Source organism: Oenanthe melanoleuca, chromosome 1A (assembly GCF_029582105.1).
Source record: "Oenanthe melanoleuca isolate GR-GAL-2019-014 chromosome 1A, OMel1.0, whole genome shotgun sequence".
NCBI lineage: Eukaryota > Metazoa > Chordata > Aves > Passeriformes > Muscicapidae > Oenanthe > Oenanthe melanoleuca.
The window spans coordinates 23,616,681-23,859,970 of record NC_079334.1 but is presented as its reverse complement, the minus strand read 5'-3'; the positions used below and the strand labels follow the sequence as shown (position 1 = coordinate 23,859,970).

Here is a 243,290-nt window from a genome sequence, read left to right as displayed (position 1 = left end):
TTGCAAAGACAGCTCAGCAAGGCACAAAGCCTGTATCCTTGCTCAGAGGACGCACAAATCCCAGCTCCAGTTGTATTGTTGCTGATGGGGGAGGGCTAGGGTGTTTGTCAGCTGAAACAAAAGGAGCTAAACCATTCAGCTGTGTTATGATGCCCAAAAGGGCTGGACTCTGGCTAAAACCCAAAGGAGAAAGACATGTGCAAACTGTCGTGGCTGTGTAAGGAGGATTGGAAGCTTAATGGGCATGCCCTACTTTCAGCTAGCTTTGCCATCCTGAAGGTACTAACTAGCACTTGGCCACCAGAGAGGGGAAATCATGCTGAGAAACAAGTTTCTGTGTTGGTTATGCTGTCTCAGCCTTGCTCTTGTTTTGAGTCCCTCAAAATAAAGGAGACCATGGCTTAGAATATAGGCTGGTTTCGATTTGCTCTTGATGTGCAGGTGCAGTCTGTGGGAGGAAAGGAAGGGAAGTGGCATAAAATGAGCCACTCTTCTGTGTCCTCTGCAACTCCTATAAGGCAAGGAGACTTTTCCATCTCCTAGGTTGCTCTCCAGTTGACTCTAATAACTGATGGACACAGGTTAAATCCCTCTGGCCTCAAAAGTAATTTCACTCTGCTTTTTTAACTAGTGAAAATGAAACTTTTTTTTTTTTTGGTCCACCCAGAATGCTTTGAAGTACCCCATAAGTCCATTCCAGCACCCTCAAGCAGGGTTTTTTTTTCCACTGTTACGTTTCAGGTGGGGTATTTCTTCCCTTCTATTACTTTCAAAGAAGAAAGATGCTGTTTTTACTTCCTACAGGTGCCTGAATCTCAGCTGGTACATAATAAAATCTAGTTCCTTAAGAGCAGCATCTTGCTTCACCTTGGGGCAAATATTTTTCTTATTCTTAGGAGAAAGTATTTACTAGAACTGGCAGGGGAAGTGGAGCGTGTCTAAGAATATGACACTGTGTCTCAGGTCCATCATGTTTTACAACCCAAAGTAGTTGGGACACATCTAAAGCTACATCTTCAACTATGTAAATACCTCTAGGAGCTGTCAGCTATTAGTTTAGACAGGCCATAACACTGCCCTTACTACTAGAGGAGACAAGGCAGCTGAGGATATCTTTCATGTGGATGGAGTAGCCAGGGCTAATGTTTGATAAAGGTCTTGTGATAGTAGTACTTGGTTTGAGATCAGAGGCATGGGAGGCCTGAAGCTGAATTAAGGCTAGTTACTCAGGTCCTGTTGTGTTCAAACCTCAGGAAAGAGCTTGCCAAGTTGACTGAAATCTAAACTAACAGAAACATTTTGAAGTTACTTGCTTTCTCCTCTTTCTTGCCTCAGTTCCCTATCCCTGTGAAGATTTTCAAAGAGGAATCCCCCTCTCTGGTGAAAGTACCTGTGAGCATTGCTAGTTTGACTGTTTCAGTTTGTAGATGTTTCTCTTTGTCAATTATGTCATCAAAATTAGAATAAAAGTGGTTTAATTAGTATAGAAGAACTCATACCAGTTGTGCACTGGTGTAAGCTTTGGTTTCACAGTGCCTTTTTTGGGGGATGTAACTAAATGAGGTTGTAATATGGTTTCCCCTGCTATGGCAGGTTGACCCGCAGGATTTCATTTTCAATCCAGTCACTTGAAGATTTTGCATCCTCAGCCTGCTAGCTGAACAGCTCACAGAAGTGATTTCAGCTTGCTTGGCATTACCTGGTGAGATTACAGCTCTCCACTGTGCCAGGTTTTCTAAGACTACTCTGCTGTACCAGCAATTAAATCATACCAACTTTTAAGCATGATAAAACAGGATATGCTCAGTCTATACGAATGGGAGAGAAAGTCTGCATACTGAAATGGCACCCATAATAAAAGATCTCTCTGTTCCTGGAACAAAGATCAGAGATAAATCCAATCCTGGGGATGTATCTGTCCCTTCCAAACCTTGAAACCTGGTGCTAAAATTTTAGATTCAAGGCCACCTCTGATATTTGCTTTGGGGACTGGTTAAAACTGGATGTCTTTGCTTGCCAGGACCTGTGGTTTGAAGAGAATGGCTGGCTTAGGTCAGCAGTGGTGTTTAGCAGCTGTGGTCAAGCTGTAAGAGCTCCTTGGGTCCTGTTATCATGACCCCTGTCCACAGCAGTGGTGGACAAGAAGGGACTCCTGCTCTGCTGACTCTGACTAGCAGAGCTGTGGCAGAGGTCAGCTCTGCTCTCCTGCCAAAAGCAAGGGAGAGGCTTCCTCCTGGGGGGGTTTTAACTTGTCCTGATTTTACAGGAGCACTGGCTGTTTCCAGCTGGCCCAGATCCCCTGGCAGTCTCCTCTGCACTTTGAGTGTTCTCCACTCCCCACCCTAAGCTGGTGTGCAGTGTTGCTGTGGGCTGCTTGACAACTGCCACTTTCCATTCAGTGGCCAGCTGTCCTTCACTGGTGGGGAAAAGTGATTTATATGCAAGAGAAAGCAATAGCTGGTACAGCCCAGAGGCAGGAGCCAAAAACACTGGATTCGTTTCACTACTGTGGCTGATTATTGCATGACCCTGGGCACATGTGTGAAAATTCACTGTCCCTCACTTGCTCTGCTTCTACAGCAGGATCTGCCTCCACTCTGGGTGTGTAAGGAGGGCAAATTAACATTACTTTGGGGTCACAAATCTGAAACTGAGTGGAAACATACAGAAAAAAAACCAACATTTTTTTTCCTCTTTAGCAGATTTTGACTTTTACCTAAGTTCTGTGGGAGACGGTTTGGTGGGAGCTGCTGGCTGGGCAGCTCCTGAGATCCTGTTTTTGTGCTGCTTACATGCCTGACTCCACTGCAGGGAGGCTGCCTGAAACTGGCTGCAATCCTTCTCATAAGGCATTGCGGCATGCTAAGGTTTTGGTGTGAACTGGAACGAAACCACCCGCTGAAATGCTGAAATTCCCTGCACAGTTCAATTATCCTTGAATTGGCCAGTGGGGAAATCAAAGTCTCTGGATCTCTTCGTCACTGTTAAATATTAATACAGCACGCCGATTGTAGGCAGGAAGGCATCCCCTCGGGTCAGCTCTGTGCAGGAGGGGCTGTCTTGGCTGTGAAGAACCGGTGTGCAAGAGAGGTCGGGCACGGGGGACTCCGGACTGACGTGACTCGCTCAGACTCCTTGGCAGCTGAGCAGCATGGGCTCCCCGCCCGTGCTGAGCCACGTTTCCTTTGCCACAGGCTCCTTTCTGCAGGAGCTGCCACGTGCCGCGATGTCACATCCCTCATCCCGCTGGAGCTTACGGTGTGCTGGGGCTTTTAGAGAGGAGCCAGGAAAGGCACGGTGCCCGTGTGCCCTGCCCCGCCGCCTTTGCCGAGGGGAGTCAGCGGTGTGTGAAAGAAGCCCGTGTTTTACATACGTGCAGGCAGCTCCTCGCCGCCGGCCCAGGTGCAGCTGCGGGCTGGGTGCGAGGGCCCCGTGGGCTCTCTCTGTCACGGGAAGGAGCACCGAGGTGGGGCAAGGACAAAAACAACGAGAGAGAACACCTCCCCTTGGGAGACATGGCCCTGATGTACAGGGTCAGCTCCAGCCTCAGGATCCCAAAACCCTCTTGGCACTACAACAAGCTGAAGCACCTGTGCTCAGTCATGTTGAAAAAACACAAAAAAGCCCAGCCAGCATTAAACAAGCTAAGGAGGCTTCCCCCATTTTCTGTCAGTATGGAGTATTGCTTTTCTATCTTTCCATGAAAGCTCTCCAGTCCTGCTATGTGCTCACCGTGCAGTGACAAAGTTTCAGATTGCCGAAACACTTTGGGTGTTCGTGGAGGGCTGGCAGTCCTTGAGGGACTATCATTGTCTCTGGTCAGCTCAAAGCTCTCCTGAACCTCTGTGCTGACCCCTCTCCTACTTTTGACAGCAGCATTGGCATCACCCCAATGTGAACATTCAGGTTTTTTCCCCCACTGCTGCTTTTTCTTGCTCTTCCAGAGATCACAGATGCGAAGCCAGGGCTGCATTTGCCTCAGCTTAGTAACAACCTGTGGCTTGTGTGGCGGTGGAGTAACTAATTAATCCTCATTCCCCTGTGGGACTGAGGGGTGACTCAGTGCCTCGTGCTGTTATGTTGAACAGCAGAGGATCAAAGGCATTGGAGCTGGGGAAGCCCTGGGATAGCACAGCATCACTCTGCCTGCACACAGGCACCTGTAAAGGCTCAATCTTGTGCACTTATCTCCAGGACTTTTTTTAGCCATGCAGGGGATTGAAAACTCTGCAACCTTAGAGACAAGGCTGAAGCTGCCATCACCTTACTCTGGAGGGAGTGTTTTCATTATCTGATGTTGTCTTTTTACCTTTTCTCTTCATTCATTACAACCCAACTTGGCCACCCTGAGCAATTATCCCTCCTGACGTACAGCTCCTTCACTGCACCCACTGTGTATATGTCTGGGTGAAAGGCAGGGAGGCTTAGGCACTGCTGAAACTGAGCTGCACGTCCCTCTTGGGCATTGTGACCCCCAGCATGCTGCATGCCAGGCTGTGCCAGCACAGCATGGCAGCCCTGAAGAAGTGCAAACAAACCCCAACACCTGACCTTGGGCTGCCCTGGCATCCATCATGCTGCTGTATGAGCTGCTTGCAGGGAAGGGAAGGGGAGTTGCCTGCACGCAGATGTTGTGTAATACAGACCTAGTTCAAACACAAGTTTGCAGGCTGGGAAACGTTTGCCCAGTCTGGGGGGAAGAGAAAGACCCTCTGGGACAAGAACTGCTGCACTGCATCTTCTGCTCTGTGTTATAAAGGAGATGAAACATGAAGCATGTGCTTTCTTTAAAACCTGGCTCTTACCCAGGTTGCATGCAGAGCATCACCTGTGAGAGTCCCCCAGAGTGTGTATGAGCTGTGGTTTGGCTGAGCTCAGCCACTGTATGGGACTAATACATAGTGATGGCATCCTATAAATTATATAGTTGGAATGTTCGCCATCTGCTCTGCACTGAAAGCTGAGTGTGATTGAGATCTTCCCCACTTCCCAAAGCTTGACTCTCTTGCCAAGCTTGAAATGTGTGTGTGTATATCTCCTGTAAGTGGTTCTGATTGAATCAGGTAAAGAGGGAATTTTTTAAGCAGGCTGCAATGTTCCCTGCACCCAAAGTGAGAGCTGAAGCAGCGGCCAGCATCCCATTATAAGGCTATGAGTAAAACTGAGTCTGATTTCATGTTAATTAGGTTCTAAAGGGACTGAATCTTGATCGCAGTGGTCATATCAAGGATTTAAAATAGTAATGCAAAAAGCAAAGGAAACCCCACAGTGATTCATATAAGAAGAAGAAATAAAGACAGTCATGGAGGAAGAAGGAGTTTGAGGGGGCCTGAATTGCTCTGCTGCCCAAAAGCAGGAGGGGATTTGAATCAGATTATCCTCATTAGATGTCTCTTTAAAGCATCATCAAGCCAGATGAATGGTCTGGGGGAGAGCTTGCAGGCATGGTGGCTGTGATTATCACCAGGGATTTGCAGCCCTAGTTATCTAGCTTAGAGACAAGATTATTAGGGGGTATAAAGCTGTTCCTGCCCTCAGCCTCTAATGTGCATTTTTAGGGTGGGTGATGGGAAACGCTGTGTTACTGCGCAGCCCCTCACATGCCTGCCTGCATCCTCTGGTGGTCCAGCCCTCTGCAGGGCTGTGGATGCTATGTAGAAGGGAAAGAGACCTGTGCTGGCCAGCAGATCTTCCAGAGGGTTAGTCTCAGCCTTCCCTGGGGACTGTGGCAAAGGCAACACCTCCCATATAGGTGTTTACACTGTGAAAGGAAATGGGGAGGGGATCTCGGGAGGGGGGATTATATCCACCTGCCTTGGCAGAGCTGTTTGCTACCCACAGCATCTCCCTTCTTGTGACAGCTTCTGCCAAAGCAACTCCTCCTTCCTCCAGCTAGAGCCTTTGAGGCCCCAAAGGCTCAGAAGTTGGTGTGGCTGTCACAGAAGGAATGCCTGCGAGCTGTGAGGAGGGCTCTCCCCTTGAAAGGGAATCAATAGACATTGCCCACAGGTTCCTTGGAGTTCATCCTCAGGGGTGGAAAATACCGTACAGGGCTGCTGGCAGCCACTCTCCACCTCCTCAGCCCTGCAGCTGCAGCAGCTCCTCATCTTCCCCTTTATCTCCTTCCCTCCCCTTTGTGTTGCACTCCTGTTTCTTCTCTGGGCTTTGGCAGATGGCCAAGGCATTGTGCCCAGATGCCAGCCAGGAGGGGAGGTGCACAGGCCAAATCCACCTGTCAGTTCTCTTCTAACATTGTATCCTGAATACACTCATGGAAATTCATAACATTACTCTGCACTCAAGCCAGTGTAAAATCACTCTGGCCTTTTTACACCAGGCTGGACCTAAGGGTCTGTGGGAAGCCAGAGGATGTTGTAGAGGTACTGGGGCAAGTATAGCTTTGATTTTTGGCTCTGGAGTCACCCCCAGTGGTGGGACTTTCCACTGTGAGTTCTGGGGAGATTTCCACCCTGGCATAAAGGATGCATCATCTGGCTGAGCTGTTCAGAGATTTTTCTTGTGGCAGCACATCACTCTCAACCACTGTTTTCTGCTTTGGGGCTGGAGGTGCTCCCTGGCCCTGTCACAGCCCGTGAATGCTCCCTATGAACAGCCACAGGCAAAACTGGGGGGCACTTGTCCCTGCCTCCCTGTTGCCCAAGGGAGACATACAAGATGCCTCTTCTGCTCAGGATGGGAGTGCGGGCAGCATCGCTGCTGGAAGGCAGAGTGGGCAGGGAGTTTGAGTACTGTTTGCTCACATTCAGGCAGAAGAGCCAGGCTCAGCTAACCCTGTGTTGCTCATGATGTGGGGGGGCTTGCAAGAGCCAGGGCAGTGCCAGAGACCCAATCCTGGCTGAGTCCCTGTCACATTCTGCAGAGCAGCAAGAGCAGCCAGCAACCAGCTGGAAACACCCCTCACTCCTTCCCACTAGGGCAGATCAAGGGCTGAGCCCCTCAAGAGATGGATCAGACAAGGGAGGTTTTTCCCATGTCCTCTGTGCTGCCATGTCCCTCTTGGGCTCTATGGATCAGGGAGGAGGAAAGGGCAAAGGGAGTTTGAGCTCAGGAAGTCGAGACCCACCCTTCTGTAACCCCAGAGGGTTCTTCAACAGGCAGCCCACTGAGAGGCCTAATTTGGATGTTCAGCACTATCCCTGCAGGGGTCCAAGGCCCCTTGAAGAAGGAGCCAAGGACAGTCTCTCTTCAGCCTTGCTCCAGGGACAGATAAACAAGGAGCAGGGAGACAAGTTCCATTTACAGGGTGAGGCACTGCCCTATGCCAAACACCTCACGCAGGTGGCTACGAAGCATCACAAACTCCCTTGATAGGAAGCAGAGCACCTATAGAAGGATCTGGGGTTTAGAGTGACTGTGAATCTCTTGAAACCTTTGGTTTCCCATATGATTCCTAAAATCTTCCCAGATTTTGTCCCTAGGCCCACCTGGCTTTAGGAAGGATGCCAGTGGAGGAGAAGATTTATGCTGGAGCTGTGAGAAATCTGCTCCTTATAGTGGTACATTTTGGGAAGGGATGTTTCCCACCAGCCAGCACAGGGGTGCTGGGAAGGGGTGCTGGGATGGGGTGCTGGAATGAGGCACTGAATGAGCTTTGGGGTTGGCTCCAGCCAAGGCATTCTACGACCATCTGAATGTGGGGCGGGTGTCAGGCTGTGCCGAGACGTTCCCAAGGTGTTGGGTGCATCCTGTCAGAGGTTTGTCCTGAGGTAACTGGCTCTGCTCAGTAAACACCTCACAGCTTCTGTGATTGACAAGCCTTTGGGTTTCCGGTGTGCACGAGCACAGGCTGAACTTTCGGGGGATATTTTCTGCTACACGCGGTTTTGCAAGTGCGTGCGTGAGTCACTTCACCTACCCCTGACACCAGAAGAACCACTCACACGAGTCCAGTCACTCATGTGTGCACGAGCCCTCACAGGCCACTGCCAACCTTCCATGCTCCTGGAAGAGCACTGCCCTGTCCTCTGCAGGGATCCCAGGGATCTCAGCTGATCCGAGCTGTCCTCAGCCAAAGCCAGCCCTCCAGGTGTGGGATGGGAGCAAACAGCACTGGAAATTGAGCTGTCTGACTGAGATGAAGACATAATTCTTAAATCGCTCATTTGATATATTTTCTGGTTTATTTGTTTAATAAAAAGACTTAGCCGGAGACCCAGGCTCCTGGGGTTTTCATTTCTCTGCAGAGGAGATAAGAAAAGCGCATTTCCTTATCCAGTGAGTCATTTTTTCTGCTCTTTAATTATGCATTTGTGCGATTATCAAGCGTATTCAGCTCTGAGATGCAAACAGCTCAACTACTCACTAAGCTTTAACTTTTGCTATTCCAAAAATTATCAACCACAGTTATGAAGGGTAGGGGAGGCAAAGATGGGGGAGATGAAAAAGGGGACAGCTGATGCCCAGAACCTGGGCTGTGCTCGCGAGCAGGCCCACGTGTGAGTGCTGCTGGGGTAGTCAGGACTGGTTTTCTCCTTGAGTAAGCATTATCATGTGTAAATTCAAACCTATCTTCTTGGCCCAGGAGGAGGCAGACAAGCTGGGATGAGGGCAGGGAAGACCTGTAGAGTATGATAAAGAGGAATGAGAAAATGGGGGGGAATAGGGCAATGTCAGTGGCAGCAATGAGGCTGCAACTTCCTTCCATGTAATAGGACCTGGGAGTGCTTCATTCACAAGAGAGCATGACAGCTGCCATCTCCAGGCTCCCCACCGTGCATTTGAAACTTCAAGTTTTCTTTCCATGTACTGAAATGGGATCTGTTGGCTCCTGAGCTTTAATGTAGATCTCACCCTCCATGTTGAAAGCACTGGTTTGGGCTTTCCCCAGCGTGCATATTTGACTGGGGGGCTCACAGAGTTAATCTGTAAGTGTGTGCAGATGCTGGGAACCATTTCCCACCCTGCAGTTTAAGCCAAGTAGGGGCAGAGACAGGAGGAAGAGGGCAGGGTGACAATTCTGTGGTGGGACCCACAGAAATAGGGGCTGGGGGTCCCTGAGAGAGATCGACATGTGGGAAGTATAGTGGGGGCATTTGAGAGGTGAGGAAAACGGGAATGATGGAAGAGCATACCTCCGGGAAAAGGAAACTAGCAGGTGGAAACACCCCAGGGCAAGAAGAACAGCAAAGCCTTTGGAGCAGGGAGGCAGTTTGAGGATAGGTACCCTGACAGAGTACTGGATGTTTTGTAGGGATCCTCTGCCCACATGCATGTCTTCAGCCCCCCCAGCCCACAAGACAAGGTATTTTCTTGGCCCTAGACTCTACACTTGCACTTCTGAGAGCTTCCTACTGGGGACAGTGAGGATTCTAGGTGCCCTCTCCTTGCCAGGTCTCTCCACTGGGGAGCTCAAATGTGGACTGGAGTGAGCCTTGGTTTTATTTTTCCCCCTGCTGTGGGTCATGGCACTGCATCACAGCTTTCCATCCCTTCCCACTGCCATGTTTCTGGACACTTGTCTCTCCAACTGCCATGCCTACACCTCAGCCCTGGTCCTCACCTGGGGTGTACAAGAGGCAGAGGGTCAGCTAAAGTGGGATATGGAGAGATGTCCTGCTGTTTGAGCCAGCTCCCCCAACAGGTACAGGCAGGGCAAGCACAGCCTGCTCATGGCAAGCATTGAGGCAGAGGGTGCTGAGTCTGTGCCATTTGTAGCTTAGGGCTGTGCTGAGAGAGGGAAGTGCTTGGCATGCCCCCACTCGACTGGGGAATTTTATTTTGACTGAGATGGAGTGGGAATAACTGAGCCACAGGCACAAGAATGGCCAGCCTCTGACAGCTCCTGAGTGCAGCCCACGGCCCTCTGGCAGCCATTCCTGCTGGCATGGCACAGGGGTGAGGGAGCAAGTGCCTGGGCACGGTGGCTGGAAGGGGAAATGAAATAAAGGCAGGTGTGGAACTGGTGGGCACTGACCAGTTTTTGGGACTTTGGCTTGCCTGGAGCCCTGCAGTGCCCATGGTGGGGCTGAGACTGTGCTGGAGCTGCTTTGACATTGCTATGGTGCAAACTATCCTCTGGGAATGCTGCTGGCAGGGAGAGAGATGTGCTGTAGGGCAGCTCCTCCCCTGCAGGGCACGGGGTACCAAAGAACTGCACTTGGGTCAAGATCTAGCACAGGGGGCTGGTGACTGCATCCTGCTCAGGACTTCAGGTGGTGGGATGTGGAGCCTGTGGGCTCAGATTGCCCAACAGTGACTGGTGAGGGGCTGGCACATTCAGGGACCAAGTCTTCAGGCCTGTCTCAGAGGACCTCAGCTGCCCAGTGGGGCACCTGCTACTCTGTCACCTTGAGCCAGAGCACCCTTTGGATTGTTTCTTCCTCCCCTCTCAGGCTTGATCCAGGATAGTGGGCAGTAGAGGCCTCACTAGAAGGAGTCCAGATGCTGTAGCTGCTGGAAGGACATGACTCCAGCAGTAAAACCCTATTAGGGATCTCCTGGGTAAGGCAAGTCACTAGTGTTGCTTCCCTCAGCTGAGAGCCAGCCAACAACTGTGGCTGGCCCCTTTCTTTCCTACGGAGTGAAAAAAAAAGGATGTGACTTTTGTTCAGTAGGAATGAGATTCACCTAGAGCACTGAAATCCATCTCTTCAGATGTCAAGCATCAGGCTTTGATGTGTGGGTATTGGTGGCAGAATATTTCTCCTGCTCTTGATTAGGAATGCCTAAGACTATTAAAGGATTTTTTTAGTCACATCCAATGGGTTGGGGACCAGGCTTGCTTGCTGTGACTTGCTTTGCTCATGCCCTGAACATTTACTGAACAGAACCAGATCTGAATGAGACATGGTGCTGAGGAGCCACAGGTCTCCTCTGGTCCTTTACGTTCTCAATCCAAGCCAGATCCGTGCCCCTGGAATGGGGTCTTGTAAAGATCTGTGCACAGGAAAGTCTCCTGTAGACGCTTGTGGGGGCCGAGGGAGCTTTCCAGTCTAAGCAAAGAGGGGTGCAGGCTAGGGGACATGCCTGGACTGGGGGCAACATGCAGGTGGGCTGGGGAGGAGTGAGGATCGAGGAGGTCAGGCTGGGACACAGCACCGCTGGCTGCGAGGTGCTGCACGGCTGAGGCACACGAGGGGCTGCAGGGATTTCGGAAGCAGATTTTGGAGGAGAGGGGTAGCTTGAGGGCACTTTGCAAAGACAGGCAGGGGTAGGGCTTGGTCGCTTGCTCTCCTCCTCCCTGGTGAAGATCCGCCCCAGGCCAAGCACAGCGATTGTGAGCCCCAAGGGAGAGGACGCAGCTTGACAGACTGTATCTCCCTCTGCCACGGGGCCTGGGGCGCTGCGATTTCACACTCCGGCGGCCCCGGCACCGCTACGCCATGCCAGAGCCGGGCTCTCACTCCCACCCTGCCATGTCCTCATCAGGAAAAGCTGCCATTGCCCCCTCCTGCCTCTCCTCCGAGTGCTTCGACACCCTGACCAAGTCGTGCATCAAGTGCTCCGATCTGTTCGAGGACAACACAAGTAAGGGGACAAGGGCAGCTGCAGTCTGAGCTGCCCAGGGCTGGATGGGGAGCCAAGGAGGCTGGGGTACCCCAGGGATGGGCAGGTGGAAGGCACCTTCTCCCGAGGATGGCTATGGACGTGGCAGTGGAGGACGGAGCACCGCCTTCACCTAAAGCAGAGGGGAAAGGGCAGCCAGTTCCAGTGAGAGGAACAAGCTGTAGGGAGAAGTCAGATGATCCATCCTAGGGTGGATCAACCTGTCCCGGGGTGACTGTGGGAAAAGCAGGAAGCTCTCCTCTCCTACCACCCACGGACAGGGAATGGGATAAGGGTCTCAACGAGCAGGGGGATATTTTGTTGCTGGTGGCAGGGGGGTCACAATTAAGTGCCACACTTCTTCCCTGCCACCACAGCCCCCAGGCCAGCCAGCCAGGTGAAAAATGCTGCTGCCCTGCTTCCTCCTTCAGCTCTCCCCCTCCTGACACTACTGGCATCTCGCCCCACAGCAGAGCCTACCCTGGCACCCACCCTGACCAGCACCTTCCTGATCTTTGGGGTCCCGCTGGTGGTGGGGCTCATCCTGGTTCTGGCTGCCTTCTGTGGCTTCCTGGCCTGCAAGGTGGGAAAGCAGAGGAGAAAAAGGAAGGCAGCAGATGAAGAAGACAAAGGTAGGACACGTCTTCCTCTCCCTCTCACAACACCCTGAGGACCCTGGAGTAGATGGGAACAGTTACTGCTGGCTTCCAAGGCACATCCCTGTCCAGGCTAGCTCCTCCACCTCAACATCAGCTCCACAGGCATCCCACGGCATTTTGGGGCTTGGATCTGAATCACTGTCTGAGTGACAGTGTCCTGCATTCCCCAGGAACCTATGTGCCTTTGCTTAAAGCATGTCCTGGCACCGTCCCCTCTCCACAGGGGCCACATATGGAGCACTGGTGAGCAGCTTTGTGAGCGCACTAGTGAGAGCCCTCTACCCTGGTGGCCAGAGGACCGTGGATGGAGTGGGAGTGGTGGGAGCAGTGGACACCTGGGGATGGCTCCAGAGGCAGCCTCTCCCTGTAGCACTGCAATGGGGATTCTACGTGGACCGCCCAGCTTGCTTCTTGTGCTTGGGATGCCCAGCATCTCCCAACATGCATCCCAAAGACCCCAGTGGGATGTCAGGGCCAGCCCCATTGACAATACACTGCAGCACTGCACAGGGTTGTCTGGTGCATCAAAATAAGGGCTGAGGTTCAAGGGAAGGGGCTGAGCCTTTTCTAGCAGGGTCTTTCCAGGAGAGTAAGGCCACAGTGCTCCATGACTGCCTGTTTTGTTGGGGCAGCTCTTTGCTCCCTCAGGGGCCCCTGCACTGGCACTGATTCAGCCTTGAACAGTCTTCTCAGATGTGGTCTTGCCTGGCTTCACTCCTCCCCATTCCCAGGTAGGGGTTATGGCTCCCCAGGACCCCCAAGAGGGGCTGCCACACAGGGATGCAGGCACTCACCACTGCCCCACAACCCGGGTGGGTGTCTCCAGTGGGGCAGCTGGTCCTGTGCCCTGCCTTGCCTGCACACTCCTGGCAGTGCTGGATGGTGACTCAGACCGAGGGGACATTGCCCGGGGCCTTTCTGCTCTGCAACAGCCCGTGACGCACATGCCCAGGAAAAACACCAAAAGCGAAAGAGAAGGGAGAAATCCAGTGCTGAGAGAGATCTGGCCATCATGGAGAGTGTTGGAGGCACTACTCAGTCTCCTGTTGCATGCCCTGGTTCGTATCCCCTTTGTCCCCCAAGGCTGCTCCACAGCAAGCCCAGTGCTGCAGCACTGGATGTGTGGAAAGTGGCAGGAGGCCTGGGGCTGGAGGCACACGGCTGCGTTCAAAGTGTGTAAACAAGTCTATTTTTAAGTGGGAGGCAGTCAGGGAGGGCAGGCTGCCATGGGCTGGGCTCTTCTGCTGCCGGCAGGGTTGAGTGAGAGGACTCAAAGTGGAAGTGCAAGTTTCAGCCTTTCCCTCTTGTCTTTTGAGGTGTGGGGGGGAAAGTCCATCGGTTGTAAGCAGGAGCAATTCTGCAGCAGGAGAGGTGTGGGGACCTTGCAGACTCCTTCTGTTCCAGATCCATTTCCTCCCCTACAGACAGGACCATCTCCCTGGGACCTGCCTGACCCCACTCCATGATCCCAGTAACCCCCTTTTCTTGTCCCTTCCCAGAAAACATAGACAGCGGCAGCCCCCAGCCCAGCCAGGACCCTGTCATGCCAGAGGGAGATGGAGCCCTGAGCCCAGCCCCATGCCTGCATATTGTTGGGAGCCTGAAGATGCCGGGGCCACCCCGGAAAGCCAGGGCAAAGCAGAGGCCATGCTGCCAGGGCGATGCTGATGGTGATATTGTTCTGCTCTCTGCTGTGTACCCCCGGCCTGAGGAATGCAACCACAGCTTCCCCCTGCCTGCCACTGAGCTGGGAGCCACAGCACTGGTCACCACCAAAACCACCCAGAACTGTGCCAGAGAGGAGAGAGTCTGAGGGCAAGGAGAATGGGGCTGGGGTGCTCTGGCCAATCCCTGTGGACACTGACAGCCTGTTCCTGGGACGAGCGAAGCCTTCCACGGGTATGAGCTCTGTGAGAACCAGGTTTTGCCTTTAGCAAGATCAGCCTTTTAAGATGACTGTCCTTTTTGTGCTGAGTCCCAAGTTACACCTGTAAATGCTGGAGGAAGCCAAAGTGGATCATGCTGAGTTACAATGAACTGTTGACAGCTTCCACGGCTGAACCATTGGGAGGAGGCAGAGGAGACACAACCGGTGAGGATGGAGTGTGACAAGGACTGCTGTGCCATCTGCAAGGCACCCATTGCGTCTGGACATGTCTCCTGCTGGACAGGCAATTGCTGGGAACATGGGACTGGGCTGGAACACCAGAAACTGCAGGGGGAAAGGAAGCAGGGAGTTATTTTAGGACCAAATCCCACACAGCAGTAGCTAGATTTTTGCTACTGACTTCAATAAAAGGAGACTTCAGGCCATAAGGGGCAAGGCACACCCAGCATCTATTCCACTTACAGTCTTGCTGCCCTGTCTTCTGGACACTGTGACACCCAGGTCTTTCCACCCTCTGGGCTACCTCACACAGTGGCAGGCCCAGCACTCATGGGAACCCCCTCCACAGTTGAGTACCCTGGGGATAGGAAAACGTTTGTCTTCCCAAGAATTGAGGAGGGGGAAAAAAATCTGTCCTTGCTCTGACCTACAGTCCCTGAAGTTAGGGAGGACCAGGGACATGCAGTGGAGACAGCTAGTCCAGAGGAGCTCCCTCAATCTGTCATTACAGCCCCAGAAAACCGTCACTTCAGCTCACTGTCGCTGCAGAAATACCGTGTGTCACTTGGGATGGATGCTTCCACACTGCACAAAAGAAAGTCAGGCAGTGATGTGAGCGTAGGCAGGATGACTTAATTTATGAGAGTGTCCTCAAGGCTTTGCCTGTGTGCCAGAGCTGGCTGCCGTTGTTGATCCCAGGCATTTCCCGTAGATGGGTTTCTTTGCCTGCCTGCAAGTGGCTTTACTGCACAGGAAGGGCTCTGTTTGGGAAATGAACTCGTTAGTGTGGGATTGCTGATTCTGAGTAATTACAGCAGCTGATGCCCCCAGCTGAATAGAGACTCTGGGTTGGGTGAGAAGCCCCTGGAGAAGGTGATTAGTCACTTAGAAGTCATTTGAGGGGTTATTTACATGAAACACCATCTCTGGGTCTGCTCTTCCCTTAGATGAAGGGGCTTCCTTGTCCTGGAGGCTTTGGACACTCAACAGAGCTGTCCAAGCAAGGTGTGGGGGCACCAACACCAGGCATTAATGGGCCACCGAGTGCCATATTCCCAGCAGGGCCAGCTGGAGGCACTGTGAGGATGGGATGTCCCTCTGATGATGGGAAGGTGACTCCCTCCCCAAGTCTGAGTTCTCTCTGGGGCTGCAGGACAGATGCTACTGTTGAAGGGTGACCACGTCTCTTCTCCCCTGTCTGTGGCACTGCAGCCAGATTTATGGCATCTGTCCCATAAGGGCAACCACAGGCACTGCCAAGGCCAAAATTCCTCACCACAATTCCCCTACCAGACCTTAGCACACTGGCAGAGGTGAACCTTCATCTGACTGAAGCTCCACATGATCCAGGATCAATGGATCCCCATCTCAGCCTTGGGGCTGAGGATGGGGGAAGAGGTGGTCCATGTGCCCAGTGACTGTCTCCTGGGACTCCAGACACCTGTGGCAGAAACTATGGAGACTCAAGGGCTGGTGTCCCAGTCACCCACAACAGCCATGCTTTGCAGAGAGGGTATTGCCACGGCATGAATCACACATCTCCTCATGCTCCACACCCAACCTGGTGAAGTAACTTCAAACAACCTTTGTGTATCTGGAGTGGGGGAAAGGAGCCAAAGCCAGGTCAGGGGATGTTTTGTCACTAGAAGGACTACTTCTAGGAGACAGAGCAACCTGTTTCAGGGGAGATGGGGGCAATATGAAAATGGAGCAGAACTGTAAGGAGCCACCTCCAGTTCCCCCCCAGTGACAGTGGCAGCCCAGCCCTGTGGATGCACTGCCCACCCCAGATGATCTGGGAATTTGAAAAAGAAACACCCATACAAATCCTATTGAAAAAGCCCCTCTTTCTGCTCAGGTAAGGACTTCTGCTCTCATTTCTGCTGGAGTTTAAGCCAGGCATCTCCCTATACAGGATGCCACTGGCATTTGCAGCACACAGAGTGGAAATTGGATCCACACTGTATTCTTCAACTAGTGAGTGCCCCTTGGATCTCCTCTCTGTTATGGCATGTGGGGTCACTTACCTGCATCATGTCTCCTCACTGCCAGCTGTGGTGGGGCAGTGCTCCCCTTCTGCCCAATCTGCCTGGGAGGGATTTGTAACCTGCTCTGTGCGCTTCTCCATCCTCATGTATGGGGCAAAAGGTTGTCCATCTTGTCTGCATGGAGGGCCAAGGGAATAAAGATGAAAAATATGGCAGGAAAAATTAAAGAATAAAGTGAATCTACTGTCAATGCATGCTCAGAGGTCTGAATGGGGTCCCCATTTTCCTGGCTTTAGGAGTCTCCAGCATGATGGTCCTTGGGGTACAGCAGGGCTTTGAGCTGGAGAGGCTCCCTTGGCAGTGGCTTTATCAACATTCCCTATAAATGGCCACCTGCAAGGACAGGAACCAGTCAAGCTTGGCCACCTGCATCTCCCCACAGCCATGCCAGGAGCTGGCCATTAGGACAAGGACTGGGGAAAGTCTTTTTTTGGGGGGTGGGGATGTTGCCTGTCTTTGACTTTCCACAGCAGTTTCTCACTTCCCCCTGTGAGGCAGGAGCTGTGCTTCCTCCTCAGCCTGGCACCCACCCACTGCCCACACAACTGCCTAGAAAGGCTGGTGAAGCTGGGCTTCACCTTGCTGCAGGGGCATGGGGTTTCGGGAGAGCCAGGGGAAAGTCTGAGGAAACCCCTGGGCAAGAGAAAGCAATTGAGGCTAAAACCCTTCTCACTGCAAAATCACCTTACTATCTCCCTAGACATTTCAACTCCACTGACCCTGTTTTGGAAGAGGTCATGAGCATATTTGAGCTCCTGCAAGTCTCACCAAAAATACTGGTGGTGAAGGACAGAAGCTTTGGTGTCTCTATGTATGTGGGTTTGTTTTCGTCCATGGTCCTAGAGGCAGGAGCCAGCTGGCCAACAGTGCACGGCACTGTGAGGAGAGGGAACACCTGGTCAAGGGTCTTCTGCAGCCACCAGTCATGTCTGCCAAACCCTTCCTAATCCCACAGGCTCCCCAGACCCCAAAGTGAGGCTTTCCTCCCTCACTCTCTCCTCTCCACTCCCATTACTGGTTCACCCACCAGTTTAGTCTCCTACACGTACAACTGCTCCAGCCTAAAGCACCCTCCACAACAGCTTGCCCCTCCAAGGGCAAATGGACACCATTTCATCCCATGCATGAAGTAATGCCCCGATGGCAAACATCCAACAGGGTCTGTCTGTCTCTGGGTGCAGCCTCTGATCCCCCCACTTGCTGTAAGGTGGGGCTGTGTAGCCACCCCATCGTCTGCCTGCCGAACATGGATCTCATCCATCCCACAGGAACCTCTCCCACGGCTCGCTCCCCAGTGCCAGTATGGCATGGCGACACGTGGGTGTCCCTGCTGCGCTCGGGGAACACCGTGGGAGGCTGCGGGAGGAGAGGAGAGGTCAGCAGTCCGGGGGCGCCTGCCACGAGGTGGCACTGAGAGCACACACCGCCCCAACAGCACTGTGCACCTCCAGCATCGTCCTGCTCCTCCGAGCAGCCCATTCCCAGAGGGTCAGGCCTCTCTCAGTATTCTCCAGCACATGGACCTGCCAGCCAGTACCTCCTTCTCCATCCCCTCCCTGTCAGCATCTGCCAAAAAGGAAAATACTTTGCTAGCACCAAGCTCCCCGGGTGGAAAAGGCCAGGGCTGGAGAGAAGGGGCTGGCCAGCTCCCTGTGCAATGCTGTCAGGGGACCACAGCCTTCCTGATGCTGCTCATCAGCATCCCTCCCTAATTGCTACCCAGTGCCTAATGACAGTAATTTGGAAGAACGAAGCTGCCTGGGGACTGGAAGCGCTGACGGAGTTGGGGGAGACAGATGGTGTTCGCACTTAAAGAAAGATTGAAAAAAAAAATTCTACTCAGCTTTGATCAGCCTCCTTTTCCTTTGCTCAGTGTCAGGATCACTTCCGTCCACAGGCATACCAGCGACACGCTGAGAGGTTGCACTGGTCATTTTCAAACACAGTATGTGCACACACACACAGACACACACACACACACACAGAATCTCCAGTATTTTAGAGTTTTAGAGTGCCGAGGGAGCTGTGGGAGGGGGGCACAGAGCCTGCCTGGGTGGCTGGCACGGTGGGGGTTTCCTCACTGCCTCTGTGGGCTGATGCTCTCCCCTGGGGCCGCCCCCACAGCTCCCGGCTTTGCTGGCTGTGATCAGTGAGCAGCTTCCCAGGGGTATAAAGGGAGGGAGCAGCCCCCAAACCACCTGAGTGGCTGTGGTGAGCAGACAGAAGCTCTTCTGGCAGAAGGAGCTGGCCAAGGGATAGCCCCATATTCTCCCCATCACTGTGGAATGAAGACACCAAACTGGGTTTTCCAGGCAGCACCCAAAACTGGACCTCAGCAACCAAAGCAGTTGGACAGGAACTGCAATGCACTCAGCTTTACTTGCCTGGAGAAATCCCACCTGCAGAAAACCCCCTCCAACACCTTTCACACAGCCCCTTCCACCCTAGCCCTGGGGTGATTCCACCTGCCTCCAGAGCTACCTGCCAGACTGCAGGTGCACCTGGGCAGAGAGATGATGCTGGGGTGTGAGGGAAGCCCCCTTCCTGCCCCTTAGCAGCTGTCCCAAATGCTCTCAGGATGCCCTTCACCCCCTAGAGCACCCTGGGGATGCTAGAAAGGGAGGACGCTCAGCCTCATGGAGGAGGAGGCTCAGCCCTGCACTGTGGCATCAGCCTGGCCCCATTCAGGGAATGCTCTAAGAAAAGGCCCATGGCAGATGTAGGGCGAACCTGCACATCCCCTGAGATTTGGGGGGGTGACTTCCCCGTCTCCCACAGCAAGTGGGGTCATTTAAAACCCATTCTTCATCCTGGTCACAGCTAGTGAGGCGAGTAGAACCTTGCCTGGTGACACAAACCTCATGTGACACCTGAAGTGATCGGTGGTGACAGGCAGATTGTGCAGGGAGAGCCTCTGCACTCTTTTCGAGGTGCCGCTGTGACAGGGACTGACCCCCCCTCACTCCCAGGAACACCTCCAAGGAATGCAGGGCTCTCCCCCTGCTGGGAAGCTGGCATTCCCAAATTCCCAAATTCCCAGGATGTGGAAGATGCCCAAAAGTAAGGGTCCAATTTTGGACCCTCCCAAAAGGGACATCTGAGCAGCAAGGTGGCTGGTGCCAGAGCTAGAGCACATGGCACAGCCTGCCGTGCTTCAAGCTGCATTGCATCCTCCCCTCCCTCTCCTGCCTCATGTTATTTCTTCTTTTTTCCCTCTTTTTCTGAGCATGGGGCTGTGAGCCCAGGGTGTAGCCACAGGGTGCAGAGGGAGGAGGCTGCCAGCAGTGGGGTGCTATGGGGACAGAGCCCCACGTCCTTCATCTGCTGTCTCCAGTGTCAGCTGGCCACCGCTCCCTTGGCTGCTGGCAGGAGCTATTCTGAGCCTGGATCAATGGGCAAGTGTGGGGGTTTGGGTGACAGCCACAGGAGGCGTGTTGGGAGGAGGGCTGCAGGCAGGGAAGAGCAGGTGAGATTTCTCAGGAGATTCCTCCATCTTCACCCCCCCAGCACACACACACACACTCTGCTGTCCTGTGAGGTTTCAATGATGCAGATGTCTTTCTCGTTTCCTTCCCTATGGGGGTTGCAGTCTGACTGGGTCTCGCTACCCAGATGTTGCTTCCTGATTTGAGAAGTGCCAGCATTTTGTGGAGTGGCAAAACTCCAGGATGAAGGCACCTGCAGCCAAAAACTGTGGCCAAGGCTGAGCTCAGGATGGCAATTTAAATAGGGGCTTACAGTGGGGGTGACACACAAAAGATCGTCTTCCTCCCCCGCCAAAAATAATTGCCATTCTTATTCTGTGACAATAATAATATTTGGTAAGGCTGTTAATTCTTTGTGAAGTGAGGATAATTTTAAAGCTGGTGATTTAAATGTAGCACTGCAAAAGTTTTTGCATAATTTAAAAAAATATATAACACTGTTTTACTTAACTAAAAGGTTTGCCTTCTCCACTAGCATTTCCAGTGATGCCAAATAGTTTCCCATTAGCAAATTTGCAGATTATACCAAGTTGGAGGGGAGTGTCAATCTGCTGGAGGGTAGGAGGACTCTGCAGAGGGACCTGGATAGACTGGATAGATGGACTGGATAGAGAGGCTGAATCCAATTATATGAAGTTTAACAACACCAAGTGCTGTATCCTGAACTTTGGCCACAACAACCCCCTGCAGCACTACAGACTGGGGACAGAGTGGCTGGACAGTGGCCAGGCAGAAAGGGACCTGAGGGTACTGATTGACAGCTGGTTGAAGATAAGCCAGTGTGCCCAGGTGGCCAAGAAGGCCAATGGCATCCTGGCCTGTATCAGGAATAGTGTGGCCAACAGGACGAGGGAAGTGATTCTTCCCCTGTATTTGCCACTGGTTAGGCCATAGCTTGAGTCCTGTGTCAGTTCTACCCCTTAATTTAGAAAGGATACTGAGATGCTGGAGCTTGTCCAGAGAAGGCAATGAAACTGGAGAAGTGGGGTTGTTTAACCTGGAGAAGAGGATGCTCAGGGGTGACCTGATCACTCTCTACAAATACCTGAAAGGAAGCTGTGGCCAGGTGAGGGTCGGTCTCTTCTCCCAAGCAACCAGCAACAGAACAAGAGGACACAAGCTTAAGCTTCACCAGAGGAGGCTTAGGTTGGACATTAGGAGGAATTTCTTCAGAAAAAAAAAGGTGATTGGGCATTGGAATGGGCTGCCCAGGGAGGTGGTGGAGTCACCATCCCTGGAGGTATTTTAGGAAAGACTGGACGTGGCACTCAGTGCCATGGTGATGCCACCACCACAAGGTGGTGTTCAGTCATAGCTTGGACTCCGTGATCTCAGAAGGCTTTTCCAACCTAATTGATTCTGTGATTCTGTGACAAGAACCTTATAGAAGGGATCCATTCTCCTTTTCTAGAGAAGAATGAGCACAGGAGAGATGGCTGCAGCTGGTCACCCTTGCCGGCCCCTCTTGGCCACCACTGCCCTCCCTTGAGGGTGGTCATAGTTTATTTGCAGTGTGAGCTGATAAAAACATTTCCTTCTCTAAATGAGAGGGACCATCATTTTGGCCCTGGACAATCCTGTCATGGACAGTCAGAAGGAACTGGAGAAGTGGATTGGGATGAGAGGGGAGACCTGTTAACTCTCTCCCAAGCCCCTTTCAGAGCCACAGCCCAAGCGTCTCCTACCCCCTTAATATACTCCTGACAAATTCCCTTTTGTCTTTCTTCCTGTCCTTCACCACTAATATCAAAATTAAATCTATAAATTCTTCTGGGGTGACACATTTCCCAGTGAATTCCCAGGAGTGGTCTCTCTGGGTTTCTGGTTTGCTCTTCAGCTCCTCAATTATTTATCTCTGCAAGGGAACAGGAAAACAAACTCAGCGAAGCAAACTTCATGCCCTGTAGTGACACCATGAGTTATTAAAAAATATAATAAAAATTCCCCAGTGAGTCATTTAAGAGGCACTTTAAGCAGCTCCAACCACAGAAACAATAGTCATGATTAACTGTTTACAGCCAGCATTGGCTGGGGAGGGCCAGGGGCAGGACAGAATCAGGATCCTTTCATGGCATTTCCCAACAGGGATGTTTGGGGGGAACCCTACTGGTGGATGGTAAACACTAAATGTCCTCATTTACAGTTTAAAGTAATTGCAAGCTCCCTATAAGCCTCATATGTTCTGGAGTGGCGGAATGAGGTGATGCAGCGGATGTGGGAAGTTATAGAAACGGTGGTGGGATGCAGGGGATGAAAGAATGCATTTGAGGGATGCAGAGCAATGTGGGGGATGTGCTAGAAGGTGAGGAATGTGGTCAGAGGTGAGGAGTGCAGAGCAGGGATGAAGAAGATAGAAGGGATTGGGAGCATGCAGACAGTGTAAAGGGATGTCCATCTGCATGGGCAGATCGTGCCAGAGTGCTGCTGGGAACACTCTGCCCCAGCATTCCCTGCCCACCTGAGCCCCATTCCAGCTCTGATGCCACATGGCCACAGGAGCAGCAGTGAAAGAGACCCCTAAACACCACCTCCCTGTGACAGTGAGTGTCCACTGCAGCCAATCAAGCACTGACCCCATGCTCAGAAGAGATCTCTGACCTCTCCCCCGGCTGCCTCTCACATCATGGCCAGTCCCCTCTGCTCCCTCAGCCACAGGGATCTGCTGGGACATGTCCAGTTTTCCTGCTCCTGCAGGAAAATGCAGGAGATGGCTAAATGCTGTGCAGGGACTGCAGACAGCCCAGCACAGTAGTAGGCTCCAGTAGAGGGAACTGGGGAGAACCACTGGCCTTGGAGGCGTTAAGAGGAGTTTATCTTTAGCTCATCCCTTGCTTTCAGCCCAAATCCAGAGCCTTCCGCAGCTGAAATGCCCATGCCTAAATTGCGACGTGCTTTGAACTCAGGTTTACGTGCGCTGTCACAGGGGCAGTGCTGAAGCTTCGAGGGATTCTGCGATCCAGCTTCCACTGCCGGAGCCCAAGCAGCAGGGTGGGTCCATGCGGACCCCCGCTGCCCCCCGCTCTGCCCAGGAGCCAGCGTGCAGCGAACGCTCGCTTGGGCAGCGCTTAACCCCGCAGCCCGGCACGGCCGGCTCGCTGCTCTCCTCGCATGCCGCTGGCACACGGGGCTCTGCTGCAGCTTGAACGCCGGGAAAAGCAAAGGGCATAATTTTAGGAGAAGCGTGTGAAATGTGTTCTGGCAGATCAGCCGAAGAGCTCTCCAGCGCAAGGAAAGCATTAACATTTGCAAAAGGTCCTTGCAACAAAGCAAGAAATTCCCGGCGGGCAAATCCAGATGTGGGGATGTAGAAGCCCTGGGATGAAGACAGGGATGGGACAGGTCCAGGTTTGGGAATGATTCAGGAGTGTCCTGGGAAAGAAATGTTCCTGGGCATGAATGTTACACACTGTAGGGATGAAATGGTGGAGGCAATCAGAGTGGGAGGGACCGCTTGCTCCTGGCTGGGATTGACAGCACACAGAGGTGCAAGGGGATGGATTTAGGCTTGGTTGGGACAGGATCTCCCCTGGGTCTGAGTTCCTTTTCTCCATCAGCCCCTCTCCCCCACATGATGGATTTGCACAGAAAGGATGGGAAAAAAACCCTGAAGCCTGCAGCCTGTGATTCATCCTTACTATATTTGCACATATTATTAGAAAGATGAAAATATAGCCAGAGCTGGAATTACAGATTTAGTAAGCAAGACTGCCTATTTCAGCAAATACTGCTTCTCCCAATGACTCTAACTCTACAGGGGACCAATTTACACCCTGACTAGCATTAAGGCATTGCCCTACAGAGTCTACTTATATATCTGGGTGGATATATTCAGCAAGCAAGTCCTTCAGGGACAGCAGTGTTTGGGTTCTGGTGCTGCCCACTCAGCATGCTGTGCAACTGGCTGGTGCCCATAAACCTCTGCCTCTACATTCAGTCTCCTGCTAATGCTCACCCAGATTTTGGGGATATATCTGTCCATGAAAGCCATAGGCAAGAGAGACTCGTGTGCTTGCTGCTTTGCAAGCCTTCTCCATCCCTGACAGGGAGTTTGGGATGAGTGAAGAGGAAGAGACCCAGAGCTTGCCAGCTCCTTGCTGTAACTCACCCAAGCCCCCATCTTTTTATGAACAAATTATTAGCAAACCACACAAGATTGAACCCACAGGTGTCAGTAACCATGTCTGGCCCATACCAGCCCTTGTGTCCATGCCTGGCCAGTGGGCTTTGTGCCCACCAGATAGGGGAGGTGGCTGATACCTCCCTGTGACACCTCTCTGTGCTATCCCATGTGAGGAGACTTGGTGCTCTCTGTGAGCCTGGACACAGCACTCTCCTGCATGGGTTCTTCTTCCTTGCTGAACTGTTAAATGCAGTCAAGTGGATGGGGTATCTGCTGAAGTCCACTTGCTTGGTGTAAGACATTTTTACTTGCTAATAAACCAGGTTCATTCAACATTTTTCTGACTGCAAAAGATGTCTTTCAAGGTTTAATAAAGCATCAGGCAGCTGTGTGACCTGAAGAAGACCAAATAAAATACCAGGTACCAGGTGTGATTGCTGGTCTGAAGCATTTTGCTAGCAAAGAGACTGTGTGCTGAGCCCACTCCAAGTGCAGAAGCTCCCGGGTGTGCCAGTGTGGAAGGGCCAGGAAGGCAGCATTGGATCCCTGCTGCCAACCTAGAAAATCATGTGTGTTTTCCCATGAAGTGGCAGTGCAGTGTCCGGAGCAGCTCATACCAGGGAGGTGAGGAGGACTCCAGGATCTGTCCTCTCTGGCTGCAGTGGGACATAGCTCCACAGGGATGTGACTCCAAAAGGGTGAGAAATACAGTGACACAGATATTTTGGCAGCAATGCAGTGACCTGCATGGCTGAGATCTGCAGGGAAGATTTTCTTGTGTGATGTTTTCCTCCTTTTACTGGAAGGAAGGGAGAACCTCTGCTTTTGGATATTTGTTTGGTTGGTTGGTTTTGGCTTTTTATTTTTGTGGGGTTTTTCTTTTTGTTTGTTTTTTTTTCTGATTGCTTCAGCCCCAAGGAAGGAAAGGAAGGTTGCAAGCGAGCTGACTCTTGGGATGGTGTGTGATGGAAAGCTCTGAGCACAGGAGACCCCACTGTGGTTGTGTTTACTGTGAGAGACACTGGAGACTCCACTTTTGGGATTGCAAAACACTGCATGACCCCAACCACTCACCAGAGAGGTGATGGCACCCCTATTTCTGTCCCTGGCCTCCTAGTGAACATGTAGGAGGTATTTTTATCCTCCTGCCAGCTCCCTTAGTCACCTGTGCTTGCTTTAAATGGGTCAACAGGGAATAAAGATGCAGCAGCCCTTGCTCCCTCGCTGTCTGTCTTGGAGCACATTTACTGCCAGCACCGACTCTTCCTCCTCTTGCACTCCATCCTGCCCAAGTGCTGTGGGAGACCCAGGAGAGAACTCCCTGGGCCAGGCAGTGTCAGCAGCAATTAACTCCTCATTAAAGGTCAGCGGTGAGGCAGCCCCACTGCAGAGTTGCTGTGTGCCAGGACAGCAAGGGCTGTCTCCCGGGACAGTGGAGAGTAAGGTGGCTGCCCTGATGCTGGCAGAGGCAGGGCATTGGGGTGGATGGATGTGCAGGGGAAAGGGGCAGTAGAAAAACTACATCCATCTCACATGCCCCAGATGCATGGGTACAGGGTGGCAAGGATGGCTTTGGGGGCAGGTATGGCCTCTCTGATCCACTTTGGGAAGGAGATGAGGTTCACTAGGAGAGTCCATAAGGTTTGCATCTGCTGCCAGCAAGGTCATGGAGCAGATGTAATACACAATGACATCATTTGACAGCAATGACCCCAAAACCGTGGTGATCTGCCTGGACAGTCCAGCCACTGCCATGATTCCTAGTGCTCACTGCCTCACACATCTGTGCACTTTGCAATCATTGTGCCAGCACCATGGTTCACAAACTCGATTTTGGTGACCATCCTGGGAACTGTAGCAAAACTTGATGGGTTTAGAACCAGGGCTCTGCCTGAGCACTCCCCTGGCTCCAGCCCCACTGCGCTGGTGCAGCCCAGCTGATTCTGTGGGCAGTGATCCCTCTTCCAGCAGCTATGCTAGCTGGTCACCATTTAAACAATTTTAAATTGTTTGTTCCTGAAGGAACAACAGAGCTTCACATCTGCTCCCGCCCGGCGCTTCAAGGGTGAGATTTCCACTGCAGTCGCCCTTGTGGCCAACTCCCGGCTTAGAGGGGACAGCACTCGACTCCAAGGTGACCTCAAGAGATGAACATGGGGTGAGTGCAGCACCCAGAGAGATTTGGGCCTAATCCTTGTGACATCTTATACCCAGAGAGAGAGAAAAAAAACAGCAGGAGACAAGCTGGGTGCAGGGAGGAGGAGGGCAGAAGCAGCAATGGCTGACAGAACCAGGCAGTTGCCTCCATCACATTTAAGGGAGTTCATTTTCCTCCTGTCTCCTCAGATCTGTCCTCCTGCTGCGCTTGCACAGAGCCACGCGGCTTGGCTGCCCTGGGGAAGAGGCGAAGGGAGGGGGACCTGCTCATCAGGAGATGTCCCAGAGAGGAGCCACAGCTCCAGGCACACTGTGCAGAAGGGATTGCACACCCTGGTGTGAGCCAGATGGAGAGTGAGGGGCTGGCAGCCTGCTGCGACCCCCACCACATGCAGGGGGAGTGCTGCTGGCACCCACCCCTCCCACTCCGAAGTGAAAAGCATCTTTGCTGCAGGAGGAGACTGCAAAGCCCTCCCAGAACACCAGCAGCTCTCTCAGGGGAACCTGGCACAGTGTTATCCTCAGGCACCTCAGGGCAGGAGCCAGGCCCACGGAGAGCCAAAAACTGGCATAAAGATTACGAGAGTAGAAAAGAAAGAAGGAAAAAAGTGGAGTTTTGGAACTTTTCTTATTTCATCTCTGGCTCCTGAGCCTCTAGGCTACACTCGTTTTACCTTTACAAGTCTTTTTTCTGTGAGAAGTATGACTAGAAACCCACATCTTGCTGATGAAGGCAGAGCCCCACGGGCATTTTGTGGGTGGGGAACCTGGCAGAGCCTTTGGAGCTCCAGCCCCTTTGATTTCTAAAGCCACAGAGCCTGCCTGGCAAGTCGGGGAGGGGAAAGTGGCATGAGAGTGGCAGTGAGGGCAGCGTGGCTTGCAGTGGCATCCGTCCCCTGAGGCAAAGCTGGTGCAACAGGGAAATGTCTCTGGTGATGATGTGGAAGACGGCAGAAGGGCCACTCAGGTGTTGCTAATTTTCAAGACCGAGCTTTTTTTGTCTTAGCAGTTGTGTTGCTCAGCAAGGCATGACATTTCCCTGCCACCACCAACCCTGCCCCCCCTTCTCCCACTGGTCCTGCTGGTAGTGGCCACTGTCACCACGCAGCCAGCAAGCTCCCATTCAGAGCAGGACAATCTGGAACTGTGAGCTAAACATCCAAATGTGAGATCCATACTAAAACATCCCTGCCCCTCCAAAGAGCCATTTGGTATCTCTGATGCATGTACTGCTTTCACACTGCAGGATGGTGCAAGTGTCTGGGTTTTTCTCCTTCTCCTGAACTACTGGAAGTACTTTACCTAGAGCAGCCTTGATCTGTCAGTTTCCCCATGAAACAGGGGCTCCAGCCTTCACTCAAGAGGGACAAACTGAGGCAAGAGGGTTCACACATTTGCAAATCTTTATCACTCTGCATCCTTCATGCCTCCCAAAATCAGAGGCCCTGGGTCTGGTCTCAGTCTCCTAGATGCCAAGGGAGCAGAAATCAGGAGATACTTCTGGGCATGCTGTGCTCAGCTTCCTGAGCCAGCTTGGTTTCTGCCCAGGGTGTGGTTCCCTCTTCCCATGCCCCAGGCAGGACCCTGGGGAAGGAGATCTCTGGCCAAGCTCTCCTCCCAGCACCCAGCTCAGCACATGGCTTCCCTTTTCCAGCAGTGCCAGGGCCACCTACCCCATGCCTGCCAGCTGCTCCATCCTTATGAAAGATGGTGGATGGGAGTTTTTGCACCTAATTTGGACGTGGCCCAAGCCTGCTGGGCTCTCCATGCTGCCATTGGTAGAGGAGAAACCTGCTGCCAGAGGATGTCAAGAGTTTATTTTTCTCCTCATGTTTGCAATTACCTCCACTGGTTGTTACAAATACTGGCAAGCTTTAAAAATTATCAGGGCAGCCACATCCCTGCATTTACCTTTCTTGCTCCAGCAGCCACAACCCATCTTCAGCCAGGGCAGGGCCATCATCATTCTCTGCCTGCAAAAGGCTGATGTTACATCCTGAAACAGAGCACAAGGGGCAGAAAGCAAAGGATGAGGCCAAGAGCAGCACCAGAGCATGTCCAGGGGCTCTTGTGACAAGATGAATGTCCAGCAGGGAGAGCCCCATTTGGAGGACATCAGGGACATCTGCCTCTGCAAGAACTTTGAGACTGTGAACTGGTCCTCCAAGAGAAATGATGAGTGAGGGTTAGTACCTGGGAGGCTTAAACACACCTCTCCTCACTCAGTCACACACCTTCCCTGCCCACAGTGTCAGCCAACTGTGTCAGGATTTTTCACAGCCCCCTTCACCTGCAACCTGCTGCCACACTCAGACAGCTGCAGAAATGAGAGCAGACCTGTCACATCCCCCACCCTGATCCCTCTCTGCTGCTCTTGGCATTTTTTAAATGGTGCTTCTCTTGCTCCAGTCTGACACCTGTCTATAGATTCATACGTCTCTCTGTCTGGATTTTCAGTTTTTCTCCTGTTCTGCTTAATTTATTCTTATCCCCCCCACTGTATATTATCCCCCTTACCCTGTCCTTTTCAGAGTTGCAGATAGTTACTGAGCCCCTCATCCAGACTCAGCACTTTCCAAATCTCACACAGACCTTCAGAAATTATTTGTTGGGAGCCAACATATTGCCTTTTTCCTTTTCCCTTCTTTTCCCCAAGTTTTGCCATGGATCTTCCTGCATCCCTGGTCATAGGAGTTTTCAGTGTGCCCTGGTCCCTTGTGCCCCTTGGGTGGGTGCACCCACCAAAGCTGTCCTTGTATTAGTCTCAAAGCTATTCACTAATTTGTTCCTCCTGTGTAGAAAACACAGGACTTGTTTCACCTAAAGCCCTGCTGCAAGTGGCATCTGTCCTGTCCTTGGGCTGGAATTTGGGAGGCAGAAGGAAAATGACATATCTGGTAGGAGCACCAAGGTGACTCCTGATTGCTGCAGCGAGGCTGCTGCCGGCATGGCACAGGGACAGCTCCTATGTGGGAAAGCGGCATGCTTGATTTTTAGTCTCCCAAAAGACAGAGGCTTATTGCACAACAAAATGTCATCAGGGTAATGGTAGGGGACCTGAAGCAAATCCCTGCCACTAATAGGATTGGGCCATCTTCAGCAGGTCTCACTCACAAGGGCGGATCATGCCAAAATGAAGCTGGCTTGAAAGCCCGCAGGCTCCTGGTGGGCAAGGGAGCTCTGCTCACAGCCAGCCCTCTGATAGCAAACCCTCTCCTTCCTCTGTAATCCAGTGAAAAGAGACATCAAAGGACAAGCACATCCATCCTGGGACACTCTTGGGAAGCCAAGGGCACAGAGAGCCTGCAGTTTGCTGCTACAGAGGGGAAAAGGCAGCTTGGCACATACCAGTGAAAGGGCAGGCGGAGGAAAGTGATGGTCCCAAAGGCAGCACACCACTCTCTGCAGAGGTAGTGCATGGGCATTGCACATCCACACCTCTGTGTTTTCTTTACCTTCTCACCCTTGTTCTCTTGCATTCGAAAAGCAAAACTGATTCTCTGGGCCTTCCCTGCCCTTCCCTGATTTGAATTAAGGATCTTTCCTGTCGCATTCTGCTCACAAGCCTTCCTCAGTATCTGCCTGAAGCTCCTCTTTCTCAGGACACACCTCTGATTTTTTTTCACCCCTTAGCATCTCAAGAAAGGGCAGGAGCCCAGTGGACTGGGCCCCAGTGGAACCAGCCTTTGCTGGAAAAGGATTATCATGAGAGGAGGAGTATGCTGACCCCTTCAAATCTCTGCTGGAAGAGCCTGTCCCCCAGCACAGGGAAGAGCCGGCAGAGCTGGATGTGCTCCTGTTCGCAATGTTCCAAGAGTCATCCTCTGTTTCCATGTCAAAACGTTGGCGTTGCAGAGATTTCATAAATTTCATACCTCACTACAACCACATGTACAGCTACATCCACCTCACTCAAACTTGTGCTGTGTGGGGGTCATGAGCCCCTCCACGTCTCCTGGTTCCAGGGGATGAGGAGGGACAGCTGGTTTGCACGGAGGCATCCTGCCCTGCTGGCCATGCCCTGCGGGCTCCGAGCCGCCCGCAGCACCTGAGTGTACCTGGCAGCCGGCCGGCACCTGTGCCAGAGCCTGTGCTTGGCACGGCCGCCCTTCCCGAGGAGAGGCTCTGCCCGCTGCTGCCGGTCTGACGCCGGCACAGCCTGCAGCACGCTGCTCCCGGCCATATGGCCTCCTCCTGCAGACCCCGCCTCGGCCGGACAGGCGCCCTGAATCCCCCACCCCAGCAAACCCCAACTGCTCACTGCCACCACCACCAGCTCAGGTCCTCAAGCACGGGACAGGAAGCACTGGGTCCCTTTTGCTGCCACGGTCTGGTTTATTGCTCCATAGTTGGCTAAAGCAGCGTGGGTCTGGCCCCGCTGCCTCCCACTCTCCCTTCAGAACACTCCCCTTCACACACAGCTGTTTCGATGAGCCCTACATTGCGATGGTTGCTCTCATCCTTTCTCTCTTTGGCTGTGTTTTGCCCTAAATGATTGTAGTTTCAATCAGCGCTTTGCATGAGAGGTGGTCAGGGGTGAGAGCAGAGGGGGTGGAGAAGAGGGAGCATAGCCAGAGTTGCCACTGCACTGCAAGTAAGCTGGGCTGTGCATTGCTGCTTCCAAGTGTTTATATGGCTTTTTTAATGCTTGAAAAACTGGTAGAAAGTTACTTTAAAGAGGAAAGGAGTAAAGACTCGGGCTCCACCCAGGACAGCAGCAGGGACCTGATGCATAAGCCCAGCGTAGAAGGAGGTTTGAGGCTGGGATGCTCCTGCTCAACCTGCAGGCACCAGTGAGTGGGACAGTTTTTAAGTCCAACGTCCCACTGGCTGTCCTGAAGCTCAGATGTGTGTAAATGTGTGCAAAGTCTCTGCAGCCATCCCCAACACAACCACCAGACTGTGTCAGCAAAACCCCTGGGCTAGCGAGCTGATGGGTACCAAGTGCCTGCAAAGGGGGAGCATTTACCAGCACTGTCTCCAAGCTTAATCCTAAATGCAAAGTCCATGTGCTGACAGCCTGGGGGTCACAGCTGATGCTCCTGGACCTTTGTGCTGTATCTCGAGGCATGGCTGCCCTGTAACAGTGGCAGCTGAGGGAGCTTGGGCTTCCAGCCCAAATCCTGCTTACCCATACTGCGACATAAATTAAAAATAAGCCCTTGCTTTGAGCTGATTTTCTCCTCATTCCTCTGGATGTCATTTGGATTCAAATCCAGCTGCTTTTGGGAAGCTGGAAGCTTGCAAATCTTAACTTTTGAATGTTTGCAGTTATGATGGTAATGGTAAAGCACATATGCTTCTGTGTTCTCTATAAGCCGTTATGAGGCACAGTTGTTCTTTAACAGCCGTTTTACAGCCAGAGCATCGAGCATAGGCAGGAAAATAAAGCCCTTGTGCACACTGGGCTGGAAATAGGGTAGATAGTGGCTGCTCTGGGCTCAGCCACCTCATCTCTGCACCTCCCCCAGTGCATTTAGCTTTCACCTGCTTTAGTTTTCCAGCACCAGTAGCCCAAGATCTGCTTTGGTTTCCCAAATCCATTGAGCCTCTGATAATTTGAGGAGGGGAGTAGCATCATGAGCACATTAGCCCAGCACCCGACCCCAGGGATCCCTATTTGCAGTCCAAGGGTCCCTTATCCCAGTCCTAGACAACGGGTCTGAGAAAACTCAAACTTCTGAGCAGGATGCTGATGGCCAAAGAAAACTCCCTCACAGAGACAAAGGCAAGGGGAGACTCTTGCCCGGTTCAAGCCCTGGCTGGAACAGAACCAGCTTCAGTAGCTGAAGTTTCAGAGGGAAGCAGGTTTCTCTGGTGTATCCTGGGGAATGGTGGGAGTAGGGGGAGGATGCACACACTTCATGTACCCCCAGGGATGGTGGCAGGAGCTCTGCCTCTCCTCTGCCTCCAGGCAGGGGACAGTGTCGCAGCGCATGCTGGAAGCTCTTCCTGACAGCCTTCCTTCGCCTTCAGCTCTTCCTAGCTGATGATGTCGGGTGTTAGCTTCTGATTTGTAAGCAGCAAAATCCACTCTGGCAGCACTCCTCAACACACAAGCATGAGGTGCTGGAGTCCTCCTATCACAGCACAGCCCTCTGAGATGGGGCATCCACCCCACAGCAGCACCCTTTCCCTCATTCACCCCCTGGCCCTGGGTGTCCTGCACGGTAAAAATCACTTTTTTGGGGGGCAAAGTATCTCTGATTTCCCCGGCGGGGAGGGGCCTGGCTGGATAGCTTTGGGGTTCCAAACATCCACTGGTAGCTTTTCTCAGGAGCTGACTGCACCCCAAATCCTCCCACATTCACGGACGCTCCTATGGCTTTACTTTACATTGATGATAGTGATGGCTCTCTCCTCCTGCTGCTCCTCGGGCAAGAGCCTGGCAGCTCTGCTAGGCTTGCACCCCCATGATCAGCGGGGATCTGGGTCTGTCGGGCTCTCTGGCTGTGACAGAAAGGATCTTCTCCAGATCACCGTGCCCTGCCAGAAACAATCTGTTTACAATGTCAGCGCTCGGCGTATCCCTCCCCGCTCGGTGTTGAACCGCCCGTATATCCTATTTCTGCAGGCGCAGAGACACCCTTCTGTAGTCCGGGTGGCATTGTCACTACAGGGAATATTTCCGTGACATCCTCCTAGGCTAGTGGTCAAAGTCTAACTGAGCTCTTCTCCCAAATCCCCGTCCCTAGAAGGGCCCGCGGATGTTGCAAACATGTTTTTTTGCTTTTTCCCCGGAGGTCCCTGCTGACCTGAATTTTCCTGCGGGTCCTGCCGCTGCTTCCCAATGATTTAAGAGTGTAGGTGCCGGGCTACAGGATTTCCCTCTCACAACCCCCTCCCTTTGGGGATGCAGCTAGTAGCTGGGTCACTCATTTGACAAAGATGAGCTGACGGCTCAGCGGGGCTGCGGGCTGCAGCCCCCGGTGCCAGCGCTGCACGGAGCCAGCCCCGGCCGGCCCTGAGCCGGGGACGTGCCGGGCGGGTGCTCCTCCGCACCGTGCCCTTGCTTTTGGTTTCCTTCTGGGGTGATGCACGCAGCTATCGCCTTCCTTCTCGCTCCTACAGACCCTTTAAATCGTCTGCTTCACACTCAGTAAACACGCTCCCCACTCCCCCCGCCTTAAAACCATTCCCTTTCTCCCAGGTCATGCCAGGCAACCATTTTCCAGCAAACTCCCCGATTTTGGCCAGTTTTTCGCTCTGCCTGTTAACAGTCTGTTAAACTCTCCGGGCCCCCGGGGCGACTCTGCTCGCACACACGTCGGGAGCAATCACCCGGTGCCGGAGAAACGACTGCTGGCGTTACCTGGGCAGCAGCAAACTTTGCTTGCGCAGCTTCTCTCAAGGCCGATGCTGCTTTCGGCTATTAGTGGTAATGACCCCCATGTCTGCAACTTCCAGACGATGGGGCTTTTCATCAGAAAGCCCTCCCAGATGCAGGGAAAGTGTGGCTTTTGGAGACGAGTAGTTTTCTTCCGCCTCACTAGATTTTTATCTCTTTCAGGAAGCTCTGGGGGCTACAAGCTACCTTAGCTAATGGATCTCTATTAGGCTGAGGCACTGGGGGCCGATCGGACACGTCCCGGGCTCCAGCTGCTCTCCTCATCTATGCTTTCAATGTCTCTGACTTTTGCCAGACTCCAGATGGGAAGCGACCAGGGGCCTGCAGTGCTCAGGCTTGGTGAATAGGGAAAGGATATTTTATCCTCTAAATCCAACCCGCAGCAAAACACACACGTGTTTCACCCTCGATGGAAGCTTTTTGTGCAAAGCTCCAGCCTGAAATACGGGATTGCCGTGATGCACACGCAGGATGATGATGGAGTGTTTCATCCCATGAGACCCTCAGCCTGCCCCCTGTGGCTCCTAAAGACAGGCTGGTCCGTGGGGCTTCAGCGTTGGCCTGAAGGAAGCATCTGCCAGAGGGAGGTGAGCCTCCTCGACCTGTTTAATCCTACCTCCATCATTATAATGTCTTTTTGTATCACCACTTGCCTGGGGGCTGGGGTCTCCTGTGCCAGCACTATGCAGCTCAAGGGCAGCCACATTCCCCAGGTTAGAGTACCAACAGGGCAAGACAGGACAACGCATTATTCATCCTCTTTCTCACAGAGCATGGAGGGAATATATGCCCAAGAACACAGTGGTGATGCCAGATTTGCAGACCTTCCCTGGTACAGGATTTAGGTCTGTCTGGAGGTGAGGAGGCTGCAGCCACAGCTCCCATATGTCACTGCCCCTCACCCCAGCCACCCTTGCTACAGGCTGTACAATGTGTTAGTGCTGGGCAAGGGGCCCGACAGCCCCTCAGTTTGTCCCACCCTGTTCTTGCCGCAATGGCCTCAGAGCAGGAAAAGCAAATCATGCCCTTCTGAGAAGAGGAGATGGCAGTGAGGATGAATACCATCTTTATGAGTTGCACCAGCCAGAGACCAGAGCAGTGGGTGCACATTCCCCAGAGAGTCTGAACTTCGAAGTCCAAGCACAGGGCTAGCCAGTGGCTGGCTGAAAATCACTGTGACTCTGTGGAGGATGACTTTCTAGGGGTGCTCCAGTAGCCCCCCACTGTGCCCATCCTAGAGCCCCACCGTCAACAGCTCCCCTTGGGGGATGCTCTGATGTTCACAAGGGACTGGGACTGCTGCTCTCCCCACATCCCCAAGTGTCCCCTCGCCGAGGGGCTGCAGAAGGGCACCCCACCACCCCACCCGGGGGCTCCGTCCCCCCAGCATACACCCCTCCTGTAGCACCAAGTGCCCCGCAGCTCCCCTCCGGGCGAGTGGGGGTCCCGCGGCGGGGCTCGGTGGTGCTCGGGGGCAGGCGGGACTGGTGCCACGCGTGCCCGGCCGCCCGCAGCGGCTGCCCGACGGGGAGGGCGGGTGTCCTGCCGCCCGGTGGCGGCGAGGAGCCTGGCAGAGGACTCGGTGAAGGACCTTCTCCGGTTTCCTCGGGAGGCTGTCAGGCGGCGGGGGAGCCGAGCCCCCCGCGCCTCCCTGGCCGCGCTGGCTCCCTCCCCCTCTCCCCCGCACTCCTCCTCCTACTGCTGCTGCTCCTCCCGCCCTGGTGCGAAGGGCTTTCGCCGCTTTTCCCTCCTCTCTCCTCCCTGTCTCCTCGGCGGAGCGCGGTGCCGGGAGGCGCAGGCAGAGGCGCGGGGATGGGGCGGCCGCCGGCGCCCGACCCGCCCGCCCGCTCCCGCCGCCTGCCGCCGCGTCCCCTCCCCGGCCGGCGGGAGGCGGCGGCTCTCCCATGCCGCCCGCCTCGCCCCCTGCTCTGAATCTCTGCCCATCGGCCGATCTGGGGAGAAACGGGAAGGGGGTACGTCTCCTCGCACTTTTTTTTTTTCACCCACTTCTTTTTTTCTATCCTTTTTTGCCTTCCCTCGATTACGCCCCCCTTCTCCCCAGCCCGCTTCTCTTCCATCGGGGCTCTTCGGCAGCCATGCGGCCGGTCCCGGGCGAGCGGCTCTAACTCGTCTCCTCGCCCGGATGGCCCCCCAGAGCCGCGGGCGGATGGAGCCGAGCTACGTTGTGGGTATCTGCTGCCTGGTGCTGCTGGAGCCGGCCCGGGTGTGGAGCGGCGAGCCCAGCACCGGGGGTCCCGGGGAGAGCGGGAACAGCAGCCAGGCACCGCCGCCGGAGACCACGGTTCCCGCGCCCACCGGAGCGGCACCACCGGGGGGGGACCGCTGCCGCGGGTACTACGACGTGATGGGGCAGTGGGACCCGCCGTTCAACTGCAACGCCGGCATCTATCAGTACTGCTGCGGGACCTGCGGGTACCGCTTCTGCTGCCAGTTCAAGCCCGGGCGGCTGGACCAGAGCGGCTGCTCCAACTACGACACCCCCAACTGGGTCAACACGGGCCAGCCGCCTGCCCGGGTGGACGAGACCCCCGAGGACCCCACTCGTGACAAGACCAACATGATCGTCTACATCATCTGCGGTGTGGTGGCCATCATGGTGCTGGTGGGCATCTTCACCAAGCTGGGCCTGGAGAAGGCACAGGGTCCCCAGACAGAAATGACCGTCTCCAGGTAAAGGGGTTCAATCCTCCCAGCTTCCCTGCTTCCTCTCCCCACGGGTGGTAGCTCATGTTCCTAGCCCATTGCGTAGACTGAGCCCTAGATTCACCTTGGGACTGCCAAGAGGGTGAGGTGATCCCTAAAGTCCCTGTCCGGGCATGCTGAGACATCCGGGGGTGGGTTGGCTGCAGCCCACTAGCCGGGTAGGGAGGGCTGGCAGCCAGGACAGCGTCCATGAGAAGGGGTGGTGTACACCCATTTCCTCTCAAAATGACCTGCTCTGTCTCTTGAGGAGGCATGTCCCTGGCTCAGGAGTGCCAACCCACCAGCCAGTGGGGTGGGTGATATGTGAGCTATAGGATGTGGCTTCCCCCCTGCCAACAAATCTGTGGTTCCCAATGTCCCAGGAAGGTGAGATCGGGTCTGACTGTGAGTGGGGGGACTCTGGACTGCAGTCCCCTTGATCACAGCCTCGCTTGCAGTGCTGGGGGAGACGAGGTGGCAATGACAGTTCCACTGTGGCTGCTGCACCAGCTATGTGTGCATGTGTGCACACGCATGTGTGTATGCATGCATGGGTGTGCCCTGGGGTCTGCCCTGCGCACCAGTGTGGGACACCGCCCATGCATCCACACTCTTATACCCCCTGGAGCGCAGCCTCCAGTGGAAAGTTGGGCAGCTTCTGCCTGGAGCCCATCCCTGAGACTCCAGCCTCTGCTTTTCAGCCTGCTCCTGGGGCTGAGCACAGGGCTGGCAGGGGGAAGGTCAAGGTGTCAGATATACTTTGGCACTGGAGACCCCTTGCATCTCCCCCAACTTCTGTGCTGCTGCTGTGGTTGTCGGTGCATCTTCCCCTCTCCCTTCTGCTGCCAATACATGATTCTCTCCCCATTTTGGGGCTCTACTTTGCATCTTCCCGGTGAGGACATCAAGCCTGGAGAGAAACCCATTTTCATGCCATTTTGTTAAGGGATTTCAGCTTTTTAAAAAAGGAAAAGCAGGGCTGGTGGAAATTATTTCATTGGGAGGATCAGGCAGCTGCCCAGATCGCAACCCCCAGCACCAACACACTCTCTCCTTCCCATGAGACATCCTTCTTCCCCTGCCCATTTGGGACTTATGCAGCCACTGGGTGCTGCACCCCAAATCCAGACCCATCCCACTTCTTGCATCCACCCAGGGGAGCAGAGGCTGATCACCCCTGGTTGGAGGAGGGTCATACTGAGTCATGGAGGGGGTGACAGGACCCGAAACACAAGAGGCAGTTTTGGGGGGATCCATGCTGTGCCCCCACCTCGGCAGGGAGCCTGGCTGTGTGCTGCTATGTGCCCGCGCCTCCCCCTGCGTTGCCTGAGGAAGTGCTGGCACCTTGACAGGATCAATACAGCCTCTGCCAGCCTCCTGACTCCCCTTCCACTCGCCTGCCGCCGTGTCTTTTTTTGGTCATCCCCTCCACCTCCTGGGAAGGAGATACTCGGGGAGGGGTCAGACCCTGGGACACCCAGATTCATGTCCTCATCCCCTGCCATTGGGAATTGCCTTCTCCTACCACCAGCTTCTGGTGGGACTGCTGCCACTCACCAGGGATGTTTTCTGTGGGTAGCCCCAATTCTGCACTGCTGGAGCCGTGTGTTTCCCCTTGTGCCGCCCTCCACCTAAACTCATGCAAGCCTGAATTTTCCCACTGAGTTTGGAGAAATAGGTGCCTGTTCTCCATAAAGCCACAGATCTTTTGGGCACTAGCATACAGACTGGGAGAAGGTGAGTTTTTCACCTTTGAGAGACAGTCAGAAGGGCACCCCCATCACTGCAGAAGTCAGGAGAAGTCTTGTCCTCCTCTGTGCCCTTTGTCCTTCCGTGCAAGTTGTGAGCAGTTTTGGTTCCACTGGGATGGCAACTGGAAAGCTGGGGCAGGGCAGGAGTGGTGCATCAGGTGCAGAGCCCCAGGAACAAGGCAAGACAACAGGCTGACATGATTTCCTGGGTGCTGGGCTGATGGAGACAGTGCCAAAGGCTGGGTACATCAGCATCCAAAAAGGGACGCTGTCACCTTCATCCCACTGTGCCTGGGCAGGTGGGGGAATATGCTTTGTGTGGTGCCTCTGAGACAGCAGGGCTGTTTCTACCTGCCTTGCCACTGTACCCACGCATGGCCCAAGGCATGGGCACTGCCACCTCACCTCCCTCCCGGCACCTCAGGTAGGAGCTTCTCATTTGCTCCTTGGGCACCGCATCATGGCCATGGGCCAGCTCCCTGTTGCACAGTCGTCTTGATTTCCATTCTTACTCCTCCCTCCCTCCAGGGTTTTTCCGCTCCTGGGGAGCACTTCACTGTCCTGGACAGCTCCCACCGCTGCTGCTTGCAGGTTTCTTGCTTGGGGGGTAAAATCAACCACTTTTGCACTTCCAGATGTTGTTTGTCATGGTTCTGGTCCTGATCCAAACCGAAGAAGCGTGACCAGGTGCAAAAAGTCCATTAGCTCCTCCCTGATGGAGACACCTGAGTCTGTGTTCAGCTTGTTCTGAGACCCCCCCACACCTTGGCCATCTCCAACATGTCTTTGTCTCCTCATGGATTTGGTGCACCCAGGGAAGTGGGTGCTCAAGCAACTGCAGCTACCTGGTTTGTCCTCCCGTCCTCATCCGCCTTCCTCCTGCAGGGCCTTATGGCAGCTCCCGCAATCCCCTCTCCTTCCTGCTCGGCTCATGCTTGGCATCTGTCCCCGGCACTCGCTTAGCCTGGCCAAACCCCGCGTTGAGTCAGGAACACCTGCCTGTGTTTTTCTTCAGTCCCCGGATCTCCGAGGACGTTGGGTCCTTGGGGACCTCCAGGATCTGTCTGTGCCCATTACATTGAGAGCAAGCACACACCTCAGACCTCACCCAGAAAACCTCCTGGGTGGGAACTGCAAATTTATAGCTGGCGAGAACAACCCTATGGGAAGAACTGGGCAAGGAGCAGCCTTCTAGAGAGTAGGGGGGAATTCTAGAGAGGGGCAAAACAGCTGTCAGGAGCAAGTGCTCTGGCAGCTGCAGTAGATGAGTGCTCAATCCTGGCTTTTCACTCCCTGGGTCTCCCATGCTATTTGAGGTCCCCAGATTTGGCCCCACTGTGCCCCCAGCCGTGTTGGATGTTTCTCTGGCAATGCTCAAGTCCAGTGCCATGCCTGCAGCTGATGTCCATGGTAGCAGGTAGTGATGAAGATCTAGAAAAGTGTTTACAGGCAGCATAGTGTGCTATCATGTGGTGCCCTGGCTCTCTGGGGGACAAAAAAAAATCCAGTTCCAGTTGGGAAGGAGATCTGGAGGTCTGTCCCTAGACTGAACATAATGTTTGGGGTGCTCTTTTCCACTTTCCCAAGTTCCAACACCCACCACTGCAACTCCCGTTTTGCAAAGACACTTTGATAACCCCACGCCATCCTGAGCATCCCTGAGTGTACCAGCCCCACCAGGCAGGTGTCCCACAGTGCCTGTGCCACTCATGGATGGCACCCCTGCCCTGAGCAGACACCCTGTAAGCTGTGGGAAATGTCTCTCTTGGGAGGTGAAGATGAGTCTCTCACTGGGCACAGAGGTGGTATGACCAGCCAGGATGCTTTCCTGTGGCTGCAGTGTGCTCTGTGCCTCTTGCAATGCTGCACCTCTGCTCCAAACCTCATCACCCCGCTCATCCAGTGGCTGCCACCTTCTGTGTCCCCACCAAGGGTTCACTCCAGCTCATGGCAATGTTACTTCATACCATTAGTCCATCATCTCTCCTCTCTTTTGGAGGCTGTGCTCCCTCCATTGCTCCCTACCCCCTTGCCAGGAATTGCATACTTTCTCCTGCTGGGCTTGCCAGGTATTGGGCTTGGGCCTCCCAAAAGTGAGTCGGACCCTGGGCTGGGCTGCCAGGTCAGCATCCTGCTCCCACACAGGCACATCCCTTGGGGATGGATCAGGAGCACTGAGTGCTTCATGCATGGCTTCTGCTGTGAAGCTCTCTTGGCCTCCAGCATTCTTGGTTCTGGATCTGCTTCTGTGCTTGGTCTCTGGTCTTGCATTAGGCTGGTTTGGGGCAACTTTGTTGCACCCTCAAGCATGACTAGGCTTGCCACGGAGGTGGCTGCATGCCCCCCCATTGATGCTCAGGCAAGCTGGGTGGGAAGCCACCCTCACACACGGCCTCATGTACTCTGCATCCACGGCCAGAGTGTGGATGGAGGCCTCAGTGGTACCATTCATCAGAATGTTTTGCAAATGAGCAGTGCAAGTCTAAAGCTACATCTGCACTCCAGATCCATCTTGCTGCTGCAGACCACCAAGTGAGCTGGGGAGATGTCAAGCCCCCTTCGTCAAGCCCCCAGCCTCAAGACCAGACTGAGGCTCAAAATCCCCAAGCTGATGTTCAGTGAGACAACAGCTCCTCCTTAGTGTCACTCTCCATGTCCACGTTCCCTGCGCTGTATCACCTGGGGATGAGCCAGGGAAGGGGTGCAGTCCCTGAGAGCCCTATTGGCAGCCTGGCCAGTGGCACTACTCATGGTGCAAGGGCAGGGTGAACCCCAGTGCTACTGGTGCTGAGACTCGTGTACGCTTTTCACCTTAACAAAACAGCTCATTAATTGCTATTTAAGCCGTTGTTGTTAATCGTTATTGTCCACATGCCCCGAGCAGTCAGCATGGAGGGCACGTTTACGAGAAAGAGCATTGACAGATTTATGTGGAGAGAAGTCACAGATAAAGGATTGCTCAAGCTTCATAAATAGACCCGAGGAAAAGAAAAAATAATTTAAAAAATAGGTCAAATCGCATCGAACTTCCTGTTGAAACAAGCCTGTTTGAGCATTGGCCCCAGGGACAGGCAAGAGCAGGCAGCGTCCAGTGGGGAGGGGCTGGTGAGCAGCGCACCCCAGGGAAGGTGGGAGTTGACAGGGCAGCAGCTCCCCGAGTTGACAGCCCACACCCATGGCCTCGGGGGACCTGCCTCCCCCTGCCATGCCTAGGCACAGCCCACTGTTCGCCCAGCTTGTGCCCAGAGTTTCTCCGACTGCAGCATTCATGGCCGGAACCCTGGTTGGGTCAGTCTGTTGCAGGAAGGTTCCTGGAGGGGTGCAGACTTTAAATAACTGCAGGATGGAGATGCCACAGCCTCCCCAGGCAGCCTGGTCAAGCATTTAACTACTCCTGCAGGGAAAAAAAAAAAAAAGTTGTTTCTTCTGTTCAAACAATATTTCCTGTTTCTGTTTGCACCTGTCACCTCTTGTCAGTTTGACACTGTCCTTGTTACACCCTCCCTTCAGATACTCATGTACATTGGTAAGATCCCCCAAAACCTCCTCTTCTCCAGACTGAACAGTCTCAGCTCTATCATCCCCTCCTCATATAAAAGATGCTCCAGTGCCATCTTTGTGGCCCTTCCCTGGACTCTCTCCCATACATCCATGCTTCTCCTGTATTGAGCTGGAGCCAGCACTCCAGAGATGTGGCCTTAACCAGTGCTGAGCAGAGAGGAATGATCACCTTCCTCAGACCTGCTGGCAACACTTTGCCTAATGCAGACAGGAAACCATCCAGTGCCTTTGTCCCAAGGGCACTCTGCTGGCTCATGGTCAGCTTGGTGTCCACCAGAATCCCCAGGCCCTTTTCCGCCAAGCTGCCTTCCAGCTGGTCAGCTGCCAGGGTTTGGTCCTCACTCGTTTTAATGTCTTCAGCTCTATCAGGGTTCTCTTAGCCCATCTGGAGATTAAGTGATCCCAGAGGGATTGCTACACAAAGCTTCCCAAGAATGATGTGAAATTAACCCATAGGGCAAGTGACCCTTCCTTGCAGCTTTGCTCTTGCCCCTGCCCTGTGATGCTGACTGAATCCAAACTGGGAGAGAAAAGGCTCCCTCAGGTCCCCACAAGCATAAGCATCCCCAGGCACAATTCATTGTTTACTCCTTTGTTCTCACTGCTTTTCCTGGAAATTCCAAGCATCACGTTTGCTAGGTTTTTGAGCACTCCCGGTGCCATGAGCTGACACATCTACCAAGTCAGGATTACTCCCCCCTTCCTCTCCAATTTGCATTTATGCATGTTGAGTTTAAGCTGCTGTTTTATCGTCCAACCACTTGCTAACCGTCAGCTCACGGTGTGTGTCTGTGAGCCAGCCAGAGCCTTGGAGGCGCGAGGCATGCTGACAGTGAGCTGGGGATTAGTGAGCCAAAAAAAGTCCTGAGTGGATACCCCTGCACTCCTGCAGTCATGGTGTCTGCAGGGGGAATGGTGTGTCTTCTCATCACACCATCGCAAAGCCCTGTGCCAGCAGGAGCATCCCGTCCTGTCCTGGGACTTGCTGCCAAAGGCTGCAGTGGCATGTGGCTAGGTCCTGCTCCAGCTCTGCCAAAGTGCTCCCTCTGTCACTGCTGTTGTACCCTCCTCTGGCACCACCAGCACTGGTGTACCTTGCTCTGGCATTGCTGGAGCACTGCCGCTGTGCCTCGCTCTGGCACTGCCAGCATGCTGTGGTGGGACTGCAGAATCTCTGTCCATGAATGTTAAACAAAATAGGGCTCTATGTTATGTAATGGTGTTTAATGTTTAATGCTGTTACTTACAAGGAGGGTGTTATGCACAGACAGTGCCTGCGCCAGAGGCTGCCACTAGTTGATTTCCTTCCCCAAAGGGGCACGAGTGCCCTCTCTAAACACTTCCTTGGGGTCTTCTCTGTTTTGAAGGGACTTGAGTGGAGGTGTTGCCTCCTCTTGCCCGTTCCACCAGGCTCTTGCTCTAGAGGAACATCCCAGAGGTGTTGCTCCAGCTTCCATGAGATCAGTTTTCTCTGTCTCAGTTCACCGTACCATTGAAGCCTACTCCCTCAACCCTCTTATCAATTGATGCCCCTGGCTCTGGGAGGGCTCAGCCCCAGCCAGATCCCAGTTAGCTGTTAGACTTGCTAGCCCTCCTGCAAAAGCTGGATTAGTAGCCTGAGGGCACTGCTCCCAGTGGCTCTTTCCTAGCTAGGTTGCCTAGCTCTGCCTTCAAAGAGTGGAGTTCAGCGCTGGGATGCATTAGGGGTCCCAGGGGAGCAGGATATTGTTCTAACAGCCCTTCCACCCCTCTGCAGGACACTGACAGATCTGCTGAAGCAGCCAGGCCACAGCCCCTCTGAGAACATGGACAGCCTCATGGGGGGTGTGCAGGTCCCACTGGGCGAGGGGCTGGCCCGGGGGCCCCCCAGAAACAGCACAGGTAAGGCGCTGGTGTGGTAAGGAAAAATAAATTCCCTTGAGTGAATAAAGGCAGTGTGGGAGGGTGCAGCCTATGGCTGAGCCCCCACCCATCTCTGCTCCTCCAGACAAGCCACCCTTGAACAACGCGGTGGCCATTGCCCCCTCAGTGGGGCGGCCCCACAGCCACGGCAAGCGCCTGCCGCTGGCCAGCAGCCTGGCCCTGTCAGCCCCGGACTACACTTCCTACACCACCCTCAAGGTTGGAGGTGAGTGCTGCTGCCGTGTGGGGTGGGATGGTGGCCGGGGACATGCACGCTGTTGACCCCTAGAAGTGGGGAGGGGCATGGAGCTCACAGAAGGGCACAGGCAGGACAAGCATCCCAGCTTCCCAATGCTCCTGGGATGGCTGCTCACAGCAGAAGCTCTGCAGCTCCTCCACCACTCCACCTGCCAGCTGTGCTGCCCAGCCAGGCAGGGCCTAGGGTCACACACGGACCCACTGCACTGCCCAGTCAACCAGCAGCCAGGATCCCACAGAGACCCGAAGCACTGCCCACCCCATCAGGGTTCAGGATCCATATGGACACACTGCACTGCCCAGCACTCGGTTCCCCGGGACCTCCCAAAAGCACTGCCCAGCCAGTTCATCGCCAATATCGGCCTCCCCCGTCAATTACCACCCAGAATCCCTCCTACAGCCCCACCCCAGCCTTCTCCACCCCTGCACCCTCCCCAGTCCCCGCTGTGCCGGCAGGAGGGGGTGTCGCTGCAGCGGTGACACCGCACGCCTGTCCCCACAGAGAGCTCCACCGAGGACTTCTACCGGCGGTTCGGGGGGCTGGAGCCACCCCCCGCCAGCACACTGCCCTTCCCGGCCGAGAGCCCGGGGCTGGCCGAGGGCTGCCCCCTGCCCAAGGTCAAGGGCCCCAAGGTGCCGGGGGGTCCGGCCTTCCCCGGGGTATGGGAGGGGGGCCCCCACCGCGGCCCCCGCCGGCCGGGCCTGGCCCCCCTGCGCTCTGGGGGGCCGCCCGAGGCCTTCGGCCCCTCCGCCTCGCTGTACGGGCAGCACTCCCGGCACCTCGCCACCAACAGCAAGACCGAGGTCACCGTGTGACGGCCAGCGCCTCGGGGACTGGGGCTGCCCCCTCAGGCGGGGAGCTCAGGGAGGAGAGCAGCACAGGACTCACACAAACCGCGACGCTGGCTGAGCGGGGGACGCGCCGTCCGACCTGGCCCCAGGGATGGCGACGGCCAGCTGCGCTTCACCATGGAGGCACTGGGGACTCATCCGGGCAGCGAGCTTCGAGCGTTCGCAGCCCACCCGGGAGAGGCTGAGCCGGGGACACTGGCAGGGCCGTACCCTGCCCGGGGAATGGGGGCCAGTGCAGGACAGACGGGGAGCAGATCCTGCTGGGGGCAGGCAGCCGCACCTGGCTACTCTGACTCGATTCAAAGCACCGCCCCCACACTGCTATCAAAGCTCGAGCAGCCCCTTTCCCTCCCCAGCCTCCTCCCTTCTCCACTGCCCCAGCCTCCACCTTGTCAATAAATAACACGTTAAACTGTATGGCCTTGGTATGAGTTGGCTGAGCAACTTCACACTGCTCACAAAACCTTCCCCCGGGGCTGCAGGGTGCAAAGCCCACTGCCCCACAGGGCTGGGGAACCCCCCGCGATGGGGACATGGTGGGAATAGAGCTCCCAGGGCCAACTGCAAAACCCTCCGAGCAGCTGCACAAAAACAGATCTCCTGTCTGAAGTTTAATGGTTCTGACAGAGTTTTACCAGGGGGAGCAGAGGAACAAAGAGATGGAGTGAAAGGACATTGTTCTAAAGCAAGGTCAGGTAACAGCGTTCCTCCCCTAGAGGAGCTCCTAAAATTGCAGGCTTCTGGCCCAACTCCACCTTGCTTGGCTCTGCTCGAGCCATCATCCCCTTGAGCTGCTTCCAGAGGAGCATGGAGACACCACACTTGCTCCACCAAGGGACTCTGACTGCAAGCAGTACAGTTCTGTTCTCTAGGTTATCTGGACAAAGGACTGACAGCTTCCCGAGGTGCTGTGAGGTTTTATCTCTAAAGAACTTTTCAAGCTCACCTCTGCTTAAGAGCAGCTGTTGGGTGGGATGAATAGAGCCAAGAGAAAGAGGACAGGTGGGAGGTGGTGGTAACATTCATCTTTATTAGGTAACAGATGCTCAGGAGTCCTGGAACAGGGTTTTCAGACAGCAGATATGTTCCCTGGGGAACTTCCCCACCACCAGTTGCATCTCATATCACAAAGCATCCCTACTCTGAACTCCATGTGGATAAATAGACTTTCTTCACATAATCCATAAAACAATTTCCTCCCACCCACAAACCAAAAAGTTACAGTATATACACACACATATAAAAAAAGTTGTAGGGACAGATGGACAGCAAGTTTTTGGACAGTGTAGAAAAAACAGGGCAAAGATCCCTCGCTCTGGAGGGGGCAGAGACATACCAGCCATGCTAGGACCCTCGTGCTATTTACTACCTGGGTTTCAGCCCAACAGCTTCTCCCAGCTCCTGGCCCAGCCAGTACCCCTGCAGCCCAGCCCCCAGGGCTCAGACTACCACTAGTGACAAAGTGAAACCTCAGCATCACTGCTTTCCCAAAGCCTTACCTCCCATTTTACTGAAGCACAGAACTGCCCACGTGCTGCACTCAGACCTGGAGAAATGCAAGATAACTCAGAGGTTGCCACAAGCAAGGAGTTTCTGAATTGTTGGGGAAAAAACTCCATGACAAGGAAGACAGCGTGAGAGCCATGGAAGAGGAAAAATATCAGGAAGAAGCAATCTACCCCCCAAAATAGGATCACTGATAAGCTAGGGAACTTGGGAATGAACAATCAAAGTGTGTACAGACTCAGAGCTGTTCTGCACACTTAGGGTACTTGATCAATGCTGAAGTTACGGCCACCAGAGCATCGCCTGCACTGATCAGAGGAGGACTCTTGAGAGCAACCTCCTCCCCTCCAACAATAAGCTCCCCCTCCAACCACTGACTCCAGGAAGCAAGGGACACCCCTGTCAGTAGGACAGTACAGGCCATTGCAGCTGGATATCTACCAGCTAGTCCCCAAATAAAGTGGGGGAGGAAGGTAAACACCTTCTGGTCCCCACACTTTTGTCCACAGCTACAATCACAATCACTGGGAACAGGCTTTGCTGGAACATGAGTCTCTACTGGCCCCACTTTCCATTTTCTTGAAGCTGGGCAGCTCCAGGACTAGCATTACCTGTGTTCAATTACTGTAGCACATGAAACAGCCCTCCCAGATGCCAAAAGACCCTGTGCAAAGGGAAACCACAAGCCCCTATCTTTCTCCTCTCATTCTGAAGGAGCTCATGCCTCTCTGCAAAAGCTGGATATATGTAAAAGCTTCTTGCAAAACAGTCCAAGTTTGCAGGAGTTGGGCAGTACAGGCTTGACTGGGACAGGATGTGTTTGGATGGCTGCCTGTATCTAAATGCTTTGAGCTGCCAACAGGCAGAACATGCTGGCCATATGCATGGAGAAACAGCAATGCCCACTTGCTAAAGGCTGGTTTCCACATATGCACGTGTGAGAGGGCAACCACTCTGCACTTCTTTGGAGAGATGCAACAGGAAAGGCAGAGAGAAAGAGGGCAAACCGTTCTCTCCCTGTCCCAAATCCGCCTCCCACTCCTGGAAAGTTGCAGGCAATTCAACACCTGCAAGTCAAACTGCTCGGAATAGCAACGGTAACAAAGCTGGGAGACTTGCACCCTGAACCAATGCCTCCCAAATCCTGCAGGAGCTGTGGAGCAGTTGCAGAAGGTAAGGAGAAACAACTGAATACAAGTTCTGGGATTGGGAGTTGAGTAAAATAAAAAAAACTGTTTCTAAAAATTGTTTCTGCATCAACAAAAAGGCACAGAGAAGCATTCACCCTTCATGCCAAGTGCAGGGCATAATGTCCACCTCTGCTGCCACCCAGCACCAGATGACCAGGGATGCCAAGGTCTTCTACCAGGCTCTGCTTGTTGCAGGCTGTTACAAACACACCCCCTGCTGAAAACCAGAGGCAGCTATCACAGGAAAAGGTGCATGAAGCAGAAGGGAAGGGAAATCTGCTGCATTGTACCCCATGTTTTTGTAAAGCCACAAACATTCCTATAAAAAAACCTGTATAAAAACTGTAGAGAAATTTTCCAGGCAGTACTGGCCCCAAGCGATACTCCCAGAGCACCTAGGTAAGTTGGGTCTAAGGGGCTTCAGTTTCCTGATACACAATTCAAGGAAAGCTGCTGCCTTCCTCTCTCTTTTGGGAACAGCCTTAGGCCCCAGCAGCCCCACAGGACAAGGCTTGAACAGATCCTCTGCCCTCCCCAGAGATCTCCTTTCTGCAGAGGTGTTTGGAAAGGGAACAGAATACCCCTGAGGACAGACACAGGATGTGCCACTTCTCTATGCTGTGGGCTTGTGGGATTCTCTCCCAAGCAGGGATGGGTGATTTGTGTCAGGGCAGCGCTCCTCAACAGCCCCAGGCATAGTGACAAAAACCACAATTAGACAGATTTCTGCTGCACTGCCTGAGAACAGGCAAGGAGGCTAGTAAAGCTAAACCTGGGGCAAGTTCAGAAAAAAAATCAAACCCAAAACCCTCCCTCCCCTCTCCCACCCCATCCTGATCCCACCAGCACAGCCCTAACCTAGCACTTCTTCTAAGCTCCTGAAGGGAAGTCCAGGCTGATGCTCAACCAGGCTGTCTTTGCGCAGAGGGAACCCATGCCTTAGGCATTAGGAGGCAGCGATGGCCGTGCCCCCGCTGAGCTTGACGATCATCTGCTGGCAGTCGTTGCAGGAGCGCTTGTCCCCCACTTTCTCCAGGGTGCGCGCGGCCTCGGCCAGCAGCACCGCGCGCTGGCCTGGCGACGACAGGAAGGACAGGGGCAGGTGGCGGCAGGCCAACAGGATGGCCGTGGCTCGCTCCCTTTGGCCTGGCAACGTGTCCAGCTCACCTGTGGGCAAACAGTAAAGAAAGAAAACTCGTAACAGAGCTACTACCTGCATGAGAAAACCCCACCACACGGGCCCTCAACTGCCACCACCGAGCACAGGCTTCTCTGGCTGGCATCCCCTGGCTGAGCCTAGAGCAGGGAGCACCCTGAGGGCCTTTAGACTAGCAGAGAACACTGTGAGCTAGAGTCAGGTAGGAACTGTCAGTCCTGTCTTCCACAGAGACAGTTCCTTTCAGTTCACTTCCTAGGGCTCATCCCAACAGCAAGCATGCATGTTTGCCCATTCTCTTACATCCTTCATCTTTTGGCTCTTCCCTTTAGAATTCCTAGCTTCTGCCTTTGCACTAACTGTTTAAAACCCCAGAGTGCACGTGTAGCTTCATGAAGGCAAAAGTTTTCCAGCGTGTTCGCTGACACCTCCAGCCCAGGACTGGCAGCTCACATTATTAGCTGGCTTGTAGAGAACATGGCAAAAGCACTGCCTTGAGCCACAGGCTGATGGGAGCTCATTATCCTAACACAGCAGAAGACACTGCAGGTTGTATCTGTGCCCCCACACCTTGCCCAAGCGCTGACCCCTCCCAGCCCCACAGGCAGTGGGGCCCCAGGGCTGACCTTGTTTGCTGCTCTGGGGCGTGCGCCGCCTCAAGCTGTGCTCCAGCAGCTGGTGGGTGCGGGTAGGGCTGGCACCGGCCATCAGGCGCACGGTGGCCTCATGGAGGAAGACCTGGAAGGGAAGGCAGAATGGAAGATGAGAGGTGGCCTGGTACAGGGACGATGTTGTGGCTGAACTGTCATCCCTCAGCCACCACTTTTCAAGAGCAGAGCATTGACACCTTGACAAAAGCAGAGACCCACTTCCACACTCCTCCCTCATCTTTCCACCTGTCTCTGGGGAATTTGCAGGTCAGGGCAACCATGAGGAAGGGAAAAAAAAAATTGACACCTAACTGTGAGTGGCCTGGAAAGGGGGAGGATTGAGAGCAGGGAACAGGACAGAAAAATCTGACAGCAAACTTTGGCACTGTGGTCCAGGCAGGATTCTCAACACTGCTAGGGCAGTGCTTTGGTAACAGCATCAAACTTTGAAATCCAGAGTTTGGACAATACCAGGACAACTCTCAAGTCCAAGTATTAGACTCTACTTCCTCTACAGAGGCTTAAAACTAGATGAACTGAACAGAAGCAGGGAAATGCCCAGAAAAGCACCAGGGCTCTACAGAGGCAGAAGGTATCTGATCCTCCAGGTACTCAGCAGAGCAAACACAACTGAGGAAGCATCCTTCCACACTCCCAGAGGGACAGACCCAGTCTGAAGCCACCTTAATAAACAGGATGCCATGGCATTTGGCAATGCACATGTGCTGATGGTTTTCTATGCAGAAACTGAAGTGGATACTTCCCCACAAGCACTGAACTCCCACGGGAGCCTCTCTCATCACCCACTAACAGAAAGTACGGAGACTGGTAGTGGAAGAGCATCCCACCCTAAGTATCCAAACCACGACAGCTCACATCCACCCTATGTTTCCAAGGGCACCAGCTTCCCATCCCCCCAGGAAGGGCTGTAGGTCAGCTGGAGATGGAGAGGAGGGAGAGGCGAGCATCACCTTGCGGTAGGCGGGTCGGAAGCTGTGGGCCAGCTTGCGCAGGCTGCCCAGGTCGCGCTGGAAGCCCGTCAGCTCGGGGGCCGAGGCGTGGTAGGTCTCACCCAGCGCCTGGCTGGCGCTCGCCTGCTTCTGCCACAGGCTGGTGCGCAGGGAGAGCAGCAAGTCACAGGCCAGCAGCTGGATCATCTGCAAGAGCCAAGATGCCCCAGCACACACTTTCAGTAACACGTAGCATTGGGTGAGTAACGAGCTACATGGCTGCTGACATGGCCCATGGGAAGGCAGCCACGGCACCTCCTGCCCACCTCGGGGACTCCTCTGCCCTCCCCTCTGTGTCACCCTACCACAGTACACCAAAGGAAGCAGGCATTTGCATTCTGCCCAAGTGGCATCTCTTGACCAAGATGTCAAGGAAATGTGCCACGGGCACATTGTATCAGTTACATGCCCTTGCCTGCACCTTTCACTGGGATCAACGCTAACAAATACAAACTGATCCCGCAGAAACACAGCCTCCTGCAAAGGCTTCCCTCACTCAAATAGTGAGGCTAACTAGTGGGAAACGGCAAAGACAGCCGTGCTACCTGCAGAGAAAAAAGAGGCAGTCTTGGCACAGCCAACAGCGGCTGCCAAACCCCTTTTCCCCATCTGCTGCTGCCCCCTAGCACCGCTCCCAGCTCTGGGAGGGCTCTCTGCCTGTGCTGCTGAACAGAGAGTGCCTCTGTACTGCACTGCAGAAACATTGCACAGTCACTGCCACAACATGCAATGCAACTACAATGCACTACAGCTGCCACCCAGCAACGACGAAAGGGACCAGAACCACGTCCCATATGCCATGGAGGGAAGCTCCAGTTTTATGTAAACCTGGAAAGAAGAGAAACAAGCCCCACACAAACTCAGGAGTAGCACAGCATAGTAACACTTCCATGTCAGAGGATTCAAACATTCATGAGTATGGCCTGAAACAGAGCAGACTCAACTTAGTCATGTCCTGTTTTACAGGCATTACCAACTTGACCCGAAGGAGAGAGATGGATACTTTCCATCTATGCAGGGCCAAATTCAAATCAGTCAAAGCACCAGAAAGGGGTGACAGACTGGCACAAGAGGAGCGAGAGCTGACACCGTGCCCAGGAAGATGACACTGTACTTGTGGCTCTGATCCCCCATACAGCAGAAACAGAACAATAGCAATGCCCTTTTCAAGGATGGGGAAGAAGTCTCCCCTCTAATCCCATGATATAAAGAGTGAATGGAGAATGCAGCTACAACAGGGAAGTGACACACTTGCAGCAAGACCAACCTTACAACCAAGACAGACCATGTGTTATGCCAGGGCTCATAATGCTTACATTGTTGAGGACAGTGCTGGACATGCCACTGCTCATGTTGAGGCTGTTCCACAAGTGACTGCTGGCCCTCTCACAGTGACCCAGGGAGCTCTGCTGTCCATCTGCCTTCCCAGACAGAGAGGCCTGCATGGCTTTACACATGTAGAAGGTAGCTTTCACCAAGGCATTCCTGAAAGAGAAAGCAGGTTGCTTTCAAATACCATGTCATGCTGCCACAGCATCACTTTCACTCTCCCACCTTCAAGAGATATCATCACTCATTAGACAGAAAAAAGATGGCAATTGTTCCTCACCTACACAGACAGCACAGAGAAATGAGAGAAAGCTGGCAAAGATTCTTTTGTGCAAAAGGACAGAGATGGTGACATCATCCTTTCCATTATCACGGGAGTTTTGATTGATTTTGGAAGGTGGGAGACTGTGCAATCAGAACAAAGCCAAAAGACATTCCTAAAGAAGCAACTATGACTGTGACTTCCAGTCCACAGTTTTACTATCAGTCTGCAAGCCTTGACCTACACATGAACTGCTGAGCACACTGGCACCTGCAGAGCACAAGAGACATGCAGCTCCAGAGCACAGATAAGTGTTTCCCTACAGGACAACATTAGGGGAAGGAGCCACTCTTGTTTAAAGGAGCAGCAGTTTGAAAAGTGTGAGGCCTACGCACTCTGACATCTCCAGGGACTTTGGCATGCGCTCCACTTCTGCAAAATGTGACCTCACAGCTGCATCATCCCCTCTGAGCCAGGCGATTGCCATAGCCACGGCTGCTGACCACCACCGGCACACCACGTCAGGACCTGCAAAACACAACCACTGGCTCAGCCCAGGAGAGCACACCCAGCTCCCTCACACCTGGAGAAGGGGACAGGTATCACAGGCCCCTGCCAGTGCCTTGTGCTGGGATTGATCCCAGCACAAACTGATCCCACGGGAACTCAGCCATCCATGTGAATGCTGAAATGTGCTGCAAGAACACAAAGGAACTAGGCAGCATACAAACATCCTACATCTGACTGCAAGCAGAGTTTTGGATGGCATATTTATATCTTGTCAACAAGAATGTGTCCCACCAACTTGTCTAGAAATCTGTTGACTTCCTTCCTGACAATGATCTCCACTCACCACTCCAAAATAACAACTCCACTCATATATACGCTCATGATTGGCACTAATCACTATCAAGACAGTACATCAGGTTCCCTATATAATTTCCTTCATTATTTAACATGCCCTCGAGAACTTCCCAAAGCCTACTTAGGGCCAAAGGACATATGTTCTGCTACTCTAACCTGCTTTTCAATTCTATGGCAATACTGACCTAAGCACAGACTTCCCTTTAAAAAAATTATTATTTCATTTTGCTGCTATGTTTGCTCTATACACTTCAGGTACAGCAGTTAGTCTGTGTCTAAAGCTGCACCAGCATCCCAGTGAGCTGCCAGGTGCTGTCTGTACCAATACCATGAAAAAACAAATACTCCAGCAGCCTGTTTGTTACCAACCCAGCCCAGACCACATGCCTCAGAGGGATTCTGCAGCCCTTGCTGTCCCACTAAATATACACCAAGGGACCAAAACAAGCACCTCCCAATATACGCCCAGAGCTTGCCACAGTAGAGGCAGCAGGTCTCTGGAGATTGAGGAATATATCTGACAGCCACTGTGAAAGTGGGAGCAGCCCAGTTCAATAAGTAATTAAGTCGAAAAAAACCCCTTCCTGTACTTCAACTGCAATGCTGCTATGTTTGTTTATATGTTCCACCCTTCCTCTCGCTTTGCATTGCTAAGAGCAAACTCTCAGGTGAGGGCACAGGGTTCAGACTGGAAATAAAATATTGCCCAACAATACAAATAGCAGCGGTCCCTGGCTGGGCATTCAACACTACAACACAGAGCCAAATTTATAAGCCTTCTTAATCACCTTCTTCCAGTCTGTGGTACCACACTGGCATGCAATCAGGCCTCACTCCAAGGACTGCATTTCTCCTTGACTAGAGTTTGGGAGGTCGTAGGGAGAAGGAATTTGTATTGGCAGTAGATCCTGCATCTGAAAGAGCTTCAGTTCTACCAGACTTACCCAGGGCAGACTTGAGTACAGAATTGCTGGCAAAGGGTGGGGCTCCACTTCCCATTGAGTCCAAGAAAGAGTTGAGCAATTTCAGGTACTCCATAGCACCCGAGAATTCACTGAAACAAGGAACAAGGCAGATCTATGCTGTCAAACAGAAGATACCAAGGCACTTCTCAAGTTCACAAGTCATGTTTAACCATTAAGCCCACAGAAAGTTCAAGCTCTACAAGTAACACAACACTGCTGCTGGTGAAGAGACCACCCCACGAGTAGAAGTGCAGAGGGATGCTCTGAGAGGAACAGCTTCACATCTCCCCTTTCATGACCACCAGCACAGAACTAGATTTAACCTCAAACATAGACATAAGTTACAAGCAGATTACAGGCTCATTTTCAATCACTGCCTCCAAAAGAGTCTGAACTACACTTCTATGATTATTTGCATATATGCAAATATGTATGAATGGAAGTGATAGCATGTTCTCAGCACTGGTCAGAGAAAATAGCATATTGCAGCAATGACATAATTTACTGGGACATGCAACAGATGAAGATCTTGAACTCCCACCCCCAGAGTGGGACAAAAAAGCTTGCTATTTCACTACATCTAATCCTTCACATAAGGAGACAAGACTCCCACAAGTATAGTGACAATCCACCTCCCTTATACAAATCCTGTTACCTTTTCTCAACAGCAGCATTTGATTGCAAGCAATTAAACCAAACTGTTACTACTTCTCTGCCAGGAAACAGACGAGATTGGGAAAAGACCCAAAACTAAAGGGACTGTATTTTTCCTACACAGGTAGGGAAACTGGGTTATCTTCCCATCTGAGGCTTTTACCCACACTTTCTGAGAACAGGATCCTTACAGAGCTTCCTATATATGTATGTAACATTTGCCTGGCACCAGCATATCTGGAGATCAGCTAGAAACAGTGCTGAATTACTGGCAAAGGCTGGGGTCCTGCTTCCTATGGAGTCCAGGAAAAAGTTGGACATGGTCCAATAAAAACACTGCTGTTTCCACCCTATTTTCCCCTTTCATTTGGTCAAAGAGCTTAGAGACAATGACAATTATGTTCAACATCATCTTTCTTCCTCTTGCCACACATCTGTTTGATTCTTTACTGACAGTAAATGTCACACTCAGTCAGAACACTCATGCACAAAGTAGCAAGCTGGTGAGCTCACTCTCTGACATGCCAGACCTTCACACTCTAAAAGCCCTAGACATATGTCCTGGTCTATGGAAGAGGTAGGTGCATGCAAATTTTAGTCCTTCTGAACATTAAACTGTGTCAGCAGAGAAAGTGCCATCCATTTAGTTGAGCAATCAACCAGTATTACCCCAGCTAACACCAGAAATCCCCACCACTCCCAGGTTCACCTTTGACTTGAGAGGTTTTAATACAAAGAGGCAGAGCTGGCTCTGCTAATAAACAGTGGTGGTCACATTAGTGTTGTCATTCCAAGCCTTTAACAAGGACTAACCATCCAGTTTACCCCACAGCTCTCTGTCAGTGGTCACAAGCTGTCTCAGAGCCTGCTGCTGTGGCCAGCAGTGCCCAGTGGGCCACACATACTCACCATGACTCCTCCTCCTCTTGTCCTGCTACCTCTTTCCTAGCCTGAGGCTTCACGAGTGAATCCACTGCTCGCTCCAGCAGGTTCTCACAGAATGCCTGATGGACTTGTGCAATGGGATCCGCTGGAGAAGGATAAACCAAACAATTTAACTTGCATATCAGTGTCAACACCTCCCAACACACTCAGAAAGAAGAACCAAAATGTAGGAAAGAGCATGAGGAAGAATAGTAGAGGGTAATTCTCAAGAAACTAAATGGAATTATTTAGAGACTAAGTTTTTAGGGCATTTTTATCCTTTCAATCCACTTCTAAAGCTGCAGCCTTTGGCCAAAGATTCCTCTGGCACTTCAGCCTCTCAACAAAACAATGAGGACACTGCCCTGCAGAGGATAAACCAAAATCACTCCCCAGACATTCAGGGCCACCTCTGGGTTGTGTTCCAACAGATAAAGAGACAATCAGTATAACACAGCACAGGATACAAAGGGAGGCAAGCCAGACCCTGCAGACTGAGGATACGTCTCAGCTCCCCATACCCTCTCAGCCATCAGAACCACAAGCAGGGTGAGGATAAAAGAACACTCTCTCAAACATGACGTTCACTTTTGTCCCAGATAAGAGTGGAGAGACCACCAGGCTCAAAGTGCCTGGATGCCACACACTTAGGAATTGAGCAGCCCTCACCAGGATTCCTCTGTGTGCAGTACAGGCTCTCCTTTGCAGCAGACTTCACTGTCCAGCTTCGCTCCACAAAAAATTTCTGTCCCAGGGGATGGCACAGCCAACGCAATGAGTCTGGAATGGCACTTCGCTCCGAGCTGCACAGGCTTTGAGCCTGGCTTAGAAAGTAGCTCTGGTGAAAGGAGAGGACAAGACTGAGAACAGTATCTAGGGAAAGAGCAGCACCACCAGGGACAAAGATCGTATCGTAATTATAGCTCATATCATAATTGCAGGTCATATAATAATTGTAGTGTTAGTAGATGCCCTCTCCAAGATACAGCAAAGCCAGCTTCCAGGCTTTCCTAGATCTCTGCTTGAGGGTGTGATCGGGGAAGATAACACAACTCACCGCTAGGAAACCAAGCTTGCCTCCACAGCGGGTTTTCAAGCCAACTGCAGCTGTCAGGTGGATTTCTGCCATTGTGCTGGGTGGGATTTTTTCTTCTGCACACTCAGCCAGATTCACAGCACACAATGCCATGTGCAAGCCCGAGTAAGCTGAGCTGGAGGGAAGCTTACCTGTATCAGCAGAAGGAAAAGTGTTAATTTTTAATCAGTAGTACCAGCTACTAAATGCTACCATAAGTTGCAGGGCTACTATCCTAAAGAAGCAAGAAGAACCTGTTGACACGAGAAGCTTACACAAGCTTACACTGCTGTTGCTTCAGCTTTTCTTACAGAGTTCTTTTATTGCAAGAACCTGTTGTGTTTTAGTAAGTGGCTCCTAAAATTTGTCAGGCTAATTTTTAACAGCAGCCCTCCCAGAGGAGAGAGGCTGTATGCTCTGAGTCTCCTCACTCAGGAAAACCAGAGAGCAGATCTGCCACCTCTGCTCTCACCTGTTATGTGGAGCTGGTGGAGCTTGTGATAGGCTAGGGCCGCATCCCGAGCGCTGGTCTTGGCCTCATCCTCGAACCCTGCAGAGGCCTCCCTTGCCCGCCACTGGTGGGAAGTCCTCTTCAGCAGCCACCGCACCAGCGCCAGCTTCTGCAGGCTATAGCGGATCACATTCCAGGACAGGCTGCAGGCCAAGTCCAGGCGGGAAGCTGGCAGGGCTCGCCCGAGAACTGACAGGCACGTCTGCAGGTTTGATGCAGCTGCAGCAAAATCACCCTGCAAATTACACAGTGAAAGATTCAGCAACAAAAATCACTGTCAGAGACACTTTGGGACCTCCTTGGCACTGGGAGCAAGACATTGATGTGCAAATCAGGACAAGATCCTTAGCAGAGGGACATCAATTTAGAAACTGAAAACATAACAGCACTTTACATCAGCTTGAAATCTGGCCCTAAACATACTTTCTACACATGGTTCTGATCCTGCACTGCGAGACACATCAGCACTAGATGAAAAGAGCTTCCTGCTGTGTAAAACACCATGGAAATTTCAGGGTCCCTGTATCAAAAGCTGAATGCTTCCTTAACCACAAAGAGGATTTCCAAGAGGCTGGAGAACAGCAGGCAGAGACACAGCAGAGGCCAGATTCTGGACAAAACCCGAGATGTTGCTGCCAAAAACTGATACAAGATGCAGAAGCTAGCAACAAGGAGTCTCTTCCACTGCTTCCATGGTTCACTAACTCATGCTGAGTAGGACAGTAATCTGCTCAGAACAACTTGGCAACAGCTTCTCTGAAATCACACAGGATGATCCACTCGAGGAATACCATGCTCTTGCAAGTGCCAAGCCACTGCCTCATTGGGAAACATTTACCCACAACCCCTCTAAAAGATGCATTCAATGCAGAATGACAAGTCAACTTTACCCGTGCCAAATCCAGGTCCGCTTGCTTGCGGTGCCTCCAAAAGGTGACCGAGGACCTCGAGTGCAGCCGGGTTACGGGCTCTCCGTGCACAAGGAGCTTTATGAACACACTCAGCACAATCACTCCATTCACAAGCCACAGGATTAGGGTGGGCATCATCCAACCAAACCAGCCAGCTGCGTCTGCAATGGATATCCCAAAAGACAAAATTAAAATCTAACCTGGATACCAAAAGCCTGGCAATATGATGAGCGTGGACCACAAAGGATGTCTTGCCACACTTGCCACATGTTTAATCAGCTTTTGCAAAGACTGCAGTTCAAACAAGAAACACCTATACCAACACCTCTTCATCCAAACTCCAACCCTCAACATTCCCAACTAAATGCTTATTTTTATAAGACTGATGTATATTAAAAAGAAAATGAATCAGCACTTAGTTTTCTAGGAGCTGTCTTCTGATTTTTCTGTAAGACACACCCCCAGGTACTCAATATTCCAGTACCATTTTCCAGTCTTAGTTAAATTCACAAAGCAACAGCAAGTAACCATATTTACCAGTCAGGAAAACAACTGCATGCCTACAGCATCCCCCACCCTCTCCTAAGCTGTACTTTTAACTATAAATTTTACAGAACAAGTGTATCGACAAGCCAGTTGCAAGACTCCACAGCAACACTGCAGTAATACTCTATGATTAAGAGACAAAAATCAGTCAGTTACCTTGAAAACAAATATAAATTCAACATGCCTCAAAGACTGGTGAGCACAGGAGGACATCTCTAACCCTGAACTATTTTTCAAGAGCCTTTGCCAAAAGCCCAGGCTGCTGAGTTACAAACAGGTGTCACCTCAACCTCACCACGCTGAGCCATGGCTGGTCTTATCCAAGAAGAACACTGGATTTGAACTGGAGCCATATCCAAGCTGGCTCTCCTTCCACGCCCTGCCCTGCAGTTACAGCCCCTCCCCACCCATTAAACAAAGGTCATACAACTCCCTGAACACACAAACCCATCCTGCTGAACCACAGCGACTGTCCACTTCATGAACTTCACAGCTGCAGGTGGCTTTTAGGAGGCTGTGTCAGGCTGGACACCCTCTGTGGCCCAAACTGCCCTGGTTTTTTTACCTGACTCAATGGTCAGCACGTTCCTGCCGGCGCCGTGGCGCACCAGGCTGTCAGGCTCGGGGGTTCCTCGGGCGTCCAGGAGGGATGTCAGGGGATTGAAGGAAAGGCAGAGGAATGTGAGAGCACAGAGGAGTATTCGAGAGCGATCCACCATGCCAAGTGCCACAGGTGGAGAGTCAGGCTCATCTTTAACCTTCAAGGGAATAGGAACAGAGAGAAAAAGGAGAAAAAACCCAATGCTTACCAATCTTAGCACAAAAAATGTTTAGGCCAAGGAAGGGGTAGGGAAGAAGAAACAGAACATGTATAAATTTGCTTTTGAGCTCCAGATGGGCAAGAACACTTAGTAAAACTTTTCTTAGCTGAGTAAAATAAGGCTGAAATATCTGTCAGCCTTCAGCTTTCTTCTGTGCCCAATCATTTCAGGTATTTACTGTAACTGTATCCCTGGGTTAGGCTAGGATTAACCTTTGCTGCCCTTACTCTTTTGAGGATCTCCCACAAAACCCACCTCTGATATCCACAAAACTAACCTGTAAGCCAAACATGGCTAACAGCTTTTTGTTACTTTAATTACTTATGGTCTCATTAACTATTACTGATGTCATCACCAATTTCAGAGTTCTCCTGCTTTACTCACTAGACATACATATCCTGGAAAGCCATGGGCCCCTTGGGTAATAAACATGCACTGTAAGTCCACAGACACTGTACAGGAGCTGAAGGATAAGCACAGTTCTACCAGAAGCTAAGGTAGGGTTCAGGTAATACAGCACAGGAAATAGTCTCAATAATTTAAAGAAAGATAACACACACACATGCACCTTCCTCATCCTTACAAAGGGTCTCTAAGCCCTACAAATTTGCTTGGCAGATGTCTGCTGGTTCCACTCTTGAGAATAAGAAAAATTTAAATTCTGGCTCTTACATATTCTGAAGAAGATACTTTTAATTGTCAAATTCAAGGTAACAAATACCTTTGCATCATCAAGAAGGGGGCTTCCTGGCTCTGAATCAATGGAATAGGGAGAGAAGCCAGCTGGGGATCCTGAATCAGAGGCTGGAGGAGACATCAGCAGCACATTCTGGTTGAAATCATCTATCTTCAGATCTACATCGTTGTCAACCAGACTGCTCAGGTCAATGCCCTTCAAGAGCTCTGAAAAAAATCAGAGTGCATTATGTACATGTTTCTCCATCCTGACTCATGTCAGTAGCTCTCAGATTGGCTCTGTCATCTGGAGCAACACTGGCCACTATCAATACAACCTCTGTCAAGCATAAGAAACTGCAAGATACATCCTACATCCACGCTGACTGCCTCCCCTCTGGTACAGAGCCTCCACAACTTACTGTTTTTTTGGTTAGCCAGCTTCAGAACCATGTTCTCCTGCCTCAGCTTATGGTTAGCCTGCTGCAGGTATTTAATGTAGTCAATGGCTTTTCTCAGGACTCCAGACTTGTGCATCTGTAAGGAATTAAATGTACAAAAAGCAGTTTATATTAAGAGTATCAAAGGGTCATTCCTGCCTGTAGGAATACCACAACCCTTTGAATCATGTGGTGAAAGAAAAGGGTATGAAGGACCTGTCAGCAGCTGCAAAGGAACCATTAGGACAGCGTGCTCTGTGGGCAAGGTATCAAAGGTACACAAGGATGAGGTCTCTCTAAGACCTTTTTACAAACAGTACAATGGAAACAGAGTAACATCCAAATTACAATGGAGTTCACATCCAGATTTCAGCCAGAAACAGTCCTTTGAAAGTACCACAGTTTGTTAATTAAGTGTTAATAGAACAAGCTGCTGCTTGATCAGTGCTAAATTCTGAGATAAGTTGTTCCCTCCTTGCCTTATTTGCTTGAACATTTCCATGCAAATCCTTGCTTCCAGCAGCAGTGGGCAAGTTTATCTTCTATTTAGAAGTCAAAAGTGCTATGAAGCCACTGCACACTACCCATGTTTTTAAAAACTTCCACTTCTAGCAATAGGAGGAGACTTCACTAGTGCACTTATTTGTGCAGTAGTCACAGAAGGCATCAAGAATACTACTGCCTGCCTCAGTAGCATGAGGTAAAGAGAGTAGGAACTAACCATGAATACGTAGTACAAGAAAGCTTCCAATATTTGAGCAAGCAGTTTTTACAGCTCAATGTATAAAGGAAATAAATTGGAAAGCTCTATAAACCCTCATACTTATTGCAGTCACATGGAAAATGAAATTTAATTGAAGCAAGATCTGGTTTGGCAGAGTTATCAAAACATCCACTTGGATTTTCTACATACAGGGCCTATTTTAAGTTAGGCCTAATAAAAAATGCATAAGATATAACTTATTTTCAAGAAACAGTACCACTAGCATAGTAAAATTAATATTTAACAGATGACCCTTCCTGAATACCATTATAAAGCACCAGTGATTCTCACCAGTCTTACCCCAATACACGTGTACATGCTACTAACAGCTGCATGTACCCAAATGCTTCACTTCATAGAGCAAATGAGCACCTGAAGACAAAGTATTTATGACACCACATTTGCAGTTATTCCCCATATTTACCTTGGCATCTGTCCCCATGACAAGATCCTTCAGCTCAATGATTTTGTCATTTATGGATGACCGGTAGCGCTTTTCAATGATGTTGTGAGTTGTTCTCCTCTCTCCTTCTTTAGGTGGCTCAGCTTGCTTGACACCCCCAGGAACTTGTTTGATAGGCACCTTTTCTTGTCCCACCATCACTGGCATTGTAGTCAAAATGGTCCCATTGCTCCCAACAAGGGTCTACAAAGACCACGTGTAACAAGCAATCAGCCAATTTAGATAAGGTTTATGATGGCAAAAGAAGAAGGAGTAAACAAAGAAGAATCAGGAAAAGTTGGTACAGCTCAGAAAATGTGTGAGATGCCAAATTCCTTCCATCTTTCTTAGCTGGCACAAGCATTGGCACAACAACACAGGAAAAATCTGTCGCTCTGGCTCCCACACTGGTCACTGTGGAATAAGAACATCTCTTGTTCTCCAAGCGCATCAACACTTCTGCCAATACTACGCTCTGTTCATCCACTTAAACAGAGAAAGGGACTAAGGCTCCTCCTTGTTCCTACAATCTCTGCACTCCAAGTGTCCAAATCCACCTTTTCTTTAGACAAATAATCATGAAAACAGCAACAGCCTACTCTTCTTCCAATGACATTAGTAACAACAATGCTAGAAAGGCTCCAACTACGAAAAAACAACCTTTGGTTTGAGGAAGGCAGTTAAAATTGATCTGAATTTGATTAAATGGAAAAAAAAAATCCTATAAGCTATAAAAATGCCTTAACATGAGGAACTAAGACTAATGAGTGATATACAGCAGAATGAAAAGCCTCAAACTTGAGCATCTAGATGTAGGACAGACCATCTACAGCAAACTAAAGCAGTATGTAATCAGAGATAAAATATGATGAATCCCACCAGAACAGTTGCACAGAGGGGCTCCTAGGACAGCTGTAATGAAAGAAAGTTTAGACTGCTTAATCCAGCAAAGCAAGATTTAGAAAGACACGTGTTCTCTGAAGTACACCAAGGATCAGAGAAGCAAGTAGCTATGGAGAGCAAGAGTTATTTCTGTTCCAACATACACATACGTGTGCAAACGACAAACATCATTACAACTAGCCTAGAGCAGCTAGCCATGAGAATAAACTAGTCATGAGCAATTTCAGAAACAACTGTGACTCCGAAATAGTCTTCTAATTGGGATACCAGAAATTAATCTAGTTTCACTTCAAGTTGGAATTTGACAAATAAGTGAATTTAAGTTCTATACCTTTCCTTGGCTAATATCCAACTAATTTAAATGTGTTCAAACATGCCTCAGATAGACAAAACCTTGTAAGCCTCAAGCTGTGTGAAAACTTCACCTAAAACCAAGCAAATCAATTGAAGATTTTAGTCTGGCTACTAGTAAGTATCTAAGAAGCATACCATGCTATTGCAAAAGAAATCAAAATTTAGGTCCACACTGACAAGTTTATCTCCCCCAGTAAATATTTATACAAAGATATCTGTTCAGAACATACAAGTTCATAATAAATATTTCTTTGGGGGCAGACATTTCTTAGACTTGATTAGAAGTGGAGGCCATGAAGCATAATTGCCACCTCAAATGATTATAACAAATCCTCCCTGCAAATTCTCTCTGAAAAGTAGTTTAATTAGCTGTCACATTTAATATGCTACTATTAGACACTACTGAGGGGCAAAAGGAAGTTCCACAGGTACTCTGAGCAAGTCAGATTTTGGCTTAAATTTAAAAACCAAACTGAGTTTTTAGGTCAATATTCCTCTCCATCTAGTACCAGAAAAAGGTAAACAGAAATGTGCCCTTGATCTTTGCTTACTGGCCATGGAAAGGCTGCCAAGCAGTACAATCTGCGTGTTTAGCCTTGACAGAAACAGGGTATTACTTGCCCTAGATGTGTGTACAACAGCCCTCAAAACCCCTTCTTGTCTGCACACTGTAGAACATTAAAGCACAAATTTCTTCATTGTATTAATATGAAAGGACATCAGTGAAGAGAGGGATGGAAAGACATCCATAAGGTACCTGCAGAGCTGTGGTCTGAATGGGAGCAGTGAGTGCTGTCAGTGCTGGGTTCTGTACTGCAGCCATAACAGGATTGCCATCTGTTTTCAGGGTTGTCAAGACCAAGGAATCTGTTTTTATGATCTGAGGTTGGACGAGAACCTAGGTTGAAAAGAGTTACAGGTGAAGAGGAGAGCAGGCACATATTTCCCTGCCAATCTCAGTAGTCAGAGGTAAGCACTGACAGAGTTGTAATAGCTTTGGAACTCAGTGGTTGGCAAAGAAGCAGGATGAGTATTTCTCTCACTTGAACCCTGCATCACCTGGATGCTTTCCATCAGCCCCAGTGCAAACTCTGAGCAGGAGACAATCTGAACAGCACTGGATAGAGTGGGGCAGAGGAACCACCAGGACAGTGGTTTTCAAATCAGTCACCAGAAGTAAACAAGTATGTAAAAACACACAAGAGCTGATGGAAAAGCTGCTTTCCCCTCTCCAGTTACACCTATAATTAGCTCTCTACATTAACTGTCTGAGTATTCAGTCTAACACAGCTAGGACTGTCTGCTGTGGCAAATACCCATAGCAGCTTCTCCCTGCAATTTCACTGAAAGGATCTGTACCTTTAACACCAAGCAGATCAAAATCCACTGTAAGTTATTTTGCTCTTATTTCTTTCAAATACCTTGTTGACTCTCTGAGAACACCAGAGATGGCAGAGTACAGCTGAACCATAGCAACTTTGTCATACTGAGTCTCACAGACAAACATTTTTCTTTAATACAAAGATGCACAAGAGTGAAAAAAAAAAATCACATGGCACTGTAACAGTAAAACTATTAAAAAAAAACATGACAGAAGAATTAGAAGAACACATTCCAGTATCAACCAGTTTTCATAAAATGTGGTAGAGGTGATGGATATGCAAGGGAGTAGACAAAAGCCAAAGAAAGCCTGCTCAAGTAAAGCTTCCAACTGCAAGTACCAAGTTAAAAAAAAAAAAAATTAGACTGCATTTAGTTACTGTTTTACTGAAAACAGTTGCCGAGCACTGCCTGGAAGTCACATCAGATGTCACAACAGGGACTCTCACATATGACCTGCATGAAGTAAAATGCTTCAGGGACACAATACCTCTCAGGTTTAAAAACATTTGTGCAGAAACTATCCTAGCCAGGATTGCCAGCCCTGCAGCTTCACCACTTCTCCCCAGGCAAGCCAGGGTACCAGACCCATGGAAGCACTTTCTTGTTCTGCTGGATCCCTGCATAATTCCACACTTTTACTTACTGGAACCTGCTGGACCTGTGGTGCAGCAACAGTCTGGACGGTGGCTGGTGCTAAGGTCTGGATGGTGCCGTTGGCAGCCTGTGTCAGCACTCGCTGGGCCTGCACCGTCTGCACCTGCTGCTGGATCGAAACCGGCTGAACCTGCGACGACGTCACCAGGCTCTGCACTTGGGGCTGCAGAACTGAAAAGCACAAGGGATGTCAGAAATGGTTCAAAGACACGTCTCCCTCCTGGAGCCTGGAAATGCTCCTAGCATCACTCCTCTTCTTCCCAGAGCTTCTCAGTAGGCAGCATTCATCTAACACATCCCACATGTTGGGAAGCTTCCAGCTGCTTTGGTGCCTTCTGCAAGAAGACACTGCACCTAGGACTGCAGCTTTCCAGGAGGCACAGAGGATCAGCTAAGAGAAAATAGAGCTCAAATCCTTCAGTCTGATAGCATAGGACTCTGCTTCAGTGGCATTATATAGGACATCCAACCTGCACTTTCCCACCTCCCTGGTCTTGGAGGACTATAGGATCTTATCTGTCATGTAAAGAATCATGACTTATTGAAGAGGATCAAGTCATCAAGCAATCACAAAGGAAGATCATTTAATATTCCTACAGGTGTCTCTGTTCAGTGCAAGTACTGAGCTCCAGAGTCTGGCAGATAAAATGTGCCTCCATTCCAGACTGCTGTGTGGGACTGGATCTGCCCAGTGCAACCATCAGTGGGAGAACAGGGTTGCCAACAAAATGTCTTAAGACATCTTTTCTCAAGTCTCCCAAGAGCCATAGGGCAGAGGAGAGCAAGACAACAACTACTTAAGACCTCATTCCTGTCAATTTCTCATGCTCCTCAACTCCAAAGCCATGCAGGTAGGAGAAGGGACACCCCACAGGCAGCATGACGAGAAAAGGATCATCAGGCTTGTCATGGCTGATGATGCACTTGGAGTTTGAACACTGATGCCATTTACTGCAAGGGCACCAGGCACACCTGTAGCCTGAGCACTGCAAGCATTACCTTGGAAGCTTGTGGCTGCATTCTGGTAGATGACAGGCTGCTGGATAATCCTGGTCTGGGGAGCAGAGCTGAAGGTTGGTGTGATCATGACAGCCTGCTGCTGGAGCTGAGGCTGCACGGAGGGCCGTGGCTGCAGGACAGGGGCCGAGCGCGGAGGGGCTGGAGGGGTGCTCTGTGCTGCTTTCACGGGCAGGCTCTGCAGCTGGGGGGATGCAGGGGCTGGAGGGAAGCTTTGGAGCTGCACCTGGCTGTAGGGCCGCTGCAGCTGCGGCTCCAGGGTCCCACTGCTGCTGCCAGTGCCGCTGCTGCCCTGGAAGGTGCTGCACAAGGGATCCGAAAACAGGTCTGGAAAGTCTCCTGCCTGGTTACTGACAAACTGCAGCATCTCTGTGAAACAGAACAAAATTCGTTCAACACTATTTGGTCACCTGCATACTTTGACATCTAGCATTTACATCATGCAGTTATGGTGTGTGTGCACAGAAGGGAGCTCTGGGTCCTTCAAACCTTCAGAGAACATCACACCAATGCATCATCTCCAGAGAGAGATCAGGACATGGCCAGCTGTTGGCCAGGAACATGCTGCTGCTGTTCAGGGCAAAAAGTAAGACCTTCCTACAACACTTTTCCAGACTAGAACTTAAAGCCATCTCCAATATATATTCAAAATATTAGAGTCTCGTTCCATCATTCCTTCAGTCCTAACCCTTGCAGAAGGAAGAAACCAAGCCCCTCCTCTCCAATTCTCTCACCTAACTTTTGGGAGCTTTCAAGTCCCCTATCTGTACTGCCCCACTGAGTATTTGGAAAAAGAAGAGACAGGATAAGAATTCATTTTATCTTTCTTTTACTTACAAGCATAACAAAAATTGGGGAAAAAACATGAAACAAAACACCACTTTATAAAACTGTAGCAGGATAAACCCATGCATGTGTTTAAAACATCAGAGTTACTTTTTCTGTTGGTTTTCTGCTTGCAATTACAACGGGTTCTCTCCATCCCATCTTCTCCAGGATGGAGGATCCTACTGCAACAATATAGGCCTTCCCCCCAGAGGTGAACATTTCACAACAAAGAAATCATTGTTCATAAGCAGAGCTTCCTCTTTCCTCCATCTAATTCAATTTAATCCAATTAGGCACCTTAAGACATATGAATGCTTTCCTTGATCTGTGTGCAGGCAGTGGTGTGAGGAATCAGACATTCTTCCCCACCTCAGGACCTGCCCATGCTGCACTGGCTCTTACATGGTTTTCTGAAAGTCCAGTTTGTTTTTTTCTGGAAACAGGAAAAGAGGGAACCCACAAACCCAAGAGAGATTATTAAAAAATAATAAATATGGGTTCAGGAAGCAAAAAATAGATTTCTGATTTATACGAAAAAATATGGCAAAGGATTCCTTACAGCAGGACCTTTCTCATTCACAAACCCCAAAGCATGTCACTGCTGTGATTTATGAAGTAGGTTTGAAGCAGTAAACTTTTAACAAGAAGTTTCCATGGATTATGTCCCAGCAATAAGAGGGCTATTAATTTGCTCAGCTCTCTGAAATGCCACCCACACATTAGCCAATTAATTTGCCTGACACTCCTTTGTCTGAAACAAAGCAAAGGGATGAATCCTCCTCCAAGCCTCTTGCTCCCTCAACACACATTTCGACATATTTCTGTGATGCTACTACTCTTCCCTTTTGATAGCAATCCCTCCACACCCTGACACACATTTAAACACTGGCCATGACCACTGCTCTCAAGAACTAGAGTCTGTTGGAGGGAGAAGCCTGGGAGGAGATGTGTCCTCCTGACCTGTTCTTAACCTGACGCCGAGTGGGGACGCACAGCTCGCCCAGCATGGGGCAGCAGCCACCCTCGGGGGCCAGCTGGACCAAACAAACCCTTGTCTCCACTCTTCACTAGAGAAATGAAAGGGATTAAGGGAAGCCTTAACTGGCTTCCACAAAACATGGGCAGAGCAAGGAGGGCTGTTTCAAGATAGTATCTAGGTGGGTATTAAACAGCTTTTCACACTCTAACTGACTTCAGCTAAGACCACCCCAAACAACCCTCACTATGATAAAGCTGATAATCCAAACTACTTCCCAAACTCTGCATTTGATGGTATTCCTATTTCACTATCAGACAGCACAACTCCAAGTACTGAATAAACATAAATCAGATGAGATTTGCTCTGGGAGAATAAATGTCAGCAAAAGAACAAGATTTCAAGCACTGTGTTTTAAAGAATGTTGAATTCAATGAAGCAGATTTAATACCTTATTTTAAAAACTACTCCTGCTCTCACAGATTAAATCACATCTTTATGACAGACTTAACTTTGACTAAATGCAAGAAGTGTAAACCTTAAATTTTAAGAATTAAGACAGCCAGGGGATCAAACCCACCTCCTTCCAAGGGCTCAAGAGCTTTCCTAATAACAACACACAAAAAAATTAAAAGCAAGAGAAACAGCCAACACCCAAAATCTAAATCTCTGCTTTTTAAAAGGCTTTCACCTACCCAGAATGTCTACACTGACTGTGAGAAACCTCAGGTGCTTCTGGAGCCATCAGTGATAAACCCGGTGTCACCAGAGCACCTGCACCCTGCAGGGTGACCTTACTGCAGAAAAAAAATCCCAGCCCAACCCAAGAGTAAAAAAATGTCAACAAGGTATTACAAAACCAAAACTGAGCCCACCAAAGGCTTCTGCCACTTCCATCAGCCTAGGGCCTGAATACCTGGCAGAAAGGCAAGGGCTGGGCTTCAGCTGCCTCTCCCAGGCAGTGGCTCAACTCTCCAGCACAGAGGCTGCTCCTCCTCACGCTTCTGGAGATGCTGTGCTCTGAGAAACAGAAAGCAGCAGAGATCCCAACCTCAACAGAAACAACCTCTCTGTCCTCAACCCTGATGTGCTTCGACCTCCAACCAACTCAAACCTCATTCTCTGATGTCACCCAGCAGTGCCCTGCCAGCAGGAAGATGCCCACGGCTGGTGGAGGAGCTTGTGCTGGGGCAAGAGGCAGAGAATTTGGGGTCAGCACTGGGGCACCCTGGCCACCCTTGTGCCCTTCCTTGAAGTATGAACCCAGTGAGCACTGACATCCCAGAGCACATCCAGCACACAGAATTAAAATCCACGCAACAGGCAGCGAGGAGCCCCTTAAAAACCAAGTGAAAATCCTTGCAAAATTTCAAACCCTGAGATAAATCCATGCTGGAGCACAAAAAAAACCCAGGATTGTCATGTATTTTCCCCCTGCCTTCCCCAGGAAAATCCACCCCTGGAGGAGGGGAGGAAAGTGAAGCTCGTTTTCCTAAGTTACTCATCGCTCTGAATCACACCTCCCAGGGCACACCTCGGTTCAGAGCCATTGCTGGGTTCATCAATTCGTCTCAGTTTCCGTGTGGAACCTGAGAACTAATTACGTGGTGCTTAAACAACAGCAAACACCACCTTCAATGCGCACTATCAAACTTTATGAGCAATAACTAAGCCCGTTGCACTCTCATAAGATACATTCTTCTTTTATGACAAAACGAAAAAAGGAGCATAAATTTTGCCTCAAGCTACGTGGCCAATCAGTGTCAAGTAGAAATCTAAAAGTGTTGGTAACATTTTATCTCCCAGCTGCTAAACAAGGATATTTTGGACACTGCCAAAACTGAGCTTGTTTGGGATTACAGCCCAGCAGAGCAGTGAGCTAAGGCAGGAGCTCGTCACCAGCCTACAGCACAGACCACACCGAGAAATGTCATTTTAAATAGGGTTTACAGGAGCTTCTTGGTGTCACCAAAAATATACATAAAATAGGCGTCACACGCAGGCGCTTCATTTTGCTGCACTTCGATGGAAAACGGGTTTTCTCACAGGTCTGAGCTGTGCCAGCGATGCAGTAAAGTTTTAGGATGACAGGGGAAATGGGAAATTTAAGCAGTAAGAGCTCTTTTGATGCAGGAGGGCTTGGAAGCTCGGCCTCCCACGGGCACTGGTGATGGCACAGCTGCAGCCATGGTTCAGCACCTCCTTTAAGAGAGCCACGAGAAACACGAGCGGAACGTGGGAGCGCCGCTTGCCCCGCGGGGTGCGGTAGGAGCGGGGGACACGGTCAGCACTTCCACCGGGGGAAGGCTGGGCTCGTTCCCTCACATCCCCACCGCCTTCCTGCGGCTACGGCCTCGGCTCCAGGCGTGCGGCAGCCCCACGAAAGTGGCCCAGCAGCGCTGCCCGGGCAGGACAGACACGCCAGGCGAGCGCTGCCCTGTGCCCACCCGGGATGGGGGAATCCAGCGCCGCGTGGGAAGTGCACCCATCCCGAGCACTCTAGAAGCATGATCCAAGGACCACCCACCCACGCCTCCTACCCCAGCAGCCGAAGCGAGACCCGAGCGCTCCATCGAACACGCGTGGGGAGCCCACGCGCGCCGCCTCCACCCCACCCCCCCGCTCCTTCCCGCGGCGCCTACCGTCGATGTCGCCCAGGGTGAGCTCGTCGCCCAGCTCAGTCAGGGTGTCCATGCTCTCGGCGGCCAGCTCGCCGCCCTCCATGGCGCAGGGCCCGCCGCCGCCCCGGGCGCTCAGGCGGAGGTTGCTGCCGCTGCCGGCGGGCGCCGCCGACCCCGCGCCATCTTGGGCCGGCCCGCGGCCCCGCCCCCGCGGCCCCGGCGCGCGCGCCCCCCGCGGTTTGTTGTCAATGAGACCAGGTCGGGCCCGGCCAATGGGCGGCCGCGGCGGCGCGTGGTGTGATGGCGCGTCAGCGATCAGCAGCTGCCATTAGCATAGCCCGCCCCGCCCGCGCGCCGCCAATATTCATGAGGGGGCGGCGCCGCCGCGCGTGTGGGAGCGGCACCGCCGCCCACGGGAAACGCGGCCGGGGCGGGGAGCGCGGCCCGGGATGCCGCCGAGACGCGCGGCGGAAAGGCGGCGGTGGATAGAGCATGGGCACGGGGTTTGTCCTTCCCTCCGCAGCGCCCACGGACCCTCACCTCCTGAGGGGCCGCCTCGACGCTCTCTGGCGCACACCCGCTCCCTCCAGCAACGGGAGCAAGAGCCAGGATTCTTCTACTTAAAAAAAAAATAACAAAGTCAATTTTATTCAAGAACAACCAAATGCGCCCATTGCCGCCCCTTCCCCCCACTGGAGGGAACTTGGCTCTGCTATTAAAAAATTGAGGACGTTTCCCTTTCCTCAAAAGCTGCGATGCCGCCAGGCGGCACAGAGCAGCCGCTCCTCGGGGAAGGAGCTGCTCTGGTGCGCGGCCATCGGCACAGGGCAGGAATCACAGCGTGGCCGTGCCGGGTGCTGGGGCCAGCCCCTCACCTCTCCCCCACGGGTGGAGGGTCGCAGCCCCTCGGTTGGCTCCCTCCCTACTTCGGCCCTGCGACCACTTCATGCCCTCGTCTGGCTGTCTCCTGACAAGGGGCTTCGGGACTCATTTAGAGAGTATGAGCTCCGGAGACAAGGGATGGAGCAGGGGCTGCAGGACAAGCTCTCAGAGGCTCAGGACTGGCTCCCCAGCATCTTCAGCATCAGCACTGCATGCACTACAGCAACCCACTGGATACAAAGAGGCCAAGTACTGAAATTCCTCCTGTCCAAAAATTCACCGGGCATTTGCCTGTGTTCGGGAATGACCTGTGGTGGCCACGGGATGCCATCGGCCAGGAACAGCTGCCATCGGCATTTTCAATTATGTCTGGACAATAAAAGGCGTGCTGCTCGGTGAAACAGCCACTGGGAAAAAGGGAGGTCTGATCTGGCAGAGGTAGCAGCTGTGCAGAGACCAGGTAGAAACCAGTGGGGGGTGCCAATGAGATCACCCGTTCAACAAAACGAAAAGCAAAACTGAGAGAAGCAGCATTGCTCATGAGGCTGTTTGGTGTGACACATCTCCCAGCCCACCCGTGCTGGAGGAGGCACGTTCAGCGTGGGGTGTGCTGCAGTAAGGAAGGATGCCTGGGCTCCATCAGAGGTGTGTCCCTTACTTCCCCACAGGCATCCAACACCCTGACCAGCGGACGGCCCTGGTGCTGTCACGTCTGTGCTTTACCTCTGTGGAAAGGGTATCCCAATTTAGCCCCTTTGGGGCAACCCACCAGCACCACCAGCCAACCTCCACTGAACAAGAACGAAAGGCAACAAAACAAAACCCACAGCACAAATGGAAAGGGAATGGCCAGGCACCGGCCCAAGGCTGCCGAGAAGGGAGTGTGCCACTCTGTGTCCCAGTGGTGTCACCCCCACTGCAAGGCACCAAGTCCCAGCATGCTACAGCTCCGACTGTGAGCGGGAGATGCGTGGGCCCTTGCGGATCTCCTTCCGCTTCTCTTCCTTCTTCCTCCTCTTCTCCTCATCCCGCAGCGCCTTCTGAAAGGTGTCAGCACTGGGGAAAAACTGTGGGTTGACAGCAAGGGGTCAGCATGGGGGAGCGCCCAGAGCCCCTCAGGCACAACCCCTCCAAACCCACCAAAGCCAACACACAAGCCTCGCAGTCCAGGGAGCTTGGAGCACAGATGCAGCACAAGGCAGAGTGTGACCACAAGGCAGGTGGCTACAGAAAGGAAGAGAGGGCACCAGGTGCCCAAAGTAGACCACAGATGGGGAATTCAGTGTTTGCATTTCAGATATGCTTATTCAGTGACAGGGACTTTTGGCCATTTCCCACAAGCTACCCATTCCATTCCCCACTCAGATGCCTGGAGCTGCAACATGGATGTGGAAGCCCATGAGACAAACTAGCAGCATTGCCATCTTACCTCTGACTGGTCCGTTTTAAAGGGATTGCGATAATCGGGAGATTTCTCACTGATTCCTAGCTCCTGAGCCATCTGCAGAATGAAAGGGAGACCTCACTGGGGAGTGGTGCCTTCCACTCGCATCCCCCAACTGTGTGAGCAGGGTCCCCTTCTCTCCCACCACTCCCATCTATGCTCTATGCTCTTCCCCCAGCCCTCAGCTCAAGGACAGCCCCCAGACATGGGGGGCCTTGCCTTCCTTCAACACCAAAACCCTCACTCCCCCAGCCTAGCAGCAGAGAGGGGCCATGGCAGAGGGGAGGAAGAGCCGTACCAGCCGCAGGACCTGGGAGTGGGGCCCCTGCTCGAACACACCCGTCAGGTTGCAGAAGCCGATGCCCCAGCGGATGAGGCTGTTCCAGTTGGAGTTGCGGTCGAAGTAGTGGTGCACAATCTTGGGGAAGCGCAGGACGACGTCCCCGAAGAAAGCGGTGTTCTCCACCACGTGGGAGTATGCTGTGGGGACAGCCACCAGCCCCATCAGCACAGGCTGAGGGCAAACCAGTAGGCTCCACAGTATGAACTGGTCAGAGAGGCAGCAATAGGGTCCCCAGGGAGAGGGAGCAGCCAGGGAGCAGCCCAGGTCTGGTCTGGATACACAGGGGTTTTGTACCTACCCCAGCACTGATCCCCTAAGAATGTCTGTGGTGCACCAGAGCACCAGAAAAAAGAGGGGGGTAAAAACCAGAGAGGACCTACCATCCTTTATCTTCTCATCCTGAGGGAAGGGCCCATCAGGAGGCACATCGGCAGCGATGAGCACAGCACGGGAGTCCTCCAGCACCTGCCAGAGCCCTTGGTTACTGCCCTGTCCTGCCAGCCCTGCCCTCTACCCTGGAGGTGCTGCCACAGCTCCCCCACTTTGAAACCCCATGACACCCTCCCTTCAGGCCCTAAAGCTCACCTGCTACACCCTCCACAGAAGCCCCCAGCCCTTCTCATTTCTGCCCACCCTTGTGGGCTCAGAGTGCAGCCTGCACTGTGGCTTACTTTGAAGAGTCCCTTGAGCATGATGTCAATGATTTTGTACTGCTGGTTGACGTCATTCAGCTCAATCAAGTTCTTCAGAGCATTCATCTGGTCCTTGCGCTTCACCTCAAACAGCTTCTTATCTGCACCACTGTCAAGGGCACTGCCAACACTCTCCCACCACACTGCTGCTCTGCCCCCTCCACCCCATCACCATCCCAGTTCTCCATAAGGTGTCTGAGGGGCAGCACCCGAGCCAGGGTGAAACACAGATTTCCAGTGAACCCCTTGCCCAAACACCCCAGCAGGGCCCTTAACAATGCTGAGAGCTTGTGGGGAGCTTTCTACTTGCCAGTCCATGCTCTGGCTGGTGGGCTGGAGAGGAACATGAACTGCCACCTTCCTCAGGTGTCTCCACATACTCATTATCTTTGCATACTTTGCCTATTTACCAGGGGATGCTGCTGTATGCTAAGAAGGGCCTACATTAGCCCACCTCCTCATGGGCAAAAAGTGCCTGTGGCACAGGGGAGACTAGGTGCCACAAGCCCAGGAGTCCTCTTCCACCATCCCAGCTGGTGACCTCAAAGCACTGAGACTTGCAGGTGTGCTTTGCCTTCTGGCTGGAGATGCCAATTCCAAAAGCAGACTGGGAAATGTGCTCAGTGCCCAGCACAATGGAGCGGAAAGAACACCAGGCATCACTGCCATTTCTGCTCCTACACCAAGCCAGGCACTTGGTTAGCAAACCCAGCAGCTTGGCTAAAGCCCATCTGCAGAACGACAAAGCAGCAACTTCCCAGTGTTTCTGGATCCTCTCTTTTCCATTTCCTTGTGCCCTTTCCATGGTCTCTGACCCTTTCCCTGTGCATGTGCTCCCTCCAGTCTCCATAGCCATTAATGCATACGTGGTCATGAGGGGAAGGCTGCAGAGGATACAGATTTCCAAGCCAGAGTCTACTCTCTGTTTCTCCAGGTCTGTGAAGCTGCCCTGGGACAGCAACAATGCCAGCAGAAAGGGGCAGATGATGAGAAAATCCATGTTGGCCTCTGCAGCCTGAAAGAAAACAGACCAATAAAACCAACGATCAGTGAGGAGATTTACCAAAAAGGAGAAGTCACACAATGACAAGAACAGATGGCACACTGCCCTTGGCACCAGGTCCCTGCCCACCTCTCCCTTGTCCCCATGAGAGGTCTGAGGGATACAGTGGCCAGAGCAGAGCCACATGTTGATGCTGCAGCCAGCCTGCTCTCCCCTGCAAGTGAAATCCTGGTCTCCCTCTTCTCTCTACCTGCCTGTACTGTCAGCCCCCAGGCATCTGACCCAGCACTGATCCAGCAGAAAAATTAGGTTCTACCCCTTCTTCCAAAAACAACAGCTAGCTTTTTCCTGGGTTTGCGAGGCAGAGCAGCCTTGAGTCCTCCTGCCCTCTTGAGTCTGTTTGCCTGCCCAGCCAAACCTGTCTCTGTAATGCCCTAACACCAAATCACTTGTTCTTTTCTTGTTGCTTTTCTTTTTTTAACAAATATAATTTTTTCAACTCCAAACCCATGAAATAAGCAAAGCAGGCAGCACCAGCAGCTCTCCCAGTCCTGCAAGAATCAGCAGTAGTTCCCACCATGCACCTCCTGCCATGGCCAAGCCAAGCATCTTCATACCCCTGGCAAAGGCAGGGGAACAGTGTCAGACAAACATGAGAAACCCTCTGAAATATTTTTCTGTTCTACTTTGTAAAAGGCAATACCCCTGGAAAGGAACAGCCCAGAGTAAATACAACCAGAATTACTGAAGAAAACCTGGCTGCTCCTGGTGTGGGCTCAGCAACACACCCCATGTTTCTGACATGGCGCAGAGTCAGGACAGCAGCACAAATCCCCATGCCAGGCTTGAGATCTGTCCCCTCTTCCCACTGTGGTGTGGTGTGAGTCTTAAGCCATATTCCAGCTCTTCCAAAGCACACCAACAAGCCAAGGCTGTGAGGAAAATTCTCCAGTCCAGGCAAACAGATGTTCTTTTGGACCTACCAGCCTGGTCAGTTTCCAAGAGACTGCTTCATCCTGCCAAAAACCATGACCAAGGACCCAGGGCCTGGCTCAGCAAGGTGGCACAGGTCTTCCCTCTGCAGAGCCCCCCACAGCTGCTCACTATTTCCCAAGCTCTCGGGGAGGAGGAAGTACAGCAATGCAAAAGCACAAAGAGTGACTGCCCTGGGACCCAGGCTCTTGTCTGCCCCTGGGATCAGACATACCACCATAAGGACTAGGCTGGCTATTTGCCATGCTCATGGAGAACTGGAAAGAGACACTGGAGGTAGCCAGTGGCCTCCAGACCAGGCTGGAAGGCAAAGAACAGAAATGCTGCCCACAACAGATCTGCTATGCTGCCTGTGGCAGTCCCAGCATGCCTGATTAGGTCAGCAGCTGCTGTATTCCCCATTTCCAACACTGGAGTTGGGTGGCTGGAGGATATTCCACAGGTGCTACAAGTGGGAAGATGAGCTGCAAAAAAACCTGTTCAAGGCAGCAGCAGAGCAAAGCACAGCTCTTGGCTGAAGCAGCTGCTGACCAGCCAGTTGCTGCAGCACAAGGTCCAGCAGCTTGCCTGGCTGCTTCCGAGTCTTGAAACAGTGATGCGCTTCTTCAGAGACACAACAGCAGATGCTGGGGTAGAGATGGTCAATGTTTTCAATGCAAATGTGTTCAGATCCTCCTACACCTGCCCTAAAGATTGTCCCATGGGACAAAGTCAGAAGTAGAGGACCAGAGAACCACGCCATGCTGGAAGCCCATCACCTTTTCATCTGATCTGCTGGGACTCATTCTCACACCAAAGCTATTTATTTGCCATTGTCCATCAGGGCTAAAACATGCTGTGAAAATGAAGCAGGGGCCCACTTGTTTCTCTCAGCCACAGGGAAGTGGGGCTGCTGATGCCATGTGGGACCACCTCAGATTTATTTTCTTTCACTGCCCTGGCAATTTCACTCCATTTTAACAGCAGAGGACATTCCTTCCTCTCCAGGCCACACTATGTAACGACATACCAAACCTCCTTGCAGATGTTCCTCCATGCTTTCCCCACAAACTCTCATCTTCACACCCGCTGAGGGATGAGATGAGACAGAAATACTGCGGATCTACTCCTCTCCTCCCTCCCTGCTCTTCCCTGAATTGATTTCTGCCAAAGACAGCTCTGCCTGATGCTCCCAGAGCAGTCCAGGGAGCAGGGCCTGGCCTGATGCTACAGATGGAAAGGAGTTTCCACCAACATTGCCTTGCAGCCCTGGCCAGCTGGCTGTTTCAACAGCAAGCCCACCAGTCTGTCTCACTGTCTCCCAACCTCTTAATTTAGATGCGTTTTTTCAAAGACATGACAACAGATGCCATGTAATAGATGGTTAGTACTTCCCATTAAAATGTTTTCAATTACTTTATAAATTTTCCTGCAGGAGCCCCATCTGAATCAAGCATCCCTGAGATTTATTCCCTTAATGAGCTAGCAAGGCAGAGCCATGCTGCAACGCTTTGGTTCCCAGAAGAAACATTTGCATGACCCCCCCCTCCCCCCATTTCCCCTCTGCAGGCACTGAAATATAGGGGGAAAAACGTCATTCTTCACCAGGACCATGCTGTGGCAAAACAAGGAATGAAAACTCCCTGCCCCACGAATCCATTCCCAAGGCGCTCCTCCAACAACCAGATGAGGATTAATCTCTTGATACAGGTGAACCAAAAGCTTCAGAAGTGAAACACCACTGCTCAGACTCCTCTAGGAGGACATATCGATACGGGGCTTACAGGACCAGCTGCTTCAATTCAAACAGCACTGGCCATTTACACCTGCTCGTCTCCAAAGTCTCCCAACCACCAAGCCCAGAAGATCGCGTACCACAGAGTTCGGGAGCCCCGATTTTCTGCTGTGATTTCCAGCAGGAATGGGTCCATCCCAGCCCACCCTCGTGCCTCCCGTCGTGTCGGAGGGGGTCAAGAAGCACCCTGCGGAGCTCGGGTGGCCGCTGGCACGGGGAGATGGGGATTCTCCCGCAAGCTGAAAGTAAAGGCATTCACACAGGGACGGTGGAGTGCACAGGGGACTAGCCGAGCCTACCCGGGCCGCGCTGCGGGAAACCCACCCGAAGCCATGTCAAGCGGACGTAGCAGGCGGCACATGGGAGGATGCGAACCCTCGGAGGGCCCGGCAGCTCCCAGGAACCGCGGGGCGAGGAGCGGGGCGAGCAGGCGGCTAGGCAGGCAGAGCCCTGGGCACAGCCCTTTAACCCAGGGTCCAGGGAGCTGCGCTGGGTCGCACTGCCCGCCCCGCTCATCGGCCGCCCCGGCTGCCCGGCACGTACGGCCCCTCCCGGGTCTCGCTCGGGGAGCACCGGCCACCTCCGCCCCTTCCCCCAGGGCTGCTCCCGCCCTTCCCTCCTGCCCCCCCGGGGCGGGGATGGCTCCCGGGCGGTCCCCACCTGCGGGCCGGGTGCCAGGTGCCGGGGCCGGCGCTCACGCCAGCCGCGCTGCCATGCTGCTGCTGCCGCCGCTGCTGCTGCCGCCGCCGCTCCGCCCCGCCGTGTCACTTCCTGAGCCCCCGCCCCGCCCCGGCACCGCCACCGGCCACGCACCGCCGGGCACTCGGAGGGACTGGGGGCTCAGCGGGGACTGAGGCTGTAGTGGAGGGGGTCACTCGTGACCTGGAAGAAGCCTCCTCATCCCTATGGGACACGTAGAGTGTCCACTTCCCCCGGGATCCTGGCTGAGCCCCCACCGCCCTTCCAGCCCAGAGCTAAGAGACCATCCCGTAGCCCCATCAGCCAAGGCGGGTGAGCAGAGCACCTCTTCCACAGCATCCCTGTAAGACGTCGTTTCCCCAGGCAGGTCTGTATTCTGATAGATGAAGGGCATCAACCAAGCCTTATCCCGCACAGAAGGGGAAACTGAGCCGTTTCAGTAACAGAAGTTTTTAATTTCAACAAACCTTTTTCTCAAAATGAGCAACAAGGCACTTCCTTTGTCCATCTTCTCCCTATTACCCACTGGGGTCTCCTAGATTCTTACTTTGTTCCTGTTTTCTGTGGACTGTATCTTTTCATTTCAATCTCCAATGTGTGAGAGGGACACTGCCACATTTCCTAGACATCTATCATTGACACCATGAGTGGAAACCAAAGGAAAGGTATGCATGCTATGGGAATTCCCACATTTGACATATCAGTGACAGGAGGTTTTCATTACTCAACCAACCCTCCTCAAGCCATGGAACCTCACTCCTAACACATGTGACAAACATCAGTGTAGGTAAACCTGGAGAAAAGTCAAAGCTCCATTGTAACCAGAGGATTTTGTCTTCCATGTCCATGACTATCTTATTCATGCAGCCCCACTGCTGCACTTCAAGTGCATCTAAGATCCTTCCTAACCACCAAGATATGAAGGTTTCTTAATACAAGAAAAAAGTCAGAAATGAAAAGTAACTTTAGCAATGTAACAAAACCTCCCATCCAAATTCCTTCATCCCTGTACAGAGAAGCAAAATGTGGAGAGGGGCTCAATGGCCTCCACCAGGACAGCTTGCCCTCTGAGTGCCCCACAACAGAGCAGTAATATCACATTGGGGTAAGCATGAGGACAAGCTACTCCTCACAGGACAAACACCTCACCCACCATGTACCCTACACATGACTGATGACAGTGCCCCACAGTGAAGGAAGTCCCCACACCCACGGGAAATCACTGCCATGGCCACTTCCATCACTGCTACATATTTGAGGCAATGCAGCATGATGAAAACAGGAAAGCAAAAAAAAATCTAAGAAAAAACCAAATACTGCATCACGTTCCCTCTTTCTCCACAAAGCATCTGGGAGTGGCCCCTGCCTCCATCACCAGAGAAGAGGATTTAGTTCATAGAGGTGGACTCTAGGCCCAAAGAGAAACCTGGTAACTCCACTCAGTGGTTCCCAAATGTTCTCTGCATTTTGAAAGTGCCTGAGTAATACTTGAGTTTCCACTACTTCATGGGCATACTGGCACTAGATGGCATGCAAACAGAGAATAACTTATAGCTCATCCTCTAGGGAAATCAATACAGGGATTGTTACTGCTTTGAAGCCAGAGACTCCCAAGCCTGCTCCCCCTTCCATCAGACCACCTCTGCTTTATAGATGAATGCAAGCCCAGCACACAGACTCATCTTTAATCCCAATTGCCTCCTCATTTCTGAAATGTCTTCTCAGATTAGGACATGATGAAGTCTTTCATCCCAAAATTAGCCAACTGTAGAAACCACTCAGAGTTTTTAATTTTGTTTGCCTTCAGCTGGAATAAGAGAGGAGCATTAGACTAACTATCCCTTCTTCCTGTAATACACCTGCCACACACATCAGTTATCAAAGGATACACAATGTCCTGATGCTTTACACACGTGGTCCTCTGTCCCAAGAGGCGATCCAGCAAGGTCTGAATGATCCCTGACTGCTCTGGCTCCACCTGGTAATGACTGCTCTGAAGCTGAGGCATTAGAAAAAAAAAAAAATTATTTCCAGAACAACATAAAATTGTTGGGCTTGTTCCTTCATACTCTCTCCCTCATCTCCACACAGAGCAATGAGATCTTCAAAGGCCAAAGCAAATATCTAGGGATTCGCTTCCCATTTTCCTAAGTCACTGCTCTCTTACCTGAGAAAGGAAGAGGTGAAGAGCACAAGATGTGGCCTCAGACAGCTCTCCTATGTTGGCTTCTGCTGCCTCTTGAATAATCTGGCTAATTTCTTTTTGAGAAATAATATTGTTGCTCTTATATCTCACAAACTTGAACAAAGGAAAAAAAAGAGACATTAAACACTAGAAGACCCACAGTGTGCAACAGTGACTCATCATTTGCAAGGACCTCTTCTATGCACCATTACTGCAGCACCTTTAACCACAGGCCTGATTTTTATACCACTTCTAATGGAACCAGTGCAAGTATCTATGTTGATGGTGCTCTGATTTATAGCCAGACTTATTTTGCTTTAAGCTGGGAAGGAACTAAAATAAATGATGTAACCTTTTAAAACTGAAATAAGAACAGCAAGTACTTACAGACCCCCTCTTATAATTGGAGGGGAATAACCCCTTCTTCTCATTCACTGCCACGAGGGCTGTATCTTCAGTATTTCTTCTGGGTAGGACAACATTCCCCCTCCAGCTCACAAACCCCATATACAGCAGGGTAGTGTATTTCACTAACTTCCTGCCCTGAAAAGTCAGGTCTGTAAGGTCGAGAGGGGAGACAAGCTGTGACACCAAGCAGCCAGCTTGCTCCCTGACTGGTAACAGCAGTTGCATGTTCTCTGCAAGTTTCCCCTCTCCTCCCCAGGGGTCCTAAATGATATAAATAAATGTTACCAACACCAGAAGAACAGGAGGGGCTCACTGACCGCAGTCAGTTTCTGCAGGGTGTGGAAGTTCGTTTCAAAGTATCATTATTAATACAGGGCACGAATATAGTCCCAGACAAATCCACAGCAGTCTCAGAGACTGTGCGGCATAGCAGTTTAAGTACCAACAACCAACCCATGTGCATTGTACCAACATACTGGGAAAGATGGGGAACAGCCCAACCTTCTGCTGCTCACCAAAGTCATCAGCCTGAGAACTTCTGGCTGCAGAAAGGACTTCTGGCCCCCACTGAGTAGTGTGAAGAGCAGGAATCGGTGCCACGGCTGTGAAGCAACGTGTAGAGCTAGGAGAGAAGAAGTCAATCAAAGACAGCTGTAAAACTGCCCAACTGACAGGCTGAACCCAGCTAAGGACAGTCTTCAATATTGACCCCAAGTTTTCTCTCCTAGATCTCATGCTGTGAAACACTGAGGGGATATTTTCCACTGCTCTTACTTGCTTTTTAATCTGTCACTCTCTGGACAAGAGTTCAGTCAAGAGGACAAAAGCTTAATAGCTTTTCAAAGCAGAAAATACGTATTGTCCAGCTTTGCTGGTACAAGAAGAGAAATCTTCTCCTGGGGTGCACATCATAAAACAGTGAAGGAATATCTTTAGCCTGGGGTTTTAAAAATAATACCCTCTGGTTTCAATATGAGGACAACTCTCCTGACCTCAGTTTTTATTTAGCTGCAGAATACCCTTTGGTTAATGAAGAAAGCCCTATAACTGGAGCTGAACAAACTGAGCCTGGATCCGCATCAGATAGCAGACTATGGGGACCAGTCAGGCTGATGATGACAATGCAGTCAGTAGAGAAAATGTTCTTACTAAAGAACATTCACGATAACATAACATAACATATATTAGGCAAGGCCATAAGTCTCTGATGGCATGAAGTCTTTCACTGAATGCTGAAATTAAAATGTTATTACCTTGTATTTTTTACAGGTTAGGAGCATGGGATGGACAAATAGATCAGCTGATATAATTTGTTATACTGTAGCAACTCACCAGAGTTTCCACTGGCAGTCACATAACCTCCCTATTGAAAATACAATAATCTTTTCTATAGGAAAACAACACTGAAAAATAATGTAAAATATTTGGGAGATATCTTTCATCTGGGGAAAATGAGAGAGTACCAGCACTGTGCATGAGCCTGCTCTGTGCATTTGGAAATATCTCTGGACCAAAACAGGGTTTTAGAAAGCCTCAAGTGAGTCAACTCCTAGAGGCAGAGTCCAGAACAGACTCTTTCTAGTGCTCTTGCATCTTTCAGTCAAATACAGCTATGACCCTCATTCTGCTTGGAATAAGAAGACTCTTGTTATTTTTGTTATGAACTTCAGCACCACAGCAGCCAAAGTGACAGGTTCAGCTGTTGCTGCAGCAGCATTTCATTCGTTTAATCCCAAATCAGCAGAGCCTCCCCATAACTATTTTTTTTTTAAAAACAGCCTTTTAATAACCTCCCTTCAGCTACTGGCTGTCATTCATCAGCAGTATTACATCTTTATCCAACCACTTCCTCTCTCGTACTGGTGTCCCTTTTGCTGGGTGTTCATTCACTCCATTCCATTCTCTATTAGTATTTAAACAACTGAACAGGTCAGGGTACAGAGAACTTTCTGGTTTAAGAACAGAGCCAGCACCTGGACTTGGTGGCTGGAGGCTGACAATAAGAAGAAGAGTCTATTCTTCCCTCCCAGCTGTACAATAGAGTCATATTATGTTATACTGAAAACATTGTATACATTAGGTTTGGCATGCATGCTGGAAACCAAGGTTGGAATTCACCCCTGGAAATCCAGAATTTCCATCTTCCATTCCCTAAGGCTGCCTAGTACCCTGTTCTACCTTCCCTTCCTTCAGGGCCAAACTGTGACCAACATTGTCCTTTTGTAAGACAGTCATGTTCAGATCCCTCTCATATGTTTATGATCTAAAGGTTTGATACAATTGTCCTGAAAGTCAAAGACTATTCCTATATTCCCTTCCATTCCCAAACCTTTCCCTCTTACAGGGTTGGAGAACTACTTTTTACCTTCTAGAAAGCATCTTGGTGTCCAGAGCCAAAGTGAAGGTTCATGCCTGCAGGGGAGCCAGGCACTTTGATCTCATCTCATAAAGCACAATATTAACTTTAGGCACACAAATAATTTTTCTTATTTGGCATAAAGTCATTATGCATTTTCTCCAGAGTGCTACTGGATACAGAACAAAGAGCTCAAAAACACTGCAGGAGAGGAAGTAGGAGAAGAAAGAACATGAAGACTTTACCAACATCCTGGTTCTTCACATACAGATATTCCACTAAGGTTTCTAGGCAGGCAACCACTGCCTGAGAGAGCAGCAAGTCTTTCTGGAATAAGAAGAAAAAGAAAAAAAAATACAAAAACAAACCCAGTCAACAGCTATTGCAAGAGGAAAATTCATAAAGTGCCAAGATCAGATGAGTATGCAGCACAGGAAAATAACACCTTTCATCTCCTGCAAGGGACGAAATGTGCTGCAAATTATCTGTCATATCAAGGAGCCAGACAGAGCTGCTTATTTTGAGACTAAAAAATAATAAGTAACAGCCTCCAAAGAGTAAAGATAGGAGCCCAACATAACTTAAGAGTTAAATGTAAACTGATGTACTACCCCTGGAGCCCAGCATCACTTGAGCAAGTTAACTGTATGCTGATGCAGTTACTACCCACAAAAGCACCTTGCCAGGGGCATGAGGGATGGACTGGGATTTGTTATACTTTTCCCACATCTATCCCTATGGATGTGGCATCCCTGCAGAGGAAGAAATTGTCATCAGTACACAGAATTTCAGCTACCCAGTTCAGCAGCAGGGAGCACCGCATAGCTTGATTTACCTTCTTTCTCACTGCACTGTACTGCAGCAAGAGCATTTTCCCTCCTCCTCATCACACATCTGTAAGAGGTGGACAATGCAGGCAGAAGGAAAAACAAACAGGCAGCCCTTTTGATTCTGCAACAGGGTGGTTTCTCCTCAAGTTAATATTTCTGCTTGAAGCCCAACACTACTGTTGCTCCAAAAGTCTTATTTTATATACCTGCAACTGGACATGCACCAGAAGGTTCTGCAGACTGACAACAAGCGAGAAGACCTGCTGCATGGCAAGGGGATGCAAGGCAGTGTCCTGCAGTGATGATGGCTGTGGTTGAGTAGCACTTGAGGCTGTGTTTTGGCCAACAATCACCAGCAGGGAAGAGGAGAAGTTCTGTCGCAGGACAGTTCTCAGGAACTGCATGATGCTCACTAGACAGAGAGATGCTTATTAGTGTGTGTCAGTGTTTTTCTCTGCTCTACCCTGTGTGTTGTGCCTGTGCAATAGCGTGGGAGAGGGTGATGAGAGAAAATGTGAGCTTAATAGCCCACCAGAGTTGTCTGGCAGCTGCTGACAGCTATAGACAGGAATGGGAACATGAGTTTCCTTGTTCATCCCCTTCTTTGAGACACTATCACAGTTCACACTCAGTTCCAGATGTCACTATCAACCTCCAAGGAAGACCTGTCCAAACAGAAGAAGTTCAGACAGTTCCCTTTTGCCCTTTCTCACCAGCAGTTACACATTTACAAAGTCAAATGCACCAAAGTTTCCAGATTCCCTCCAGCATCCCCACCAATCCATTCCATAATCACCACTCCTCCCTTGTTGTTTGTATCATGGTACTAGTGGCTGCTTCCAGACAAATCCTCCTAACAGATGCAAAATACCTAACAGCAGGATTGGCTTCTTATTCCTGAAGATGACTGCATTCAGGACTTCTGTAAGGTCTACAGAGAGTGTCTGGTGAACCTAGAAGAGAATTAAATACAAGAGGAAAAATACTGCTGGTTTGGAGCAGATAGAAAGCTCCATTATATACTTCTAGTTCTTAGACACTACCCCATGATGACCACTGAAAACCAAGGGAACAGCAACAGGGTTTCAGGAGGCTGACACAAGGGACAGAAGGGAGAGTTACATCATTGGACCCTCATGTTTCACTCACCACTAGTTGCCTGAGTTGCACAGCTTCCAAACCTTGTCTGTCTTGTTCTCACTACTCCCTGCAGGACCTCTGGCATGTGGCTGTCAGCCTGCCAAGCACATAAAGTGGCAGGAACAGCCACCACCAAACATGGCTCTACCTTAGCCACAGCACCAGGCAGCCAAAAACCAGCAGTGGCCAGAAGCAAGAGCCCAGGGACAGGAACTATTGCATGGGTGAAAGTGGCAGAGGAGTTTAGGGACTTGGCAACTAGGTGAAACAGGAAATGTCTGCTTGAGAGGGAAATGTCTGTGTAATACAGTTTCCTTCACAGAATAGTCATTCACGAGCAATGGCATGAAGCCTCAGAGAACACCGAAGGGATCAAACTCCTCAATAAGCCAGAGAGTTGATATGGGAAGGCAGGCATAAGGATCACAGGGCTGATTCCCTTAAATACTTTTCTGAAGAGAGAAATACTCCAGAGGAGAACTAGGAGTAGCTTCTGCAACATGGTGGCAGTGACTACTCATTTCAGAACTGACAAGCCAGCTTTTAATAGCCTACCATCCATGAACCCTGTTTATTCACAGGGTAAAGCCAGCAGCAGTAACATAGTTAGCTATGTATAGCAAGTTAGCTATGGCCAGACAAGTCCTCACTATTAACATCAGCCTGAGATGAATGTGGCCATTTCTTGAAGCCATTGTTCTTCTCTAAAAAACTCCAGGCTCAGGGAGACAGCCTGTCATCAGCTCACATTCACAGCCACAAAGGTGCTCTTATGAGAGTCTCCAGGATGCTGTGTGCAGCTCCTGCTACACTGAACAGCAGAAAGAAGCAAGAGAAATTACTCTTCCTCTTCCTCCCCTTCAGCACATTAGAAACACTGACACTTAGAAATGCTGAAACTTAGAAACACTGAAGCAGTCTTGAACCATTTCCATTTCCCAAATATATCTGTAGTTTCTTTCCTCATCTCTGATGCAAAAACATTTCTGAGTTGTATATCATAGCACATCAAGCCAGTGGTATTGATAAAACCAAGCAACAGGCTTATAAGCTGCTAAATAATTGCACTTCGAGGATCAATATGAGCTGAGAGCATCGCTCCCAGAAGACGCTCAACACTTGACACTTGACACTGGAATGTCTTTTGGGACTGGCACAACACCAGACACAGCCCTGACTTGAAAAATGAGAAGGCAGGCTGTACTTAGCAGCTCTCAGAGCAGGGTCAGGCCGCATTCCCACAGCTGACAGTCTGTACAAGTACCATGCTCTAAGCCTTAAGCAGAGGCTGCATGCTGATGAAGTAATGGGTGCAGACTTGGTCTGGGCTGGTCTTCTGGAAAACATCTTCCCTCAGAAATCTAACCTTTGATTTTCTGTGCACATGCATGTCCTTAATGTGGTTTTATCATCTGTAAACAGGTCCCAAAAAGCATACTCTGCTGGGCATTACTGCAAGAGCAGAGCTCACAATTAACCACATGCTAACTAACTCCATATCAAGCGAGGTCTGGCTAGATACTTCAAAAGGAAATATTTTTCTATGTATTGTTATTGGAAAGTGCTTCCTTCAAAGTTGTAATTCCATTATTAGCTGACAACTCCAGCTTAGATGTCTTTTTGGACAGCAAAGCATCAAATACAATTAATACTGCCCACATGCATAAGAGCTTGCTAATATTGAACACTTACTTGCCAATAATAGGTTCTCTTTCACTATTGATCATTTTAGTAACGAAAGAGCAGTTTACAACATTGGAGCTCTGCCTTCCACCCTCAGTCTTCCCTTGAGAAAGGTTTTTAAATTTATTTTGATCTGTCCTGAAGAGGAAAGTGATTTAGATCAGGAAGGCTGGGTATGCACTTCTCCCCACAGGATTTTTTCCTTTCATTAACTCTTCAATTATTTGTGTCTGAGACCTTCAGTGACATGCTGGAGGGGTGCAGGAGGGAATAACTTCAGATTACAGGCCAAAGCAAAACATTTTCATACACACACACACATATATATATACACACATACTTATTTTTAAGATTCATCCACATGCTGACTCTGAACACCAGAGTGCTTCTAACCTCAGTATTGTAGCGATGCTGATAAAGCAAAAGGGATGCCACCAACAGCCACCCAGAGCACAGCAAGGCATCCTCAGATGACAGGTAGGCAGCTCTGGCAGGAGGGGACCACAGCCAGGTGCATTCCAAAACCTTCTGCAGGAGCTCTAGCAAGGACACGTTGGAGAGTAGCACAGCCACTGCTGCATGACAGGAACATAATCAGAGAGGGTGATGGGATGGCACAGGTTAAACCAGCTTGACAAGCATAAGAGAAGTGCAAAGCACACCCCTGCTGCAGTGAGGTAGCCCAGCTGCCACAGCTCATCTGAGTAAGGCTGTTCCAGCTACTGGTATTCATCTCCCAGAGCACAAGCAACTGCTCAGCCAGTTAATCAGCTAACAACACAGTAGGAAGGTCAGTTAGGGCTGTTCTCTAGTATTGTTTAATTTTTTGAATTATGACAATACCAGGATATTTCAAGCTAGGCATCAAAGGCCCACTGCTGTGTTTATGAACAAGAAAAATATAGTGAATCTGTCTTTCAGCAGCCAATTCTTGAATCATCAGAAGGCAGCAAAACCAAACCAAACTCCTTAACCTAAAAAACCTCATCCAAAGTATGAAATTGTCTTTAACTATAATGCTGTGTCTGGATGGGGAAACATCCACCTTACGTGCTGAACAGATAGAATACAGTCTCTGATTGTCAAGCTACAACCTCACTGAAATTAACTTAGTAATCAATACAATTTTCCCTCACCTCTCTGTTGACTACAAGGTGTTGTCTGATGAAGGCTCCAGTACAGAAAATTCAAGGATGGCTGCAGGAGGTCAGTGTCCCTTGGCCTGCATTTCCCACAGAGATTACTGACTGTAAACAAAAGAAAACGTGTAACAAGGACACCAACTTAACAGAGCACCTCAGCAAATGAAAGAAGTCAGTCAGTAGGGAGAAAATTCAGACAAAGTAAAATAAACACAGTATGGTACAGACAAAGCAACAGGCATCTGCCCTACAGTGTTTGCTTTAGAATGGACAGTGCAGTGGAGGACAATAAGAGGGGGGAATTGAAAAGGGTATGTTAGAGGCCACATATCACATAGGGCAGTAATGAATCCAAGAGCAGGTTATCTGTTTCCACAGCAAAAAATCTGCAGTGTGAGTTGTCTGTTTCCACAGTGTGAGTTTGATCCTAGTACTAGAACAAGCATAAACAAGGATGTGACTGTCTCTCATGATGACCAGACTGGGGAAAGCCATGGAGAGCTGTGCTCCTCCACTCTAACCAACTTTGCTCACACTAGGAGTAAAATGTCATGTTTGTTGTAAACGCTGAACACTTAGCAACAATGTTTAGTAAGAGTTAGGGAGGGAAATCCAGGACTGCAGGGCTCAGCAAAACTGTCATTGGAGATCTTTTGAAGAGCTTATAATTTGAGTAAGCAATTCTCAATAAACACGCATCAACACGCCCCTTGCATCTAAGAGGCCTCATTAGAGAAGAGTGTCTTGCACACCCACTCCTGGAGGACACAGTATGGAAGCCAAGGGGGAAATAAACGGGGTGGCTGGGGTAGGGAGAGAGTTGTGCAGAAAAATACAAAGCAGAAAGCAAAAGCAAGAGGAGCTTTTGACTCCTGGGAGAAGGTGAGCTGTGATCTAAAATCGCAGCAGCTAAAAAGGCTGGGAAAAACAGGCCATGGTTCTCCCACACCCCTAGTTCCCTTTGCTAACAAATGTCTGAGAAATGCTGCTTCTTCACAAGGCAACACAGACAGCCCTGAGATATGAAACATTTCAAATGGAAGGGGATAGTCCTTCAGTCTGCTGGAGAGACTAATTTGTCAGAGCAGGGAAGAGATAAGAGGATGGATCAGCTAAATTTTCCTCCTAGTATCTGTTCTTTCTCACAGCCTATATGAACCTCCAACAGCCAAGTAAGAAGACAGAAGTCATCAAGTAAGGATCACCAGTCAAGACAGCAGGTTATGGTATGGTAAAGAAACACAGCCTGCTCTTCTGTCTTTGAGGTGAAGTGGGCAAGCCCTGCAGTTGGTTGGGAGCCATATACTCTGGATTCACATTCCAAGGAAAGTCCAGTTTCACTAGACTCCTGGTTCCTGATAGCTGATTAAAAGGACATGACTATGGCCTGAACCCCACAAGACTTATAGCAAGGATGGACAGGAAAGGATGATTCAAGAAGCACACCAGCCAGGCAGTCATGTTCCAAACCTACTACAGTCACTGACCCTGAAATCATGTCATGGCCAGGGGAATACTTTGGCCACCTCGTGAGGTTTCAGAAAAAAAATGTAAAAGCAAGAAGAAGAGAATCTGGGTTTTGTTAACTGAATTAGTTACCATAACTCTTTACAATGCTCTGGCTATGAAAGTATCTCAAAGCAACCATTACTGTAATGCAAGGTCAATCTTCTTTCAAAGGACAAAGAGCAAGCCCCTAAACATCCCATGGAACAATTAACAATCACTCCCCTAGGAGAAGATGGATGCATATACTCACCCTGGTGAAGCAGCCTCAAATCTGTGCTGTCCAGCTCCCTTATGCCCTTGCTCCGCAGCTGCACCAGGAAAAGAAGGCTCAGCAAAACAGGCAGGTTCCTGTTAGCTAAGAAGGGCAGAGACAGGTTAGTTTCTCAGTCAACTCCAAACTGGTGTACCTTAAAGTGTGCCAGGAATTGTTAATTTTCTGGCTTTGGAATAAGGACATACACACACAAACATACACACAGAGCCCCAGCTTTATTTTCATCTCCACAGTCCCCTCTGGATCAGGTCCCCTTTCTGCCATTCTGGTTTGGTTACACCTGAATCCTGTCAACACCATTTTAGGAGCAACTAAAGAAGGGAGGAAAAAGAGGCTAGGGTCATTTACACCCATCATGAGCCATGTAGGGAACAGTTCCTCACACTTTGAAATTGATACTGCTAATAAGCTAGAAGTCATTAGCCCTTTCTAGACTGCTCTCTTCCTACCCACTTGACCATCACTGTCACACTTTTGACAGCAGCCCAGCTGCACAGCCTTTGTCCTCCTCCATCTTGTGAGACAGGAAAAATGCTGTCCATCCCATCCCACAGGGCAGGGCAGAGACAAAAGTGAGAACTTCACACAGCAAGCTTGTATGTAAAGAAAATAGAGCTACTTAGACCACCAACCCCCCAGGGCAATCCTTCCCTACTATTCAATTTTTTTGCAGTGCTGTAAACAGGTAAAGATTTTGTATTGTACACAGCCATACCTACAGCAAGCAACTATCACCTCCAGCAAATGTTTTCACAAAGGCTCATTAGTTTTCAGTTTTGAGGAGGAAACATTTATGGGTGTCCTTAATGTTAGCATACTCCTGATGGAGTGCCACTTTTGGGCCTCTTTCTTGTCTAAAAGCAGGCTGCTGTTTGAATAGGGATGCAAATCCCCTGGACTTAACTATCTCAGGCGTCACAGAGAGCTGCCTGTGTGCTGGGAGACAAGGAAATCTATCTCCAGAGTACATCTGGTGTTTGACTTTCTGGATGGGTTGCCAGCATGTCAATCAACAAGTTCAAGATGCAATATGAAGAAGAGCTACACATATTAGTAGCAGCAGAAGGGCTCAAATCTTGCAAAAGCTCCTCCAACTCAGTGTCCTACCTCCATCACCAATGGTTTGGAGGAATAGGTCTGACTCCCACTATAGGAAATGGGTACTTTGCCTCCCCACAGCTCCTGGCATCCCTGGATCAGTGACAGAGGGACACAACAAGTTCAAAGGTGCACAATTCCAAACAAGATCAGATCTAGCAGATCTTGTAGCCTCATGCTCTACCATGCTCCTGCTTTCAATGCCCCTCTTCTCCAGCCTACTGACTTTGCTGGAGGCAAGGCAAAACCACTTTCCTCTTGCTGTCTCCATCCCAGCTGCTGAACAACAAAACACTTGAAACAGAGCAAAGCTGTTAAAAGCATCAGTGGTCCCCCCAGAAAAAGTAAAAGTTGTGCTAAGTCCCTATCCTAAAGGAGCCAAGGACATCCTAGCACTGCTCCCTCTTTCAGCTGAAGCTCACAGACTGCTTTGCACAGCACCTTTCATAGTGGGACAACACTTCCAACACCACAGACAGGGCTAGTAGGGAAAACAGGGATTTTCCCCAGTCACAGCCTTGCTCCCTTTGAAAGATTTAACAGAATTGTATAATCTGGTGATACCACAGTCCTTGTTGGGGGATCAATATCATGAATGATTCAACCCTTGCTCCTGGTCTCTGTGTCCCGGGAACTGTGTATACTTAGGCACACTCAGCTGTTTTGCACAAAGAAGAGGCGAAAAGGAGGATGTCTATCAGCCACCAGCTGGGCCCCATTAAAGCAGGAAAATTTACTAGCACAGCTATCAATTTGAACACTGATAGCAGTATACAAGAACCTTGCCTTGGTTTAACAATCACAGTTTGAAGCCAGAACAACCTAAATTAGAAAAAAGGCTCTCACTTGAAAATGAATCTCCGAAAAAGGAAACTAAATTAGTACAGTTCTGTCCATAAATTTTCTCATGCAGTTAAGTACTGAAGCTACATCAGCAGTTCAAAACTACTTTATCCCAGACTGTGTCCCTACAGCTAGTTGATCTTACAGCAAGACCAAGTCACAGAGGTGGGGTCACCTTGTAGGGTGGCTGAGCTGCTCTCTACAAGCAGCTGCTGCAGAATCTGTAAAAATCGGCTCCGAAGGAGGTCACAGACAAGGACATCCTCATTTCTTTCCAAGAAGGTCCTCAGAGTCATCAACACCTTCCAAGCCACTTCCACAGAGCTTGAGCTGACCAGGTCCTCCAAAGGAAGAAACACACACATTACCTTTCTATCCTTATTAGGCAGAAGTCACCACTATTTAATACCATTATGCTAATCTGGTGCCTTGGGAAACAACCTAATAAGGCATCATTCAGATTAAGTATGTCCTGACTAAACAGAGAACTGAATAAAGCAGAAGGACTCACGTCTGGTAGGCACCTCTGAGTAATACCCCATTTAAAGAATGATTTGGCTCTCTAAGTGTAAGGGTAACATGCATTTCAGGTCACAGTTTGAGACAAGTGAGACCTAAGCAAGAGAACAGAACCTCTGGCACCTCTGCTCTCCTTGTTGTTTTAAAAAATCAGCTTGCATATTAAAGATGCTTGCCTAAAGTCAAGCTTGAGTCAGTCCATAGTTCCTAACTTTCAAAAGGCTGGCAGCCTTGTATGCACAGTAGTAACATAACTAAACTGCATGAAACACACGTAAGCTTGGCAAACAATCACAGGAAAGGGAAGAGTCATGTACACAGCTCACAAGCCTGCCTCTTGACTATAGGGCTCTGTCTGGAGTCTCTAAGCTGAATCCCACAGCCACTAGCCTTAATTTGGGCATAGTCTTCATGTTGAGGTGTGTAACATTAAATTCATTTGCACAGCATGTACAGAGGCAAATAGAAAACGCCTGGTAGTGCTGACATAATATGACCATTTCAACACATATTAGGTCAGCACTACCCTTCCTCTCTTCATGCAGTAGTCCTGGCTACTGCATTGCAAATGGTGAGTTGAAGAAGTAAACAGGAAATTGGTCTCAGCAACAGAGCTGACAGACTGCCTGGACAGCTTGCTGCCTCACCCAGCTGCCTTCCCCAATCACACAGCAGTAATGCATCCAGACTTTGATGATGCAGAGGAAATGGCTGTGGGACCCCATACCCAGGGAAAGCAAATAAGGTAAGAACAGGCTGTCTGTGCCAGAAAAAGCTCTCTAGTTCTGAACCTAATTCCTGCCTCTACCACAGACCTTCTCAAATAAAGGGCAAGGAGATGTCTGCACAATCATCTCTGCTGACATAGATCTGCTGCATATGACATTCAGGAGTGTAATCTAACGTCTCTGTTCTCTGAGAGAGCACCTCAGACCTGGAGCATGGAGAAGACAAGCAGGACAGCGTGTCATCATGGCTACATTCACTCCCAGATGAACAGACACAGCACAAAATGACATGAACCAATGGCCACAACCTTCCTGGTCCTGGCAAGTGCACCGTTGTGTTAATAGGTTCCTTCCTACCCAGAACTCAAGGTCTCAGATGAAGTCACTAACCATCTGTTATATCTAATCCAGACAATTATTTAAAGCAGATAAGCAAATAAGTCATCCTTGGAAGGACATTCATTTTTGTTTCACTGTACCATGCAGAGGCCTTTCCACTCCACTAGAGAATTCTGAGGCTTAGGGTATTCATCTCGTAAGTTTTCTTTACATCTGACAGTATATTTATCCCTGCATATTGCACTGTTTTATTACTCCACCTAAATTCAGATTGATTATGCTCTTCCACAACTGAAAGGTGAATTGTCAAAGCCTGTGATTTATTACAACTCACTTTAAAGACTGGAACAGAGCTAAAAGGATTTATTTCTGCAAGAGCATATGGCAAGACAGAAAAGGGAAAGCAGGAATGTTGTACCATTCAGTGAAGGGAGATGCTGTTTATGTTTTGCTTATTGACAGACCTGCTTCAGTTTATGGAATGACAGGTTCCAGAACTACTGCCAAAAGTAAGGATGTGGACAAGCCTCATGGGACACTTAATCTCCTTAATTTGTCCTGATATGTAAACTCATTGATCCCTTTTACTAATGCTCTGCAATGGTATCAAATGCCTGATGCTGTTATCTACTCTGCAATATCATTCCCTCTGTGAAAGAACTGCCCTACACGAGAGCACTCCTGTCAGTCATTTCAGTAACCTCAGATATTAAAATTTACTCCATAGTCTCTTAGATCAGAACAACCACGTTTTGTAATGCCCAAAGGATGCTCACTCAGAGTCAAACCTTGCTTCCTCTTACTTCTTTATCCTCTCTGGCATGGGTTTGCATTCTCAATGATAGTTAGTCTTAATTTCTCTAATGGACTGGAGAAAAAATATCACAGCTCTTAGCTTTTGCCCTTACAGGCAAATCTCATGTTCTTCTATGGAAAAGTTAGCAAATATTTACTATGTGACTGGCTCAACAGTCACGGGACAAGAGGCCACTGATGGGGAGAGGTGACAGGAAGGTGAGAGCAGTGGAAGTGAGAAAAGGCCCCTAAGCAGCCATCAGGACACAGACTGTGTAATGATTACATGGGTTAGCAGAGCTCATTACACCAGCTAAAGGCAAACACACTAACCTGCTACTTCAAGGCCCCTTTCTCTCCTGCACTGATTAATTTTCCCTGTCACAAGACTTTTATTTTATCTTTTAAGAGCAATAAAACATGTTATTTGCAGTCCTGAAAACTCAGGAGTACTTCAAAATTCTCTGACAAGAGTCTCCAGTTAAAACCAGATAAAATTAAAACCTCAAACAGAAAGCTGTGCCCTCAAGATCTGTTCTCTGCACACTGCTTTTTCAAAGTTCTTGTTCATCATACCCTTCTCATTTATCAGTGGCAAAGCACTGCTCCCAATTTTGCAAAACAGCTTCTTCAAAGACTGGCACTGAAGAATCTGAAGTACCCAGCTGTGTACCTGGGTAGAGGAAGGAATGGGGTTTTTCATGGCATACATCAGCAGGACCCTTCAGATCCCTCTCCAGCCAGCTCTCAGAGGATCCCTTCCTGTCACAGTAGATGAATGACAGAGAAAGAGATAACACACATACACAGTCCCATTTTCCACAAAAGGCTTCCCTAGAAGGTAGAAGTCACACACAAGGCCCCTCCTATCAAAATCCTTGGTTTCATAACATCACTAAAAGCTTTAAGAACCAAAAAGCCCCCAAAATCAGGGCCAGGATAGCAGTCCTTCCTTGTGAAAACCACATACCAGTAAAATAAGCAAAATGCTGGAATTGCTCTTCAGTATGGGAAGCAATGGGTTAGGAGTGTTCAGCTGACTGGACATGTCAAAATCAGCTTCTTCAGCCTCAGTCTGCTTGCAGTCTTCCCAGGAAAACCAGAGTTGGAGGACTTGGTGTCCAAATCTCCCCATAAGTTCAGGGTAGCGCAGGAAGAATTTCAGCAGGAGAGGACAATGGACATAGACCAAGCTCAGATCTGGAAGGTTATCCAGGATCCTTTTTATGGTAGACAAAGACCTCTGGTAAGAAGGAAAGGGGAAGTGGGACAGAGAACAAAATAATCACTAATACTGAATATAAAACACCTGAAGTGATGAGACTACTATGAGAAACAGTCACACTGCCTTTTCAGCAGACAATCAAATACATCAGTTAAACATCATTTTGGGAAGCCCATTTGCATCACAAAGGCTAAGAAACTTGTAGGCTTTATACAGAGCTCAAAGCTGTGCAGCAGCAAAGAGCCATATGGGAACACTAGAAAGCCTGATGCAGAGGCTGGAGATGTGTTTGGGAGACCAAAGCTATGAAATTTATTATATTCTGTATGTGAATTCACAGCCCATCCAACGCAATTACACTTCCCACACATATACAAGTTTATTCTGTCAAATCTAGATTTCCCTGTGGATTTCCATAGTTAACTTTCCAGAGCGTAGATGCCCTGCACAGTCTTCACTCATTCACTGCTCACCACCTATGCCAAAATACTTTCTACAAGAAGGTTGATATGGCTGAAGAGAAACCTTAGTTTCAACAAAAAGATTCCAAGGGGTAGGAATGAAATCTCTTACCACATCCAGTGCTTTGCCTTTGTCCTGACAGACAGCAAGGAGATAAAGTGCAGCTCTGAGTATGTGTGGAGGGGGACAGTCCCCACGGTCCTGTGCTGATAGGAGAAAATTTCTTACAGCTAGAAATAATTCTGCATCTGGAACAAACCTGCATTGAAGGAGATTGAAGTGGAAACAGTAACAATAGATATGCTTTATCCACCAACACATGGTATGTAATGGACACAAACCCACTTGCTTTGTATATTCTTGGCTCACCTGTCCCCAAAGGTGTAGGCAAAGTATGAGAGTAGTATGAAACTGTGCTGGTGGCTGCAAAGAGATTGATCCAAAAAGAAGGGCTCAGGGGTTTCAGACAGGAGGAGAAGGCTTTCAGCAATGGTGTAGTTTAACTGAGGCAGACTCTTCAGCAGGAGCTCAGACATCTCTTGCTCTAGAAATAAAAACATAAGCAGGCAGGAAATTATGAGCAATGTCTATGGAAAAACTCCACAGTCTGCATACACAGAGCAGACCTGTATGATTTGGCATCAATAGTGGTGTGAGAGCTGTTTTAACAGAGCTGGCTTTAGGGATGAAAAGACACTTCAGCTTGAGATTCTGATCCCTTTGCTCATGCTGCCTGTATGGTGATCAACCAGTGGTAATGGGAAAAGTGGCTTTTCTGATGTAGAAACTTTAGTCTCATTTGTTTGGGAGTTACCTATTATGGAAAGTTACAGTATGGACAGGAAAGATTTATAAAGCATGCCAGAAGAAAAAAATTACCTTAATCTGCAGATACGGTGACTACGTGGCAAGTAATGTTGCTTCAATTAAGCATGCACAGCTGTGCTAATAAATGCCCCCATGTAAACAAAAACCATAGGCAGATGAAATGCATTCTTTCAGGTAGGGTTCCAAACTCTTCAAAAGGCATTTTTTGAGTGTTTTCTGTGCTGGTCCTTGCTGGACCAGCATAAAAACAAGCTGGGGAAAAAGATCTCTCAATCAAGTTATGTGTGTCCTCCCTTCCCTTCTCCTTTGTCCTTTTCTAATTTTTTTTCACTTGTTGCCTAAACAAAGGGTGGTGTGGCCTCGAATTAAATGAAGCAATCTTTCTCTTTCCCCAAACTTGCCCTCCTGAGAAGTTCTCCTCTTCTCTGTGGCCGAGTAGAGGTTCAGGCATAAGCTACAGAGGAAGCTGGAACACGTGTGATTCAGGACAGGATTACTGTGAAGAAGAGCAGAAAAAGACAGTAAGAAAGGCTAGAAATATCCTCTTCCTACTTCTAATATCACACATTGTCTGCCAGAAACTGATTTTACTGAATGACCACAGACAAGCATCTGGCCCATTACTAGAAGACTCTAGGAGTCAGCCTAGGCTTCCAGGAAAATGATGAGTTTCCAATGGACTGTCAGTTCACAGATGTAGTGGGTGTGTGCACTGACAACAGTGCACATGTTCATACCTTGGGCCAATGTGAATACAGTGGGGTGGTCTCACAACCATCACACCTTGTCTACACAGGGATCCCTATAAGGACAGGAGCCCTAACACTGCAGAGAATGGGAGGTGTTTCAGGGTAGCTCACAATACATGATTTCACTGACAAACAACACTTAGATTTTTTAGCAATGACATTGCCAGGGATGAACACTGAAGAATGCCAAAATATTAACTGAAAGGGTGAGAACAGCTGTTTCCAGGTATTTCTTTCCCTCCAACCACTTCCTCGCAGAACAGGACATAACCTTACATCTGTAACACACCATCCTTGGCACAGCACAGTGCTCTATTCAGAGACCTAAATCACTCCCACCACACACCATTCACAGGTACAAATGCCTCCACTCGAAGTTCCACACTAGTAAGTTGGACTAGGAGTGCTGTGTGTTTTGTTTACTTTGTTAATGAGGTACAGTCACAGGAAAGAGGAGGTAAAACACCTCTGCAGACCCACAGAGAGTCTCCCCAAATATTCCTCAACCTAGAAATCATAGCCTCTACTACAGGAGATCCTTTGCAATGCCTGCTACTGAAGTCATCCTCCTCCTCCTCCCCACTTCTAACACATTATCACCCCATGAGGAACAGCAACAGTGGTAGTAGATGCCTAGGAAGCCAGAGCTCAGATGGAACTGATGCTACTGGTACTTCTCTTCAGAACACCCACTGATCTGACTACTCCAAAGTCAGGCTGCTTTATCTCTACCTGTGCAACTCATGACAGAGCACAAAATTCTCACAATGCTGTGCAAATCCACCTCCCCCCTAACAAACTGCTTCTCCCTTCTCCCACATCAAGCTCTTCCATTGTCAGTAACCATTTACATTTTTCAGTAAGACACAACCATTCTTGAGTCTTTCAGCATCTCACCTTGCCTAATCAGGTGTATTAGATAAGGCATAATCTACTTTCCCATCTGGAAATTTTTGGCTGACTTACAATGTACATGTCACAATACCTCTGTACAGAGCAAAACCTGGCCTTCAGCTCCAGTGTCAGTCGGATGAAGGATGAGGATGCTAGACAGAGAGAAAGACAGAAATGTCAAAGGAGCACATGTACAATAAGAAGAAGAGTAGGCAGGTCCCATAACCACCCCCACACATCTCCAAACAAGCCTGGTGAAGAGGGCAGGCCATCTCAGTAAGAATGCATATATTAGGCTGCCCCTCAGAGTAAACTAAGTAAACTACTCCAAGTTTGGGTGTGAGGGGAGTATCTGAGACTCATTTGTTTTCTCAGGAGGAGGAGTGAAGGTTTGCCAGTTTCACATGTTTAAACAGAGGAATTGTCTACATCACCTCTCTGATGTGTGAAGAATAAGCCATACATAGACTAAACTAGGATTTCTACATAGTAAAATCCCACCAACAATTCCAGCATAATCCCTGTCTACAGGAACAGCCAATTCAATTCTGAATTATTCCAGAGGGAAGGATAAAGCTGACACAACATTCTTATCCAAAATAAAACCTGTCCCATCATCATTGCTAGACCAAATAACTTTTCCATCCTGCTGAACATGACTATGCACTCTATTCTTACTCATATAAACATGTAATAGAATCCTCCACAAAGTCTCAATGTTAGGCTCATTGCCTAAGCAATATGCAGGAGCAGCAAGTTCCACCAGTTAAGAGCTCACACAATCCCACAATACCCTCATACCCAGCTTCTTGGAGAACTTATTCCTCATGCTTGGCACCACTGTAAAGAGGGTATTGAGTGTTGAGATGAAAACCTCTGCCACTGACGGGCTGACAGCCCTTTCCAGATAGCTCTGTGGAAAGATGAATAGATCAGGTGCACAAGATGCTATAAGCACTGAAGGCATCAGCTTTCTTCCAGCCTTCTGCCTGCCCAGAAAGTCAGGTTTCTAAATCCAAAGAAATGGAGCAGCAGTTCTTTAACCAAAATACCTGGCAGCAGAGCAGGCTCACAGAGCACTTTGGATGCAACTAACACACTCCCCCCTGCCAGCACTATGAGCTGTGCTGGTAACTCTGCAACACATTATACCAGGCAAGAAACTTCTGGATTCCAGCAGGCAACCAGTTAGGCCTTAATGCACAGTGACTGACATTACTGCCCACATTGCCCTGGAAGTTACTGCTCTTACATGGCTAATTCTCCTGTACAACATGGGACATATGTTTAAGTGCAGCTGACTTCAGCAACACTTAACACCTGTGCTTCAGCATTTCACTGAGATGTGGCAAACACAGGCATTTGAGCTCTTTACAGAGTTCAGCCCTGAACTATTTAGAACAGAACGACTCAACTCACTCCTGTTGAAGGTCACAGGACAATCTTCTCACAGCCCATTCATTTTTACTCAAGTTCAATGAGCAAGAAACAGCACACTGACTTCAGCTTTGCCAAACTGGACATGCACTGCACCCTCCTGTCAGGGAGGAGAACAGCAGTGCCACTGCAGCTGCCTACCAAGAGATTTGTTATGAAAACACCAACCAAAACATCTCCTAACAACTGCAAGAATCCATACACCTGTATCTGTCACAAAGCACAGGCAAACTTTACTAAACGTTAGGAACCAGAACAAAAGTCCCATTGTTTTTACAATTGTGCTTCAAGTGTCTTAGGGACAGGCTAGTATGGAGTACTTTAGACATGAGTCTCCACAGCTACTTTTTAAATCATGTCACCTTAGTGAGCCACAATGCTTAATACTGCCTTTGGTGTGCAGACTGGGCAGCCTCATCAATACCTTCTGGGAAAAAGCATAAAAATTAAATTGCAGGTGCAAAACATGGCTGCACTCTGGGATACTGGCAAGTTTTGAAAAAGTAGCAGAAGGGGAAACTATAGTTCAGGCACTCTTCATTTTCTGCAACATCCAGAGCTGCAATGGATCCCACAGCATGGTAGGTAGGCTATGGGATTGCTCAGTGAAGAAAGACACAGACATCTACATGGAAACTTTATTAATTTCTGCACCCTCTGAGACCATACACTATGGTGCATGAACTATATAATTTTGCATGAACTACATAGTTCCACATTTGGCTGTGGAAAAGTGGCAAATGCCACAGTTGTTTTTGGTTTACCTGACATGCCCTCTTCCCAAAAATACCATTTGTGCAACCTACTCCAGGTGCTTGAAAGCACCTCTCCAGGTACCAAACAGTCCAAGTTCAAAAGAAATCCTACCATGACCATGGGGATGCAGAGACTGTCACAAATCCTCAACAGGAACTCAGAGAAGTTGCTTAGTGTGTCTTTGCTCTCAGAGTTGGGGGCAGTGAAAGCATTCTTCTGGGCCATGAAGTCACCCTGGAACTGCACTGCTAACCTACAAACACACAGTGTATAATGGAGAAAAGAAGAAACCTCCTCACTCAGTAAAGGAAGCCAGAAGATGCTACATTTTCATGATAATTTCACCATAAAAGACCCACAAACACTCAATGGGTTAGAAACAGAGAAATGTGGCAATCACAATCTGCTTCACCTCTTGAGTGAAGCTATTAAAAGTCATCAAGGTTGCACAACAGTACATGCTGGGAAAGCAAGACTTAGTTTCTGTGAAGAAAGCATCTGCTGTGGGAAGATCTGGTGTGGCAAGACTGGTTTTCAGTCACACCAGAGTGCCTCATGCACCTTGTGAAAATCAGCCAGGGAACAATTTAGCTGATATAAAATCCATTACAGAGTGCCCTCTAACATCACCACAAGACTCTGGGTCAGTGCAGAAAGGCATGTCTGCTTCTGACTGAATTATCTCAGTCAACCCAAGTGATGCAAGGCAAAAACTAATTTGGCCAGACCACTCTAAAAACTGATCCTGATTCATCCTGATTCGTACACAAACTCATCTACCACAGTTTGCTGTGCAGCTAAGGGTGTCAAATAGCTCTGAACCAGCAAAAGAGGTAAAGTTGGTGCCTATAAACCCATTTTCAGTAACATGTCACAGGTACATGAGCAAATCCAAGGCCAGCATCTGGAGCAGAAACACATTTGTTAAATGGTTAATCCCCTCTAGCAGTGAAACCACATAGCACAGGAATCTGGTTTCACACATACCTTCCAGTAGTTCTTACATTATCAGCAGTTTTGGTGAATTTTCAAGCAGTCCCTCAAAGCCCAAATACATGAAATAAACTGATAGGTCCCAAGCAAATTTCCTGGGAGACATATCCAGGTGTCACAGAATTTCCACTATTAATACATACCCTTCACTCTGCTGTTTCACTGACCAGTGCCATGCACTAAACTCACCTGTGATATTTCTGTGGTGGGGTGGGCTGGAGGAACACAATTGCAAGGACAGAAAAATGGACAGACATGGACACACACCACCCACACACACACCTTCCTGACTTGTCCTCACCTGCAAGCATTTCTGAAACTTTCCAGAGTATTGAGCAAGAATTGACCCTGTCTCTGAGGCACTCTACCAAGATTCTTGTTTGCTGGGTGACTCTGAGACACTGAGAATAGGAGATCGCCCTGTTGAAGGAGAGAAGTCTTTAAAATCTTACGTCCACTTTCAGAAAAAATAGCTTTCTCCTCTGACACTAGCAGCAGGAGGAACAACAGATTTCACTTCACTCCTTCACACAACATTTTTTTTACTACTGTGCTTCCCCCAGAGAGGGCAGAGTTAAACAGCTTGTGTGCTCTTCCTAGGGAAGACAGAGTTACAGAGCTACTGTTTCTGCACTGCCCTGCCTTTAGAGTCTGTATTACCATTATTTGATCTAATCTGAGTTTTAAGCATTTCAGCCAATCCTTCTTAGAAAACTTCATATTTTCAAAAATTTTCTTTCTTTCAAATACTCTTCAGACAACACAGAACAGTTCTTCTCCTTGCTTAGTGATGAAATCTTAGAAGTTCTTCTATTTTGGCTCAGAGTTTTAAGCAGCTATCCATGTACTAATTCTTTTTCCCACACAGCATCCCACTGAGCTAAGCCTGAAGCCAACTGAAGCGTCAGAGTTAATTTGCCCAAATTGGGAACAACTTGGAACTCAAAATCTGCCTTTAAGCCTTAACCTGTTGTGGTGGTCTTCTCCATAATACCAGAGGAAGCCACAGCTACACACTGGTGCCTGGCAGTTCAGAACTACTTCTCCATTTCATGCTGAGATACCTTGGCAGATGTATCATTTCCTCTTTTCTCCCTTTAAACACAGCCTGGATATCCACACCATCTAATTTCCTTCCTGTGAAGCTCCTAATTCTGAAAGGGACACCTAGCTCTGTGTGTGTGCAAACTGACTGGCCAGCTACTGCCTGTGGGACAAAAAGCACTTCTGTCTTCTTCAGGCAGAGAAGGCCAATATCTGGTACCACAGAACTTGGGTCTAAAAGTAGTTAATCAAGAATTTGGAGTACTGCTACTCTTTTGAACATTGAGGTGTTCTTGTCACTACTGGCATGCAATCTAAACCTACATGGCTCTAAACCTACAGCAAGAAGGCTCAGCCTATGTCTTTTCATTAGCCATCTGCACCTGGGGCTCTTCTCAGAAGCGCAGAGGTCCCAGCAGCACATCACACTAACTACAGATGCCAGGAACAGGAAAGGATTTACAGTTCAAATAGTGGCTAACAACTCCCTTGCTGAGGGATCACAGGGCACATATGATGACACTCTGATCTGAAAGCAGAACAAGAAATGTTCATTGCTGAAAATATAGATTAACCAATGCAGCCTTACAAGGTGGGAGCAGGAAGAAGGGAAGTTCAAATTACTTTGGAGTACTGGACACATAAAGAGAGCAGCATGCTCAAGTGATGCTCCACAGAACTTCACTGATTTAGAAAGGTAACATTCACCAGCATCCATCTTCATCTGCTTCAGAGTCTGGTACCATCTCAAAGCAAGAAGATCAAAAGAAATAGTGGAGAACCAAACAGCCATTGGGGGATGTAAGTAAGGGGATGGAACATGTATAAAACATCCACATAGTGTCCTAGGAAGATCATCCCTGTCCTGCTTGGTCCTACCAACAAGCAACAACTTTTGACTTACTGCATGCCTCTTACTACTCTGTGGTGGGGAAAGGTCAGCACATCTCTTCAGCACTGTCTCCAGAAGCTTCTGCAGCTCTTCATACGGGACTGGAGGGGAGCTCAGATGGTCCTTCCTTAACAAGTGAAGAGAAAGGACAAGATGCACAGTCCAGTGCTGGAGACATTCCATTAGGAAGGCAACACCGCCAGAAATAACATAGTGAGGTCACAATATTTGAATAGTGCCTTCACCCACACATGAGCCCAAACATACCCTCAGTGCTCTGTCTGTGCTCACTACAGCCAGGAAGCCCATGACTGTCCAGAATCTTATGTTTATTATTCTTATCAATCTGGATGGGCCACAGAGTAATAAAGCCACAGCACCTGCTGTACAAGCTGCCTGGAATACTAGGTCCTTGCTGCAATGACTTGCTGCCTGCCACAGCTTCATTGCTCTGGCAGCTTTCCTGAGGTGGGTGGGAAGCTGGCTCTGCTGTACCTACGCCTGCCTCAGCCACAAGTCCCACTGCAGAGCACATTCACCCACACAGCCACAGGGGAACTGCAGAGCCCAAGATGGTATCAACAGATCCATCTGAAGAAAAATCTGCAAATACATTCCTGCCTACCTCAGGAAAGCTGCCACAGCTTTCACAGCCTCCACCGCCACCTCCAGCACTGGGCAGTTCACTGTCTCTGTCAAAACATCAATGGCTTCCATACACACACCTCGGTTTGTGAATAGTTTGATTTCCACTGGTTGCCTGTGAAGAAGAAACAAAGTAAGCAAGGAGAATGTTGTCAGAGTTAGGTAACTGGTGCCCTTCCCTCATTTCAGCAAATGGACAGCTGAGCCATGAGACTGCAGCCATGTTTTTCAGTATTTAGAGCCAGCTGCTCTCAAGGAGGCATTCTCACATTTGAGCAGGTAGAGGGTTTGCTATAAAGAGGACATTTCAGCCAGTCTGAAGCACTAACACGATAAAACACCCACAGCATGGATAACTGCGTGATTACTCCAGAATACTAACATGAAAAGCACAAGAAAAACAAGCTGTGCAAAATACAGTGATCTCTGTGCCTAGGACTTAATGTTCAGGCCATCTGCTCTGGCATTTGTGACTTCGTCTAGCAACTTATATTTTTAAGTGTACAAGCAAACATCACCATCCTAGAATATGGATAATGCCATAAGAATAGCTTTTCTCACCGCATTCCTAATGCCAGATGCTGCCAGGACAGGAACCTTCACAAACTTGAAAAGTAATCAGTAACATAAACACAATCCAACTGTTTCGACAATCCTTCTCAATAGTGAGCATTTTGGTTATCTGTGGCCCAACACCTTTGAGCATTTAGCATGAGAGCATGGAGGAACAACAGGCCATTAAACCTATTATTGGACAGAGATGTGTAAATGGCAGACTGTGCTCATTTGGCTCCTGGCAAGTCAGGTACAGCTGGGAGGGCAGGGAGAAGATAGGCAGCTACGTGCAGACAAAAGGCACTATCAGCATGCCAGAGGGTCCCTCCAAAGTGAAGCAAGAAAAGCAGCACAGTATGACAGGAGCCAGATCTGGGAGCCAAAAGTATTCCCTGTTATTCAATTTTCACAGTCATGCCTGACTAAAGCAAGCCAGGAGCACATACTCTCATGCACAAATGGGAAAGCAAGCAAAGTGAACTTCAGTAGAAATCACACTAGCAGCTCAGTTACATGGCAAAAAGTGAACAGAGGAAGAACCACTCTTTTTAGTCACTCAGTGGGATGGAACCCAGCTTTGCAGCCACCTCACATTCTGCTGTGAGAAAAAGCTGTAAGATGGGCATGGCAAGGAAAAGGACTTGGGGAACTCAGACATCAAAAGCCAAGCCACAAGTGATGCACTGAACTTCCAAGGTGCTTCTACTTACACTGGGTAATTCTCTTAATCCTCTGTATTTCCTTTCTCTAATCACTGACCTTCTGAAGTAAAACATATCAGGAAGAAAAAAGTCTTCACTGACTCATGCAGGGAGGAAGAGATGGAGGAGTATTGCTGACTCATTCAAGATGCAAAAACCCACTTTCAATATGGTGCACTGTGGTATCTTCGGGGCCTGGGGGGAAAGTGTGAAGGGCAGCACTCTTGCAGCTTTATGCAGCCTCTCATCTTTGGGGCCCAAACTGCACCTGCCACCTTGATTCTGCTGGGACAGACAAGGGTCACTCCAAGGAGAGCTACCCAACATTCCTGACATACTACCAAGGGGAGCAGCACATCCTGTGTGGACCTCACCAGAACATGTGGATTATTTACATAAGAGGATCCAGCTGCAAGCTAAAACCATGAGAGATTCCAGCACAAGATCCCTTTCCCCACTATGAAATAATTTTAAATAAAACGTGATTTCTAAGGCAAAGCTCAGAGAAACAGAATGGGTGTGCTAGAAAATTAGAGTAACTGCACAGAGTGTTCTCTTTGTTTTACAAGCATAAATGCTGTAATGAGTGTTCCCCACATCCTAGTTTCTCTTTTTGACAGATCCCACACTGACATCACCACACTGTTCTAGCACTGTTGCTTTTTCTTCTCCTTTTTACCCTGCCACTTGCTACAAAATTGACTATGACATTTCCAAAATTCTGCTCAAGGGCTCTCTTGGGGGAATCTAAGTGGCAAAAACGAGACTCTGTCACTAGCATGACAGGATTGGAACAAGATCATAGAGGCAAGTACAGGAAGCACAGAAGAAAAACAAGCCAGTGTATATTATTTCTTAGCAGAAAACAAGAGGAAAAAAGTGACAGAAGACATTAATATTTCAGCCTAGAATTTGTTTTTGCAGTTTGAATTTAGCTCAGATGATGATAGAAGACCAGAGGCCATGGAATTTGCATGCTTTTTTTTATCATAGAGGCACACTTAGCAGGAGCTGGCTTGCTCACATACAGGCCTGGACCTTCCTGACCTTCTCTCCTGCTCTGTCTATAGCTGAAAAGAGATTTCACCTCCCCAGCTGGCAAGGAAGCAGGAAGAGGAAGATATAGTGGTGTTTGTAGGCACAGACAGGACAAGCTGGGAGGTTCAGAAACAACCAACAGGCCCCTCTTCGCAAGAATAAAGGAGATGAGATTGTTCAGCACCATCTTTTAAACACAAAAACTCTTGTGTGTAGATAGCTGGTCTTGGAAGAGAATCTTAAAAAACAAAAGCACCACAGTCTCCATTTTGGGGTACCAAACTCTGCCTGTGCAAGCCTGACAGGGTACTCCCTTACCGTTTCAGTATCTCAGTGAAGAGCAGGAGTCCTTGTTTGTGCAACTCCACATTGTTCAGCAGCAGGACACCTTGGAGACTCCTCACCAGAGATTCAATGCCTGTACATATTCAAGAGAAGTCACAGAGAGGCTTTTAATGTTTCAGATTCCAGAATGGAAGCAAAATTAATTTTTAAAAGGAAGAAGGATTTGAACAATTATTCTTCTGAGCTACTGACAGAAACAACTGTCCAAAACTGTTGAGTGTTCACTCAGCTTCCTCATAACATGCCTCAGCTCTCACTGCTGGAGATAAGTCCCAAAGAACAGAAGGAATTTAACCATTCTTCCTAAATCTACTCTTGGCACACACACAAAACCACTTAATAGAAACTCAGAGTGTCAATCATGATAACTGGTTATTATAATGAATTAATGCTCATCAGAAACTCATTAGGGCAATGACACTACAAATTCAAGCTACATTGGACATCACAAACATGTCTGATAGGTACTTATTTTCAGTCCTTTATCCATCCTGACTGGATATTGTGACTGTGTGTAAAGCTCTGGAATTCAGCTGGAGGCACAAGAATTACTGCAGTCACTCTGTCAGAAAGGTTGATGACTCACCGTAGACGGTGTGACACTTGGAGAAGAAAAGGCGCTCTTCAGTCAGGAGGAGCAGGCAGCAGTACACTGACCAGATGAGGATTTCACTTTTGCACAACAGACACTCAAAGAGGAACTCTGCAAACACACACACATAAATAAGGTCATCCTGAGAAGAGGCAGCCTGCTCACAGCATGGCACAGCTGCTCTTAGAACAGAGCAGAGGAAGGAGAAGGAAACGAGGAAACGCAGCAACAGTCACAGGGAGAACGGCTGTACTATGAAATGGCAGGAATGGAGAGCAGAGTAGATGCTCAGGGGTATGCTAGTCTTCAAAAAGAGGTGACTGGAGAGCAGAGACCCATGGGCAGGCATCTTCCTAGCACAAACTCACTAGGAAGGAGCTGAATTGTGGATCTAGCCCTTGGCACAGATGAAAAGCCACAAAGCAAGCTTTACCACAGGTGCAATGACCTTTTTTTCCTCATGACTTTTTCATCTCCCAAAGAATTTGTACCATGAAAGTATTTCTGTCTTTTGGGATTACAGAGAAATAATAAACCATCTCCCATAGCTGCATTCTAAAGCTAAATCTTAAACCAAAATCTGGGCAAACTTACAATATTTAGTGGAATAAGATGGAACCCCAGTTTGCTTAGGCTTGTATTTAGATACAAGGTCCTGCAAGAAGGACCTTGATCACAAGGACTTGGCCAAATTCTCTCTGTGGAAACTCCATTCTGCCTGGTGACATCTCCTTCTAAACTTTCATAGAAAAGATACTCTGCCCTTCTACTCCTAAAATCACCTGGTATAAACTGGTCACCACATTATGCCACCAGTGGATTTCATGGAGCCAGCCTGATTCCTAAACCAAACAGCCAGGGGCAGCTTTGATACTGGGGAATGAACAATAAGATGCTACTGCATTTGTTCACCTGGGACATCTGCACGGATAAAAGCAGGAGCATATCTGCTAGGAGAGTGAACCAGCACTGCAGCCATACAGTGAGAACTCGCTGCCTGTAGCATCTCATCTCTGGTCAACAAGAGCTGTTGGGAAGCAAAAGTCAAAAGGAGAAAGGAAGTCAGCTATGCAGCTATGAGTTTGTTCTACTTTTTAGAATTTTAACCATAAATTAAGATCTCTCTTTTGACATTTATTGCACAGATTAAACTTGCTAAGGTAAGATAAAACACTGAACCAAAGAGACTCTAAAAAGCACATGAGAACCACAACAGAGTAGATCATGAGTAAGAACAGTTCTGCCCCCAGGCTTAGTCATGCTGGTGCTGCATGTGCTGTATCAGACCTCAAGTGTAAGTGAGTAAAATCAGCTAAGGCCAGGAGTAAAATCTTCCCCATTCCAGGATGCAGGAATGAACAAGAAGGTGATCAATAGAGATATCACCATTTCTCAGTGCAGCATCTATTGCTGGTGTTGGAAACAGAACACTCTGCTTTTTTATACATACAGTGCCTTAGATAACAGTTCATTACAGGTTCATTAGAGCAAATTATTTGCTTGTACCAGCTACTCACTACTACTTCAACAATCACCTTTTTGAGAACAAGTGGCAGTGGATTTTCCCCTTCTAAAAAGTCAGGGTTCTCAGTCTCCTCCTCTGCCTTTGAATTATTCATAAGAATAGATACAAAATGGTCAGATTTCAGCAGCTCCTTTAGCAAACCTGCAAAAGGGGGAACAAGAACGAGCACCATACTGAGCAGCACAGTGAGGATTATATTAACACATGAGTATTTACAGACTAAGACTTGTTGCAAACTTCCTTCCCTCTCCTGGAGGGCCTCACCTCCGGTTTAGGGAGCTTCTTCTCACAGTATCCCCAGATACTGCCATGACCTCCATGTCTTGCAATCCCTTGTTGCTAATACATTTTGCTGGTCTGATCTGCTTTCTGTTCCTTCTCAGAGTAATGCATGTACATGGGTGCATCTCAGGAGCCCTCTACTTGCATTATCTTCTCTTAGTAACCACACCTTAAACTGTTTATTGGGAGAGCTCTTGACCTGCATTCTTCTCCAAGCAGTCAGTGACCCCAACAACAAGATATTTTCCCTAGAACACTTCCTAGAGAACAGGCACTAACCTTCCCCTTCTGTTTTCATGGGCTTTTATAGAAACAGCTGTGTTCACCTACAAGATACTCATATTCCAAAGAACTCCCTCAGTATAACAGTACAGATCATTGCTACAGGTATTGATGAAAATCATCAGTACACATCAGTACAAATTCACAGTCTGAGCTACCGAATTCTACTTGCAAAGGAATCATAATCTATTTCTAGTAGTTGAGTAGATAAGCTGAGGAGCAATACAGCTCCTGCTTGACTCCTTCTAGAAAAATTAATTCTCTGGATGGTTTACCAACAAGCAGTGTCAGAAAGGCTGAAATTGTGCTTCCCAGCAACAGCTGAAACATGCAGTTAGAAGGATAACTGCAAGAAAGTGCTTCTTTCCCATTAACTCTATATCTAATTAACATGATGCCTCACATCTAAAGACTGTATTTTTTCAACTCCATCCCACTGCTCTACAAAACCCACCTGCCTGTGCACAGTATTTGCATTCATTGAGGGATGATCAGACCAGAGCACAAGCTCTGAAGAGACTGAAGATTAGTCAGTGGTGGGCAAATGTGAGGCATCAGGGAACATGGGGCCTGGGGGTGCTCAGCAGCAGGTCTGGGTCAGTTCATTGCTATGGAGTAACAGAAAGGATTGACAGCTTGGGACAAGCAGCATGAAGATCGTCTGTGGAAACCCCACATTAGAGCATCTAAACCAGCCAAGGATTTCTTCCTCATTCTAAGCCTTCCCTTGCACTTTGTGTTTTCTCTCAGCAATGCCTTACCCAAACAATTAACTTGCAACTCCTTTGTCTGTGCACTCTCCAGAGTATTCAAGAAGACACCACACAGCCTTTCTTCAAAGTGTCCTGAGAGCCGTTCTGTGCCAACAGGAGAGGAGTACAGCTTGCCATACAAGTAGCAGACAGCAGCCTTTATACCTTCATTTGGGTACGTCAAGCCCATCAGCAGATGATCCACTAAATTATCTAGTATGAGGAACAGGAACAGCAAGCATTCACTAACATTTTAAAAGTACCAGCCTATTTCCCTTGAAAACTTGCAAAAGCCTACTGGACAGACTGGTTAATGAATGCCACAATTAGGTGATGTGCTCAGCACCATCTGTCCCCCTGAGCAGAGGTACAGTAACAAACAGCTAGCGGAGCTCACTGTTCACCATACGAAGATCCACCATCCCAGCTCCCTCCACAAAGAGTTCAGCTTGCTCACCAGACTCCCAAGAACTAGATCAAGGAAAAAAAACCTAAATGTATGTTGCCTGTGAGGCAGACCCACAGTTCAAAGAGGCTGCTTTTGACTGGCTAAAAGCATGGTAACAAGCCTGCTATGAAAGTTCTGACCTGTATACCAGGAGGCCTGAATGCCACTCTGACTTCTGGACAGGCTTCTTGTGTGACAGGCTTCATGAACTCATCTGGAGGACAGGGGAGTGCATGCATTTGTGTGTACTAGGGCTGTGAATACCACCCTTCAGTGGGACATGACATACTACTCACTGTGCTTTACCACAAGTGTATCAGCAAAGCCTGGGATGGCATCTGCCAGCTTGCCAAGGAGAGAAAATGTGGGCAGGCTGCTTCGCATGGTAGTTGCTTTACACAGCTGTAGAGAAGACAGAGAAGGAAAATGTTTCACTGATGAGGACACAGTCCAAAGGCAGATATACACCCAAACCAGCAAGTTCTCAGTGATGTATAATTTTCCAGAACACGTTCTTTTCCAAAGATGGGTTCTCTTCACCACTTAGAATAAACCACAGGAAAACTCTGAATACCACATAAGTCTCCAAAATGTCTTTAAATTAATTCAAGGACTTGCTTGCTTGTTGCTCCTTTTCTTCTTTCTCCCCTCCACTCCTTACATGAGCAGATGAACCAGAATAACTTCTCAACACTTTTGCTGCTTCCTTTTTTTTGTACCCCGTGGGACCATGATAAACTTAGGAATGAAGAGAATAAGAGCCCATGGCACAGGTTGGGAAAGCTCCTTATATAACCAAAACAGTAGAGTAGGGAAAGAAGTATCTGAGGAAATCACACAGCTTCATAGAGTATTATGAAGCCCTATGGCTGCAAAGCATCATGAGAACAATATAAAAACTCCACAGTAGACACTAACACTGCCTACATCATAGTTGGGAAACTGGCATTAGGACATCCAAGGTCAGGTTGGATGGGGCTTTGAGCAAGCTGATGTAGTGGAAGGTGTCCCTGCCCATGCCAGGAGGGTTGGAACTAGAGGATTTTTAAGGTCCCTTCCAACCCAAAGCATTCTATGATTCTGTGATCCCATTGCTACCTCCCAGTCTTGCAGGGCCACTCATTTCCTCAACCTCTGAAAGATGGGAAGGAAGGGGAAGAGAACTCATCTTCACTGACCTCCTTCTGACTTTCTTCCAAAACGCAGTTTAAGTATTGCTCTGACTTCAGCTCCACAAGAAGCCGCACCAGAACTAGGCACAAAAACAGGATCAGTAATACACACACAAGAGCACTCACAATCCATCTTCCACGGGGCTTTAGCAGACCAGTGAGCAAAGAGCTTAGAAATTAAATGAGCACAGACATGCTGAGAGAGCAGGGTTACAGCAGCATTCCCAGTACTATTACTTCTGATAGCCCAGCTCAAGCTCCCTGAGGCATCATTCCAGCAGTTCTGCTTCAGCTACACTACAAACCATGCATGGAAATGAGCTGCAAGCGACAAACTGGGCCTCAGGACAGCAAGTAAACACAAGGAATCAGGAAAGGAAGGGGGAAAATACCTAGCTTAAATGCATAAAAAACTATGGTAATTGAATAGACCAGGCTTCCTACTGTATGAAAACTGGCCTTCAAAAATGCATCCTTCCAGAGAAGATATCAGAACTGAAACTGCTGAGGATACTTAGATTCACACTCAGAGTTCTTCCTTCAGGTGCTACTGTCCCTAAGGTAAGTGAAGTCTATCAGCCATTCCTCCCCACTGCAGTTATCCCATACACCTTACCAGAAAGCAAAGTGCCAGTCACCAGAGTGTGCTGTTCACCCCCTCAGCCCCAAGTAAGTGCTTTTATTACTGGTTCACTGAAACTTTAAGAACTCTGTCAGCTCTGTACTAATAAGAAGAATCAGCAAGAAATTATGTTTGCCAGGAAGTGGCAACATATCACCTGGGGTTTCCCTAACAAAATCACAAGGGAGTCGTCTGATGTTGGCAGGCTGCCTGTGTCTCCACACATATACCAGCAGGCCAGTTGCAGGAAGCAAAGTTCCTCTTCCAGTACTTTTAGAACTGGCATCTGAATGTTCAGCAGACAAAATTTTGGCAACAGCCCCTTTACTGAGACACTGTGCACATTTCTACACAAGATTTGGTAAGGCTGTCTTGCATATAGCTTGCTGTCATGGCATGACTCATTTGGAAAATCTACACTTTTGATTCGTATCCTGGGAAAGCATTCTAAAAAGAAATACCAAAGACTTTTGGGTTCACCATTTCTTGGTAAATCCAAGGCAATACTAGACCTACTTCAGCTACAGAGCTATGCAGAAGCAGAAAGATGTCTGAGACAGGTGGTTTATAGGTGGTTTAATAGTCCTTTCTTGCCCCAAACTCTCAGAAACTTAAAAAGAAAACTTTCAAGACTTAGGCAACACTAATTTAAAATTGCTCTGTTGGAGAGCATCCACCTCTCAACAGGCTGGTAACATGACTGAAAGACTTCTCCACTTTTCAACCCCATTTCAAGCAAGTGTCTGAAAACTAAAATCCCTCTGGAAGAAGTTTTCAGAGCTCCTTTTACCTTTCGGCGGGACATGAAATGCATCTCTGCACTGCTGGTATCTCTAGACTCAGCAGAGTTGTCCAGGGTTAACTGGACTACAGAGATTCCTTTGTCAGCTTTGCAGATGTTTTCTTCAGTTTTCAAATGAGGAAGTGCTCACAAAGAGGAATCTACAGCCTGTACAGCTAAATGACAAACACACTCTACTCCTAAGGAGAAAGCAGTAGATCCCATAGATTTCCATTTGCTTGGACAATTTGGTCAGGTACAAAGATGCCAAAGTTGAGGCACAGTTACCCATCTTGATACTAAATTCATAACACACGCAGAACCTGTGAAAGAAATATTAAATATTTAAACATGCATGCACTCCCCTGCCCTCCAATATTGGAACAGACCACTCATTTTTGTAGCATGGATATAGATGATCTTCCCCATTGAAGCTGTGTTGAAGCTGAGCATCTCACTACAGGTATCAGACAAGACAGAATCTCCCCTTCACAAACTGCCAGTAATTGACATGTGGCATTTGTCTCTCACCTTCAACTAACAGGTTCAGGGCACTGCTGTCTTCCACAGAATGCAACATCCCTACAAGATAAACCACAATAGGTCATGGAACTCATTCCTGCTTCTGATCACCAGTGCTGTAATTCCTCCTTGTTAAAAAGAGCTGAATTTTTTTTCAGAATTGTTTTGTTTTCCCTGCTTCACACCAGCCTTACTTTGTCAGACGAAGGTGGATACACTCTGGGAGTATCCCAAAAAGTGCCTCCATAAGCAGGACACAGGGACTTGAGACACTTGGTTCTCTTGCAAATTTTGTATGTGCTTTATAGTTGAAGTCAATGGCTCCACCTATGTCAAGGAATATGTAACTGCTGCCACCCCCACACCTCACTGTGTGTATCCAGTATTATACATCTGAAACAACACTCAGGAATGATGGAAGTCAAAGCCTAGCTTTAAGTTTTGTCCTTTGTGTCCTCCTTTCTTATCAGTTGCTATGAAGAGTAGTCAGTCTTCTCCTTCCATAGTACTGAAAATCCTGAAACCAAATCTCAACACCAGATTTAAATCATCTAGAAACTACTCCAACATTAAATTGAACCTAAAGGCACCACTTCACAAATTAATTTTACAAGGAGAGCATAATACTGGGTATGTCAAAATAAACCACAGTATCACTCTACTACACCTCAGCAGAAAAGAAACTCTACCTCTCAGCCCCTTCCAACCTACAGCATCAGGCATTTGGTTTGGATCCCCACTTCTGCACACTAAACCACTTGTTTCAATACATCCAATCAAACTACCTCCCCTCTGGATGCTCCACAATGTCTCAGAATTTTGATCAACTAAAACAAGTTATGACAGGTGAAGAAATTACTTATTTCCTGCCTCATCTGCCCAATCCTTAGCAACTCCAGAAAAGGTTTGTATACATCATTATTGAACATTACAATATCAGCTGCATGAAATTCTGACTTATCTGAAACATACCACCTCATACATAACACTCCATGCTCCACCTCTCTCAACCCTCTTTCTTCTGCCTGTGCTTAACCAATATTCTCCCTCCGAATGTATTTTCCAGAATTCACTATCAATACTTCCTCCATAGCACTGCTCACACTTTTGGTGGGGGGTCCCTCTTACATCATCCAAGCTCTATTGAAAATGAATACACCATTGTTTGTAGCCCCAAGCTTAGACTGGGATTCCAACTGCTCTAAGAGTTACACCAAGTACAGTAAAACCCAAAGCTGTCCTCAAACCACCCAATCATACTGAGAATTCTCAGAGAATTATTAAAGCAGACAAGAGTGTTGAAATGCAAGCACAGCATCCCTGTCTTCTGGAGTATTTTGTGTTAGGGCCATACAGTTTAGGGTTGAATTGGCCACAATCACCACTCTTTCCAATTCTGAAGGATTATGTGTGCACACACTATAAAAAAAATTGTGCAATTAAAAGAATGAAAACTGCATAAAGTTCTGTTTCTAACAAAGCTGCTTACAAAATGCACAGAACACAAACTTATGGGCAATCAACTGAACTATTCAGTGTGTCAAGGCAGGAATAGGGTCTTGTAGGTTATTCTTTACTATCTGTGATGTGCAAATGAGATGGTGGAATTAAAGGAATCTAGCATATTTGTTCTTTGAAGACACTCTTATTTCTACCCTCCACCTTTCCCTTCCTGCCTTACTGTTCCCTCATTTAGACCATTATTTCTTCTCCATCAATATTTTAGACGTTTCAAAGACATTTCCCTGCTATGCAAACAGAAACCAGTAAAAGTTCAAGATCACAGATTTACTGAAAAGACACTTTCTGACATTCTGTCTAACACTATTTTGCTGAGGCTGACTCAGCAGAAAGCAGGTTTTAGTTGTACAGCAACAAAGATTCCTATAAATGTAAAGTGCCGTAAAAAAAACCCATTACATAGATTTGTGTTTTGCACATTCAAAATTAAATCCTGAAACACCTTTCTAAGCTCACACTTTGATTTCTTTATGAATCCTCATATGACTCCAAAGGCATGAGACCAGAAAAGAGGGCATTCAAGGAAGAGTAAAATGCCAGGCACTCCCTGTTCTCCAGGACTTTACAGGTATGTCAAGATACTTTGGAAAATTGCAAGAACTTTATGAACATGCCAATCCTGTACCTTGGGGAATGAGAAAATTAATTAACCTATTCTAAATCAGTGACAGGCAGCTTTCTGTAGGGAGTAATTACACACTTAAAAGAATGGTGAAAGTATGGAGGTAGGCACCTCAATATTCTTCTCTTTATTTTGGGCTTCAAATGTGGGGAAGCATCACAGGTACTCAACAAAAGGCAACTGCCTCCTCCCTGCAGCAGAGCTCTTACCAAAGAGAGTTCCTATTAAATGCATGCACACCCTCTCGTCTTGTGCCAGCAGCTGGACGACTGGCAGCGCCTGCCAGGCCAGGGCATCCTGGAGACGGGACAGGACGTGCTTCTTGCGCACCAGCTGCGGAGCAAACACAGCCGCCCGTCAGGCCCCGGCCCGAGCCCGCGCTGCTCCCACCACCCTGAGGGGAAAAGCAGCCCCGGGGCCCGGGTGCCGAGGGGACAGCCCCCTCAGAGGGATGGGAGGGATGGGCGGCCCAGCCGCTGAGGGAAGGGGCGGCGGGGGGTGCCCACCGAGGCGCTGCCGTCGCCCAGGGTCTCCACGGAGCAGGCGAGGCAGAGCGGCGGGCGGAGGGGGAGCGCCCAGCGCGGCCCGTGATCACCGCACGGTCCCTCCGCCCCCGCCGCCATCGGCCCTGCCGGGACTGCCGTGGAGCTCCGCCCTCCCGGGGATGGCGGCTCCGCCCCGGGCCCGTCCCCGGCACCGCCTCCCTTCCGGCGGCCTCAGCGGCGCTCCCGCCTCTTCCCTCAGAGCGCGCTGGGGCCCAGAGCAGCGACCGCGCCGCGGCCATGGTGAGTGGCGTCGGGCCCCGGCCTCCTCTTCTCCTCCTTCTTCTCCTCCTTCTTCTCCTCTTCCTCCTCCTTCTCCTCTTCTTCCTTCTCCTCTTCCTACCCCTTTTCTCGGGAGGGCCTGGGGCAGAGGGGGGCCGCCTCCCTCTGCGCGGCGGGCAGCACGTGGAGGCCGTGCGGGCGGGCGGAGCTGCGGCCGCTGGTGGCGGCGGAGGTCCCGGGAGCTGGCGGTCCTGGGGACACCCGCTGACGGGGGCTCGGTGTCTGGGGTCCCCCCATGGCCGGGGTCACCCCCGCGCCGTGCTGGGGGCCAGAGAGGCAGCGGTGCTGCCAGCGCCGGCCGCTAAGACCGCTGGTGACCTCGCTGCTGTGCCACCCCGCTGCCCGTGTTAGCGTTTAGAAGCTACTCGTGGTTTGCAGAGATAACCCTGATGCGTGCTCTTCTGGTGATTTCTTCAAAATTTTTGTTAGTCTGTTAATTTACACTGTTAAGGTGTACTGAAGTGCTTCATTTTGTGTAGTCTTTGTGGTATAAAAAGCCTGAAGATTGCCCCATAAGTGCACTGCTGCTGGTTTGTAGGGCGTAGATTGTGAGTAGATACGCTTCTCATCAAAGTAGAGTGTATCTTTCTTAGTTTTCCCCTTTACTGTGATACAAGAAGAGTCCTTACTCTCTTAGGAGTAAAATGTAACGGTGTTTCTTCTATATGGGCAGAGCAGATGAGTCACAACTCCAGAAATCAATATATATGGGTGGACACGATGCTTGTGCAGTGTTGATCGGACTAAAGCCTCCTTTGCTCCTGTTGTAACATTCTTTACTTTTTCCTTTAGAGTGAGGCAGAAGTGAATCCCAAAGCTTACCCGCTGGCTGATGCACAGCTCACCAAAACACTGCTGGATCTGGTGCAGCAATCCTGCAACTATAAGCAGCTACGCAAAGGAGCCAATGAAGGTGAGACTTGTATGTTAAAAAGTATGCTACAAGTCGTAACAAGGATTTTGTGAGATGCCATGGGTAGACATTGTCTTTTCTCTATAGCTGTGAATCACTCATTTTAGATAGATTTAGCTATTTTAGGTGTGTGGTTCTTTTCTCCTCCTTCAAGCCTGCTTTAACAATATTCAGGGGCAGAACTAAGCTGTAATCTTTTCGACATTTATATGCAGTTCTGGTAGATTCCCAAATTGTGTTTCTGGTGCATGGTTTGTAATCATGCATGCTTCAGTGGTGTGGCACTGGGATTACCAGATACTTAACCAGTTCAGAACCATACAAGATTTGGGTTTGAAGGTACCTCTAGTGCAACCTGCTCAGAGTGGCTCCCTTCACAGTTGCTTGGGGCTTCACCTAGTCAAACTTGTAAAAAACTCACAATCCCTGAGGATAGAAAGTCAGTAGTCTCTTAGAAGCCATGTCCCATGCAATAGATCATCTTCTCACTGATGCCACTTTCAGCATCTCCTGAAGTTGTTTTGTATTAGATGAGCTTTCCAGAAAGACCTGGACTGACTCTCCAGTTTCTTTTTCAGCCACCAAAACACTGAACAGAGGAATAGCAGAGTTCATTGTGATGGCAGCAGATGCAGAGCCCTTGGAGATCATCCTGCACCTCCCTCTTCTCTGCGAGGACAAGAACGTCCCTTACGTGTTTGTGCGCTCCAAGCAAGCCCTGGGCCGGGCGTGCGGCGTTTCCCGGCCCGTCATCGCCTGCTCCAGTCTGTACAGCAAGCTATAGAAAGACTGCTGGTCTAAGTGCCCACGAGTGTGTGTGTGAAATAGAAAAGTGCAAATTAGGGGGAATTAATGTTTAGCTTCAGTTGAGATGATGGTTTTGATATCAGTGTTTCATTTCAAAATGCCACATTTTTGTTTAATAATGGCTTAATTATTAGTGTTTCCACCTCCTAGCTCCCCACTTTTCTATTATTCCACTCCAACAGATTCATTCTCATTGTATTACTTAAAAAGTGACTGTACAACTGTGTTTCCTGTTTTATGTTTAGAAGGACAGAAAAAAAAAAAAAGCCCCCCCTTGTCTTCCTGTCTGCCTGCTCAGGGCTTTTTCAACCTACCTGTCAGCTTTCTCTGTGTTGCAATATTTCTGCTAAGCTTCAGCCTCCAGCAGGTGTGAGTAACTCTGCATTTCTGAACGGTTTAGGCTACTGAGGAAAAGGTTCCCTGTGTTCAGGTTGCTGGAGTCAGTAAGTGATGGAGCAGCACAGGCAGGTATAAGGCAGGCAGCACCTACTGTGTAGCAGCAGATGGAGCCAAGATCAGTGCACACAGCACAGCCCTTGTTCTTGAAGCCAGACAAGAGACTTCTGTAAGAGATGCACGGGGAGCAGAAATCTTATGGCAGTACACAAGGGGGACTCTCTTAACTTGATTTTTTTAAAATACTGACTTTTTAAGAAAAAAATAAAAAGGCTGCAAAGCTAAATAGAATTGTCATTCCCTTGGTGAAATATTTGCAACTAACTGGATTGTTTCTGCTTGTAAAGCTAAACTGCTCACAGGTTGCCTAAAGGCTATTGCAGTGCAGTAATTTGTACTCCCTACTCTTTCCATGGACTGTTACCACTGAGGTTGGGCTTCCTAGGGAAGTTAAGTACAAAAGACATGGCAGAGAGCAGTCTGTTGTGGCTGACGAGTACCCTACATCTGGCTATTAATTATAAAAAGTGCCATGCTTTTTAGCTACTGCACTCTAGTCACCTGACTGAAGATGAACACTTTTAAGTCATGGCCAAGGAAACAGAGAACAAGTAATTTTTCAGATAAAATAATATGTGTCTCAAGAAGAGAATGCTGTATCATCTCATGTCCTGGAAAAGCAGTATGGAGCACCAACAGCAGTCTGAATTAGCGGTGGTTTTATGGGCCTAGTTTTTAGTTAAATGCATATTGTATAATAAATCCACTTCTGCTCTGATAATAATATTCCCCTGTGTTGAAATATCAGACCTGTTTTCTGTTGCAGGATGCCAAAGCAAAATAGTGTGGAAACTACTAGGTGCAATAGCAGAAGGGAAAATAAATTTTCCTATGTGTTTCCACAGAGGCACTGACTTCATGCTTTTAATAAGTACATCCCAAGCAGATGAAGTCAGCTCATAAAAGACTTAAGATACCATGTTTGTATATTTTTCTAAATGGCTGATACCAGTTATCCTTGCTAAGGCGAACTTGATACAAATACTTCAGAATCCTTTTTATTTGTATGAGGTTTAGAAGGGCTCTTGTTCCCTTCTACTGATGCTGGCTGTGGAGCTAGTTGTGTTTAGAAGTACAGCTTTGCCAAGGATTTGCCCTATTGTACCAAGACAGATGATGTAAGAGGAAGCACATAAAGAGCAGAAATAAAGGGTACTTGAGCAAGCAAAACTGTCTTTTTCTGCTCTGAAGCACTCATCACCATCCCTTTTAAAATTCTGCTTAATGTGATAGCCTGCTATCAAAAAGAACAACAACAACAAAAAGCCAGGAGGCAGATCTAATAGCCTAGAACAAACATGCCACAATCATCCAAAGCCTGGAACATAGTGGGCCTGAGGGTTAGCAAGCTAAGAGAGATGTTAACAAGAGTATTTGCAGAATTCAAGTCACAAAATTAAAGACAGGATAGTCTCATTATTCCACTCTTCAAGCCTTGCTAAGACAAGCATTTACAGTAACTTCTTCGCCCAAGGGCAAAATAAATTGCTTAGGCAAATCTTTATTAAAAATAACTAATCCAAGCTGATTGGAAGTGTAACAGGTACTGTAGTTTCAGTACTGAAGAGCTCAATGCAGGCTAGCTGCTCTCTGGAGGAATTGTGGATGTAGAAGTGAGCAGTGTGCTGGCACACTGGGACAGTCACAGTGCCAGAAGGTCACAGCTGGCTCCACTACATGTACCGCACTACAGACTGGTCACAGGACAGTTTGCAAGCCACACACAGGAATCTGGGCAATAAAAACACTGTGCAGACTAAAATGGACACCTCAGGTGTCCAATGTTTGTGTCCCATAGAAAGTTAAGAGTTTCACTAAACAATTAGTAATTTCCTAAAGCAAAAGCAACAACTGTTTATTGGTTAGTCATCTTGCACTGCAAGACAGGTGGGGCATGTCAGGGATGAAAATCTAAAACCCCAAACACCCAGCTGCAGCCTTCTGAACTACGACTAAAAAAGTAAAAATACTGTATGTAACAAGGGCTCTCTCCACAACTTGCTATTCTTCTATTTTTAATGCACAGATTTGAGTACAGAAGCCTGCACAATAGTCTGACTCATATTCACTTAGGTGGAAAAGCTCTATGCCATCTCAGTAATTTAATTGGGATAAATGCTTGCAGCCTTCCAGGGAACACAATTTGTTTTCCATTTTTAAACTAGCTTTTGCTATTACCATTTAAAAATGGAAGACCTGTGTGAACAGATTTGTTTAAGTGCCAGCTTTTTGCCCAAGGGATTGGATACTGCTTCCCAGTAATGATTTTTTTCTTTCAAGATCTGCTGGTAATATTTGTAATAGTGATGGTGGAAAGAACCCAATTTGATTGCTAGTACTGTACAGGCTGTTTTGTAGAGCAATACATATTCATACCCTCTGTTAGGACACAGACTCAACCTGCTGCTTGAATTCATGTGGTGCCATTAACACAGATCATTGTGTTTTCTTACACTGAAGTGAGTTCTGCTGCCTTTATGATGCAGACACGACACAGTGAGTGTTGCAAAGGAAAAGGTCCAAACTTTTATTAAGAAACCAGCAAGGCACAACTTTGTCCATGTGCAGTGGGTCACCTGAGTTCACAGGGAATTTAGTTCTGCCTTTAGCTACTGTATCAGAATCCAGCTTTGCACAGATGTTTCACAACTAAGTAAAAAGTTCTTCACTGATAGACAGAGCAAGGTTTAGTTGCAGTCTCTTTCATAGCAAGATTAAACAGACACAGCATCCACATAAGACAATCAAAATTCTAACCAGACAGAAGTAAACCAGGGCCTTCTTCTCCAGCCTAGCGCTCAGTAAAGTATTCAGTTAAAGCATCCACAAGCTCCTGCTTCTTGCTTCCACATCTCAACCCTAAAAACTTACATGCCTCCTTCAGGACAGGTACAGTGAACTTGCCTAGAGTGCCCTTCTGCACATGACTCCGCAGCTCATCTTTTGAGACTTCTACCTTGGGCCTCTTCTCAGTTTCACCATCAGAAGCTAGAAAGATACATATTAGATCACAAAGATTTTAAAAATTAAAAAGACATCAATGTTTCTTACACATACCATAGTTAATGGCCATTAGCACATGGTGCTTTAACAACCACTCACTCACAGACCTAGTTTTCCTAGTTTCTTTTAAGAAACAGATGGTCACTATGTAAGTCATGCAGTATTTCATTGATAGGAGTGATCTTAACTGAAGTATGAAACTTTGTGTTCTGATGAAAACAACACCCTCCAAATAAAACTTCTCAGGGATTCTCATTGAGACAGCAGAATGCCATGATTCCAGAGGGAGTACAGCTAACTGACACTCACTTTATGCAGTCTTTCATAGTCTCCCAAATTACACATAGACTTCAGCATTACTTACACATTTAGCCCTTAAGATGCCCATCCTGGACTTGCTAAACAGCCCACACACAAAATTCTGCTCCCTTACCACCACAAACTGAAAGCACAAGTGATTTTACTATTCTCTTGTAAAACAGAAAGTTGCTAATATTATATATACATATTCTTCAGTCATTTACCTGTTACTTCCCATACTTCACTCTGCAGTTTGTCACTCCAGAAACTCTCCAACTGGATACCACAATATTCTCTACTCTCTAAGAATCAATACTGGATATAAATACTTCATTGTGGAGATCAGAATTGTTGTACTAGCAGCTTCTTTAAACTATAAGACAAACTGAAACCGCTTTAGAAGCTTCTAAACACAATACAGACATTATGTCTTGTGTCTGCACCACCATTACTTACCTTGTTTTCGCTTTATAGCCTTTGCATCAGGATTGTAGTCAGGGGGATAAACCAGCTGCTTAAACTCATCCACCAGTTTGCCCAGCCTGTGGCTCATCTGTTCAGACTTTGGCACTGGCAAAAGAAAAAGACTTGCCCTTTCAGAAACAGTGTGATCACAAGAAAGTCTGCAAGACCATCCCTGCTGCCAGATGAACTATCAGCTCACCTGGTGGGAAAAATACAACACTCATTCTACAAAACCATTAGTGTATGGAATCACACAATACTTTATTTTGCAGGATCATGTTAAACATTCACCAAGAAGGCACTCACAAAATATGAACCAGCCTAGGTATGCCAACTCTGCTCTGTATGGGGAAATAACACCAGTTCATCAAGCACTCAGCTGTAACTTTAGGGTCTACAACCACCAGAGAGACCCCTGGGACAGAAGAACATGTGCACAATGGGGAACTAACACATGTTAATGATTTTGGGGAAATTATTACCATGTCTGTTTCTTCTGGGAAAATCTGCATAAATAGCTGTTTCTGTACTAGAGATGCACGATTTTGATGGAGATATCCCCTCAAGCATACAGCACTGTAATAAAAAATACCTGCTTCTTAAAGCTGCACTGGTGCTAACAAGTCTGACTGTTTTTCAGTAACATCACCAGACACAACTGTGCTTCTGCAGCAACTAGTCTGCAAGTGTCCTGCAAGCATGCAAAAATACAAATACTTGTGTTATGATACTCTCAAGCTCTTGGTAATATCATGAGTTTGGACATCTGGAATGCTGCATCCAGTTGTGGGCTCCCTGGTACAAGAGGGATATGGAGCTTCTGGAATGGGTCCAGCAGAAGACAACAAAAATGATTAAAGGACTGGAACAGGTCACCCACAGAGGTTGTAGAGTATTCCTCACTGGAGAAATAATTGAAGAACTACCTGGAACTAACCCTGTGCAATGTGCTGTAGGACAACCCTGCAGACCAGATGACCACTCTGGTCCCTTCCCTCCTAACCCACCCCGAGATGATACAAGACACTTAGATACAAACTCTCCCAGTCACTAGGTGGCAGCACTGCCCCCAGCAGAATAATGATCTTTATTATTTATTATTATTTATCACACTGAAATATTAATGAGAATCTTGAAGAGAGAAATTTCAGAGAAAACATTTCTCACCATAGGAAAAAGGTGATTCAATTTTAATTCTGGATGGTAGAGTGAGCGATTTTTTTCTTTTATCTTAAAGATGACAGCAATAGAAAATAAGGTTTCAGTATTTCAGAATAGACACATCCAGAATCCTACATAGTGCAACTGCACACAACTGAAATATTTCTTAGAAGACATTTGGGTTTGTAGTAGCACATATTTGACTTATAACAAAGTCATGAGTCCCCTACCCTGCCTCCCTTCACACCCGCCAAGTTCTCACTTGTAAGATCCTCAGCTTGCTCTGGTTCCATCATATCCAGGGCCAAAGCCTCCAAATTCCTGAAGTGCTGCTGCAAAACTGGGTTCTCAAAGCTGTCAGCCCTGTCAAGAATCCCCCAAAATGTCAATGCATGCTGCCAAGAAGACAGATAAAACACTTAAGATCTACCACCAACTTATTTCAGAATAAAACTTCCCTCTTTCCCACACAGCAATTCATCACATCAGACCTGCTCTTCCTCTTTTCAATTTACCTGCTGAATCACTATCCTGTCATGTATCACCTACATAAGAATGCTATGTGAGAGTTAGAAAGTTGTATGAGGCAAAGGAGATAGTGGCATTATACTTTAATAACAGTTATGGTGGCTTCCACATATCTAGGGAAAAAATCTCCCATGAAAAGTACTTCATAGAATTTATCCCAGCTATAATGAAAAAAAAGGCCTAACTCTTCTTTCTAAAGTGCTCTAATTTAAGTTATCTGGATCTGATCTGCTGTAGAGTGGCAGAACCACAATAAAATGTGATACCTCTGCAACAAATAACAACAGCCCAGAGAACAAGAGCAATTCTACAAAGAACTCCAGAATGTGCTACATAAAGCATTGTGGTGCCTGGGTATCCAGAATGATTAAGAATAAAGTTTGGACAAAGCTACTGCAAAGAGAAGCAATTTCTATCAAAATACATCAAAATCTCATCTTAGGAACACCACAGCTGAACAATGTGTGCAACAGAGCAAGCAATGATTGTGCTTTCTTCCCCATGCCACCCCCTGCACTCTTTGTATCTCCAGGTACCTGTATTTGAACCGCAGCTTCTGAATTATTTCCTTCATTTTGTCTACCTGCTCTTGGCTGGCTGGCACATTTTCTGTAAAATCAACATTACGTTTGTCATCTGCATAGGGTAGAAAAATCAGGTGGAAACCTGTGCAGAAGAGAGGGAGGAAGACAACAGTTACACAGAAGTCTGGTCTCAAAATAATTAATGGGAGAAACCAAGATGGTTATTATCCAAGTCGATGACTCCAAACTAACTACCTGTTTTGACATTAACAACAGCGATCCATAACACTTCCAAGTGTCTACAGCACTCAATCCCAATCTCAATGTTTTGTAACCAACACCACTAATGGCTTTATGAAAGACATTCGGACTAAATTCATAGCTGGATACCAGTGACTTGCTTTTTATGCAGAACATCAACTAGTCCACCTCTCCCACTTACTTACTTACTTACTCTTACTGGGTATGAGCTTGAAAAAGATTCATTTGAAAATCAAATTACTGCCCACATTATTCCAAAATACTACACTTGTACACAAGCAGTGTTACTTCCCTACTTTACATTCTCCCAGAAAATGTTTTTGCACTTAAAGAGGTGAAAAAATGCAGAACAGCAGAGTCTGCTCCCTAATAATTTCCCACTCGGCTGATGTGGCATGAGGCTCATGACATGTGAGATTATTTATTTAATATTTTATAACATATTCAAGGATACAACATAATTCATGAAAAGACATTCTATCTAACAGGACAAACAGGAAAAAAAGGCATTTCACTCTACATCAGTTATTTGAATCTGCTAAAAAGAGGTAGAAGGCAGGGAAAACACCCTAGCCAGGTCATATCTGAGCAAGCAGTGATGCAACTGGGGCTCTAAAAAGAGATTCAGAATCAGATGCTTACATTGACAAAACTGAAGAAATGTTGGAAAGCATGTTCCCCAGTTTTAAAGAGGGGCAGCACTAAGAATATTTTCCCTCAATACAGGATGTCATTACACTGACTACATCCAATCATTCAGGGAAAGGCAGCATCTCTTCCTGTACCTGGAGGGGCTATCTGCACTTTCTGCTCATCCAGCTCCTCCTCTTGGGGAACCAGGGCCACAAAGCGAGGAGGGATGTTCCGGCGAGGGGTGTATCTGCACAGCATCATCATCTCCCTCTCTGAGCACTTCATCAACAGGGCATTAAACAGTGTTGTACTCCCTGCAAAGGAAAGGGGGAATTGGTCAGAGTGACAGCTCTGCTCCTTTGTTCTGAAATATAACCCTAGATATTACAGTTTCAAAACCTGTGACTTCTTTGAAATGCTTACATTATTGTGGAGGTAAAAAACAAATTTTGGCAGGGAGAAGACTCAAAATAGACAATGTTAGTGAGTCTCTCCTGACCAGCAGTGCAAGGTCTGGTGGAAGAAACAAAATCACTACCATTTCAGTAATGGAATACTGTGAAATTTTATCTACAAAGTCTATTTCTGTTCAGTGTGACATCACAATAGAAGCACATCACAGACCTTTTGTGGAACACACTAAGAATTCAAACTTCAGTAGAATTCTTGCCTCAGATGTATTTCACCAGACAAGACGGTCAGGGAAAGACTGACATATAATTAAAGTGGTTGAGCCAGGAAACTGTAGTTAGAGAAGCAAGCAAAAGAGTTCTTCTTTAGTCAGACACTGCAAAGCCTTTGGTCATAACTCAGCCCTCTTCATCCACTGCTAGACTGAGGAGCTAAAGGTTTTTTCTTACTACTGCAAGACATATGTATACATATAAAAAGGCAAAAAGAAGCAGTTCTAAATGTCTTTGCCTTCCCTCTTTACAAGCTTGTAAAGTGCTGTTAATTCAACTATACTTTCTGAATATCATGTTTCCACTCCTAAATGATATGGACTTAAAAAAAGCAATTATCTCCCCTAGTTTCGAGTTTAGGTTTTTCTTTTTTTGTTGTTGGTTGGTTTTGTTTGGGCTTTTTTTAACCATCTTTGCCTTCTTGTCAGGTACTAGGATCCCTCACTTTCATGAATGGCTAAAACAAGTACTTTGTGACTACATCTGCATGGTTTATTTAGCTGCTTGTCACCATGGATAAACATGAAGCACAATTGGCTCTTCTGCTACAGAAGAAAACAAGAAATAACTGCAACTGAGAGGGACAACAACAGTTAATTCAGTTCTTCTTAACATTAGCAAGTTTTCAAGTTAGACAAAGCTTTTACACTCAATGATCCCCACTCAAACACACCATGAATCAACTGGTTACACTAAAGCAAGGTGGTAAATCTTCTCTTGCCATTTTTGCTTACCTCTCACCAGGGACTCCTCAGGATAGATGAACTGGGAGGGCCTGATATGATGGTGCTGTTTGAGCATTGAAAGTGGTTTGAAGCCAATCAGAAACAAACCTGGAGAATCGAACCGTTTTAATTCTTCTATCTCCTCTCTCTCCAGCACAATCTGTCGTTTTCCGTATGTCTAAACCAGGGAAGAGCAGATGATAGGGCTGCCAGCATAAAAAAAAACCATGGGGACCAGGTGGCAGGACAGGGCAGGAAGTGCAGGAAGAGGATGCAATTGCTGGGTTACACTACTCAAAGGAAGGTTATAGACAGACAGTGTAAACCCTTGTGAGTAGTGCACACCAAAATGGCAATTGACAGCGTGTGACCATCATCCCAAGGAAAATTCTACCTGACCATAAGCAAAATGCACTTTTCTAAGAAAATGGCTAAGCCCTGACACAGAGAGGCTGCCACATCTCATCTCTGGAGTTCTTCAGAACTGTCCCAAAGAAACCCTGAGCAAGCTGATCTGGTTTTGTGAGTCTTGCTCCGGGCCTGGTGGGACCAGACTTTTTCAGAGGTCCTGTCCAATTGCAAACTTGCTTCAGCAGATGCATGTCAGCTACCTACTCCTGAAATAGTGACTGAGAAACAATGTTTCTCTAGCACCACTCATGCATCACAATATCAAAACCATCAGTCCAGCTGCTGAAGGTAGACATCAGGGCTTAATGTTCAGCTTTCTTTTTATCTACTATACTTTATTTCAGGAAACTAATATCCCTATAAATAGACTTAATACATCGTTTTAAGACAACAACTTTAAGAGCTATTAACATGGAAGAAGACACAAAGCACACCTTGTGACAGTACACCTAGCAACTACATAGCCTGCTTTTCAAATAAAGCTGTAGCTGATAAGAAGGTGACTCAATTTACATCAGCCAAACTGGCAAGCAGGAAGGCAAAACAAAGAACAATTTATACAAAACACTCCAAAGGTAACATGCCTTTTGTTTGGAAAACAATTCCAGCTCCCCTGTGATTCACACGTGTATGTTTAACAACATGGACCAAATCTATTCCTAACAAATCAGAAGTTGAGGTAGTGGCACAGAGTCACACAAGGTCGGGCTCTGACAACCTCGTTCTGCCTTACAGAAAGAAATGACCCATGCTTCTGACAGCACTTCCACCAGCAGCTATGCCTTCCCATGACAGGCCAGTGAAACAACCAACCCTCACCCTGCAGAGCTCAAATACGACCAGCATGTCCCCAGCTGCAAATATTTGTGTATCTCATCTTGAAAGCGCAATACAAACAAAAGCAGCAGGGGAAATGGCATCTCTCTCACACATCAGAGAGACAAGAAAAAGCAAACACATAATCATATGTTACCTGAGCCCTTTTAGTGTCACTGGGCAGGAGCAAGCTGCCTGTTTTTCCACTAAACATCCGTGTTTTTGTTTTAACTGGTTCATTAGTTTCCCGATAAAGCTTCACTGGAAATGGTTTATAAGCTTTTTGAATAAGGTTGTAAACACCAACAGAAAGTGCCACATTGTTGCTCAGATGCAGATTAAGCCTGTGTAAAAAAATCATATACAGACTTGAGATTCCTGAAAAATCACTACTGCAGAAGAAAATCACCTCCTCATGTAAGTTACTTCCTCTGACCTTCTCCTGTTCTCCTCCCCCCAAAATCACATATATCTTAAGAAACATACTATCACTTGAGTCATAATCTCATTTGCACAAAAATATTCTTGCAATATCATAATTTCTGGTCATAAAAGTTATCTAAACACAAGTAATTTACCATATTTATTTGACCTTTCTTTTCACTGAAGGGCAGGTTTGCTCAAACAGAGCACAGGACAAGTCCCCATTTGGGTACCCCAATATGCTTACTGTAATGTCCATGAATTCTCACAGCTGTTTGTGTAGAAGGCAAAATTCTCCCACAAAAAACCCACTACAACAAACAATACCAAGATTTAAGACAAAATATAAATCAGACGTTAGAGAAAAAACTAGATGTAAAAGTTTAAAAATAGAGGTAAATCTTCAAGTTATGAGAGCAGAAGAGTTACTACAAATGCTACTTCCTCTCTTGTAAAAGGTATCATTGGTATGGGATTCTTCTTCCCCAGCTATTAGAAAACTTGAGGAACATTCCCAGTAAAGAAAATAAAGCTGCAAGCAGGAACAAGAATGTCAGTGACAACAGCTCAGGTTGGGATACTTTATAAATACTTACTGGGAAAAAAACATTAGGCCTTGAAGTTCATTCCCTTACTGTGCTTCCACATCATTCTGCTATGAACTCACTCCCTAAAAAAACAACTGTTATGGAGCATGTGGTTCCAAAAATACTTTCTATCTGCTTTGTCAAGATCCCTTTAATCTCTCTTAAGTATCTCTAATCTTTTTGTAGGAGATTAGAAATATCAAGGCTGTGTGAATCCATGCCAAGTGCCTAGACAGACTGGCAACATATCACTATTTAATAACAGGCCAAAATACCTAGCATTAATATTCAGATGAACTTTAAGTTAGTATTGGCAAGAAAAGCCTAATTTCAATCAGATTTCACTAAAAACTATTTTTTATGTTTCAGCTTTTTAGGTAAGTACTTGGCAATGATGTAATTTTTTAACAAATTATCATTTCTGGCTAAGCCAAATACAGGAGAGATCACTCAGAGCAAAAAAAGAGGCCCACTCTGCTCTTCTCATCCACAAATATCCTTGGAAACTACAGAAGAAACACCAGTGTTGGACTGAAGAATTAAGATTGAGGAATGCAAGCCCTGATGCCTTTAAAGGCCAATCATTCCAGAAGAGGAAAGTGACATGCAGTCTGAAAATAACATGAGGTGCCTCCATTGAAGAATGTATCATAACTAGGCACAAACCTGACTAAAGTCCTTTTCTTTGTCTCCTTTGCTCGTACTTTCTTCATGAGATGTTCCAGTTTCTCTGACTCTTTAGGTTGGATCCCAAGGTCCTCATCCTCTGCTACATTTATAATATCCCTGTAGAACAAAGAGATATCGAACCCTCCAGGCTTCCTCAAGTGCATCAAGTCCAAGATGATACCTAGAAACCATGGAAGAGATAGGACGAGGATCAGAAACTACTTTTTTCTTGCATCAGTATGTATGTCAGCACTCTCCGATTTCTCTGTCTATACAAATAATTTAAGTACGAATAAGCTCCAAATTGTCATTTCTACCAGATATAAAATATTCTAGAGAAAGGGGCAATTCTAGGGCAAGAGGCAAAACACATTCTTTAACTTCAGTCAAAACAAGGCAGAGTAGAAAATGTTTCCTCTTTAATTAAGAATCTGGACAGCATTGACTATGAAATGGCTCTGATGAGCTCCTATAAAATACACTCTTACCTCAGGCATAGAGGAGAGTAACAAGTTCAAAAAATTCCCTTTTCCCTTAGTTATAGGGCCTAATGGATTAAGGAAGCTTCACAGCTTCTAGATCTAGGACATCTCCTGAATTCCAAAAACACTGGTTACCTCAGCTACACAGTTATCTAATACTGTCTACTCTCTGAGCTCAGGCAGATGTCCTTCAGCTAATTCAAAATGGAGCCATTAAAGTAATTTTCCTTTTGTGTTAACTTGGTATTATTATTCCCTTCTTGGAAAACGGTACAATAACAAAAAAAAAGTTTATTTTCTTGTCCCTCTCACATCCCCATTTATGCTATCAAACTAGAAATAGATCCTAGGAAAAAAGTGCTAGCTACTGGATACCAGATGAGAAAACATATATCCTAATTCAGCTTAGATACCAAATTTCAAGTTTAGAAACTTTCAGAAGCATTCCCCAGCTCCAATGATTTTGCACCTTTTTCTATCACAAGCTAGCAATGCAGTTAACATCTGCTGCAAAGATTCATCACGTTTATTGTGCCTAAAAGGGGAAATAATGACCTGTGTCTCTCAGATCACCAGCTCTGGTCCTGGCCAGCTTGGCTTTAGCACTGTCACTGGCATGAGGGTCATCCTCGTTGGTGAAGAGCATGATCCTCTTATGGCTCAGCCTGACTCGGACATCACTGAAGAGATTTGAGCAGGCCCAGAGAGCTTCACCCAGTGAATAGTCAGTGTTGTGGCCAAAGTTCTCCCGGAAAAGTGCTCGTCCTTCATCTCCCCTGTATTGGTCCAGCTCTAGAACACGCTTTGCACCTGGAGGGGGACAGCATTCATGTGCATTGGAAATACTGAACGAAGTACCACAAGCTCTTCTAAGCATGCACCGGGATTCCTTGCAGCTGACATCCAAGGAATGTTCCCAAGCACCTCCATGGCAGTGTCCTTCCAACATCTGGCTGAGAAAACCGTCCAGCACGGCCTAACATCTGCAATATCACAAGCCAGTTACTACTGAAAGCACCTGCTAGGCCAAGAGGACACAAAATGCCCTGGCACCAGTGTGGGCTCTTTCTGTGAGGAAGGGAAACAGGCAGGGATCAAAGTATTGCAAACCCTCTCCACTGAATGCCAAGTGCTCAGCAGCAAAGGCAGTAAACTGCACCTGCAGCAGAGGCACAGCAGACTGCTGCACCACCACAGAAAAGAGAGGAGCCTGAAATGCATCCTGTATCTCCACAGCGTGCTGGGAAGGTGGAGAGCTCCTCCTCCTCCTCCTTCCTTGCACCTCACGTCAGAGAGAATCCACACAGGGGTGAAATGAAGCCTACAGATCACAGCAACATCCAAGTCAGGTATCCACAGCCTTGTTGCAGGTCTGAGGTTTACTTCAACCCAGTTAGGACTCCTTTTCCCACCTGCCTAACAGCAGGTTCTGTTTTCTCCTGTTCATCAACAATGGGAGACAAGCTTTCATTTTTCAGCCACTGCAGAATGCAGAGCTTCTTCCTTTGTCCTTCACTCAAACTCTACAGCATGTACATGATTTCATTAGAAAATGTTTTCCTCCCCCTTTACTATTCTATTTTCATCTCGTCATCTGTCCTTTAATGTAAATGTTCATAATTATGTACTCTATAATAACCTAGAGCATATCTTCCTTCTCCAGAGCCCACAGCTCTCCAGGAGCAGCAAATGCACAATTCTGATCCTTTGGAACTGATGCCTTAAGTTTTAGCTTTCATAATTTCTAGATTCTCTACTGCATTGGTATATAACTCTGAATTTCATACAAAGTGTTAGCAAGTTCTCTTCACAGTTTATTTAGACAAAACAATCCTTTTCCAGCCTGAGAACCAAGGACACCGTTGCAGCTTCAAGTCCAAAATGTGCAAACAACAGCAAGTCGAGGAGAGCAATCTGGGAGGATGGGACTTCATAACCTGGAGCTGCAATTGGACAATTAACCCCAATATGTAAATGCACCAAAACTTATAAAAGTGTGAAAATTCATGACCAGGCATGCATCTTGGGTGGAGCCACAGCCAGGCTCTTGTACTGCCCAAGGTGTGTCCTTTGAGGGCCTTTTACTTTACTCCTTTAACACTGTCTAGCCTCTGTTCCCAAGGCATCAGAACAACACCCACCTTTCACCTGCACTGCTTTTATCCATATGGCAAGGCTACTGCCTCTAACATGGGAGAAGGGACAAGCAGGGAAGAAGGAGAAAAACAGAAAAGCAACACACTGTCTGCCAGAAAAGGGGGAAGAACCTAAGGCAGTCCTGTCAGGTCTCCATTGTAATGAATTCTGAAAATAGGACAAGGCACAATTCTTTCAGGAGAAGCCCCTGTGTCATTAAACCTGCACCCTCTAGTAAAGAAAATATAATCAAAAGTCCTCAGAGATAAAATCTGCTTTTAAAAGTTGTAGACAAAATTCCCCCAGAAGACTCAACTACCAGACAATCTGTCACCACTAGCATGTATTCTTTGCACTTCTCCTACTGCCTTTCCAATTCAGCACTTGTTATCAAGCAGATGGTATGTAATCTTAAGAAAATGAAAGAGTGAAATTCAAGGACTGCAGAACTTATTATGGAAATAAAAGATGGAACACTCCAAACAAGTTACCATACTGAACCACCTGTTCTAGATGACACTGTTTGAGCAGGAGGGCTGGACAAGATGACCTTCAAAATCCCATCCAACCTCAGCCATTCTGTGATGCTCTCCATCATCTGGAATCTGTGATGCCTTAGCACAGGCACACACTTTTCTGATGGAAATTCAAGAGTTCTGTTGAGATACTCTTAGGTTTAGCAGACAGCACGTGAAGCCACCACATTAAAATATAAGAAAAGACATAGAAAAGGATCTGAATCAGCTGTAAAACACTAGGATCTCATAAAGTTTCTCAGCTTTCAATAAATATCTAAGTCTATCCCCACCACCAACACTGGATTTCAGCAACAAGAACTTAGATCTGATTTTAGAGAGATCAGTTATTGACAATGCTACTACACCGATTTCCTTACTCCATCTTTTTACACAATCTTCACACCACTTTACCTGGATTGTCCAGCTCCTGGAGAACATAAATGTGCTTGAAATCTGCCGAGTTCTTGTTGTTTTCTGTACCATAGAACACGACACCTAACAGGTCCCTGTCACTGCTGATAATTTTGCTGGTATACACATTCCGGATGCACTGAAAAAAACCACACAGGGGTCAAAATTAGAAGAAAATAGTTTTCAGTAAGGAGTGTGAAAGTTTTGCCTTAGCAATTATCAGTTTATCCATCCCTACCTGGATGGTCATGTCGAAAGGAGTCTCTGCGTCCCCGTCGGACTCGAACATGGCCTTGGAGGCATCCACCAAGAAGATGAGGCTGTCCCGGCCCGCAAACCTCTGGTCCGCTACGGAACGGGGGGGAAACAGCTTTAGCGGCCCCTCCACCCGTGAAGCCTCGAAATCCGGCAGCGGGCCCCGAGCTGCCCTCCGTGAGGGCGTGGGGAACCCTTACCGACCGCCTCGGTCCCTTCGTCCTCTTCCTGCTGCTCCTCCTCCTCCTCCAGCCCCTCGCCCCGGTAGAAGGACCCCCAGCCCGCCATGGTTCCGCGGCACCGCCAGACGCAGCGCCCGCGCCGCACGGCCCCGCTCGCCCTCAGCCAACGGCCGCTCGCCAGATCACCCCGCCCCAGTAACCATCCTGACCAATGGCGACAGCGGGAGCGCGCCGGGCCCCGCCCCCCTAGGGCGGCCGCCCCTCCCCTCCACGCGGATTGGCTGCAGTGCGGCAGCTAAGGGCGGGAGCTCCTCACGCGCTGCGCGCATCTCCGAGCCTCAGCCAATGAGAGCGGGACGTGGCCGTCTCCGCCCCCCGGCTCTAGCTCCACCCCCCGGCTTTAGCTCCTCCCCCTGGTGCAGTCGCGCAGCGACGGGGAGGCCCAGCAGGCGCGGGGCGGCCGCGCATGCGCCCGGGCAGCATCGCCCCTTCCTCCCCGTCTGTCACCTCACGGCTGGGGCCGCTGCGCCGGGAACCGGCACCGGGGCCGTCCTTTCCTCCCGTTCCCCTCCGAGTCCCGGAGGGAAGGGCCGTTCAACTTTGTCCGCAAGGGCTACGGCTGCCGCCCGGCGGCCGCGCCCGCGCCCCCATGGAGGAACCGCTGGCGCTGCACCCCGTGAAGCTCTATGTGTACGACCTGTCCAAGGGCATGGCCCGGCGCCTCAGCCCCCTCATGCTGGGTAAGAGCACGGCGGGGACACCGGGGCACCGACAGCCGGGGGCTCGCGTTCCGTCGCGGCCCGGCTTTGCCGAAGTCGCCGCCTCCTTCCCCGGGGGTGGCGATCCCCGCCCGGCATCGCTCTCCTGAGGGAGCGGCCGCCGGGGAAGGCTCCCTGAGGGCGCACCGGGCGGCGGCGGTGGTGTCCGGCGGGCGCAGCACGGCTCGGGATGTGCGGAGCAGGCCCGGTGCTTGGGGACACAGCGGGGTTTGGCTGCCGGATTCCTGAGCCCGGGACGAGCTTAGTCAGTGCGGCAGATCCAGCCTGTTCTCCGGCAGCCGCCCGTTGCCGCTGCGCGCTGGTAACATACCAACGGCAGGTTAAAAGTGTTCCTTGGCCCCCGAAGGGAGGGACAGCTCAGCTCCCGAGTGCCCGGCTGCCGCCGAAGGAAGGCTGAGCTGAAGAAAGACGCCTTCTATTTACAAGGCTACTGAGTTCGAACGGCTCCATGTTGTGTCGAGGCCGGGCTGGGCTGATAATGTGCAGCCATCAGCCCTCTCCTTCTGAGAGTTTGCAGGAGTCTGCCGGATGTCTCTGTGCGCGTTTCCAACCGAACCTGAAACTTGGGATGGAAAGGAAATAGGTTTTGCTTCAAATTTTAGAAGCATTAATTGAATGTAACAAGAGAGTGTTTTATACCTGTTACGAGTAGATTCTGGCCCCTGTCAGACCAGCAGTCTGTGTGGGATGAGACTTCTCAACAGGCTCAGTGTCTGAACAGATGGCTCTGTGTAATCTTGTTTTACAGCTTGTTGGCATTCACTTTGCTTATCTGCCCTGTGAGGAGATTCTGTGATTTCCTGCAAGTTTAAAATGAAAGTCCAGACAATTCTTAGCGTGAGGTTTCATGCAGGTCAATAATAGGTTTGCAAAGTTGAGAAGAAAATAGTATAGAGATCATGTGTGTTGTGCTCTGTTAGCCAGACAGCAGCAACCACTTTGGGAGATGTGTGTTTCCAGCACTGGAGAACCTCAAAACTTTTTATGTGGTCAGAGTTGCTTCTACTGTAGCCCTTAGGGAAGTAGCTTTTCACCTATCAAGTGAAATAGCCATGTTTTTTCATGGGCTAAGAGTTATGAATCTTGAGATTACATGGGTGCATGATTTACTTAGTGTTTGAGTAGAACTTCACCACTCGTACTATTAACCAAGCAAAGACTGTAATAGAGATAGCTTGGCACTATAATTATTTGTATGTCAATCTTCACATAGATCAAGCAAAGGCTGTTTAAACTCACTTCTTACCTATACAGTCAGTCTTGGGATCTTGTAGCTTTCTGAATTTCCACATAAAAACACATGGTACATGACTTAATTTTTGATGCTTTCTAATCTGTTCAAACAACAACTTGAAACAACTTAGTGCTTGTGATGCAGTTTGGTGGTAAATTTCTGGGAGTCTGAGCAGTGAAAAGGAAAGCTTAAAAACCTGAACACTTCTGGGTAGTAGGGGAAATGCTGCTTGCTAGCACTGCCTGGTAACTGAGTTCAGATGTGTACATGGAATGTGGCCAACTAGGCCCGCGTGGTCACAGTGACAATGCAGACTGCAGAACATTTGAGATTGTGTGGATCCAGTGACATGATTGTTCACAAAACAAGCCTTCCTTCCTTTCCTTCCTTTCCTTCCTTTCCTTCCTCACTCAGCTCTGTTCCAGATGATTTTGGAAATCTCCTCAAGAGCCAATGATTGAGAAAATACTCCTCTTACCTCATGCATAGACCTCTTTCTATTTCTCTGTATATCAACTTTCAGAAGGTCAATATCAGTTCTTACCTTAGTGATGTTCATAAACTGTAGGTCATAGGGGAAGTCGTAGAAATAAAAGAGGAAGGCATTTCTTAAAGGATTTATACTTGGCATCTCTACTTACAGTATTCTTTTCATCAATGCCAGGTTTGAAACAATGGTTTTGCTTTGAGTGATAATTCTGTAACATTGCCTAAGTTGAAATGCACTGTTTTAGAAAGAAAAAAATAAATACGGTAATTGATTGTGCTAAAATCGATTTCTGTCGGGCTTGAAAACAGCAGCTCAGGTCCCCTTGCCAGAGGGGAATGTGAGACTGACTGCTGCCAGAGCATCACTGCACTGTGTCTTCTGTTGTGATATTAGGGTCCAGAGGTGTTGTGGACTATGTCAGCACAGCCTTCAGGGATCAGCTCTCACTACTAAATATTGCACTGACTTTTTCAGCATCAGTTCTTTCTGTTGCTGTTTAATGATGAATCTGGAAGGGAGAGATGTTTAGCACAGTTCATAGCAGGCTTTAGAGTGACTTAGTCCTGTCCCTTGAGCAGTCTTTGTTTTTCTTGGCAAGTTTACTCATTTTCTACCCAGGCTGCTTTTATTCTTCTTACTTTCTGTAAGCTTCCTGTAATTTAGTGAATATTTATTTTCTGAAGTATGTATGACCAAAAGTTGTAGCTCAATTGCCTTTGGTATCAGAAGCAGCACATTCATTGCATCTTCTCAGTAGCTACTGTTGGTCCTCTTTCCCCCCCTTTCAGTCTGTGACTACATTTGTCTGTTCAGCTACGTGATAAAATAAGAAATGATGACCTGAATGCAGTAAGATTTCTGTTGCCAAGACAGAAAACATAATCCACCTGATTCTGTGGAGGGTAAAGAGGAAAAGAGAATAGTTCAGCTTGCAATGCTGATTTTGAAACAGATGTCCAAAGGCAGAGAAGTCTTCAAGGAAAATTAAAATCCTATTGCATCATAGGCTTAAAGAAAAATGTCTAGCAGCTCTCAAAATTCTCCTGTCCTGTAACTGAGGTTATTGCTTTTGTGACTCACAGAGTGAACTGGGAGCTTGGTTAACCACAGCAGCTTTGGCTCAGTGTAGTATATATTAACGTTGAGTGGACTGGGAGTATGTTTTGGTTGAATTTTTTAAGTAGTGCATTCAGCTGTGGGGACTTAATAGCCCAGAGGGAATTGGAGCGAAAGGTAACTGCTGAAAGGAGGTGCCTTCTGCTTGGTTCCATTTTCCCGGGCCAGCACATTTCTCTGCTTCTCCTCCATCTGTTCTGAGCAGTTTTGAATTGTTTCAGCATGATACTCTATCAGTTTTGCTCCCAGCATTTGCTTGGTATTTCATGAGAATCGCGTGTGTTACCCTCCCCCAATATAGCCTGCTTCTGGGTCTCTCTGGGCACCTCAGGGAGAAGGGAATTGAAGCAGGCTCCTCCCTCTCCTCTCCCTTAGGTTTTGTTTTTTTTTTTTTTTTTGCTTTGGTTGAGCACCCTGGATAACACATAGAAGAAAGTGCTTGCCTAATTAGAGTAATTTTCAATTCAAAAAAGGCAGGAATCTTAATGGATTGTCCTAGGGAAATTGCAATATGCAAAGCAATGCACTGCTAGATACACCCATGTTGGTTGACTGAATTGTGTTACTTCGATTCCACAGGAGACCAGTTTGCTACTTTTATTTTTTAGAGTCTTTTATGGTCTTCTGGGGCTTGCATATCCATTGCAAAGCACAGATATATTGTTAAAGATCCTGAGCTTCCTATTATTTCTTAATAGCTCAACAGCAGGCATAGATCTTGCACTGAGGGTTGGATGGCCTAAACTCTGAATGGGGTAAACTAAGTGCCCATCTGCACAGAGACTTCCTTCCCTCATATCTCAGAACTCTTCTGCCCTTCAGCATAATAATCTGGATTAATAAACAAATGCCACTTTCATTTGATATTTAAAATGCACAGGAATAATCAACATTGTTTGGCCCTCAAGATTAATAAATTACTGTGATGATGAAAAAGAGTGGTGAGCATCTAATCTCCCTTGTGCTTGGCCTTCGAGACAAATCTAAGCATGGAAGTAATCCTGTTTGATTGATTCTTAAATTATATGGGCTTGCTTGTTCTTTCTAAATACCCCTGTATCCAAACAATTGCAGTCTCCTGAACTGATTTTACAAGAAACTAATCTAACTACTTCATTTTCCATGTTCCTGTGACTAAGCCAAGAATTCTGGAATTATGTTCTATTTTTCTCATAGGTTTCTAGCTCATGTAAACACTATTAAACTATTTGAGCTATGAATGTAAAAAAAAACCAAAACAGCAAATACAAAAACTTGTTTACTTGCTAGATAATACTCTGCCTTATTAAAACAAATGGAATCTTTGAGATGCTTAAGCACACAGATTCATGCTGAACTGGCATCTCCCCCCAGGTTCTAGTGAGTATTTTCAGGAAAGAGCCACAGAAGCACATCAGCAAGGGAAAAATAAAAAAATGAAAAAGTAAATAAACAAACAAAACCATCCCCAAACAAAAACAAGTATAAAGCCACTCAAAAGTCATAGTGATCACGTTTCCAAAGACTGACACGGTATCCCCCTAAACTCTCACAAATATAAGCAGTAGCTTTTCATCTCTATGTTCATGGTCTGTGACAAAAACAAGGTACCTTGCATTAGCTTGGAATGGATGCAGATCAAACTAAGCTGATTTGCTTCACATTTACTTCAGGCTGAGCTGGCACAGAGGCAATTTCTCTGGAAGAGTTGATACCTGATAGCCTGGCCATATGCAGTAAATGTTGTGTGATTAAATGTGTACATCTAAATTTGCACCAACCTTTCCTGTTCAACAGCCCCTGACCCTTGAAATATTTAAACTAGTTAGCATCTTGCTGTTTCCCTGTTTTACCTGGATAACAGAATCACAGAAAAGGTAAGGTTTGAAAAGACCACAGTGGGTTATCTGGTCCAATCTCCCTGCACAAGTAGGGTCATCCCAGGAACATTACACAGAATTGTGTGCAGATGGTTCTTGAATATCTTCAGAGAGAGAAACTCTACAACCTCTCTGGGCAATTATTCCAGTGTGTTGTCACTCTTACAGTAAAGAAGTTCTTCTCATGTTCAGATGACTTTTCCTGTGCCTCAGTTTCTGTCCATTGCCTCTTGTCCTATTGCTGGTCATCACTGAAAAGAGCCTGGATCCATCCTGTTGATACCCTCTTCATATACATTAAGTGCCCAAAAGAGCATCATCCCATCAGGACATTGCTTTTCTGCTTTATGAGCATGTGCATCCTTTGGATTAGCTGTACTGTAGGTATTGAGTAAAGGGTAATGCCTGCAATTAATTGAGCAAAGACTTTTGCAGCTCTGATGGAAGTTACTGGAGAATCTCTGTATAGTAATAGACAGCCTCAGGTGATGAGTAAATGGCTTGGTTTTGGTGGCAGTACCAGCCCACAGTTCCACCCACATTGCAGTGACCACAGGAGTTTGGAGTGTGGCAAGTAGTGGAAGAACAGGAAACATGATGATATCTGCCTGTATCCTGGATAGTGTTTGCAATCCCTTCTTACAGTCCACTCACTTGACTATGAGATAGATATGAGCTCTATTGCACTGTAGGATTATCTGGGGAGGTTCATGGCAAGCTTGAGCTTCTGGTTTTTAAGCTGGACAGTGCTGCCAGAAGGAGCTTTTTTGGGAAGTGTTGCTGCAAGGCCTGCATACAACTTGTGTCTTAGCACTCCCAGCAATGCTATAGCCTTGCTTGGTCATGTTGTTGGGCCTGTTGTATCAACACACAGAGGCTCTTGACAAAATATTTTGTGTTAGTGGGCAATGTCAAGCAGGAGGCAAAACATAACTCCTTAGTGCAGGCTGCCCTGATTGCTTTACCCGAGCTTGCCAGGGGTTGTGAGCTGTCACCTGTTCTATGCAGTGTCTGAGTCTGGGAGAAAGGGCAAGCAGAGTCATAGAGGAGGATCCCCATCAGAGGCAAAACTTCAGAAGGAAGATGATTGTGTCTGTGAAGGTCTGCATATAACCTCTTACATGACAGACAAACAACACTGAGATTCTTGCTGAGCAGCAGGAAAGGGAGCTGTCTGAGTTCCTCAGAAACTGGTGGCCATTGATTTTTTCCTCTGTGGCTCAGTTTGACTTGAAATTACAACAGCCAGCTGTGAAGCCTGGGGTACTGCAGCAGCATACCAAAAGTTCTTAGTCTTGGATGTCTCTGGGTGATGCATATGTGGCCAATATGGCAGGTTTCTTAGGCATGGGATTCTCCCAGTGTTGTCATTGAAGACACTTGCACTGTATCTGACCAAACACAGTCTACCAGTGGAAGAAAGGGATTATATTTTGTCTGCAGCAGGCTGGAGAGCTACCACAGCCGTATTGTCAGCAGTGCTGCAGATCTGGTGTGTGTTTTCCACAATGCCAGCTTGGTTAATGACTTCTGGGAGCCAAGGAAAAATAATGGGTCTGCAGCTTCATTAAGATTTTCAAATCAGTGTTGGCACAAACTGACTGAGCTGAGCAGCCACAGACAGACCTGCCTTGTGAAGACAGGCAGCTTCACTTGCCAAAAGCTGTTCTGTTATTGCCCTGGCAGTTGCTGCCTTTGGACTGCTACTGACTTCATGTGTAGCAGTAAAGATTGGACTGCAGTCCAAAGCAAAGTCCAGTTCCCGAATTCTGCTTGAGTTTTGTACATACAATCAGACAATTACTTTGGTGAGAAGGGACCTCTAGAAGTCCTGCTCAAGGTAGAGCCAACAAGAGCAAATTCTTCACGCCCCTGGACAGCAGAGTTCTAAGTATCTTCAAGGATTGAAATCCCATATACTTTCTGGAATCCTGCCCCAGTGTTTGACCACCTTCATGGTAAATGTTTTCCCTGCTTCCTACCGAATTGTGAATTTCCCATTTTCCAGCTAGCACCTCTTGCCTTTCACTGTGCATATCTGAGTAGAGCAAGGGTCCCTTTTCACCCATACCTGTTGGGTACTTGTAGACAGGAATATAGACACTTTCTCTTCTTGAGAATGAACACACCAGTTTTCTCAGTTCTTCTTCAGTATAGTAAGTGCTCCAGCCTGGTATGTCAGTGTCTTTTGTACTGTGGGGATCCAAAAGTGGACACAGCACTCCAGATGTGTCAGACTGGAGGACAGAGTCACCTCCCTTGAGCTGTGGGCTGCAACCTTGCTAGAGCAGCCCATTGTGTAGCCTTTGCTGCAATGATCTTTTCAGGTAGGTGTTGTAATTGCACGAGCAGGTCCTGGCAGCACCTGTGACACTGCAAATATCTACTGTAGCTCTTTCACCTGCATCCGGAATCTAGGTACCAAGTGGCAAACTCTCTGAAAAGTCTTTTGTTATTATTTTCTGCACGTGTGTGTGAAAGTAAATACTAAAATGTTCTTTCAATTTAGCACGCAAAGAACAGGTACAGTTTTAATATGTACTGCCTTTGAAATGGTTTGTTTCTCTGGTCTGAAGGATAAAGTTCAAGTTTCTAGTGTAAAAGTTATTTATCATGAGCAAATGTGTAATAATTTGTTAATAGATACACAGAACACTAACTGGGCAAAGCCAAAGGGTAGAGCCAACCAGAGGCCAGTGCTACCTGTGGTGCTGAGCCTGGAGGGCCAAAAATGGGTGCTGGCATCTCTGGAGTGCCAGGTGAAACCTCTCGTGGAGAGCACGTGGAACAAGGGCCAAAGGATCACGAAGCACAACAGTGGGACATGCTAAAGGGCCAGCAGATGCTTCTGAGATACTGCAACACACTGTTCTGCTTATGTCATTATTGCCACTCTCTTTTGGCCTTCATCCTACTCCAAGCCTACGTTTCTGTGCGATGGGTTAACAGGGAAGGTGGTTGCTGCCTGGCTGTGATCCATGGGAGTGACAGATCAGTCCACCTGCTTCAAAACTACGTGTGCTCACCTCAGCTGATGTCTCTTTGTCACAACAGCCTTTTCCCTGCCTCTACTCTTCCATGACCCTCATCTGAAGCAGGTACCTATTTTGCTTCAGACTTGAGTGGAAAAAAAATGTGTTAGTGATTGCTTTTTCTTGTGGCAGAGGAGCACTCAGTCTAGTGCTTGGGTTCAAGAGAATACCAAATGTTGGTATGCACATAGTTTTTCTAATTCTGCTTTTGGGGGTTATGCACCTTGTTCAGGAAATAAAGTTATAGCACATCTCCCACAGCATGCGGTGGCTCCCTGCAAGCTCCCAGAAGGAGGATACCAGGGATCAAGCCTTCAGGTTATAATAGATAAAATAATTGAGCCTAGAGCAGTAAAAGGTCCAGGAGACCTTTCAGAAAGAGGTTTAATCTTGAGATCCTACCATGAACAACAGAGAGGTTTAGGTCTCCTGCTTATTGGGAACTGGAAACACATTTTAAAAGAGACCTTTTCTGAGACACAATTATATTATCAGTGTAGTGGTGCCTGACAAGCAAGTCTTTGCTGCTATGTTCTAAAAAAAACCCCATAGCTTTATAACTTGTATAAATTTCAGTGTTGTACTTTTCTACCTCAGTTCCCACTTAAACTAGATTTTAAGGGCAGGGGGAGGGAGGGAAAGGAGGAAATTGTGGAATACATTATAGAGGCTACCACCACTGGTCATATGTTTGTCAGACCTCTCATCAGTTACTGGAAAAGAGAACTGAATGCTCACTGCTGGCCAGCTGCCTGCAGTTATGAGTTCTGTCAAATTCAACTCTTCTGCTCCTGATTGAAGACTCTAATTTTAGGAAAATGTTTTCTTTCTTGGTCTGTAGAAAAACACCTAAGGACAGGATAAGGATGGATGGCATTGCTACCTCTGCCTGCCAGGAGGGATGAAGTACAACAGTAGTGTGGATTGAGTAGTTAATTTGAAAGATATTCTGGATTTTTTAGAAACAGCTCTGGATTAAATCTTTGGTGTTGCTGTCATGGTGAAATAATAAGCATGACTCCTAAATGATTGACAGAAAGTAGGCTGAAATCTGGAAAGTACATTGCTAATAACTCTTCTTTTCTCTGCATACAGGGAAACAGCTGGATGGCATCTGGTAAGTGACTAGATTTAAATTGCATAATGTGTGTAAAACACTGGTGTAGGAAGTATTTTCAATATGCAGTTATATATTCTTCAGATCTTAAGAACATTTTCTTGTGGAAGAGAGACCAAGGCACTTTCTGTTCCTGAATACAGATTGGCAGTAAGATGATGTACTGTCAGGTGCTAGTTAAACCACTCTGTTCAAAGCTCAGTGGACCCCATGGAAAAGGGTGTTGTTAGAAGTTGTTGTGGTTTTGTGCACCTGTGTACATTTTCAAGGGTAAAATAGCATCCCTGTCCCAAGCACTTTGTCTTATAATTCCAGGCAGGACTAAACATGAGAGTAAAAGAGTAGGTGGGAAGAAGGTATTACAGGATCAAGTCTTCTGTTGTATAAGAGCAGTATCTACATTCAGTCACAAAAAACCCCCCTAATTTCCTATAATTCATACCAAGAATTTTGATAACACATGAAGAGGGTTTGTTTGGGTGTTTTTTTAGAGGCAAGAAAACCCCTAAACCTTTGTCCATCCGTTTTCCTCTCTACTGATCCATCTCCAGTGTTTGTCTGACCAGCTTCTCAGCCAGTGAGAAGTCTGTCAGTGTGGTAGCAGAGCTTGTTCTGTCTCTGAGGGCTGACCTCACCCTCAGCCCGTTAGCTGAGAGAGGCTCATGCCTGGGCTCTTAGCTAAACCTGTTCTTTCCTAACTGCTTGCAGAATTGCAGTAGGCTTGATAATCATTGCTTCCATGTCCATTCATGCCCCAGCAGATCCTGTTCCCACTCACAGGAACATATTGACCTTTTCTTTTAGTTATTCCCTTCATTATGTCCTTGAGCTCATAAATTTATCAGTGATTTATGTGCTAGGCTATTTACTTTTTTCCTTTATTTCAAATTTTTTTTTTTTTTTGTTCTCTGTGGCAGGCACACCTCCATAATAGTCCATAAGGATGAATTCTTCTATGGCAGTGGAGGAATCTCCAGCTGTGCACCTGTAAGTTAAACTTAATTTTCTCATAATTTTTTATATGGTTACCTGATCAGAATTGCTTGTGTTGCTGTCTTTTAGAAAAGCAGCAAAAGACTTCTAAATTCAGACAAGTGCTGAAGCCAGCTGCTTGTCATGGTTTCCCAGGGAAAACCATGGGAAAGGGAGCATGGATAGTGGGTTTAAGCCTAACTCAATTCAGGTTGAGGGTTGCTTCTTCTGCTAGAGTGTGTCTATCCAGAACACCTTTTGCAATTGCTTTGCCAGAGTGACACCTTGTCCAATTCTGTATCATTAAGTATTACATGGAGACTTTTTAAGAATGAAAAAAAAGCCCCAAACTATGATGTTTTCTCAGATCTTTCTGTTCATAGAGAGGTAAAATGGATGGGCTGTGCTTCTAAAGCAGAATTTTGCCATAGCTTAGAGCTTTCAGGCCAAAGAGCCAAGTTTTCCAGCTGAAATGGAACTTGCATGTTTCTTCTCATTCTCTTGAGTGCAGAACAAGGGAAACCAGCAGGGCTTTTTGCTTGACAGACATACCAAAAGTTCCTTCTTTTGTCCTGGACGAACCATGAAAGCTTTATTCTCTAGAGTCCTCGTACAGAATTCACCTGATCATTTGACATTATCTTCTGGCTGTTCGTTTTTACAGGGAGGGACACTTCTTGGCCCTCCAGACACAGTTGTTGATCTGGGGAACACTGAAGTCACTGAAGAAATTTTTCTGGAATACCTTTCCTCTTTGGGGGAATCTATGTTCCGGTAAGTAACAGCTTGTACTGGAAAACTCATACACCTGTAAAGGTGCAGAATGGAGGAAAGTCTTATGAAACCAACCCAGCTCACAGAGCTTCTGTCTACTTACTCTCTCATTTGGTACTCTTCAAATATGGACTGGGCTGATGCACCAATACACACAAGGAGCTACCTTCTAGGCTGGGAAAGCATTCTTCTGGGAAGTCTTTCATAATGTTTTTTTGTAAAATCGAATAATGCCTGAAATGCTTTTGAGAGAATCACCAGGGAAAATGAAATCTCTCAGTAAATAGCAGTTGGCCCTGTGAGTCATAGTAGTCACTGTAGTAAAGCTGCCAATTTTCACATGAGTAGAAGCAAGGTCTTGACTGTTAAAGAGTCTACTCTGCTTCTCACAAGAATAGGAAACCACAACATTTAGTGTTCTGGCTGTTATTCAGAGTCAATAATTCCTGTGATTTGTCATTACTGCTACTGTGGTTTTAATTGAAGAAACCTCACCTATTCTCCCAAAAATGGCAGTATTAAAGTCAAGGATGTGGAGAGATGTCATTTTCCACCCTGATTCAATTGAATTTGAGGGTGAATTGATGTCTGTATTTTACCCATTTGCCTTAGAATTCATTGGAGTGGGGGGAGGATGTGCTAATGTAAGGAGATGTTCTTCATTAAGGGTATAAGTTCTTCTGCTTGTAAGATTTATTGCTGAATGTGTGTTCTTTTTTGTTTCAATTTTTTTTCTGTGGCACAGAGGAGAGTCTTATAACCTCTTTGAACATAACTGCAACACCTTCAGTAATGAAGTGGCACAGTTTCTGACAGGAAAAAAAATCCCTTCCTACATCACTGACCTTCCATCTGAAGTTCTTGCCACGTGAGTATGGATGCCCCTCCTCCCTGTATCTGCTTCATGCTAATGCTTAAACATTTGACAGAGCCAGCAGTACCAGTTTCTGATGGATCTGTATGAGAACCAGTATAAGATTAAGGAGAGGATGCAATTTTCTTTACATCACCACTTGCAACATTGTATGACAAGTGCTAACTGGCACTGGTGTTCCAAAGAAGACAGGAGAAGGTTGTTGTTGCCTTTTACTTAAAATAACTATTTTGTGATGGTCTCTTATATGTGACCACACAAGCTTGGAAAGTTTCAGAAAACAGTGCAAGGAGGTTTTTTCCCTCTTAGACAACCAGTATCTGTTAAAAGTCATTTTTCTAAGTACCATAATTGCAGCAGAGGTGTCAGTTTGCTTGTGAAGAGGCAGGGAAGATATGATTTTTAAATTAATGCTGCAGTTTTAAAGCTAGGATTGGGTGGAAAAAGAAGATGTGAAAAAAAGGAAATGAAGAATTCCTGCCTGGTAATTCAGATGGTTTGGGTTTTTTTTTTTTAACTCTGAGCTAGTGAGGATCCCAGTAGGATGCTGTAAGCTCCATCTTTTAGGTCTTACTTTTCATAACAGTGGTATAGCACATTATTTGTGAGATATGTGTCTTCTACCCTGGACTCTTAGCACTTCAGACCTCTCAAAATCAGATAAAGTCTATAACAGAGTGAGTCTTACTGAAAGACAGACCAGGTGCTACAGATTGCAACATAAATTATTCTTGGAGTGTTGGACTGTTGTCTTTTAAGTAAGTTAGAGGCTATTCTTTTGGCAGGCCTCAATATTGATGTACTTAATGGAACACTGCAGTTGCATAACAGGGATTTTGTTTGCACACTTAAGTAGAGTGAATTACTGAGAGCTGGTTTCAGACAGTATTACAGTAGCAGTGTAGGTGTAGTAGGACTCAGAACTATCTTATATAAAATCATGTTTAAGTTTCTAGTTACTGAACAGTAAACTAATATGTTAAAATACTTTGCTTTAGTTTGTAGTCTGTCTTTTCTTCAGATTTGCTTCTAGAATGCTGATTTGATTGCACTCTAGGAAGTGAGTGTACTTTAGTGGTACATGGGAGTTGTTGACCAAGTAAACTATTTGAGATGTTTATTTCTTTACCTTCTCAGACCTTTTGGACAAGCTTTAAGGCCCCTCCTGGACTCCATCCAGATCCAGCCACCTGGAGGAAATACCTTCAGCAGACATAATGGACAGAGTTAACAGGAGTGACCCAGTGTGCCCAGCCTCACCAGGCCTCTTCCTTTTTAAACATGAATCTACCAGATTTCTATTTTATAATTTCTCATGAGAATTAACTCTAAAGAAGTTACAAGACGAGTTTTAAAATTTCCTGAGGAGAGAATTTATCAGGGTGCATGTAAGACAATACTACCAAAAATATTGCCATAATTTCTAATAGTATTATACTAATTTATAAAGGCTGTCTTGTCCAAGTAAGCTGACACTTTCTACGTAACTCCTATGCTGGTAAGTGGAAATTCATTCCATGAGCATCCAACGGCTCATTACACAACCTGAAGTGAATAAGAGGATGTCCTGGCCGTCCATTGCAGACTTGCATTTCTTTGTCTTGTCACTGCCTCTATTATGGGGGTATTTGATGAAGTCTAGCAAAAAAAAGGCAGAGCAAGTATTGGTAGCCTAGGAAGTGAAGGTGTCCCAGGATTAGTCTGCTTATTTCACTGACATTTGCTCGGGGGAAGAGCTGAACTCGTCTGATTAGAATATTTGCAGTGGCACAGGTGTATGGGAAAGGTGATGAAGCTGAACCATGTGTCAGTGTCACACACAGAAGCTGAAATTCAGTGGGACTTGCTGTGGTGGGAGGGAACCTGGAGCTGAAGGCAACCAAGAGCTTCGTAATGTAATCCAAGAGTTACGGGAAAGAACAGAATCTCATGAGCAGAAGTGGTAGAGACAAATTTCAGGTGAAAGTAAATAAAGTGATATGTTTTCCTTTTCTCACACATAAGCTTATCAGCAGATAGACAGAACCTTGTTAGTGCATAAGAACTGTGTTTTCTTGGGGTTTTTTTCCCCCCTTACAAAGCCAGAGTTACGGTACAGTAATGCAGGACTAGCATGGCAACTGCATGTTAATACTAGTTGGATCAATTCTGCCTTCAATATCCAATTGCAGACACAGTAGGAGTTCCAACTTTCATTAATAGTGCTGCCCTTTCCAAAGCAGTCAAACACATCAGGGCTCTCCTTAAGAGGAATAAGTGCTAGGTCTCCCCAGATGTAAAGAAAATGAAGAAGAGTAAAATTAAGCTTTTCTGTGGAACAATTGAGTTTCTTGGGGTACATGCAGAAACAGTCCTGTCCTTAGATTAACTTTTGATTATATCAATACTGCATCTTCTAGTTTAAGATTTTTAGTGCTTTGCAATTACTTGCAGTGGAAAAGACCAGGGGAATGAAAAAATAGGCACGTTTTCTTTTCATGCATGTATATACACTACTTTCTTGAAGAATTTTGTAGCAGTTACATTTAGGAAGGAATATAAAAAAGATATCAGACAAACTCCAGAACAGTGCTGATGCTCCCTAAATGGGGATTGCACATCCCAGATGCTGCCAAAAAGGCATCTATGCAAATGTACAGCCCTTTGTCCAGTGCTTTGTTGTGAAAAGTATTGCTGCAAGTTCAGTCCTGCATCTCAAACTTCCTGCACTGGAAACTTCTTACATACCTAAAGGAGATGTCTTCCCTCTACTGGGTTCTTTCTCCCAGAATAATGCAAATTGATAAATTTATCACATTGTTACTCTGTGTGGACTATAACAGTTTGTATTTTTGAGGGTTTGGAATAGAGGAAAACTGCAATTTTGTCACTCAAATACTCTCTTGTCCTGCACAGATGGGAGTTATTATCAGGCCATTCTGCTGTTTTGTGTTTACCTGCTCTCAGTGCACAGCAGTGGCCCCTGCAGCCCAGATGCTTCTTTTCCATGTCATTCTCAACTTGTGCCATCAACTTCTCCTTAAGCATTTCATTTGATGGACTGGACTCGGAGATAACTGTAGCAGTTACTACAGATGGCTTTATGCAAAAGCTTTCAATCTTTCCTCCCCCAGATGTCCCGTTTGCAGAAAACATTCTATGAAAGTCAGTTATGGATGCCTTTTGACACTCCTGGAAGAAGGATTGGTATCTGGTTTTGCTAAGCCATAGCTTAGTCTTCCTGTCTAGTATATGTATTATCTCCAGTCTTTTCCTATACATGTTTATGAAGAGTAAACAGCCTTTCATCTTAATACACACCTGACTGTGCCACAAAATGCTGTAGATCATGTTAGAGATCTCAGAGCTTCCTCAACTGAGCAGGTGCACTCGAGCTGACACAGTGCAGGCCAACATCCTGGTGTGCTCCTTTGGTACCTGCAAGCCGCACAGCTGTGCTTGCTTTCCTTTCAGCAAACTACCACTTCAGGCACAGCTGCCTGTGATGGAAGCACTGGTGCCATGGTTTCTGCCCCACACACACAGTGAGGATATGCCCTCTGTGTCCACCACTTTGGATGTCACTTTGGATGCTTGCTGCCTACTTCAGGACTTTTTGCATCTTCTCAGGGCAGGAAAGAAAAGGAAGACATTCACCCCGTGCATTTTGCAATCTGCCTTTCCCCATCCTGAGCAGCTCCTTTCCAGAGATAATGCTCCTACTTTAAGGTCACTGGATAAAATTTCACTCAGCCATATATTGTTTGCAATAGTCAAAGAGCTCCTGGGCTCTGGACCTACTCTTGTGTTTTGTGGCAAAATGACTGTAAGGGGGAATCCTTTTTGCTTGGTCTTACTGGGTAGTGAGACCCCTGTACCCTGTAGGGCTCTTAGGAAACCTCTTTTCTCCAAAGATGGTTATGTGTAAATTGCAAGACTGTGCCCTCAATGTTCCACCCAGCTGAAAACAAACTAGACTGAGAAGTGTATGTAAATGTATATAGGTGATGAACTTCAGCCAGATGATGGACGAAGGGGCAGGGAAACTGAACTCCTGAAAGGCAACAGAACCCTTCTGCCCACACTTACCAATCTGTCCTGTATTGCTGAGGTTCCCCCTGTGCCATTTTAAAAACGTTAATAATGTCTTTAGGCAGAAAGTGATGTTTTGATTTACTTGTGGTTTTTTTTTTCTATTACAATAAAAAGAAATACAATACATTTTTCTGATTGAATGCATGTGCCCACGCAGCTGCCCAGCCAAGGCAGCTGACCAGAAGTCATTATTATCTTTGCTCTGGTCCCACCTGGAAAGTGAAGCATGAGAAATTGTCCAAGCAGTTTGTGCCAGGTGCTGCTACTGGAAGTAGTGCTGGCAACTGCTCTTTGCTGGAACTGGCCAAAGGCAATACTCTTATTTAAGTTTAGGAAATTTTATTTCTTCTGTAAGTAGTTGTAGTACTTAAAACCATATTCCTGAGGCTTGACATAGCTTGGATGAGGTGAATGAAGATGTTCTGTCAGCACAGGTTTTGTTCAGTCCTTGGTCATTTTAGTCTGCAAGGATGAAATGTCTAATGACTGCTCTTGGAGAAGAGGCCCAACAAGAGTTTTAATGTGGATAAAAGTATTTTCCTGACTGCCTTGATGCTACTTTCAAAAGGGAAAAAAAAGGAAAAAAGTAGTAGAGTAAGAAGTAGACTTCATGGCTGGGTTCTTCTGGAGCTTCCTCTGGGATATTGAGGAGGATTATGTAGCACTGCCTAAAATATTTGGCTCTGGGAAAGAAATTCATTTTGCTTGCTTCAGTTTTCTGCATGCTTACTGATGGCATCCAAATGATAAACCACACAGTTTGCTGTTTGTGTAACAGTCTGTATCAGTGCAGTACAGAAGAGGTCTTGTAACAGAAGGGAATTTTAACAGAGATGTGCAATTGTGATTATTTTGGCTGTGTTCTTCAGATGTGGTGCTGGTTTGCTACCAAGTGCTAGTACTGGCCCCACATAAAATACCTGCAAACAGCTATTTTAATTTTTTTAATACTTTTTTTAAAATTAAATTTTAAAACTAAAATGAGAATTGGCAGCTCTAGATAGAGTGTAAGCCAGTGCTCACAGCCACTTGCCTTCTAAACTTTCCAAGATTTCCTGGCCTTTCCTGCCTGTAATCAAGTGGATAAATCAGGTGGTTGGAGTGTGAAGTATTAAATAACTGGAGGAGCCACGGCGGTCCAGTTCTCAGAGCTCACCCAGCTGAGGGAGCAGCCACAGCTGTGGACAGCTGTGCACTTCAGCACAAGGCAGGTTTATGCTCCCAGGAATACCAAGTTGTCACAGGTCCTCACCAGCTGATACCAAATGTCCTCCAAGGTGCCTCCTGGGAGGGGCATTTTGATGTGAAGAGACTCCCTAAAGCTGCAGGACAAGCTGAGAAAGCACAGCAGGTGGCTCAGGTTTCAGGAAGTTCTCCTGGGTAGCATAAACCCCATGGTACTGCAGGACTGTGAAAATGTGAACGCTGTCCCGAATTTTAGCAAACCTCCCAATTCTGGAAAGTGCCCCGAGGTGGCACTGCTGCCTTGCATCACAGGGACGCACCTGAGCCTTGGGAGAGCAGCTCCCACTGTTGGGGTGCCCAAAGTAATGCCAGTGCAAGAGGCTCGAGGGAGGTCTCTCCCAGACAGGAAAGCTGCAGGTAGGAGCAGCCAGGAGACACAACCATGGAGCAGCTTGGACTACAGCAGAACCCAGAGATGCTACAATAGGTTTTCTAACTCCACACCACTTCCACCCAGTCATGGGAAGTCTCCTCCTCGTACCATGTCATGGTTTATAAAAAATAAAGGTTTGCATTCCTGAAACCCTGGGAGTCACTGTGTCTGACCCCAGACTATCCTTTGAGAGTCCTGGATGTTGGCTCATGCCTCTGCTGTGTGGAAGAAGAGTTCCTGAGCTTCTGGAATTCAAGCACCCAAATCCAGGAGGGCATCTCTGCTCACCCATCAGCATGCCGTGGTAGACACTCTTGGAAGGATTCATATTCTGGAGTAAGCATCCACACATTAACTGATGAAAAATGTGTAACCACACCTCGACAAGTGCTATAAATAAGCATAACCCTAAACTCAACTCAAACCTTGGCACCAAACTGCATACAGAGTAGCTAGATGCTAAGAAACCATTCTGGGAGCTTCCAGGCATCTGAAAAAAAAAAAAAAACGAGTCCACCTTTTCCAGAGGTGGGAGCCCATAACCAGGGTCTGATCCAGAAGGCCAGGGATTCTGCAGAAATATCTGTGCTGGGGTGAGTAACACATGTAATACCCATCCAAGACTTCCTGACTCACTGTGTTGTGGAGGCAACTCACAGAAACAGTATGGAAATAGCTGTCCTGGACGACTCAACTAATGTCTCCCCCAGAAAGTAGCTGAGGATATTTTGGTAAACCTTGTCCAAGGCAATGGCACAGAAGTAAATTATTAACATTGTTTCTGTCCATACCCCTGCCACTGAGCGGGAGCAGGAAAATCATAAACCACAAACAAGAAAAATCCAGAATCTGTGAAGCCACCTGAATGCTTCCTTTTGAGAGGAATCTGGTGGAGAACTGGGAAAAGGGGTTGATATGATGTGCATGATATCCTGGGGCAAATTATACTGAGGCAAAAACCAATCAGACTTTAAAAGAATTATAAATCTCTCCCCAGTTCCAGCCTAGCTCAGCACACTGAGTACTGTTGGGCGACGAGAATGCAAGTTAATTGTTGAACAGAAGGCATTGGATGTTCCACATAGGCTGGTTTTGATTTTGGAAAATAATTCAGGTTGGAAAATAATTCAGGAATTATTGTAAGAGACAGGGGCGGGGAGAGGAGGAGGAGGAGCACGGGGCTGACTGTCAGCATCAGGCCAGCGTAATACGGCGCCGTGTGAATATGGTCTGACCAGATGGTCAAATTAAATCCTAAATGACTTGTGGGGTAAATGGTAGGCGGGTTAAAGCAAAAGCTACTGGCTTTGTGCAGAGAGTATTTTCGCTTCCCCAGTAAAAATATTAACAGCAATCTATTGGAAAAGCAAGGTGAGGCACTGACTAAGAGAGTGCGTGCTGCTGCTGTTCCCCTCACTGGGACACGGAAACCTTCAGAGAAGCCGAGGGAGATGAATCCAGACCCAGAGCCCCTCAGTTCCGGGGGCACTGCAGTAATAACAGCACATGCGAAGAGACGCGCCACACACGCACCCGAACTGCAGGCTGTGGAAGGGTTTGAGGCGGAGAAGCCATTCAGACCCGCACCTTCGTGCGTCCCTGCGGGGAGCGGCCGAGGGTCCGGGCAGGGCGGCGCGGCCCGGGGGGCGGGCGGCCGCCATCACTGCGCGGGCCCGCCCCCGCCCTCAGAGCGCGGGCGGGATGGCGGCGGCGCGGGGCCGGGTGCTCTGCCTCTTCGACGTGGACGGGACCCTGACGCCGGCCCGGCAGGTAGCGGGGCGCGGGGGCGCGGGGCTCGGGGGGCTCGGCCGGCCGGGCGGAGCTCGTCCCGCCGGCTGCGATCTCACCCGCTGCTTCCCCGGCAGAAAATCGAGCCGGAGGTGGACGCGTTCCTGCGGGAGCTGCGGCAGAGGGTGCACATCGGCGTGGTGGGAGGCTCCGACTATGCCAAGATAGCCGAGCAGCTGGGGGAAGGGGACGAAGGTGAGCGCGGCGGACGAGGTTTCCTGGGTCGCCGTGCGCTAAATCCAGCCCCAAGGCTGCCCTCAGTGGCTGGCCGTGCCCGGGAGCTGCTGCTGGGCTCCCGGTCCCCGTGTGGGGAGGGCACGCAGGGATGCTCCAATCCATGCCGCCGGCTGCAGCGTCAGTTTTGTACGAGCTCTGACAGCTTCACACCACCCAGGCAATTTTTGCCCCCGTGCTGTTCCATGCTGTGGTCCCCGCAGGTTCCTCGTCGCGTTCCAGTGGGGGCATGGGGTAGAGTGAGGAGTGGGAGGGCAAGGGGGCAGCGCCTGCCTCCTGCACCGTGTTCGCCGTCTCCGGCATGGATGACAAGCGCCACTGAGCTCCAAGCTCTGCCTTCCACTTGGTTAGTGGAGGGAGGCCGAGAAATTCCCGGCTGAGGCTGATTGCTGAGTCTCCAGTGCTGCGTGTCTGGGCTGCAGGGAGAGCTGGAGTTAGATAACCAGTAAGCACATCACCCCAGCAGCCTGGCAGCGGGGAAGGCACAGCAGAGAGCAGAGCAGCACGTATTAGTTAGAAGCCTAACATTTTTGAGCCCTTATCTTTGTCCTGCAAATGATTCAGCCCGTGACCTCTGTCAGGTCGTTTTCCCCTGCATGCGTCACCTCCCCACCCGTGAGCAGATAATCTCCTCATCCACTTGGTGGAAAGCAATGAGCATAGGATGGCCAGTGGCCCTTTGCAGAGCACAGGAGCTGTAGAAAGCACAGTGCTAAGGAGCTCAGTCCTGATCTCAGTCCTTTTTGCCACTTTTCCCAGGCAGTAGTAATGTTTCCTCTGTTTTTCCTCCCCTCTCAGTCATTGATAAGTTTGACTACGTGTTTGCAGAGAATGGCACAGTGCAATACAAGAATGGGCAGCTGGTCTCCAAGCAGGTAAGTCTAGCTCCCTTTGCAGCCATGGCTCTCCTGCCCTACCCAGGCAGATGGGCAGCCTCTTCTCCCCAGTTGCTACCCCTTCCAGGTGGGCTTCATGGGAAGTCAAGCATCCTCACTTGCCCTTCTCTTTCTGCAGGCCATTCAGGACCACTTGGGGGAGGAGCTGCTGCAGGATCTGATCAACTTCTGTCTCAACTACATGGCGCTGCTGAAGCTGCCCAAGAAACGGTAATGGCTCAAGCGTATGCGAGTGGAAGTCATGACACTGATTTCTGGGGAGCTGAGCTCCAGATCTCTCCTGTACAGAGCTGACCTACAGAGCTTATCTTGCTCCAGGTTTTATCTTAGCATCCAGAGGCACTGTGTAGGATCACTGTCTCCCTGAGCTGAGTACCTTGGGCAAATAATGGAGGAGTGTCTTTGTTCTGAAGAGTCTGCACTGTGCTTTAGCATAATGACTGCTCTCTTGCCCTTGGATTTTCCTCCCTGGGAAGCAGGGTGCAGCCACCGTGCGTATCTCATTTAGGACAATGGTACCAGCTTGTTACTGCTCAGGGCATCAGGCATCACTGGTAGTATATGTTTCCAACCAGGCAAACAATGGATCTTAAGATGGGAAGTCCAGCCCCAGAGGACAGAGTTTCACACTGTTTCTAACCCAGTGTCACTGGCTGGCCCTCCTCTGCGCCCTACCTTGTGTTCCTCTCTGCCCTTGAGATCCAGCAGCCAGAGGGTGAGCTGGGTGGGTACACCTCTGCTGAAGGAAGACCAGGCCACTACCAGGACAAGGAAGGGCAATCTTCCATTGGATCAGCTCACTCTGTTAGCACAGACAGAGAGAACCAATGGCATGAAGGTGGAAGTGGGGGTGGGAGGGCCTCTTTCAGTCTCAAGAACATGTGTGTCACCCAGGGCTGTTGGGAGCAGCAGCTCTGCCCTCCCCTTGCCATGGATGATTTTTTTCTTGCTCTCCCCCTGTGTTTGTACAGTGAACCCAAGCAGGCAAGCTGTTGGGTTGAAATTAATTTGTTAGAAGTTGCTAAACTGTGATCCAGATTAGTTGCTTAATATGAGTCACCATGTGGCAGTTCAAGGAGCAGTGAGAGGGGCTAGGGTGGCTCCTTGCAACAGGACTGCTGGCAGAACAGGCCCCCGAAAGCACGGGCTGGGACCCAGAACCCCCAAGGCTGTTTGGTTGCCTCATTGCTGTCTGGTTACCCAACAGCCTTTATGGAGTTTCATCTCCCAAGTAGCTCTGTGGATTTAGGCTTATGGGATTTCTAGCAAAGCAAGGACTTTAACCCACATCTCCTGAATCCTGGCCTGGGGTATGAGCCACCAAACCCTGGTGCCTCAGAGATGCTCCTCCTCAGGCATGGCTACCTGTGTGTCCATTCCATGATGTTCCTCAGGAGATAGGAGGAGGAGAACATTTCCTCCAGACTCAGGATGGTAAGCAGTTTATCACAGAGAGACAGCAGGCAGGGCTGGGAGGGACAATAAGCTCAGGGGTCCTCAGCTGGACAGGGCAGGGGATCTCCAGCACAAGAATTTCAGTCTGTTTTCACACTGGCAGGGCTGCCATCCCCTGTTGTTTCTGCCCCACCAGTCTGGTACAGCTGTCTGACCCCTCGATAGGCAAACAGAAGTAGCTGGGTTTTTACCAGAGAGAAAAGAAGGGAGCAGTTTTTTGCCAGCTCAGTGCTTTCAACCACCCCACCGAGGAAGCAGCTGAGAAGTGACCCCAACACAAGGTGAGGGTGGCAAGCAGGAACTGGGTCCTGTCTGTGCAGGCTTAGATAAGAGCTGCAGTCAAAGGTGCAGGGGTCAAAAGGGAGATACGAAGACCCTGATTTGTGTCCCTTGAGGAGGCCCTGATTGCTCAACAGTGAGTGACACTGACCATCTGGCCATCCCACTGCCCCAAGGTACTTGCAGCTTCACCCAGCCCACACAGCATTTCTTGAGCCTCATGGGCCAGAGGTGCCACAGCCTCAGCAGGCAGCTGGTCCAGGCCAGGCCATAGCTGTCCTTGCAGTTATCACATTAGAAAATGTTACCTGTCATCTTCCCTAAGCTCATTGCTTCCAGCCTATGCCCAGGGCACAGACTGTTTATTTCTCTTCTCTCACAGTCTTTTTATAAAAAATTGAGCTCCTTGGGAATTTAAGCAGCTGTTGATGCCTGCTCTGTGCCTGTTGTGAAGCACTCAGGAGTGGGCATGGCTTCTCTCCTCCTGCATGTTCTTACAGAGCCTCACTAAGCAGCCATTCTCCTGGAAAGGTTGTTTTTCTCTCCCTGAACCCAGTAATTTGTGCCTCTGCCCGCCCACAGAGGGACCTTCATTGAGTTCCGCAATGGAATGCTGAACATCTCCCCCATCGGCCGGAGCTGCACCCCCGAGGAGCGAATCGAGTTCTCCGAGCTGGACAAGGTACAGGGGCCAGACCTGGGCTCACCCTGCCCTTGGCTGGTTTTACACAACCACAGATGTCAGGTCTTACATGCTCCCTCCCTCCCCAAGGAGAAGGGAGGTGCAGCTTCCAGCTGTGCATATGCAACAAGGGGGAGACAGGACTGGGAGCCAGGAAACCCAAGGGAAGACACAGATGAATGGAAGAAACTTGATTTCATTGGGGACCACCAATGCAAGGGGGTGGCCAGCAGGATTCCCTGTACTGTGGGAGAGCCCCAGGGAATGAGGCAATTTTTTAACAATGTTTTTCCTCATTTATAGTACCCAAAGATGAGCCCAGCAGCTGTCTTCTCTCTCCCACTTCCCCAGCCGCAACAGAGCTGGAACTAATGGGCTTTCCAAACTGAGAAAGCCATGGCAGATCTGCTGGGCAGTTCTCTAAAGGATTTGGCCCATGCTCATACCACTTTCTGCCTGGGGAAACTTTCTTGGGGTTGAGGGATCAGCTGGTCTTTGTAAGACTTTTTATGCAAAACTGGAGGCTTTGGGTTATGAACTGGGCTGTGGGAAACTGAAGCAGTTGCATTTCATTGCCAAGGAAGATCTGGGATCTGCTCCTCCCAGTGGAGTGAGTCGGTGGCCTGCTTGGACGCTGGGCAGGACTGATGGAAGCTGGCTCAGTGGAATGGCACTGGGGCCCAGTGCAACTGGGGAAGGAGCAGAGTTACCCAGCAGACGGTGGATTCTGGGAGACTGTCAACAGCTAATTATTCAAACCCTCTTTTCCTCCCTGTCCTCCTTATCCTCACAGAAAGAGCGGATACGGGAGAAGTTTGTGGCAGCCTTGCAGAGGGAATTTGCTGGCAAAGGCCTGCGTTTCTCTCGAGGTGAGCAGGAGGGCTTCCTTGGCTTTGCCTTTGTCATGTTTCCCATAAAATTCTGTGAAGGGGAGCGGGAACCCCAACTGTTCACTCTGAGTGTCTGGAAACCCTGGGATGAGCAGAAGGAGCTTTTAGTCCTGGAGAGCTGCCACAGGGGAGTCACGTTTGCATCCATGACGTCTGCATCCGTGCAGAGAGTCAGCTGTGCTGCAGACTTCCCTCCCTGGGAATCAGCCAGACAGACAGGTTTCCATCCCCTGACATTATCCCTGCCTTAATCTCAGTCAGTGGAGACCACTGCTGCCCAATGCCTCCTGTTCTGGCTCAAGCATCAGCAGCAGGGCAGCCAGCAGAGCCCCAGGCACATGCACTCTTCTCTAGGAGTGGGACAGGAGCCTAATGCCTGTCTTGGCTCTGGAGTGTTTTTGTTAGTTAGCTGCCAAGGAAACATCTTTCTTCCTGAGGGGAAGCTGACAAGGGGTAAGGAGATTGCAGCTCCCTGCCATGGGCTTTTGTAGGGCCACTTCTTGGGATGGTTCTGACAGCCAGCTTACAAAGATGTGGAGCTGAAGGAGAGGCTTGAGCAATCCTGGGTGTCTGGCCAGGACAGGGAGGAAGATAAGGGTGTGTAGGTTGTGGGGATGATCTTGGAAGAGGATCCTCTGCAGGGGTGTGAGATAAGGTTCCATGTGGCAACCCAGCCAAAGGGAAAGGGGAGGTAAGAAAGAGGCAGTGGGTGACACCCCAGGCCCTCTGATCCTCCAAGAGCTTTTCTCTGAGAGCCTTTGCTTGCCTTGAGCACCCTGCCAGGGCACCCTGTGCTGCCCACAGCACTGGCGCACACCGTTTGTCACAGCAGAGAAAGACAAGGTCCACTCTGCTGTGTGCCTTCAGGCACAGGGTGTGAGAGCTGGACAATGGGCCTTTCTCCTTGGGCTTTGGGAAGCTGCCAGGAAGAGCCCAGGCCTGTTGTATAAAAACATGAAGGGGAGCTGTGGGCCCCCTGCTCCTCCACAAAGAAAATATGGGGTGTCTCAGGTAAGGCATCTGAGAAAAGGGCATGCAGAAATGTAGCTCTTCTGCCAAGATGGCTCCATGTGCCTTCTCCCTGGCTCTGGAGGATGCAAGGCCAGAGGTGGTGGGAGGTCTCCCTGCTGCCCCCCAGGGCCCTGCTCTATCTGGAGGAGTGCCAGTGCTGGCTGATTCACACCACCTCTTCTCCCTTTGATTTCTTACCTGTTCCAGCTGGCATCAGGAGCCCCTTCCTGCTGCCAAGCTCTGTTTAGAGGGCTAGAATGCAGTGAAAGGCAGTGGTTTTTACAGGTAGATGGCTTTGGATGCAAAACAAGAGCATGTCACCAAGCTTAGCTCCTGCTCTGATGCTGGATCCTGTTACAAGCCTGGGGCCATCCCCACCCCTGAGTCATCGGGCACTTGCTTCCATCCTTATCACAGTGCCCTGTCCAGTTTCTCTGCTCCAAGGTTGACATATAGGCTCCATCCCTACCTTCTCAGGCTCCAAAGAGGCTTGGTTCAGGATCCCCAAACCTATGGGGATACTCCAAACAGCCAGGAAGGGGAGATGCATGGCATCAGGATTTGCACGTTTGAGCAACCTGGGGTGTCAGTGCCTCTCATTCAGCACTGACAGGAACTGACCATGTGATTATCTCTCTACTCACCCTCTTCCTCAGAGGTAGGATTATCATTTAAGAATGAGAGTGTGAAACTCCAGGATTGCTGGTGGATACTCCAGTAGATTGCCTGGAGAATACAAGCTGACTGGCAGGAGGTCACACATACCAGCTCAAATCCCTGTACCTCTGGCTCTGAGTGAGACCTAAACATACATGTGCCCTAAGTTGCAGGCTTTATTTTTGGATGACCATGTCTCCTGTCGTGGTGCTGGGACAAGGGTCTCTGTAGCCTGTGGACACAGTGGGGCAACTTGAGAGGATGGGGAAGGTGCTGCCTCCAAGCACCCCTAAAAGGCAGTGAAATGCTGGGGTAAACTCAGCCTGGTCTAAGAGCAAGGGCTGGGAAGTTTGTTAACTGTGAGCGTTCTCTGGGAAAGCTCCCTTGCCACTGATGTCGATCACTTGTGAATTGGTGCCTCTCCCTAGACTTGGCAACCCTCACTAGACTCTTGTGTCAAGAAGTGACAGGTCAGGGTTGTGCCCTGATGATGCCAACGGGTTCGTGTGCCTCCATGGCAAGGTCCTGGATCAGTGTGCAGAGACAACATGCAGGAGACCCCAGTCCCTGCACAGTTAAGGAGCATCAGAACGGTTTTACAAGGGCCAGCGATGTCTAGCAGGAGCCTAGGAGAGAGTTTTGTGCCAGTCTCCACAGTCATTGTCCTGTGCTGGGACACAGAACGTGCTGGTGCTATCTGCAAGGTGTAACCCAAAATCTCCCCCCAAAAGATGCCTCTCTTGGGAAGAGCCCACTGGTTCTGGCTTGACTGCAGGGAAGCTGTGTTAATGCCACCCCAGCCCTGCTGATGTCACTGTAGCCTGTTGTCATAGGAACAGCCTCTGCCACTATCCTAGCCATGTGCCAAGAGGAACACCAAGGCAGAGCTGGTGTTTGGGGCTGATGTTTGGGGTGGGGGCTCCCCCAGACATCCAGCCCCTGCCCATCCCAGGGTGAGGGGACACCCTGCAGCTCCCAGCATCGTTGCCTTATGCCTCCCTTCTTCTGGCAGGTGGCATGATAAGCTTTGACGTCTTCCCAGAAGGCTGGGACAAGCGTTACTGCCTCAATGTGCTCGACGACGAGAGGTTCGACACCATCCACTTCTTTGGGAACGAGACAACCCCTGTGAGTATGTCCCACTCACCCCACACATGGCTGCTTTCTTCTGCTGCTCCATCATGGGTCTCATGGTCCCATTGGTGCCAACACACACCTTTAATGGTGTGAGGGGGGAAGATGCTGCCCTGTGCTGTGGGTTTGTGATGCTCTCGTGATGCCTCTGCTGGCTTGTGGGGAAATCACCTTGGATTCACTGTGCTGGGAAGCAGGTTCACCTCAGCATTGCTTTCCTTGCCCCAGCCCCCTCAGGAGGGCAACAGCCACTGCTGTGACCTGCATGACCCAGTACACAAGCCCTCAGCACTTAGAGAGGACTCCTCAACAGCAGGAACAGCTTCACCTTCCCTTTAGAGCCGTGGAGGATGATACTTCCTTACTGCTGTAGATCAGCTTGGTCATCCACTCCAGCTCTTCCCAGATGCTGGCAGCCTCTGCTCCCCAAATGTGCCGATCCCTCCTTCTGCTAGCCCCTCCACAGGCAGGATGGGGTTAACCCAGGTTCCTGGACAAGCTTTGCTGGTCTGTGACCTTCCCCATCTCTTCTGTGCTCCTCCCCTGGCATTGAAGAGGAAGGCTAGAGGGAGGGAGCAGAGCTCCAAGCCCAGCCTCTTCTGCCCCCGTGGGCCTGCAAAGCCCTGCCTGCCCCTGCCCACCCAGTCCCTGCCTGCCTAGCCACTGGCTCCCAGCCCAGCTCCCCAGGGGACAGAGCAAAATGTAGATTCATGGATGAGGTTGTTCTGGCAAGACCCTGCTAACGCTGTCCCTGTTTTCTATTCCCCTGCAGGGAGGGAACGATTATGAAATCTATGACGATCCCCGCACTGTAGGACACAGTGTCCAGTCCCCCCAGGACACGGTCCAGCGATGCCGCGAAATCTTCTTTCCAGAAAGAGCAAACGAGTGCTGACTGCCCAGTCCCTGCAGCCCTACCCCAGTCCCACCCTCTTCCCCCACCAGGAAAAGCACCTTCATTTGAGGAATCTGCTCAGGGTAGACAAAAAAAAACACTTGACAGAGCTGGTCAGGATGTCACAGTGAGTGTGGGTGGGTGGCAGGAGGGGCCTTGGCTGAGCAGCCCCTCAGCACTCCCAGTGTGTGGGGTCATGGCACCAGACCCTCCTCCCTCCAGAGAAACTTCTCTTGACAGCTTAGCTGTGGTGGGCAGTGATGCAGATGCTTTTGTGGTTGGAAAGCATTTGAAAGGGCCAAAGAGTGAGTGTGTGTCTGTCCTGCACTCTCTCTCCTCTCCTTTTCCACTTGGTTTCCCTTCATACTTGTGCATGAGGGAACACGTGGCTCACCTTTCTCCCCCTTGCACCTTGGCCAGAGAGGCTGGAGCTGCTGAGGCTCAAGGTATTCATCAGAGCTGCTCCTTTGCAGGAGGCCAGGAAGGCTGTTTGCTTCAAGCCTGTGGTAGGAAGGAGCAGCTGAGATCCCAGCTTGTTGAACTATTGTGGTTTGTAATGGAGAGGTCACCATGTCCTTCCCCTCATTGCCACAGTGTGCCAGTCCGTCCCTGCAGATGACCTGGGAACGACAGCTTTAATATGACTAGGCTGCTGCTCTGAGCTTTGTTTGGGTCCATGAAGAAACCACTTCTTCTCTTTAGCTTACAAAAAGTACCTAGGGTTTATTTTCTATATTACTCTCTATTTTCAAGTCAGACTTTGCCTGGCACAGCTGGAGGATCCTGGCACTTCATGCTATGGAACAGTTTGGGGTAGAAAGCTTTCCAGTGGTCTTCCCACTCACAGAATTGTTAGGGCTGTAAAGGACCTCTGGAAATCATCTAGTCCAACCCTCCTGCCAAGGCATGGTCACTCTGAGCAGGTAACAGGAATGTGTCCAGGTGGGTTTTGAATGTCTCCAGAAAGGGAGACTCCCCAGTCTCCCTGGGCAGCCTGTTCCAGTGCTCTGCCACTCTCAACATAAGAAGTTCTTTGTGTTGAAGTGGAGCCTCATGTGTTTTAGCTCATGGCCATTGCTCATCATCCTGTCAGTGGGCACCACCAAAGAGAATCTGGCACCATCCTCTTGGCATCTGCCTCTGCAATATTTATATGCATTAATGAGATTGTCTCTGAATCTTCTCTAGACTAAACAGGCCCAGCTCTCATAGTCTCTTTTTATAAGAGAGATGTGTCCTTATGAAATCTTACCCAGGGCATTCCTAACAGACCAATTCCCCTTCCCTCCACAGTGCTCAGCTTTCCATCCTGCTGCCAGAGACATTTTCAGCAGCCATACCTGGTTCATAGAGCTGCTGGAGGTACCTGCACAGCAGTGCCCTCCAAGCTTGCTCTTCACCCCCATGTTATCCCACACACTCAGTTTACAGGCTCACCTTTAGGGAGACAGGATGTCCAGTGCAATTGTCATATGTCCTGTTCTTCTCCCTGGATCTTTGTGGGTTGCAAACCTACATTGCTCCTTCTCCATCACATTGTCCTTTTATTCCCGGCACTTTCATTGTGGTGTGTGGCCACAGTGGTGACACTTGTCACAACTTGGTGCTCAAAAGGAGTTCAGGGGTCCCCTCTGGGGAGATAACCTGCTCATAGCTCCCCAGGGTACACAGATCGGGTGTTTGTGGACCTGGAGAATGCTGGAGGTTTCTGCAAACTGTCCCGCATTATTCCCCAGGAGCCTTTCTCACCCCATCCCTGCTGGTATGGCACTGTCCCGTCTCTTGGTCCTGTTTTCTCTCCCCTCTTTTTTCTGTTTCTAGTTCCCTCATCATGGCTCTCCATTTTCCACTGGCAGCTGGACTGCAGGGAGAAGTTTCTCAGCTGGCTACCTACACAAGGCACCACCATCCTCCTCAGGCGAGAAACACTGGTGCTTTTAGACCCAGGGCAGGGCTCCCACATTGCCATGGGCAGAGTCCCTGGTGGCCTTGGCACTGCTGCCTGGCCACAGGAGCAGGGATACTGCATGACCAGTGCTGGTGGGTGCTGTCTCCTCCAGCTGACCACCTCCTAACTACAACACATCAGATCTCTGATGTAGCACATCTGCATGAGCACAACAATCTGCCCAGCATCCAGAAATCCCCAACAATTCCATGAATTCCTCTTTCTACCCAGGGAAGATTTTTGTGTGGGAGAAGAGGACCTGTTGGAGAAGCTTGTATGCAGGAGACCCTTTTCACCAGTCACGGGTTTTGGCCCTCCACTGCAGCCTTCATGGAGGAAATGTGTTTTGTGATTCCTTCCTCCCTGTTTCACTGTGGATCAGGTTATGTGTGAGTCTTGGGGAGTTTATTTTTCCTGTAAGTCTGTTCATATCTAGAAGGACCTCTAGTGAGCTAGTGATGAGTGAAGAGCAGGGTCTGGCCCTGACAGTGTGGGGCACTGTGGTGGCCTTGGGGGCTGAGGTGACTTGCACCTTTGAAGGGAAAGGCATTTCATGGCTGTCCCTGAGACCCCTTTGCCGTGATGCTTCTCTCATGGTGGGTGCCCACAGCATAAGTGGGGGATTCTCACCATGGATGTGAGTGAGCAGATGTGGCATTCCCCACGCTCAGGACTGTCTTGCTGTGTGGATCCATATCAGTGTGAGATGGGCAGCTTCTGTCTGGCTGATGACAACTGTTAAATGAGAAATATATTTAAAGACATAGATATGTATATTAAAGAAATTAAAATCAATCCTATTAAAGCCACAACACGCAGCAGTTTGAGGCAGTGTGTGCTTTGTGCTGGGCTGTGTGGGGTGAAGGGCAGCCAGACAACAGGCAAGGCACACTTCAAAGTCCCCACAGCAACGGGGGACCAGCCCCACTCCTGGTCACCCCTCAGGGTGAGCAGCAGCTTCCTGTCCCAATCCCAAAGTATGGAGCATCTCCAGCCCCCTCAGGGACATACTGTGGGTGAGTCCATTCTGATGTCTGGATAAATTCCTGGGTCCTCCAGGTCCTTTACCTGAGAGAGCCACTGTGACACATGCACACAGGACAAAGAGCCAGGATGGGCAGGGCTCATGGGAAAGTCACTTTTAATGGTTTATTGCCAATGTTACAAAGGTTGACATATGGTCAGACAGGCGGAACCACACTAGAGTTGTAAAAACACCAACAAGTCTAGGGTTTTAGTTTTTTTCAAAAAAAAAAAAAAATCCAACAGTTTGCCTTGGCCAAGCTGACTGCATGTCTTGGGGATGGCTAGAGCCTGAGCCACAGTTGCCACAGCCCCTGAGAGAGCCAGGCTTCAGGTTGGCAGTGAGAGGGGCCAGAGGGTCCCGGGGCAATCCCCACACCAGCACAGATGGTCCTCCCAAATCCACAGGGCGGAGCTGTCCTGCGTGGCACCTGCCTTGCTCTGCTGCTCTCCCCACTCAGCCCTGTCATCAACAGCTGCAGCAGAAAGGTGGCAAACACCCCACTCCATCCATGCTGAACACCAGCAGTGCCAGCAGCTCCTGCTGGCACGGTGCTCCAGGAGCTGCCTATCACCTCCTGCCCTGCTCAGGGGAACCTGCTGGCATCCCACTGTCCCAACCCTGCTTTGAACCCCTTAAGATGCTGGTAATTCCTGGAGCATCAGCACCATTTCCTGGGGTGAGCTCAGGATCAGCCCAGTGCATGTTGTCCCTGTCCCAGTGCCCTCTGCCCTGTTGCTCCCTGGGGCTGTGGGAGCCCACCTGGCAGAAAAGACCAAAAACAAAGTTTGTGCTTTGTATACAAGACCCTGCCTACACCGAGGGGCTGGGGAGGAGGTGGCTGTGCTTGCCCCATGGCCGAGACTGCTCAGACCCCTCAGCCCCTCACCACCCCAGCAAGCTACAGACATGCACACACACACACACACACGTGGGAAAGGGGTCCCCAGGAGGCTGGGGGGCAAGAGAAGGAGGAGAAAGTGTCTGTCTCCCCAAAACTATGTCGGTACTGAGCCAAGAAAAGTGCGTAACTGCCCAGCAGCAGTGGGGAGCACAGAGGTGCTAAGTGCCCTCTGCCCCGTGCCCAGGTGCAGTCCCCCAGGCACAGCACCGAGCACCCCGGGTGCCCTGTCAGCAGCTGTCTGCCTCTTAAAACTCGATTTTTGCTTTCTATTAACCAGTCATCTCCCCATGGCACCGCTGACCTGAGATCTTGTGATGGAGGGGTGTGGCTCAGGTGGGTGCTGTGAGCTGCCAGCCATGGGGATGAGTCTCAGCCACCCAGACCCCGCACAGTGATATGCCACCCCACACCACCCTGTTGTCCCTGCACCAGGACATGTCCCACTGCTGCTGTCCCACTGTGCACCAAGTGGGGTGCCAGAGTGGAGTTCAGGAGGGTGAGCTGAGCCACCCAGGCTCTTCCCTCCTGCTCTCTGCACCTGCTTCAGCCCAGTAGAGCTGGAGGGCTGAGGCATAGGACTGGTTCCTCTGTTCCCCATGGCCTCAGGAGCAAGGAATGGAACATGGGGCTCAGTGCTGCCCCCGGAGCTGGGGGACAGTTAGGGAGGGCTCTGCTTCCCCTGTCCCCCTCGACAGACACTTACAAACACACACAGAGAAAGGAAACCGTAACCTTATAAAAGACACTGAACGCGAACGCCTGCATGTTTGGGGGCAGCCCCGCCCCGCTGCTGCCTCGGCTCCCCCCACACCCCTTGCGAGCGGCTGGGCAGGCTTGCTCCGTGGGGCTGAGTGGCTGGCGGCCCCCCCGGGCGCCTAGGAGCCGATGATCTGGCCAGACCATGTCTCGTGCTTCGTGTGGGGCGCCAGGTTGGTGAGGACCACCTCCACTGCCTGGAACTTCTGGTTCTTGGGAGGGATGGGACAGACCTTGTACGTCACCTCGTCCCCCTCCACTGGGACGTACTCTCCCTCAATGCTGCAGGAGAGGAAAGGAGAGCTTGTGGTGCTGGCGATGCTGCAGCCAAGAGATGGACCCCTGCCCCAGACCACCCAGAATGAAGGAAGGCATCTGACCCACCAGCTGTGCCTTGGAAAAGAAAACCCACAGGTGATGGATGGTACAAGACCAGCAGAGACCCATGTTCACCCCATGGAGACATTCACACCCCAGCCCACAGGTCTCCTGCCCCATGCTAATGGCATGGCTCCTCTGGAGTCTTCTGTCATCACACGGCCCTGGGACTTACTCAGACACATGCACGAAAATGTCCTCAGTGCCATTCTCTGGGGTGATGAACCCATGGCCCTGGGAGCGAGAGAACTGCTTGCAGACACCCTTGAAGATGGGGCCAGCGGAGGCACGTGCTGTCCTACAGAAGGAACGGGAAGATTTATCACTGGTGGCACTTGCCCAGGAGGCGGCACAGGGAAAAATTTGTTCAGGGACGAGTGCCTGGTACCCACCAAGTGCCAGGTGTGTGCAGTGATGCTGGGCACCACACTGGCAAAGTGCACCAGGTGCCATGGGTTTGAAGCTCAACCAGACAGTCCCAAACCCGCGGGGTACTTACGCCGAGTAGGTCCTGGTCCTCTTGGTGGGGAGCGGGCTGGGCAGATCCCGCAGCAGGAGGTTGCCCCGCTCCCAGATGCGGCTGCCCTCCCGCTGGAAGGGGAAGGTGGGCCACACCGGTGACTTGGGGGAGTGCAGGGGTGGCACTGCCGGCGGGGCGCTGGGGTCCGATGACATGGCGGGGTCGGTGGGCTCCTCCGTTTTGGGATCGGGTGGGTGGGCAGCAGGAGAAAGGATGCCCAGGTGTGTGGGCCTACTGCTGGTGACCTGGGGAGCAAAAGGGGCTGGGGGTTACAGGGCCTTCTGTGAGGCTTCGGGCTCAATTTGCTGTCAGGAATTGTCCCTCAGCTCCCAGCCATTTGGGAGCAGGGAGCATGCTGCCAGCCTTCAGTATTGGACACCAACCTCCAGCACTGGGAATTGCCTCAGGAAGCCTGTCCCAGCTTGCGATGTTCCAGAAAATCAATCCCAAGGGAAGAACCTGGTTTGTTCAGCCTTTCAATTGCTAGGCTAATCCCACATATTTGAGATTAAGTCACTAAAAAGTACACCCTGAGAAAAGAAGCAGTGAGCTGGAGGAATGGCTGCCACAGGCAGGGACCATTTTGGGAAGGATGTCCATGCAGTGCCATCATGCCTAGGCCTCCAGTCCTGGGCTCTGAGAACTTCCCCCATCCTGAGATTTCTGATAAAAAAGTGAAGAAAAAAGGCTGAGACAACAGGTCGGTATGTCAAGGTCAGGGGTCTGAGGTCTTCTCAGCACAGGAGAAGCTTGCTTCAGCCCCATAGGATTTAGGACATAAACCCCAGCCCCAGCCAGTAGCTGCTGTCCATCCAGGCACAATCAGGAAGAAGGAACACCAGGAGAATGTGGTGAGGCTGCCAGCAGCCCTCATGCCTCTCAGGCACCTCAGTCGAGCCACTACACAAGCATAACCTCCTGCTGCTGCCATCATCAGGCTCCAGTTTCTGAAGGCATCATGCAATTTGCAAGGAGTTAAAGCCCTAAGGGGTAGAAAGCCTGCAGACAGAGCAATCACAATTGTGGGCACTCTTGTCCTTGCTGAAGCACCCCAGCATGAAATTGGAGGGGTTGTGCATTTTTAAGCCTCCTAGATGCTCTGATGTGTGATCAGCACTGCAGCTGCTTGTTCAGAAAGGTCTTGCTCTGTTGATTTTATTCCATCTGATGCTGGTGCCTCTGTCCCAGGGTGCCCCATGCCAGGGAGATGCCTGAGGGCATCTCTCCTTGCGTGCACTAGGTGGGGGCTCACCCATTTCCATTGCTCCTCAGGCTCAGGAGTTTCCATCACCTGGAGCTGAGGAGCCCAATATCCCATGGAGTTATCACCCCCTTCCCCAGCACCCCTACCAGCCCTTTTCCACCCCACTTGGGCATGCAGCATCTTTTGGGACAATACCTGCACACACCAGGAAACACAGAGAATATTTAATTTCTTTTCTGACTCACCGTGGCCTTTTGAGACACCAAGGCCCTGGGGGGATGCACAAAAGGGGGTCACCTTCACTCTGAAATTAGCAAGCACCAAGGACTTGGAAAAAGATTTCTAGAGCAGCTGAAGTTTCAAGGAGGGACCAGGCAATTCCTGTTCCACTCACCCACCTCCACTTTCTTCCTCTTCCAGGGGCTGTGCCTGCTAATGGGCCCTCACAGCTGCTAGTCCAGCTTGGATTCTGCCATATGGGCTTTAGCCAGATTCCTGACAGCTACCCCATCTCAGCCCTGCAGAGCTTCACCCCCAGGGCAGGCCCAGGCAGTAAGGGCCACATCAGAGTCCTACTGCGTGGCAGAAGCCATCACGTTCCTCCTGCCCTCTAAGACAACTTCCAGTTGTGGCTGCAAACCCCTCCAAACTGTCTTTCCTGGCTCCCCACCCACCCCACACCCAAACCCTTCCTGTGCTTCAGTGGCTTCTCTCCTCCATGCAGCAACTGAAGCATACACATCTGCCTTTGCTCCACATCTCACCCCACACAGGAGCTGCTCAGCTCCTGGCCTGACAGGCTCAGCATTTCCTGCCTCCATGACCAGGTTCAGTATCTATTTCCCCCAAAACCTGGCTCAGCATCTCCTTCTCCCACTCCCAGGCTCAGGCTCACTATCTCCTTCCTCCATGCCTAAGGAGCTCAGAGAGGCTCAGGGAGCACCCAAGTGAGACACCCCAATGCCAGACCAGACACCAAACTGCTTCACAGCTCTCATCTGTGCCCTCATCTGGCTGCCCTGCCTGCGCTGGCAAGCAGCGTGACCACTGCAGGACAGTAAAAGCGATGTGATCCCCATGCATTGTTGCAAGGTTTGTCACCTTCCCAGGAGGTGTCAGGATTGGAGGAGTGCGATGATTTGAAGGAAATGGCCCCCAGTTGTCTATCAAATCATGAAGTTGTCACTATGAAAATGGCCTCACCATGGTGCGCCTCCTCTGTGCAGCGTTTTCTGACAGAGGAGGCCTTTCTGTCCCCCACCAACTTAGGGACAATAGAGGGTATGTAACCTGAATAAGGATGCTTGGAGCGAACTATTAGTATGCTGAGGGAGTTGGTTGGCATCCACACGGAGCTGGAAAAATGGACGTTTCCCAGAGGCAAAATTAAAATAAGAGGCAAGGGGGTGTGCAGGAGGCGGAGCTTGCAGGGAAAAAATGGTGTGGGCTGGTAATGTGGCAACCAAGAGCGAGTTTGCCCCAGGTTCAGCTGTGGGACCAGCCCAGGCTCAGGTGCCCTGGAAGGCTCCCTGTTTTGAGGGATGAGTGGTGGTGAAGAATGGGAGCATGCTGGGCACTGCTGAGGAGGCAGGTCTGCTCCTGAGGCAGAGGGGGCAACAGCAGAGAGTGCCCTCCTGGGCTGCTGTTTGCCCCCAGGAGCTGAGCTTGCTCCTTGTGGGAGAACAAGCGAGGTGCAGTCCTCCACAGGCACTCTGAGGGCTCTCAGGATGGCCCATGGAGATGCTATGGGGGAGCCCTGATGTAGGGTGGCAGCTCACTTGGATAAACACAGGGACAGGGCACAGCAAGGCTGTGGGATCCCCATCCTTGGCAGATGCACTGCCTGGACATGTCATGGAGCTGCCTGCTCTATCTTCAGCTTGGAGCAAGGGCTGGAGCAGAGATCCCTGTCCTGGGGCCATGCCGAGGCTGTCCCATTCAGCCAGGAGCACTCTGCCCCTCTTCAGCACATGGATCAAGCATCCCAGATTTGTCAGTCAGCCTTGGTGCCCAGCAGCTGAATTCCTAGCTTTGGTGGTGCTGGTGAAGCTGAGGCTGAATAGGAGCTTTGGCACATGGGGGACTTCAGGGTCATATCCTACCTCCCACTTCATTTAAATCCCTGCTGCAAACAAAGGGACCGAGGAAATTAAACTCGGGGCAAAAGCAGGCTGAGAGAAGAGTGGGGACACAAGCATATCTTCACCAGTGTCTCCTCCCCTCCCAGCCAAGATGCAGATCAGGGAAAACCGCTACTGTCCTCCTTCCCTCCCTGCTCTCCACCCCACCATCCTCTCCCCAACCATTTCTCCACAGTGCAGCGCCAGTAGAGGGCAAGGAGGGAGTACCTCGGCACAAAAGGCATTATTACCCTCTCCTCAATCTCCTGTGGTCACAGTAATCCCTGTGGATGCGGATGAGAGCACCTCTCCCCACCTCAGGTCTCTCCCGACCTGGCTGACACCACCCCAGGACACTATGTCCCACACCAGGCACGTATAGAGTGCAGGGACAAAATCCGGGTCACTTGAGGAAGTAGCCCGGCTCTACCGCGGGGCACAGGAAGCCTTTCCAGCATAATCACCCTTCACCGCCGCTGCGGGACCTCCACCTCGCTCCTCCCTGTCTCCTCTTGGTGGCTTCGCTCCGAGGGTCTCCCGGAGTGACAGTCCTCCGAGCCAAGGAGGCAAGTGGCTGCAAGGGCAGGGTTCCCTGGAAGGATGCTCTTTATAAAAAAAAAAACCAGCTCCTACCCTGTCCACCTTCCCTCCTCCTCAAAAAAAAAACCATCTCAAAGCCAATCCCCACAGCCCTCTGGTGACAGGGTCTTCTTAGGCTGCAGAAGCCAGCTTTGCTTTTATATTTTTTGGTGGGCAGGCTCCTGAGCAAGCGGAGCTGACAGTCAGGAGCCCTTGCAGGCGGAGGCAGAAAACCCAAGCCAATTAAGGCAGACAGGCAGTAGACACATCAGCTTTTATCTCGAGATCCAAGTACCCCATTCATCAGCAGCGACTGAAAGGTCTGCGGTTTATCAAATAAAATCACTGTCTCTCTTCCCTTCTTTAAAGCCAAACACATTGACTTGGGTGCTGGCTGTGACCTTGTTTAACTAAACAGCCTTTCAAGGCCCCCTAGAAGGGGGGAAAGAGCCTTTTGAAGAGGCAGCAGCCTCTATCTGCCACTCCCCGTTCATTAGTGGCAGCGGAAAAAAAAAAAAATCATCTCACTCTCCCTCGCCCGGGCGGGGGAATACATATTTAATTAGCTTAATCGCCCTCGGTGAGTCGGCCCTCCCGTGCGGCGTTTCTTTGTGCTCTTTCCCATGCGCTGGAACCCCCGGGATGCCCAGGATGGATTGGCGGATGGGTGGCCGCTTTGCTGGCGGCCGTCACGCTCCGGCTCTATACGAGACCCTTCGGTTGGCCAAACCGTCGCCTTTATGGGCAGTTCCCTTTCACGCCGCCGCTTCTTTGTAAATCCGCAGCTCGGATGCTGCCTGCCACCACACTCGGCTCTCCCGAGTGCCATTGCTCCCCTTGCCCCAGCCAAGGAGCTGGAGGCTATTTTCCCTCTGCTGCCTTTTGCAGCAATTTCCTGCATGGGCTCTTCCATGCCACTCTCCATCCCCTTCTCTCCATCCCTTGCAGCTGCCAGTTCAGGAGCCAGGTTTACTACCCCTCTAAATCTGCCCCAGTGGGAAAAAGGGTCTCTGTATGTCAAAAAGACACCCCATCTCCACAGCCAGCTGCCAGCAGCCGTCTCCTCACCCCATGGAGCACAGAAAGCAATGCTCTGGCCTGCTGCCATTCTCGGGGAGTCTGATGCCCCCCCAGACCTAGCTTGTCTAGACACAGGCTGAAACAGAGAATAGCTACACCCCTCTAGACGCATGAGCGTGTCCCCAGAGCTCAATGCAAAAACAAAAATCCCATTTTTCAGCTGCTGGGCATATTCACCTGCCGAGGCACCCAACAACAACACAGTGGCCAGCAGGGATCCCAGGGGGGCTGCCATGAAGGGCAGGAACCAGCTGGAGAACCACAATAGCTCCAGGCAGGGGTTACGGAAAGCAGGGCCACCGCAACGCTGGCTGGACTATGTTTCTCCATCATTCCTTCCTCGGAGAGGCTCACAGCCTTGGTGTCTGGCAGATTTTTATAAACGCTGTCTCTGTCCAATGCTAATGAAAGCCTCTCAGCTCCCCCCTCTCCCGTTTCCATTTACCAGATCATGTTAAGAGTTAAATACCAAGCAAAGCAATTTTGTCACCTACCCTGCCTATTACAAACCCATTTGATGAGAAAAAATTACTATAGGAAAAATAAAACTAGGCGGTTTTTGGGCAATGCACACTGACAGCATCTCCTCCCCAGCTAAGCCAATCATACTCGTAACTCCAGAGATCTTTGCTGAGATAGTCTCGCCTACGATACAGCATGCTTAGCGCTAAAATATGAATGTCACCTTTATGGATTGATTATAAAAAGCTCCCTTATGGAAGTGTGCTGGGCTACCCTGCTCTCAAGGAGGCCATGAGGGACAGCAAGCAGGCTGACAGATGCAAAGGAGAAGCAAAGGGAGAAACCATCATGGAGGCTTGATTTATCTTTTAAGCATGTATGCATAATCATCATTCCCAAATACCAAGTTTGAGATTTGCTTGCTTTCTTGTGATGATTTTTGTTTTTTAAACTAGCATAGCATCTGTTCAAAGACCTGGCACAAACATCTTCGTCTGTGTCCTTCCTTCCTCCTTTGTGGATCTAACTTGCCATCGGCAGGAATAGTGCAGCCAGTCCAAAGCAACCCCAATTCCAGCTCCCATCACTATCAGCCTACTTTAATAAATCAGATTTTTCACAAATTGTCTCCTGCTCACTCGGCAATCAAAGAGCTGGATCCCAGCTGAGCTCAGCCCTCCGTGGTAAAGCCCTGGATTATTTGCCCCCAAGCCAAAGCAGACGTGCAACATTGCCGCCGCCACCCCCAGGGGAGTTATTGTTCCTGAGGCTGGTGGGGAATAATCAAACCGGAGCTGGGAAGTCACGCTTCATCCTCTCACCTCTCCACCGTCAAAAGAAAAAAGCAGGTTTCAAAGGAAAAGGTGGTCCGTGAAGTTTAATCTCCAGCTACAATAGCCCGGGCGCGCTGCATGGCCATTGTACCTCCCCTCACTCACCTCCTCAGCAGCGACGGGCTCCCTGGCGCTGCGCTCCGCAGAGCATCGGTGCTCGGAGGGGCCGGACGCTCCTCTGCTGCTTTGCGAGGGGCAGCGCTCTCGCCTGCAGCCCAGCTCCGGGGGGTTTCGCGGCTGGCTGCCTGCCGGCTGATGGATCTGCGCTATCTGATGTGTGGATGATGTGCGCCTCGAACACACACGCATCCGCACGCCTTCCCCTGACGTCAGGGCCGGGCCAGGGGGAGCGGGCAGGTGGGAGGGATCAGCCTGGTCATTTCTGAGCTAGCTGGGCTTAAAGGAAAAAGTCTGTATGGGGGCCCGGAGGTGACGAGGATCGGCCCCGGGGGGCTGCATCGCTCCGGTTGCGCAAAGTGACGCACACTGGTGGCACAGCCGGACGCAGTGGGGCAGCCTCACAGGCTGTAGGGACAGCAGGATGGGGTGTGCACTGCAGGCAGGGATGCAGACAGGGTCCCTCACAATGAGTGAAACCTCTTCCTTGTCACCCCAAGTCTCACTGGTGTCCTGCAGCCGCTCTTCCTGCCTTCCCAGGCACCCCTGGGTACCGCAGTCACCCTGGAGCAGGAGGAGAGAACAGGAGGAGCATGCTGCGAACCCATCCTACTGCCCCACTCTCTCCGGGCTCACAGCTTCCTAAGGTGCTTCCCGAGGGTCTCATTTCTTCTGTGCCAGAAGATCTTTCCTTTCTGTTTTCCCCTGTGCTTGTGTGACCGTGCTCAGGGGAGCCGCCTCCATGGGCAGAGGTCATGCCATAAATTGACCTGAAACTTTCTCTAGCAGGGGTGTAAGGCAGTGGGATGAGGGCAAAGTCGTTTGCCGATTCCATTGGGGATTAGGGTGAGGAGTAATGGGGCTTAAATTACAAAGAGTATGATTGATGTTAGACATTAGGAAACACTTTCTAACAGAACAGACAGTTATTTACTCAAGTAGATTACCTGGCCAAGCACCAGCGTCTCCATCACTGGAGGCTGGTAAGAACAGGCTGGGTAGGCATAACTCAGGGTGGATTTAGGTGATACCAACCTCATTTTGGACTAGAAAGGTAGTCAACATCAGCACTTTACCAAGCAAGTCCCTGTGATCCTGGAATAAAATTGACATCAACCCTAACAACCATCACACAATGTCAGTGCTGCAGGGAGCTCTTACGGGCATCCTGTGACACAGGGTGGTCACCGGCTGCTTTTGTTTCCTTAAACTTTTTCCTTGATACATTCTAAGTAGCTGTACATGGTGATGACGACTAGACCTGTCCCACAAACAACCCTTAGGGCTGCAGGGTGGCACACAAGTTGTGTGGAAACCACAAGGCATGGCACAGAGTCAGGAGATGGGGTCCCAACTGCTCCACCCATCCATTCATCCATCCATCCACCCATCCACTGGGTGTTGATATGGGGCTGTTCCCATGGCTTTGACAGAGGGATGAGATCACAGAGCACTTGTCTCTCTCCTGTCAATGAATTGTAATGCAGAATAAAGCTCCACAGGCAGAAGAGAACAGCCCATGGCAAGGCCAACAAGAAGCACTGAATCTCCAAGTGCCAGTGGGTTCTGCTATTGCCCATCACACTCTGTGGCTTTTCAAGTAGTTTTCCATGACAGAACAGGAGCCCCATTCATGCCCTACAGGCACCATAAGTCTTATCACTCCAGTCTACTCTTCAGAACTCTGCAAAAGAATGGGAGGAGACCCCCAGACAGCTCTGTCTCCACTCTGAGTTTCTCCTGAGATGGGGAACAACTCCTTTCTTGGGGGACAACTTTGGCTGTCCCACATAAAGACTCTTGATGGAAAAGGCACGGGGAACTCGAAGTACATTTGGCTGGAAGGTGACTCTGGGCATGTGCTGCAGTGGAGGAGGCAGAGTCTAAAGCAGGCATGCTTTAAAAATGATAAAAGGAGAAGAGGGGAAGCTTTGATCAAACAGAGAGTGGGAGTGGGGGTGCCAGAGATGCCTGCAGAGATGGAAGCAAAGGCAGGAGTGCAGAGGACTTTTTATGTGAGAAGATACATAATTCCTTTGGAATCAATCAAAGGAGGGCCAGAACAGTCGAGATGCAAATTACCACTCACCTCCTGTAGCATCCCTGAGCCAGTTTTCTTCCAAGAGCCATGGGCATGTGGGGACAGAGGAGATCTTAAACCAGGTAATTTGGGGGCTCCTTTAATTTTCCTCAAAGGTTCCAATCCTTCAGGTAACTTCAAATATTATTTTCCAGTTTTCCTGTACAATCAAGAGAATGAGAAATGTCTGGTATTTTCTCTGAGGGACAGAAAAGCTCATCTGCAAACCCTGGATTCCAGTAGCTAAAGCTTAAAAAACAAACAAACAAACAAACAAACAAAAACACACAAAAAAAAAAAAACAACCAACCCAGCAACTAAGAACCATGCTCTGAAATACTGGAAAAGCCCCAGTACTGCTGAGAGAGACTCTAGAGACTTCATGGCTATGTGTAAGAAGGTATGTACAGGCACCATGGATTTCTGGATATTCACCATGTCAGTACTAGTGGGAGAAAAGGAGACAACTCAGCAAAACAAAGCTGTTCACATCATCTCCAACAGCAAGACACTTCAGCAGCATCAATAAATATAGTGTAACTGAGCACTACCATAAGCTGAGTTGAGGCAGCACCCATATTTTACAGAGCATAATTTGGATTTTGTTTATATTTTTACATTGAAGACAGCATTTATGAAATATGGAATTCTTCCAGGGAGAAAACCTAGGTGGGAACAGAGCAACATCTGTCATGCATAGATAGCCCAGGCACACACCGTCTGGGACTGGGGAGGGGCTACCTGAAGAAAGTGAGACTGGAAATCATTTCCCACAGCCTGGGATGTTGCTGGTAGAGGCTGAGACACTGACAGCCAGACTTTTCTCTGGGGTGATTGTAGCCTGGTATCAGAGGCAGTGAAGCTCATCTGACACTGCCATGGCCAGCTTTCTCTGCACACATTCCAATTCAGTTTCCCCAGTGTGAAACCAAAGTACCTGCAACTTTTACCAAAATACACAGCTGCACAGAGAAGAGGAATCTTATTGTCCTTACTAAGAAGTGGCCCACAGTATTCAATCCTTGTTGCCAATCACAGAGCTGATACAGGACAGAGGAATTCTGCACATCTTGCTTGCTGTCTGCACTTACAGCACACAAAAGACCTCACTCATAGAGGACCCACCTCACTTGAGTCCTAGACCCAAGACAGGATGAAGCAAAGCCTTGCAGACCTGCTGCTCACACAGCTGTTTTTTGGGGGCTGTGGATAAGGCTGAAGGGAGATGTGCCTGCTTCATATTGGGCACCCAAAAGCCCCTGATGGGGCATGGTTATAGGAAGCATGGAAAATGTTAGCTCAAGAATGGACTAGAAAAGGAAGCATGATATGACTCTGTCCAAATCCATTTCTCTCCATCTCCCATGTTCTCCCAGGTATTTCAGTCTACTGTTCCCTGAGGGCATGTCCCACTTAACCCTACAGTTCTTATATACAAGCATCAAGAGTGACCACCTTGCCAAAACCAACAGTGCCTAAGCTCTCTTTCCTTGTGTGATATCAAAGCTAATTCTTCCCCTGCCCTCAGGACAGGCTGGAGAACAATTTGCTCTTCTGGAAAAGTAGCTACAGACACCTACAAAAGCTGCACTAGATAAAGGTCAAGCCTTGCTTTGCCAGACCTGCATGAGGCCAGGACAGAACAGCAAGGGATGCAGCATGTGTGCCAGCAAAGCTGTGCTGTGCCGAGATTAGCGCAGCCGTGCCTGGAGTGCAGGAGAAAGGAGCCTTTGTAAGGCTCCCTGAAGTAGGACAAGAAGAGCAAGAAACGCTGGGGATTTGGGTTGAGGTGTTCTGATAGAGGACTGTCTGCTGTGCTGGCAGCAGAGCTCCTTGCTGAGACAGTAGATGATCCTCTAAGAAAAATGATGCTCTTCCTAGGTGACAGGGGAAATCTTGTTTTTGGCCTCCTATTTACTACAAAAATGCCAAACATGGGCAGACCAGCTACATTTATTAAAAAAAAAAAACAAAAAAACAAAAAAACAAAAAAACAAAAAAACAAAAAAACAAAAAACAACCCCACAACCCGACAGACCCTGATGGAACAGAGCAATTGAGAAGAGATCAACACCTCCTTGCCCAAGATAGGTATCTTCTTAATGAGGCCTAACCAGGGTATTTCCAACCTTGTTTCCCCCTCCCTTTCCCAGACAGCTCAACACTTAATGATTTCTTACCTAAACTGCTCGTTACCATCCCACCAGGCGTTGCTGGGGACTGTGGGGGATGACACACTTAGCCTTTGCATCAAAGCCATGATGCTGACAGTGCAGTTTTTGCTGTCAGCCAGGGATGTTTGGTTTTCCTGGCAGATCTTTTTTTAAACACACTTCAAACAACTTCTATTCATTTTCCCTGACAAACCTCAGACGTTAGCACACCCCCTTGTTTTCTGCCATCTCTCATGCTGCTTCTCCCTCACACTGATTCCCTCACTGAGGCCTCAAAAATTATACCATGGGGGTTGGTTTCTTTCTGGCAATTAACTCTCACAAATTATTCCAGCTCTGCATGGTGGCAGTTTGTCCCTGAAAAGAACCTTGACCTAAGCATTGGGCAGACACAGCTGTGAGGAGCTTCCAGGTGCAAAGAGGATTACAAACCCACCAGGGTTTGCTGGAGACATGGGCAAACCCCTGAAGAAATGGTTATCAGAGAGGCAGAGACTTTGATCTTTGGGTTCCTGAGTGCAAGAGAGACATGGAGCTCCGGCAGCAGGTCCAGCAGAGGGCAACAGGGATAATCAGGAGACTGGAGCTCCTCTCTTAGAAGGAAAGGCTGAGGGAACTGAGTCTGTTCAGGCTTGAGAAGACTCAGAGGGGACCTCATTAACGTGTATCAGCTCATAAAGGGTGTCAAGAGATTGGAGCCAGGCTCTTCTCGGTGGTGCCAAGCAATAGGACAAGAGGCAATGGGGCAGAAACTGATGCACAGGAAGTTCCACCTAAACGTGAAGAATAACTTTTTTACTGTGCAGTGACCACACTGGAACAGATTGCCCAGAGAGGGTGTGGAGTCTCCCTCACCGGAGAGAGGATGCAATTCCTGTGCCATGTGCTCTGGGATGACCATGATACCAAAATGGCTGGAAAATAAACTTCCTAACACAGTCCAAAACATTAGAAAACAGGCAATCTTTATCTACATAGGACACATAGAAGATTATCTCTGAAAATTTCTATTCTCTGTATAATTTATCTACCCTGCTTGATGCCCCACTGCAGTCCCTTCCTATCTGACCTGTTCCGTGTTTCTGTGACCTTCTGTGATCTGTATAGCTTGAAGTTTACGAAAATTATAAATCAGAATAATCGCAGTTGAGAATTATTCTAGCTGTGGCACGGGAGAAAGCGCCCGGAGACCCACCTGCCGGGAGCGGAGGAAGGAATAACACAGCATCCCTGGAAAGGACGGGTGGGTGCTAAGCCCCTTTCCACGTTTATATTAACAAAACCATCCCGCTCGGGGGACAGCGGGTGGCAAGGCCAGCCCGGCCCCGCCCCGCCCCGCCTGAGGAGGGACAAAATGGCGGCGGCCCCGCCCCGCCTCGCGCAGTGTCAATCAGGGCGCGCGACCCGCCAGCCGAACGCGATTGGCTGCGGCGGTGCCGGAAGCGGCGCGAGGCCGGGGCGCGCGGCGCGGTGCGGTCCGCGTGCGGCAGGTGCGTGAGGGGCCGCTCCCCGCCGCTCCCCGCCGCTCCCGGCCACTTTTCCCTCAGGAAAGGACAGCTGGGATCCGCCGCCCCACCGGGATCCGTGCCACAGGGTCCCAGGCTCGGTCGCGGCGCTCCGATTCTCGAGGTTGTTGGCGTCTCCGAGCCCCCCTCCCCCCCACGCCACCATGTTTGTCCTGGTGGAGATGACTGACACTGTAAGAATTCCTCCATGGCAGTTTGAAAGGAAACTGAACGAATCCATTGCTGAAGAGCTAAACAAGAAATTGGCCAATAAGGTAAAGCGTGGGTCACGTATAGGCAGATGCAGGCATCACAACATCCCTGAGCGTTTCTTCCTTTTACTTTTGCCTACTGAGGTGCGTGGATTTTGATGTGAAGGACACCCCCTGCGACTGTAAACAAAGAAATAGCCACGTATCGTCTCAAAGGGGACATTTTTCTAATGGCTGATGTTGTAATGGGAAGATACTGAGACACCAGATGGGGCATAGAAGCATGGAAGAGAAGTGAGAGCAGCTGCTGGTTTATGTTAAAAGGAGCAATCCAAAATGCAGCCTGAAAAACAAATGCAAACTAAGCCGTCCAGTGGGGAATTTAAAGAAAAAAATACTGTATAAACACATGTAGAACAGTAACACTGAAAGAGAAATGAAGCTGTTAATAGCTGATTTGGTCTGTGCTTAGTAATTGAGATACATGGTGGCAGTAAGAAGTTGGCCTTTGGTGCAGGATATAAAATGTGTTTTCTGGTGGACCTGGAGGTCAGAGTTTCCCTGTACACCCCTGGGACTGTGATTCGTGTATGGCTTTCAACATGAAGCAGGTGCAAAACTCAAAATGCAGCTGTCAGCATGAAAGGAACTCAAAAGAGCAACCTGAAGGATTGTGAATAGCAGATTATACAGGCAGGTTATGAAAATCAAAAGTCTTCCTTCATCCACTGCTGACTGGCAGATGCCTCAAATTTTGTAGGCAGCGAAGCTGTCTCAGAAGTAGCAGAGAAACCAATAATTTGCCTTGTGTCTCCCCAAAGCTGATACAATGTAAGACAAAGGCAAGCCTAGAGGAGAGCCTTCTCAGAGCATAACTAGCAAAAAGCATGTGTAGCATTTGGACAAGCTGCGGGGCTGGTGAATGATGGGGAGCTGTTTGCTGTCTTGGCAGCTCAAGTTCTCTCACCACTGACAATTTCCCCAAGGGGTTCTTTGTGGCAGTGTTCTTTCCAGTGCCAGTGTGCTCCCACAACACTTGGGTTGGGGTTCTCCTGTGCTGGTGGTGGTGTTGAAGGCAATGTTCCAAAACAACCTCCATCCCATCTTGCCACCCCTCTGTTGCTGCCTTTTGAAAAGGTGTGTGTAATGTATGGATTCCAGAATTTGCTTGATTTTACCTGGTGAGTTGCTTGATTTACTGCTCTTAAATTTTTTTTTCTTTTATCAGGTCGTATACAATGTAGGGCTCTGCATCTGTCTGTATGATATCACAAAGCTGGAAGATTCATACATATTTCCTGGTGATGGTGCATCACATACCAAAGGTAAGTGCTTCTCCTCAGTTATATTGTGTTGCAGGTTAGTTAATGATCTGGAAATGTGAGCTGAGTTCAGTTGTTAGGTAAGGTAACAACCTTAAGTTCACAGCCTTAACTCTGTTCCAGTTAGGAGGGCAAGAGGAACATAGTGAAAGTCTCTTATTTTCTTTGCAGTTTTGGGTACAAATACTGGCTTTAAATAGCCAGTCCATGCCTTCTCCAGCAGCCCATCTCTGTTCTATAATTAGAACCATAGCTGTGGGGTAAGGAAAGGGTTAATTTAGTTGAAAATTATTGAAGGTCTGCACACAGAAAATAAGTTGGTCTGCATTTCTCTGATATTTTTTCTTTTTGAAGCTTATTTTCCCTAGCTAGGATGTTGAAACCTGTTTCTACATATAGCATTTGCACAGCGTTTAATGGTCTTGTACTAGCTGGAAGTTTTATGACACTTTTAGACAGATCTGGTTCATCATACATTTCTAGTGATTTTTTTTTTAATAAAGAATGACTAATTTCTTTACTTTGACTCTTGGTAAATCTGAGTAAAAAATGCAAGTAAGTGCATAAAAAACAATTCCTTTTAAGTTAAAATGAGGGTTTAAACTGTTAAGAGATGCATTTTTCTAGTTTCAGTTTACAATGTGGAAACATAGGTTGAACATGTGAAATATCTCCTGTTAGAATGGAACTGCACTGACTATATGTGCCTCCCCTTGTCTAAATTTTAACTCCAAAAAAAAAGAATCAAACTCACTTCCTGCAAATAAAAGCTTTTCTAATACTGAAGGAGGATGTCAGGCTTTCCTGCTTGCTTTAATCTCCATTCAGCTTCTCAACTTAGAATTACTCCTTGCACTGAAAGAGGAGAACTTTTCTCTCTGAGCTCAGAAAAAAAGTCTGCTTTTCTGGGGTAGCACTTAGATAAATCCCACTGTGTCTGGTAATAACTCTTTCCTAAATGCACTGCCTAGTTTAAAAGAGGAGCACTGAGGAGGTTCAGCTAAAATGATGTTAAATTTCTCAGAAGCATCGTTTGGCTGAGATTGTCTTAGTGTAGCATTCTTGTAATTGTAAATGTCGTGTGCTTAGTTGGAAATATTTTATCTAGCTTGGAGGAAAAATCCAGTTATGTTAGAGAACCTTCTTTAATCTGATAATACTTGATTTAAAATATTTCATTTAATGAAAATACAACATTGCAGACAAAGATAAAAGAGAGAAGTATTAGGAGAAAGTATAATTCCAGCTGATATTCTTGACCGTGAAGCATTGTGCTTCCATCATAACTTAATCAGAGGGCATGCTCCGTGTTTATCATCTTACACTTTCTGTGAACTTCTTGCAAAACTGAGGAGCTGGGAACAGTGCACTGCTGATCAGCTGCTGCCAGAATTGATACAAGCCAGTTAGGAATCAGAACTCTTATTCCCATTTTTCTATCTAATCAGTGCCTGTAAAGAAGTTGTAAAAAAAAGCTTGGTGTTTTAGAGGGCGTACAGGATGTGGGATTTTGTTTTAATGCCTGCCATCCTGTGGGAGGACTCTAGCTTACTAACATGGACATAACATTAATGATCTGTTTTCTTTTAAGTGCATTTCCGCTATGTGGTCTTCCATCCCTTCCTGGATGAGATTCTGATTGGACAGATTAAAAGCTGCAGCCAGGATGGCGTCCACGGTAAACCGCAACTTCTGGCTTTAGGGACACGTGAGCTGCAGAGTTCTTGGGTCTGTTGAGACACTGATTTTGGCTGGCATCATGCTCTCTGTGGGGTACTTAGTGGCTGCTACAGGCCTCTACTACTCTGATCTGAGGCTGGTTGGTAGTTTGAGCCTGGCAGCTTCTTTATGGTTTTGTCCACACTCCCTTTTCCTTTTGCCCAAGAGTAAGAGGCAAGCTCATCTGGAGTGTAGACTGGATTCCTTTCCTTGCTTCAGTTAACAGAATTAGTTTTTTTAAAAAAAATTTGTTGGTCTGATGTATTTTTCCTATAGTGCTGTGCAAATTTGTGAGCATTTCCTGTACCTGAAAACATGTCAGGGAAATGTCTTTGAGAGCACAAAGTGCTGCCAGAGTCATGGAATATATAATTGATGAGTTGCTTTCCTTCCCCTAGGAGTATTCCATACAAGGGAACTCTGCTGCTCAGTTGTTAAATTAGGACAATAAGGTTACCTTGGCTGCTTTGTTGCTGCATTTGGGCATGGCCCATTCCCTGATAAAATTCAACATAATGAAATCTCAAGGGGGGTGTGGGGGCTGTTCTAACTTTATATTGGTCTTTATTTAACACACTACATCTGTGATTTTTAAGCTCTTTTTTGTCGCAGACCTCTATAGCATCTGACTCATTTCTTGGAACGCTTTCATTTCCATTCCTGCTCCAAACAACCTTTTCCTTTCCCAGCGGGCACGAAGACTGTGTCCTCTGTTGCTCTATGTACTTTCAGCTGGGTGGTTGCTTTGCTGCCAACTGAAATTGAGCGTTGTGGCTCAAAGAATAATTCCTGCATAATCTCAATGTCCTTCCTGAGAGAGGAAGGAGAATGAGCCTAGAAATGCATTTTAGGAATCGCTGTGGAACATCATTTGCAAAGAATTGTTTCAGTCTTAACCAAATTCTTTTCTCCGCAGTTTCTATTGGATTCTTTGATGATATTGTCATCCCACCAGAATCCCTGCAGCAGCCAGCTAAGTTGTATCCTTTGATCACCTTTATAACTTTACTACTTCATTTCAAAAGATTGTGCATTGCTGGCCTAACAGGCATTCACTGCTGCAACAATGAAGGTGTTCAGCAGCAGAAGCTAAGCCCTTCTGTCGGACAGGTCCCACAGACTGTTATCACAGCTAGACAGGCCCTCACGCTCATTAGGTTTTACAGGATCATTGTGCCCACTGATAGAAATGAATGGCAGTGTCCTCTGCCCAGCTGTAATCCCTGCCTCCCGTCTTGGCTGCTGCTGAAGATAGAGTGCAGGTTTTACCACATCGTGTAATGTCTGCGTACGTGTGTGTCTGATGTACTTCGGTGTGGTAGGCGAGGTTGTCCTGAGTCTGAGGAGTTTTGCTTGTCTGGGGGGCTTTTCTGTTGCTGGGTTTTTTGGGGGGATGTGTAGATCAGCGTGCAGCTTGATGCAGGAAAATCAGGATGATGGGGGTCCTGGGTTGCTCAGACAATGATCTGGGACAGCACACGGCGGTTTGGAAAATAACTGTGAAAAGGCTTTGAATTGAGTCTATTCTCAGAACTGTCAGAAAGTGATCTGTCAAACAGAATACTCTTTCCCTCCTTAATCCTTGGCCAGTGATGAAGCAGAGCAGGTGTGGGTGTGGGAATATGAGACAGAAGAAGGAGCCCATGACCTTTACATGGACATTGGGGAAGAGATCCGCTTCCGAGTCGTGGATGAGACGTTTGTTGATACATCACCGACTGGTCCAAGCTCTGCAGAGGCTTCCACTTCAAATGTCACAGAAGAAGTCCAGAAGAAAGAGGCACCCTACACTCTTGTGGTAACTGTGTGCATTAATTTTTACAGCCTTGTGAGTGTTGTGGTTTATTCAGTGTCTGAAATAGCACCCCTTTCCCAAGGAACTGATTGCTTTAAGCTGACCATGAAGCAGTCACAAAATGAAAGGAGTGGAAAAGGGGAGAAATTAAGTTTTTCTTGTGGTTGCTCTGTTTTCTGAGTGTTTTCACTGGAGCATGTTGTGGTTGTTGGTGGTTCCCCCTGAGAGGCTGATTTAAAGCAAACTGCGTGTGCATGAAGAGTACAGAGCTGGGAGCAACACATCAAGGTTTATGTGGCAGCCGAACAGTCTTTCCTTGCAGTGTTCTGGCATAAAACCCAGCTGAGTACAATGCATGAGAAAGGTGGATCTGAACCAGTGGCAGCTGTGTTCCATAACTTTAAAGGGAGAGATGTTGTATTTTTAGGCATTTTCCTCTATTCTCTATGCAGTTTACAACTGTGTGCTCTCGTCTTCTCTCTCTGAACAGGGATCAATCAGCGAGCCTGGCCTGGGCCTCCTGTCGTGGTGGACAAACAGTTAGCTGTCGTCAGAGCCTGCTCTACAAAAGTCTTTCCGGTGGATGTTTTGGGGGATAAAGGAGCCCTGCTGGTGCTCATCACTCCTCTGAAGCTGAATTAGGAATTAGACCTGTCATTCTCTGTTTTTCCTTCAGCTTCCAAGCTGCCAGAGACAGTTGCTTTCAAGTAACATCTTCACTGATGTGCAGAAGTGAATTTACAGGCACAAAAAGCCTTGAGCACAGCAGCTACAAACTCAGCTGGAGCTTTGGTCTCCTGCCCCGGAGGGAAAATTGTGGAGGTCTTCGCTTGCCTGAATTTAGGAAGGAGTTGACTTCAGTGAGTAAAGACAGAAGGGAATACCTATCAAGAAGTATACCACTCCTTAAGTTGGGAGCTTGATCTCAGAGGAGTAGAAACCTGCCCTTCTTTTGACAGGAAATGAAGAAGAGATAGAAAAAGGCTAGAGTTAGTAGAGGTGTGGTACTCTGGAGACCTGGAAAATGCTGCTGCTGGGAGAGCAAGGAAGGTGGTGGTGCTATTCTGCTAAGAATGGAAACTTTATCCATGTATGAAGTCAGCCAGAAGGAACGGGAATGACAGTTTACCCAAAAGTAACCCAGGCTTAGTGAAGATGACCACTGTGGAAAACTACAGGCTGCTTATTGTGCTGAATGGAACAACTTCTTTGGGTGGGCTGTATTTATGCAGAATGAAATAAACTTTGCAGGAGTTTGACTGAAAATAGGAAATTATGAACTGAAATGGACCAAGGCTATGTTGAGCAAGCTAAATCCTTGTTTGTGGGGGGATGTTCATACTGTAAGTGGAATAAATAGTAAAAACCACACAGCCTGCCTTCCTGTACAATTTGTGGGGAAACTATTAGCTTCCTGCCTAGCAGGAAGAAAACACTTGCCTCCTGCAGTTTAGCTACTTGGATTTCAAGGCAGACAGATTTGAGACCAATGCTTTGCTCTGTGCTAACAGCCAATGACAAACAATTGCCATCACCCTCCCTGACAGCAGTACAAGGAAAGGAGGGAACAAAACAGTGAGTAAAATCTATGCAGGGCCCATTGCCAAGAGAGTGATGTTGCACATAATTACAAAGCCAGCCACGTTTGGCAGGAAGGAGCTGTAATTCCCTGGGATAGTGGGACTGCTTAACCTCCAACTGTGAAAACAAAGCCTGAGTCATCAGCGCCCTCCCTGCAGCGTCGCTAGAACCCCTTAATTCTCAACTGTTATTTCTGGTGCAATGCCCTAATTAAAAAGGAGCCTAGAATTCTTTAGGTTTGCATAGTAACTGAGGTCCATCTGTGCACACAATACTGAATGCCACCTACAGAGCAGCAGTGCTCACAACATGCAACGATCTAGCTGTGGTATAAACAACTGTTTGCAGAAACCTCCCAGCTGTTTGTATAGGTGGAAATTTGGGTGAAACAAATGAGGAGCTTCCACACAGGGTCTTCTGGGGTAGTTCCAGGGTAAGGGGGAGAAAACAGTCCAACTACTGCAGGTAGCTGTTTTGCTCAGCTCCTTTTGGACAGGGTCAGGCCTCCCAAGAGTATAGTAAGGTGGCAGTGATGAGGTTTTGTGTGCTGTTCTCATGAGAGACTCCTCAACATCTGCTCTAAGTGTGCTTTAGGAAACTAGCTAAGTACAGTGCTGGGAAAGCAGATACAGCAGGTGTTCTTTGAAAGTTTGTCATTGCTGCAATATTGGCATCATTGCCCTGAACAGGAATGTATGAGGGAAGGTGGTCATAATCACTAGTGTAGCCTGCAGTAGGTCAATGTCAAGAGCTAAACAGTCCAGGACAGCTGTGAGGGCTCTTTTTTTACCACACTGAATTGTTTGATTTGTTTTTTATCTCCATATAGCAGTGATTTGCAAAAAGTTCTTTCCCACCCTCCCAGCAACAATGACAGGGATTAGGATGATGAATACAATTAACACATGACAGAAGAGATGGTCACATTCTTTATTTTCATTTTAAGTCTTTAGCCATCAGTAAAGTGAATGGGCAGAAAACAACCAACTGAGCAGACAAACCCACCTTTGCTGGTTATTTCCAAATATAAATAACTGTGGGAAAACTGAAATTGAGCCAAAATAGAAAAAGGGAGCTGGGGAATTTAAAAGACAAAAGTAAGCCTAGCTGCACTCCCTTTTCATAGTGTCAGTGAAGAGGAAGTACTATAACAAAAAGGAAGCTATGGTTACATTTGATCAGACATTTATTCCAACAGTAGGCATGGAATTGCACTTTCATGAAAATGCCAAAGCTGAATCGAGTCCAGTGCACTGGGGCATTGTGCGCACTTAGCTTGATTTCTGCTGCAGCTCCTTCATTCTGTTCAGGGCACTGCCAGCCTGGAACCACTCGATCTGCGACTCATTGAAGGTGTGGTTCAGCATGATTGTTTCTTGGCTCCCATTGGGATGCTTGATGATGCATTTCAGGGGCTAAAGGAAAAAGACAGTTTTATTTTCCCTTCTCTTTCAAGGGAGAAGGTTATCAGCTTCTCACAGGAAAATTTCTATGTGGTTTTAAAGGGATGAAAAGGGAAGATAGCAGCTCAGGGTGGATCTTAACATAGAAGTGAGATTACAGTTCCTTCTAGGGAACACTCATGCTTAAGTCAACAAGTCCAGGAATTCAGAGTACCGTCCAAAGGTTTCTCTTTAGCTGTTCAGAACACCACTGATTCTGACCTGCCCTGTATCTCCTAGCCCACTGTCTCACCTCGTGGCAGGCTGCACTGGTCATTAGTGCCAGTGCTGCCTCGCAAGCACACGACTCACCACTGATCCCCATCAATGGCACATCCCTGCCCCCAAGTGCATGACAAGACACCCAGACAGTTACCTTTCCAGGTGCAAAGTCTTTCAATCCCACAATGCTCAGCTTATCCACAGGATGAATCTTGTTATAGTCTGCTGGATCAGCAAAAGTGAGAGGCAGTAGACCTTGCTTCTTCAGGTTGGTTTCTGTGGAGAACAAACCACCAACCACACTTGCAACATCCCACTCCAGGGAAGCAGCATTACCTTCTGGCTGCCCAGTACTTCTCAGAGTACTATTCCAGCAACAATTACTATCTCTGTAGCAAAATCAGCATATCTGTTGTTTGTGGCATATCTAACTAGGTATGTAACAGGACTCCTGACAGGAGGGACCTTGCCATCTGTCAGCAGGGAGGATTCATGCCTGTAGGTGTTGAGCCCCATGCAAGTATAAACATCACTTCCACTCAAACCAAACACATCCTGTTTACAAACACCATAGGGGAACCCTGACTCACCATGGATCCTGGCAAAGCTCTTGGTGATGATGACCCTTCCTCCCAAGTGACGTGGCTCCAATGCTGCGTGCTCCCGGCTTGATCCCTCACCATAGTTTTCATCCCCAATAACTGCCCATTTGACACCCATTTTCTGTGAGAAAAGACACACACTTATATTTGTGCAGCCACTCAAGTGAGGAATTAACAATAAATACCCACCCACGAATCTAATTTCAGCACTTCACTGACATTGCTATGCTATGACACCTTCTCCCAGAAGACTCCCTTGGGTTCTGAGAAAGGAGATAATTAAAGGAATTTAGTGCTTCACAAAAGTTAGGCATTGTCATCTATGCTGACAAGGGCTGAGGAGGACCGCTCTTGGGATCCAGAGCAAATCTTTTCCTTCCTTTTCCTGCCACCTCTCCTTCCATCATGCTATGCCAAGACCAGTGTTTGCACAAGCCATGACCTCTGCTCTACTTCGGGAAGGGATATGGAAAATTTTAACCTCTCTCTACTGAAAGAGCCAATCAGAAACAACTGCCAAGTTGTCCAGAGGGTAAAAGGACATTTCTTGAGATTTGAAGCCTAGTGTTAAAGAATAAAGGGGATAAGACCATAATTTCTTTAAACATTAAACATTAGACTAGTCACAGGTGAAGCATTCCAGGAGGCAAGATTTAGTTAGTCTGATGACACCCATGCTTTGTAAGGTGTGCAGAGCCTAAAGGAGTCCTTCCTCTTTCATCTATGATTTCTGGTCCCCTCTGAGCCACAAGATCATCCTCCTTCTTCCCCCTAGCAGGTAGGGACAGAATCTCCTAGAGGAACTGCAATCATCAGAGAAAGTACCAAGAAAATGTCTCAATGCTGAATGAATTCGCAGCTGCTGTTACTTGAGAGCAGGAGGGTGAGCCCCTTATTTTTGGCACAGACTGCCCAAAGTGTAAACACCCTCTTAAAATAGATGTGTTAGGGGAATGTCTTACCTTGTAGTAACGGGCTGTGTCTGGAACTGGACCAAACTCCTGGGTTAATGCGTTCCGCACAGAGTTGGCTTTGCCGTTTTCGATGTTGATAGCACCAATGAGCAGGTTGTTGGAGATGTTGTCCAGATGGCCACGGAATTTAAGCCATGGTCCAGCTGCAGAAATATGATCAGTGGTGCACTTCCCTTTTACCTAAAGCATAGTAGAAAAGAAGAATGTCTCAGGATGGAGTAATGCACTTGACCCTTCCTCAAAACTTTTAACTGTGAAGCTCCAGAGGGCCCTGCAGCCCTTCAGAAAGACCTCAACAGGTTGAAGAGGTAGGCAGAGAACTGTCTGAAGTTCAGCAAGGGGAGGTTCAGGGTCCCGCACCTAGGAAAGAGTAACTCCATGCACCAGCACAGGCTGAGGAAACAGAGCTGGAAAACAGCTCTGTACAGAAAGATCTGGGGGTCCTGGTGGACAACAAGCTGTCCATGAGCCAGCAGGGTGCCTGTGTGGCCAAGAAAGCCAATGGTATCCTGGGGTGCATTAGGAAAGCATTGCCAGCTGGTCAAGGGAGGTGATCCTGTCCCTCTGCTCAGCCCTAGTGAGGCCACCTCTGGAGTGCTGTGTCCAGTTCTGGGCTCCCCAGTACAAGAGAGACATGGAGCTCCTAGAGCAGGTCCAGGGCAGGATGACAAGGGTGATTATGGGACTGGAGCATCTCCTGTTCAGCCTCAAGAAGACACAAATGAGAGGGGATGTCTCATTCACAGTATCTGTAAGTATCTGAAGGGAGAGTCAAGAGTGTGGAGCCAGGCTCTGCTCAATGGTCTCAAGTAACAGGACAAGAGGCAAAGGGGCAGAAACTGAGGCACAGGAAGTCTCACCTGAACATAAGGAAGAACTTCTTTACTGTGCATTACCACACTGCAACAGATTGCCCAGAGAGGCTGTGGAGTCTCCCTCACTGGGGATACTCAATAACCATCTGGACACAATCCTGTGTCATGTGCTCCGGGATGACCCTGCTTGAGCAGGGAGCTTGGACCAGATAACCCACTGTGGCCCCTTCCAACCTAACCCATTCTGTGATCATCATATCTCTTTTAAAAGACATAAACCCCAGAAAAGCACATCAGTTACAGAATCAAGGCATTCTAAAGCAGAATACAGTGGTCATTCGGCATGCATTGGCTAAGAAGAACACCCCATTTCCAAAGGGTAAATTACAAAAATTAGTTTAGCCATGACATCTCCTGCTGTGTGCTCACTTCCTTCAACAGCAGGTTGTTCAGGTACAAAAAACAATTAAGCCTAAGCCCTTCCTGCTACAGCTCAGCCTCCCTGCTGAGGAACTTCAACAAGATGCCAGGTGTTACCCTCTAAGTTTCCAAACTGCACATAAGCTTTCTCAGCTTGTAAGAACAGAATTCCCAACCAGAGATAATGGCCTTCCAACTGGTAAGTTCTAAAGTGCTTATAATGGAATTGGCAGTGTCAAAAACTTTTGCACAGCAGTGTGGCCCTTGGGAGTACCTCCAACTCTGTCACTGAGAATCAGGAATGTTCCCAAAGGTCAGTTCCTAAGGGATTGCATTTCAGAACCCCTCACCACATCAACTGAAGTTTTCATCTGTTAACTCACCTCAGGCAGTGAGGAGAAACCCATGTCTCCATTGAAAGACCAAATTGCAATGTTTAACAAGTGTGAAGTAATTTCTCTTTCTATAAAGTGGGAAGAGAACATGCATACTGATGGATGAGAAGTTCCCAACGACCTCATTTCAGACAAAATACATCTTAGAACAGTCAGTATTAGAGATGCTACTTAAAGAACCCATCCACCTTTCTATTGCAGGTTGTAACTGTCAAAAATTCTGCAGACTGCATGGTTTGGGCAGGATCATATTACATGCTATAACAAGCTTGCTTTTGCATGGTACTAGCAAACCACTAGCCCAAAGAGGAAGAGTCTCTTAGTTATAACAGAAAGAAGGAAACACATGAAAGAAAGGAAGACCCTTGCTTCCCTTTCTGTAACAATGTGGCTGTAGGGGAGGGAATCAGGTATCTCAAAGGCACATCCAAAGCTTCTAGCAGTTGCTGTGCAAACCCCTGTTCAAGCAGACCTGTCATAGCTGATGGTCCCCCACGTTGTTCCTGACCTTGATGAGGATCAGCATGTCTTCTAGATCCTTGCCATCCCACTTATCAAAGGGCTCAAGAAGCTGGAGACGCTGGCTGGTGGGGCTCACATCCACACGCTGCCCACTGCCATCCTTGGGAGGGTACTGATAGGTGTCCTGGCCTGGGTCAAACTCCTTCCAAACAAGAAAGGAAATCATCAGCCTCAGCCACTCCCAACAGCACGTGAAGAACAAGCCAATACACGCAACTGCACCCATTCTAGCTCTACCACCATGTGTTAAGAAAGAGGTCAGTGCGTGTAAGTTCCCTCAGTGTAAATAAAACACTGCTAGTGTCAGGTCTTCCCTCCCTCTGCCCCCAGACAGAGCAGTTACCAGCTTGGGCAGCTCATCTGCATCAGGAGCTTCTAGTTTAAACTTCTTCCCATCTGCTCCTGTCAAGTAATCTGTCTCAGGGTTAAACTTCAGAGTGCCAGCAATGGACAGGGCTGTGACAATCTGAAAGAAAATAAAATTACAAATTTAAAGGCATATTCTACCTCCCATCACTATATCTGAAAGTCCTTCATGTAAGTCTCAAAGCCACCACCAGGCTACTAAACAAGGCACACTGGGGTACCCTGAAATATTGCACAGCCCCTCCTCTGGCTGTTTCTTACCTCTGGAGAAGTCACAAATGCATGGGTCTCTGGATTGGCATCATTGCGGCCTGTGAAATTCCTGTTGTAGGACGTAACGATTGTATTTTTCTCTCCTTTCTTGATGTCCTTCCTGTGAATGAAGCAAACATGCTCATCAGATCCAAATGGAATACTGCTTCTAGATGTCTCACTGCTAGAATCCTCCAGCTTGGTTTTGGAAGCATCACTACCTTAGAAACATGAGCTGGTGCCTGTACATGCTTTCCTCCCATAAGCAGAGATCCAAAATGAATGAATGCAAACCCAAGTCAAACACTGATTCTTGCAATAGTTTTCACAGCCCATATTGTTCACTGTTGAACTGTCTAAACAATAATCAACTAAGCACACTGCCTTTGGATATCCCATGGTCAGCTGTGATAAAGCAACATAAGAATGTGCCTCCCCTCCCTTCTATTGGGCATTACTCTCCCTGCCACTCCAATGACTGAAGTTGGACCAATTCATTTTTTCGTATTTTAAAAGGATGATAAAACTTCAGTCCACTCTCTCACAGACAACAAATCTTTCTCCTCATTCTTTGCCTTCTACAAAAAGCCTCCAGAATGTGTGTCCATTCTGCAGCTTTATTCACCTAAAGGATCAGTATAAATCTGTAGTCCTTTTTGCCTCCTCCAGTACATATCAGACAGCTAGGGCCAGTTAGTTTTTAAACATTTAATTACCAGTGTATTGTATTTACAGTCAAATCAGGCTTCACAGAGCATTTTGGGAGCTAAGAGATACAAAGTTATAGTGAGGTCCATGTTTCATTTTACCTGTCCCACTGGCCAATGCATGGTCCACAAGCATTAGCAAGAACCAGCCCTCCAACTTCTCGCAGGATTTTTGCCTGAGGGCAGAAAACAACTTTGTTACTGTAGAATGCCTGGAATGAGTTTCTGGGGTTGCTCTTTCAGGGAAAGAAGACACTAACAGGAAGCACCGAGCCTGAGAAAATGCCCTTCCTTGTTTCAATTTTGAGTCACTTTTATAAATACATGGGGTTTGTCCCCAGTAAAACTATAAGCTAACTGGGGCAGAGCACAGAATGACTTGCCACAATGTTCCCATTTTCTGCCTGCTTCAACTTGAGCAATTCAGCTACTTACAGACATTTGACTGAAGGGCAGTGTCTAGTCTGATTAATATTCTATTGATTTCATGTCCATGTAAGGAGAAAACTAGTAACAGTGCAGGCAATATATGTGTGCCTGCTCAGTCTACTCAGCAAACAACTCAATTAAGGGGTCAGCTGGTAAGGACAGGTATGACTTGAAAGGTAGGACTTGGCTGGAAGAGCCATCAAGCATTGGCTGGGCATATCCATATGTAAAGACTTGGTCCTCACATTATGACAGCATCTAACATTTACTAAATAGTAAAGCTAATTAAAACAACATTTTTCTGCACAGAAAAAAGGAAGAAAGTATGTAATGGCTCCTCAACAGAAGCATTCCTTTTAAAGCCAATATGAGTTTTGCCATAAGTTCTAAATTGAGAGCCACCTTCCAACAAAAGGGCGTGCTCTCTTTATAAATTGGGATAAAAGTGGATTGCAGCCGTTTGTCAGCCATGGCCATCTACAGAATCCCAGGAGCATTAGGCATCCCTTGCTCTGCATAGTTATCTCCTCAGGGCCCCAGATCCTGACAACTCCCTGAGCTTTGTTCAGTTCTAATCCTGTTGCATGCCCAGGTAGTAAAGGTATCAGGTCAAAACATTGTCAATATGAATGCAGGACCCACAGGCACAGTAGCACAAGACCAGTTACTACATCAGCAATTGCACCTCCAGCAATAAGTGAAGACGAAGTTTAGGAGGTTTCCATTAGTTAATTGTGGCCCCCTGGGAACTGTCCTAAAGAATTGAACCCTTTCTGTTTGAAGTGCAAAGAGCAGCCATACTCACATAACCGTCTCTTTCAATGGTGGCACGGATCTGCTCTGACCCTGGTGTGATTGTGAACATGGATTTGCACTTCAATCCATGCGCCAGTGCCTGTTTTGCCACTGCTGCAGAGCGTCCCATGTCCTCATAGCTGGAGTTGGTGCAGCTGCCAATCAAGCCTGGGGTGTTTGACAGAAACAGGGTGGTGGTTACTGCAGCCCTGGTACTTGGAAGATTCTCCCTGACCCGTCTCCCGGAAGAACAAACAAGGGACAACCACCTTTTCTGTTGATAAGGAATCTGAAAGGGCTTCAGGAACTAACACTGCCAAGTCTCCCAGCAATATACTGTGTCCAGCTCTGAAGGTTGCACAGTCAGAACACACTACCCAGTCACTAGTCTAATCTAACTAGGTTATTGTTTTACAAGACCTCAGTGTCACCTACTTGCACTTTGGTTAAATAACCAAAGAGAGGTATTGTTCCACAAAGACAGAAAAAGCTTCAAATCAAGATGGCAAGAAATGGAGGAAATTATGAAAAGAAAATATCTTTGTTGTAGTATGAAGACCACATGAGGACATGCTTTACCATCCTGACAGCATTCTGGTGCTAAGCAGCAAAATAAAAATTCTCTTTCGGTTACAGCTGCTGTAACTGTATCCTATTTGTAACATTATCATGTAATACACTTCCCACCTGGGATATGGCTTTACAATGTATTTTCATTCTTTTCATTCCTTCCTCCACTCCATGAGCAACAGTTGAGAAGCCAGCCCACAAGTTCCATCCCAAAAGCAAGTACATAAATTTCCAAGCCTGCTTTTTTAGGACAGCAAGTACTAACTTTACTACATCCCAAGAGTTCAACAGCCAACTTCTGGGAGTGCTAACAATCATGATCCTGACAAATCTCTGCAACAGGCAAATCCATGCCACAGACTTTAACAAAAGCCATCTTCAATGGATAACATTCCTGTCAATTCAAGCATTCAAAAGTTTCAAAAATAGAAGAAAACCTGGTCTACCTCTGGAGATTAAAATCCCTCCTACTATCCTGGATCTCATCCTACACACTTGGCCCAATGAGGTCACTATGTTTCCCAGAAAATTTTTACGGTCATGAAGAGATGACACTGCATAAAGGTCAAAGGACATACAGCAGCAGTGAAAAAACTGGATCCCAAGCTATGTGACCAACAACTTATCCCAACACAACAATGTTTATGCCACAAGTATGAAGGCAAAGGAAAGAGCAAATGCTACCCACCAACTCTGATATCAACAGGCCAGCCCTCCTTTTCTGCCACAGCACCAATATCTGACACAGGGTGCGCCAGGTCTGGTGTGAAAGGTCCATTGATATGTGGTTTCAGCTTTAAGAAACAGCGACAAAGTCAGAAATCACAGTAACAAAGAATAACGCCAAAACACAGCAGCAAATCAATTCCTTTCACAGCTCTATCTGAAAGTTGTTTAACTAGGATTCTCCTACACAAACGCTGGAGCACAAGCTGTCAGTGAAGCAGACCTGAATGTATTTTAAATGTTCTAGCATAGCACCAGGGGTATTGCATCAAACTCCCAGCTTGGTCCTCGTTCACACAAAGCAGAGTCATGTCACAGCAATCAAGATGGCAAGAAGAAAGGAAGCCTTACCTCACTGAGGTTGATTTCTATCACCTGGTCATACTGACAACCAGAATCTGGTACCAAGTGCTGCTTGAATTCATCTGCTAGTGCAGCTATATCTGGAATAAAAATAAGAAAGATCTGAAAAGTGCAGCAAATACGAGGGAGGAAAAAAAACGTCTAAAACAACTAAACATGATAGGGGCCCACTGGGTAATTGCTCAGGCGCTTCATCTACAGACTCCCTGCTTGTAGAAGATGACCTACAGGACCACACAAGGTCAAAACTCACATCAGACAACACTGTAGGAGGATACTGCTCCCAGAATACATCTTCAGTTGAACCCAAAGTTCTACACACTTCAATCCCCAAATTCTCTTACCAGCTCGCCCCGTCTTGCCCAGGTATTTCTTCATGCGTTCATTGTAAGGGAAGATGGACGTGGTAGCTCCAATTTCAGCCCCCATGTTACAGATTGTTGCCATTCCTAGAGAAGTGGGAGAAGAGACCACGGGGTCAAATGAGAAAGTCCAAGGCCACCCAATTCTCCAAAAGTCAGTATATGCAAAAGATGGCAAAGCTAAGAGAGATCAGGCCATCAGCCAGAGAAACCTAAAGCCACAGCTGAGAGGACACTGACAACATAATGGCTGGGTCAGCCCCTACATTTCGGATCAATACAGTGCCTGCAATCAGACTCTTGTGGAAGTAATGAGCCAGAACTTACACTGACACCTGCAGACACTGCAGTGTCTGCTATCTGAACTGAGTGTCCTGTCCCTCTCTGTTATCTCATTTATCTTTACTGGAGGAACCAGACATTTGTGAGAAATTTAATGGACTGAATAAGATGCTTCCAGTGACAGAACACAAAAAAATCCCAAATATTTGCTCACAGCACTGAGATCAACCACCCCTTTTAAGAACACAGCAATGAAGCTGTAGAAGCTCCTGTTTTACATTTAACAAGCTAGAAACAGATATAAAATTCCTCTGATTTCACAGAAGAAAAATCTCAAATTGCTGTCAGTTTGTATAACCAAGTATTCCAAGTTGCAGCCAAGCCATGCAAATTGAGAGAAGTCCAGCTTGAAGGCTGCACCTCAAGCTAAAGGAAGACACATCTCTTCCAATTTGGTCCTAAGTAGCATATTACAGAGAATTCCAACTTTTGCTAATTCAAATTCATCACCCAAGATCCACAATTAGCTAGTATAAACTGCATGTTACAAACTGCTTTCTGGTCTCAAAACCTCTGCTCTTTGTTTAGCAACTGTCACACATATACTCCCATTAACCTGTTTTTCTATTCACAGTCTATTTCAGGCTGAAATGAAAATGTATTTCTTTATCGCTGACATCTCCACTCTCTAAGTATGCACTGGAATACATCCCCCCTTATTCTTATCCTGACACACCATCTTACAGGATTCTTCACAATTAACCATTTCATTGTCTCAAAATCACAAGATTTAATGAAGAGAGGTCACTTTCTCACTGAGAGGGAGTGCTATCTCATTACACCACTCTTACAGTTTGCAACGTACAAACTGCTGGGCCAGGCTAAGGGAAAACATTTAGTAATTCTTGTCTGACTCCCTTCCCAGCCTCCACAGATAGCTCAACACCCAGCTCCACCAACAATCCACTCAGAGAAGAGATCTGTGTTGACGTACCTGTGCAGGAGATTGAATCCACACCAGGCCCATGGTATTCAATGATGGCGCCCGTTCCACCCTTGACAGTGAGGATGCCAGCTACTTTCAGGATCACGTCTTTAGGAGAAGTCCAGCCTGAGAGCTTTCCAGTCAGTTTTACACCAATAACCTGAGCAACATCAATGAAGGAAAAAAAATACTGACATCACTTCCTATCAGAAAGGTAACAGTATATAGTTCTCCTGTCACGCTGCAATAGTATCTGGTGCCTTATACACACAGTGCTTGAAAATCAATGCTCCTTACACATCATATATCTCACTCTTGGCATCAAAGCTTAGTATTCCTTCTGCTCCTACCTTTGGGCATTTGAGCTCCCAAGGGATTCCTGCCATGACATCCACAGCATCAGCTCCACCCACACCGATGCAGATTCCCCCCAAGCCACCTCCATTGGGGGTGTGTGAATCTGTGCCGATCAGCATAACCCCAGGGTAGGAGTAGTTCTCCAGAATGATCTGAAAATAAAAATTGATTGTTTGTTTGCTTGTTTTGTGGGAAAGGAGGGGGAAGACAAAAGAAAGAAAACAAGAACAGGAGTTTAGATCAGTTTGCATTTGCAGATTTCAGTAGGAAGAAAACAACTGAATTTGGATTGGATTGGAAATTCTCTTTTGTTTCAAACTCCTTGTGGAGTTTGTAATGTACCAAGGTACCAAGTCTCAGCCCCAGGATCCTTGCTCATCCCAGGACAATAAAAAAATTAGAAAACAATCTCCTCTTTTTCCTTCCAGTTTAGGCTTTTGCTAAGGTGCTACCTTTGCTAGAGCTCAAGAGTCTGTTCCATAATCTCCATACCCTTAATTAACAGCTGAGCAAGTCACTTATCCAGTGCTAGTGAGACTTTCTGTAGCCTTTGCGCTCCCGTAGCAGTAACAGGCTCCTCCAATCCACTGCCAGCAAAAACTTATTTATGTAGAACTTCTCACCGAGACACCAAAAGGCTACCCTTCCCTTATTGCTGCTACCAGCTCCATGCAAGACTTTTCAACTATTAACAAAACTACAAGACCATTCTTTGATGAAAAAATGAGATTTCTGTGGTAGCAATATTGTAGATAACTCAAGCTAATGAACTTCCCACCAACACTAGGACAACCTTTATGGGAAGCACATGCATCTCACAGCACATGCATCACATGCAGAACAGCTTGAACAGAACTAAGGAAGTCCTTTACCAAAAAAACAAGGCTTTGAGAACTTTTAGCTTTATACTCTTGTAGCCACATTATCATATTTCTGTGAGAAAGGTCACTTTCAAGGCCCCACTTTGGCAGAGTTGCACTCTGAAGCTATCCACGAGGACCAGTTTCCTCCAGCCAGAGAAAGTCAGCCACAAGAAGACTGTAACCACAGCACGGAGATATGTTGCCGCGTGACAGACGTTACAAGTGGTTTCAGGACACAAATGACCCGAGGTGTTCCCATAACCTTTTGAAAAGTTCAGTTCATCTGCTGCGTCACATTAAGTTCAGGTAGCCTTAGTAACTCATTTTGCAGCTAAGAAAACATAGCAGAGAGCTCTTGACTGCACCTGGTCACAAGTTCCCTGCTGACAGGATGCTTACCAATCATCCATTCTCCACTCCTTTTGCTTCATGCTGCTCTTCAACTTATGCTGCCTGACACTCAGAGGAACTATGAAAAATGACTAGTGGACCCTCAAAGCAAACCAACCAGAATCAAGTTAGGGACAACCTGACAAAGGTGCTGGTTTTAAAAAAAAACAAGAAAGCCTCATTAAGTGGTAAATTTTCCTGGTACTGTCATGTTCTTTTTTTAGATTCAAGTGTAATAAAAAGAGAATTTCAGACTTGGAAACTGTTTTGTGTTTTATTCAAATTCACCTAGCAACTCCTCATGTGTTGCCACTCTTGAGTACTTGAAGTATGCTGCTCTGTTGCGTCCTCAAATACTCTTCTGGATTTTAGAAACTAAATGCATACATAATAACCCTAAAAAAAGTATGTTCCCAAGGCTGCTTTCCTTACCACCAACAGCAATTCACATTAACCCAGCTTCATGGCCTCACCTTACTGTCTCAATTGTACAAAGAAGAGCCAGCCCACAAGCAGTTAAGGTATTTCAAGCTTCTATGATTCACATGACATGCTGTTGGCACCACCTAATGACACATCAGGTTACAGTTTGACCAAAATAACCTTTAAAAAAACCCCACTGTTGTCAAGATAATTGAGAGAGAGAAAGTAAGAAACCTCGCCTGCCTCAAGCAAAACAAGTGGTTTCCCTAAACTGGTGAAATTCTCTTAAGGGTTTGTACTTGAGCTCCCTCTCCACCCTAAGGTAAAAGACCCACTGCATTTTCAAAGACTGCAAACACACACACTTTACCTGGTGAATGATTCCTGACCCAGGTTTCCAGAATCCCACTCCATACTTGGCACCAGCTGTTGACAGAAAGTTGTACACCTCCTGGTTTATGTCCTATTCACACAGAAAAGTACAGAGCATTAGTACCACATTTTGTTCTTCCATACATCAAAAGTTCATTCAGACACGTTCCCTTCTCTCACATGCCTGCCTGTAGCTTGCTTCCAGTTTTGCAGCAGCTAGAGGGAGGTGCACATCATTTTTAAAACCAAAAGGTTAAGATTAAGACTGTTTGACAGACAGTTGTAACAGGCCATTTAATTTCATCCCACCTGTAGCTCTACTAAAAGCATCTTTTTTTAGTTTCTAATTCCAAACAGCTCAACTTAAGGAAAACGCTGCCAATAAGGCATTTAAAAATGCTGTGCTTACTTTTCCTATTCTCAGGGGCTTTATTTAAGCCTGTTTCCTTCACTCATTCTAGCCCCTCCTTCCTTCTCTACCAGGTGTTCTTTTTCCTGTACAGATACTTTGGAGACATTTCAAATCCCTTAGATAAATATTATGGCTTTATTTTTACAGATTAAGAAATGGAACTGGAAGTTGTTCACTGCCAGGGGAGTTGGTGAGTGTCATTTGTCATTCTAGCAACTCCCCTCTTTGAGACTCACACAATGCTGCCTTTCTTGCTGCACTGTCACCATTGTTGGTGGAGGTCACACCGTGAAAATTGCTTGTGAGAAAAACCATAGTTGCCAAGGAAGTATGACACTATTATATTCTAACAGTTTTTGGCAGAAGAGTGCTGGAGTAGATAAGATAAGCACTAGAGAGAGAGAATTTCTTAAAGACTGTTCTCATGCAGCTAAGCTTCAGAATAAAGGGAAAGGGGAAACGAGATAATTGAAGAATTGTCTCAGCACACATTTGCTGAAGTTTCCCAAGAGGCAGCAGCAGCTCTTTAAGCCTCATTTTCCACTGGGAGTTGGATCACTCCACTCTGTTTGTGCATCCCTCCCCCAGTAAATCTAAACCACCCTCTGGCCCGCCAGCATTCACTGTGTGCCAACTGGCAGCAGCAGAAGCCAGTCAGAAGAAGGCAGGACCTTTACTTGCTCTGCTCAGAGTAGATGGCAAAGAAGGGACTCAGCTCAATTTAAGGCTGCAGCAAATATAATTGCACCATTGAGAATAAATGCAGGAATAGGGGAAAGGGGAAAATAGGAGGTGAACGGGAGAAAAGAAACTGTCTGATTTAGTTAAGTCTCAAACTGTTAATTCCACAACTTAGGACTGAGACAAGCAGAGCAAGAGCTCCCCAAATCCCTCCTGAGTGGTACAAGTTGCTTTATTGTGGCCCACCGAAGAAAGCCAAAAGCAGATACTTTAACACCACAAGTTTCTGAGAATAGATGTGGACAAAAATCTTAAAATGCAGCTGACCCCTGCTTACTGTTTGTAAATTCTGGTATCAAACATTCAAGGTTCAATTCCACCTGGCTCTGACAGTGGACTTAGTCCACTCAGAGCAACAAGATTTCCTTGGCAGATGCATTGTGGTATGTTGGTCAAAGGTAATGTGTCTATATACTACAGAAGCTCATTTGGGGAGGAATAAGCAGTAAAACAATTGAGTAGAAAATTTTTAAATGGCAGTGAATCAGCAGCTGGACTTTGAAATTCCCAAATAAAACCCAACATTCTCCATACTTTTACACACATTTATACTATACCCATGAGCTGTGAAAGCTGCACATGATTCAGTTATTATATCAGCAAATGGTTTGGGAAAGTAACTACTTGCCTCCCCCTCACAGGATGCACCAGTGCAATGCAGACATATGTTCATTAAGTTTTTCACACCGCCATACTGCAACATAGAGTAATCTGACTTCCTTTTTTTTTGCCTTGAAATATTTTTTTTCTCTCTTTTAGCTGAAATATCTTCTCTCTCCAGAACACACATGATCTGGGCTTCCATCACTAACAACTTAAGACTAGCTTTTCCCACATTCATGGTTCTTTAAACCATGTAATGGATGAATCTGAGCTGAAAACCTCCAAAAAATCCATTTAGTCTGTTTCTTCACTGCATCTGACCACCACAGGCAATCTGTTACCATATCCGACTCTCCTTCTGGGAAAAAAATTAAAATAAGCTCTTCCTTCAACTGGAAGGACATTTTCAAATAGACAGAAGTTAAGTCTCTGCAATAGTGACCTTGGCTCTTTTAAGATCCTTTTCACCACCTGACTGGGCCTCGATGAGGTGGTCACAGTGGATGGTGGAAGGCACAGCCACTTTTGGCAGCCCGCTGCTGATGAACTGAAGCATTGCCATCTGAGCTGTGGCATCCTGCATGGCCACGCGGTCTGGCCGCAAGCGCAGATAGGTCTTGCCGCGCTCAATCTCCTGCTTTGCTGGGTCATCCAGGTGTCCATATACGATCTTCTCGGACAAGGTCAGAGGGCGGTCAAGCCTGGGGAGAGTAATTTTAGAATCTGCATCTTGGGTATTTCAACATTTGCCCTTTTAAGCAAGTAACAAAATGCTTCCCTATATTGCTCAGATTGTTAAGACCTTTTAGCACACAGAAACCTTCGTGCTTTCTTACAGCAGTAAAATATCAACTTGCACATGGTTAAAATAAGAGTTCAGTTCATAAAGTTCAAAAACATATGAACTGATGTCATTTTACACTTTCTTTTCTAATCTTCCCATACTGTAAAAAAAGCATTGACTGCTCACTTCTTGAGTCATACTTCAGGACAGCAAAAGTAGAGGCGAGACAGAGGTCAGACTCAATTCACAAATACCAGATCCCACAGCAAATACAACTAAGTCGAGTTTTGTGACCTCAGACCTTTCATCCAGTAGCTGTATCAGCTGAGGAATCTATTTATGTATGTAGCAAGATCTTCTGAGAGGTAACTAAATCAACTCCCCAAACTGAAATGAGAGCTACCACATTTAACAAGGGACACAAAGACTAAAGGACAAGTCATGCAAACCACTGACACAGCAAGTGGAGCAGGAATGACAAATTATCAGGCACACAAGCTTCTATCAGCAGATTAAGGTCACTATGTTTACACATGCTATGAATTCCTAGCCTAACACCTACAGCAGAAGACAGAGCAAAGAAGCATTAGCCTATAACACCCATTGCCCACATGCTGCTGCCCCAGAAAGAAGCAAGGCCAATGTGAAGACTCCTCAACTAGGGTATTAAATAAAGAGGATGAAGCCCTTTCTAGCACCTCCTCTGCACTGGCCTGGTTCTCTGCATGTTGCAGTGCTTCAAAATATCCTTCAACCCTTCCCACAGTGCCCCACCACTATGAGGAGACATTACAACTCATGCTTCACTACATTTACAACTGCCTCTGTTCAGTGCTGCTTTCCCTGGTAAACACTCCTTGTGCCAGGGCCCCACAATATTTTTTTCTTCCTCTCCTGCCATTGCAGAGAGCTCAGTTCAATACACTGACCCCTCCCTTCTTCCCTTCTCCACTCTTACCTCTTACGGACAATGTTGATGTTCTTCTCCAGCTTTTCATAATTTATGTATTCATTAGGTTCAAAGTGGCTCATGGCCACCTTGGCCCGCTGGCACAGGACAGGAGCAACATGGTAGCGTCGTACCCCACTATTCAAGGCATGCTGAAAAAAGGAGAGTATTAGCACTGGAAGCCTGCAGAGTGAATTTTTGTAATATATCAATTGTTACAGTATCAAAAACGTTTTTCAGTTTTTGTTACTGGTATTTTACAGACCAAGGAACTGAAAAAATTACAAAGGTTTTCAAAGGTACCCAAATACATTTCATCATACAATGATGCATATTATCTTAAACAGTGAGACACCACAGTACCCAGAACAAGTAGCATTTACTAAATTATTCCACATTTTTATTTGTTGCACCAGATGCCTTATGCTTTCAAATGAGAAATCTGCCTTCAGGCAATGCTGAGCCAGTCCTCAAGAAAGCACAAGTTTGCCATACTCCTGACACATCAGAGTCATGGTGGAGAAGAACCAATGCTGCTTCTAAAGCAAACTATCCCTAGGTTTGTATTCGCTTGCTGGCATTGAGTTGACACAGAAGGACTGGCAGGTGTCACAGCATGAATCTGAGTGGACAGGCCTCCGTTCCACCACCACACACTAAGTGTCCTAGGCAGAGTCACTCCATACTGCTACAAAATTTATTGAATTCTCTCAAGGAGACTTCGTGTAAAGGCCTGATCTACAATGTAATACAGAGCAGCAGAAGCAGGATATGGAAAAAACACACTAGCTCCACCAGCCTGGCTGCACAGACCCAGGCGATCTTTTCCTCTCTCTCACAAAGGCACCCTGACCTTCTGACCTTTCACCTCAAAAAAAAAAAAAAAAATCCTTGCACTCACTACAGGTGAGTTAACTGCATGACAAGTGAACTATACTGTGAGCTAAATGCATTAGCAGAAAGTGCCAGGGAAAAAAAAAAAAAGCCCAAATTTCACTTGGCAGCCTCCACAGTGAGAAAGTTTCCTGGAACACAGGAGAAGGGCAGGCTGTGGTGAGGCACCTTTACAGCACCTGACCTGAAAGAGACAGCTCAGTGCCCAGGGCTAAAAGCTCTCACGCAGCTTTGAAAACTGAGTCAGACAGCAGCCTCCATAAAAACTTCCAAGGATTTGGCACATGCATTTCTTACATGCTTTCAAAGTCTCACTCACCAGCACTAGAAGTCTGGAAACAGGCTTAATAAAAGAGTCCAGAGTTCTTCCTCCTCCAGTATTACACCTTAATCCTGCTTTTTCTATTCATCCGCTACTTCAGAGTTACAAAGTTTTGATAAGTACAGATTAATAAACGTAGCAGTATTACATTAAACACCCCTTTTGCATGTGTGATTGTAAATATTCCTTGTTCAGAACACAATCATTATACCTACTACTGTTTTTTTTTCCTTACCACTGTCAAAAAACCTAGTTAATTCTTTAAACCTGTTCAAGCACTTTAATGCTTCCCTGTGAATGTTTTCCAGCTTTCTTATTAACAGTATTGTAAAGATTGCCTGAAATAATCACTATCAAAGAGACTTCACCAATTTTTAGCCCAATGTCTTGTTTTATTATCCTTTGGATAACACATCTTTGCAAAAAAAATTTTGGGAAAGGCAGGCAAGATCCCACTAATCAGCGCACTAGCAATAAGAGTGTAATTTGCATTTTTTCCAAACTATCCTAAGCTATTTTACAAAGAGCTTTTGGTAGAAGCAGGACCAACCTACAGCAGCTGCACACCACTGTCATGAAAGAATATCTGAGGAAAGTGAACCTGGTGGTACAAAGAGGGCACTGCTCCTCCATGAGTGCATGGGAAACCCAGTCATCAAATTTCACTGTGCTGCACTTTAACCTTAGAACTTCCAGAACTTATCACAGGTGTCAGACTTAAAACCTTTCCTTCTTCCACCAGCAAAAAAAAACCTGGAAAAAAACCCCAGAACAACCACCCACACCAAATCAAACACCACTCAGCTTCTCATTGTTTAATATACAAACTAGGCAAAGCTGCTCTTTACCTAGTAGCTGCATAACTTTTATGTTTGCTTTGTTCTGGCCTTTTTTTTTTTTTTTTAACCTCATAAGATATTCACAGTTTTGTGAAAGTCTCCAACTGCTGGAGTGGCTGGAAAAAAGCCCCACTGAGCTATTTAATCACTGTTCATGGAAAAATAATCTCTTACCCAGGCCAGGAAATGTATTGTGGTTTAATGCAGTAATTTCTTCTTAATTCATCATAGAGAAGAACAATATGCAAATAAAAGTAACAGCAGAGGCTTCATAGTATCTTAGTCTTGCCTGGGACCAAAGTTGATTAAAACAGAAATCTGAAGCAAGGCACTCCAAAAAGAGGTACAACAAAACTTTTCAGACAAAATTCAGGTAAAATCTTTTCAATTTGAACACAGAGGTCTATGGGTCTTTTCACTTCATGAAATAGCACAAGGAAATGTAATATTTTTTCTAATACTGTGTCAGTGTTCAGCCAGTAATCTCAAAATCAGCAATACAAAGTAGTTGAATCCTGCTGACCACAGCTTCAGGCTACCAGAAGCAGGAAGAGCATGTTTAAGGTGAAGGATTCTGTGTGGACCTGGAGAAGTCTGTAAAACTGAAGGTCTGTTTCTGTAATGGCCAATATGACCCAGGGAAGATAACTGCCTAGACAATCAGCTTCAGTAGACTAGAGAACCATTCTTCTCTACATAAGAATTTTAAAAGGCACATAGTAAAAAAGTGCCATCTTCATTTTAGCAGGGTATAAATCTAATCCCATATTTCTGCTGGGAATTAACTTGATTCAATATGGCTGTTCTCATGTTGGCATCCAGCAAGACTAAGGATCCACCACCACCCACCACCAAGCATAAACTGCCTGGTTTGAAAGTCTGATCTGTCCTCACAAAGAATCTACAGTACATCACTCATCACACCTGCCTGTTCTCTGTGCCTGCCTTTCTTCTATTGTACTCTCAAAAATGGGATGGCAGAACTTCAGGATTAAGGAAAAGTCACAAGCCTGACAGTTCCCAGCTTCATTTCCTCTGAGAGGGAATATACTAGTGCTTTGAGGGTGCTTCCATGGTGGATTTTTTACCAAGTACTGAGAAGTGCCTTGAACCCAACAGCCAAAGGAAGTAGGCAGCCACCAATCTATAAATTTTCCCTTTTATGCAGGAACTGTTTATTTCCAGGCTGTCCAAACAGCGCCAAGTGACCTCCTCTCACGTGGCACTGAATCCCTTATTCCAGCTGAAGTGTCCTTGTTCAAATTTCAGCAAAAGGAATGGCAGTAATCACTACAGGGCTCCTAAGCCTACAAGGTGAAAAGCTTCCTTAAAAGACAGAAAAAAGTCTAATAAATGGGTCATTATTTCTGAAATCTCTCTAAGGAAGCTAACACCACTCTTTACAGATTTTAAGGTAGCTATCTTCCATTTATCTCACTACAGTGAAGCAAGGGGAACCTGAATTCAGAAAATAATTTGCATTTTGGCAGCCAGTAAGGCAGATGAGCTCAGTGAGCAAAAGCTCATGTTCAGAAGAGTAGCAACTGTGTTACATGCACTCCTATCTGGGAAATCTGTCCTAGAAATCCCAGCTGAAACCCAAAATACCACCTCTCCTCATCTTCCCTGATCTAAGAACACTGGCCAAGTTTTCAACATTCACCACGATTCAGCCTTAAATAAAAAAAAAAAAAAAAAAAAAAAAAAAAGGCAGTGTGGTATAATCAAATTGTAAATGCAGGCTCATTTTCTAGACCCACCTCAAAAGAAAAACCAAAATTATGGTTCTGAAGATCAGTTTAGCCCTGGCCAACATTTCTGCCAGATACACAAAGCTGCCCATGTATACTTTCAGTACTTACCCATAATGCCTTCAATAAACCCGATATTTCAGGCAGTTTAGAGCTTTGCAGTCCTCCCTTTCATTCAAACATCAGCCAGTGTGCCCCAAAAAATTTAATGCTACTAAAAGTATTATCTCAGGTAGGCAGAAAAGACATCTTGACTCTCTGAGGCTATTAAAACTATACTTTAAATAGGACAGTCAGTCCAAATGAGGCTAATTCTGATTTATTTCCCTCAGAGGAAAGCTTTCTCTGCAGTTCCAGTTCCAAAGCAGTTCCAGGATGGGAGACAAACAGAACCAATGGTATTAATATGTGCCATGGTCAATACTGGCACTTATCAGAGTGACTGACAAGATGATGGCCACATTCATTAATCTCTAGGCTGCTACACAGGCCAACCTTGCCTCCTAAAGACATCCCCTAGAGGCATGTTTGATTACCATCACAGATTTAGTCCTTCACAGGGGGGAAAGAAATATGCACCCTGAGCCTGATAATAGACAACAACCTCCTGGAATACTAAATTCCCCATATCAACTGTGCCAGCACGGCCCTTGTTTTGCATCATACAATATTAATTTTATTGCTTGTTCTCATGTAATGTCACATCATAAAAAAGAACCAATTCATTACCCTAATAAAAGATTTGCCTTCATTTTCTGTGTAGTCATTTCTGTTCAATGTACAAACTAAAAACTATTTAACAGCTAAGAACAAATACACCAACCTAACTGAAATGGTGCTATTCTGTAATTTAATTTTAAATTTAAAACCCCTATATTTTTCTAAAACATCTATCTCTAAAGTAAGACAGTGATAACAAAACTGGAATTAAGATTCACAAAAGACTTCTAGAATACTAAATGCCAACCAAATTCTTACTTCAGTTCCCTAAGAAAGGGGAACACATTGGCCAAGGTCACAAGTGGCAAACTGGGAAGTTACACTGCCTGCCTTTATCACAGGGGAGCAAAGGCTTCCTTATCCTTAGGAGCCCTAAACAGAAAATTGCACCTGGTATTTGCCTTACAGGCTTTAAAAGATCATGAAAACTTTATTACTGAGTAGACACTAAACACGACAAAGTCTCAAGGAAGGCAATCTCTGTGGCAAGATCATATTACTGGCAAAGGTGAGTTTTAGAGGTCATGACAGACAAGACTATACGAGCCACTATCACGGCCCCGAGAAAAAAAGGCAATTTGTGTGCCTGACCCGCCTGCTTCTTCAGCCTTCCTAGCTCCCATTTATACAGAGATGCTGGCATCTTTGCCACCCAGGGGCCTCTGTTTGTATCAAAAGGATTTTTGAAGCAAAGTAGCCAAAAGACAGCTCACTCACACAACAAGGAGTCACCTTGTGCTGTCACACGCCCATAAGTGGAAGCAATAAAAGACGAGGGAAAGAAAAATGCCTGCCCCGGGGAAAGACCTTTTATTTCACGGCTCGGGCCCGCGCCCCCGGGCTCTCCGCCCTGCGAGGCCCGGAGCTCTGACAGCGATCCAGCGCACCGCGGCGGGTCCGGCGGGCGGGGGAGCGGCGGCGCCGGGCCGCGTCCCCGCGCCCCGTTCACCTTGCGCTCACCTTGACGGCCGGCCGGGCCCGGCGGCGGGAGACGCCGCGCCCCAGGGCCCGAGCAGCGGCCACGCCGCGGCCGCCAAAGCCGCGGCCGCCCCACCATCGCCATGGAAACGGGGCGTGAGGCCGCACCGGGGACACGCTGACCTACACGCGGAGGCGGGACGGCCCGACCCCCAGGCTGCGGGCGAGCGGGCGCCCTGCCGGCCGCCCAGAGGGCGGTGATCTTGTCCCTGCCGCAATCCCCGCCGCCCGTCCCGCCCGCTGCCTGCCCCGCCCGCCGCCGCCGCTCACCCTCAGCCGAGCCGCCAGCACGCAGTACGGCGCCATTTTGTTCACTGACAAAGATGGAGTCGCGCCGCGATGGCGTCACGCGGCCCCTTTGACATCTCCGGCGCGCGCGGGGGGGCGTGCCCGCGCGGGTCCTGGCAGGGAGACACCCGCCACAGGGAGAGGATCGTCGGCTGCCACGAGGGGCCGTTCTGGGCGGGAAAAGGTTAGAGATGGAGTGGCTTTAGGGGAGAGGGTTTATCCCGGCATCCTCGGGCGTTTTCCCGCTCAGGGAAGGCGCTTTGTCAGGCGCTGCTCTCACCCCGGCCAGGACCCGGGGGCGGCGCGGCCGTGAGGGCTCCGCGGGGCCGCAGCAGCAGCAGCGCCGGGCGGTTATCGCCTCGCCATGGCCAAGCACCACCCGGACCTCATCTTCTGCCGCAAGCAGGCGGGTGTCGGTGAGTCCCGGAGAATGAGGATTGGGGGTTCCTTCCCGCCTTTTCCCGCCGCGAGGCGCGCGGGAGGCGCGCGCGTGCGGGCCCGTTACCGGGCGTGGGGCGCGCGCGGCCGCCAGGCACGGCCTAGGCGGGGAGAAGGAGGCGCGCGCCGCCCTCGCCTCCCTCCCTCTCTCCCTCCGTCTTTTCCTTTCTTTTTATTTTTATTCCTTTTGTTTCGGTGTCCCGCCGTGCGTTACGGATCCAGCAGCATTTGAGAATGTGATAATTGATAAAAGATTCGTGTTAATCATAAAAGTATTGGGGTTTGTATAAACCAGAATACTTAGGTCTGAAATGAAGCATGACGCTGAAGAAAGGAAAATATATGATTAAATAATTTTGTTTTAAATTCCCGTTATGAATATTATGTTTCTAAATAAGGTGTATCTACTGACAGCTTGCAAAACAAGGCTTTCACACAATCCAACAGATCCTGCAAAATCAGGTTTCCTCCTTTGTGAAATCAATTGCAGCCTATCCCTGAGACCAGACTTCCTGACTTCTGCCATTTCTTTATCTACCAAGACCAGATGGTTATCTATGGGACTTGGCAAATTGTCTAGAGACTCACGTCATCCAGCGATCCCACAGACCACCACTGTTTACCTGGCAGAATTATGACAGCAAAAAAATAACAATTATTGATGACTACAAGGAAACCATGCTATAAAAGGGAGCTGCAAACCAAAGCTCGGTGGAGCATGGAGTGGGCAGTGAACTCCTCTGCCTCCCCAGCGCTGCTTCCTCTGTCTATATAAAATAAAGTAATCTAAATTTTACTAAATATCGAGACTTTTGTTTCTCATTTATAACAGGAGCATCTTTTTGGCTGTGAGACAAAAGTTATCTTCTGAGTTATCCCTGTAGTACGGATAACGGGATTTATCCTTGTGGCGTCTGAGTCAGCCTTTGGGCAAGGTCCAGAGAAATCTTTAACAAGATTAGAAGTTGAGGTATCCCTTCCAGGTTGTCACTCCTTGGAAAAGCAAATTTAGCGAGCAGCTTTCTGCAAGATCCATAAACGCAAAACATTCGGCTGCACTGTCCACTTTTTAGAATAGTCAGTGCTTCTAACCATCTATGTTGAAAAGTCATGTCCTGACAAATTTCTTGTCTCTCAGACTTCAGCCAGATCACTATTTAGTCTTTGCGAATGTGGACATCTAGTTTTTGAAACTCGATATTTATGGCATTTATCAAAGTTCCTAACATCATTGTTATGAGTGTCCCAGACAAGTGACATGACTTCTAAGAGACATTTAACTACCTTCATGTTCTAAAGCAAAGAAGGTGTTTGGGCTGCTTTAAACAAACACTTGATTTTTTCCCCCCCACCACTAAAACCAGTGTAAAAGCTGTGCCAAGACTCATGTACAGCATTTCCTTCACTCAGACACACTGGCTGTGTGTTTGAAATGGTTTGATCTTGGTAAATGTCTCCAGGAGGGTATATATTGTTTATCATGAATGTTTGTATTAATGCTCAAACTGTTTCTGTGGTTTAACCTCTAACTTTTTTAAAGACTGCTCATTGCAGAAGATAATTATTTGACATTCAAGCTTGTAGTTACTTAGATTTTTCTCCTGCCTCAAATAATTATTTTCTCTTTTTTTTCCCAGCAATCGGAAGACTCTGTGAAAAATGTGAGTATAGCATCCACGTTTAGTTGCTTGAGAACATGGTGTTGTGGTTGCAGCATGCAGTTTGGATTCAAAGGTTGGAATCTATTTTTGCTTTAACGACAAACTTGATGTCACTCTTTGAGAAGTGAACAATTACCTTAATGTTGCAAGTGTAGATCAAGGAATATTTAAAAAGTTGCAAGCTCAAACAGACTCTCACACAAAGGCAGTTTTAGAGTATCTACTGCCAGCATTTCCAGTGGCTGATGCTACAATGAGTGCTTTATTGGATCCTTGTAATCTGTAATACCAAAATATCATCCTGATAATTTAAAAAAAAAGCATTTTTTGGACTCTGGCTTCGTCATACTGTGAGAAAGGTTCCCATTAGCACCTAGGAGAAGAGGAAATGGAGGGCAAACATCTAAAGTTAGAGCAGGAAAAAACCCCACAGAATCAAATGCTTAGCTGTGAAAGGGAAGAAAGAATATGGATCGGTTGTTAGATCCTTGTGATCTGTCATTAGGTCATGTAGGGGAACAGAACAAACAAAGGTGAGTAGTTTATGACTCAAAAATAGTGTGAGAATAAGTAAAGTGGTAATAGGTCAGTCTGAAGCAAGATCATTTTCAAGAGCACCTGACAGTGAAACAGATTCTCATTGGTAGAAGCTGAAGGGCTGTCATGTCAGAGATTTAAGAGCAGGTTAGACAAGCTGTTTGGGGGAGTCAGGATTAAATACCTTGGGAACTGGTAATAGGATATGAAGTCTTTCATCCGTAGGTCAGTGTTTTTGTTAAGGTCCAGCTTAGCAGAAGCTGTCACTGGCATCTGATGGCTCCTTGCCTGTATGATATAAGTACTTGAATTTCACTCAGTTCCTTGTGAGAGTGCAAGAGCAGCTTTTGTGAAATGGCTGCTTATGCCAGTTTGCCCTTTCTTTGGCCTTCTCACAGATGAAGGATTAAAGAGACCATGAGAACAATCTCTTATCTCTTTGATAATTCTCTTTGATTAAAGAGACCATGAGTACAATCTCTTACCTCTTTGTGGGTAGTAACTCCAGACTTTTGTTGATGTGGCACTGTGGGAGAAGCTTATGCTGCTGCTTCTGTATAGGTAAGGACTCTAGTCTGTCAGTCTGGCTTTTTTTCTTTTGCAAATGGATGAGTCAGGAAAAGTTGTAGAATAAAAGTAGTGGTCCAATCTAAGCAAGTCTTGGCTAATCACAAAAAAGTAATTTTGGGTTTCTTCTCTGACTGTGAATGTATGACTTAAGTTTTAAAAAACCTTCAAATACTGCAGGCCACAGCCCTTGTTCCTGTCAAGTCTGTCTGCAATACAAAGTTGTGCCCTGTGCATGCAAGGCAAATTTCTACAGTTCAGCTATATTGTCTTTGTACAGGGAATTTATTTGATCAGGAAGCTTTTCCTCTGGTGTGGGGGGTAGCAAAAAGGCCATTCTGTAACCTGAATATTCTGTAAAGGCTGTGCTGTGCTGGCAGGTGACGGCAAGTGCGTGATCTGCGACTCGTACGTGCGACCCTGCACCCTGGTGCGCATCTGTGACGAGTGTAACTATGGCTCCTACCAGGGCCGGTGCGTCATCTGCGGGGGGCCCGGGGTGTCCGATGCCTACTACTGCAAGGAGTGCACCATCCAGGAAAAAGATGTAAGTTGCCATCCCAGCTACACAGTAGCCATGCTTACTTTTAAAGGGCTTGGAGCTGCCAATATTAGTCCTGGGAGGATTGGCGCTCGTTTGCAATACCTCAGACCTTTCTTCCCCTGTTGATAGGTCTCTGTGTTTTTGAGGTATTGTAACTCTCCTCATTCTAAGGGTCTCTGACTGTTTTGCACACTCACAGTTCATTTCCTCCGCACACTGCTTATTACCACTTCAGGCTATTATCTCACTACAGCTCCAGCCTAGGTTTTACCAGGGTCAGAAATATTGCAGATGCTGCAAGGCAGTGGCAGGAGCAGTTCCTCACCAGAAGTCCATTATGAGCTACTGATTAAGAGCACATATGGTACTGTAAGGCCTGTGGAATCAAAACCTTTGTTTTCCTTTGAATAACAAGGTAAAGTTGGTCCTTAGTGTCCAATGGCTCCACTGGTAATTGCGTTTCACATTGATGCTTCTTATATCATTTCAATACCATACCATTTAAATTTACTTATTCTTTTCTAGAATGGTCTATATTATAGATATCTCTCTTTCTGCTAATGCTTTTTGGTCTAATGGTCCCTTTTGTCTATAGCCATCTAAAGCTATCATCTTTTTATAATATTGTGCTCAAAGCCACTGCATATGTGAAATGAGGCAGCTGTTCACCCCTTGTAAGGCTTTTGTTAATAATCCAACACAATGAGTGCAGGACATGAACTGCAACGAATCATTAGAAAGACCTTACAGAAGAACAAAAACAGGATGCTTGCAGTTCTACTATCCCAGAATCTAGGCCTGGTAGCTGTGAGAGTGTCAGTTTGGTGCTTTGCAAATGTAATTTCCTACACACCCTAATGACTGTGAAGAACGTGCTGAGAGAGTGGTTCAGAGTGATTTACAGGAGTGTACTCAGCTAAGTGAGTTGCTGCTTTAACTCTCTCCAGTGCCTGTTTTCTCTAGAGGCCTGAAGCCAAATCCAGAACAGGAGCAGATCCTCATTTGAATTTAGTCATTAAATATGATAAAATATGATCTAACAAGACAATAATCTTTCTCTGTATCTGAATATGGATATAAGTGGTGTGATGGTGGTGCTGCCTCCTACTTTATAAATGCTGTAAGAAACAGTTTTGTTCGCTTGCCTTTGGAATGAAGATGCCTGGCTTTATAAGTCATGAGTAAAATAGGCTTGGTTTTATTTTTATCAATTAATATGGATTTGCAGCAGCTGTTTTTCATAACATAAGATCACCTGTATCTTATGTTTGGTTCAGGTGTGAAAGAACCAGCTGCTTTGTCAGGAAAGACTGTAGAAAACATAGAGCTAGAGGAGAATAACAGGTCTGGGTTATTTTGACGCCTGGGTGAATGCTGCTGTGAATGAAGAAAGTTGCTCCATGGCAGAAAACTCAGATGTTACATATTGCTGATGTGAAGTTGCAGATCTGAAAGAGCAGATTTGACATGATTTGTTGCAGGATTGAAAGGTGCTGGCACAAGCATAAGGAACCCAGAAGGAGAAAAATTAAGTGTGCTGCTGCCTTTCACAATTATGGTATCTGGTGCTGATGTGAATAAGAAAAAAATGGGTAGAGCCCTGTACCTGAAGCTTTAACAGTCCACAGTTTCAGCCACAGCACTTTTATCATCCTCAGAGAAAGTCTGGAAAAGATAGTGAAGCAAGAAAGCAAATAAAATGGATGGCAGAGGAGGAATGCTATTGGGCACAAAGCAAAGAACCTGGTTACTCTTGGTTCATTTATTCTGGTGGGGGAAGGAATGAAGTATTTTTTCAGCCCACTTCCATCTGTGGGGAAGGGCCAGAATCCCACCTTGTCACCCAGGACATCTGTGAGTTGCAAATAGTAATCTTTTCTTGGAGAAAGGAGGGTGCTCATGAGCTGTGTCCTTAGGAGGAGGTGGAAGAATGAACAGAGCCCTGCAATAAGGCTGTCAAGATTTGAACAGACTCCATGGATTGTGGGAGGCAAGGTTTGAAAGAGTCCTACTATTGAGGTTCAAAATGAAATAAGGAGACAGTAGCTAGAAATGGGTTGTGGCAGGTGTATGGGGGAGGGATGATTTCTGTTCCCCACCTCTCCTCTTATTCCTGTGATGGAGATCCTCCCCACCAGATTGCATCTTTGGCATGGGAGCCAGGCAGCTTGGGTGCAGATTCTACAGCATCTGACATCTGCCCAGGGGCTTTCTAAATCTAATGCACTCAGGCTTCCACTTCAGCCAAGGACACGTGTTCCTCTGCCTGCTGGGCCACTCACAGCTGCTGTGACCAGTCATAATGTTTTACCCTAAAGAATTATGCAGATGGGCTCAGGTGGCCCATGGGCAAATGTTCCCAGGTATACCAAGAGACACATTTCTGATTTAGTTTTGCAACCACACCTCTCAGGAGGGTCTCCCCTTCTCCCTTTGCTTTTCTTGTGCCTTTTTTCTCAGCATCTACTGGAATTCAGGTATGAGAACTTATCTGTGTAGCTCCTGTGAGTAGCTGACCCTACAGCCTTTGCAGTAATCAATTCAGGATGCAAGAAATCTGAGATTCAGTTCTGTCACAGCTGAGGGGTTCCTAAACACAAGAATGGTTTGGTGACATCTAGAGCAGCAAGATTCTTCTTGGCTAAGGAGGGGAAAGGTTATTCCTCTGGGCCCTGGAAGTCCTGCATTATCCTGATTTAGAAAGAATTCAGTCTTGAGGCACAGCACATCTTTTTCATTAAATGGCTGATGTTATATGAGCTGTTTTCCATTTCAGCCCTAAGGGAGAGCATGTCCTACAGTAATGCTGAAAAGACATCCATCTTCTTCTCTGTTCCACTGTCTTACTGGTAACCAGCCCTGGAGAGCAATTTGTTTGTACAGGTGTTTGAAATGTGTTGAGGACAGGGCGAGGAGTGTGGGAACTGAGAACCTGCTACAACTATGATATTGTTCTTTGTTTGTCCATTTCCTAACTTGCATTTTCTTTTCTTACAGAGAGATGGTTGCCCTAAGATCGTCAACCTGGGCAGTTCCAAGACAGATCTTTTCTATGAAAGAAAAAAGTATGGCTTCAAGAAGAGGTGATCCTATTTGTACGTGGCTACCTCCTGTTGGTTGGCAAGAGGGTCTTGGAACATCTCTGGACTTCACTCTTATTGAGAACTGGTTGATTTTTTTTTTTTTTTCCCTAAAGCAGTACAAATTCAGTAATATACTTGGGGTTGGAGAAATAACAGACTGAGTGGGGACTGAAACCTGATCAGAACCAATTATAAGAGAGGGCAAATGAAGATTACTGTTTCTGACCTTTGCAGAAGCTCTGCTAGTAGTTACCCCATCTCTCTATACAAAGCAGAGTGGGCAAGCAGTTACACATAGAGGAGCTATGTAAAAATGGAAAGTGCTTTTTTTAATGTAGAGAAGCACCTTGAGCTTGTTCTTACTGGGCCTCCTCTCAGTTATTTGAAATTGCCCCATCCATCAGTGCTGAAGAACAGAGCACCAATCCACTTCCCTCCTCCCTTCCTCCAGTATATTTCCATGCTGCCCTGTTTTGTAAGGAACCTGCTCATGGCTGGTACCTTCCTAGGGAGAGCACAGCTGTTCTGTGTTTTCTTTGACAGATAACTCCAAGGCTGTTTCTTGTAACCATTCCTGTAGGATGCATACCAATAAAGCTTTTCCTTTTGGGTTTTTATTTTTTGTACAACTAGGATTTCTCTTTGGTTCATTCCGTGCTTAGCCTCTCTGGAGCTTTCTGGGGACACGGAGGATTAGCCCAGCTAGCACTTCACAATGGGTTATCTGGTTTCTGACAGTGTCTGCTTATAACCACGTGACCTTGCCACAAGGAGCTTCAGGGAACGGCTGTTGCTTTTGTCTGCCTGTGATCCCAGCCACTGATCATTTTGTCCCATAGCATGAGGATCGCTGAGCTTGTAACCCTTATCCCGGCTAATACGGCTGTGGATGTTGTTTCACCATGCAAGCATCCAATCCCTTTCTAAAACCTACTAAGCTATTTGACTCGCTATCCTGTTCTTGTGAATAAGTTAAAGCCTTCCCTGCTGTAACGGGAAACCAACTATTGTGTTCTGGGCTATTGGCCGTGTGCGTGCTGGAAACCAGAGGCTGCTTGTTTGTCAAATACCAGTACAGGCTAAAAGCAGTCTGTTGGCTCAGCAAAGATCTGGGAACAGGCGCCTTTGTGCAGAGGCGGAACTGAGTTCCCCACGGGTGTGTACACTCCTCAGATGGTTAAATCAGGGTCCTGGCTCAGCGTGCCTTGCAGTACTTAAAGCACTTGTAGTCTAAGCAGAGCATGTGCTACACTAATACTGCTGTCTTTGTGTAGTCTTGGGGTGCTGAGCCCCAAGAGCATTTTTTGGTTTGTGCCCCTTCCAGGATTTGAGCTATTCCCTTGAGGCTAGTACCAATTCCTTTAACTACTCTTTGGCTTAAATACCTCTTCTACCTGCCCCAGCCATTTGGATAAAAGTGAAAAGCACACAAGTTGTGATTATCCTCCCCTCAAAAGTAATTTTTTTCTGCTGCAGCTGGCTGTAGCTGTCACTGGCCCTACAGCTATCTCAGCTGCTCCTCCCTCTCCTGCCCCCAGCTATTAATTGTCGGGTTTCTCTTCCAAGCTTTTTGCAGTTCTGAGAGTATCAGTATGTCTTCTTCCCTACACATCTGCCTCCTTCTGATGGATGCCATTTGCCAAGATATTCAGAGCAATCTAGCTCACTGGTTACAGCAAACCATATTCTCCCAAAGCAGTTCTATGCGAATATGCAACTGCCCCCTGCAGACTGGGAAGTCCATGTAGGATAACAGCCATTTTAAATTCTGTGTATCTTTAAAAGCAGGCCATGACATGCAGATTTGTTGTACCTGGAACTTTATCACTTCAACCAGAATTTATCACTTGCCCTCAGTCAGGCCACCCAAATTATCTCAGTAGGAATGTAGAAGGTTTGTATGCATTTTTTTTCTTTCCCAGAAATTTGGAAGATGACAAAGTTTTTCAGTAAAGGTAGAGGGAAACTAAGTAAGGAATTACTATGTCTCAGAACCAATATACCCTGGTGAGCTAATTTTAGAGCACCCCTTGTTCCTAATCATTTAGCAGGATCAGCCAGGCAGGGCTTGCTCTAGAGGTACAAGTGTCCCCATCCCTTCCCCCATCCCCAAAAACAGCTGAGCATACTCACTTTCTTGGCACTCCCAATGCCCTCACGCTGACTGCTGGATATATCAGTCTGTATTCTGAGAGTTAAGCTGCCATTTCTAGTTGTTCTGAGTCACTGGGCAGGTGGAGAGAGGGAGGGACAGGCTTTTTCCCCTTTGCCTTGTTTGCTCAGACAGCTCTGGGGAGCATGCCAAATGCTGCTGGTGCGCAGATCAGTTCAGTGCCACTGCCTTTCTGGTACTTTCAGAGCATGGATGGGACATTGCCCTGAAGCTGCTAATTCAGACAAGGGTAATGGACACATTTGTGTAGCCCAGAAAAACATGACCTTGCTTGCTTGGTAATGATTTCTGTGCATCAGTAGATGATACCTAGGCAGGGCCTCTAGAAAAGTGCATTATTTTTCACCTAAATAGATTTTAAAGTACTTCTCCAGGAGAAGGAGATTGCCTTGCAGTACTAGAGACCAGAGCACATGCTAAAAGGGCGACCTTCCCTGCAGGGGAAAAATAAGACAAGACACATCCTGCAGCTGTGTGTTGGCCAAGCTTTGGGAGGGCTTCATCAGTTCATGGAGTTGGATGCAGCCAGATTCAGGGGCTCCCTGTCTGCCAGCTGTGAAGTACTTGTGTGGCAACATCAGGGAAGGTGGGAGAGACAGGGACAGCTTTGTCAATGTGGCAGCTGAACCCCCAGGGTGCTGTCTTCAAATCTTAATGCAAGGAACTAAATGTGTCTTCCCACTGTTCCTTTTCTAGGTAGTGTCATTTTTTTTCTTTTTTTTTTTTTTTTAATTAAAATGTTGCATAATAAGTTAGTAAAAAAACCCCTCCTTTAATTGCAAATATTTGCATTGAAGGAGAGAACATGGGACCTCTTGGCCTGTTAAGAAACTGGCCTCTGTTGCCAGTACTAACAAGGCATTGCTGTGTTCTGAAATGTAGGTGTTCCCTGTTACACACCCCTTCAGACCAACTGCCAGCCACAACTACAGCTGAGCTCAGCAAATAGCTCTGTAACATACATCCAGTTCCCTGAACCACCTAGACCTTGTCTTGACAAAGCCCTTGAGCCCCAAGCATTACTTTCTTTAAAAAGAGACAAAACAAAAAGAAAAGGTAGGTGGAGGTCTGGAATCTGCCTGTGAGCCTTTCCTGTGGGAGCTACAAGGACAAAATCTTGCTTCTGAAACCTTATCTGCACGGGAGCTGTTATTTTCTCATTACAGACATCAGCTGGAGATGTTTGCCTCTTTCAATAGCAGGAAAGAATTTTTCATTTCCTTGGGGTTGTCATCTGAATTGAATGTACAGAGGATTCAGGGTATGGCGATATTAATTATGCCCAATTATACTGACTCCCCTTCCTTGGTATTAAATAACCTAACCAAACAAGCTCTGTCCCAGTGGCTTGGCAATTGCTCCTCTACCCATGCACATGTGACACAGGAGCTTTGCTTTGACGTAATAGCCAAATGGCTGAGAATGCAGGAGCAGATACTGTGACAGAATTCCTCTGCCTGCATGTGTACAAGGGCGACACCATAATTAAAAGAGCTTGGTCAAAGCACAGGTATTTTAAAGAGCCCTAATATGTGACACCCTCTTAGTAATACCTTATTAAAACAATCATAGAATTTTAGAAATGTAATTGCCTTTTTTTGCTTAATTATTCTAAAAATAGCTCAGTCATTTTAATTTCCTGATCTCTGGCTGACAGTATGGTTTTCTTTCCAGCAAAGCAAGGGAATAATTGAAAAAAAAAAAAAAAAGAAAAAGGATGTTCTTTTGTAACTAAATTCCTTTTAAAATAGGAGTGACGATAATAAGGCTGCTCACAATAGCTCTCATAAATCTTCCACTTTTCTTTCCCCTTCCCCTGAAGAGGAAAAACCAACTTCAAAAGTTACTGGTTTTTTTCTGTAATCGGGGAAAATGAGCAAGGCTGGCTGTTGTGACTGGGAAGGAACATTAATAGATTTCTTAACACATGATGTTGGCTGGCCTCAAAAGAATAGCTCTTCCGTGGCAAAGGCAGTACCTGGGGTAAAATGTTCCTGAATGTGGGAGGTCAAACCAAACCAAACCCAGAAGGAGGCCGAGGACTGTTGTGGAAATGGGGCAAGAGATGAACTTTGTATTTTTGCACTTGGGAGATGGTTGCCAGGCCAGTTACCCCTGCTGCAACCAGGGACTGTGGTAATGCCTGTGTCACCCTCTGCTTGTGTCAGCACTGAGGAGGACGCAGGACACGTGTCTGGGAGAGCCTGGAAACACTGTTCTTGGTGTCCCTTCCACTAGTTTGGAGTGTTACTTGGGTCAAAAGCTGCTTTATGTGCGGACAGCAAGCAGCTTTTCCAAGTTGTGTGTGTAGAAGGTGGTGTGACCTTGGAATGTAACATACACGGCCTAGGGGTGCCTGTAGGCATTTTCTTCGTTCTCCTGGAACTAGTAATGGGTCTGCTTTGAAATAAAGGGTGCGGATCTGTATGTGTGCTTACTGAGAGTGCCTTCAGCTTGTCGGTGGGCGGTGCAGCTCAGCCTTTGGCGATGGAGATGCCGCCATCGGCCAGCGGTCCCAGGGCTGGCCGTCACCGTGGTTGTCGTTCCCCGGGCCAGCCTGTAACCCCGAGCATTGCCCGAACCCGCGAACGTCCCGCGGTGCGGAGCGCCCGGAACGGCACAGGCCGCGGCCGCCCCGGTGACTACATCTCCCGGCAGGCCCCGCGCCGGGCCCGGCAGCGCCCACCGCGCACACCCCCTTCGGCTCACTGGCTGAGGCAGCTCTCCAATCCGAAGGCGCCGCCGGGCCTGGCCAGCCAATGGAAAGGCTGTTGCTAACACGCCGCAGTTATTTTTAGCACGGCCGGCTCTCGCGCACCTTGCGGGTCTCTCGTCTCCGCCGCGGCGGGGCCGGCCCTGCTCTGTTGGAGGCGGAGGGACACAGGCGTGCAGAAACAAAATAGTCCGGGGAGGCGGGGAGCCCGTGCCGGGGGCGGGGTCTCCGTACCCGTCTGGGGGCGCGGAGGTGGCCGTGCCGCTCCCGTCCTCCCCACGGTGACACCAGCCCGCCTGGTTTGGCCTTGCCCCGTTGTTCCCCGGGCAGATGCGCTCGCAGCCCCCCGAGCTCCCCGCCCGCATCGGGGACCGGGGATCCCGAGGGGTTTGCAGCGATGGAGGGAGCCGGAATTGTCCGTGGGCACGTCTCCCCGAGCTCCTCCACTGTAGCGGGGCGGGGGGCTCCATCACGGGGGTCTTTGCAGACGTGTTTGGGGTGTGCGGGGAATTGCCCCTTCGGGAGTTCCGGGACTGGCCCTGCCACTGAGCTGGGGCTTGGCCGTACCCGCGGTGCGCGGGGTCACGCCGGCCTGTCCCGTCCCTCCGCGCTCCGTTCGATTCCTTTTCCAACCCACCCGCCACCTCAGGCTAAGCCGCTTGGGGGAATCCTCAGGTCAATCCCCGCTAAGGCCGCGGTCCCCTCCCTCGTTCCCTTGAGCTCGGATCCGGGATACTCCCGGTGCCAGGGGGGCAGTAGAGGGGCCTTGGCCGGCCTGGCCCCCCCGTCCATCCCGGGGCGCTGCGGCCGGCGACGGGCGGGAGAAGTAGTCCCGGCCCGCCCCCCGCGGCCGCATCACGCGGGGCGGGAGCGGATCCGTGCGCCGAGAGGTTGCTAAGGGTGAAAGTTTGCCGTGAGTTGGCTCACTCGGGGCCAGGGCGCGGGCGGCTCTGGGGTACAGCAGCGGCATCCACGGCACAGCACCGGGCCCGCCCCGCGCCGACGGGGATAAGGGAGGGAGGGGACGGAAGAGACGGGGCACAGCAGAGACCCGCCGGCAGCGCCCTCGGCCCCCGCGACAGCCGCCAGCAGCCGCCGGCCCTGGAGCCGAGGACGAAGTAAGTGGGGCCGGGGGTGCTTCCCTCCCCCACACCCCTTCCTGGGCCGGGACCCCTCCGGCGCGCGTCCTCATTGTGGGCTCGGTCTGAGGGGGCTCATCGTCCCTTTGCCCACCAGCGGCAGCGATCTGCCCGTCCGTGGAGTCACTGTAAGGCTATGGTCCCCGGGGGGATTAATGGGGCTTCAGGGGAGAAGAATGGGGGTGGAAGTTACTGGGTCGGGGACGCTTTGCAGTGCTCCAGTTCACCATTTTGTTCTCTACAGCCCAGTTTGAGGGGCGGGAGGGGGGGGGCGGGAGCGGGATGCGGCTCTGCCTCAGCCCTAGCAGCCCCAAAAAAGGCAGGCTGGGCCTGAGGGCGGCGGTGGGCAGCCTGTGCTCCCGGCAAGGAGGGATGTCGCCGGGGTGTTCCCTTTCGTGCACGACGAGCTCCGAGAGGGGGGAAGCCTGGCGACAACAAAGGCGCTGTCGGGGCTGGGCTGGGCTGCCCCCCCATCCCCATCCCCCCATCTCCCCCGGACACCCTGATCTGCCGTGCCCCGCTGGGTGTGTGCGACCTGGAGCTCGCCCTTGTTGACATATCCCCATCCATCCGACCGCTCTGTTGGGAACCTTGTTTGCGACCTCGCGTGCCCCACTGGGGAGAAGGGGACAAGCAGCGGGGGGCGGGGGAGAGGCACAGAAGGATATCGGGCTTCTGGTCTCCCGGGCTCCGTCCCGCAGCAGCGGGGTGGAAGAAGCTGCGGGGTGCGGACGCGCCCGCCCGTCCCTGCCGAAAGGGAGGGAGGAGAAGGGAAGGGGAGAAGGTGGCGGCTGCCCGGCGGTCCCGGGCCGCGGGGCGTGTTCCCGGCCGTGGGCAGCGCCGGGAAGGGCGGGCGGGCCCCAGCGCGCATGTGCCCTGGAAAATTTTGTGCCCTGCCCCGGCGGGGGACGCGGCGGGCCGGGCGCGGGGCGCGCCGGGAGCCGCAGTCCGGGAGAAGTAGGTCGCGGGGCGGAGAGGGGGGGCGAGGACTACAGCTCCCGGCGTGCCGGGCCGGCCGGGAACCGGGGATGGAGGGGGCACGGGGCTCGTCCCCGCGGGGCCGTTCGTCTGGCGGCGGGGCCTCTCCGCTGCCCTTGGCGGGGTGCTGGGAAGGGCGCTCTCCTTCCAGACGGGTGTGTCCGGCTGTGGGACCGCCGGGGCAGCCGTCTGTTTAAGTCCCGAGGCGGCGGCCAGCCCAGGGCCGGGCCTCCTTCGGAGCTCGAAGGGGGATGCCCGCAAGGTCACCCACCGTGTTGGTGTAGCCTGGAGGAGAAGGAATTGTTCCCGTGTTCTCTCTTCTCTGTTGCAAGTGATGCTCTGGCCTCTCCCCTTCAGCATACCGATAAAAGGGGAGTCTAAGGGGGCTCCTACCTTCTCTCCGCAGAGCAGTGAAACAGCTCTTTGTTCCCTGCCAGCACCTCAGTGTTCTGCCCATATACAGTAAGCCTTTACTTCGAAAATGCTGGCCTTTATGGAAGACTGCTCAGAACACCTCTTGCAATTGATACTCAGTAGTTCTTCTCTCAGAGCCATACTGCTTCAGCTGGATATTGGTGGATTTGGGGCTTTAAAAAATTTTATTAAATTATTTTACCACATTTCTGTGCGTAGAAAGAGGTTGAGGGGATCCTACTGGAGCACATCTTGCCTCAACAACCTGAGGAGCCAGTGACTTTTTGATGTGCCTTCAGCAGGTATCAGTTGTATGCCACTATCTTGGCAGCTGTTGGTGTTATTGGGCTAATTAGCTTACCTTTTTCATAAACAAGGTACAGAACATTCTCTTTTTAGGAGAACAGGAGAAAAGAAAAAAGGAGGTAATGTATAATTGTACCTCCTCACTGCTTTCTGTAAAAAGTTGATGAGAAATCAGGGTCCTCAATGTATATAGAGACAGTTGTATAGTAAATAGGATGTTAACAAATTTTGGCCACTGTTCCTTTCCCAGTCTTTAATATCTGATTCCTTAATAGATTTTTGGATCCGGATTAGAATTTATCACAAGATAAAAAGATTTACAAACTCACTATTCTCCTCCTGCTTAACTTGCTGGGATCCCAAGGTGTCCTCTGTTTTAAATGTCTCAAAGCCGAAGAAGTTAGAGAGCTCTATGTAATCCTCCCTTAAGGTAGTATAGGCTATACAAGCTCTTGTTAGGGTTTAGGTGTGCTCTTTTGGGGTTTGCTTCATACTTGATTTCTGTGGAAAAGGCTCTGTCCCTGTGCCAGGACTTTTGCCTTCTGAAAATGGCTTCTTTGTAACAGTTCTTAGAAAAACTGTGGTTGCTTATTTCTTCGGTGTTCATCTGTTTTTGCTTGGACTTGGTCAGGTTGCAGTGACCTACCAAAGTTTGTTACGTTACAGTAATTCCTTAAAGCAGGTTTTAATGGCGATACTTCTTTTCCAGTCCCTTGTTCCTGTGTGTTTTTATGTTGCTGAGTCAAACCCAAAGGGGGTTCCTTCCAGAACCGGCCTCCTTGTTGGGAGATCAGAGGTGTGGGATCTGTTTCTGGTTACCATTTTCCTAAAGCTAAGCCTCTGTGAACACAGAGTAGTACAGAAAATGCATATAATCTGCATCCCTTTTTTTTTTTTCAATAAAGCTTCAAAATATTTGAGGCTTCTTTAAAATTATTTGATCCTTCCTGTCCATTAAACTAGACCAAGCAAACAAGTCTGGTCAGTTTTTTAATTCCTCCTGACTTAGGCCAGCATGGATAGATACCTTATTGTGCTGCTGGGATTTTTCAGGGGAATGCTGACTATGTATGTTTGTACTCCACCCCCAAATAATTGTCACACATCATAAACTGTGGCTTGAGTGCTGTGCAAGAATATCCCTAAAGCCCATTTTAGGAAGACGGTTGAACACTGTGTGTCTCTTTGAGCAAGGTGAGGGCAGCTGAAGACGGAGCAGCCTCTGACTAAGCTGCCAATTAAAAACTGGATATTCTTCTTTTTCTCTGGAGAGGTGTGGAGGCTACTGGAAGTGTGCTTCCTCTTAAAGTATCTGTAGGATTCATCTTCTTTGGATGAGTGACAGAGCATAGTGCTGACATACCTGGTTTGGGTTTTTTTTTTGTACCCAGACAAACATTGTTTGCAAATCTGTATATAATGGGAGAGTTGAGTGTTGTGGTTTTGCATTGTCCCTTTGTGGGTTCTCTCCATTTCGGAGACTTCCTCACAAGGCAGAGAGAGAGGAGGGAGGATTACTTCAATCTTTGGCAAGCAATCTCAGTTTTTATTAAGTAGTACCTGATCCTGGCAGAGCTCATTTTCCCTCTGTGCAGGGATAAGCGATATGAGATGTATTGGACAGGCTGTTGGCATGTGTGTGTTTTGTGACCCTATGCACATTTACCATGCCCCTCTCCCCCCTCAGTAGACTTAAACTGAGGTTTTATGCTTGTAGCTAGGCAGAGTCTCAACTGGGTACGCTTAATAAGAAATGTGCCTGCCAGTCCAGGGGATAGTAAACATGGGCTGGCAGCTGGTGCCCCAGCACCCTCCCTCGCTCCTTCTTGTCCCTTCTGCGCTTGTGCCAGCAGGACGTGGCACCCGGCACAGCCACCCGGCCTCCCGGAGGAGAGGCTGTCCCTGCCGTCCTGAGCGCAAGCAGGTCCCTGCACAAAGCTGCTGAGCGAGTCACGAGGCCGTTCAGGTGCTGCACTTGTGCTCTGGAGAGGCTGCTGCAGGTGAGCCGTGCTGGAAGAGCCAAGTGCTAGGGCAGGAGAGGCAGGCTAGATGTGCTGACAGAGCTCTGCCGGAGCAGTGGCCTGGCAGGTTATAGCAGCAAAGCTGGCCAGAGCGAGGTGAGCGTGGTGTAGTGGCTACACCCTTATGTCTTTTGAAAGAGGAGCAGGGAGAGTTCTCCTTATCAGCATCCCTCTGTTTTGAGGACCGGTAGATTTGTGGTGACTCTCCTAGAGCGCATTACTTGTTAGTATTTGTACAAACTGCTCATTCTGCTTTGTTCATTAAAAGGCACAGTTGTTTATCTCAACAGGTGGAGAGTTGTCTTCTCTAGTCTTCATCCATCCTTTTCTCTTTTTCCCTAGGTCTCTTTGGAGTCAAAATTTGTCTATGTTTCTGTCATTTTGTCACTTTTAATACACTGCTCTGACTTGCTTGCTGGGAAGAGAGTATGCATCTGGAGATCAAAGTTGCTCTTAACTTCATCATCTCATACCTGTACAACAAGCTTCCTCGGAGGCGGGCAGACCTGTTTGGTGAGGAGCTAGAGCGCCTACTGAAGAAGAAGTATGAGGGTCACTGGTACCCAGAGAAACCTCTGAAGGGATCTGGCTATCGCTGTGTTCATATAGGGGAGACAGTGGATCCAGTGGTGGAGCTGGCAGCCAAGCGGAGCGGGCTGGCTGTGGAGGACGTGCGTGCCAATGTGCCAGAAGAGCTGAGTGTCTGGATTGATCCTTTTGAGGTTTCCTACCAGATCGGTGAGAAGGGCTCTGTTAAGGTTCTCTACCTAGATGACAGTGAGGGCTGCAGTGCTACAGAGCTGGACAAAGAAATCAAGAGCAGCTTCAACCCCGATGCCCAGGTATTTGTCCCTATCGGCAGCCAGGACAACTCGCTGTCCAACTCTCCATCCCCCTCCTTTGGCCAGTCACCCAGCCCCACCTTCATCCCTCGCTCTGCACAGCCCATCACTTTCACCACTGCCACCTTTGCTGCCACCAAGTTCGGCTCGACCAAGATGAAGAAGGGTGGAGGAGCCGGAGGAGGGGGCGGTGGAGCAGGGGCTGTGCAGCAGCCGAGAATGGTCAGGTCTCCCACCACCAACCTGCTGAAGCACAAGGGCCTCTCCCTGTCTATGCACTCTCTGAACTTCGTCGGGAGCGCTGGGAGCCAAGCCCCACAGTCCCAGCTCTCCCCCAATGCCAAGGAGTTCGTTTACAGTGGCGCCTCGCCGGGAGCCAGCAGTCTCTTCTTCGATGGTGTTGCCGGTGAGAGCCAGGCCAGCAGCATCCCGCCAGCATCGCAGTTCAACGCCAGCACAGGTGGTACCTTTGATATGGCTCAGGTCTTCAGTGGCAGCACCAATAGCCTCTTTTTGGAGAAGTCTCCCTTTGTGGAAGGACTCAGCTACAACCTGAATGCCATGCAGTATCCTAGCCAGTCGTTCCAGCCTGTCGTCCTGGCCAACTGAATGCAAAGGAAGGAGAGTATCTTGGGGCAGGGAGGGAGGGGGGAAACAAGAACAAAACAAACAAGGGGGAGAGAAAAGAAAAATAGAAATATACAAAAAAATATTAAAACCTTACAAGTATAGGTTCTTGGGAAAAGAGAGAGCTCAGTGTTGTTGCGCTGTGCTGGTAATGCTCCTGAAGCACTGAATTGTTTTTTAACTCAGTACCTGTGCTTTTTTCCTACTCACTTTTTTACTCCTTAAAATGAGTCTTGGGCTTTTTGTTTGTGTTCCCCCTTCCCCCACCCCAGCCCAGGACTGGTGCAGCTGTAGGTCACAATGCTCCTGATTCCCTGCACCACCCCCCTGCCCCATGCTGGACACAAGGTCTTTCCACCTGGGTGTAGGGATGCCATCTTCATACCACCGTGCTGGAGGAGGGACAAGAAGAGGATGAGTCAGTGTTGGTGAGGACACACACACACTCTTGTTGCGTGCTAGCCAGAATGGGTGGGTGAGCTTGCTTTTTCTGTTAGAGCTCTGCATGCAGACGGAGAACATCGCCTGTGCCCACGGGCGCAGACCATTGTGCTGTTGTGGCTCCAGCCCAAGCTGGCATCAGCTGTTCTGTCTGTGTGCTGAAAAGCACTAACTCTTCTCCTTGACCATCTCCCAGCACGTCACAGTCAGGGCAGAGCATTACTGTGAAATGGCTTCTTCCTGCTCCCTTCCTCATCTGCACTTGCAGCTGTGGCTACTGGGGGACAGTGTTTTGAGCTTAGTGGCTCTGGTTACTGGACCTTTCTGTACCTGAGCAAGAGGTCCTTTTTATGCTCTCTCAGGGCTGCCCAGTCAGTCTGGATGGCAGCCCCTGTGGTGTAGAAACACCACCTGCCTCTCTCTGTGGCTTGGGGGAAGAGGCATTGAACCAGCTGGACCCCACTTGGATCTTGCCCCCACTCCCCAGATGTTCTCCCCAGCAACAGGGGCCAGCATTCACTCGGGGTGCCCTCAGAGGTCAGAGTTCTCATTATCTGCTGTGAATTTATCTTCTTGTCTCAGAGAGGAAATTCCTTCCTTTTTAGTTAGGGAGGCAGCACAACTTTTCAGGAAGATAAGTGATGTTGTTGAAGCTGCTGTCTTGAGTGGTAGCATAAGGGTTTATGCTTTCAGCTGGGTATGCACCTGAGAAAATCCCTTCCCTTGCCTTTCTGGAGAAGCATGAGGAGGTGACTGATCCAGTGAGAAAAGGAAGCACCTATCATAGATTCCTCATTCCAGCCACATCGCATCAGCATGGACAGCAGCAAGCTTAGGGCAGAGCTGGAATGGACTCTCCAAAGGCAAGTGATCATCTCAGGCTGTGAATGTATAGTGCCTCTTCACAGTGGGGATGAGATCTGGGATTCTGCAGCTTTCTCCAGGATGATGTGCTGCAGTCAGGCAGCAGTGGCTGTTCAGGTTCTGATCCCTTCTGTGTTGAGGACTCCAAAACCTGCCTTCAGAGAAAGCCAAAGGAGGGCTGCTTCATGTCCAGGAAGGGTGGAGGCTTTTTAGGTGGGAAGGGAGGCCTCCTTGGAGGCTGCTGTGTGAGCATGGAAGTGTGCAAAGAGGAGAGAGATGGAGATTATGAAACTCCAGTCTTAGAAGTTCTCAGTTTAAATGAAAAATAAGCTTTTGCTGCTTCCCAAACTTGAGGTTTGGTTTTCTTGTAATGATGCTTCTTGGAGCACAGTCTGAAATCCACTCCTCCTGCACTTGTGGAACCTATGTGCTCTTTTAAGAAATCTATTTCAGGTGAGATGAGCTTGGCCACGTGCTTTTCCTGCTCCCTTCCCCGAGATGGAGGCACTCCAGCCCTTTTGTAGTTGTGCTGCATGTGAGTGTTTACAGAAGGTAATGGGCTGTCCCAGGGAGACTGTCTTTGCCCAGAGCTCTCCAAGGAGAGTTTCCAGTGCACCCTTCCCCTCGGTGGGTGATGGGGCGCATGGTCCTGACCTCGTGCCCAGCATGGGTTCCCAAGCAGACTGCTTGCTATTGAGCTATAACCAATGCAGCAGGTGGGTGAGGAGAGCAGAGCTCAACCAGTTTCCCCAAAGCTGGTGCGCACAACCTCAACCCTGCAGGTTTCCAGACTAGGACAGTTTTGGTAAGGAATGGCCCAGCTGTTGTGTTTCCCTCTCTTCTTTCATTTGAACCCACCGCTTTTAACGGATGCTGCCACTGCCATGGAGTCCTTCTCCCCAACAGGGTGCTGCTGGATGCCACCCCACATGCTGCACTGGACTCTGAGAGGTGCTCAGCCCCTGATGGCAGGGTCTGGTCCAGTTGTCCCCCCCACCACTGTCTCCACATCTGGCAAAGCCACCTGCAAGCCACTGCCGTGAGACAGCACACTCTCCTCCAGCACAGGGAGGGAGGGAAGAAGTGGGGATGTCCCCTGTCCACCTGCTTATGTGTGTGAAGCTTTGATGCTGCTTTGCCCTGCCACACATTATACCTGATTTAGAAATAGTGGAAGGAGGAAAAGAAGAGGGACCAACCTCTTTGCATCTTGAAAGGAAAAGAAATGTGCTTCAGAAATGTTCCTCCAGCATCAGGCAGCAATGGAAACTAATGGCCTTTTCAGGTCTTTTCTAGTCTTGGATGTAGGCGTTCAGCTTCAATTTTATTTTTTAAAACCTGCACTAATTTACCTGGTTTCTTAGGAAGAGAAGAGAGAAGATTTTTTTTTTAACTTTTATTTTTTATGGGTTTATGTTCTTTTTGTTGATGTCCGTTTGTATTGAATAATTTGCTACATTTGTAAAATGTAAGAGGTATATATAATATATGTATATTTCTAACGTAAAAAAATGTAATTTTTTTCTTTTCAAGATTTTTTCTTAAAAAGAGGAGAGAAAAAATATTTTTTCAGGAAAAAAACTTTAAAAAAAAAAGAAGTGGTGAAGATTCCTTTCTCCCCACTCAGCCTCCCTTTCCTCCCGCCCCTCTCCAAGGAGTGAATTGACAGTTGCCTTGTGGGAGAGGAGTGAAAGAGGACAGAAGTCTGTATGTCTCCAAGTGGAGGGTTTCTGCGTGTGCTCTGCTTGGGGTATTTTGGAGAAGGGGACTACTGAGAGAGGGAACCAGGGGGTTTCTGTCTTTTTCTTTTTTTTTTTCTTCTTTTTTTTTTTTTCTTTAGCGAAGGAGGAATACAATCAGAGTTTTGTATTCAGAATGTTGTGCAATATTTTGGAACGGGATATTGGTGTGTCTAGAGATTTAGTTAAAAACAAACAAAAAAAACCCACAAAAAGGTTGATCAAATCTGTACAGTTTCTATTGTTCCAGATTTTTTTAAGTTTGTATTAAAAGCATGATATAATAACCGTTTGTCGTGTGGTGTGTGCTCAGTGCAGCGAACGCCTCGGACACGCCTGGTTTTGGGTAAGGAGCTGCCTTTGGATGAACTGTGATCAGTGTCAGCCTTGCAGACAAGGTCCTGGTTTTACAGCATTAGGAATAGCTTGGTGATGCCCAGGATTGTGCAACATGGCCAGGACAGCTGTCTCAGTGACCTCTCCTGCTGCCAAGAATAGCAGTATATAGGAAAAAGTGGTGATATGCCTGGCCATCCCTGGCCCTGGCATGATTCAGCTCCCTGGAGCAGGGGGAGGAGAAGAGGGTGCTTTGGTGTGTGGTGCTTTGGGACCCTTCAGTCAAGCAGCAGAGTTCCTAAAATGCCCAAATTCTGTGGCAGCTGATTAGGACCATCACCTAATAATGCCAGGTTAGGAGCCCTCTGGTGTCACTACATGGGGTAGGTGAAGCTCTCCATGGCTGAGAGGTGCAGATTTTGGCTTGATTTCTTTCCCATCTGCACGAACTAGTTTCTGTTTATCCTTGGGTGGTTGGGGTACTTGATAAGAAAACCAAGGTATGTGTGCAGGCTCTATCCTCCCTGCTGTGAGTGCTCATTCATGGAGACTTCCCATAGTGGGGTGGGCTTGAGGTTGGATATGAGAACAGGCAGCAATGATAGTGGTCTGATTTTGTTTCCCTTTGTAAACTCTCACTGCTCAGTTTCAATAAGAATTCCTGTTCAAGAGAGCATCTCCTTTTTAGCAAAAGGAGATGAGATGGCTGAGCAAGGTGCTGAAATGCCTGTTGTGCCCCACATGTGTCACTGGCTGTGTGACCCAGTTTCCCCAGCCTCACCATGCTCCTGCTGCATCCTGCCTTGAGTTCCCCATGCTGCCTCCTTAAAAAACTGTTGAAGGGAGCTGCTCTGAATGTCCTTGAGAAAACCAAACAAGGAACTGAAGCTGACTCCCAGTAACATCCTTACTCGTGCCCCCTCAGTCCCTCTAGCCTAAATTTCTTCCTGGGAGAGCTCGCTGTGCCCTTGGTTTTGCGAGCCCCAGGAGCCGGGCTGCTGCTCATGCCTCCTGTGTGCCGCGTGACTGTCACACTCCACTAGGCAACAAAACTATTTTTTCCCCTTTGTGTCTCAAACCCCTTGTAATCATTTATCTAAAGCACGCACAAATGCTTGCCCTTAGACATGTTTCTGGAAACGGAAAATCGAGGGCGACTATGTGCCTTCCTGATCCTTGTCCTGCATTTGCTCAGCTCTGACGTAGGGAGGCATGGAGCCTTTCCCTTTTTGGGCACAGGTAGGGCCTGGAGTTGGTTTACAGCTGATAGCTGTGCAGCCTGGGCAGGGATTAGGGGAGAGGTTTAGTACAGCATAGTTCCTCCCGAGGTATTTGTCACTGTGCTGTCTCAGGGAGCTGAGCCCCGTGTAGTGCAGTGTGCAGGGAGAGGCTCTGCCTTCCATCAGCCTTCAGAGGGGAGCCGCTGGAGCCCCATGTTGTGCCAGTGTGGGGTAGCGCCTGGGTGTGGGAGTTTGCTGGATGTTTGGACAGTGACCGAGTCGGTCCCAGAGCAGCTTGCTCCAGCAAGGCATGGTAACAAGATGGGACTTGTCTCCTGAAACCTCCGAAGCGAGGGGCGTGGGGGTGTTGTTTAGACACTCGTCATAGGGGACTCCGTTATTAAGAAGGAAACTTGCAACTTGAGTCACCAAGAAGGCAGGCTCCTGCCTGAAAGGAAGAGACAGCTCCAGTTGAAAATGCCACACTTCAGCCTTGGGCTTTTCAGTGTGTGGCAGCAGCAGCAGCAGTGTCTGCCTCGAATTGAGCTGTTTGGGGAGTAGGAAGGGGCTGGTGCCTGAAGGAAAGCCTTATGCAACCGTGAAAAGCCATTCTCTGGACTATGTTTAAAATACAGGTCCAGCAAAATAGCCAAGCTTCGTTCAACAGGAGAGCATCTCATGCTATCCCAGAGCCTCCTGGAGACTTGGGATTATTGGGATTGAATAACACATGGCATGGGCGCTGCCAACAGCGGGTGCCTCCCCGTGTCCCAGCACTTGCTGACATGCCAGGACTGAGAGGTGGAAAAACACCACTAGTGGGGGGGCCAGGACCCGCTGAGTCCTTGGCATCCCTGAGGAGTTTTCCTGCCAATGCCACCTGCTCCATACTCACATGTCTGCGGCCACAGCTCTGCCCATGGCCTCAGCGGGTGTGAGGGGCAAGGTTGACGCCACGGTTGCAAAGGGCCAGACAGGTCTTTCCATCCCACGTGTGTCCTCTGCCAGAGCACAGGTACCAGCCCAGCTGCAGCCTGTGGCCAAGGTCAGCCACCTCCAAAACCTTGCGCTTTTTCCCTTGGTTTCTGTGGCAGGGCTCCAATTCAAACACAGCCGGGAGCATGTTCACCCCCAGCCTTGCAGAACTGTTCTTCCAGTGTCCCCCCACTGTTGCCTGTGTTGTCACCTCCAGAAACTTGATGCTTTTATAAAGCTGATGAAGAGTGAACCTTTCACCTTCCATCCCTAGGACACTCCAGTGAAGGATAAATCCTGTCTGGCATACGTGGTGCTTTTGTACCAGTCAGTGAAGGGCACATTTTGTGTGCGGCCATTGCCAGCAGCAAAAGTGACTCCAGCATGGTACATGCTTATGTCAGGAAGAAATGTGTTCTTTTTTCTTCCCTAAGAAGCCCTCAGAAGGCACAGGAGTGAGGTAGGAAAAGAGAGTCGGGATTAAATTTTGCCTCTTTTCCTTGAGAGCGTCAGGGAATGGTACAGGTGAAAATGCGGGGGGAGCTTTCTCCCTTTTTGCCAAATGCTGCGAAGGCAAGAGTAGTCCCCATGGTATTCTGCAGCTGCTGAGTCCTGTTTGGGGAGTGGGGGGGGGCATGTGTGCTTATTTTTGTTGGCCTCACACTGCTGGCACAGTTTGACTGCTGAAAGAAGCAGATCCTCAGGAGGGAGTGTGTCCCTCCCACTTGGCAGGGTGTTTCCACCAAGGACAAAGTTTTCCTTCTAGTGAATCAGCCAGAAACTGCTTGCAGAAGGTGCAGCTGTGGCTTTCATCAGACAAAAATGAACATGAAATGACCCACACAAGATGTAGGGAGGGCAATGGGCAATGTTGCCACAGCAGGAAATGCTTCTTTCACGGGCCTCAGTTGCAGAGCTCAGCAAATTCATGCAAGGGCCAAGTCCAGCTTCCCTCAGCAACAGGCATTCTTACATTTCCTGATCTCCCTGCGGTCAGGTTCAGTGTCAACACGTGCTGCTGCGGGCTCCCTCAGAGCATGAGCAGCGTCACAGCCGGCCTCGGGCGCCTTTCCAAAATCTACCGAGGTCGTCCTCTGTCCCTGCCTGAGCCCAGCATTGCTGAGCTGCAGCCGGGAGGGCACTCCGGACATCCCCTATAACATCCAAAGTGCACTTGCACAACGCGCTGGGCAAGCGAGGGGCACACAGAAAAATTGAGGGGAACCACAGAGACACAATCTGCCAGGGGAGAACTGGAGGTGGCATCCGTGTGGGGACAGACTGGCAGTACAGTGGAGAACATGGGGAAAAGAGCAGCAGTGGTGTCTGGAAGACCACAAACATGAGGCAAGGAAGGACTGAGGAGAAGAGGGAAGGAGGACAGCACCCCAGGGACATCTGAGGTGTTTAGATACAGGTGCTGATGTCACAGGGAGGCAAGGGAGGCAGGAACTCTCCTCTTCCCATCCCTAGCTGGTGAAAAGGTGCATGTTCCCAGTGACCAACATGGGCAGCAGCTGCATCGGCCTCCTTCCTTGCAAGCACAGCCAAGCAGAGCCTCCCCATCCCCACCTGGCTCTCTGCTTGTCAGACTCCCATACATGATCCCCCTCTAACTCTCAATTTGGGCTGGATCTGGCACGGTGTTTCCCCTAGCTAGATCTCACAGGGGGGCCCATGAGTCACAGTGCTGTCTTTGCCTCCAGCACAGACATGAAGATGCTGAGGCTTGGGGGGAGGCCACGGCTTTACCACACTCACAGGGAGTACAGGCACCAGGCTGGCAACCATTGGTCTCTTCTGCTGCCTCACGCTGATCCTCCAGTGCCAGGAGCTGCTCTGAATGGGAAGGGAGGTGATGCAAAGGGATGGGACGGAGACATGCTGAGGAAGGGCAGCTTATCCCTTGCAGCCATGCCGCTGCCAGCTGTCACTGAGGAAGGGAAAGGGCTTGACAAACCCAGACAAAATAGGATCTAACAAGACCAGAAAGAACACAGGTGGGCTGTGATGCTCCAAGGCAGAGCTGAAGGGGATCTGCACTGCTAAGGAGAGCAGTGTAAGCTGTCACTCAAGGCATTGGATGCTATAACCCACAGTCTAAGTGCTAACACATCAGCATAGGGAACCACAAATTGCTGGTTTTTAGAAACATAAACAAAGAAAATTTCTTATGGTCTAGATTTTAAATCATACCACATATCAAGTGTATAAAATTTTTGTATAGAATTTTTGTCTTCTCCAAAGGTACAGTGCTCTTTGAAAAGTCCAATTTTCTTTCATGGAGACACTTGTTATGGGAATTTTTTGACCAGTCACAGAACTTAGGTAGAAACCTTCCCGAAGTCAATGGTTACAGAGGTGACAGTGGGGGCTACAAGAGCTTCATTGCCAGCAGAGAATAATGCAGCCTGTAACCAGCAGGTAGTCCATCAGTCATACAAGGCCAGGATTTACTGCAGGAGAAAGCCACTAACCACACCTTTATGTGAGCACACAGACAACATCACAGCTGGAAAGATTTTGCTACTTTATATTTTTAAAGAAACAACTCCAGGCTTCCCAGTGTGCACCTTAAAACACTGTGAAAGGACCTGAGTCCATCCAAACTTGACTCCAGTGTTATGTATCATGGGGTGCCTTAGACTGAACTGCTGACTCCTCTGAATGCACAGAGTAACTGCTAAGACCTGTGGGTTTTCCAGGAGCACCTGACTGATCTTTACCTGTGATGGAGCTTTCCTGGAAAGTGGAACGAACTGGTTGAATGAGGCCATGTGAGGGCCACAATAGCAGTCTTCAAAGCATAACTAGGAAGTGGAGGTCTGTGTGAGTAACTGTGTGCTGACCCTTGCCTTGCCCGGCCAGTAGAGCTTCATAGTCCAAAACTGGTTGGAGCTGGATATCTTCTTTTAACTTAGCTGGAATGTGCTACAAAGTTGCACAAGTATCTTCTCCAGAGCTGCTCTGCCCTCATAGGGCTGCAAGAGCTGGTGGGGGTGGACCCCATGAGGAAGCCACAAAAGCCAGACCACAGCACTATACTGGAGGAAGGCCGTGTCACCTCAGTGGTGTGACAAAGCTTCCCACAAATGGCTGGATGTGCCTTTTGGCTTCCACAGACGGGAGGTAAAAGGGCAAAGGGGTGTCACTGTGTTTGCCTGGTTGACAAAAACCCAGTGATTCTATCCAGTGATGCTTGTTAATCTTGACCGAACTAGGTACAGGGAGCTGGTTCTGACTTCACAAAATCCCCCAACAAACCCTTCCCAAGTACTCTTCTGTGATACAACTCTGTTGAGGAAGATACAATTAGCAAGCCCCCCCACTCCCCAATTTATTTCACTGTCTTTAATGTTATCCTCTCTCCCTGCAAGGTCTGTAGACAGAAAGGGGTTTCTACTGCAGGCTGTGCTGCTCCCCTGCCAGACAAATGTGCAGAGAGGTTTTCCTTTGCTGCTGTGCCTGGCGAGGCCACTCTCTTCACCTGCAAATACTGGTGGGGAAGCAGTAATTGTTCCTCCTAGAGGTAATTTGCACTTGGCAGGATCTTACTCATCTTGGTGGTGACATGGGCTGGCTTTCTAGGCTCTTCCACCAGCAGAGCAGGCTGCAGGGCTGTGGCTCTCCACCTCAAAAACATTTAAAAGCCTCTTACCCAGGGGTGCAGCTGTCTTCACTCCTGCCTGGAGCCTGCCCTGCCAAAGCATTCACTCCTGCTGGGTGAATGCTGGCCTCTTCACACCTTGCCAAGCAAAGCAGGTCTGACCTCAGGGAGTTAAACACTCAAACTGGCTCACAGATATGTCTGCTCTGCTTTGTGGATCTGTTCAGCAGGTGGAGTAGAAAGGAAGGTGAACAGATGCAACTGCACCCCTGTAATGTTTTCTGTTACATGCACATGCTGCCAAAAGCTATCGGAAGACCCCAAGGGTATGGAAAGGCTTCCCAGACCTCTGGATATGACACCAGCTAATGCCACTATGGGTGCTACATTCCCCAGGTAGAAGCTCATCCACCTGAGGAACTTGGGAAGCATCCTTCTCCAAAACCCCAGCCTTCTCTCGCTCTTCTATCTTCCTTGTTCCAAGGGATTCTTTTCCCTAAACACTGTGGCCCAGTCCTGGGAGCATAGAGCAGCCAGCAGTAGGGTGTAAGGGAGAGTTCTGCCATCACTGAGCAGCACTATCTCTCCCTTTGCCTCTTGCTGTACCCATCCACCTTGTGCCATTCACCTTTAAGCAGCTGATTCTCCTTTTTCCCCCTCTAAAGCTCTTCCTGGCCTCCTCCACTTCCCACATATGCCTTGCCTGTCTGGCAACAAATGCAGCAAAACAGCATTTCCACAACCATCAGTCTCAGCAGGCAGCTCAGGAGCTGGTGGCTGCGTTGCACAGTGGGAGTGCTGGCTGCACACTGGCCCATCCTGGAGCAGTTGGCTTGGCTGGCAGCAGCATCCCTGCTCTGCTACCACTGCTGCAATAGCCCAATTAGTAGCTCAGGTGTTGCCACAGTCTTTGGCTGCAGCCCAAGAGCTAATGATGGAGCAGGTGGCAGATGTGAGGATTGCAGAAGCGTGGCTGGAGATGAGGGGAGCACTTTTGGAGCAGCTTGTTGAGACCAGTCTTTGCTGACCAGCTGGGATGATGGGTTTTGCAAGGTGTGTTCTTGCTTTGTGGAAGTCTCCAAAACAACCTTTAACCTCTGAAGGATGCTTCAGCTGCATTTGACTCTGCCACCCCTCCCAGGATGTCCAAAATTATTTTGGGATTACAGCAGTGACCACAGCATGGCCACTGGTTTACAGCAGGAGGAAAACTCATTAAACCCCAAAGCTGTTTAATCAGAAGCAAAGTGGCAACAGGGCATTTACATGTCACTCATATTGATGCAACATGATGACAGAGGGGAATAAATGTTATTGTCTGATGAAAGAAGTTCTGTCTTACCAAATTCCTGCACTGTGTGTCTACCACAAATGGCTTGAGGCACTTGGGTATTACTGATCCCAAAGCAAAGCTATAGAAGGAAGATGGGAAGGGGGAGAGGGGAGGAGAGGAGAGGAGAGGAGAGGAGAGGAGAGGAGAGGAGAGGAGAGGAGAGGAGAGGAGAGGAGAGGAGAGGAGAGGAGAGGAGAGGAGAGGAGAGGAGAGGAGAGGAGAGGAGAGGAGAGGAGAGGAGAGGAGAGGAGAGGAGAGGAGAGGAGAGGAGAGGAGAGGAGAGGAGAGGAGAGGAGAGGAGAGGAGAGGAGAGGAGAGGAGAGGAGTTGGAGGTGGAAACTCTCTAGAAGTGTACAGGTAGTGCAGTGAAGAACGTGCAACTTAACACGCAGCAAGAGCTTGAGGAGCTTTCTCTAAGCAGGTTGAAGAACTGGTTAAAAAGAGGCTTAGAGCTATAACCAAAGAAGCTGTTGATGCAGTTTGACTCCTGCTGTGCTTACAGAAGCAGGAGTTTGTACCTTCTGTGTAGGCAAACAGGATTATGTCAAACTACCTAATGCCATCATTCAGTTCTCTTACTAATGGAAACATTGAGTATGGGCTAATTGCTCAAGCCAAAAAGGGAGGCAGGTTTTTATGATCACCATGCTATGTTACCCTACAAACTGCTCCTTTCAGGGCTCTGCATAAAGCAGGAGTATAGATCCAGCTCTGCTTGCTTATGCTTGAGGAGTCAGGATACATGGATCCTCTGAATCTTTTCCATCCCAAGCTCCTGTCCTTGCCATCCTTCCCCAGGACCTGTTTCCACTTCTGCTGCACTGTATCAGAGCTGCCTTCTGTGGGAGCATTACGGCCTTTGGGTGTCAGGCCCTCAGAGGGCTGCAAAGAAAAGGAGTGCAAAAGTCTGCTCTTGGGTCTGCATCCATTCTCTTGATGCTTCTTTTCCCTAATGGCTCCAAAAACACCCACTGCTGCTGAAACACAGCCCCATCTTGAAAAGAGCTGTGTGACAGTGGGTGTCACGGCAGCCATTTTGTACTAATAACAATAATTTTGTACTAATACCATGTCGTGGTAGGGAAGACAGAAATGACTAATTAAAATGTTGCAGAGATAGTCAAGTCATAAGACCATTACTCAAGTGCAATTTAGCTGGGAAGCTGCAATTCACAGCTCTGCTATTACAAAAATACCACAGGGCTTAATTGGACACATTGTTGTCAAGGTATCAGGGTAGCATCCTGCCTGAGCACGGCTCAAGGCTGCCCACCATCCAGACTGGGCATCAGGGTCAGAGCCTTCCGCTGCTGGCTCTCAAGTGCTTGGTGCCAATTCCAACAACAATAGTTTTTTCTGCCAATACCAGGCAGGCCTAAGGTGTCTCAGCTTCCAAACAGACTCATAGTTCAGCGGGCCATGCTTAAGATTAGGGTAACAATATCATCAGTGGGAAGTGTAGCCAAGCAAAGGAGATGGAGGGAGGGGAAAGCAAAGGGTAACAAAGAGACAGACGGAAGAGAGCAGTCTTCCAACAGGCCAGAGAAAGGAGGCAGGAAGGGCCTGGGTGTCAAGAGGACAACAGCTCCCATACCTGGCTCATTTCTCTCCTGCTGTTGTTGTCTTGGAAGAGATGAGCCTGGCTTCTTCTGAAAATGCCTAGTGAGCAATTACCACAAATACCTTCCCTGATACATTCTGTGAATCTAAATGACACATGTTGCAGGAGGGAAAAAGGGATCTGGCATGGGCTCAAGGAGGCATCTCACCCCTGTGAAAAAACCCACCCTGAAAGGCTAATATGGGTCCAGGCCTGCACAAGAGGCAGCAGAAACAGCCAGGCTTTGGGGAAGGGCTGTTTTGGTCCTGGGGGTCCTGGTCCAAAGGAAGAGAAAGATGCAGACACATCCTGGCATGTCAGTGTCCTGCAACCAGTGACAACAACTCTGAGCTTTTGCTGCCCCAGACTGGGAGATCAGAGGTGCAGTCTCTGCTCTGGGCCAGAGAAAATCACTTGTGCGAGGAAACTCAGATGAGATCTTCTGTCTAGCTGGCCTGCATGTGGTACCCCTGCAAAACTCTGCTCGCTCTCTCACTCCTTGTGCTGACTGCCAACACAGACATCATGCTCACCAGAGACACCTCCTTTTCCATATGCTAAAAATGCCCAGTCTTGCCTCAGCTTGGCCAGCAGCAGCTCCTCAAACCTCCTGCCGAGGCTGACTGTTATTTATCACCTCTCCTCGGTGGGGCTCGGCCTAAGCACAATGTGTGCCCAGGATCTCAGTTGGTGCCAGTGGGATGCAGGGGGAGAATGAGCTTCCCTGTGCCTGGGCTCATTCACAGGCCAGCAGCCTTGCAGCAGGTCCAGCTGAATGATGCAGAGCCAGGGAGGACATACAGCAGGACTTACTGCTCTGGGATGTCAGTCCTAATGGAAAACAGCAGCGAGGAGTTAGAATATGCCGTAAATATTTACTAGCTAAGGCATCCATTTCCCCAACAGTTGTTAGAAGTCCTTAGATGCTTGAAATGTCAGGATTAGACTCTATTTTCTGCTCCAGCATCAGGAGAACCCAAGCACCATCCTGGCACTATCCTGGCGAGTCCAGGTCATGCCTCCTGTGCAGCGGGTGACTGTGTGGCTGCCAAACCAGCCCCAGATCCGCCGAGTCCCCGGGCAACACAGTCACCTCCTGTGAAGTGTGGCTGGTTTGTGGATGTGGAAATAGCCCAGTGTGGTTTGAGACTGGGATGAGCCGCATTGTTCTCCCCACTGACAGGGGGCTGCTGAGAAATGTCCAGGTTTGCCTTTGCTCTGGGAGAAGCTAACCCAGTCTCAGCCTTTCTGTCAGCGGTTGGCCCTCCGTGTGCAAACTCTGGGGTCCAGCAGCGGGTTCCTTCTCAGCCTGCACAGCACAGGCACGTGGCTGGCGCTAAGGAGACGCACTTTAAATAACCACACCACGGTGACTCATGCCTTACCCGAGGCAGTCTGGCTGCTGGCATATAAAGCATGAAAGCCGGTGATCTTTGGAAGAAGAGAGGATCCTACAGTGAGCAGACATATGGCTCAGTTCCTGGCCAGAAGGTGGGAGGGGTAGAAGTGTTTCTAAATGAGATAGGCTGGGAGGCTGAGGCACGCAGGTGCAGAGCAGTGACCTCCCCAGCGCTGTCCAGCTCTGTCCTCCTGACCTGCTGCCACATGCGCAGCCCCTTGTCTCTGGAATTTCCCTGAGTTAGCAGTTTTCCAAACTGAGGAGGCTTGAGGGGGTAGGGAAAACGCATGCAGGAGCAGTGCCTGAGCCCAGTGTGGCTGACATGGGAGGACGTGGAATGCTCTTTTGCCCTTTACAACATTTGTCCTATAGCACCGAGGTGGCAGAAAAGGATAGGCAGTTCTGGTGGTTCTAGTGGACCTTCACCTTTCCCTCTAGCACTTCAATCATTCTCCATTTTCCCAGCCCCCAGCAGTTCCAGAGCTGCCCTTTCCATCCTGCCTCCCTCTCAAAACTCTCCCCATCACTCAGACTCCTTCTCACACCAGTTCCCCTCAACACTGTCCTATCCTTCATTGCCTGTCCCTTTCCTCCTTCCCCAGACCTATTCTCCTACACCTCCTGCACTTCTTTTCCAGCTTCCCTCCCTGGAGGGCCACTCTGCAATCCCTGTTCTCTGCTTCTCAGTGCCATATCTGCACCTCTCCTTCCTTGTCTGCTGCCTGGGGCCACATCTCCTCTAGCACACAGTCACCCCTCAGGACCTACTGTGGTGTTTCCCACAGATCTCCCCATAGCCTCCAACCCTTCCCACAGCTGTTTGCTCCAGAAGTTCCACAGTGGCTTGGCAGGCTAGACTAGCTTTCTGCCAGCAGCCCATTCTGAGGCCAGCCTTCATCCTGGGTTGCATCCCTCTCTCCCTCGCCTCCTCTCCAGGCTGTGGCTGTGGCTGGGTTGCCCTTGACAGCCACACGAGCTGCCTTCCCCAACCCACAGACTGTTTTCCAGCCTGGACACCCTGGAGCTGCTCATTGGCTTTGGCAGGGTAGCGTAAATGTCACGTCGCTGCCTGTTCCCAGCCTGATGCCTGTTCCCGGCCCGAAGCGATGCCCGCGTGTCTCCCATTATGTAAGGCGTAATGTGGATGGGAGGCCTCGGGCTGGCTTGTGCACCATGAATGACAGCTGCAAAAATGAGAAGGGAACTATTTTTAAACCTCCCCCTGCCCTCCTTCTCCAGCTCTTTTCCCCACAGCCCCAGCCAGGCTGTGTGGATGTCCAGTCCATGGGGGTAACTGGTCCTGCTGGTTCTAGTGAACAGGTCCTGAGCAATTCTTTGTACTGCCCCAGAGGGACACTCAGCACAAGGCTGGTGGTACCCAGAGGACATGTCCTCTTCCAGCCCTCCCTGGCCATCAGCAGTCCCCTGACATCCTCTCCTTCACCTATCAGAGCCCTGCTTGTCGGCAGGACCTGCAGTGTTCCTTTCTTTCCTCCAGCCTCTCTCTGTAACTTTAGAAAGGTCATTCCCTCCTCCTTGAGCCACAGGGTTATCATGATTCCTTGAAGAAGAGCAGAAGGGATCTAGAGGGGGAAAAACCTACCTTCTACTGCAGAAACATGATATCCCAGCACCACCCTGTCCCTCAGAGTGAGGGCAAGAGACAGATGGTCTGGAGCAGGGGCCTGCATAATTGTCCCATCTCCCACTGAGTGCTGCTGGCACAGGGACCAGTAGGGAAGAGGAAAGGTGGGTGAGGAGCTTTCTAAGAAAGGGGCTCCGATAGTCTCAGGGAGAATTGTCAAAACCAGCAGTGTTTTGCCCCAGAATGCTGTAAACGAGGCACCTCTCAAGACGAAGCATTGGAAGAAGGCATGCAGGGGGTGGACACTGCCCATGTGCTGCCAATTTGGCTCTGAATAAAGACACTCAGTTCAAGGATTTGCCCATCAAATACTGTCTGGAGAGACCAGCAAGTGTCAGGTACCTCTTCACCTGGCATTGCAGATGCTGCTCTAGACACCCCTCTAGAGGAAGGATGGAGCTGACCTGTTGCAGGTACAGAGCAGGCTTGTGAGTGGCCATTTTGAGTGTGGAGCTTGTTTAATTTAAAACTGGAGAGTATGAGAAGGGACAGCATCCATGCATCAAAAAGATATGCTGGGGCAAAAGTCTAATTTGTTCTCTTAGAAGCTCATCTGGATCATAAATACATTTGGACTTAAAATTAGAAAGAAGTTCCTAGTCAGCCATGGTATAAACTTCTGTGACAGCCTGTCAGGCTGGAAGGTGGGCAGAAGAAGCCTAATTTGGTAAGACTGAGCAGGCTGGTAGTCACTGCATGGCAGGAGAGGAGGGAGCCCAGAATGAGCCATACACAGGTCTGAAATGAAGCTTGCAATCATGTCCCCAAACTGGTCCCCAGAGGTATTGGTACAGAGCTGAAATCACAGTGTGTTGCATTCTCTGTAGGTTGGTTACATATCATTAGTGTCATGCTTCAGGGTCCTCCCAGATCTTTAAAGAGGCAAGAAAGAGGTCACCTCTTTTCCTTCTGGGTTTTTAGGAAATTAATTTCCTTCATTTCTGTAACCTCTCCGGCCACAGTAGCCACAGGGCTGGGGTGAGGCAGGGAGGAGAATAGGGTCACTCCTGCTGCTCTTAGTCACACTTTGGGTGTGCTGGTTTGCCTTGCTCACAGGCTCAGCACAAAGCCAGCTCTAGGGCTAGGGAAGCATCTCCCTCGGGCTGGGTGTGCTGTGGCAACCTGGGGAGCTTGGGGTGTTCACCATGGCAGGCAATGCCCTTCTGGGACTCCTTGGCTGCATTTTCCCTTGTTGCAGGAGCTTGGGGCACACTAGAGACACTTCAGCTCTCTCCCACTCACTCCTGCTGCTGTTCGCATTCTTAGGTTTCTGTGGACCTTGCCCACGGGAAGGGAGAGGGTGCCTTCAGGCAGTCAGGATGTTCCCTGGATTGTCCCCAAGTGTCTTGACTCGGGCAGGCCCAAAAAAGCCCAGAGCCTCAGCCCGATGTTCCAGCGCAGCACTGTCACACAAGACCCTCAGCCTTTGCGGCTGCTGCAGGGCACACCTGCCCTGACGGGGCAGCCTCGGTGAGGACTGCGGGGAGCTGTGCGGGCCCGGCAGGTGCCGCAGCAGGAGGCTGAGGCCGCCCCTCACCCTGCCGAGCTCCGCCTCCCCCACTGGGCCCTGGGGCGGG

The 243,290-nt window shown here is 48.3% G+C and overlaps 14 protein-coding genes across 19 annotated transcripts; 8 read left to right on the top strand and 6 right to left on the bottom strand.

Moving 5' to 3' along the window:
• Positions 1–11,262: 11,262 nt before the first annotated feature.
• LOC130266085 (tumor necrosis factor receptor superfamily member 13C-like) lies at positions 11,263–16,486 on the top strand. Its single transcript, XM_056515410.1, has 3 exons — positions 11,263–11,487; positions 11,976–12,137; positions 13,664–16,486. Exons 1-3 carry the CDS (start codon positions 11,343–11,345, stop codon positions 13,975–13,977), a joined length of 621 nt encoding a protein of 206 aa, XP_056371385.1. The 5' UTR covers positions 11,263–11,342; the 3' UTR covers positions 13,978–16,486.
• An 18,993-nt stretch (positions 16,487–35,479) lies between these two features.
• SHISA8 (shisa family member 8) lies at positions 35,480–44,871 on the top strand. Its single transcript, XM_056510584.1, has 4 exons — positions 35,480–36,120; positions 43,201–43,325; positions 43,432–43,572; positions 44,107–44,871. The coding sequence occupies exons 1-4, from the start codon at positions 35,573–35,575 to the stop codon at positions 44,418–44,420; spliced, it is 1,128 nt and encodes a 375-aa protein (XP_056366559.1). The 5' UTR covers positions 35,480–35,572; the 3' UTR covers positions 44,421–44,871.
• Positions 44,872–45,466: 595 nt separating this feature from the next.
• SREBF2 (sterol regulatory element binding transcription factor 2) lies at positions 45,467–70,100 on the bottom strand. Its single transcript, XM_056510562.1, has 19 exons — positions 69,908–70,100; positions 65,444–65,830; positions 64,434–64,615; positions 63,165–63,305; positions 61,133–61,354; positions 59,928–60,042; positions 59,552–59,733; positions 58,575–58,767; positions 57,443–57,624; positions 56,514–56,787; positions 56,024–56,193; positions 55,636–55,804; positions 54,952–55,072; positions 53,368–53,477; positions 51,955–52,087; positions 51,285–51,453; positions 49,930–50,115; positions 48,935–49,046; positions 45,467–48,319 (listed from the first exon to the last, which is right to left on the bottom strand). Exons 1-19 carry the CDS (start codon positions 69,987–69,989, stop codon positions 48,099–48,101), a joined length of 3,351 nt encoding a protein of 1,116 aa, XP_056366537.1. The 5' UTR covers positions 69,990–70,100; the 3' UTR covers positions 45,467–48,098.
• Positions 70,101–70,516: 416 nt separating this feature from the next.
• On the bottom strand, positions 70,517–77,791 carry CCDC134 (coiled-coil domain containing 134). Of its 2 annotated transcripts, none has more exons than XM_056510578.1 (7): positions 77,678–77,791; positions 74,145–74,262; positions 73,227–73,348; positions 72,936–73,020; positions 72,511–72,692; positions 72,198–72,269; positions 70,517–71,835 (listed from the first exon to the last, which is right to left on the bottom strand). In XM_056510578.1, exons 2-7 carry the CDS (start codon positions 74,245–74,247, stop codon positions 71,710–71,712), a joined length of 690 nt encoding a protein of 229 aa, XP_056366553.1. In that variant the 5' UTR covers positions 74,248–74,262; positions 77,678–77,791; the 3' UTR covers positions 70,517–71,709. The 2 variants fall into 2 exon arrangements, with proteins under 2 accessions (XP_056366553.1, XP_056366545.1); XM_056510570.1 differs by lacking the exon at positions 77,678–77,791 and adding an exon at positions 77,342–77,548.
• A 359-nt stretch (positions 77,792–78,150) lies between these two features.
• MEI1 (meiotic double-stranded break formation protein 1) lies at positions 78,151–115,899 on the bottom strand. Its single transcript, XM_056512471.1, has 31 exons — positions 115,757–115,899; positions 115,460–115,583; positions 113,117–113,167; positions 111,189–111,262; positions 110,307–110,412; positions 109,572–109,775; positions 108,257–108,387; positions 107,634–107,748; positions 106,716–106,832; positions 106,103–106,202; positions 103,471–103,605; positions 102,858–102,972; positions 101,211–101,329; positions 100,028–100,169; positions 98,525–98,636; positions 97,815–97,875; positions 96,482–96,576; positions 95,622–95,796; positions 95,364–95,511; positions 94,536–94,808; positions 91,360–91,525; positions 89,220–89,324; positions 87,455–87,565; positions 86,712–86,893; positions 84,367–84,448; positions 83,702–83,907; positions 82,911–82,992; positions 80,825–80,931; positions 79,884–80,015; positions 79,606–79,715; positions 78,151–78,345 (listed from the first exon to the last, which is right to left on the bottom strand). Exons 1-31 carry the CDS (start codon positions 115,871–115,873, stop codon positions 78,300–78,302), a joined length of 3,843 nt encoding a protein of 1,280 aa, XP_056368446.1. The 5' UTR covers positions 115,874–115,899; the 3' UTR covers positions 78,151–78,299.
• A 9-nt stretch (positions 115,900–115,908) lies between these two features.
• SNU13 (small nuclear ribonucleoprotein 13) lies at positions 115,909–118,976 on the top strand. Its single transcript, XM_056512497.1, has 3 exons — positions 115,909–116,035; positions 116,867–116,987; positions 117,566–118,976. Exons 1-3 carry the CDS (start codon positions 116,033–116,035, stop codon positions 117,769–117,771), a joined length of 330 nt encoding a protein of 109 aa, XP_056368472.1. The 5' UTR covers positions 115,909–116,032; the 3' UTR covers positions 117,772–118,976.
• A 1,777-nt stretch (positions 118,977–120,753) lies between these two features.
• Positions 120,754–133,620, bottom strand: XRCC6 (X-ray repair cross complementing 6). Its single transcript, XM_056512482.1, has 12 exons — positions 133,442–133,620; positions 133,225–133,334; positions 132,987–133,125; positions 130,477–130,731; positions 129,437–129,620; positions 127,918–128,104; positions 126,543–126,711; positions 125,278–125,439; positions 124,244–124,373; positions 123,442–123,542; positions 122,010–122,123; positions 120,754–121,238 (listed from the first exon to the last, which is right to left on the bottom strand). The coding sequence occupies exons 1-12, from the start codon at positions 133,527–133,529 to the stop codon at positions 121,042–121,044; spliced, it is 1,836 nt and encodes a 611-aa protein (XP_056368457.1). The 5' UTR covers positions 133,530–133,620; the 3' UTR covers positions 120,754–121,041.
• A 96-nt stretch (positions 133,621–133,716) lies between these two features.
• DESI1 (desumoylating isopeptidase 1) lies at positions 133,717–149,870 on the top strand. The gene is made up of 6 exons (XM_056482544.1): positions 133,717–134,163; positions 143,029–143,050; positions 143,968–144,037; positions 144,687–144,796; positions 145,542–145,664; positions 146,808–149,870. Exons 1-6 carry the CDS (start codon positions 133,890–133,892, stop codon positions 146,899–146,901), a joined length of 693 nt encoding a protein of 230 aa, XP_056338519.1. The 5' UTR covers positions 133,717–133,889; the 3' UTR covers positions 146,902–149,870.
• Positions 149,871–150,586: 716 nt separating this feature from the next.
• PMM1 (phosphomannomutase 1) lies at positions 150,587–164,052 on the top strand. Its single transcript, XM_056482543.1, has 8 exons — positions 150,587–153,132; positions 153,228–153,345; positions 154,183–154,259; positions 154,399–154,490; positions 156,597–156,696; positions 157,490–157,565; positions 160,267–160,382; positions 161,161–164,052. The coding sequence occupies exons 1-8, from the start codon at positions 152,869–152,871 to the stop codon at positions 161,281–161,283; spliced, it is 966 nt and encodes a 321-aa protein (XP_056338518.1). The 5' UTR covers positions 150,587–152,868; the 3' UTR covers positions 161,284–164,052.
• A 289-nt stretch (positions 164,053–164,341) lies between these two features.
• On the bottom strand, positions 164,342–178,854 carry CSDC2 (cold shock domain containing C2). 3 transcript variants are annotated; one of them, XM_056482540.1, is made up of 5 exons: positions 178,658–178,854; positions 175,298–175,448; positions 166,793–167,058; positions 166,469–166,591; positions 164,349–166,197 (listed from the first exon to the last, which is right to left on the bottom strand). In XM_056482540.1, exons 2-5 carry the CDS (start codon positions 175,307–175,309, stop codon positions 166,035–166,037), a joined length of 564 nt encoding a protein of 187 aa, XP_056338515.1. In that variant the 5' UTR covers positions 175,310–175,448; positions 178,658–178,854; the 3' UTR covers positions 164,349–166,034. The 3 variants fall into 3 exon arrangements, with proteins under 3 accessions (XP_056338514.1, XP_056338515.1, XP_056338516.1); XM_056482541.1 differs by having other exon boundaries at positions 178,532–178,818; XM_056482539.1 differs by lacking the exons at positions 175,298–175,448; positions 178,658–178,854 and adding an exon at positions 173,197–173,766 and having other exon boundaries at positions 164,342–166,197.
• POLR3H (RNA polymerase III subunit H) lies at positions 178,836–185,387 on the top strand. Its single transcript, XM_056482542.1, has 6 exons — positions 178,836–179,242; positions 180,408–180,504; positions 182,093–182,179; positions 183,137–183,200; positions 183,811–184,018; positions 184,506–185,387. The coding sequence occupies exons 1-6, from the start codon at positions 179,132–179,134 to the stop codon at positions 184,557–184,559; spliced, it is 621 nt and encodes a 206-aa protein (XP_056338517.1). The 5' UTR covers positions 178,836–179,131; the 3' UTR covers positions 184,560–185,387.
• Positions 185,388–186,512: 1,125 nt separating this feature from the next.
• ACO2 (aconitase 2) lies at positions 186,513–217,562 on the bottom strand. 2 transcript variants are annotated; one of them, XM_056513876.1, is made up of 18 exons: positions 217,475–217,562; positions 202,729–202,871; positions 201,429–201,687; positions 199,229–199,321; positions 197,176–197,334; positions 196,835–196,985; positions 195,541–195,645; positions 195,185–195,276; positions 194,796–194,901; positions 193,548–193,705; positions 192,416–192,489; positions 191,616–191,727; positions 191,332–191,454; positions 190,975–191,130; positions 188,825–189,016; positions 187,851–187,983; positions 187,415–187,536; positions 186,513–187,011 (listed from the first exon to the last, which is right to left on the bottom strand). In XM_056513876.1, the coding sequence occupies exons 2-18, from the start codon at positions 202,800–202,802 to the stop codon at positions 186,868–186,870; spliced, it is 2,253 nt and encodes a 750-aa protein (XP_056369851.1). In that variant the 5' UTR covers positions 202,803–202,871; positions 217,475–217,562; the 3' UTR covers positions 186,513–186,867. The 2 variants fall into 2 exon arrangements, with proteins under 2 accessions (XP_056369851.1, XP_056369845.1); XM_056513870.1 differs by lacking the exon at positions 217,475–217,562 and adding an exon at positions 208,494–208,687.
• Positions 208,612–215,958, top strand: PHF5A (PHD finger protein 5A). Its single transcript, XM_056513889.1, has 4 exons — positions 208,612–208,927; positions 210,587–210,610; positions 212,095–212,261; positions 215,256–215,958. The coding sequence occupies exons 1-4, from the start codon at positions 208,876–208,878 to the stop codon at positions 215,343–215,345; spliced, it is 333 nt and encodes a 110-aa protein (XP_056369864.1). The 5' UTR covers positions 208,612–208,875; the 3' UTR covers positions 215,346–215,958.
• A 3,504-nt stretch (positions 217,563–221,066) lies between the features above and the next one.
• On the top strand, positions 221,067–229,890 carry TOB2 (transducer of ERBB2, 2). 2 transcript variants are annotated; one of them, XM_056516110.1, is made up of 3 exons: positions 221,143–221,345; positions 225,428–225,598; positions 225,695–229,890. In XM_056516110.1, the coding sequence occupies exons 2-3, from the start codon at positions 225,514–225,516 to the stop codon at positions 226,534–226,536; spliced, it is 927 nt and encodes a 308-aa protein (XP_056372085.1). In that variant the 5' UTR covers positions 221,143–221,345; positions 225,428–225,513; the 3' UTR covers positions 226,537–229,890. The 2 variants fall into 2 exon arrangements, with proteins under 2 accessions (XP_056372078.1, XP_056372085.1); XM_056516103.1 differs by having other exon boundaries at positions 221,067–221,345; positions 225,428–229,890.
• The last annotated feature ends 13,400 nt before the right edge of the window (positions 229,891–243,290 follow it).

Excerpts from the sequence above, each read along its gene's own strand:
- LOC130266085 (XM_056515410.1), top strand. The coding sequence starts at position 11,343 with ATGCCAGAGCCGGGCTCTCACTCCCACCCTGCCATGTCCTCATCAGGA. Across the intron at positions 11,488-11,975 it reads TCTGTTCGAGGACAACACAA|CAGAGCCTACCCTGGCACCC; the intron begins GTAAGGGGACAA and ends CTCGCCCCACAG. Across the intron at positions 12,138-13,663 it reads AGCAGATGAAGAAGACAAAG|AAAACATAGACAGCGGCAGC; the intron begins GTAGGACACGTC and ends GTCCCTTCCCAG.
- SHISA8 (XM_056510584.1), top strand. The coding sequence starts at position 35,573 with ATGGCCCCCCAGAGCCGCGGGCGGATGGAGCCGAGCTACGTTGTGGGT. Across the intron at positions 36,121-43,200 it reads ACAGAAATGACCGTCTCCAG|GACACTGACAGATCTGCTGA; the intron begins GTAAAGGGGTTC and ends ACCCCTCTGCAG. Across the intron at positions 43,326-43,431 it reads GCCCCCCAGAAACAGCACAG|ACAAGCCACCCTTGAACAAC; the intron begins GTAAGGCGCTGG and ends CTGCTCCTCCAG.
- SREBF2 (XM_056510562.1), bottom strand. The coding sequence starts at position 69,989 with ATGGAGGGCGGCGAGCTGGCCGCCGAGAGCATGGACACCCTGACTGAG. Across the intron at positions 59,734-59,927 it reads GCTGGCTAACCAAAAAAACA|AGCTCTTGAAGGGCATTGAC; the intron begins GTAAGTTGTGGA and ends GATTTTTTTCAG. Across the intron at positions 51,454-51,954 it reads AAGTCCCTGGAGATGTCAGA|GAATGCCTTGGTGAAAGCTA; the intron begins GTGCGTAGGCCT and ends TTTCTCTTTCAG.
- CCDC134 (XM_056510570.1), bottom strand. The coding sequence starts at position 77,533 with ATGAGCGGGGCGGGCAGTGCGACCCAGCGCAGCTCCCTGGACCCTGGG. Across the intron at positions 74,263-77,341 it reads TCCGCTTGACATGGCTTCGG|GCTGCAGAGGCCAACATGGA; the intron begins GTGGGTTTCCCG and ends GTTTTCTTTCAG. Across the intron at positions 71,836-72,197 it reads TTAAAACGGACCAGTCAGAG|TTTTTCCCCAGTGCTGACAC; the intron begins GTAAGATGGCAA and ends GTCAACCCACAG.
- MEI1 (XM_056512471.1), bottom strand. The coding sequence starts at position 115,873 with ATGGCGGCGGGGGCGGAGGGACCGTGCGGTGATCACGGGCCGCGCTGG. Across the intron at positions 103,606-106,102 it reads TTCACTGAGATACTGAAACG|GCAACCAGTGGAAATCAAAC; the intron begins GTAAGGGAGTAC and ends TCTTCTTCACAG. Across the intron at positions 89,325-91,359 it reads CAGCTCAGCCACCCTACAAG|CTAACAGGAACCTGCCTGTT; the intron begins GTGACCCCACCT and ends TGCCCTTCTTAG.
- SNU13 (XM_056512497.1), top strand. Across the intron at positions 116,988-117,565 it reads ACGCAAAGGAGCCAATGAAG|CCACCAAAACACTGAACAGA; the intron begins GTGAGACTTGTA and ends TTTCTTTTTCAG.
- XRCC6 (XM_056512482.1), bottom strand. The coding sequence starts at position 133,529 with ATGGCGGGCTGGGGGTCCTTCTACCGGGGCGAGGGGCTGGAGGAGGAG. Across the intron at positions 130,732-132,986 it reads CCAGGAGCTGGACAATCCAG|GTGCAAAGCGTGTTCTAGAG; the intron begins GTAAAGTGGTGT and ends GTCCCCCTCCAG. Across the intron at positions 121,239-122,009 it reads GGCTATAAAGCGAAAACAAG|CTTCTGATGGTGAAACTGAG; the intron begins GTAAGTAATGGT and ends GTATCTTTCTAG.
- DESI1 (XM_056482544.1), top strand. The coding sequence starts at position 133,890 with ATGCGCCCGGGCAGCATCGCCCCTTCCTCCCCGTCTGTCACCTCACGG. Across the intron at positions 144,038-144,686 it reads GAATCTCCAGCTGTGCACCT|GGAGGGACACTTCTTGGCCC; the intron begins GTAAGTTAAACT and ends TCGTTTTTACAG. Across the intron at positions 145,665-146,807 it reads CCATCTGAAGTTCTTGCCAC|ACCTTTTGGACAAGCTTTAA; the intron begins GTGAGTATGGAT and ends TTACCTTCTCAG.
- PMM1 (XM_056482543.1), top strand. The coding sequence starts at position 152,869 with ATGCGAAGAGACGCGCCACACACGCACCCGAACTGCAGGCTGTGGAAG. Across the intron at positions 153,133-153,227 it reads CCCTGACGCCGGCCCGGCAG|AAAATCGAGCCGGAGGTGGA; the intron begins GTAGCGGGGCGC and ends CTTCCCCGGCAG. Across the intron at positions 154,491-156,596 it reads CTGAAGCTGCCCAAGAAACG|AGGGACCTTCATTGAGTTCC; the intron begins GTAATGGCTCAA and ends GCCCGCCCACAG.
- CSDC2 (XM_056482539.1), bottom strand. The coding sequence starts at position 173,400 with ATGCGTGTGTGTTCGAGGCGCACATCATCCACACATCAGATAGCGCAG. Across the intron at positions 167,059-173,196 it reads AGCCCGTCGCTGCTGAGGAG|GTCACCAGCAGTAGGCCCAC; the intron begins GTGAGTGAGGGG and ends TTTGCTCCCCAG. Across the intron at positions 166,198-166,468 it reads ATTTTCGTGCATGTGTCTGA|CATTGAGGGAGAGTACGTCC; the intron begins GTAAGTCCCAGG and ends CCTCTCCTGCAG.
- POLR3H (XM_056482542.1), top strand. The coding sequence starts at position 179,132 with ATGTTTGTCCTGGTGGAGATGACTGACACTGTAAGAATTCCTCCATGG. Across the intron at positions 179,243-180,407 it reads ACAAGAAATTGGCCAATAAG|GTCGTATACAATGTAGGGCT; the intron begins GTAAAGCGTGGG and ends TTCTTTTATCAG. Across the intron at positions 180,505-182,092 it reads TGGTGCATCACATACCAAAG|TGCATTTCCGCTATGTGGTC; the intron begins GTAAGTGCTTCT and ends TTTTCTTTTAAG.
- ACO2 (XM_056513870.1), bottom strand. The coding sequence starts at position 208,529 with ATGGCGCCGTACTGCGTGCTGGCGGCTCGGCTGAGG. Across the intron at positions 197,335-199,228 it reads GGTCAGGAATCATTCACCAG|ATCATTCTGGAGAACTACTC; the intron begins GTAAAGTGTGTG and ends TTTTATTTTCAG. Across the intron at positions 191,455-191,615 it reads CATTTGTGACTTCTCCAGAG|ATTGTCACAGCCCTGTCCAT; the intron begins GTAAGAAACAGC and ends ATTTTCTTTCAG.
- PHF5A (XM_056513889.1), top strand. The coding sequence starts at position 208,876 with ATGGCCAAGCACCACCCGGACCTCATCTTCTGCCGCAAGCAGGCGGGT. Across the intron at positions 208,928-210,586 it reads CCGCAAGCAGGCGGGTGTCG|CAATCGGAAGACTCTGTGAA; the intron begins GTGAGTCCCGGA and ends TTTTTTTCCCAG. Across the intron at positions 212,262-215,255 it reads GCACCATCCAGGAAAAAGAT|AGAGATGGTTGCCCTAAGAT; the intron begins GTAAGTTGCCAT and ends CTTTTCTTACAG.
- TOB2 (XM_056516103.1), top strand. The coding sequence starts at position 225,514 with ATGCATCTGGAGATCAAAGTTGCTCTTAACTTCATCATCTCATACCTG.